Source organism: Macaca fascicularis, chromosome 12 (genome assembly GCF_037993035.2).
Source record: "Macaca fascicularis isolate 582-1 chromosome 12, T2T-MFA8v1.1".
Taxonomy (NCBI): Eukaryota; Metazoa; Chordata; class Mammalia; order Primates; family Cercopithecidae; genus Macaca; species Macaca fascicularis.
The window spans coordinates 136,281,699-136,529,058 of record NC_088386.1 but is presented as its reverse complement, the minus strand read 5'-3'; the positions used below and the strand labels follow the sequence as shown (position 1 = coordinate 136,529,058).

Below are 247,360 nucleotides of genomic sequence, written 5' to 3'. Positions count from 1 at the left end.
CCGGGGCTGAGCGTGGTGCTCGCAAGCCAGCACGAGTTCCAGGTGGGCACAGGCCCCCTGGGCTCGCACTTGTAGCTGGAGAGCTCTGCCGGTCCCAGGGAATTAAGGAGCTTAGCACCTGGGCCAGCAGTTGTGGAGTGTGTGCCAGGTCCCCCAACACTACCAGCCTGCCCGCACTGCACTCAAATTCTCCCCAGACCTCAGCCACCTTACTGCGGGGCAGGGCTCAGGACCTACAGCCCGCCATGCCCGAGTCCCACCCCCACATTGGGCTCCCATGCCACCCGAGCCTCCCCGACAGCCACTGCCCCCTGCTCTGTGGTGCCCAGTCCCATCAACTGCCCAAGGGCTAAGGGCTAAGGAGTACAGGTGTACGGCTCAGGACTGGCAGACAGCTCCACCAGTGGCCCCAGCTGAGCAACCACTGGGCAAAGGCAGCGGGGCTCCTGAGTTGGGTGGGAACTTGGTGAACTTTTATGTCTAGCTGGAGGATTATATATGCACCAATCAGCACTCTGTGTCTAGCTCAAGGTTTGGAAACACACCAATCAGCAGCACCCTGTCAAAACGGACCTATCAGCTCTCTGTAAAATGGACCAACCAGCTCTCTGCAAAACGGACCAATCAGGTCTCTGTAAAGTGGACCAATCAGCAGGATGTGGGTGGGGCCAGATAAGAGAATAAAAGCAGGCTGCCCGAACGGGTCGAGCCAGCTCTCTGGCGTCCTGTTCCGCAATGTGGGATGGTTTGTTTTTTTGCCCTTGTGCTGAATCTTGCTGCTGCTTGGTGTTTGGGTCTGTGGCGCCTTTAAGACTGTAACACTGACCTTTAAGATCTGATCTGCAGCTTCGCTCCAGAAATCAGCAAAACCACGAACCCACCAGAAGAAAGAAGCTGCGGACACATTTAACATCTGAAGGGACAAACCAGACACCATCTTTAAGAACTGTAACACTCACGACGAGAGTCCGTGGCTTTATTGAAGTCAGCAAGACCAAGGACCCATCAATTCTGGACACACTATCAAGTGTGTCCCACCCCCACTGTAAGTCATCCTGCTGGATTATCTGGCATTATCCAAGGTAAACAAAGATGTTCTTGTCAGTCATGACATTCCAAGGGTTAGACATGACCTTCCAGAAGCCGAGGGAAGGGCTAGACATCTTTTTGGATAAGGTTAAATTTTTTACCACACAAAGTGTGAGATAAAAATTACGGAAGGATTTTAGGAGTCTCAGAGCGTTCTCATGTCTTTGATGCTGCATGGTGTGCATCTGTCAGAGGTCCCTCACAGGGATGGGAACCTGAGAAACAGGAGCACCTGGCTGTGGCAGGTGAGGTCCAGGTTCCAGGGCACAGTGTGGACCACATATCCCAGGTCTAGGAGCCAGAGCCTCACATGAGCCCACCCCAGAGGCCGGGCACTGGAACTCAGGCTTTGAATCTTGTGGTCGTTTCACCACTTACTACTGCCCTGATCCAGCTCTCCCACAGGAAAGGATGTGGCTGACCCAGCTCCATCTTCTCTCCACATCTCCTTGACCCATACTAGAGGGTCCTGAGGGTTTTGGGGTGCAGCTCGTAGGAAGAGGACTCTGTCCTTTTCCAGATTCCAGAAAGGGAGAAGACACTGCAGGGAGTCTTCCCCACTGAGGTTGCCCTGGCCCAGAATCCCCTCCACTGAGGAGCAGAGACGGGCGTGTACACCAAGTGCTGGCCACTCAGTGTCTCGCCTCCGAGTGACCCCACTTGACAGTGAGCCCACTTACAAAGATCCAGAACCACAGCAAGACGCTTTGCTCTCTACTAAAGCAATGTTGATTTTTTTCTCTCTGAGTTTTGTGGCTATTGGTCATTCAGTGACTTCAGTGGGATCCCAACAGCTGATAATTCTTAGATAATGCCCTGCAGGTTCCTAAAACATGACTCCCAGTGAGTGATTAAGGGCTTTAATGGTCTTCCATTAGCAGGAAGTGTAATCACATTATTTTGTTGTTGCCAATTAGTGTAATAAAGTTATCCAGAAACACAGCAACAACTTTGTCTTCTAAAATCATTTCCATGTTTTTCTCTCTTTTTTTTTTTTGTTATTAAGTGGTTACACAATATCTCAAATGGAGACCTAATGTAATTTTTAGGGTAGTGTTTTATAAATGTACATTATGTAAATGTGAATCTTAGTAAACCATTTCCACATTATTTGATTTCTGAATACTGCAAGAAGAATATTTGTGTCATTGTTATTTAATAAATTTCTTCATCCAGGAACCGGAGGTCTTTCATCCCCTGCCCTCTCATTGATCTTTTTCCCAAATCACAAGTTTCAGTGAGTCCGAAACCCATTTTCCCTCTTTTGTGAGCTAATATTGGACCTCCTATTGGAGCTAATATGTATCCGCCTTATATGGAGGAGAAGCAGCTGGGGGCCTCGTTCTCCTCCAGTTAATCTTCCTGGGGCGTTCTGCTGGGAGGCCATCTTAACCTTAATACAACAGGGGCCCGGGGGCCCTGAGCAGAGTTCAGGGGTCAAACTCGCCCCTCTTCAGCCCGTCCTGCCCTCGCCTTTGGTTCCACTGTGGTGGTGAGGTGATGACACTATTGGTCCTATTGAAGCTGGAGGGAATTCTAGTTCTTGGGGTAGTGATTTCTACATGAAGCTCATTTGGAAGTGAATTCCCAGGGGGCACAGTTTCCTTTCCTTCTGTTCTGACAAGGGAAGGACATTACTTAGGTGTGGCCACCTATTAAAACCTTGCACCGAGGAAGTTCAGTGAGGGTTTTATAGGGGCTGACTCACGTCGGACATGCAGAAGCACTGTTTTCTTCTATGGACCCAGAGATGGATATACAGTAGTTACAAGGCCAATTATGTTCAACTCATTAAAACTTGATTTTTAGGAAAGTTTGGTTAATATTCTTCTCCACAAAACACTTCCCTTGTCCATCCATCGCGGGTGCTGGGGGTTGCCTGTGGGAGACCTGGCCTCGGTGCTGCCTGCCTCCCTCCTTCAGTCCCGAATCTAGCTCTGGAGGAGAAGCGGGCGGGGAGGGGAGGTGATGCCGTGCCCGGAAGGGTTAAAGAGAGCGGTGATTGACAGCAGGGACTCCTGAGTTCACAGGATGGCAGGTAAGAACAGCAGCGGTGTGCTGGAACTCCCTCCTTGTGAGAATAAAACTGCCTGAGATCCTGGGGACCCAAAGGGAAGGCTGGAGTGGGCAGCAGCTTGCTGACATCATGGCCCGAATTTCCACCTCATGTTCATACTCACTGCCCCTGAATCAGCACATGGGACCCATGCAGAGGCATGAAGACACAGCTGCACATGCCCAGGGGACATTCCAGACCTCCCCTTTCCCTCTGGCAATCACCTGCTAATCCCAGAACCCACCCCAGACCTTTCCTAATGACAGCTCTGCCTTATGACCAGGATGGGGAGATGGATGTGAGCTGCATCCTGTCTGCTTGTTGCTGACCCACAGCAAAACTTGTCTTTTCTTAAACCTGGTGCCACAGTAGCAGCTTCTGAGCGCATCCGGAAGTCAGTCCCATTCACTGTCTTCCCCAGGCAAACCAGCTGCCCAAACTTGTTTCCCCAAAGCACCTCTCCTCTCTCAGGCCACTCACCCTATCATCTCTCAGGACCAGGGTGTCCCAGAGCATGCTTTAGGGGGTGACTGGAGACGGGACAGGGCCACTAGACATCCAGCAGGGACCCTGAACTCAGATGTGACCCCAAGGGCATGAGAGCCCGTTCTCCAGTTAGTCTCCCTGGTTCATGCTGCTGGGAGGCCACCCTAACCTTAACACAACAGTGCCTGGGGTCTTGAGCAGAATTCACAGGTCAAATCCACCCCTCTTCAGCCTGTCCTGCTCCAGGCAAAACAACAGTAACAAAGACTTTTCAGGACCCCTGACAACCCTCCCTGTTATGTGGCCTTCACCTCCCACTTCCTGTGTCTGGTCTGTGTCTCGTCTTGGGTGTAGAAAGAACCTCAGAGGTTAAACTGTCACCCTCACCCCCTCTCTGGCCCACCTCTGCCCCCAGCCACTGCCTGGTCACAACCGTGACAGCTGGAGCTGACAGTTCTGCTTCCTTCAGGGCAGAGTGGGCACTGGCCTGGAGACTCCAGTGTGTGCTGGGGCGCAGGCAGCCACCGCTCTCAAAGCTGCGTCAGTGAGGCTACTGTGTGACTTGGACTCAGTCGCCAATGTCCACTTCCCTCCAGCCCTCAAGTGCTGTCAGAGCTTGTCACTAGCAGGGACAAAAGACACACACCTGTGGGGTCACAGGCCTCCTTAGCAAGGACGCCAGATGATCCTACAGGGATGCTTGCCTCTGAGTGGGGCAGACACGGTGCTCTCACCACCTGTAATTCGGAGCCCCTCTCTGCCTTTCAGTTCATCCCAACCCCCCTATTGCTCCATTCCAGGCCCACTTCTCCCCAAAATGCCAGAGCACGTGTCCTGTTTGTTCCCAGCCCAGAGCTTCCTGCCCCTGCTGCATCGCTGGCCTTGCCCAGGACTGTACCCGGAGCCTGCTGTCTGACGCTTAGCAGCTGTTCCTTTCAACACCTCAAATGGTAGATTCCGTTCACAGGTCACTCTTGGCACTTAAATTGCCCTCATATTTTCACCCCAACCCTTAGAAAAGCTGGACTTGGTCCCATAAGAACAAATTCTGCTACTGCGAAGCTTCCATCTCCATCAACAAAACCAAGCTCATGGAGAGGGTGTGACAGGAGGCCCTGCACCACCACGGGGAGCTGCTCTGCTCAGGATAGGAGTGGGCGGGACGTCACGTGCACCCACAGCAGGAGCCAGAGCCTCTGCTCAGAGGACACTTGAGCTCGGGACCAGGGGCCGCTAGCTCCAAGAGGAACGACGCACCCCAAAGGCCCCTGTGCTCCTCATGGGCCACCTCTTCAGGGGGTGCTGCTTCTGCCCTGGAAGCCCAGCCATTCTCCCTCCTCCACTCCCGGGCCCGAGCTGTCAGGGACACGCACAGGACTCCAGCTGCCTCTTCCTCTAGCCAAGGGGGAGCCCGGGCTTTGGCCAGAGATTTTTGCCGCGCTTCCATAAACACTACAGCCCACGCAGGGCAGCCGGGAAGAGTGTCCAAGGCAGCCCTTCCTGGGTTGGGACGCACAGAGCTGGGGTCTCAAACCACGGCCAGATGGGTCACTGCCTATTTCTGTAAATGGGGTCATGGGCGCTCAGCCTGGTCTTTGTCTACGTCATCCTCCACTGTCTGCGGCCGCCTCCACCCTCTGCTGACAGTGTGGGCATCTCACCAAGGAGGCTGAGGACGTTCATCGACCGGCACTTTACGGAAGAGGCTGCTGGCCGCCGACGTAGGCCCCTGGCCTCGTGGCCCGGCAGGCATGAGCAGCAGTTTTGTTTCTGGTGAGCACCCGCCCCACGGGTGTCTGGTGAAGATTCCACGGTGCGTCCTGCAGCAATGGAGCCAGGTGCGAGACTCCAGTCCAGCTCTGGACAACCTTCTGCAGGCGACCTTGGAAAAAAGCAGAATTTCGACAAACGGCAGCTCTGACATCACTGATGGGTGTTCTCTGTCTACTTGTCACTGTCCTGGCAGAACACCCAGGACACCCAGCCCGCAGCCTGGCACACCACCGTGCTATTGTGTCTCTCTCTAGCTACAGACGTCACAGGATGACGGCGTCGGGAGCCTGTGTCTGTGAGGACATAAAACGAAAGACACCATCAGGTACCTGCAAAAACAACCCTGGCCCAGGTGAGGGACCGTTTTTTGTTGTCCAGAGACAGCTCCAGCCTGGCTTTGTGCTGCCTGCCCAGCAAAGATGATGCATACCTGGCACCACTGCCTATCCCTGACACACCCAATCCAGAGCCAACGTCTGCTGCTTCGGACCCTGCCCTGTGACCCAACACAAGCCCACTCCTGTAACAAGTCCTCCTGCCCTTCTCTACCTAGAGGCCTCATTGCGCAGCGTTTTCCCAAGATGTGCAGGCAACCTTTTGCTCCAGCAGGTAATAAAGCCGACACGGGCTGTTGGCAGGTGCTTCCTGGCAGGCTTTGGCAGGTGGGCATCCATACAGGTGACAGTTCTGTCGAAGGCATCGCTGTCACATGGCATGCTGGCCATGCGTCCTGTCCCCTCACATCCAGATCCCAAAGACAGTGCAGTGTCATTCCGACGTCCTTGTGGGCAGCAGGCTATTACTGGGACCCTCCGGGCCCTTGGACTACTGATTTGAAGTCTTAAGAGCTGCCGCAACATTTTGACTGTGAATTAGTGACCATTTGGGGCAATATTAGTCTAACGTTTGGACAGACAGTGACAAAGACAGGGACCAAGGCTTACAGCCCCAGCAGTTCCCACAGGGCTGAGACTGGAGCAGCATTGGAAGCTGACTCACAGGTCACCTGAAGGGAGGGTCCAGGCAAGCAGTCATTTCCCACCTGGGAGCCACCCCAGGAGGCCGGACGCCCCTTCAGAGCTGGGAGGTGGGAGTCACCTGCCCGCTCTGCGACCTGGGCTGTGCTCCCAGCAGGGAAGCTGTGCCCAGCTGTGATACCAGGTGACTGAGCCCCATCTCCAGGCCTGAGTCTGGCCTAGAAGCCCCAGTTCTAGGGCCTGGTGCTAGGGCCCCAACTCTGAGGTGGGCCCCTGTGGCGAGTCCAGGCTATGGCTCCTTCCTAAGTCAGACCCTGTGATCATCCTGGCCACCACCCCAGAGGAGCAGAGCCAGGGGCTGAGAGACACCTCCCCAGCATGGCTGAGAGTGTAGGGCGGGAGGCTTCTTCCCTCCCTCCAGGTGAGCAGCAGGCAAGAGGGTTGGGGCAGAGGGGTCAGGGGCTCAGGCCCAGGGGAGTGTCCCAAAGGCTTGGGGACCACAAGCCAGGCTGACCTCCAGGCCCAAATAGGACATGGAAGCAGAAGGCAAGGATGGCTGGGGCTGACCCAGGCTGACCACTGTGCCCACCCCCACCCACATCACTGCTGAAACCCGGACAGGGGCTGGCTCTCCCCATCCCGTGCGGCTCTGGGGTGACCCCTGCTGTCTGGGGCAAGTGGAGGCTCCCGTGGCCACAAAACCACAGAGATAACCGGCTGTCCGTGGGAGACAGCCTTGTCCAGGCTGATTCAGACAGGCAATGTGGGCTCCCATGTCCTCAGGGCCACGGCTGGGATGAGGGTTGCAGAGGACAGAAGGCCCCGACCTCCAAAATCTTCCCGTGTAGTTAGGGAGCCTGAAAGGGGCTCATAGCTGTGCCCTGCAGGGCAAGGTGCTCCGCTGATGCTCTGGGCAGGATTGTGGGTGCCCTGCAGGGAGGGGTGCTCCACTGATGATCTGGGCAGGATTGTGGGTGCCCTGCAGAGCAGGGTGCTCTGCTGATGCTCTGGGCAGGATTGTGGGTGCCTTGCGGGGCGGGGTGCTCTGCTGATGCTCTGGGCAGGATTGTGGGTGCCTTGCGGGGGGGCGGTGCTCCACTGATGATTTGGGCAGAATTGTGGGGGGTGGGACAATGGGAAGGAAAAGGAAGGGGAGAGGAGAGAAGAGGGGAGGTGAGGGAAAGAGAGAGGAGGGGGGAAGAGAGGGAGGAGATCTGCAAACAGGGCAAGGGCTGGTGTGCCTGGGGGAAAAGTGGGGCAGGGCAATGAGTCTGGGCCTCCTTCAACTCCTTACTCCCTTCACCCAGGCTCACCAGAGACTTGCTAGATCACCCACCCTGCTCCCTCACTCCAGGCATCCCCAGCACATTTCAAATCTCCGCCATGAGCAAGAGCCCCTTGGGACTGCCTCCTGCCTGGGCTTCTCTCCGGAACCCACTGCCAGTTGTTAGGGAAGCATCTGTGCTAATCCCACAACTCAGCCATGCCAGAGTCTCAGAGCAGGAGTAAATGGATCCTGAAACCCATATCCACTGTAGGGGGAGGCAGGGGACCCTGGGGTTGGCTCCGAGCCCCTCTCTAGCGCTTCCTCTGAGGAACCAAGACACGGGGGACAGGGACAGGAGATTGGGCCACTCAGCTCAGCCAGCTGTGAGTGGGAGGATCGTGGGAGGCACCAGACCTGTCTGAGCCTGGAGAGGGCTTCCTGGAGGAGGAGGTGCCGGGCTGAGCCTTGCGGGTCGAGTTGGTCCGATAAGTGGGCAGCCCGATAGATGTAGGGATGGCGGATGGCGTCGTCTGCCCAGCACCTAGAGATCGAAGGCCAGAAGTGGTACGTGGTGGGAGTGACTTGAAAGCAGCTCCACTTTCACCAGTGAGGACAGCGGTGTTCAGACCTTTCACTGTGGGAATCTTCGTTAAACTAAAGCTGACCTGGAGTTCCTGTCCATGAAAGAATGGAACAGTCGATCACCGCCACCCAGTGTGTGCAGCTCTGTGCCAGGCTGTGCTGAGCCCTGAAAATGCTCGCCATGACCCATTGCACCGACCACGCACTCTTCTGCAGATGAAGAAGGTGAGGCACACACAGGGAGCTTCCCCAGAGTAAGCAGGGCGGGGTGCATGGCCTCTCTGCTGCGCCGCCCCTCCCCGGAACATGGTCTCTGCTGCGCCGCCCCTCCTGGAACAGCTCCTAAGTGGAGTGGGAATTCTGCAGAATCCCCAGGATCTGGCCAGCAACAAAGGAGTGAGTGGTCAGACGGGAGACAGAGAGGGCTGAGGGTGCTGGGGCCCTCGGGGCACAGCCTGGCCAAGGAGGAGTCAGGCTCCCCTGCCACCTGGCTTAATGAGATGGAGGGCTGTTTGCTTGTTGGGCCGGTTTCAGGTTTTCATTTCTTAAGGAGAATACAGGTAATGGGCAATGCGTGGAGCAAAAGGAAGGTAGAAAGACAGGTGGGTGCAGTGGGGAGACTCGGGTGTGCGTGCTGCAGGGCCGCCCTCCCCGGCCTGAGTGCATCTGGGCTGGCTGGGGAGTTCCAGGGACAGCAAGCCGGTTGCCCTTCAGGAGAACCTGTAGACCCTCAGCCAGCAGCCCCCACTGTCCCTCCCCGCTGGTCACTGGAGTCTGAGCCAATAAGCCAGACCTGCCCTGGGCCTCAGGATTCAAAGAGGGCCTTTGGGGAGGGCTGACCGCGTGTGGCCTGAACGCACAGTCCAGGCAGCTGCAGCTGGTCGGGGGGCAGGCACCTGGGCCTGGCAGGGTTGGGGGAGGGTGTGGCGGCCTCTGTGATGTGCGGCACAGAGGCCCCTCAGAACTGAGGCACGCGTGGCTCGCCGGCCTGCTCACGACCGAAGACCCCTCCGCACATCACCTTTGGCAGTGTGGCTCAGCGGAGGCAACTGTGTCCAGAGACTATTCCAGGGTGGTCAGCTCCGAGGGGTCATCTCAGCTTCAGAGCATCCCGGGTCACAGTGAAGCCGCTGCCTGGTCTGCCTTTTTTCGGGTGGTGTTCCCAAGAACACTTGGGGAAACCCCTGCATGCAAACTCTGGTGCTGGAGGCGGCAGCCTCCTGGGGAATGGCAGGTGGGAGGGTGGCTCAGTGCTGGGCTGAGAGAGCCTGAGGGTTTGCTCACCTGGACAGCAGCCACAGTGCAGCAGCAGGACTAGCCCTGAGACCCCAGCCAGGCCGGCCTCCAGGAGACAGGAGGTGAGGAGAGCGGCGCCCCCTCCCCTCTGCTGGTGGAAACCTCGGGAGGTCCAGGGATGTCAGAAAGATGCATGCCCTCCTGTGAGCCGTGGGGGGTGGAGGGGCGCGAGTGATGCCACAGCCTGGCACCGGTGGACCCGGTCAGGAACAAGCCCATCTGACAGCCAGAGGGTGTGGGAGGGGCTCTGAGAGTAGGGCTGTGGTGCCTCCACCCCTGAGAGGGTCTCCTGACCACCGGCGCCCATCTCTGCCCTCTCCTGTGCTTTCCGGGTGGCAAGGTTAGGAAGCCTGACCTTCCCCAGACCCCCTTGCTGCTGGGGCCAGGACGTGGGTGGGGAGGCGGGGGCTGACCTTCTCCAGGGCTGGGTGAGGGCCCCATTCATGGCTTCTCTGTGCGGGCTCCAGCGGGGTCAGGCCTTGCATGCCATCATCTAGACGGCTGCTCTGGAGAGGCAGCCTGGAGTTGCACTGGTGTCCTGGGTGCTAGACACTGCACTCTGCCGCCCTCCCTCAGAACAGGGCCCGCTGGGGCCAGGCAAGGCACTGCCGCTGCTTTGGGCTGACCTGGAGGCCACAGCGCCCCTCAGAGCCCCCATATTCCTTTCCCTGGTCTCCCAAGCATCTCAGGTCTTACTCCCATTCTGCTTCAGGAAGTTTCTTTTCCCTGCACGGACCCCTGATGATACACTCTCCCACACAGAAGACTGGAGATGATTCTTAGGAAAAATTCCACAGGGCCTGCAGACGGTGGGGACACCGGGGACACCAGACACAAAAGCAGGTGCCATTGGATCCCAACTGAGTATAGGAGCTTCAGTGAAACGCCTGCCCAGTCAGTACCAAGACTACTTCTACCCAGACCTGCTTCTCCCTCAGACTCCCTGCAGCCCCAGACCTGCTTCTCCCTCAGACTCCCTGCAGCCCCAGACCTGCTTCTCCCTCAGACTCCCTGCAGCCAGACTCCACCCCTAGCAGGAACAAGAAGAACCTTTGTGAAGAAGCTAAACTGTTCCACAGAAAAGGCGGAGAGACGCTGGAAGCCCGGCCAGCTGTCCCCTCGCCCCATGATCGATGCTACCTCCTGGGTGCGCAGGCTGACCGCAGCTCTCTCCTGGACCATTGGAGCCTGGGTGGCTGGGGGTGGAAGAAGCTGCCTGAGCATCTTCAGCAAGGAAGGAAGGAAGGAAGGAAGGAAGGAGGGAAGGAAGGAAGGAAGGAAGGAAGGAAGGAAGGAAGGAGGGAGGGAGGGAGGGAGGGAAGAAGGGAAGGGAAGGGAAGGGAGTCAGAACAAAGGAAAATGAGGAAATCAGAGGAGATAGAGATCACAGGAAGCAGAGGGACTTGAAAACACGTGTCAGCAGAACCCAGCCAGCAACAAAACGAAGCAGAGAGCAGCTGTTTGGATGGGCTCCGAAGTCACCCGGCAGGGGAGGACACTGCAGGGTGTGCACACATCGCAGGCCCCATCTGTGTGGAGTCCCAGAAAATGCAAAGTGGGGGATGCGGCCAACCAGCGGAGGGGCCACAGGGCAGGGGGAGCTCTGGGGATGACCGCGCGGTGACAGGCGATGGGCGGAGGCATTGGTCAAACGTATCACACTGCACACCTTAAGTGCAGCTTACTGTGCAGCAGTTATACCCCAATACAGTTGTTTAAAAATGAAATAAAAAGCCAACCATATGTGATGTCCCTGGAGAGGCCTGAGAAGATGGGGCATCACAGAGTGAGAACGGGGTGGTATTTTTCAAAAAGGAATGACCAGGCCGGGCACGGTGGCTCGTGCCTGTAATCCCAGCACTTTGGGAGGCCGAGGCAGGAGGATCACCTGAGGTCAAGAGTTCAAGACCAGCTTGGACAACATGGGGAAACACTGTCCCTACTAAAAATGCAGAAAATAGCCAGGCGTGGTGACGGGCGCCTGAAATCTGAGCTACTTGGGAGGCTGAGGTGGGAGAATTGCATGAACCCGGGAAGCAGAGGCTGCAGTGAGCTGAGATCGTGCCATGGCACTCTAGTGTGGGTGACATGAGTGAGACCTCATCTCAAAAAATAATTAATAAATAAGGAATGACCAAAAACCAAGAAAGGACTCTTGAATAATCACTGGAATAAACATTTAGTAAAACACTTGGAAAATAAAGATGAGAAGATATCCCCAGAGGAAAGAACAAAAGCTCAAAGAGATGGACAAAAGGAAACAAAAAATGAATCAACAAGGAACAGAATGTGGGTCTAAGAACTCCAAACTCCGGCTCACGGAGGGGAGGAAATTATCCAAGAAGGGAATCAAGCCTGGACGGCTGGGGTCCCCCGACTGGAAGAGCACGCTGTGTTCCCAGCACAGTGACCGAATGAAAACCCAACCTGGTGCATGTCGTGGTGAAATCCTCATTCCCTCAGTGTAAATACGTATTTACCCTAAAAGCTTCCAGATTGGGAGAAGCGAACAGACAGCACGGAGCACTAAGAATCCGATGATGAGAACCTAAGTAGACACCCGTGTCCCTGACCAGAAGCAGCTCGGTTCTGGGCAGTTTGCTGGATCCCCTGCCAGTCCTGGGTCCGTCCTCAGCGGTCATCTGGACCTTCTGCTCCTCAGTGGCTCCAGAGGGCTGTCACTTTCTGGGAAGCACCTCGCCCTCTAACGGCCACAGTTCCCCTGGTGTTCCCAAGTGGTCTGAATTGCCAAGCCCCTGCTAGCCTGCGCCCGACTCCAGAATCTCCCCAGGATGACTGTGGGCCCCACACAGAATGTGTCCCTCACCAGATACAATTCCCCAGGTGTTCAGTAGCAGAGCGAGGATGTGTGTCTGTGTTCCCACGTTCCAGACCCTATACTCCTGTTGATGCAGCCTCAACTGGAATCGACTTCTGATGCCTGTTCTTTGCTAATTAATGGTGACTCTGTGGTGATGAGTGTGTGGGCTGCTCCCAAGCCCTCGGGTCTGTGCCTGGTCTCATCTGAGGAAGAGGATTTCTGCTTGGCCTGGCCCAGCCCAAAGGCCAGACTCGGATGTGGTGCTCAGAGTGTGTGAGTCGTGACTGGGGCTCTGAAGTCAGTTCTTGGGCACCTAACCGGTGGTGCTTTTGCTTCTGTTTCCTCTCGACATCCTTGGGTTTTTGTGAAAGTCCAGCCACCTCCACTGTGCTGGGAGCTGGGAGGAGAGTGGGTGTGTGCACTCCCTGTCCCAGCCGTCCACTCTGGAGGGGCCGTATCCAGAGACCCAGCATGGGGCAGCAGTGCCTCAAGGCTCTGTGCACCCCCCAGGGCTGTGGGGAGTCCTCCGCCCACCACCAAGCAGCCTCCACACCAGGACCTGCTGCAGAGGCTCTGGAAGAGTATTATCTGCCTCGCCTCCTGCTGTCCTCTACTCCACCCTGGCAAGGACTTCCTGGAGGGCACAGATGTGGGGAAAAGAAAGAGAGATCAGCCTGTTACTGTGTCTATATAGAAAGAAGTAGACATAAGAGACTCAATTTTGTTCTGTATTTGAGATGCTGTTAATCTGTGACCCTACCCCCAACCTTGTCCTGGCAAGAGACACGTGCTGTGGTGACTCAAGGCTTAATGGATTTTGGGCTGTGCAGGATGTGCTTTGTTAAACAAGTGCCTGAAGGCAGCTTGCTGGTTAGAAGTCATCACCATTCTCTTAATCTCAAGTACCCAGGGACACGTACACAGCCAAAGGTCACAGGGACCTCTGCCTAGGAAAGCTAGGTATTGTCCAAGGTTTCTCCCCATGTGATAGTCTGAAATATGGCCACCCGTGAAGGGTCTGTGCTGAGGAGGACTAGTACAAGAGGAAAGAAGGCCTTTTGGTGGATGTTGGCAGTTAAGATAAAGAAAAGCATCTGTTTCTTGCCCGTCCCTGGGCAATGGAACATCTCGATGTAAAACCCGATTGTATGCTCTGTTTACTGAGATAGGAGAAAACCACCTTAGGGCAAAAGGTGGGACTTGCTGGAACAATGCTGCTAAAAGGTTTATGGAGATGTTTGCATATGCATATCAAGGCACAGCATTTTCCTTTGAACTTATTCATGTCACAGAGATCTTTATCCATATGTCTTACTGCTAATTTTCTCCCTACAATGATCCTATTGTCCTGCCACTCCCTTATCTTTAAGATGGTAAAGATAATTTTCAATAAATACTAAGGGAACTCAGAGACCTGTGCTGGTGTGGGTCCTCTGTATGCTGAGTGCCGGTCCCCTGGGCCCACTTTTTCTTTCTCTATACTTTGTCTCTGTGTCTCATTTCTTTTCTCAAGTCTCTCGTTCCACCTAACGAGAAACGCCCACAGGTGTGGAGGGGCAGGCCACCCCTTCACACACACACGGGCAGGGTGGGGCTCTGCCAGACCAGGCACGGGGCCTCTGCAGACAGCACTCCTCTCTGTGCCTTGGAGCCCCGAGGGAGCCTCAGAATCCTTCTTGACACAGGGCTCTCGGAAGCTACCACCTGACCAGAGTTCGCCTTTCCATCTAAAGCTCTTTGCCACAGCTGGTCTACACTGGCCATGTGAGTGCCCCCTCAGATGGGCAAGGCTGGAGCAGAGTCCCAGGCCCAGTTCTTCCTGTCTCCCTGATCCCCAAACCTGGCCAGGGACAAGACTGGACATCTGCGCTCAGCCCGGGCTCAGCTGGTCAGCTTCAAAGGAATCCATCCTGAGGTGGGGATTGTTCCATAGACTCCTCCATCTCTTGGAAATGAAAATCCCAGAGGGCCAGGGTGGTAGAAGTCAGGGACATGGAAACTAACTGCTTGGCTGTGCCCTGGACAAAGTCACAGGGCGGGCCCCAGAAAAGCTGGGTTTTGGTGACAGCAGGAGGTGTTTGGGGGCCGTGGGGGCAGGTCTGGAGGAGCAGGGCAGATGCAAGAGACAAGAGGAAGCCCTGAATAGGAGATACGGGGCCAGTGGCAGGGCCGGGACCCATTCCAAGGGTTCCCATAACACAGGAGGGCACTGCACTGGGGCAGTGGGGGCAGGATGGAGAGAGGAGAGGGTGCAAGCCCAAGTGGGCTGCCCTTGTTCTCACACAGGTGCATCCCCCATCCCTGCTCCACTGGTAACTGTTGGTCACCTTCTTGGGCCTTTCCAGAATGGTGTGACCTGATCCCCCCCCCATGCAGGTCTGGGGTTTGGGGAGAGTCATGGGCAGGCTGGGCATGGCCTCTGCAGAGGGCAACTGAGGGCTGAGGCCCCTGAGGAGGGGGACATGAGCAGGGAACCCCGTAGGGAGGCCTTCCAAGCAGAGGGCAGCCTGAGAGGCTTCGTCGGGCTGAGGCGAGCTCCTTGTGGGTGGGGCGGCAGCAAGCCTGGTCCTGGCTAGGCAGTGTGCCCTGTGATGGTGAATGCAGGAACAGAAAGGGGAGGGCGGGGAGAGGCTGGTGCCATGACCACAGGCCATGCCGCAGGGCTGGACACAGCCAGGCCCGGGAGCCAGGTGTGTGGTTTTCAAGATCCCCTTATTACATGCGGATGGTTGTGGGGAGGTGGGGAGAGGGAGCCCCTGGAATGAGCCAGGACTCAATGCATGTGCAGTGGCACCTGTGTGAGAACAAGGACCAGGACCTGGGTACCAGGAAATGATGTGGGCTCTGATACGGTCGTGGTGTTTCCTGACTTTGGTCTTTGAGGATCACCAAAGCCCTGGAAAGATCTGGCTCAGCCAAGGGCCATGGGTGCTGTGGGAAGGGGAGAGAACAGAGAGGGAGGAGCCCAGGGCTGCTGGTCCCCCTTAGCCCCCCACCAAATGCACCCTGGCTCCCTGAGCTGGTTCTGGGTCCAACTTGTCCCTGAAGCCTCCAGTGGCCCCAGAGTTAGGGACAGGAGGGTTTCCAGCTGCAGACAGAAGCCTGGGGGCATGCCTGGGCCAGGGAGCTAGTCTACCTGAAGGCAGAGGGGGACAGAGGCCTCTAGAGCCTCTGGAATGGGGACCACACTGCCCAGTCCTGAGCTACCCCTGCAGGCCACAGGAAATGCAGGCTGCACAAAACAAGAACCCAGGGCCTCTGAAAAATCAGGAAGTTCAGGACAGTGTTGCATTAAAGTAGGTAGAGCCCAGCTGAGCACAGGGCCTCCTGGGCATGGGCCCTCCTGAGCACAGGGCCCTATAGAGTGCAAGCCCTCTTGGGCATAAACACTCCTGGATATGGGCTCTCCTGGGCATGGGCCCTCCTAGGAATGGGCCCTCCTGGGCATGGACCATCCTGGGCATGGACCCTACTAAATATGGGTCTTCCTGGACATAGGACCCTCCTGGGCCTGGGCCCTCCTGGACATGGACCCTACTGTGCATGGGTCCTCCTGGATATGGACAGTACTGGGCATGGGACCTCCTGGACATGGACCTTCCAGGGCATGGACCCTTCTGGGAATGGGTTCTCCTGGATATGGATGCTCCTGGATATGGACACTCCTGGGCATGGACCCTCCTGGGCATGGACTCTCCTTGGTTGGCATGGACCCTCTTTGGTTGGCATGTACCCTACTGGTCATAGACCCTCCTGGTCATGGATCCTCTTGGGCATAGGCCCTTCTGGGTACAGGGCTCTTTTGTGTGTGAACCCTCCTGTGAATAGGCCCTTGTGAACACTACTGGGCATGGGTCCTTGTGGGCATGAGCCCTCCTGGCCCCCAGACATGGACTTTCCTGGGTATGGACCCTCCTGGGCATGGAGTCTCCTGGGCATGGGGTCTCCTGGGTGTAGGCCCTCCTGGGTATGGCCCCTCCTGGGTATGGATCCTCCTGGACATAGACCCTACTGGGCATGGGTCATCCTGGGCATTGATCTTCCTTGGTTGGCATGGACCATCCTGGGCACAGACCCCTCCTGGACATGGATGCTCCAGGGCATGAACTCTCCTGTGAATAGATCCTCCTGAACATGACTTTGCTGGGCATGGGTCCTCCTGGGCATGAACCTTCCTGGGCAGGGACCCCTGGACATGGACCCTCCTGGGAGGGACCCCCAGGCATGCACCCTCCTGGGCATGGACCCTCCTGGGCATGGGCCCCTGTATTATTCTGTTTTCATACTGCTATAGAGAACTGCCCGAGACTGGGTAGTTTATAAATGAAAGAGTTAACTAACTCACAGTTCAGCATGGCTGGGGAGGTCTCAGGAAACTTATAATCGTGGTGGAAGGCGAAGGGGAAGCAAGGCACCTTCTTCACAAGGCAGCAAGAAGACGTGCCAAGCCAATGGGAAAGAGTCCCTTATAAAACTGTCAGATTTCATGAGAACTCTATCATGAGAATAGCATGGGGGAGACTGCCCCCATGATTCAGTTACCTGCACCTGGTCTCTCCCTTGACATGTGGGGACTGTAATTCAAGATGAGATTTGGGTGGGGACACAAAGCCTAATTACACCATTCTACCCCTAGCCCCTTCCAAATCTCATGTCTCTTTTACATTTCAAAACCAGTCATGCCTTCCCAAGAGTCCCCCAAAGTCTTAATTCATTCCAGTATTAACCCAAAAGTCCAAGACCAAAGTGTCATCTGAGACAAGGTAAGTCCCTTCTGCCTACAAATCTGTAAAATCAAAAGCAAGTTAGTTACATCCTAGATACAGTGGAGGTACAGGCAATTAGGTAAATATACCCATTCCAAATGGGATAAATTGGCCAAAATCAAGGGGCCACAGGCCCCATGCAAGTCTGAAATCCAGGTAGGCAGTCAAAACTTAAAGCTCCAAAATGATCTCTTTTGACTCCACGTCTCACATCCAAGTCAGGCTCACGCAAGAGGTGGGCTCCCATGACCTTGGGCAGCTCCACCTTTGTTGTTTCACAGGGTACAGCATCCCTTCCAACTGCCTTCACAGGCTGGTGTTGTGTGTCTGTGGCTTTTCCAGGTGCATGGTTCAAGTCATCAGTGGATCTACCATTCTGGGGTCTGGAGGATAGTGGCCTTCTTCTCACAGTTCCACAAGCAGTAGGCAGTGCCCCAGTGGGGACTGTGTGTGGGGGCTCCAACCCCATGTATCACTTCTACACTGCCCTAGCAGAGGTTCTACATGAGGGTTCCACCAGTGCAGCAAACTTCTCTGCAGGTCCAATACCACATGTAAGCCACCAAGGCTTGGGGCTTGCACCTTCTGAAGCAAAGGTCTAAGCTGTACATTGGTCCCTTTTAACCACTGCTGGGATGTGGGGCACCAAGTCCTGAGACTGCACAAAGCAGCAAGGCCCTGGGCCCCATCCACAAAACCATTTTTTCCTCCTAAGCCTCCAGGCCTGTGATGGGTGGGGTTGCTGTGAAGACCTCTGACATTCTGTGGAGACATTTCCCTCATTGTCTATGCTATTAACATGTGACTCCTAGTTACTTATGCAAATTTCTGCAGCTGGCTTGAATTTCTCCTCAGAAAATGGGTTTTTCTTTTCTATCCCATAGTCAGGATGTGCATTTTCTAAACTTTTATGCTCTGCTTCCCTTTTAAATGTGAGTTCCAATTCCAAATCATCTCTTTGTGAATGCATAAAATTGAATGCTTTTAAGAGCACTCTCGAATGCTTTGATGCTTAGAAATTTCTTCTGCCAGATACCCTAAATCATCTCTCTCACATTCAAAGTTCCACAGATGTCTAAGGCAGGGGCAAAATGCTGCCAATCTCTTTGCTAAAGCACAGCAAGAATCACCTTTATTCCAGTTTCCAGCAAATTCCTCATCTCCATCTGAGACCACCTCAGCCTGGAATTCATTGTCCATATCACTATCAGCATTTTGATCAAAGCCATCCAACAAGTCTCTAGGAAGTTCCATACTTTCCCACATCTTTCTGTCTTCTGAGCCCTCCAAACTGTTCCAACCTCTGACTATTACCCAGTTCCAAATTTGCTTCCACATTTTTGGGTATGTTTACAGCAGCACCCCACTCTCTGTGGTACCAATTTGCTGCATTTGTCTGTTTTCATTGTTTTCATACTGATATAAAGAACTGCCTAAGACTGGGTAATTTTAAAGGAAAAAGGTTTAATTGACTCACAGTTCAGCATGGCTAGGGATGCCTCTGAAAACTTACAATCAGCAGAAGTTGAAGGGGAAGCAAGGAACTTTCTTCACAAGACAGCAGGAAGGAGAAGTGCCAAGTGAAGGGGGAAGAGCCCCTTATAAAATCATCAGATCTCATGAGAACTCACTCATTATTTTCTGCATGTATTTCCCACATTCCCACAGCATGTGGGAAACAGCTCCCATGATCCAATTGCCTCCACGTGGTCTCTCCCTTGATACAGGGGCACTATGGTTATTATAGGGATTACAATTCAAGATGAGATTTGGGTGGGGACACAAATCTAACATATCAGCCCTCCTGAGTATGGACTCTTCTGGATATGGACCTTTCTGGGCATGGACACTTTTAGGCATGGAACCCTCCTGGGCATAAACCTTCCCGGGCATTAACTGGCCTGGGCATGGACCCTCCTGGGCATGGGCCTTCCTAGGCATGAGGCATGAGGCTCTCATGGGCATGGCCCTTACTGGACATGGACCTTCCCGGGCATGGGGTTCTCCTGGACATGGTCCTTACTGGGCACAGGGCTCTGTTGTGTATGGACCCTCCTAGGCATGGACCTTTCTGGACATGAACCCTCCTGGGCATAGAGCCGCCTCAGCATGGACCCCTCCTGGACATGGGCCCTCCTGGGCTGGACCTTCCTGGGCATGAACCCTCTTTGACATGGGCCCTTCTGGTCATGGACCTTCCTAGGCAGGGACACTCCTGGACATGAATGCTCCTAGGCATGAATCTTTCTTGACATGGAGCCTCCTGGGCATGGAACCTCCTGGACATGTATCCTCCTGGGCACAGGGCCCTCTGTGCACATGATCCTCCTGGGCATGGGGCCCTACTGGGCATAAACTCTCCTGGGCATAAACCCTCCTGAGCATGGACCCTCCCGGGCATGGGACCCTCCTGGACATAGACCCCCCACTAGGTATGGACACCCTTGGATATGAACCCTCCTGGACATGGGACCCTTTTGAGCATAGAACCCTCCTGGGCACAGGACCCTCCTGACAGTGGGGCCCTCCTGCTCACGGACCCTCCTGGGCATGGACCTTCCTGGGCACAGAAGCCTCCTAGACATGGACCCTCCTGAGCATGGGCCCACCTGAGATGCACCCTTTTAGGCACGGGGCCCTTATGGGGCTCTCCTGGGTATGGGCTCTCCAGAGCCTGGGGTCCTGTGAGATGCCATCAGCTGCATGTTTGTGCCATGTCCCTGCCACAACATGACTGCCATCTCTCTTCAGTCCTGTGGAACGTGGAACAGGGTGGAGCGGTGCCTGTGGACATGCAATATGGGATGACAGGATGGGGTTTGAGCCCAGGCCGTGCTGGCCCACACTCGCAGGAGGTCTCTGGAGTGCCCCGTCCTTCCAGCTTGGGGTTCGAGATGCCCTCCACGCAGAAGTACAGGAAAGTCAGAAACCAGCAGGACATCCCGCCTTTACCTGGGTGGGCACCCAAGCCCTACCCCTGCCAGACATGGTTTCCAGCCTTTCCCTGAAGGAAGGAGAAGAGGGCTGGGTCCCCTGGCAGATCCTGGCCACCTCTTCACTGCCACCCACCCCAACCCAGTCTCACCTGCTTGACCTTGGTCCCCCGCTCCTTGTACCACTGTGCAGCTCCTACATGGAGATAAGCCACTACATGGAGATAAGTCCTGCCTTGAGCAAGGAAACCTGGGCTAGGGGCCTCTAGTGCGGTCCTGCCAGGAGCTTCCAACAGCCCCTGCTCACGCTTCAGATGGTGGGGGTGGGAAAGTGTCAAAGGGTCCAAGGGGGCCTCAGAGTGAAGAGCCCCAAAGGGTCCCTGGAAGATGTCCGCTGGCCCTCTGAGCCACGCACTCCCTCCCCGCCTCCCATCACATGAGTGGGCAACACAGAGGGCCCCACCAGGACTGACTCTGGGTGGGGAGTTTTATTCCAGCCCCGAGGGGTGGCAGCAGGTGTCCTCAAGGCTGCACCCTAGCCAGCAGGAACTCACTTTGGCCTGGTGAGCTGGCTCTGGGGGTGGCAAGTGTGAGGCCCCATCCTGGGGGTCTCTGACATTGGCCTTGCTCTGGTCTCAGTCCTCTTGCCCTTGTCTCTGTCCCTCTCTCTTCCCAAGAGAGCAGGTACCTGGGCCATGCCTGCCCACCCAAGGCTCCAAGAGAGCCCACAGTGAGTTCAGGGCTGATCCCAGGCTCCTTGCTGCTGGTCCCACCTTCCCCCGACAGGCAGCACCTCCCGGAGCCCCCAGGACCTGGCCCACAGCGCCCTCCACACGCCTCCTAGGCCAGGGTCACACACAGAGAGGCCTGGCTTTTATGGGCCTTGGCACTGGGAACCACGGCCAATGCAGACGCCTCCTGGAACTCCTTGGCCATGTAGTAGTAGCAGATGGCGTCCAGGCAGCAGTTGGCATCTGACAGCTTGCTGGTTATGAAGAGGGTACGACGGAGCGTCTCTAGGAAGGCACAGGCGTTCCAGCCCACAGCGAGGCGCACCGTCAGCCCCAAGTGCAGGGGCAGGAAGCAGACCACAAACACCACGAGGTTGGCCCAGACCATACGGGCAGCCTTGTGGCTGGCCTCTGCCTGCCCCACATCAATGGGTGGCCGCTGGGCCAGAGCAGTCACCACCTTCAGGGAGCAGAAGACCACCACGGCCAGTGGCAGGTAGAATCCCAGCAGCGGGAAGGCCATGGAGCTGAAATTGTGCCGGGTACTCCTGAAGCAGAAACCGCCCTCCTGCATGCCCAGGAACCAGCGAGCCACCAGGGAGCCGATGACCAGCATCCAGAGGACCGCGCACACGGCCGCAGCCTGCCTGGGGGACCGCAGCCCACGGGCGCGCAGGGGGTGCCGCACGGCCACGTAGCGGTCCACGGCAATGGCCGTGACCAGGCTGATGCTCATGTACCTGTTGGTCAGGTAGATGCCCTGGGAGAGCTGGCACAGTGGCGTGTCCGAGGTGTCCTGCAGGGAGTGCAGCACGAAGGGCAAGGCACACAGCAGGCAGAGGTCGGCCACCGCCAGGTTGGTCATGTAGATGCGGGTCTCCGTCCACCGCTGCATGCGGCAGCAGAACACCCAGAGCGCCAGGCTGTTGAGCAGCAGGCCCAGCACCAGCAGGATGCCCAAGTAGGCGTAGAAGCCCAGCTTGATCGTCGGGGGCCAGGTGAGGTCGCTGGAGCCACAGGTGTTGTAGGTGCCGTTCATGGTCCTGGGGTTGCAGAGGGAGCTGGAGGTGAGCAGAGGGCGAGCGGGAGGAACGAGGCACTGCCCCCACTCCGCCCACCTCGGCCTCACATCCACAAACACAAAACTCCTCAAAGAAAGCATGGATGCCGTAAAGAATTCCAAGTCACCCTCGAGGTCTAACCCCTGGACGGATCCTCTTCCTCTCTCCTGAGCCCTTCTGTCCTGGGACCTGCCTGCTGTCATGGGGCAGGAAGGGAGGCAGAAGGAGCTCCACGTCCCCCTCCAGTCCCCAACCCAGCAAGCCCTACCCTCCAGAACGCAAATCCTGGACAGGGAACAAAGGGCCGCCAGCCTCACCCAGCACAGCTCTCAGCAGGGAGGGTTCAGAGGCAGCAGCACCTGTCAGTCTAAGGATGGGAAGACCAGGCTCCCAGACAAAGCCCAGGGTGGCCCCTCCACCCCTCCCGGGACCTGGCTGCAAGAGGTGCCCACATTTGACTCCACACCTGCATCGGCCCTTTCCCACAGCAGAGTCCAGGACAGCTGGGACTCTGGCCTGCCCCTCCCTCCCTGTGAGCTCACCACCCAGTCCTGAACTCTGGAGGTCCTGCCTGGATCAGCCGGAGTCCCCATTCCAGTCCCACATTTGGGATATGGGGTCCACCCCTTGAGCTCCCAGGGGTCAGAGCACATGAGGGCAGCCCTGCCCCTCCAGGCCCTGGCTGTGCTGCTCAGGAGCCGCCCAGGGGTGGAACTGAGTATCCTCCTCTCAATCACTATCAGGGCCACTCACAAAGCCACCCCTCCGCTGTCCATGCCAGCCTCTCACTGTCCCCAACACCCTCCACAACATAGCCCAGGAAGGCTGAGATCAGCCCCGGATGGACTTGGGCAGAGTCTGGTGTCCCGGACATGGGCTGGAGTCATCCTGACTCGGCCACCCCTGCAGCTGGGCAAACTCAGTTCCCTCATCATAAGGGGTGCTGGTGTTGCACACAGGCAGGTGTGAGACGGAGCTGCTGGCGAGCGCCCAGAGTCCGGGACTCACAGCCACACGTCCCACTGCCCGGGCTCCTCAGTGGGTCCAGGAAGAGCCTGGAGGGGTGGGGGTGGGAGAAGACTCTCCCCCTACCACCAGGCTGTCCTGCGGGGCATCCCTCAGTGGCTTCCTGCTGGGCTGCTATGGAAGGTGGGAAGGACTCAGTCCACAGCCAACAGCCTTGCTCCTCCCTCTGCCTAGTCCACACAAGTTCCCCCAAATCAGGAGAGGGGAGAGCGCCCAAACCCCGTGACTGCAGCTGCTGGGGATGCCTTTCCCCCACGGTGGCCCCCGGGGAACTCCAGGTCCCCAGTCCATGAGGGACACAGGGCACAGGTTTCAGCCAAAAACAGAAACATCCTGCCCTCTGACTTCATTCCGTCTCCTTAGTTCCCACCTCCAGTGAAGTACGGCGGGCATTTGCTGACTTCCAAGTTTCAGGAGCCCTTCCCCCGAGTGCGAAGCGCTGCGCGCCCGCCCGAGGGTCTCTCCTCCCTTCTTGAGGGTCCTGCTTGCCCTTCCCCCGAGTGCAAAGCGCTGCGCGCCCGCCCGAGGGTCTCTCCTCCCTTCTTGAGGGTCCTGCTTGCCCTTCCCCCCGATTGCGAATCGCTGCGTGCCTGAGGGTCTCTCCTCCCTTCTTGAGGGTCCTGCTTGCTTTCTCTCTGATTCATGAGCAACACCTTGCCCCGCTTCCAGGGATCTTTGTAGGGACCCTGAGCAAGGCCAGGCTCCGAGGACATCCCCAGAACCCACTGGAACCAACCGCTGGGATCTTCCCTTCCTGTTGGTCCTGTGCCCCTGCGGCAGCCCCCGCTGGGGACCAGGAGATCCCAGAACCTGCTCAGAATCTACACCTCAGAGGTACCTGAGCAGGGCAGGAGCTGTGCGTTGGGGAGGGCTCCGTGCGACTGACCTCCTACTCTCCCCACCTGAGCTCTCAAATCCACCAAAAGTCCAGGGCCAGCCTTGGGCGGGGTGCAGACCTGGCGAGGGGAGGGGCCTGCATGGCTAGAGGGCGATTCCTTCGCTGCCTCATCTTGAGTAGCCTGGAACCCTGCCTGGTGGGAGGTGAGGACACGAGAGCTCGTGGGCCTGGGCCCCTTCCCGTTGCCCCAGCTTCCCAGATCTCTCCCCATGGCTGCCAAGGGGCTGTCAGGTCACACATACCCAGGGCTGTAACTTGCCTACTAGCCTCAGTGTGGCTGTGGGGGAATGTTTAACTGCAGACCAGGCACAGTGGCTCACGCCTGTAATCCTAACACTTTGGGAGACTGAGACAGGAGGATCACTTGAGGCCAGAAGTTTAAGAACAACCTGAGTATCATAGGGACACCCCGTCTCTACCAAAAAAAAAAAAATAATAATAATAATAATTAGCTGGACTGGTGACGGGTGCCTGTAGTTCCAGCTACTCAGGAGGCTGAGGCAGGAAGATCGCTTGAGCCCAGGAGGTCGAGGCTGCAGTGAGCTATGCTGGCACCACTGCGCACCAGCCTTAGGAGACAGAGTGAAACCTTGTCTGTAAGAAGAAGAAAAAAAGTCTAACTACAATATTTAAATTTTCCCTTTTATAATAAAACAAACACTGGACTATTAGGGAGAAAAATGCAAATGTTGCAAGAGTTTCAAGGTGTACGTAGGCTTTGAAGAAGTGCCCTGTTCATGGGTCCTTGTCTTGCCCCTGGGGTGCCTCCCAAAAAAGTTCAGGAAATCAAGGCCCAGGTTTTAGCCCCGACGGCATGGGGCCCTGGGAGCTAACATGGCCAGCACAGATGCCTACCTACTGCCCCAGCCCCGCGCAGGAATCCATCCAGGCTGCGGACCGTAGCTGGCCTCCTGCCTCAGATCCTCAGGCCTGGTCTTCCTCAACAGACACCAACACCATCAGCCTCAGGGAGCTCCCGCTGCCGGGGACCATGGGGATAGGGCCTTTCTACTTCCTGCCCAGGAGGCTGTGGGGATAGGAGCCAGCAGTACACGTAGGAGGCCCCGCTTCCCCTTCTGATGGCAAGGTCAGCCTCGGCTTCTGCACACAAAAGCAGAAAAGTGCCCTTTGATTCTGCACTGAGCAATCCAGGAGAGAAACCTGGCCGTAGACGGGCAGCCCAGCCACACTGGAGCCCCTCGCCAGCCCTTCCCACTGTCTGGACCAGGGACCCACCCAGACCTCCGAGTACCTGGCTGGCCTGGGATTGGGAGCACAGGCCCCAACCACTGCTGAAGATGTGGGGGCATGGAGTGGGGGTGCAGATCCCTGTGGCCCAGGCACCAAAGAGTGCCCCGTACCTGTGACCCTCTGGGCCTGGGCCCCACACAGCACACCCCACTGGGCCTGGGCCCCACACAGCACACCCCACTGGGCCTGGACCCCACACAGCACACCCCACTGGGCCTGGGCCCCACACAGCACACCCCACTGGGCCTGGGTCCCACACAGCACACCCCACTGGGCCTGGACCCCACACAGCACACCCCACTGGGCCTGGACCCCACACAGCACACCCCACTGGGCCTGGGCCCCACACAGCACACCCCACTGGGCCTGGGCCCCACACAGCACACCCCACTGGGCCTGGGTCCCACACAGCACACCCCACTGGGCCTGGACCCCACACAGCACACCCCACTGGGCCTGGGCCCCACACAGCACACCCCACTGGGCCTGGGCCCCACACAGCACACCCCACTGGGCCTGGGCCCCACACAGCACACCCCACTGGGCCTGGACCCCACACAGCACACCCCAGACCCAGGATGGGGCTGTGAGTGACACAAGTTCACCAAAGCAGCCGCTCACCTGAGGGCCACAGCGCAGGGGTATTTATTCTTGTTTTTAGATGTCACATCCCACACTCCAGCAAGCTGCTACCCACACACAGGCTCCGAGCCTTCATCAGCCTCAGCCACACCTGAGACCCCCAACAGCCCGAGCCCACCTGAGACCACAACACAGCCTCACCCCGCTGAGACTCCCCATCACAGCCTCAACCCACCTGAGACCCCATCACATCCTCACCCCGCCCTGAGACCCCGTCACATCCTCACCCCGCCCTGAGACCCCATCACAGCCTCACCCCGCCCTGAGACCCCGTCACAGCCTCACCCCGCTCTGAGACCCCGTCACATCCTCACCCTGCTCTGAGACCCCGTCACAGCCTCACCCCGCCCTGAGACCCCATCACGGCCTCACCCCGCCCTGAGACCCCATCACATCCTCACCCCGCCCTGAGACCCCATCACATCCTCACCCTGCTGAGACTCCCCATCACGGCCTCACCCCGCCCGAGACCCCGTCACGGCCTCACCCCGCCCGAGACCCCATCACACCCTCACCCAGCCCTGAGACCGCATCACATCCTCACTCTGCTCTGAGACCCCATCACGCCCCTGCCCCACTGGGAGGCCCCTAGGGCAGTGGGCGGCACTGACCTGCAGGCAGCTTTGGCCTCCCGGGTGGAGTGTGTGACCCCCGCTGCCAAAGCCTGCACAGTGGCTGCCTGAGGAGGGCTGGGGGAAGTGAAGCTGGGGTGAGCCACCCCCTCGGGGCTGGTCCCTGACTCTGCCCCTCCTTAAGGTGGCGGGGCGGGTGGCCAACTGACGGCAGCAGGGCAGGGGTAACAGGAGATCCCCCTGCTCCCGCACCAGCTAGAAGGCATGGGGGTTTCTGGGAGGGAAGTGGGGTGCCGGCTGCCTGTGCTGACGCCTCTGAAGAACCAGCATCCTTGCTGAGGGCACACATTTGTTCTGGAAACAGCGTGAGAGACAGCAAAACCAGAGGCACTCCAGTCCCGCCCACGGATCCTTCCTCCTCCCCAGCCCACTTCTGCCCTGTCATCTCGGAAAGCTTGTCAGGGCCCGGCCCTCCCAGGGTGTGCGGTCAGCCCGCCCTCCCCAGCGCCTCATGCCCAGTCCCCTGACAGGGTGCAGCATGCACGCTCATCCTAGTTCATGCAGACACGCTCCGTGAGCATCTTCCAATACACACACACAAACGCACACACACATGCACACGCCAATGCACGCGGCTGAGAGGCACACACTCTGGCACACACAGGCAGGCTGGCTCCTCCCCTGCTTCCCCCCTACTCGGCCACCTGCCCCTCCTCCAAACCCACCCCCTCAGAAGCCTATCCAGACCACCCCTGTCTGGTCTAGAATATTCTCTCTGGCCCCCACCTCCTCGGCACACATCTTCCTTCTGAGGTCATGGTTGGGGAGCCCATAGGCCCAGGCTGCTCCCCCATGGTGCACATCACCCCCTTCCTGGGCCCCATGCACTCTGAGAGGAGGGGCCTTGTCTCCTCAGCGTGGGCCCCACAGCCCCTGACCACAGCTTCTCTCTCCTCAACAACTGCGATAGGCTGGGTACAGCTTCAGTTTCACCCCTCCCCACTTTACAGCGGTGGAAACTGAGGCCCAAGGAAGGGGAACGCTTGGCCCAGCATCACACAGGTGGTGGCAGGTCTGAGACCAGTGCCTGGGCCTCCTGAGCCAGACCAGGGCTCTCTACCCAGAGGCACCTGAGGAAGCCCTGCCTGGGCCTCGGTCCTTCTCTGCTGTCATCCCAGGCCCGGCTCCTTTCCCTTCCTTCCTGCTTCCTCCTACTGTCCTTCCTGCCCTTCCTCCTGCTTCCCCAGCTGTCCCTCCAGACCCAGTCCCCAGTGTGGGCCCTCGGGTTCCCTGCCCAGTCCCCGTGGGCCATGATGTTCAGTGGAGAGGGGCCTCCTCCCCCTGCAGGAGGCTCAGATTTGGGTTTTCATCTGCCTGATCTCAACTCCCATGCCTCACTCTGGCCGCAGGATCTGGCCTCTGGGGTCAGCAGAAGGCGCGGCACCTGCTCAGTCCAAGCCCGACCACCGTCAAGCAGGAACTGGAGGTGCAGGGCGGGGCATCTCCCAGGGGTGCTCCTTCCACCTCTGGCAGATCAGAGGCTAAACGGCTGGATGGTGCCCCAAGCAGGCCTGCCCAGCCCACCAGGGCCAGGACCCTGCAGAGCCCCCCCACCCTCCCACCACTGGGCCAGCCACGAACTCTATGTCCCTCCCCAGCAGTGGCCTGGGGCACCCTGATCCCACCAGGCCTGGCCTCCCTGACGTGGCCTGGCATCTGTGCTCCTCACACACTGGAAGGGAAGCCCCTCTGGGCAGGGCCACGTGGACCCAGCGGATTCTTGTGGGCTGTGTGGACTTGGGGAAGAAACTGGATATTTAGAGACTCCAGCTGTCTCTGGGAAGGGCCCCTCACTGCCAGGTTCCACCTGTGTACAGGAAATGCTATCCCTAGCCCACCCCCCACCTCTCTCCATCTGCCCCTTGGCTATCTCCGCAGGGCATGGGGGCACTTCAGGGCAGTCCCCCCCAGCCTGGAGCCTGGGCCCTCGTGCTCTGCTCCCTCCCACTCAGGCAGGCTTTGCCTAGGGCCCCTCCAGTGTGCTGTTTCTCTCTTGGCTTCCCGTTCACCCCCAGGGCCCCTCTCTCCCCAAAGCTGCACCCTCACGACCTGTTTGCACCCTCATGACCTGTTTCTAGCACTTCACCCTGTTTGATTTTATCACAGAACTTATTTTTTAAGTAACCCTTTCTGCGCACTGGGTTCATGCTTGTGGGACTCCATCTGCTTCCTGCCCTGTCAGGGCCCCGGCACAGAGCCCGACCTCTGTGAAGCTCAACAACCCCTCGCCCACAGCGACTCCTGCCGTGGGGCCGGCGAGTGCCTGGGACACAGCAGGTGATCAGTCATCGTCAGTGCCCGGCTCAGGCACAGTTGCCTGGGGTCCTCTGCTGCCGCCCAGGCCCTTCTTCAAGGCCCCCTGGAGTCCCCAGGTTCGACAGGCCAGAAGGCAGGTTTCCATTCCAGACCAGGCCTGTTCTCTCCCGGCTGGGCAACCTCAGACCACCCAGGCCTCTGTGGAGGCGAACTGGCAGCCAGGGTCCTGCTGTGGGCACAGGGGCACCGCCCAGGGTCCTCCATCCCCCGCCTCTGCTTCTGGGCAGCTCCCTCACCCCCAAGGTTAGCCCCCTGCAGCAGCACCAGCCCCTCCCACTTCACCCTGCTGGGCTGTATGTGTGACAGGAGGAGCTCTGAACAGGACTCCTTCCTGCCCTTCCTTCTCCTTCCCCAGCTGCAGCTGCCGGATGCCACCCCTGCAGCCCTATCTAAAGGAGCCTCTGCAGCAAGCTGGTGCAGCCCTCAGGCTGCGGGCTTTGAATGTGGCCCAACACAAATTTGTAAACTGTCTTAAAACATTATGAGATTTACGCACGGACCTTTTTTTGCTCATCGGCTACCGTGAGTGTTAGTGTATTTTACGTTTGGCCCAAGGCAATTCTTCTTCTTCCAACGTGGCCCAGGGAAGCCAAAAGATTGGACAGCCCTGCTTTGAAGGGAAGTGTGTGAAGGGATGTCAAGGAAGCAGGAGCCTGGGAGAGCCAGAGAAAAGCTGTTTACGTTCAGCTCCACCTTGAGACCAACGAGGCACATACCTGCCAGCCACAGCCCACGGTCATATGCTGTTTACAGCTAAAGCAGCAGCCAGTGACGCCTGCGCGGACACACTTCTATGACAGCAAAGTGTCCAAGTGCCCTGGTATACAGAACAACACATGCTTTCCAGATAACTATCCTTGGCCGGACACGGTGGCTCAGGCCTGTAATCCCAGCACTTTGGGAGGCCAAGGTAGGAGGATGGCTTAAGCCCAGAAGTTTGAGACCAGCCTGGGCAACATAGCAAGATCCCGTCTCTAAAAAAGTGAAAAATATTAACCAGGCATGGGGGTGCATGCCTGTATTCCCAGCTGCTCGGGAGGCTAAGGCGGGAGGAGCACCTGAGCCTGGGTGGCAGAGGTTGCAATGAACTGAGATTGTGGTACTGCACTCCAGCCTGGGCAACGGAAGAAGACCCCGTGATGGACGGTTTTCTTTAAATCAATAGAATAATACATGTTAGGCACAGTTTAGCTTAGTCTTTACATAGACGAGACCCCTGTATGAGAAAAACTTAAAGCTGGGTTGTTCCCCCTCTTGCTTTCTGAGGACGCCCTGCTCTGTAATGGAGCAACCTTCAATAAACCTTCTCTTCTCACCAGATTCTGACTCACCTTGACTTCCTTCCTTCCTGAGACCCAAGAACCCTGCCTTGAGGTCTGAATCGAGACCCTTTTCCCGTGAAGCTGTCTCCTAAATGCGTCGCTTGGATCCTCATGGGTCCTTTGCATAGTTTTTGTTTATTAAAACAACACTTTGGGCCGGGCACCGTGGCTCATGCCTGTATTCCTGTATTCCCAGCACTTTGGGATGCCAAGGCAGGCGGATCACGAGGTCAGGAGTTCAAGACCAGCCTGGCCAACATGGTGAAACCTCGTCTCTACTAAAAATACAAAAATCAGCTGGGCGTGCTGGCGCGTGCCTATAGTCCCAGCTACTCAGGAAGCTGAGAAAAGAGAATCGCTTGAACCTGGGAGGCGGAGGTTGTGGTGAGCCGAGATCACGCCACTGCACTTCAGTCTGGGCGACAGAGGGAGACTCCATCTCAAAAATAAATAAATAAATAAGAAATAAAACAACACATTACTGTTTTATCTTTATGACCGTTTTTCTGGTGTCCCTTCCAGCACTGTGCCCCCGAGGCCAGTGCCTCACTTATCCATCTGGCAGCTGAGGCAGACCAGCGGGGTCTTCTGTGTGGGGGCTCAGCTGTGGACCCCGAGACAGGATGTGAGTCCACCTCCCGCTTCTCAAGGTTTCTCTGTCACCCTCAGCACTTTCTGTTCCCCTCTTCACAGAACCAGGTCTGGAAGTGGATGTCCTGCTGGGAAACTCCCCTCCCCCACTGATCTTGCCTGAAGCCTGGGGGTGTCACCGTGAGGGGCTGGGGACCAGAACACAGGGTCTCTGTCCTAGATGTCCTGCTTTTGTGTGTATTTGATGTTTTCCATAATAAAAGTGTATAGAGAACTGAGTGTGTGGCCATGGAAGGGCAGGGAGGGCAAAGCCCGTCAGCTGCAGGGCAGAGGAGGTGGCCTGCAGGGGTCCTGGGGGTGGCTGCACAAGACCGGCACCTGTGGCCTGAGGTCCCCTCCACCCAAGATCTGCCCTGTGCCCAGCCTCCTGTGATGGCCCCATCCCAGCCTGCCCTGCCCACCCCCAGCGGGTGTGTCCTACGTGACCCCAGACTCATCTTCCCACAAGAATTAGCCCCCGGCACCACTTGCCCCAAAGCCAGGGCAGCCAGTGGGGACTGGGCCACAGGGAATGGTTTGGGTTCGGGTGGCAGGGAAAGCCGAGGCCTCCTCCCTATGCTGACTGGGTGGGCAGCAGCCAGCATTTGCTGGCTGGAGCCGCCACCTGGAAGGAGCCCCAGGGCACCGAGAGGAAGGGTGCAAACCAGGCCAGCAGGAGACCCCTTCTGCCCCACAGCTCTTTGGCCCCCACCTCCCTCCACTCTTCGGAGAGAGACAGAGTCTCGCTCAGTCTCAAAAAAAGACAGAGCGAGTAGCTGGGATTACAGGCATGTGCCACCAAGCCCAGTTAATTTGTATTTTTAGTAGAGACAGGGTTTCACCATGTTGGCCAGAATGGTCTCGATCTCCTCTTCTCGTGATCTGCCCACCTTGGCCTCCCAAAGTGGCGGGATTACAGGCATGAGCCACCGCGCCTGGCCGGGGCCACCTCTCTTACTTGAAGGCCTCCTACCCCATGTCGGGCACTTTCCAGCGGCCCCTACACAAAAGTCGCTTTGACGTCCCTGAGACCCGCGCTGCTTTCCCAGGCGCTCAGGCTGCATTCGGCGGCTGAGGAGCAGCAGGGATGCTGGCCAGGGAGGAGTGGGGTGGGCAGGGGGCTTCCGACACCTTAAGGGGCTTCCCATGCCAGGCTCGTGCTCCCTTCAGAGGGACTGAGAAGGATGCGTCCCCCAGTGCAGCCACCAGAGGAAGGTGCCGCCCTGGCCTGCTCCCTGCCCTGGGGGCCCTGTGGCTGCTGAAGGCCCTCTGGGACCCGCCCAAGCATGGCTCCCCCTCCAGAAGTGCCTCTGCTGGGCCTCTCTGGACCCCACACAGGCTCCAGCCAAGCTGGGTGCTCAGGGGGTCCCCACAGCCCAAGCACGGGGCCCTTGGCAGGAGCTGGGCACCACCACAGGATGGGCAGGGGACATGGCACTCCAGTGGTCTGGAAGGGATCCTGAGGGGTCCTGAGGGGACCACGATGGGGGTGTGAGGGGTCCTGAGAGGGTCTGAGGGGCTGCAAATTGCACCCAGGGCCCTTCCCTGCCTCCCCTGTGCCCACTCCTCCCTTCACCAGGCACCTTCACAGTGGAGCCTCCAGCTCTGCCCACCTGCAGCAGGAGGCCTGGCTCTGCCCTGGGCACTCAGGGCCACCTCCCCGCCTTGGAACTCCTGCCCCACCTTCACCCAGCCTGGAGGGCATCAAGGCATCTGGCCACCAGCAGGGGGGCACTGCCCAGGGAGATCCCAGCCCTGGCCACCAAAGGCCAGAAGAGGCTCCTCAGGCTGAGGGCAGGTGACCACAGCCCCTGGGCCACCCCGCCAGCTCACTCACCCTGATGGCTTCCACTGCCTGCTCCTGGGGACCCACTGCTGCCAGATGCCCTGCTGGGGTCCCCACTTGGCCAAGGGATGGGCCTTGGGTGCTGCCCCAGCCAGGTTTCTGCTATTTCCAACAGCATCCCCCTTTCTTGGCTCTGGACAGTAGGGCCACCCTCCCAGACTCCTTCCCCTTCCTCTGCACAAGGCTCTGTGACTGGGAGGCCGCCTGCTCCTTGGCCCTTCAACTGCCAGCTGCCTGTCTCCATCCCTAGGGCCCTCCCTTCTCAGCAGAGAGAGCCATCTGGCCCCTGCTTGGGGCCCTCCCAACTCACTCACCCTCCTGTCCAAGAGCCCCCCTCCTAAGAGCCCCGCTCCTAAGTGCCACTTCCTGACAGAGGCTCCCCGCTGCTTGCCGGAGGCTGCCTGCCAGCCGCTGGAAGGTCCTCCACTCTGGGGAGACCTCCGGTCGGGGAGTCGGGCGGGGAGGGAGTAGTAACTCTTGAGAGTGGAGTGTGTGTCGTGTGCTGTCATCCCTGCCCTACAATGAACCATAAACACCCAGTAGCTGGACAGGGAAGGGACAGTCCCTCCAGGAGGGATTTTCCCCACGTCCTCCCCGGGGCGGCAGGATCCCGGCCTGGCTGACTTGCAGCAGCCTGTCTAGGACGGGCCCAGGAAATGGCAAGTTTAATCACGCCCAGGAGCCACTGAGGCAGAGGGTCCTTAACCCCCCAAGAAGCACTGTGTGGAGAGTTCTCACGCCCGTCCCTTGGCCCTGTCCTGGGACCACCAGCCTTCAGAGACACTTCCTCCAGGGCCGGGCAAGACACCTGCCAATAGAGATGGGAGTAGACGTTCACAGAGATGTAAACAGCTCCTTAAAGATACGAAAAGATGCTCAAAATGATCACAAAAAGAGAAACATAAATTAAGCTCAAAACTATCATAAAAAGAGAAACACAAATTAAAAGTTCACTGCAACACCATTTCTCCTCCATTAGACAGGTCAAAATACAAGAGTCTGACCACAACAGAAAGACATCCTCGGATATCACCCATTGATCACTGATCTCTAAGGTAATACAAACCCCCATGCAGGTGGATTTGGCAACACCCTTAGCCAAACTAGAGATGCATTTGCCCTTTGACCCAATAATCCCACTTCTGGGAATGTATTCACAAGAGAGATGCAAGGACGATGAAGCATGTACTTCGGCAGCTATTCACTGTCGCAGTGTGGAGTGGGGACAGCCCGGGAACCACTCAGCCTCTCTCCAGAGGGCCCGGGTTGAATGAAGCATGTTCACATCACAGAACATTGGGCAGTTGTAAAGAGGAGGGAGAAATATTTCTACACACTATCATATGGTCATCTCCAGGATATATTTGTAAATGAAAAAAAGCATGCTTATGTACATATAGACAATTTATGTGTTTTTAGATACAGCCATCAGCTTGTATGTTTTACAAATGGAAATATAAGCCACAAAATTCGCTTTAAATTAAACTGTTACCTGTAGGAAACAGGTGGAAATGGGGTGATGGGATAGGGGTGGACTTTCATGACCATATCTTGGTTTCTAGATTTGGATTTAGAATCATGTCAAATGTTTGTGTAATTACTTAATTAAATTAATTTGTAAAAGGAATTCTGAAAATTGAAAGCAAAATGAAACTGACTGACTTGCATTATGGGTTGACAATATGACCCTACCAAACTCTTCCAAGCGACTTTAAAATCCAGCCATTTGGATGTATATCCATATAGCCTGACAACAAAAAAGAATGGCAAAAGAAGTTTTCATTATTTTAAATAATCATTTTCCAAATAATTTGAAAACACTGTTTTGTCTGTACATTGACATAACCCAAGGACTTTAAAAGTATCTAAAAAGAATTTTAAACTATTTTCAGTGGTTATACTGTTGATGGTAGTGTTGGTAAAGTAATCTTGAGAATATTGTGTTACAGGATAAAACAAATGAATAACTAGGTTGGGTATTGTTTGAGATTTTTGGCGTGGGAGAAAGGAGATGCACATGTATTATCAATAAGATTAAGTAAAAACTATGTAAATCTTAATTTAAATAGAAAGTGTCAGTTTGTACTCATAATGTCTCTTTCAAAAAAAAAAAGAAAAAAAAAAGCCTTAGTTCTGTCCACTGACAAGGCCTAAAAATAAGGACAAATCCAGGAACCACAAGCACACCTAACACCCAGATTGCAGTCTCTAAGTACCATTTTTCTTGAAGGGGAAGAGGGGCTCTTGGAGAGAAGTGTGTGCTGTCGAATCTGGGTTAGGAAATGTCTAAGATAATCCTGGATATGCCAGAGAACAAAGTAGCTGTCAAAGGTTATTAGGGCAGTGCCAAAGGGGCTCAAGAGTTAAATGAAATAGGCTAGCACTGGACAAAGACAGGAAGATCTGAATATCAATAAGGATAAAAATTTTAACAAAAGGGAACATCAAAAAATGTTAAACTCATGAATTCATAATTATACTTTAAAAACTCATTAGTCATTCTTGAAAGATGCCAGGAAAACAGTTCATTATTTTCTAAACGAGGAAAGAAGGGAAAGAATCAAGCATTTACCCTGCCTTTCCTATGCAAACTGTACCTCAACATGACCAAAGAGTTAATGAAGGAACACTTCTTTTTACAGATACATTTCTGCTAATAAATAATGAAGGAAGACAGAAGTAGAATATCACCACTTTGCAAACCCTGATGGATGAATGAAACTAGCATTAGGGCTAATTATCTATTATTTTAGTTGTGCATTGTCAGTTACCTATTGCTACACAAAAAATTACCTCTAAAATGAGAAGATTAAAACCACAGAGTTTTATCTCCCAGTTCCCGTAGGTCAGGAATTCGGGCTCTGCCAAATTGGGTCCTCTACTCAGGGTCTTTCATGAGTCTGCAATCCAGGTGTCAGCTGGGGCTGCAGTCTCATCAGAAGGCTCAGTGAAGAGGAGATTCACTTCCAGCTTCCCCAGGTGGCTGCTGGTGGAGTTTCATTCCCAGTGGGCAGCTGGCCTGGGGACCCCAAGTCTCCCCTGGTTCCTGCCCTCAGTTCCTTACTGGCCATGCCACTTCACAGGGCAGCACACAGCATGGCATCTGGCTTCCCCCAGAGCCAGCGAGAGACAGTATGCATCCAAGACAGATGCCATGGTCTATTTCAACCTAATCACGGAAAAGACATTGCATCACTTTTTTTTTTTTTTTTTTTTTTTTTTTTTTTTTTACTGTATTGTTTGTTATAAGTGAGTAAGTCCAACCACCCTTACAGGAGGGAATTGCATGACATCGGGAGGCAGGAATCACCCACTGGGGGTCTCTTGGCAGCTTCCTGCCACATTCATGATCATCAGTGGCTGTCAGCCTCACAAAAAGAGACCACCAGACATCATGAGCCCCCTGGTAGAAATGCATGCCCCGCTGATGAAGTGGGCTTGCCAAAAAACCAAAACTCTCACCTGAATCTGGTGAAGTATCTGGAGCTGACTAGCAGCCGACAGGAGATTGGCAGGCATGTGAACTCCAGCCATGCAGGCTGCAAAGTCCAGTCTGCAGGAAGCTGCACAAGGCAAGAGACCCAGGAGGGGAATGGAGAGATGGAGGAGGAAGCTGCCAACTAAGAGTCCAACAGGTATGTCGGCCAGGCGACTACGTGGACCTCGTGTGCATCCTGTGGAGCCACTGCTGTCGAGATTGGGACTACGAGCCCAACAGAAGGTCACCCTCAGGCCTGTATTCACGATTGCAATAATGCAGGCAAGAGGCAAACAGAAGGAAAATGGTGCCAGCCCCTCCGTTTTTTGCCCCCTGGATGACATCAGGCAGATGGGGAGATGATCTCACTGCCAAGGAGGCGAAACAGAAGCTCAAACCAAAGGATCTGGCCTGGGGAACCATGGAGGAGGCTGAGAGCGGAAAGTGCTGTCTGCAGCAGGAGGGCTGCTTCTCCTGTGGGGCCGGCTGGCAACGTCTGCGGTTGGGCCTGAATGATCACACGGGGGATTCTGGCCTGGAGCCAGACTCCTCAGATCTAATTCAACCAAATAAGCTATTTTTAAAAATGTATAAGGTGGGAATTGAGCCTCATCTCCCTTCCCTGCTGCAAACCTCCACTGTGGTAGCCTCCGTCGAATGGAGTCTACCTTACTGTTCTCTAAAAATCTGTAGAAGAAGTAGGGAAAATGTAAAAGTTAACTCCTGTTTGTTGCAATTAAGGAAGCGTTCATTTTTTGGCTAGATGTGATAATGGTTATTGTGGTCATGTGTTTTTAAAAAGTCCTTATCTTTTATTCACGTGACATTTTTTGTAGACAGAAGGATATGATGTCAGGCACTTATCTGAAACCATTTTGAGCCCATAGATGGAGTGTGGTGAAGCAACATCAGTTGTGACTTGGCTCTTGCCACAGGTGGGATGATGGGCACAAGGGGTTATTATACTTCTGCTTACTTCAGTCTGTTTGAACATTTCCTAAATAAAAGGTCAAAACCAAAGATGACCAAACACCCCGCTGCTAGTCCGTAGAAAGTGTGGGAATGTGCTGTGGCCTCCTCTCCTTTAACTCCACGGCAGCGAGGTGAAGACCGGGCTTCCTCACTGGCCCTGACATGAATGATCCCTAAGCACCACGGGCAGAGGAAACAGACAGAGAAGGGACTCATGGGCCCACGTGAGCCTTAGAGAGGACTCGGCAAGGGGCTCTTGGGCACCATCTGAGCAGGAAGGCAGTGTGCTGGGGCCTCGTGAGCCCTGGGGAGGCTGCACTTGGGCTCGCAGGGCCTGATGTGGTGCTGCAACACAGCTTCTCCTTTGCCTGTCCACGTGTATGTACACACACACACCAGCACATGCATATACATACACACACACATGTAAACATACACACATGCACATATACAATACACATGCACACACACAGAAACAGGCACATCACACAAGCACTGCATACACACATGCACACATGCATATAAACACACATGGATACACATACAAATACACACATAAACATACACACAAGCACACATACATATATGCACACATGTATACATATATACATAGACATCTATACACATACACATATACAGATACTACATACACATACATACACACACACATGCATATATATGCACACACATATATATACACATACATATACGTCTATACACATACACATAGAGATACTACATACACATACATACATAGACACACACATACACACATATGCATATATATGCACACATATATACACATACAACATACACACATGCACATGTGCACATACACACACACATACACACATTCTGATAAGCTACATCGCTGGAGGGGCCTCTGAATGGAGGGATAGGACTGTCAGCCCACATAAGCCCAAGCCAGGGGCATGGTGGTGCCATGTCAACCACGCCTACCTGGTTCCTCCCTACAGGAACTCACACAGAGATGGACACTGGCCAGGAAGTGCCCACACTGGGTTATGAGCCCCCTTCCACATGGGCAAGGGGAGAACTGGGAGAGCAGAGGCCTCCTCAGGACCAGGGGCAGGCTTGTTCCATCGGCTCATGTGCACGCCAGTCTTTGTACCCTCAGCCCCAAACCCATGCTGCACAGGCGGGGAAACCAAGGCCTGGGGGCCAGGGGTTGGCTCAAGTCCCTGGGAAGTCTGAAGGGAGGAGAACTGGAATGGTGATGGTGAGGGTGAGAGTTAAGGTGAGATCTGGCATTGGCTGAAGAATTGTTTGGATCAGAGGGTGCATTTGGATTAGGGTTAGGATTTGAGTTAGGGTTAGGATTAGGGCTAGAGGTAGAATTAGGGTGAGGACTAGAGTCAGGGTTAGGGTTAGAGCCAGGCTGTGGTCAACACAAGGCTTAGGGTTAGGCTTAGAGTTCAGGTTAGGGTTTGAGACAGGTGATGGTCAACATGAGGCTTACAGTTAGGGTTAGGGTTGGAGTTGGAGTTAGGGTTAGTGTTAGGGTTTTGGTTAGGGTTAGAGTTACGGTTAGGCTTAGGGTTAGGGTTGGAGTTAGGTTTAGGGTTTGGGTCCATAAATTCATGGTTAGGATTAGGGTTAGGGCCCACATGAGGCATTGTTAATTAGGTTTAGGGTTCGGGATAGTGTTAGGGTTGGAGTTGGAGTTAGTGTTACGGTTAGGGTTAGGGTTTGGGTTAGGGTTAAGGTTGGTTTGAGTCAGGGTTAGGGTTTTGGTTAGGGTTTGTATTCGGGTTCAGGTTAGAGTTGGGTTGAGTTAGGGTTAGGGTTAGAGTTTCGGTTAGGTTTGGGTTTGTGTTAAGGTTCGGGTCCACATGAGGTTTAGGTTATGGTTAGCATTAGGGTTGGGGTCCACATTATTTACAGATTATTATGGCTCGTTATGGTTTACTTGGTGGTCCGTCCTTTAACCACCTCATGAGATTCTTCACTCCTTGTCCAGGGCCTCTTTTACACACCTGCACTCAAATGCACACCCTCCGACACTCCCCTCTTCACCCTCACAGTGCCAGGTAGGTGTTCCCATGTCCTGATGTCCTCTCCGCTCATCCCCCATCTTGAAGGCCTGGTCAGTGTCTCTTGTCCCCACTCCTCCTCCTTCTGGGTGGCCTGCTGTGCCTTCTGTCCCCGCACTTCACCTTCTCCTGTTCGGCGTATCCTCTAGAGTTCTTGTTTACTGAGCATCCCAGCTGGACCCTGAGCTATCAGGCTCTGCCCCATCCTCATCTGGGGTTACTGAAGGTCTGCACAGCTCATGTTACAGTTGAGGTTGGAGTTCCAGGAATTGCCACGGATGAGGCTGATTGCTCAGCTTCTGTGGTTGTGCAGAGCCTCTGCTGTCTGCAGCTGAGGCTGGGTTATGTCCGTGCCCCTGGGAGGTTGGGGATAGTGTCTCTGTGAGCGCAGCTCCCACAGCAGGACTCTGGAGAACCATCACCAGGAGGCCTTGCACGCTGGGATGTAGAGCCCACCCATGGCCATGGGTCTCACCCACACTCTGACCTCCCCAGATCCGCCCTTCCCCTTCTTCCTCTGGAGAAGGCTGGATTTGATCAGCTGCTTGCCTCCTCCTGAGGCCCCGCTGGCTGCCAAGCCCTGTTGAAGAACCGTGTGCTGGCTCAGACCAGTCTTGCAAATTCCTCTGAAAGAGAAGTTTCCACTCACAGAGTCCATTTTCTCACAACCCCTCAAGGTCCACCTGCTAAAATTTGGATCCCACCATGGTCAGCCCACCAGAACCTCTCACTGAGGAGGTGAGAGCCCTTTGGACTCCCATGTCCCTAGAGCCCAGAGTACAGCTGACAGGCAGCACCTCCATGCATCCACCAGCAGCTTTTGGCCAAGTCAATGAGTCCCTAGTCTTTTTTTCTTCTTTTTTTGAGACGAGTTTCACTCTGTCACCCAGGCTGCAGTGCAGTGGCGCAATCTCCGCTCACTTCAAGCTCCACCTTCCGGGTTCACACCAGTCTCCTGCCTCGGCCTCCCGAGTAGCTGGGACTACAGGTGCCTGCCACCAAACCCGGCTAATTTTTTGTACTTTTAATAGAGACAGGGTTTCACAGTGTTATCCAGGATGGTCTTGATCTCCTGACCTCAAGATCCGCCCACCTCGGCCTCCCAGTCCCTAGTCCTTTTTAAAAATTGTTTTAATAAGATGTTGAGTAGATCTAAAAGAACACTAATTCACCCACCATGAAGGTGAAGGAACAGAACTTAAGATGATCTTTGAGGCCCCCTTGCACCCTGCCCTGAATCATCCTTATGTCAATGCCCCAGAAGTAACCACAAAGCCACTTCCTCGTGTGGCCTCCATGACACACACTTCCTTGTTTTATTCCTTCTCTGGCCTCTCCTTTCATCTCTACTGTCCTGCATTTGGGTCCTTAAAATGTTGGGGCTCCTCAGGGTTTGGTCCTGGACTCTTCTTGTCCCATCACACATTCTGCAACCACAGACTACTGTGTTCCCATTCATTCAATAATCACCCTTCTGCCCTTTATCCCTAGAGCCAGCTCTAGCCCTGGCCACTGCCCTGAGCTCAGGACCTTGTAAGGCAATGCCTACCAGGTATCTCCTCTTGGATGCCTCAGAAGCACTTTAAACGCAACTAGTCCAAAACTGACCACATCATCCAGCCCTTTCATCACTCCCCAAACTAATCTTCCTTCAAAGTTCTCCATCTCAGAGAGCGGTTCCTCTTGTTACCCAGGCCAGATATGTCAGTGTCATTTTGGAATCTTTCTCCCCCTCATCCCTCCTACATCCAATCAATCATGAATAAGTTAAATATGCATATCATAAACCCTATTGCAACTAACGAAATGATAAAACAAGGAAGTATAATAGTCAATAGAAGAGAGAAGTGAAATACAAAATAGTTAACTAATCTAAAAGAAGGCAGAAAAAGAGGAGGGAAAATGGGTACAAAGAACAGAGGAGATGAATAGGAAACAAATAGCAGATGGTAGGTTCAAACCCAACCATATCAACCATTACATTAAATGTGACTGAGATAAACAATCCAGTTAAAAGACAAAGATTATTGGCCAGGCACGGTGTCTCATGACTGTAATCCCAGAACTTTGTGAGGCTGAGGTTGGTGGATCATTTGAGGTCAGGAGTTAGAGACCAGCCTAACCAACACACGGAAATCCTCGTCTCTACTGAAAATACAAAAACAAACAAACAAACAAAAAAACAGCTGGGCGTGGTGGCACACACCTGTAATCCCAGCTACTCAGGAGGCTGAGGCATGAGAATCACTTGAACCTGGGAAGTGGAGGTTGCAGTGAGCAGAGATCATGCCACTGCACACTAGCCTGGGTGACACAGTGAGACTCCATCTCAAAAAAAAAAAAAAAAAAAAAGACCGAGCACGGTGGCTCATGCCTGTAACCCCAGCACTTTGGGTGGCCAAGATGGGTAGATCATGAGGTCAGGAGATCGAGACCATCCTGGCTAATACAGTGAAACCCTGTCTCTACTAAAAATAAAAAATAAAAATAAAAAAATTAGCCAGGCATGGCGGCGGGCGCCTGTAGTCTCAGCTCCTCAGAAGGCTGAGGCAGGAGAATGGTTTGAGTCCGGGAGGCGGAGGCTGCAGTGAGCCAAGATCATGCCACTGCACTCCAGCCTGGGCAACAGAGCAAGACTCCATCTCATAAAGATAAAAAAAAAAAAAAAAAAAAAGACCAAGTTTATCAAACTGGATTTTAAAAAGCAAGAAGTGGCTGGGCATGGTAACTCACACCTGTAATCCTGGTGCTTTGGGAGGATAAGGCAGGAGGATTGCTTGAGGCCAGGAGTATGAAACCAGCCTGGGCAACATAGTGAGACTTCATCTCTACAAAAAGTTAAAAACGGCCGGGCGGGGTGGCTCACGCCTGTAATCCCAGCACTTTGGGAGGCCGAGGCAGGCGGATCACGAGGTGAGGAGATCAAGACTATCCTGGCTAACACAGCGAAACTCCGTCTCTACTAAAAACACAAAAAATTAAATTAGCCGAGTGTGGTGGCAGGTGCCTGCAGTCCCAGCTACTCGGGAGGCTGAGGCAGGAGAATGGCGTGAACCCAGGAGGCAGAGCTTGCAGTGAGCCGAGATCGCGCCACTGCACTCCAGCCTGGGTGACAGAGCAAGACTCCGTCTCAAAGAAAAAAAGTTAAAAACTAGGCTGGGTGCAATGGCTCAGCCTGTAATCTCAGCGCTTTGGGAGGCTGAGGTGTGTGGATCACTTGAGGTCAGGAGTTTGAGACCAGCCTGGCCAACATGGTGAAACCCTGCCTCTACTAAAAATACAAAAATTAACCAGTTGTTGTGGCACACGCCTATAATCCCAGCTACTGCCTGTAGTCCCAGCTACTTGGGAGGCTGAGGCAGGAGAATCACTTGAACCAGGGAGGCAGAGGTTGCAGTGAGCCGAGATCATGCCACTGCACTCCAGCCTGGGTGACAGAGCAAGACTCTGTCTCAAAAACAGAAAAAAAAAATGTTAAAAACTTAGCCACGTGTGCTGCCACATGCCTGTAGTCCTAGCTACTTGGGAGGCTGAGATAGGAGGATCGCTTGAATCCAGGAGTTTGAGGCTGCAGTGAGCCCTGATGGTACCACTGTATTCCAGGCTGAGCGACAGAAGACTCTGCGTCTTAGGGGGGGGAAAAAAAAGCAAGAAGTGACAATACGCTGTCTGCCTGATATAATATATACTTTAAATATAAAGAAAAGTTAAAAGTAAAAGAATGAAAACAATGTAAAAGAATGGAAAAATTTATAAAACGCAAGCATTAATTATAAGAAAGCAGGAATAGAAATATTAACATCAAAGTAGACTTTAGTACAGGCAATATTCCAAAATACAAAAAGGGACATTTCATGGCTGGGCGCGGTGGCTCATGCCTGTAATTCCAGCACTTTGGGAGGGTGAGGTGGGCAGATCATGAGGTCAGGAGCTTGAGACCAGCCTGGCCAAGATGATGAAACCCTGTCTCTACTAAAAATACAAAAATTAGCCGGGCGCAGTGGTGGGCACCTGTAATCCCAGCTACTCAGGAGGCTGAGGCAGGAGAATCACTTGAACCCAAGAGGCGGAGGTTGCAGTGAGCCGAGACTGTGCCACTGCACTCTAGCCTGGGTGACAGAGCAAGACTCCACTTCAAAAAAAAAAAAAAAAGGATATTTCATATGAAAAAAGGGTCAATTCATCAAAAATATCTAACAATTCTAAATGTATATATACTTAATTACAAAGAATCCAAAAAATGAAGTAAACTAAGAGAACTGAAAGGATAAATAGACAAATTCATGATTGTGATCGGTTATTATGACACCCTCATCTCAGTAACTCACAGAACAAGTAAACTAACAATTAGTAAGAATATGACAGCCTTGAGCAACACCAATCATCTTATCCAAACTGATGTTTATAGAACACTATGCCCAACGACAGCAGAATATATATTCTTTTCAAGTGCACATTGAACATTTTCCAAAATAGGCCATACGCTAGGCCATAAATTAAGCCTCCATAAAATTAAAAAGATTTAAGTTACACAGAATACGTTCTCTAACAACAACAGAGCTTAATTAGAAATCAATAGCAACAAGGTGTAAGACACCTAAAGAATGCTCAAATATTTGAAAATTAAACAACACATTGATAAATAACTCAGGGATCAAATAAGTAATCAAGGAGACGTAAGAAAATATTTTGAACTAAATGATTATAAAAATGTAACTTACCAATATTTGTGAGATACAGTTAATGTCATGCTTAGAGGAAAATCTGTAGCTCTAAGTGCTCATGTTAGGAAAGAAGAGAGGTCTAAAATCATTGATCTAAGATTCCACTTTGAGAATCTAGAAAACACCACCACCAACAACAAATGAAACCCAAGTAAGTAGAAGAAATAAGAAAGAGTGAAAATTTCATGTGCTAGGGGAAAAGAAAACAAAGAAAATCAATAAAATGGAGATTGGTTACTTGAAAAGATAAAAAAAACTGATAAAGTTCTGGCTAGATTGATCAAAGAAAAAAATATCCACAAATTACTAATATCAGGAATAAAAGACGAGACATCCCTTCATATCCTACAGACATCAGAATAATAATACAAGAATATTATTAAGAACTTGATGAAATTAGATTTGACCATTTCGATGAAATGGAAACATTTACTGAAAGTTACAACTTGCCAAAATTTACACAAGAAAAGTAAAATTTAACTAGCTTATGTCTATTAAAGTTGTTGAATGCATAATTTGAAGCCTTTCTACAAAGAAAATAACTCCCCCAGATGGTGTTACTGATGAATTCCATCAAACACTTAAGAATAAAATAATACCAATCTTAACCACATCAGAAAAAAGGAGAAGCACTTGACAGCTCATTTACTAAGTCAAGTTTTACCCCTGTACCAAAACTGGACAAAGATATTACAGGAAAAGAAAACTACAGGCCGACATCATGCAAAAATATAGACATAAAATCTCTAATAAAATATTAGCAAATCAAATCCAGCAATATATAAAACAAATAATACATCATGAAAAAAGCATGCAAGAAATGAAAGGTTTATATTAGCATTAGAACATCAATTAATAGAATAAATGATAAAATGTATATAGTTATCTCAATAGATGCAGAAAATATTTGACAAAATGCAACATCCATGAATGATAGAAACTCTCGGCAAACTAGAACTAGAAGGAAACTTCCTCAACGTGATAAAGATCACCTACAGATAAACTACAGGAACTTCAAGCTGGGAAATGGTAAAAGACCAAACTTTCTCACCATACTCAGAAACAAAGGAAGTGACTGTCACGCTTCTATTAAAAACGGTATTGGAGGTCCTAGCCAGTGAAAACAAGGCAAGGGAAAAAATGCAGATAGAAAACGAAGAAGTAAAACTACCTATTGTCACATGTGACATAATCATGCATGTAGAACATTCAGCTTGGCACAGTGGCTTAGGCCTATAATCCCAACATTTGGGGAGGCTGAAGTGAGAAGATCACTTGAAGATAGGAGATCAAGACCAGCCTGAGCAACATAGCAAGACCCAATCTCAACAAAACACATAAAAATGAGCCGGGCATGATGGTGCACACCTGTAGTCCTAGCTATTTGGGAAGCTGAGGTGGGAAGATCACTTGAGACCAGGAGTTTGAGGCTACAGTAGGCTAAGATTGCATCACTGTACTCCAGCCTGGGCAACAGAGTGAGCCCCTGTCTCAATTAAAAAAAAAAAAAAAGAAGAAGAAAGAAGAAAGAAGAGGAGGAGGAGGAGGAGGAGGATAAAGAAGAAAAAGAAAATCCTAAGGCAGAAGAAAAAGAAGAGGGGGAAGGCAGAGGATTGGGAGAAAAAGAAACTCCTAAGGCATTTACCAGAAAAGAACAAAAGAAGGAAAAACACTATGAATAAATGCATTATCAAGGTTACAGGATACAAGATTAATATACCAAAAAAATGCATTTCTGTATACTAGCAAAAAACAATTGGAAAATAAAACTAAAAATACAATACCATTTACAAGCATTGGAAAACAAAGTACCTAGGCACAAGTGGAAAACGTGTATGCTTAAAGTTACAAAATATTGCTGGGAGAAATTAAAGAAGATCTAAATAAATGGAGAGGGTTCAGCATAGTGGCTGAAGCCTATAATCCCAGCACTCTGGGAGGCCAAGGTGGGTGAATTGTTGGAGTCCAGGAGTTCGAGACTAGCCCGGGCAACATAGCGAAACCATGTTTCTACTAAAAAACAAAAATGCAAAAAATTAGCCAGGTGTGGTGATGTGTGCTTGTAGTCGCAGCTACTCAGGAGGCTAAGGTGGGAGAATCACCTGAGCCCAGGAGGTTGAGGCTGCAGTGAGCTGAAATCCTGCCATTGGACTCCAGCCTGGACAAACAGAGTGAGATCCTGTCTCAAAAAAATATATAAATTAAAAATAAATAAAAATAAATAAATGGATGGGTATACTATGTTCATGGATTGAAATATGTCAGTTCTCCTAATATTGATCTATGTGATCAATCCAATCAAGCATCAAGCATCATGCCCTATTGGTTTTGCTTCCTGGGTATTCTCTTGGTGTCCATCACCTCCCACCTAACCCAGGACACCACCTTAATGTCTGCAACAACCTTTTAGTTGGTCCTCTACTTCCAATTCATCCTCAAGACCAGCCAGAGAAAGATTTCAAATGTATGTATGTCAGGTCCTGCTTGAAACTGCGTAGTGGCTCCCCATTGCCCATGAGATAAGACTCAGGCTCCTTAAACAACACTCAAGGCCCCTGCTTACATCTCCAGCCTCAGCTATTGCCATATTCTCCAAGCCCACTCCCCACACTGCAGGCACAGAGAGCTTCTTTCCATTCCCTGAGGGTGCCCAGCCCCTTTCCTGCCCTTGGCTGACCCTCAGCTGGTCAAGGAATACCCCCCTGCCATTCTCACCTGTTTTTCTATGAACCCCCTGTCTGAGTCAATGGATTACCTTTGTGCAGACGGTCCTCCCTAATGGATCATGAATGCCATGGGAGCAGGGGTGAAGGACGTCACGGCCACATCCACAGCTATCAGCAGTGTGCCTGCCACTCCACACATGTGCTTAGGAGGCATCAGGATGGAGGGACAGTGGGCAGAAAGATGGTGGAAAGTGATGTGTCCACGCTTTTGATGTCCTCATAGGGCGTGGAGGAGAAGTGATGAGCCCATGTCAGCTGCAACACACAGACAGGCACGCAATGCCACAGTGCCCAATGTCACACCCATCCAGCCCCCAGCCCAAGCCTGGCTGCTCCTCCCCTGGCAGATTCATAAAGGGACTGGGTGTCCCAGGCAGCTAAGGTGGGCCAGCCTGAGCCTTGACCTGGGTGAGGGACACTGCATATGCTCCTGACGAAACCTACTAAACTTGGTGCATGTTCCCTGGGACCCCTGAGTGAGTGTTGTGGTCCCAGCACAGACCTGAGGCAGTGCTGTCTATGTGGACACTGCATGTTCCCTGGGAGCCCTAAGTGAGTCTTGTGGTCCCAGCCCAGAGCTGAGGCAGTGCTGTCTGTGTGGACACTGGCTCTGCCTGCTGGGGATTAGGGAGGAATGGCCAGGGTTTGGAGGTAGCACTAATCAGACGGCCTACAGGCTATGGTCAGAGCCCTGCAGCCATGGTCTGAGCTCCCCAGGATGCTACGGAGAGCCGAGAGCTGCTGAGAGTCCCAGGCCAGCCTGTCCTCCAAAGCCCTTGCTCCAAAGCCGAAAAGACCCTTCCCCGGGTGAAGCAGCACGTCCAGGGCTTCATGTTGGGATCCAAAGGCCCCAAATCATCCCCAGGAATAAAATGATTCTTCCATTCGTTTCAAAAGGCAGCAAAACTAGCTTAAGTATGGCAAAAATTAGGTGAAAACAAACAAAAAACAGCAAAACCAAATGAGGCCTCCCAAGGGACAGCGAGCAAGGCACGACCATGAAGAAAGCATAAGACCAGAGTTCAGGTCTGAACACCTTGGCCCCAGCCTGGCCGGCCGCATCCTGCATCCTGCCCAGCCAGCCCTGTCCCAGCCAGCCCTCTCCCCGAGTACTGCTCTCAGGGCACAGGATCTCGACACTCACCCCAGAAGCTCTGCTGCCCCCCAGGCTGGTCCAAGCCTGGAGGACTGTGAGAGAGATGGCGGAATCAGGACTGGGTAGGACACAGCTCCCGCCAACGAGTCACCAACTGCTGTGCCGGGAGCTGGAAGTGACGACAGCAAGGAACCCAGGCAGGTGGTGTGGGGCAAAGTCCACGGGAAAGGCCAGGAAGGAGGTGCTCTCACAGGACACACCCAGTCCTGCCCATCCGGATCTGCCAGGGCCACCCTTTGTCCCTTCCCGCCATGGTGGGGAGACGGTCTTCAGCCCACATGCCCCGCTCTGCAGGTCCACAGTACAGCCAGGGACCCCACAGCCCCGGACCCCATAGAAAGGCCAGGTCCTGCCTTCGAGCATTCCTGAGAGTTCTGGGTGCCCTGCCAGGGCTGGCACTGGGGAGACAGGTTGCTTTTCAGGGCAGTTCTTGTTTGCTGGGACGCAGGCCACTGGGAACTCAGCATCTGTGTAAGAGACGGGCCCTTCTGTGGATGACCCGTTTGTGTTCCCGAAATTCACATACTGAAGTCCTCATCCCCAAAGTGAGGAATGAGAAGGTGGGGACCTCTGGTAGGTGATGAGGTCATGAAGGCAGAGGTGTCACGAACGGGATGAGGGCCCATATAAAATGGGCCCCAGGGAGTTCCCTTGACCTTCCACCACGTCAGGACACAGGCAGAAGGCGCTGTCTCTGGACCAGGAAGCAGGCCCTCACCAGGGACCAGGTCTGCCAGTGCCTCGATCTTGGACGTGCAGTCTCTAGAATGGAGAGCAATGCATTACCATTGTTTATGAGCTGCCCAGGCTATGATGCTTTGTTACAGGAGCCCAAAGGAACTCAAAGATGGGCCCCGCCAAGGAACTCAGGCAGGTGCAACGCCAGAAGAGCCAGGAAAACTTAACGGGCTGAGGAAACTCTTCAGCTTTCTCTATTTTTATGTAAACCAACAGCCTTGCAGCAAAACAAGTGGTCAATAGGAGACCCAGTAAGTGCTTGGCAGACAGCCAAGAGAGGCCGGAGAGGGCAGGAGTGCTGGGCAGCGGCTCCCAGCTCCAGAGCACCCCTAGAGGCCCCTAGGTGAAACAGGCAGGGGAGCCTCACCGGGATCCAGGAGCAGGCATGCTGGTGCCGATGACAAGCCTGCTGATGGTCCAGGCAGAGCTATCGGCTCTGAGGCTGACAGGGGACTGAGAGTTTCTAGGTGGCCTCCACCCCATAAGCAGAGCTGTGCAAGGAGCCCATCCAGGCTGGCAGCAGCCACTGCAGAGTCCACCCCAGCAGATGCTGAGAGAGAAATGTCACTGGGTGGCCTGTGGCCCCTGGCCCAGAAAGCAGGAAAAGCCCCACAGCGCCCCACCCCTGCTTGCCTCCCTTCCCTCCTGACACCCCAGGAGTCTCCCCCAAGCTGCCAGGCCAAGGGTGTGTCTCCCTGCAGGTGTTCCCAGGGTTATGGTGCACACGGCCACTGCTGAGAGGGTGCAGCCAGCAATGAGTAAATCCGCTGGCTGGCAGGTGTGAGCCGGGGCGGGAGCCCCAAGGGAAGGCCCATGGCTGGGCTGTGGGCAGCGTTCTTGGGGACGGCCTTGTCCAGGGATGCCATGGGGTAGCCTGCCTGGGGAGGCCAAGCCAGGCAGGGCACAAAGGCCAGGCGTTTCAGCCAGGTGGGGGCACCCTGGCTACCGACACTCCAGGCTTCTCCCTCACCAACCTCACCTCCTCCACCTTCCCTCCGAAATACCTTGCACCCAAATTCTATGTCTGTCTCTGCTTCTGGAGAATCCAACCCCCACTGGAGAAGAGAGTCACTAATTTGGGATTTGGAACTGGGTCACTCACAGCCCATGGGAAATGAAGACCCATCACTGGTCAGGGGAGATAGCTGGCACCTGGCACAAAGTGGTCATCCTGTCCAGTCCAGTTGTGACTCTGGTTCCAGTGTCCAGTGGGAAAGTTGAGGAAGGGGGTGTGCTGGGGGGCCCAGCTGCTGTTTGATGAATGCACAGACACGAGGGGGCTCCAAGGAGGAAGCAAATAAGGCACAGGTGGCTGAAGCCTCACTGAGGTGCCCGGCTGGAGTTCAGAGAAGCTGGGTGGGGGCGCAGCACCCCAGCTCCTGACCAACACCTAGCCAAGGCCAAGGCCCCATCTGGAGAACCCAGGACCCCGGACAGGGAGGAGGCCGTGCGTGGCGCCGGAAGGTTTCACTCTCTAGCCTCTCAGGAAGCTTCTGAGCCTGCAGAGAGACGTGGCCCACCCCTCGCTCCTCCCCCGTCAGGCCCTGGCCCCCTTGGGTGCTAGGGCTCCGATCGAGTGACATGTCAGCAACATCCAGTGACCAGGGAGTGGGCTGCAGGCCCAGCCAGCTTGGGGCACGGGAGGGGGCTGCAGGCCCGGCCAGTTCGGGGCACGGAAGGGGGCTGCAGGCCCGGCCAGCTGGGGACAGGAGGCAGGAGCACTGGCAGGACTGGGTGCTGAGGTGCCTGATGGGGAAGCTGAGACCTAATGACAGTGTCCAGAGACACAGGGTTTGACACCCCGGCAAGGCCCCTGGAGGCAAACCCGGAGATTCCCAGCAGCACAGGCCACACTTCCACTTTTGCTGGGCAGGGTGGAGACGTCACAACCGCTGTGGCTGGCGGAGGGTGGGCGTAGACGTGTGTGTGGTGGGAGCTGCCAAGCACTGGTTCCCTGGGAAAACCAAGGTCACGCCGCTCACTTGTGCCATGCTTCTTAACGGGGAGTGGCAGCTGTGCCGCAGGAGGCTGGCGGGAGTGGTAGTGGTGCCACAGGAAGCTGGTGGCAGGAACCACCATCACAGGGTTTGGCTCGCCAGGGGCGGAGGGCATCAGACCTCTACACAGCAGAGGCCAGGAGACAATATGAACACAGTGGAAGGGCGCCAAGGGGCCTGACTGCAGGGCTTATAGGATGGCAACAGAGCAAGGCAAGGGCCACCAGCGAGGGCAGCGCTCAGGTGGAGCCAGCAGAGGGATCCAGGAGGACCGAGGGTGGTCACTCCACTGAAGAGCCCCAGTTGGGCCCACACTGCCCGAGTTGGTTTTCGGCCCAAGTATCTGTTGACTGAAGAGGTGGCCAGGCCTGCAAGATGAAGGACACTCCCCCATCGGCAAGTATGCATGACAAGGACTTCCCCAGGGACTATGTGCACCGGGGAGAGAATGTCCAGACATCTGGGAGCCACTGAGCACACAGGCCAAGCTGACACTGGTCCCCAAGAGTCACCAGGGCTCCATCACAGTGGGACACATGACAGGCAGTTAATAATGGAGTCCTGCCCTGGACCAGCTCACATGAGCCCACAGGGCCTACAGACCCACCCGGGGCCACGTCCTGGTCTCTGAGCCTGTGACAGATTGACACCTGGGGAGTGACCGACATCTTTGTTGCATCTTTGGGGTAGAGATGGCCGTGGGAAGGCCAAGAGGGACACTAGAAGGCCAAGACTGTCCCCTCCTGCCCGGGTCCCAGAGCAGCCATGGCATGTGGAGAGAGGGTGGTGGCCCTGCTGTCTCTCCATTTGGTTCAGTGTGGCCCTGTGGGGTGGGATTCCTGGAGGGCCACGTGGCAAGTGCACACACGGCTGAGGGGCGGCCCAGTTCAACAGGCCCTGGAGGCCCAAGTACCCAGGGTTGGCCATCAACTGGACAAATATGCCATGGAAGATCAGAAACTGCTCACATTCCTATGGAATTTGTATGGAATGGACAAAGGCATTTGCCATTTTTCCTGGGGCCTCTGCCATAATATACGACAGACAGACCAGCTGGCCGGACGCCCTGAAAGCACCGCACTGATCCACGACCTTGACGACAGGATGCTGATGGAGTCGGAGCAGGAGGCAACCAGGGACGAACAACGCCAGGCCGGGGCCTCCTGCACCGGAAATGTTCAGGCTGGCTGGGGGTTAGAGGCCTGCCAGGCATTCCCTCCAATTGCATCTGGCACCTCCCATCGGAAGGATGCACAGGGCCTCGGGGTCTCTGCAGGCTCCAGAGGGAGCCTTTTCCACACCCAGGAACATGGTTCCAGCTGGTAGACCAGACGGCCAAGGCAGGCAGGTCGAGTGGAGCCAGCCCGCAGCGGAGAGATGACGGGCACCAACCACGGCCCCAGAGACACGGAACGCTGCGCTTTCCAGGCCTCCTCTCAGGCGACGGCCCGGATGGGGGAGCAGGTCCTGGCTGAGGACTTTGGGAAGAGCTGCTCAGCTGGAGGGTGTGGCCGCCACCGTCAGGGCCTGTCTCAGGGACAGTGGCTCCAGAGGGCCTGGGGGGCAGGGATGCTCACCATAAGGGCCTGGCCGGCCCAGGTGGGGTTTGCTCCAGCACTCTTCCCGGGGTCCCTACCACAGTCTATCCTGACATGGACACAACCCCTGCAACTGTCTTCCCTTCATAGGCACTGTCCCTGAGAAATACCTCGACCCCACCTGTCCCACCTCAACCTGCACCCTCAGGCACCCTGCACAGGACCTGCCTGCCCACAAACCCAGGGATCTAGGGCAGCTCTGACCCAGCTCGAGCCTCTGGCTTGCACACTGTCCTGCAGGGTATTTCTTTGGTGACTAGCCCCTCACTGTTTGCCCCAAGTTCCTGCACCCTAATAGGCAGCACCACTGGCTTCACCCGAAGTCAGCACATAAGCCAGTGGATAAGGGAGATCTGTGGCAGGCTCTGCACACAGGGAGACAGAGCCCAATCCTGCTGCTCAGGAATCCATGTCTGAAGATGCTGAGAACCCAGCTGCCACAGCCACTGCTGCTGTGGGCCACTGAACCAGCAAGCAGAGGGGCTAAGGGGCCAGGGCCAGGGCAGCTTCCTGTGGGTGAGTGGGGAGGGTGACTTGGCATGGCTAGGGTATGGAGAGGGGAACAGCGGCACAGGTCCCAGTGGGAACACAGACACCAGGACTCCAGAGATGGTCGTGATCGGGCAGCAAGGCCCAAATCAGGCTCACTGGGTGCTATGGTTTGGAGTTGTGTCCCTGCCCAAATGTCATGTCGAATTATATATAATCCCCAGTGTTGGAGGGACCTGGTGGGAGATGACTGGATCATGGCGGCAAACATCCCCCTTGCTGTTTCCGTCACAGTGAGTTCTCCTGAGATCTGGTTGTTTAAAAGTGCACAGCATCTCCCCTTCGCTCTCTTCCTCCTCCTGCAGACTGCCTGCTTCCCCTTCGCCATGATTCTAAGTTTCCTAAGGCCTCCCCAGCCATGCTTCCTGTACAGTCTTTGGAACTGAGGCAATTAAACCTCTTTTCTTTATAAATTACCAGTCTCAGAGAGTTGTTTATAGCAATGTGAAAAAGGACCAATACACAGGGTCTCCCCAGGCACGAAGGGACTCAGGAAGCGAATGGAATTTAAAAGGGATTAGTGGTGGGGCTGGTGGCTCATTGCTGCAATCTTAGTGCTTTGGGAGGCCAAGGCAGGAGGATCGCTGAGGCCAGCCTAGGCAGCCATATATCAAGACCCCTAAGTATTCAATAATTCAAAAGCTAACCAGGCTTGGCACCGCTTCCCTAGCCACCTGGGAGGCTGAAGGAGGATTTAAGAATTCAAAAGCTAACCAGGCTTAGCAGCGCACCTGCTTTCCTAGCCACCTGGGAGGCTGAAGGAGGATTTAAGAATTCAAAAGCTAACCAGGCTTAGCAGCGCACCTGCTTTCCTAGCCAGCTGGGAGGCTGAAGAGGGAGGATCGCTGAGCCCAGGAGGTTGAGGCTGCAGTGAGCTATGATCACACCACTGCACTCCAGCCTGAGCTGGAGTTTTGTCTCTAAAACAAAAGGGCTTAGTGACAGCCCTCCCCAGCCATGTCTGGAACTGACCTCTGCACCGTTCAGTGACACTATAGCTCTCATTGCAGCATTTGGTGTGAGGGATGAAGGAGAGAGGCCTGGAGAAATAAGTAATCCTAGGACACTGCGCAGGTGAACTCCAGCTGAAGGCAGAGGAGCCGTCCAGATCCAAGGCTCTCTGTCCACACGAACCTAGGGTGCCTCCCTCTGCAGCAGCTCCCATTCTAACACCCATTTCCGAGACGTCCTTCTTCACCACAGCCTTAGCAGTGCCTTCGCTGGCCCTCCCCACCCCTCACTCCCCAGTCTATCAGTCCCCCAAGGCCAAGTCTTGACCTGCCCCAGCCAGCCTCAACCTCAGCCCTCAGCCCCCTGGCCTGGGGCATGCCCTGTGCCCGCCCCTCCAAACTTCTCCCCTCCTCCCCACTTACCATCTCATCCTGCCCACCTCGCCAGGCCCCCAGCCCCTCCAAAGGCCATCTTCATCCTCACCACCTCGGCAGGCCCCCAGCCCTCCCCACAGCCTGCTCAGCAAGAGCGGGCACAGCCTGGAGCTCCTTGGAGGAAGACGGATCTGCGAATCCTCAGCGTTCATGTTTATTTATAAAGTTACATCCTAAAAGTGATGCAAACAATACATAGGTATAAAGAAGATCTGCTGCCCTACCCTGTGGGTGTGAGGCTTCCGTGTGGAGTCAGCAGAGGAGGATCTGGGAGGGATCCTGGGAAGCTCTGGGATCCTGGGGTCTCTGCCGTCTCAGAGGCGCGACAGAAGCCGCCAAGCTTCCCGCCCTTCCTCTGCAGCACCTGCTTGCCCCCAGGGCTGAGTCTCTCATGATGGAGGCTTCCCGTGGACTCTTAGGCAGCAGCCCCCTGGCAGGGCTGGGAGGCAGGCCAAGACTCAGGACCAGCCCTCACAGTGCAAGGCTGGCCGGCCCAGTTGCTGGGAACCTGTCAGGCCCTTGAGTTCCAGTCACCTGAGCTGGCATAGGGAGCCACCCTGTTAGGTTTTCATCACTGCCATGACGGAGACCTGCAAGGACAGACGGGGGCCCAGGTAGTGGTGGCACTCGCCCCTTCTCACATCCCACCCCGAGTGCAGCCAGGGAATGGGACGCAGCCTCAGCTCCCCCTTTCCTTCAAAGCACCGCCCGGGGCTCTCACAGGAAGAGTCAAGGGCACCTCACGTCCCAGAGAGAAGCCACCTGCCTGAGGCTGCAGGTAGACCCTAGGCCACCAGGCAGCCCCAGGCAGGTGAGCCGAGCTGGCGGGGCTGCATACACACCTCCTGGAGGAACTGGCCCAGCATCTCCTGGCTGTGAATGGATGGCCTGTGGAGAGACACCAGGTCACCGCTCCCAGACCTTGTCACACGAGGAGCTGCGTGCTCCTGGCCCACCTTCCACCAGACTCTCCTCCCAGGCTCAGACCAGCAAGGAAGGGTCCCCAGGCAGGCAGGACAGCCCTGGTCCGCCAGGATAGGTAGAAGCTTGAGGGTGAGGGGTGGGCAGGAAAGACGTGGGGGGACGGGCATGCACTAAGACTCCAGGACCTCAGCCTCCAGCTGGCCACCCCCAAGTCCCAGAGCCCCACCTGTCAATCCTGGTTGCGATGGTCACAGTGAAGGCCCCCTCTGTGTCTGGCAGGTAGGTGGAGGGCACGACCCTGTAGGTGCCTGGAGGCAGGAGGCAGAGCTGGCTCACCTCCTGGGCATAGCGATGCGGCACGCAGCTCAGCAGCGGCTCCTGCAGCAGCAGTGGGGGCGCGTCCTGGCTCCTGCCACCCTCTGGGACCTGGGGGAAGCATGGGCTCAGACTGAGGGAGCCAGCCTTGGGGTAGGGGATGCAGCCCAGGGCCATCTGCTTGGATGCCCTCTTGAGTTACACACAGCCCCTTCTCCAAGGAGGGGCGGCCAGGCCTGGACACTGGACTCACCTCCTTACCAAGGCCTGGCCGCCCTTGCCGGAAGGTGCCGGCAGTGGGGCCCCGGCCTGGAGGCCCATCGCACCATCAGGGGCTTTAACACCTGTGACTGCCCAGCCCGCCCCAAGGGCTCCCACTGGCCCTGGCATGTGTTTTCCTCAGAGCTCTAGGGGACCTGAGCCGGCAGCCCAGGGCAAACAGCGAGGCTCCGACGGTCCCCAGGCAGCACACTGTGAACCAAGGGTCGCAGTGCCTTCCTCATCAGGGCCCCTGCATTCCAGGGGACACATGTCTGCAGAGAATGAACCTTGGGACACAGTTGTTCTGAGTCAGGGTAAGTAGACAAGGGGCCACAGGCTGAGCCCAGTGACTGTGGACTTCCTCACACCCGAGACGCTGCTGTGGCCAGCCAGCCTGGGCCTCCCCTCCTCTCACTCCTGAGTCCATCGGCCTCCTGTGTCCCTAAGCCAGGGCTCGACCCACCTCCGCCAGTCTCAACCTCGGCCTCCTGTCCCCTCCAAACTTCTCCCCTCCTCCCCACTCACCACCCCCTCCAGAAACCTGCCCTGCCTGGGTCAGCCCTGCCCACCTCCCAGGCCCCCGGCCCTTCCAGACGCCATCTTCAGCCTCGCCTCTGTGAGGATGGAGACGGGAGAGGGCCCGTGCGGGTTCCAGGCAGCGCCTCGAAGAGCAGGGGGAGCCGGGCCTGCGTGCCCAAGTGACTGAGCCCAGAGCCCTCTGTTGAGACAGTGGAGGCCAAGATGCAAATTCTCTGAAGGCCCCTTCTACTCTCCCTCCCTCCCTGGGGCAAGGAGCTTGCCTGGAAGATATGGAAACCGATGGGGTGGAACTCGGTGTCCCTGGACTGGCAGTGCTGATGCAGAGTGATGCGGACGCAGCGGGGGCCAGGGCCCTCGGGGACCGAGAAGGGGAAGCAGGGGTTGGTGGGGTACGAGGCAAAGTTCCTGCTGCCCCCCGCCGTCTGGCCGGCTCTCCAGGAGCCCCGCAGCTGCACGGTCCCCCACTCCCCCGCAGGCAGGGCTGCTCCGGGGCTGGCGTTCTTGGCCACTGCCCTGATGGCGCTGCCAAGAAGACAAACATGGGAGGGCGCTGGCAGCAGGTTCCCGGCGGCCTCAGTCCCCACATGGATACCTGCCAACCACAGAGGGGAAGTGCCCAAATCCTGCCTCGGAAAGGCCTGTGGTCCTCCAGAGGCTGTGGCTCGGAGAGCCAGCAGCACTGCACGGTTCCTCTCACCTAAGGGAGACTCGCCCGGTAGAGAAGACTCGGAGCAGGAACTCCCCTGGCGCGTCCTTCAGGAAGGTGCTGGGGACAGCCAGGTAGTAGCCCGGTGAGAGCTCGCAACGCAGGTGGACCTCCCGGTCGTATGCATGGCACGCAGTGCCAGCCACGGGGGGCGTGGAAAGGACCCTGGGCAGATTGACCCGCCGCTTCTCCACCTGTGAGCACAGGCAGGAGGCTCAGTGCAGAGGAGAGGCCGGCGTCAGGTGCCCTGGCCTTGGCCTCCCTGCTCCAAGCACAACGGCCTCTGGAGTTAACAGACGAAAGCGCAAGGCCTGTCAGCACCCTCCACCCTCTCTCAGGGGCCAGCTAGAGATGCCCACCAATCCCGGGCTTCACTTGGCCCTGGGGCCAGTATCTGTCCCAGACACAAGCCTGCAAGTCCTCCCTTGTAGCTGGGCCCACAGAGGCACCGTGGCCCAGGCAACCTGGGGCTGCTGGACAGTGGGCCTTCCAGCAACTTCTTTTGCAAGAGGAAAGGAACATCATGTGGGCCACATCCATGAAGGAACAGGGAACAGTGTAGTGCCAAGTGTCACACCCTGTCAAGACGCACAAGATGACAATCCAGCCCCTAAGCAAGCAGCTGGCATATTCTCGACCCACACTCAGGCCCTTTGCTTCCAGGCGCCCCCATCTGTTCTTCCAGGAAACAGCATATTTTGTGAACCAGTGGTTGGGCCTGGGACTGCCTGGGCCTCAGAGCAATCCCATGAGATCCATGTCAGGACCCTGTCTTGCAGGGGGAGAGACAGGGAGGCAGGGAGAGGATGTGTGCCAGGTCACACAGCAAGCTGCAGAGCTGAGACTGGCCCTGACAGGTCCTCAGCCGTTGGCTCTACCTCCTTGCCTCAGGAAGGCACAGCGCTGCCAGGAGTCCCCAGGCCCAAGCCCCTCCTGCGGGTCCTGCCCTGGCTGCAGACTCTGTTGCTTTCCTTTGGCCAATGAGGCACACGGCAAGGCAGAAAGACGCCCAGACCTGCAGTCTCAGGTCAGAGCCAGGTCTGGGAGCACCAGCAGATGTCAACCCCGTGCGACAATACAAGGATAGGGGAGACTGTTGGGGCCGGTGGCAGAGTTACACGTGTCCCGGCAGAGCCAGTCCTAGGACTAAGACCTCCATTGGCCTCCACACCACCTGCCCAACCGAGCGTGAGCCAGGCGGGGCTGAGTTACCTTCCAGAGGTGCAGGCCCACAGCCTGGTAGTGCTTGCCTGGGATGCTCGCTGGGCTCCACGAAGTATGACTGTCACCCACCAGTGCCCGGGCCCGGCCTGCCCAGTCCACTGCACGCAGCCTTGATCTCTGCAGGACGGCAATGTACACCTCACTCGGTTCTGAGACCCGCAGCCAGAATTTGGGGTTGCTGGGAAAGCCGCTGTTGTTCCGGCAGCCTCCTGCTGACTGCCCCTTGACCCAGGCCCCAGGCAGCGCCCGAGTGTGGCAGAGCAGCTTCTCTAGTGAGAAAACACCAGGCATCAGCTGTGGGACATGGCTCCTCACTGGCCTCCCGCCGCGGTGGCCTCATGAACCCTGGCAGCGTCTAAGCAGCAGCTACGGCCACAGACAGAGCCAGCCCCTCCCACGAGCCCACTCTCCTCCCGGCTCCTGGGACAGAATCATCTCTCCACACTTGAAAGCAGCAAACCAGGAATGGGCAGGGGGAACCCGGGCACCTGCCCAGCCTCCTCACTTGGGCAGGCAGAGAACATGCCCAGCACAGCCCCTCGGGGCACTACCTGTGTAGAGGCTCTGCAGGTGGCCAGCCTCCGTGATTGGGTAGCCAATGGTGATCTCGTCAAACTCCCTGAGGAACTCTTCCTCCTCCACCCAGAACTCCCCTTCCTGGAGCTGGGACAGGAGCTCAGACGTTACCGCTGCATCTACCTGGCTCCACCCTTCACCCCTGGAAGAAACCTCATCTCAGCAGAAGCCCCTCCCGAGAACTGGTGGCGTCAGCTGGCCAGCAGGCTGGGGGGAAACCTGGAGGGGACCCAGAGAGCCCTGAGTTCCTGCCAGCGCCCCCGCGCCCCAGCTCTGCGGCCCCTCCCACACCTGAAGCAGCTCTGCAGCACAGGGCCTTCCGGGCAGCGGCCACCCACGGGAGCCTCTTTTCCCAGAGGAGCTTCACGTCTCTGGACGTGTCTTCCCAGGACTGCTGCCTGAGCCCGTGATGATGTCTGCCCTATTGAAACCCCAGGTCCAAGGGCCACCTTGGTCCCAGGCCTCAAAAGGATTGTCTGGAGCCAAGACAAGCATGGTGTCACAAGAGCAGGGGCTCAGGGGCCTTGGTGGAGATAGCCAAGTACGGTCCTGACAGCTGAAGGTGACCAGGACACAGGCCAGATTGGTACTGGGCCCCCCTCCCGACAGCAGCATGGTCCAGGCCCCAGCACTCACCCCTCTCTCCAGAGCCCCTGCCAGCACCGCCGGCCCCAGGGGTTCTGGATCCGCAGCAGCAGGATGCTCTGGCCCGCCTGATCCTGCAGCTCCCGCAGGTCCGAGACAATGAAGGCATGGAACTCCCCCAGCTCCCGAGCACCTGCGTGAGGAATGGCTCGGGCACGGGCACGAAGGGCACCATGGAGTCCCAAACTGACAAGGACACACGGGCCTCTGTCTCCTCTGGAGATGCTCCAGCCCACCCGACTACGGCTACATGGGAGACCCCAGATCCCCATGGACCACGGGAGCTCCTTTCTTAGCAGCTGTGGCCCGTCAGCTCAGGAGCATCTCCAGGAGCAAGCACACGGGACCTGACTTGGCTGCCATTCCGGTCCGGTGCTGGGTAAGTCATCCCCTTCTCTAGGCCTCAGTCATCGCCCGTACCCATCAGTGCACGACGCCTGGCACAGCACCAGTTCTCAAACATAACGCACAGATGCATCTGCAACTGCCAAGAACCTAGAGTGTTTCTTTTGGCAAAGCCTGCCGGAGGTGGGACATTCACATAGTGCCTTGGCTAGAAGCCCACTGGAGGCAGGGAGGCCCAGGGGGGCAACAGCTCCACCTGGCCAGAGACCTTGAGACAGACGGGCATAGAAAAGAAAGAGCCAAACAGAGAGAGGCACCACATCTGTGGCGGGGCAATGGTCTAGAGAGGAGGGTCTCCTGGAAGGACTTCAGTCTCACCCATGCTGCAGCCCTTTGCCACCTCAGCAGGCTCCAATGCACCTCCAGTCAGTGCCAGCTGCCATCTCTCTCTGCCTGGGGGCTTTCTCTAAAGTCTGAAGTGCTAGGACTTAGCCCTATCCCACCCTAGAGCAGCCCAAAACCAACAGTTCCCTGAGCTGATGCCCACAAGACCAGGGCCCTCGCTCCCAGTTGGGAGGCTCTGAGGCCAGCGTCCTTCCTGGCACCCCTGTGGGGCTAGTGGGGAGTACACGCCCTCCAGGTTCTCTGAACCTCTCAACGTGCTCCTGAACCCCATCTCAGGGTCTGCTTATAGGGGACCAGACCAAGGCCTACGACAATCTGTTTCAGTTTATTGTGATATTCATATTATTTAACCAATATTTTAAAAATAATCCTAAGTATGAAAAAAGTTATAAAAATGTTCATTGATGCTATTTAGAATTATATAAAACCAGAAAGAGCTTTTTTTTTTTTTTTTTTTGAGACGGAGTCTCGCTCTGTCACCCAGACTGGAGTGCAGTGGCTGGATCTCAGCTCACTGCAAGCTCCGCCTCCTGGGTTTAAGCCATTCTCCTGCCTCAGCCTCCCGAGTAGCTGGGACTACAGGCGCCCACCACCTCGCCCGGCTAGTTTTTTGTATTTTTCAGTAGAGACGGGGTTTCACCATGTTAGCCGGGACGGTCTCAATCTCCTGACCTCGTGATCCGCCCGTCTTGGCCTCCCAAAGTGCTGGGATTACAGGCTTGAGCCACCGCGCCCGGCCCAGAAAGATCTTAATATCCAACATCAGGGGAATGATTAAGAGACTATGGCAAACCCGCTCATGAGGCAAACATTTGACAGCGTGTGTGGCAGTATGAGAAGTGGTGTGGAATGGAACATGTAAACCACATGTGCTCATGGAAAACTGAGAGTGCACTCAAAAGTCACAAGAGGTTCTATCTGAGTGATTTTTTTCTTCATTTTTTGTAGAGATGAGATCTTGCTATGCTGCCCAGGCGGGTCTCGAACTCCTGGGTTCCAGCGATACTCCCACCTCAGCCTCCCAAAGTTTTGAGATTACAGATGTGAGCAACCACACGTGGCCCCCTTCTTTTTTTGGAAACAAATTGTTTTTAATGAACATATCTATCACTAAAATAAAAAACAGCTTTTGATTTTGCCAGGTTGCCAGCTGGGCCAAGGATGGCACAGACTGTGGGCTTTGACTCGGTGCCACTTCTTCCTGCCTTGCACTAGCGGAAAGTACTGGTCAGGGGAGAGAAGGGCCACGTCCCTCTGGAAGAGGACAGTAGGAGAAGGTCACAAAGCGAGGACACCACCCTTCTGAACAAGCTTTCTTCCCACTTAGTCCTGAAAGGGCTGTGTAGCCAGTCACATAAAAAGCTACAGCGTGCCTGAGGCCTGGCAATGAGGAGCACGCCGGCTGCAGCCCTCCTGTGCCGGCCACGTGCCTCACCTGCTCTGGGGCTGAGCACGGAGCAGCTGATGAGACTCTGGTCCTTCAAGCGGAGCAGATGCCGACAAGTCCTGTGCTCCCAGCGGCCCAGCCTGTCCTGCTGGCCTCCGCTTCCTGCTACGCCCTTCAGGCTCCATCTTTCTGCCAGGCCACCAGTCAGGTCCACCAGAGCATCCGCCACCTGCCCTGCCCACAGGTGCTCGTAGGACCCATGGACCCTAAGGGACACAATCACCACGGGAGTGAGCCCCCGGCATTGAGCGTGCCCTCCTTTCCGATTCCCACGGTCTGTAGCACCCCAAGTCGTCCAACCACTGCCTCAATCCCACCTCTTTACGCCCCTCTGCCTTCGTCCTCATCCTTATCAAGTCAAGGCTTAGCCTCACCTTCAAACGTCTTACTTTGCAGCAAGCGTGAGCGCCCTGCAGTCCTCTGCCCACATATAGAAACTCTCTAGCCTCCGGTGTGGGCACAGGGGCAGGGCAGGAGGGGTGGAAGCTATGGATGCCCACATCCCTCGGCTCTCAAGCTCCAACCCTGCTTTTCCTAAACCAGCCCTTGGGATGGAAGGGCTCACTGGGCACTGATGTCACCGGCCAGCCTTCCCATGTTCGCCAGCTTCCCTGCCTGCCTGTTGGTCCAGTTGCCTTTGGCAAGATGATAAATGCATTCTAAGAGGGAAGGCTATTCAATTACGACTCATGGTGAGGGTCCTGGTCCCCTGAGCCAGCACCATGATACACAAGTGTTGGTATGCCGGGGTAGCCTCATTCCTTCCCAATGACTACACAGTGAGGCTGCCTGTCCCAACCATTCCACAACAAATATAAAGAAGCATCTTTCTTGCTGGGGCCGAGAAACCAAGGAGGGCGGTGCACATGCTCTCTGTGGAGGACGACTCCACGCTGGGCTTTGGAACAAGGGAAGGGAAAGATGGGAGTGGGCAAACCACAGGCCCAAAAGAAGAATCTCTGCACCTGGCCAGTCAGCCTGACCCACAGAACGAGCTGCCAGACCCTCAGAACAGAAGGGGGCTCTGCAGCCCAGAGTGAGCAGAGACACTCCCAGGGCAGCCCATGGTAGTGGCAGCTCCCCGACTTGCCCCAGGCCAGGCCCTCAGCCCCCAGCACACGCACTTGGCGTAGACCTTTTCCAGTAAGGGGAGCCAGAACACATCCTCCCTCTGGCAGCGGGAGAAACAGAGTCTCCCTGCGAGGCATGGCAGGCGGTCATCTGTGGTCACCTCCACCCAGCGTCCAAACTGCCAAATGCGACAGGTGAAGGAGCCCTGGTACTCCTGGTCGGCCCAGCTTGGCTGTCCTGGAGGAATGACCTGCCATGCACAGGGAGAAGCAAAAGACGAGCGTAACATAAGCACCACCCGGCGCTGCTCCAGTGTCCTGGCTGCGGTGTGGCCACAGCTGAGTGCTCCACAGGCACCACGGTCTGCAGAGAACTCTACGCACACCTGGATGTCGGCGCTTTCACAGGGCTCGGTCACCACACACGAAATTAACACACCTCTCATTGCAAAACTTGAGGACTACAACAAGGGACGCACATATCCCAGGCCATGCTCTGCTGCCCACACTAAAAGCATCTGACCTGAAGCCAAAACAAATATGACTTTCAAGGGTATGAGTGACCCAGTTCTTGACTGAGCTGACTGCAAGCAACATATCACCACAGGAACGGCAGCCCCCGCTGCTGCTGGGAGCCTGGCGCCCCAACACTGGGCCAGCTGGATGCACCCACTGTGTCCACCGCAGGGCTCCTTCAGGAGTAAGCACTCTGACCCCCTGCATTAGGGGAGTGCAGGCTGGGCACTAGGCGCCTGGTGCGGTCCTGGCTCTGCCACTTAATGGCCAGAAACACAATGGCAGTGGTTTTAGCACTCTCATTTAAAAACAAAAAAGGCCAAAGCTGGCAAGGCTGTGAGACTGAAAGCCAGTGACTGTGACATGCTTACCATGGGGCTTGGGACATGAGGGAAACTCTGAATGAGGTCACACTGTCAATGCCGCTGCATTAATCGGCAACGCTTAGCAACAAGCCAAGCATAAAACTATGAACACTTCCAGGGACGGAAAACCTGAGAAGGCCTTCTCTGCCCAGAGTATCTGTCTACCCACAGAAACAGGTTTAATAACCTTTTGCAAACTTATATTCAAAACCTGTACGAAAACCAGTCAGTTAGCTGAGGAGAGATCTGGGGCAGAGTCCCCCAACCAGCCCCGTCCTCCTGTGAGCTGGCACATTTGTCTCTTTATTCTAAATGTGGTGATCTGACTCCATGGAGAGCCCAAGGCTCACGAGAGCACACAGCAGGGTGAACCTCCCTAACGGAGCCCTCTGGCAAGGCCAAGGCACCCCCTCCTGCAGCAGAGGGACAGAGTGCAGTCCTCAGTCTCTGCCTTGGAATGTTCCTGCTTTCCCCCAACACAGCGAGAGATCCGCCTGCGGCACGGTTCAGCTTTCGCAAGGGCTCCTGGTACTCAGCAGGCAGGAGAAACACAAAGAGAAACCGGCTCCAGGACAAACACAAGGAAGAAGGGGCCCCACACCTGTTCCAGGAGGTGCCTGCTCTTCTGCAGGGCGGCACAGGCACACAGGAACCAGCAATCCCCCAGCAGCCCCTGCTTCACCTGCCCTTCCTGCGGGTCATCTGGAAACAACCGGGGCATGGCACAAATCTCCTGAAATACAGAAAGTTGTCCAGAGTTAGATCATGCTTGCTGGGGAGTCCTTCAAACTAAGAACCCAAGGCTCTAGATGACAGGGGTTGGGGTGGAGCTTTTCCGATCAGCAGTGTTACCCAAAAGCGGACAGGAAGGTGGTTTCCTGCAGTGGGTGTCCTTCAGCTCCTGGCTTCAAATCCCCCTGTCCAGCTTAATTCTGGGGTGCCTGTCTGTCTTCCTTCCTTATTGGAAAAATCCCAAACTCTACCAAGCTCCTTCTCAAAACAGCTAAATGTTGGTTCAGAAAAGTTTCACTTTTCACTCATGCTGGTAAATCTCAAATGCATCCTCCATCCTGCTGGAAATCTTACTGTTTCTCTAGCAGGCTCCATTTACCATATCTCCTAACTATCATATACCTTCCCCTTTCTCCTCATCTACTCAAAACATCCACACTGCCCTTGCCCACCACTCTGAGCTTCGACCTTGCCTCCTGCTTCTGAACCTGACCCTCTCTCCTGCCCTCAGAGCCTGGGCTCCTCTCACAACTCCTTCCCTTCCAGCTCCCCAGGCAGAATCCCACCCCCATGTTGTTTAAGACATTATCCCTCCTTCATATTCTCTTTCAGGCTTCTCTTCATTACAACCTTCTTGAAAGAGTTGCCATGCCCACTGCCCGCTTCCCATTCACTCTCCACGCAGGCTCCTCTAGCTTCTGAGACAATCATGGTCCCTAAACTGCCTCGATCAATGTCGCTGTCACCTCTATGTTATCAAACCCATTGGGCTTCTCTTGGTCCCAACTCTCTTTCCCAACTACTCAGCAGTATTCAGAACAGCAGAACGCCATCTGCTACCCCTGAGGCAGTCCCCACTCAGCTTCCGTGAGGCCGCATGCCCCCGGGTACCCTCTACCTCACTGCCTGCTGCTTCTCAAGTCTGTTTGTCAGGGCACCTGCCTGACCCCAAGAAATGTTAGGGTTCCTCAAGGCTCAGTCCCAAGGTCTCCTTCTTCTTTACTGATACTCCCCCGAGACACTCTCCCAGGCTATGGACCGTAAACCATCTAATATGGTCCGCCTCCCAGATGAATATCTCTAGCGCAGATCTCCCTGCTCTGTATCCACCTGCCTCCAGGCCAGCTCCACCTGAACACGTGAGAGCAAAGTCCGACTCTAGGTTCCCCCCAGGCTCTGTCCCAGGACCACCATCCACCCACTGGTTCAGGCCAGAAACCTAGAAGACACGCCGATTCCTCCACTATCCTCACCCTCTATTTCAATCAGTCACTGAGGCCTTTCAATTCCCACTGCAAAGTACGTCTCAAACCAATCTACTCCAAATCCACAACCTAACGGTCGTCAGGCTAATCTGAGCCCCTTCATCTTTCTCCAGGACCACTGCAATGGTCCCTTGCATTCTTGCCCCTACAATCCACTTCCCACCCAGCAGCAAGAGTGAGTTCGTAAAAACACACATCCAAAAGAATCGCTCCTCTACTAAAACCCTCTAGTGGCCTCCAGCTGCACCTAAAATCAATCTTTTAACAAAATAAAACCCAAATTACAACGACAAGGCTCTACATGCTCTGACCCTTGCCTCCTCTCAGGCCCTTCAGTGTTGTCCAAGGAAACCAGGGGGCCTGTCAAAACCATCTCAGTCACCAGATCTCAGAAGTTCCAGTTCTGTTCGAAGACTGGTGGCCATTAGTTGTCTCCGCTAAGACTGTATCCTCTTAGGGCAAGGTTGCTCGCTGGGCAGTCTTATTCAGCAGATAAACCACTTCTAAAAATATGAACACGGCACTCGGCCAGGACATCCCTTGCAGCTGCCATTTTTAAGTGTTTACAACTGGAAAGGCAGGTGCACAAAATCCAAAACTGAAATTCTATCACGCTTTGCTTTGTGGGCTCGACCCAGCCGCTTCAGAGGGGCATGAGCGGCCCTCTCTGCCGGGAGGAGCAGACACAAACGCTCTTCAAGGCGGAAGCAAACAGGTGGGCTGGGTTTGGGACTCTGTTAAAACGCCTCTCGCTGAGCTCCGAGCCTCCTTCTGGATTGGAGCTCTCGCAGGTGGTGGCCACGACCTAGTCTCGTGTCCCTGCGGTAGCGCGGCGTCCTGCTCGTTCTGGGCGGGGGTAGGAAGGAGGTAAGAAAGAGGGGGCCGGGCGGCCACTTCTGAGGAGAACAACAGCGGATCCTGCGTTCGGAGCTACCCTGGCCGCCCGCCCCGCCCCGCCCCGCTCCCTGAGAGGAGCGGAGTTCTCGGAAACCAGAAACGGCGCCCACCGCACCCCGCAAGGTCCCACCTGGGGCCGCCTCCACGTGATGTCCTCGCGAAACTGGGCCAGCGGCGTGGACAAGTCGCAGAAGAGCGAGGAGTCCGCGGCGGGGAAGGCGGCGTCCCGGAACAGCTCCCTCGCCGGCGTCGCGCCCCGGCCCGCCCGCATCCTCGGCTCCGCGGGCTCCCATCTGCAGCCGGTAGCCTCGGGGTCCCAGCCCCAGAGAGAAGGCGAGTCCGCCGCCGCCGCCTCCGGCCCGTCCCGCCCGTTCCCAGCTCAGCCCAGCCCTCCAAACACGAGGGCGGCGCAGGTGCTGGACCAGGCCAGGACGCCGGCCCGCTAGTCTCCCATTGGTAACCAGGCGGCAGCCAACCGGGCGCGGGGCCTCGGGTCACGTGACAGGCCGGCCCAATGGCACTCGGGCGACGGAAAGCGCCACGGACATCGGAGGCCCAGGGGGCGGGGTTCCCGAGCTCTGCTCTTACGAGGCTGGGCAGCTGCCCTCGCTGTAGTTTTTCCTTCCGGGGGCGGCGGAGCCCAGGGCTGTCCCGGCCTCCGCTCATACCCGGAGGGCCGGCAGGCGTTTAGCCCTCCAGCAGGTGTGGCTCGGGCCGGGGTGTCAGGACCGCCTGAACACGCGGGCTCTGGGAGCTTCAGGGACCAGGGAGGCACTTCGGCCGAGTTGCGTCGCACACTACAGCTCCCAGCATGCAGCGCCGTTCCCAGCATGCACCTCCCTTCCGAAACGCGTCTCTGTTTCCGGCGCTCTGCTGCGGAGGCGGTGGCCGCGGGTAGTTGGGCGGAACCGCGGTTTGCGCAAGGGAAGGCGAGTAGCGAGCTGTCCAACGCCGGTCGAGTGCCTGCCGCCGTTGTCGTCAGGCAGGGGAGAAGGGGGCCTCAACCCCACTAGTGACAGCTGTTTGCTACCTAATAGGGCTTTTCGTCCCACCAGGCCCCAGGGCTCTGGTTAGGGGCCCAGCAGGCTCAACTTCTTGCTGTGGTTCTGGAAAAGGGAGTGACCACCTAGGCCAACACCTCTCTCTGTGATGTGTTTGGGAGTTTTGGGAAATGAGACGGCTCCGAGGGAAGAGCTTGAGGGAGCGGCGTCGCAATGGTTGGACCTTCCCGGGCCTGAGCTTTGTTTCTAGGCATTTTAGTTCGAACGCTCTACATCTTAACTGGGGTCAGGGGAGGCGGCCAGAGCATCCCGCTGAGCTTTTTCCAATCCCCAGATGGCCAGGCACCTGGTCCTGGTTGCTGGACAGTGACCCTGTGGACGCACATTTACAACTATAGCCACTCAGTGCCGCGGGGAGGTGAGGATAGTGATCCTGGGACCTGCTCGAGGATTCACCCTTGCCGCAAGAACCTGTTCCATTCCCAGGAATGAAGGCGGCCAGGCAGGGGAGGAGAAGGGGGCCTCAACTCTTCTAGTGACGGCAGTTTGCCACCCAATAGAGCTTTTCGGATTTTGCCGCCTCAGGCCGTTTTACCCAGCCTCGGGCTACGAAGGATGGTCACATTGAAGCTGTTTTTCTGCAGTCAGGAGTGAAAAGTCCCTGCTGTTGAAGGAGAAACTGAATCGGGTTCAGGAGTCCCAGGTTCCTCCCTCTGAGAGGCCAGGTGGGGCCTGCGTGAGTAGCAGTTAAGGTTGTAGGACACTGCTGTTTTCATCCCACCAGGCCCCGGGCACCTGATTAGGGGCCCAGAGTGCTTATCTCCTTGCCTTGGTCTGGAAAAGGGAGTGACCACATAGCCCAGCACCTATGGGATGCTTCATTGCCTATTCAGCACCCGCTATGGTGCTGACTCTTGCAGAAGATGTTTCTGATTCCTTGCTAGGCTGGTGGTTGCACCACAGCTGAGAGGACTCAAGAAGAGCCTGGTCTCTGCTTCACCAGTGGTCCTGGAGGAGTAAGAAACATATCTTCCCTGTCCTGGGCACGTGGGTGGGTAGCAGAGCTGAGGCTGGCCGAGCATCTTGACTTTCCTTTGGGAGCCTTTTGTTGTGCCACTCTCCCAGGCCGATCAGATCTGGAGAGCTAACAGCTTTCTGTGGCCACATCTGTGTCCAAGGCTGGGCCCATGCCGGTAGCCAGATTCCCAGGATCTGGAAGGGGCCAAGAGACAGCTGGTGCTGGGTAGGCAGCAGCCCTGTGTCAACCTGCCCCCACCATTACCCTATGCTGTGATTTGCATATGGTCTGCCCCTGCCCAAACTGGTATTGAAATTTGGTCCCCAATGTGGCAGTGTTGGGAGGTGGTGCCTAGTAGGAGGAGTTTGGGTAATAGGGGTGGATCCCTCATGGATAGGTTAGTACCCTGTGTGGAGGGGTGAGTTCCCATGAGAGCTGGTTAGAGAGTCAGGCTTCCTGGACTTGTCTCTTGCTTCCTGTCTCGCCATATTGCCACATAATCTCTGTGTGTGCCCCCGCCCCCTTCCACTTGGTGCCAGGAGTTGAAGGAGCGTGAGGCCCTCACCAGGTGCAGCGGCCCAATCTTGAAATTTCCACCAGAATTTTGAGCCAATTAAACCTGTTTTGCTTTTTTTAAAAAATAAATTACCCAACCTCAGGTATAACAGCGTGAAACAGACTAAGACACTGCATATGCTCTGTGGTCCCATCCACTACCCCTGGGTGCAGAGATGTTCCATCAGCTGTGAAGAACGACATTCCCCCCCGGGATATCTGGAGGGGCTGTAAGCAGCTTGGGTTGGTGAGATAAGAAGGGGTTTGGGGGGCAGCTGGTTTGTGATCCTGGCAGCCTCAACTGCAGGCTCTTGGTCTGAAGTATTGTAAAGTACGAGAGCCTCGGGGCCCTCACTTCAAGGAGGGAACAGCATCCCCATGCCTCAGTATTTGAGGATTGTAGGAAGATGAGAGTCCTTCAGGTGGGACTGGTTCCCACCATGACCCCACGGCTGGCCAGTGGACTGAAATACATCTGACCACTTATTTCTCAGGTTCATGGGTGTTGAGGAGGAGCCCTATAGAATCAACCCTGTCTGCCTCCTCTCATCCTGCCACTCCTCTTGTTCTGTCTGGATGACTGCCCTTGTTTTTCAAGGGAATGTTCCCTGTCTTCCTCAGCCAGGATCTTTTCTGAACTTGACATCTCCATTTGTTCAGGGGGCAGTAATTGGGCACTTCACTGTGCTGGTCATTGCGTTCTCATGGAGATGCAGAGATTAAAAATTAGTATCTTGTCCATATACTGCCCAGAGTTAGAAAGGATTGCTCTTCTGTGGATTTGTCTCAGGTCCGGTACAGTGGGGGTAGGGTCCTACTCCCTTTTCCTAGCCTAAAGGTTCCAGCTGAATCTTCCCAGGCAGGGCTGAAACAGGAACCATTTTAGTCTTTGCTGCAACCCATGGTCGGTTCTCCAAGAAAAGTGAAGAAGGTTCCACCTTGGACAGTCCTCAAGGACTCAAAGGGCCAAAACACATGTACAACATGTTGAGACACTGCGTTTGTGTGATCACACATTTCAGCAGTAGGTATTCCTGCCTTATTTTACTGGTGAGGAACCTGAGCTTCAAAGGGAAGAGGTGACAGCTCAGGACCACACAGCTGTAGGTAGGAGGCAGAAAAATAGGGTCTGGGTGCAGGGAACATAGGCCGATTCACACTTCAGTTATGACAGGAAATATCTTCTCCATAGGGCGTAGGCCAATGACTTTGTAACTTCATCATGTCCATCTACATAGTGCGTACCCCAAGTAACCAATGGAATCATCTAGAGCGTATTTAAACTCCCAAAAATTCTATAACAGGGCTTTTGTGTGCCTATGCTCAGGCCCACTCCCACACTGTGGAGTGTACTTTCATTTTCAATAAATCCCTTCATTCCTTCTTTGCTCTCTTTGTGTGTTTTGTCCAATTCTTTATTCAAAACGCCAAGAACCTGGACATCCTCCACTGTTAACAGTAAGACACATCAACTCCTTAGAGTTGGGGCAGCCAGCATAAAACCAGGCTGACCTCAGCCCGCTTCATTCACTGCAACATGAGGAATGGATTCTTTGTTGGCAATATTTTAGATTGAGCTTTTTTTCTCATAAGTATAATACATGCTTAGTAAACAAAACAGAGTGGGAATAAATAAATAGGGTACATGCTCCTTATAGGAATTTTTTCCCGAACTATTGGTATGAAGTGGTTTTGTGTTCTTCAATTTTATTACGAGGATTATGCAGATAATTTCCACAGTTGACTGGTTATCTGAGGTGAGCATATTTCAGATGTGGGCTATTTTCTGCATTGTGGGTGTTGTGTTCCCTCCACACTGGAATTTTTCTGTTTGCTCATTCATTTGGAACAAGGAGAGGTTTATTTGGGCCTGGCTGGATGGGTGGGTAGGTGGGAGTGATCTCCTTAACACTCTGCCTGTGCCTGTTAAAAGCCCCTTAGATCTATGCTGGGCCTGGCAACTCCGTGGACACCCTTGCCAAGCTCTGCCTTTAACTGGCATGTCCCTGCTCTTGGGCTTCTGTCTGACCAGGTGATTTTTCGGAGAGATGGGGGAGGGGGGAGACTAACAGCTGACATCAGATTCCTTTTAGTAAAAGGACAGTCTTTGTTGGGGAAAACACCGTGGTGGGTGCTTGGGTTAGAGCCCTGAGGGCATGGCTACCTGAGGTGGCTTAGCTTGCAGGGTGCAAAGGTCTGATGGGAAGGGAAGAGAGATGTGGGGGAGAAAATGGCTAAAGAAATGAGGCTGAGTTGCGGGGTTGGGGGAGATGAAGGGCCATGGAGGGGACCCCTGGAGGGTAGAATGCAGGCCATGTTGAGAATGAGGATGCCTTGATTGATTGGAATTTTTTTTTTTTTTTTTTTTTTTTTACTCTCCACGACCTAATATCCCCAAGTTCATTTTCTGTTGCTATAACAATACCACAGACTGGGTAATTTATAATGAAAATAAATTTATTTCTTATAGTTCTGGAGGCTGGGAAGTCCAAGGTCGAGGGGCTGGCATCTGGTAAAGGCCTTCTTGCCACACCATTCCATGGGGGAAGATGAAAGAGCAAGAGGACACATAAGCAAGAGACAGCTAAACTCATTTTTACAACATGCTCATGATAATGAACCCACTCTGATAATGACATTAATCCATTCATGAAGGCAGAGACCTCATGGCCTAATCACTTAATGGTTCCACCTCTTAATACCATCACAATGGCAATTAAATTTCAACATGAATTTTGGAGGGAACATTCAAACCACAGCACTGTTCCACTGAGTTTTCATTTTTTAATAATTGCTTTTAAAAAAATTTCCAGGGTCTCTGGCTGGTTCTTTTTTATAAACTACCTGTTCTTGTTTCACAAGTGCCTCTTCCTATGTTATAGTTTATTTCAAAAGTCCCCTTTAGGTCTGAGATTTTGATTATATGTGTTCTAAAGTCCTTTTCTGATTTTTCTGTTGCCTCTGTCTCCTCAGGTTTGGGTTGAGTGGCCTGTTTTCCTTCACACTGTGTTGCTGTCCTGGGCAGGTGATTCTCAATTGTGCCTTACCTTTATACCTGAAGTTCCCTAGTGTTCTATGCAAAGCATCTGGCCTCAGGAGAGAAGCACCACCAATAAGTCCTAGTTAGAGTAGGGATGGCAGAGAAACACTCTGGGAGACAAGTCTGGACTGAATAGGTCATGGCCTGAGGGACTTAGAAAACCGTATTTGGACCTCCAGGGCCTAGGAATTTGCATTGGTCTCCCTCACTGCAGCCTCAGGCTTCAGTTCTCTAATCTGTCTCTATAGAAACCAATCTTTCATCAAGCTTCTTTTCCCTTTTTGAACATCATCTCCTCCTACCTGCCTGACTAGGCCCTAATCCCCAAAATGCAGATCTCTTTCACATTCTGGCCTCAGCTCTGTCATTGTCATTAGTGCTGTTTGCCATCTATCCCCACTTTTGTGCATGTGGTGGGGTTGCAGCCCCTGTGGTTGTAGGCCCTTCAGAACTTCCACTGCCAAGTGTGAGCCCCTCAACAGCTCTCTTATCCCTGGCAAGGTGCCTGGAAACATTTGCGATCTCTATCCCATCAGTATAGGTCCCAGAGTGGTCACATTGAAGAGAATCCACCCTTCCCCTGCCAGCCTGAGGTGGGCCTGCAGCATGAGAAAGCTTTGTTGGGTGAGACGTCTGTGCCTCATAGTTGTCTAGCTGGAACATAACTTGGCCTAATAGAGAAGCTGGCTGCTAGAAGAGGGATGCTGTGCTAACAAAACATGTGACCTGCCAGGATTTGGAATGTTGGCAAGCTGTTAGGTGGGGCAAAACATTTGGTAAAGCTCAACGGTGATGACTCATAAGGCAGATCGTGAGCTAAGTGTGCATGTCTAGTGGAAAGGCTGGGAAACAACCCTGGCCTGAATATTGGCCAGAGGCTGCATTTGACAAGGGACTACAAGGAAGCGATGAGCTAAAAAAAAAAAAAATCTGCACCTGCAAGCTGGGAGGAAAAGGAACGAAGGCCAGGAACGCAAGGACTTGAGGCTGAAAGAGCCCTCCTGTGCACCCCACGGGCAGGTACAGAGCCAGGACAGATTGTGGCGAGGGTGCCATCCTGGATCCAGATGCCCTCCTACGCCCCAGGTTATGATGCTGGGCACTGCTGCTGAGTTTCCCAAAGGCAGGTGTCAGGCAGAGGTGCGCAGCTCAGCAGTGTCCGGAGGTGGCGCTGTGGGCGTGGCTGTAGGCACCTGGAATGGAGTCACCTGCAGACCACAGAGTCATTTCGAGTTGAATTGCAAAAGAAAGGAGCCCCGGATGAAAGTTTGTGACTACTGGAACTTGAAAAGAACCTTGGCGGGGAAGAGGCTGAGAAAGCAGTTCTGCCACTGAGGAGGGCTCCTTTGAGGACACCATCAAGCGTGGCCAAGGAAACAGGAAAGGGGTCCTCACGAGGCTGGAACCCCAGGCCACAGAGAGCACGACTTGGGGGAGTGGGGTGTCCACTCCCAGACAGGGGCCCTGGCTGTGCCTGCCTGGCAAGACTTCAGATGGCCATGGAGCAGGGACTGCCAGGTGCCCTCCACACCCACTTTCACAGGGGTTACTGCAGTCGTCCTATCCCTGGGTGTGAGGGGCAGTGACAGTCTTCTAGCTCTTAGGTCTTTGGATGGGGTGGCGCCTCCCCCAGCCCTGATGTGAAGAAGGTACGTGAAGCAACCCATGCAGAGACGGCCCCAGACCCTAGACTGGAGTTGCTACCGCCACTGGAGGGGGATTCATCTGCCCTGGGGAGGGGCGGGGCATCCAGAACAGGGAAGAGGGTGAGTGGGACATTTGGTGGCTGGGGACTGGATGGTGATAGTGTCAGGGTTATTTGCCCAACACCTCCTGCCCTCCCCACTTCCTGGCTGCCACGTGTGGAGTGGAGCTGTGACTGGGCCTGGCCAGTGGGTTGAGAGAAGAGGCGTGCTGCTTCTGGGCCACAGCATGTTGGCCAGGTGTGTGTGGCACTGAGATGGTGGCACCACATCCTTGGGGACTCTGAAAAGCAGCAACACCTATCGCCTGGGAAAATGGAAATCTCAATTCTCCAAAACCAAACATGCCTGTCACCTGGTACCCATCTTGGGACAGGATCACCACTTGAGGCTGGGATTTGGCTTAAGCCACAAAGGTGAAGGCCCAGAGTGAAGGTGACACATGGCCTCCCTGTGACATCCAGAGGCCACTCAGGCCCAGGAGGTCCGGCCAAGGGGCTGGGCAGGACTCGGGGAGCCTGCTCTCAGGCTTGTGTATCAGAGGAGGGGGCCACGCCCAGCTCCTGACCAGCTGCAGGTTCCAAGTCCTGGCAGGCCAGCCCACCCTACACAGCCGGGAAGATGCAGAGGACAGAAGTCGAGAGAAAGAGGGAGGGAGATCAGGTTTGCAGAGTGGAAGTTTTAATGGGACCATCACCGTGATACCCCATCGCAGCAGTCCCAGGCTGGAGCCCCAGGCCCCGTCCGCCTCTCCCAGCATGGTGGGCCTAGAGAGAGCACCAGCACCACCTCCCACTTTCCCTAGGGTATTGCTGTGCCCATGTGCCTCCCACCCCAGGAAGCCACAAGAGACAGGCTCCCCAGACTCCCCCTGGGTCCTGGGACTCCCTGTTCTGAGGGGCTAAGGTTGCCTGGGGCCAGGGGGCCCTCCCCAGGGACAACTGTCCTCTCCCTGTGTCCCCTGCTCCCACACTGAGGGAATGTCTGTGTCCTTGTTCCTCTGCCAGGGGCCAACTGAGGCTGCCAACCCCAGGGGCGGGGTGCAGGGCTGTGCGGGGAGGGTGGCTCAGATCCCTGCAAGGAGGCGTGCTGCAGGGACAGCACGGCCCGGGCCCCTGGCAGATGTAAGGCACAGTGTGGCGGTCACCGTAGGGCTGCTGGGGCCCTTGCCCCAGGGGCAGCACCTGGCAGGTGCTGGCATCCGGGGCTAGGCACAGCTGTCAGTGTTGAGACAGGAGGCATGGCGTGTGCGGGCTGGCCCCAGGGCCTGCAGTGCAAGAGAGCTGGGAGTGGGGAGGCCAGGTCCACAGGTCTCTGCCGGACACAAGGAGGTCCCTCTCCCCATTCTCCCTGCCTGGGAGAGCCCAGGGGAAGGGCTTGTGGGCCTGGGCAGAGCTCATGGCCAGAGCCATAGGCGCAGTCATGGCAGGCCTGGCCCACAGAAGGCACAATTGTGGTGTCTGGGAGGTCGAGGGTCAGCCCGCCAACAGGGCTAGGCAGACACATTGACGTCCCTGAGAGAGATGGCACTGCTGGGGGCCTCATCCCCAAGCAGCAGGGCCTGTGCGTCTGAGTCTGTGTCTGCTTCAGCCCTGCCCAGCTCCGTGCTGGGCTCTGGGGCAGGCTCTGTGCTAGAGCCCAGGCCCTGGGACAGGATCTGCTGGATGGCTCTGCGCAGGTTGGGGTGCAGCCGGCCCTGCGTCTGGTAGAAGACCTCCAGCGCGAAGGACTTGAGGGCACCGGTGCAGAGGTCCTCGTACAGCGGGATGGTGTACATGCGTGACATCTGCAGGAGGGTTACTCGGTCACACTGGTGGGCTCCCCAGGCCCCTCGAGCCAGCCCACCCTGCCAAACCGGCCAGGCGGCTCTCCTACCCCTGGCTCCCCAGTTTCATCATCAGGGCTATGGCCTGGAATCTGGTGTCCAGGAGGCCTGCCATTAGCCTCTAACCTCCACCCCACCCTTCCAGGCCGACCATGGAGTCCCCATCTCCAGGGAGCCTGGGCTGGAGGGAGCACATACAGGGAACAGGGCAGCCAGGGCCCACGGGCCTGAGGGCTCTGGGTTCTCTCTGAGGAGGTTGGACATCCCCTCTGCCCAGACCTGGATGCTGAAGGCCCAGGGCCCAGCAGGCTGAGGTGGCCTGGACCCCAGACTCCTGCTCCCAGCTGGTCCCTTCCACAGCTTCTCCAAGAACTGGTGGACTGCCGGGCGCGGTGGCTCAAGCCTGTAATCCCAGCACTTTGGGAGGCCGAGGCGGGCGGATCACGAGGTCAGGAGATCGAGACCATCCTGGCTGACACGGTGAAACCCCGTCTCTACTAAGAAATACAAAAAACTAGCCGGGCGAGGTGGCGGGCGCCTGTAGTCCCAGCTACTGGGGAGGCTGAGGCAGGAGAATGGCGTGAACCCGGGAGGCGGAGCTTGCAGTGAGCTGAGATCCGGCCACTGCACTCCAGCCTGGGCGGCAGAGCGAGACTCCGTCTCAAAAAAAAAAAAAAAAAAAAAAAAAAAAAAAAAAAAGAACTGGTGGAGTCCAGGCTGCCCTCTGGCACCTGCACCCGGTGCATGCCCCCACTCCCAACAGACCCCTACGTCTTCCCCGCCCCATTCTCCAGAATGTGCCTGGCCTGCCCCAACAGCTCAGACTAGGGAGTCGGGTGGGACTCCCACTCCGCATGGCTAGGCCGTTCCAGGCTGCTCCCCTGGGCAGGTGACTGCACCTGGCTCTCCAGGAAGCGCCGCACCCTGTGGAGGTCAGGATAGTAGTCGTTGCGGACCACGATCTGTAGCCAGCGGATGCGGATCTCAGCGTTCATCGAGTCCAGCAGGGAGGAGTAGCACTTGGACAGGCTCATCACCACCTCTGCAGGGCAGGGGGCAGGGGGCAGGTCAGGGCTGAGCTGCTGTTGCACCCCAGCCCCTGGGCCACCCCCATCAGCTGCAAGGACCCACCCTGTGGCAGCGGGGACCCATCCAGGAGCCGGTCCAGGAAGAGTGCTGTCTGGAAGGTCCTCCACTTGGAGATGTCAATGGCACTGGCTGAGGCAGCTGCCTGGTCCAGGGGTTCTGCGGTCCACAGCTGGAAAAGGGCCTCCACGGGGCGGGTCAGGCTGGATCCCTGAGACAGGTCTGGCTCAGCCAGCGGCGGGCCTGTGGCATTGAGCCAGCGCTCGAATTCCAGCCCTGGAGGGGAGAAGTGACCCTGGGGTCCCTGCCTGGGCTGGGGAGGGGCTGCCTGAGCAATCTGCCCAGGAGACCCCAGACCCTGAGTGTGTCCCAGGCAGGTGGCCTGTTCCAGGGACATGGGCCGTTCAGGAAGGCGGGGTCAGCTCCAGCCAGCACTGCCACTTGAAGCCACTGAAGGGGCTTCTGTGAAGGGGTACAGGGAGGCAGAGGCTTGGGTTGGTGACCCAACCATGCCTCTCCTGGGTGGAAGACAATGAAGTAGTCTAAACCCAACCTCAGTGCTGGCAGAGGCCACCTGCGCCATGAGCCAGCAGGGGCGGGATGGGGGCAACAGGCTCTTAAGATGATGTTCCTGCTCTAAAAGGGCAGTGCCCATCCCCTACCCACAAAAAGCTCTTGGTGTACTTGCTGTACCTTCCAAAACTTGGTGTCACCATGCACAGCCCTCCCAGTGGCACCTCACCACCCTCTAGCAATTCTGGCCTCTCCCTCAATGTCTGAACCCTGCAGTGCCTTCCTGGGCCCCAAAGCCCTCAGACCCTCAGGGACACCCTTAGAAGTGATGCATAAGCAGGGCTGGCTGCTGTTTTCCAGCTCCAGGACACCCCCATCACCCGTCCTTCCTGCACCAGGCCCTTTGCACACCTGGTTTCCATGGCCCACTTCCTGGGAGTGCCTAACTCGGCCCACTTAGCCTTGTGCCACCGCCCCCAGGCAGGTCCCCAACCCCAGCCCTGTTCTCATAGCATACCGGCCTGGGGCCCATACGGTCCAGCAAGGGTCGGCTGAAGGACAGACAGTGAACTGACTGGCCTTTCCTCCAGGCGGAGCGGCCTCTCAGGCAGCAGAGGCCCCGCCTGTCATCACACCCACAGCTCCCTGACTGCAGCAGTGGGGTCAGCCTCACCTGCCCGGCAGTCCACGCTCTGCTCCTTCAGCTCCGGGAAGAAGCTCAGGAAGGAGTCCAGCAGGTCCTGGGCCACCACACTGGTGAACTTGTACTTCTCCACGTAGGCCTGTGTGGCAGAGGTGGGGCCTCAGCAGGCCTGGAAGGGCGGGGCACAGGCAGCCCCACGAGAGGCCTGCAGGGCACTGCAGGGCATGCGCCGAGGTACGTGCTGGACACAGGGCAGGCGCAGAGGCAGCTAGTAGGCATTGCGGAGCCAGCATTTGGCACACAGGCCCTGCCAAGTGACCAAACGGAGGGTGGGAGAAGGGAAGGTGGCAACCCAGGCACTCCCCACAAAGAAAGGCAGACTAGGTCACAGCCAGGCTCACAGGCCCCTGCCAATTCCACCCCAACTGCCAGAAGAGCAGGCAGCCCTGTGAGCTGGGGAGGGGCTGGGGGCAGGTGGCAGCAGGGCCGTCCTGGGCACGGGGCTGCTCACTCGGAGAAAGTCATCAAAGCGCTGTGGGTCTCCGCAGAGCTGGGACAGGTAGTACACGAAGCAGTAGCCCTTCTCGTAGGTGAACAGGTTCATCAGGTGGCTGGGATTCACTCCTGCAAGGTGAACACCCACCTGGGCTGGCGTCCGAGACCACCAGTGTCCCATGGGACAGGGAGGGGCGGTGGTCAGGCTCTGAGGAGCAGGAAGGGCCGAGGGCCACAGTCCCTCACATGTCCAGATGTGTACTGACGCCCTGGGCACCCCTTGGGGAAGACTGAGGACTCACACGCCACTGTGACCGGTGCTCAGAGCCAGGGAGGTGGCGGTGGCTGTGGGAGCCTGGGGAGGCCTTGCCCAGACGAGGGGCTCTCAGCTTGGCCTTGGCAGGGGTCCAGGCACAGTAGGGGACAGAGAAGCCACAGCCAGCACACACGAAGGACAGGCAAGGAGGCCTTGAGGGGTGACATCCCCGGTTCCAGGAGCGGGTCCTGAGGAGCAGGTACCTGGCTCCAGCTTGACCTGCAGTTTGCTGACCGGGCTGTCCTCTCCCAGAAGCTTCATCTGCCGGTGCAGGGCATCCAGGCGGAAGGCAGTCTCCAGGCAGGTGAAGGCAGCACCTGGATGGGGTCCGGAGACAGGGGAGAGGTGAGGGGGTGTAGGGGGAGTCGGGGGAAGCAGGGGGTGTGGGCACCTGCAGCATGGCAGGGGAGCCAGGCTGGGCTTTCTGCCCCTGGCTCAGTGCCCAGGGCCCCCAGTGGCTGCCCTCCCTGGCCCCGGCCGCACCGTAGGTCTCGGTGGTGATGCGGCGCTGGGCATAGGTGGCCAGGCCCTCGCTCAGCCACATCTCTTCCCACGTGGCGTTGGTGACAGCATTGCCGAACCAGCTGTGGGCCACCTCATGGATGACATCGATGACCAGGAACTCATCGCTCTCCAGGATGGAGGAGATGATGAAGGTGAGGCAGGGGTTCTCCATGGCCACGATGGGGAAGGAGGGGGGCAGGAAGACAATGTCATACCTGCACCGGGAGGGCAGTGAGGGTGGCAGACCTCAGGGCTCAGACTCCCACCCCGCACACCCACACCCCACCTTCCACCCAGCGGGGATCAGCCCTGCCCCTGCAGTGAGCTCCGCTTCCTCCCCAGGAGATGGGGACAGGACACCCCAGGGGTCAGACGAGGGGCTCCCCCTCTGACTCCTCCTTCCAGTCAGCCAGGTCTACAGGTTCCCAGGGCCTACCTGCCCCACATGTACGGCCCATACAGCCGCTCAGCTGCACTCAGCCACTGCTCCACTGCGCCCGACAACTTGCTGGTGGCCGTGGGTAGGAGGCACGGCTCGGCCCACACGCGGCTTCTGTTGCATGCAGAGAGGGTCAGCTGAGGCTGAGCAGCCCCAGCCCGGCTCACCCCAAAAGGCTCTCCCACTGCCCTGGGGCTCCAGTAACACCCACACCTCATCCAGCCTGGCTGACCATCCTAGCCCGCAGCCTGCCCTGCCTCACTGGGTGGGCAGCTACCCTGGCCCTTCCCACAGCAGGGGCAGAGCTGCATTCTAGGGGCCAGTTAGCTCATTTTATCTCTGGGTTGAAGGCACCAACGAAGGTGTGAGGGTGCTAGGCTGTGCGGGGGCCTTGGCAGGAAGGACCAGTTTGCAGGGCAGGCACTGGGTGGGCCAGGCTGCTGGGTCTGAGGGCACATGGGTGGGAGGGCCTGGCAGACAGGGCCCTGGCAGTGGCACCAAGGCAGGGGCAGGGCTGGCCCAGAGTACCCAGAGGTCAGTGGGGGTCCTCAGCAGGGCAGCTGTGGATACAGGTCACAGATCCCCGGTGGGGCTCTCCCTGAGGCCTGGGCAGCCCAGAAGGCCCTCCCTACCTGGGCCCGATGTCTGCTGGCTTGAGGTCTCCGGCCACCAGGGCCACGAGGTAGGCAGGCACGGGATGTTCCATGTGGAAGTGGAAGACGCCTTCTTCCTCCATGTACGCGCTCTGGGTGGCACTCATCAGCACCTGCACCCCCGATGGCGCCTGTAAGGAGGCCAGACTGAGACCAGGAGGCCCCACCATCAACACACCCACAGCCCAGGCCAGGGAGCCTGTCAGGTTGCCCCACATTTGTAGCAGGAAACCCTACCTCCCCATCAGGGAACGTTTCTGTCAGAGAACTTTTCTCCAGAGACCTGCCACCCTCCACTCAGAACCCCGAGGTCCCAGCCTGCAAACCTCATCCCAGTGCAGGTGCTGCCAAGCTCAGGCCCGGTGACCTACAGACCCCACCAGAGATCAGCAGCTCTGTCTGGAGACCCCTTGTCTGGGGCCCCTACAATCCCTCACCCTGGGTCCAGGACCCTGAACCCCTCAGGCCCGTTGGAGGCAGCCCAGCTTCCCCTGTTCCCTGCAAAGCAGCTCCTCCCATAGAGTAGGGAAGGTGGGCTCCTGCTAGCACTGTGGCGTGCTGGCAGCTGGGGCCACAGTCCAGGCAGGTAGGAGCAAGGGGGAGGCGGTGTGGCCAGGCTGCTGGGCTGTCCTGGGAGCAAGGTGATGGCAGCTGGCGGCCCCTGACCTTGACGACGGCAGAGTAGGTGCACTTCACGGCAGGCGTGTCAAAGCACGGGAAGAAGGAGCGGTTGCACACGGAGTGGCCCTGGGTGAAGACGAAGGGCTTGGCGCAGCCATAGGTCAGCTCTGGGTCCAGCCACCAGATCTGCGGGCAGGATGGCACATCAGCAAAGGGCCACCCAGCTGGGGTGCTGGGCCCTAGCCACTGGGCAGCAGCCTGAGAGAAGGCAGGAGGCTCTGGGAGGTGACGATGGCTGGATTATCTTGCTGAGTTCATCGAGCGCCAATAGCCACCCCCTAGCTTTCACTTGCCTGCCGGGGCAGGGGGGACATCGCGGGCAGGTGACCCAGGGTGTGGCCTGCACTGTGTCATCAGGGCCAGACCCCAACCCAGGCAGGAGGCCCTGTGTCAGGGAGCCGACAGGGGAATCTCCCAGCTAACACCAGGGCGAAGAAAGGGAATAGCCCATCATTGCATTATCTTAGCTTCCTTAGGGAAACTAAGGCAAAGTCAGAACACACTCAGTCCAAATTCCCAGCAGCTCATCTGGTCATGGCAGGAAAGGGAGCCTGGGATGTGGAAGCTGGGAAGCCAGAGCCTCCTGATGGCTACACACTGGCAGGCAGCACACCTGAGCCCAGAGCCGCCCTGAGCCCAGGCAGCCTCGCCTGGAGGGACCCCGCAGGAGACAGGCTCCAGGCCAGGGAATGGCAAGCAGGGAGTGGAGGCCAGGCCAGAGGCCCCTGCTGGCAGGGGACAGGAGTGGCTAAGGGAAGGATGGCCGGGGCCACTGCCTGGAGGCTGGGGGCTGCGGTGAGTGCTGTGGAATGGGTGTGCTCACAGCAGCTGCTGCCCACCTAAGGTCATGCCCTGGCAAACCTCTCATCTGCGCCATAGCTGTTGAAGCTTTCCTCACCCCGAGATGCTGAGGCCAGGCCCCAGCCCCACTGAGAAGCCCGCACCCCTGGGCCCTCCTGCCACTATCCTGCCGCACCCATCTCATCTTCCTTCCAAGAATTCTGACCTCTCCAATGAGGGCAGCTCAGAGTCTGGGAGGGGGACCCTCTCCCAACCACAGCCACATTACCTTCGTCTCGAGTCAGCCCTGCACGCCGTCCCCACCCTCCCCTCTGCCTGAATGAGATTGTCAAGGCAAACTGAAATGCTCCTCATACATGGGCCCTCCCAAGACCATGAGTGGGAGACGCCCCCAACACCTTCTGAGAGTGGACGAGTGGAATCCACAGCTGATGGCCACTGACGGCCCGGAGGATCCCAGACCAGGAGGGCTGCCTCCCCTGCAGACCCAGCCAGACCCCTGCCAGCACTCTCAGATCTCTTCCAAACTTCCTGTTGGTGTCCTGGCCCTGCCCCAGCCGGGCACAGGCGTCTTTTCGTTCCTGCTAAGCCCTGGGCTGCCAGGGTGTTCAGGACCCACCTGGGGAGCCATTCACAAATGCAGCCTCTCCCTTGGGGGTGCTGGGACCTGGGAATTGGTATGAAGGAACCTCACTGCAGGAGTCTCCTCAAGGCCAGGGAGAAGCCCATCCCTCAGTTCTCACCTGTCATACTGAGAGGCATACTTGCCACCTGTCAGAGCCCTGGAATACCACAGCAGGGGTGGGCCTGGCTGGCCAGCGGCCTGCACACCCACAGGGGTTCTGGGAGGAAGGTGAGGTGGCAGGTCCTGCTTAGGGCTCCTGGGAAATGTACAGGAAGCCCACAGGGGTGCACTGGTCTGGGTTCTTCCTGCCCAGATGTCACCTTGGCTCTTTGTGGCTTGACGCCTCTCCACCACCCTGTCTATTTATGTGCCGTGATCAGTGACAGCTGGACTTCCCAGCACCTCCACAGCTGTGTGTGTGCTGCATATGTTGGGTGTCACATGTGTGCCATCCATACCACCTGGGGATGCAGTATGAACCCCCATGCTGTAGGCAGGAAAGGCCCTGCTCCATCCTGTACACACCCCCACTGGTGGAGGTGGAGGGGGTGCTGCAGCCACAGCGCCAGCCTGAGCCACCTGGCCTTTCTTGCAGAGCCTCTAGAGTGGTGGGTACCCAGTGTGCAAGCCCTGCAGAGCCTATGTGTGTCTATGTTGGGGTCGCGGGGCCCACTGGTCTCAACACTCCACCAGTGCTGGCCAAGGGAGCCCCAAACCGAGCATCACAACCACCCCCCTCCCATGGCCCTTTCCTCTGCCTCTGGCTTGGACACATCTGCAGGCCCTGGTCACATGGAGGCCCTTCCGCAGCTGACACTCCAGCCCTACCCTCGGTGCCAGGATCCTGCAGATGTACACCTTGGTGGGTGACAGAAGCTGCATGTACCCAGGCAGGGACCGAACACTTGAACGGGAGGCTTCCCTGAGTGACATGCTGTCCGGTGTCCCCGAAGGACTCTGGCCTCTATGCAAAGGTCCTAAGGGCTCACAGGCAACAGCTGGGAATCACCGGGGTGAGGGGAGGGGGGCACCTGTAGGGCACAGATTCGCGTCTCTCAGCCTGGCCGTGCGGCGAGAGGCCGCTAGCAGCGCCCTGCGGACCGGCCCGCAGCCCCGGCGCCCGCCCCGGACTCACGGCGGGGGCGTCGGTCGAGGTGTAGCGCAGGATAACCTGGAAGGGCTGGTGCGCCTGCAGCTCGGGCGGCAGCGTGACGGTGAGCGAGGAGCCGTAGTCGGTGAACGGGTCCACCCTGAAGGCCAGCGGGCAGCAGGCGGGCTCGGCGCCGGGCGCCTCGGGGAAGGCGGGCAGCGGGGGCGGCGGCGCGGGACCCGGCCCGGGGGCGGAGAAGGCGAAGGCGCAGGGCGTCTCAGCGGCGGCGGGGGCGCGACGGAAGGCGGCCGAATGCAGGCGCAGGGCCGGGTGCGCGTCGAGCACGAGCGCGCGGGGCGCGGGCCGCAGCGCGCACAGCTCGAGCACCAGGCAGCCGGCCAGCTCGCGCGCTTCGGGCCGCAGCTCCAGGCCCAGCTGCAGGTGGCGGAGGCGGAAGAGCTGCGCGCTGGAGGCCGAGGCCACGTCCAGGGCGGGCGGAGGCTCGGGCGGCGGGCGGACGGGCGCGGTCTCGGCGCCGGGCGCCTGGCGGCAGCAGCACTGCGCGGCCATGGCCGCCGGCACTAGGTGAAATCCATGGGCGGCGGCCGCGCCGGGCCGCGGGCAGCGGGCTAGGGGCGCCGGGCGACGGCGGCGGGGCGCGGGCACAACAGGAAGTCGCGCCGGGAGCCGCCCGGCCCGGCCCCGCGCCGTGCGCCGCCCCGCTCGGGCTCCGCTCGGCCGCCGCCGGGGGCGCTGTGCGCGGGGCCGGGGCGCGGGACTGGGGCGCCGGGCGGGGAGGGCCGGGAGCCAGGGGCGCGGGGAGCCGGGGAATCGAGCGCGGCCCGGGGCCGGGGCGCTGTGTTGGGAACCGAGGCGCGCGGAGCGGCTGAGCAGCACCCCCAGCCCCTCGCTCCCTCCCCAGGCGGCGCCCGGGAGATCCCTGGAGGCGGGATCGCTGCTCCCTCCCGGACACTGCCGGCCAGGCCCCGGGGGCAGCCGCTGAAGGGACCTGGCAACCTTGGGGCCACCGGGGCAGGCTGCTTCCAGGTGTGGTTCGTGCTCCCGAGGAGCGCAGCGTCGCGAACTCAGTGTCATCCTTCCATCCGGGGCTACGGGCAAGGCAGGATTCTCCTGGCGCCCCTGCCACTCCCCCAAGTCTACTGGTGTGGTCTGTGCTGTGGGTCCTGCGGTGCGAGGAGCTCCGGAGCCTTCACGCCGCGCTGTCAACTACAGCACCCACCAACCACGTGTGGCCATTTAGATGCGAATTAAATACAGTTAGAAGTTCAGTTCCTTGGTGGCAGGTGGAGTGAGTGAGTGTGTGTGTCTTGCTGGGAGGAGTGGCTAATGGACAAAGCAGGCAGGAATCATTTCCACAATCGCGGAAGTTCCTCTGGGCAGCGCTGGGGACCTCTCATTAGAAGCCCTGTGCTGGGGTACGAACGAGGGCTTGGCCTGCCTGTCCCCACCCCATCCGCCAGGTCCACCCTTCCCAACGCTATTCTCTGCGGACCTGGCGAAGGCTGCCCAAGGCTGAGCCTGTCCAGGAGCCTGAGCCCCGAGGGAAGGGCTACTTGCCTGGCAGAAGCTGCTAGTGAGCTCCCAGCGGGTGAACTTTGAGGCTGTGGAATAACAGGAGCCACCATGATGTCGCTGTTGTCATCAAGGAAGAATTCAAATTCCTACGGACAAGGGGCTTCTGGGGCTGGGGAACTATGCAGGAACCCAGGACACCGCTCTCCTCTGCTGCACTGAAGTGTGGCAGTGCAGGGCTGGACTCGGGTACCGCACTTGACTCAGCCTCAGCCCTGAGTAGCGTTTCCTGTGTCTGGACTCAGCCTCCCCGATGTGTAACCCTCCGTGTCTACCCTCCTTCCATGGGGCGGGAAGGAAGGCTGAGAGGGAGAGTGTGTGTTCACGTTTGCGGGACAGAGCACTGAGGCATCATTTCACTTTTCCCATAGGACCTCAGGTGCCCACGTGCCCTTTTCAGGGACACGGTCACGATCTTGGGGCACCCATCCCAAACTCACCAGGAGCCCCTAGGCTTACACGGTCACTCAGAGGTGTGGATCAGCCTTGCATCCAAGGCTGACAGGGAAGACAACTGGGATGGGACCCTCCTCACTGCCCCCAGCGCCCTGCCCGGTGGGGCCCTGCAGTGCCAAGGGCATACTGTTTTCGAGGGCACCCCCAGTTCTATAGGCTCTCCAGAGCCCACCGGGCCATGTACCTGGCTGGAAGAACCTCAGTTCTGCACACGCGGTGCCACACTAGCTGGGCCTGGCCGGCCGGGGGGCAAGTCACCACAGGGAGATTGGGGGCTTGCCACCCTAAGCCCCGCACTGGACTCAGGGAGCAGAGGTTGGGGTCTTGCCCTGGGCACCTCTCCGCGGCCAGTTCTGCACACAGGAGTCTAGAGTTGCTGTGGCACCTCCTCCCCGGGGGTCCGCAAGTGTGCTCCGCACACTTATGCCAGGAGCTGCCCTTTTGCACCCCACGGTGCAGGAGGCGCGGGTGGGCCGAGAGGGCGGGGTCTGCAATTGCGCTGCGGGCGCCTCTCGCGCCGGCCCCGCCCCGCCCGAGGAGGCCCCGCCCCCGCCTGCCTGGCATCCCCTGGCGGCGGGAGGCTGAGCCGCAGCCAGGCCGGGGCAGGCACCTCTGATTTCTCTAACCCAGGAAGAGGAGCTTGGACGTCGGGACTGTCAGCCCTGGGTTTCTCCCACAGGAATTTTCATATTCCAGCTTTTTGGTGATCAGCGCAATGAAGTGGCTGCGTGGCATCAGTACCCCAGTCTTCCCCTGATGCGCCTGAGGGAGGGCTCCCTGGCTTCACCCACTAGGAGGTGGGTGTGGGCATGGAGGGTTCCAGCGGGCTAGGGAGGGCAGCAAAGCTTCCAGGAAAAAGCAGTGTTCAGACCGGGCCGCGTCCTCCCCAGACAGAGGACCAGGGAGCTACCAGTTCTCAGACGGAGCTGGTGGGCTAAAAAGGTCTGATGTGTCCCACAGATGTCCTTCAACCTGGCCAGGGCCCTGCTGCCCTTGTCCTCTTGTCACCAGGGCCAGGTCAGCAGGTAAAGGGTGTGCCCTGCCCTGAGGCAAGGGTAGCGAGGTTTTCATTAGGGTGCTGTGAGCAGGGCTGAGCCGCAGGGGAAACCGCAGGCCCAGGTCCTCCCTCCTCTCCAAGCCAGGGTTCCTCACCTGCTAGTGGAAACTGGCGACTGCTTCCTTCCGGGCTGTTGAAAAGGTTGCATGAGTCATGAGGAGCTTATCTAGAGAGGCCAGCGGCAGGCAAGCCCTCCACAGAGATGGCGGCTGCCCCGGGCACCAGCTTATGATGGGGGCCGCGGTACACAGCGATGGGTGGTGCTGACTGGTGACACTGGGCATAGAGGGGCAGCGACCGACAAGGTGTGGCCTATGCTTGAGGCCCAGGTGCACAAGGGGTGGGGAGAAGGCCCTTCTCACTACCACCCCCACGCCTGGCTCACAAAATCGTGCTTCCCATCCCCCCAGCTTTGGGCTCTGCTGCATCAGAGCTGGTCGGTCCTCAGGTGGGATGCTTTTGCTTAGGAACACAACCGGCTCTCACTGGGAGGGTGGCTCAGACACGGCCCAGCCACGGAAGCATGAGACAACACAGGACTGGCTCTGGCAGGTGGGCATGGGGCTTCGTGAGGCTTGGGGGCCAGGGAGAGTGGTGCCTCCTACTTCCCTCTGGTGGTGCAGTACAGGTAACAGAGGCCACAGCACCTGTGTGGGCAGCCACGCAGGGCCTGGGGCCTTAAAAATTAAGGATCAAGTCACGCCACCAGGTGAAGGCCACAAGCAGCTTAGGCACTGGCTGAGGGTAGAACATGGAACGAGTATTGGAAAAGGCAGATAAGCACCAACCACAGTATTTTACTCATTGCCACATACAGAATACATACATGTATGTGCATATATTAACCAATGACTACATTATCTGTGATTCACATGTATTACACACATTTTCCTTTTCTTTCCCCACTCTTATTTAAGGAGTGTTGATTCTAGGATAGTCTTTAGGCCACAGGATGTCCAGGAGAGGTTGTGTCTGAACTAGAGAAGGAATCAACATGCTCGGATGCCTCCAGTGGTGGCTTATGGGGCTCCACCCTCCCAAGGCGGGAGAGGCAGCCTTTGCGGGCTTGACAGTAGCTATGTGACTTTAGGTTGGGGTGCAATGTTGGTGAAACAGGTCAAAGTAGGAGAGGGGTGCAGATGCTGAAAGCCCCCCAGGTTCCCTCACCGGGCCGTCCGTCAGCACAGCCTCCTTCTCCCCTGCCTGTCACAGTAGGGGCTTCCCATGTGTGGTGCCAAGATGTGACCAGCGAGCGGTCCGGGAGGTGGGAGGAAGGAGATGCCCTGTGGCTTCAGCAGCTGGTGGGCAGGAGGCTCTGCTGGCACCTCCAGGCATCCTCCAGAGCCAGGACATCAGGCAGTGAGGATCTGGGTGGCAGGTCCCTGTGACTCCCCTATGTCCCATCTCCTGTCCTTGGCTCCCCAGCCTTCTCCCTGCATTCAGTTTCTTTCCGCCCACAGTTCCATAAGTGGTTTAGATTTTCCTTACCAAGGCTTGTTTAATAAGCTGAGCTGACCACAGGGAGAGGACGGAGCACGTGGTGGTAGAGGGGTCTGTGCAGTCTGACGCACAGACCCCTGCCCCACCATCAAGAGGGGACAGAGACCCTCTTGAGCTGCATTTCAGGAAGATAGAGCTTAACTGGGGAAAATGAAAACTCAGTGTGGAGGCAGGTGCACTGGGCGGCCATGGTGCAGAGGGACCATGGAGCTCGGAGGTCACTGGCAGCAAGACCGCGGACCGGGCCCTTCAGCCTGCCACTGAGGTGGAGGATTCTCTTGTGAAGAAAGCAGTAGGAAGGATGGAAAACCATACTTCCTAGAGAGGCATCTGGAGCAGTTTTAGTTTTGATTGCTGTTATTACTACTGATAACTGAGCAAAAGTGGTGATGATGCTCGAGAGAAATTTCTGCAACCCATAGTCAACAATTATATGTACAGTCAAGTACAGTGTGTGGTCATTTCTCCCTCAATTTTTGAATCTGCAGTTTACCAAAGCTGCCAATGCTTTCTTATTACTTTATTGCAGCAAATTCCAGATGTGTCTCCAACGGGAAATATACAACCCTCTTACCTGTGACGATTATTCTTATGATTTCAGACATTAAAGAGGTTATACATTATAAATGACATGCAGACAAAATAGTTAAGGAACACAAGACTGTTATGACAGGATTCACGGCACATGATTAAGTGGAAAGAGGTGAATGTGGTGACACTGTGAAGGCCTCGAACGGGGAGCTCCTTCCTGCAGACACAGTCTTGATGTGTTCCAGTGAGCCTCAGTCGATGTGTTTATATAGCAACATCTAATCTGGAAAGAGACAAATGTAAGACATGGCAGGCTTTGCCAGAAACAGCTGAAATGCAAACAGAAAACCAGCTGTTAGACCTATCTGGAAAAACAGACTGTGAAGCACCTGATCATCATTTCAATAGCTGAGCTGCGGCCTAAGTGGTAAAAGCCCTGTTCCAGTTGGGCCTGACCAGGTCTTGTTAAGAGGTAAACAGCTTAGAAATGCTCAGTAGACTGACCGGGCGCGGTGGCTCACGCCTGTAATCCCAGCACTTTAGGAGGCTGAGGCGGGCAGATCACGAGGTCAGGAGATCATAGACCATCCTGGCTAACACAGTGAAACTCCGTCTCTACTAAAAATACAAAAAAATTAGCCGTGCGTAGTGGCGGGTGCCTGTAGTCCCAGCTACTCAGGAGGTTGAGGCAGAAGAATGGCATGAAGCCAGGAGGCGGAGCTTGCAGTGAGCCAAGATGGCGCTACTGCACTCCAGCCTGGTTGACAGAGTGAGACTGTCTCAAGAAAAAAAAAAAAGAAATGCTCAGTGGATCACTGGCATAGCTGTTTACACTGCATTTGAAACCAAATTCCTGCAGAATTCTGTCAAATCACCTCGAGATCAGAAAGTGACAATGTGTGGGTCTCCCTTTGGTTCCTGCTGCTCTGGTCATGTCCATGGTGAGCTGTGTGGGAGCCGTGCTATGGAATAAAGTATGGTGACATTTGGTACCTGAAAGAAGATTCCAGCTCACGGCATTGTATTTGACATACTGGTGTTCATCATTGTATAACAGAACCTTATCCCCATTAGTTTGCTGGTCACTATGGAAATTGTGAAATATATTCAGGCCCAGTTTATCAACTAGGATCAAGATGTGCATTATAAACTAAATAGTGTCCACACTATGGTCAGCACATTCAATCTCAGTGAAGAACTTGAGCAGGTAAAATATCTATTTTCTGATAAAATGGGAACACTCACTTGCAATATTAAGAGATTTAAGAAGTGTACCACTGCAGGTGTAATTTATGGTGCAACACCTTCTTCCATCCAAGCCCTGACATTTTAATGACCACAATTTATTTGAGAACATTGAGAATGGCCATCCCACAGAAAACTATATAGAACAATTTCTTACCCTGTTATCTGCATGCCACACTGTTATCCCTGAGAGAGATGGAAATATGTAATCTACCAGGCTTCCTCCCCAGATGAAGCAGCTTTAGTGAAAGGAGCAAAAAAACTTGGCTTTGTTTTCACTACAGGAACACCATACTCTGTCACCATAGAAGCTATGGGAGAAAAATTCGCTTTTGAAATTCTTAATGTCCTGGAGTTCTCTAGTAATAGAAAAAGGAGGCCAGGCACGGTGGCTCACGCCTGTAATCCCAGCACTCTGGGAGGCCGAGGTGGATGGATCACGAGGTCAGGAGATTGAGACCATCCAGGCTAACATGGTGAAACCCCGTCTCTACTAAAAATACAAAAAACTAGCCGGGTGTGGTGGCACATGCCTGTAGTCCTAGCTACTCGGGAGGCTGAGGTAGGAGAATGGCGTGAACCCGGGAGGCGGAGGTTGCAGTGAGCCGGGATTGCGCCACTGCACTGCAGCCTGGGCAACGGAGACTCCGTCTCAAACAAAAAAAAAAAAAAAGAAAAGAAAGAAAGAAAAGGGATGTCCGTAATTGTCCGAACTCCTATAGGACGGCTCCAGCTCTATTGCAGAGGGGCTGGTGAAGAGAGTATTTCCCCAATCCCCCAAGTTGCCCTTCAACAATGTCTTCATCAACAGCGCTGTAGCTCTAAATGTCTCACGTGGGTATGCATTTTCTCAAACAGAAGCATCTGTGGTCAGGCAGGAAGAACCAGTCCATTCTTATGACACTACTAAAAATAAACGCAAGAAGAGTTGCTTTTCCTGATTTCACCTATGACTCAGATTCTGATGACTGTAGTCTGTACTCATGTCCTTCACTGAGACTGGTAGAATGCGCTGGCACTCCCAAACACTCAAGATTCTGGGGTATAAATAATGGAGGACCCCTATTTCCTTTTTCTTAATTTGTCTTCAGTGTTTCACCAAATGTATTTCTTTTTGTGTAAGATAATTTGTTCATCAGCTCAGCCAGAGACATAAAATTAAAATTTCACACCCACACAAAAAGGAAAACTCGATGTGACAGTGAGGAAGGAGGGTAAAGACCAGCCTCCAGTATCAGTGCAGGAACATCCTTCCTCCAGGCAGTAAGCCTTCAAGCGTCAAGCTTCAAGCCTCCGGGCCCAACCCTAAGGCTGGGGGCTCTCCCTGCAGGCAGGACTGTGCCTGGAGGGCCTCCTCATACTTCTGGAGCTGAGACCAGAAGCCCAGGTTGGGTTCCGCTACCGGGCGAGCGCTCTTCACCATCTGCAAACAAGAAGTGCATTGAATAACCCCAAGTCGCCCTAATGGCCAGAAAGTGCCAAAGCGGGCCCTGTTCTAAGAGTGGGCCCCGCCCAACCCGGAAGTGCCTCTCCGCTTCCCTAAGCCCGCCCTTACGAGAGAGACCCGCCCCTCCCGGAAGTACCTCTCCCAATCCCGAAGCCCGCCACGCCCAGAAAACCCGTCCCCGGAAGACACGCCCCTCTCGAAGCACCGGTCCCCTAAAGGCCCGCCCACCTGGAAAGCCTGCGCCAGGCTGAGGCCTCGATGCCTCATAAGGTAGGCGGTGCAGACGGCAGCCGAGCGGCTGCGGCCGTTTTTGCAGTACACTAGGCAGGCGCCGCCGCCGCGCACCGCGGCCTCCATGGCGGCGCACGTGGGCTCTAGGTGCACCAGCAGGTCCTCTGCCGGGTCGTCGAACACGGGCACGCGCAGCTCTGCCACGCCGGGCGCGCGCGGGCCGGGCTGCTGGCGGGAGACGTTGACGCACAGCGTGACTCCCGCGCGCGCCAGCTGCTCCTCCGCGCCCGCGGCGCGCGCGCTCCCGAGGAAGAGCGAGGGTGCCACGCGCACGAACGGCGGCGGCACTGGCAAGGCGGTCACGCGGCGCCCCGCGTCTCCCGGCTCCATGGCGCCCGCCGAAGAGTCTGCTTGGGGCTCGGGCGCCCGCCCTGAGGCTCTATTTTTGGGGCTCAGGCACCCACCCAGCAGTCTATTTGTGGGAGCCGGGCGGGCCGCCGGGCGCCCCCGGGTGCTAGAGGCCTCCGAGGTGGACCAGGCCGGGACTTGGGCCTCCCGTGGGCGCCTGGCCGGGGCAGGGGGCTTGGGCCTCGTGGGGGCCGGGGCATGGCAGAAGGCTTGGGCCTCGCCAGGGCTCCGGCGCCTTGGACCGCTCTGCGTCCCCTGCTCGCTGTCCTCAGGCTCCGTCCTCCCTGCCCCGGCGGCCTGCAGTACTGGGCTCGCGCCTGCGCCGTGCGGCGTCCCTGTCCGCTCTACTGCGGTGCCTGGCGCGGAGGCGTGGCTCGCCGGGGCCTGCCCACTGCGTGCCCCCGTCGTTCGGCTAGGGCCCCGTGGTTGCCCCGTGCCTGTGGACGGCGAGCTGCGTGGTTCCCGTGTGTTTCCCCTTTCTCTAGTGACTGCGTTGTCGGCTTTACGTTTATTCCTTTTTGTGACTCGCTTTGTAACTGATGCATTTTTTTCTGTGTATTGTAACACATGGCTCATAAAACTAATTTCTATTTTCATGACTTCTTCGTAGACCACACTATTCCTTTTTCTCTATCTCAGTAATTTATTGGGGTCAGCATTGTAACTTTAAACAATTTAATATCACTTAATGACCATTAAGTTGCCATTTAAGATCCCTTCAATTTTTCTGACGTCTGGTAATTTTCAGGGAATGGATACAGTGAAAAGCAACTGTCTCACAGCCCTGCAGACATTTAGCGATTGAAGTTTCAGTTTTAGAAGTCTCTCTCGGGGTTATCTTCATTGCTTTGTTCCATCAGCCATCTAGCATTGGTAACTGTCAGATCTTTATTGCAGCCTGGGGTTCACTCTTGAGCTAAAGACTCAAATATGTCTACAGCCAGGTCTTCACTGGTTGCAGCTGCAGACATCACCTCCGTGCAGGTCTTAACAGCATCTATTTCCCACTTCCTCCACCCTAAGGAAGGACTCCAGCTTTCCTGGGATGGAGAAGGAGTGGAATTCCCTTTTTTTCCCCATAGTTCATGGGAGCCATTGATTAGGTTGGGACACTGTTTCCCTCCGCCTTCTAGGAGTTGGCCCTATCTCTGGCCAAAAGTAAATGCCACACTCCTGTGACTGCTCTGGAAATGGGCTTGGTGTCTAATAACCCATGGAGGAGAGAGCACTTTGGTAGGCTCCTCTGTTCTCTCATGACCATAAGGGGAAGCCAGCCTTGGGTGAAAGCAGAGGAGATGGGAGAGCCAAGGTCCTTGATGCCTTGGACCTTGGACTGTTGGGCCACTTAAATGAATCAAACAAAACCTGAAGTCCCTCCTTGTGGACTGATTCATGAATCATCACCCTTTATGGTTGGAGGATGGTTGAGGTGGGTTTTCTGCTCCAAAGCCTGCTACTTGAACCATCATGCTCCCACACCATTGAGCTAATGGATTGGGAACCAATTCATCCTAAATGTCTCTGCACCTCATTGCCACACACAGTCTGGGCCAGCCTCTGTCTCCTGAACTTGGTGCTAGTCCCCAACAGTGTAACCAGAATGTACTTGCTAAGAACAGAGCGTTTCTACATGTTGGTTCTGACTCCTTAGCAAGTTGTAATTCACAACTAATGTGGGTTGTGAAATCAATTCTGTGGGTCATGATAAGCATTTTAGTTTTTAGAGAAATAGTAGACTACATGAAAATATTGGATTGCATGCATGTAGTATGGTGAACTTTTAATGAAACATTTTTCTGAGTTGTTTGTACTGGGTCGTGGTATGAGATTTTACTGTAGAGAGAAGTGAACTCAGAGACAGGAACTGGCATGTGGAGGCAGTGCCCCTAGAACCACAGAATCCTGGCCCAGCCTTAGTCCCTGGAAAGTTAGTGGGGAGGGCCAGGGCATCGGCTCTTCACACACCCTCCCCTGTTCTCAGAGGCAGTCTGTGTTGAGAAACGCAAGCCCTGCCCCTCCAAGAGCCTCTCTCTTTCCAGGAAGGCCTAGCTGTTTCCCACCGTGGTGCCTGTGTACATTCCAGTCCAGTTCCTGAAATGCGCTCTGTAGCCTGGAGAGCTCCTGTGCATCCTGTGAAGCCCCATCAGGAATCCTCTCTCCCGCAGGCCTTCCCTAAGACCCTTGGTCCAAGACAGCCAATCCCTTTTCTCTGCGGTGACTCCTGCGGCCTCCCTCATCTCGTTCCCTCCGCAGGCCTCCAGCTCCCCTTGCGGCCTCCACATTTACCGAATGGACAAAGGCTGGGGCTGGAATCAGGCAGGGCTTGATCAAGCTGTGGCTCCACGTGCCAGGTGATCAGGGCAAGTTAACACTTGGGCCTTAGTTTCCTCAGGTGTCCCACCGCGCTCCCCGTGCCGCCTTCACGGGAGTGTTGGGGGAATTTAGCGCTTTCTCTACCAGGGGCACTCAGCCCAGGGGCTGACTGGGTCAGCGGGAGGCTGGGACCCAGGCCGGGCTGGCGGCCGGGACCTGAGCCGCTGAAGTCACAGAGGGCGGGCACGCCCGTGGGCGGGGCCGGGTGCGTCCTGGCGCGGGGATTGGTGGAGCCGGAGAGTGGCCGCGGGCACGGGGCGGGGCTGTCTCCAGGGAAACGCGACGCTTTCCGGAGGCGCAGGGCTGGCGAGTAGTCGGGGCCGGAGCGCCGGCGTCCGCTGCGGCTGCGGTCTCGTCGGTCTCCGTGCTGTCCGACGCGAGCTCTCCGAGCCTTGCTTGGTGCGGTCCCGCGGCAGGGGCGCTGGGAGCCGGGGCTAGGGGGATCCCGGAGCTCGGTGAGGCGGCGGGTGGGGGCCAGGCTCGCCGTCCCCACCCCGGGGAGGGGCCGAAGGGCTGGGGGTGTGGGGTTAGGTGGGCGCGGCGTCTCCCGAGCCCACCCTCGAGCGCTGGCTTCCGAGGCCCGTGGCTGAGACCCGCTGTAAGCGGCGCTCCTTGGACGATAGTGGGCGCGGGCCACGTGACGGCGACCGCCCTTGCTGTGATTCCCGCCCACGAAGGGACAGGGACACCTGGGGACGCGGGCGAAGTTTGCCCATGGTTCCGACTGGCCTCCCTGAGGACTCCCAGGGATGGTGGCCCGGGGCCGGTGGGTGGCGGCCCAGGCTTCGGCGCGGTTCAGGGAGGGTCTGGGGTTCTCTGAGGCTCAGGGGCTGCGGGCGGGGCCTCGGGCGCTCTCCGAGTTCCCGGCGGGAGCCCTGGGGGCAAATGTGCGGTCCTGACGTTGCTTCCAGGTTGGAAGACCACAGACATGGAAGGGGGCCGTGCCTCCTTTAGCTTAGACCACGAAGTCTCCGGGGCTGCCAGCCCCCGACGCCCGCTGGAGGGGAAGGGCGGCGAGACCTCTGCTGCCGAGGAGCTGGGGCCGCTGGAGAATTACGCTGTCTTCGCCACAAGGTGCGGGGGACCCTCTGGCAGGGAGGTCCGACCCTGACCTGGGGCCTGGGCTTAGCCGGGATTCTCCTTAAGGCAAGCAGTAAAAATCGCTGAACTGTGTTACTCCCTGAGAAACTAGTTTCTGGAGAAATCCGAAAGCCCCAACGCTGTATCAGCAGCCACTGAGGAAAACGACAGTAGATGGTAATGGGAACCTTCTCCTGTCCCTGCCTGAACACTCTGCCACCCGTGTCGCCGCCTAGTGGACGGAGGGAACGTTTCCCTCCCGAGATGGGGCTCCCGAGTTACCCCCATCTTCACAGCTCTGTCGTTCGCAGCAAGGGCTGCTTTGAGCCAGGGGCTGCCCCGGAGCCTCACTGCAGCATCCCACGAGGTCCCTGTCACCCCATCGTGCTTGTCCCTGTTTGTGGGTCTCCAAAACTCAGTCCCAGCCCTGGCCCAGTGTGATGGGTATTGAGGACCAGCCTCAACACCACCCGTAGGGTACCCAAAGTCTGGTGGGGACAAAGGATTGAAAAGAGACAGGTTAAGAGTTGAAAGGTGGGGAGCCAGGGGGCCAGTTGCAAAATGGAGGCCGCAAAAGGCTCAGAGCTCTGGTCTCCACCCTATTTATTGAGTATAGTCACTTAGATCTGAGAAGCAGATGTTCAGGGCAAAACAGTAAAAGGGTGGCAGTGCATCATACGCATAATCTATAGCAGTAGTGGTTTAAATGAATCTCCTTTGTGCCCAAACAACGTATCTTTAACTTACTGGAGAGTAGCTAGTGGGAGCGGGCTTAACTAGGAGCCTGCACGACTGTCCACATTCCAGTGCTTCAAAGGAGTGTCTTTCTCCTTGAACACCATGTTTACAGATAAAAGACCGGATCTTGCTCTGAGCATGGGAACATGATGGCAATTAGGAGGCTTTCCTCCTCAGAGGCCTCTTGTGGCTTTCCACAACTTATTGTCCCATATTTTCATGGCCAGTTTATACAGGCACCCCACAAGCCCTTTTCCCACAAGCCCTTTTCCCAACAACGGACTTTGGGAGGTGGCTGGGTTTAGATGGAGTGGTGAGGATGGAGCCCATGATGGGATGATGGGATGAGTGTACCTACGAGAAGCGGAAGAGCCCACAGTTCCCCCATCCTCTCTCACTACCATATGGGGAGACAATGAGAAGGCAGCTCCACAGACCAGGAAGAGGACCCTCCCTAGGCAGGGACACTGCCGGCACCTTGGCCAGGGACTTTGGCCCTGCACAGCTGAGAACGGAAGGCCCTTTGAGATGCCCCGTCCATCTGCGGGGGTCTCAGATGCTCCATCCATCTTTCATGGTCTGAGGCACCCCGTCCACCTGTGCTGGTCTGGGACGCCCTGTCCTTCTGTAGGGGTCTGAGACACCCCATCCATCTGTGGTGGTCTCAGGCGCTGTCCGTCTGGTGGTCTGAGGCACCACGTCTTTGGTGGTCTGAGATGCCCCGTCTGTCTGTGGTGGTCTGAGACACCTTGTCCATTTGTGGGGGATCTGACATGCCCCATCCATCTGTGGACGCCTTGTGAGTTACGGCAAATCCACCCTGGTTTGTGCTTCCCTGTGTTGCAGCATACTTCCCAGCCCTGCATCCATCCATCTGTCCACCCATCCACCCTAGTATGAGCTGGCTGCCTCTCAAGATGCCGTCCGACCTTCCATGGGTCCACATGTATGGGCAGTCTGCTTTCTGTCCAGCTTGGGGCTGGCACTGCTGGCCCTTGAATGAGGACCCTGCTGTGGGCACTCATGTCCTGCAGGCAGCTGGAGTGGGACAGAGGGCCGTCGATCTCAGGAGATGCTGCCAGCAGGCCTGGGCTGGACAGGCCAACGGGCCTGGCAGCATCTCCCCTAACCATTGGCAGCCTTAGTATGCATTCCACTTCCTTTGTGACCTTGGGCCATCGCTGTACCCTCTGTGCCTTGGTTTTCTCTCCTATGGAATGGGGATGCAGCAACACCTGTCCCGGGGCTGTAGGATGAAATGAGATGCTGAGTTGTGCTCAGGGGTTGTGCTCAGCACTCACTGAAGGCACTGCAGCCATCTTGCTTTTCCCTCCCTCTGCTCTTGTCCTTTCAGGGATGTTTCAGCATCCTCTGAGAAGGAAGAGGAGGAATCTGAGGGCCCGCTGAGGGCGCAGGACCTGAAGGAGGCCTACATCCAGCTCGTCCAGGGTGTGCAGGAGTGGCAGGATGGCTGCATGTACCGAGGGGAGTTTGGGCTGAACATGAAGCTTGGATATGGCGAATTCTCCTGGCCCACAGGCGAGGTAACTGCTTCCACACTTTCTCCGACTCCCCGCCCAGAGCCTCTGGTGGCTGGCCTTTCTCCTTCCAGGAGTGATGGGACAGGAACTTTTAGGCCCATCAGTAGGAAGGATGCTAGGCTAAAGTCTTTCCTCCTTGAGAAATGTCCAGAGAAAAGCATCTTTCCTAGCTTCCAGAATCACACCCATGGTTTGCTAGGGTCCGCAGGATGAGGTTTGGGAAGCTGTGACGTAAGAAGGTAAGTTGTTATTCTGGGCAAACGTTTTAAAATTATGAATTACCATAGCAACTCGTATGTTTACCTTGGTGAAACTGCCTGTGTCTAGGCTTAAGCAGAAGGCAGCGAATGTTCTAAAAGACAAAATGAGAACAAGTTTTGCACCCCCAGGCTAGGTCCTGAGCCCACATTCAATGCAGCTGAAACTGAAAAGGCCTCTGTTGGCACTTGTAATGGAAAGTGCAGGGGTGAGGTAGCCTCAGGCCTGCCTGGATCCAGGGTTCTAATGATCTAACTAGGCCCTCTCTCTTTCCATTTCCACGAGGGGGTTCTAAGACTGACCTTGTTCCATCTGCCCAGCTCCTGGGCGTGGCATCAAACACCCCTGGGAAAGAGAAAGGCCCCAGCAGGATGCTGGTCTAGCTTGGGGATGCATGAACTGGTCAAATCCATCAAGGGTGGGGCAAGGGTAAGGCATCCTCTGGATGGCCAGGCCTGGCCCAGGCTCTGGGGCTGGGTCCCTTGGGGAATCCTCTCTGTAGGGAGAGGGTATCTGTTGTCAGAAGAAAGGGAAGGGACACTAACTAAGCTGTGAAAACTGCCATGCCCTACACGTTGGGATCAGATCTGGGTGGACTGTGAGCATGATGGCTGTGTGTGCACTCCAGGCCCATCCTGTTTCTGAGAAAAAGGTGGTGCCTGGCATTCAGCATGAGGGTCTCCTGGCTGGAAGCCCTTGTCATGAATGTCACATTCTGTTTCCCTCCGGGGGCCTTGGTAGAGGGGTAGTCTCTGACACACTCACCCCTGTTGTTTGTGGAGCTCACGTGTCCAACCATTGATGAAGAGGTATAAATCAGGGTCCTGCCCTGTGCCCACCGGGGCCCAAAGCCGACCTCCAGGGCCAGCCTGTCACCTGTGAACCCAGCAGGGAGCTCAGCAGCTTGGGGGTCCTGAGTGGGGACAGGACCCCCCAAACCTAAGGTCAAGGTCACCAGGAGAAGACAGGTCTGTGCTCTCAGACTCAGGACGTCTAGGCAGTTTTAAGCCTCCCCACAGTCCCCCACTTGAGGAGAAGACAGAGAGGGAGCCTGGCTGTCGGGCTGACTGCCTGGTAATCCCTCTAGGTGCTTCAGGTGCCAACTCTAATAGTTGCATGCCAGGCACCCCTGAGTTCTGCCACAGCCCCGGGTGGTCCCCATTCATTGCCAACCAGGCATGGTGGCTTGGCCTCCAGGGCATCCCGTCAGGTTCTGGAAGAGCAGCAATTTCTCACCAACTTCTCCATCTCACAGTCATACCATGGGCAGTTTTACCGGGACCACTGCCATGGCCTGGGTACCTACATGTGGCCAGATGGCTCCAGATTCACGGGCACATTTTACCTCAGCCACCGGGAAGGCTACGGCACCATGTACATGAAGACACGGCTCTTCCAGGTGAGGGGGCTGCCATGTGCTTGGTTGGGGGCAGAGCGGCTGTGTGTGTCTAGGCCACTGGACAAAAAGATATTTAGGTCCTGGGGAAGTTTATTTAACTACAAGCAGCTTTTTTACTTTTAATGATTAAAATGGTACCAATAATAAGGGTATAGATAGAAAATAAAAGCCTCCTCGTATTTTACTCCCCAGAGGGATACTAGCAAATCATTATATATTCTTTAAAGAAATGCACGTGTTTGTTTTTAAATATGTAAACTGGATCACTGTACACATAATGTTTGAAATGTGCCTTTTTAAATGGATAACACGCCTAGTCTTTCAAATACAGATGTGTTTTCCCCCTTTTATTACAGTATAATTTATAGTAAAATTCACCCGTTTAAATATATAGTTCTGAAAGTTTTGACAATTATGGGGTTGTGAAACTACTACTGCAGTCAGGATATAAAAAGTTCCATCACCCCCAAAATATTGCCATGGCCTTTGTAATAAATGTCTCCTCCCAACAAACTGTGGCTGATCTTATTTTGGCCTAGAATTTTGCCCTTGAGAGAATGCCATATTAATGGTGTCAACAGAAAAAAACAAACTCTGCAAAATATTTTAGAGAGGTTTATTCTGAGCCAATATGAGTGGCTGTTACTGAAACACCAGGGGTTCGCTCTAGGTCTTTCTGCTTCCTGCACAGAAAGCCAATCACTGAGACAATGAGTATTGCCAAGGAAGAAGGCTGTAATTGGCAGGTGCAGCTGAAGAGATGGGAGCTCAATCTCAAATCCATCTCCCTGACTAAAAGTAGGGGTTTATATAGCAAGGAAAAAATGTAATAATGTGTGAGAAAGCAGGAACTTGGGACAGGCAAGGAAGCAATCATGGTGAACAAAGGGCCTGGAATCACATTGAATGCCATGGTCTGGTGAGTTTTAGTTCATTGATACTTTTTGAGACTGCGTTTCAGCTCTTTGATACTTTTTGAGAGTCCTGAAGGTCTTCCTGAGGAAGGAACTCAGATAAAACAAATTTAAGTTTCAAGCTTTAAGACCAGAAGGATCAATTTTTATGTTTATCTGGAAACAACTCTCTGTAGGATTACTGGGCTATTGTTTCAGTGCCCCCTTTTTATTTATCAGTTCCTCAAATGGGGAATCAGGTCGTGGATCTTTCTGGCTGCTCCATGCTGAGGAGAGGCATTGTGGGCAGCTCCATACCATGGGTGACCATGTGGTCACTTAGGAATCAAAGGTTAATATAGAGTTTTACTTCTAAAAGACCATCTTTCTCTTTCCATTCCCCGACTTGCATCAAAGACAAATCACAGTAGGACAACCTACTTGCAAAATAAGCATCAGTTTTCTAGTGCCCTGATTACCCACACAAAGTGCAGCAAGAACCATGGTTCACATAGGCTGTCCTGAACTGGCTTCACTGGAACCTCTTACAAGGCCATTTCAGTCAAAGCCTTGGGAAAATAACCTCCACCTGTGTCCCATTATAAAATAAAACAGATTCTTATTAAACATACGCAAACTAACACATTGCCATGAATTAAGAATATTCACAAATAGTTTAAAAATTCTGGAAAAATTAGGCAGAGAAATATGACTCAAATTTTGTTTACAAATGTATACTCCGTACACTTAAAGTATATTTCAAGGTTATAAATAGCTCAAAAGAAAAAATTATCCTGACTCTGAAAGACAAAAGAAGAATCAGCAATATTTCAAAAAAAAACAAAAACAAAAACAAAAACATAAAAAGTATTACAGTCCTCCATTAGCTCACTCCATGCAATCAACTCCTGCTCTCCATCATATTGGATTAGCAAAGTGTATGAACACATCAGCCTTCCAATTAGTGCAGTGGAAGTTTTCTCTGCCATCCAATGGCACAATCTCCAAAGTTAGTAGAAACCTGAATTCAATAGTCCTTTTCATGAACTCTCCCAAAGAAGCAAGCCCTGGATGGTAGCTGATTATAAGTCACTTTTTTGAGAAAGATCAAAGCAAAACAACAATTGTGGATGACAGAAGTCTTAAGGCAGCCATAGTCAAAGACACAGATGACAAGGAAATTGTTCATTTCTGTGTCATATAACAATTTAACATAATAATAACATAATAATCATTGTTACTGACAACATATATTTAGACATATTAGAATTTCAAGAATGTCATAAATCCTGGAACATGTATTAATAACATATATATATAAATATAACCCAAAGAAAGTTAAATACTACCTCACAATTTACAATGCTTCCTGTGTAATTCTAATATAACAAATAAGCCTAATATGTCTCTCTTGGACTTCAGGAAGCCTAATATCCAAAAAAAGTTAATTTAAGAACAAAATTACTGAATTTAGAACTTGAAAATTTGCTGCTGAAAAGCCTGTTTAAGGTTTAAGACACTTGATGTCACAAAATAGGATCACAAGTTACTATAAAACAGGTATTTAGCCACAATTATAATACAAAAACATTTTCTCTTTGATAGCATACTCAGTTTCCTGAACAATAAGACCTAAACAAAAGACAGTATGACCTATAATGTCAGCATTTTGGGATGCCAAGGCGGGTGGATCACTTGAGGTTAGGAGTTTGAGACCAGCCTGGCCAACCTGGAGAAACCCTGTCTTTACTAAAAATACAAAAATTCGCTAGGCGTAGGCGCATGCCTGTAATCCCAGCTAGTCAGAAGGCTGAGGCACGGGAATCACTTGAACCCGGGAGACAGAGGTTGCAGTGAGCCGAGACTGTGTCACTGCACACCATTCTGAGTGACAGAGTGAGACTCTGTCTCAAAAAAAAACAAAAACAAAAACAAAAAACCACAGCATGAGACCAACTAAATCTGTCTCCCTCTCTCCCTCTATTTTTTATTCTGTAGTTTTACTCAAAAGGTAAACAAAAATCTCATCTCTTACATGAAAAAATTTTCAAAAGAGAAAACCATATTTTACCTTTGTATGGTATATTATTAATGTTAAAGTTGATTTTAATAAAGCCTTATAAACAAATCTATGTAATTTTAATCAGTTTAACCATAAGGTAAGATTTCTATATACTTTTTATAATCTTTTACAATTTTCTATGAAAGACCAGATCAGTGCTCCAAGGAAACCATGTTATTCTGACACATGGGCCCAGACACTGGTCTTGCATTAGTGCACTTTTGATACTAATGTTTAATTTATAGAAAAACTCTGAACTAATACTATTTCTCAAAATCAGTCCTTAAAATCTCATGCACCCACTGCTTCTGCAATAGTCCCTGGGCCTAGAGGGATTGAACAGTTTTGATTTCTGGCCCTGTGTCTCATGAAAGCAGTTCATTTTGATTGTCTCCTCCTGGGTCTAAAGATGAGGCTTCAAATGGTGTCAATACTAAAGATGTAGCAGGGGTTGGTGCCTTCTTCAGACCCAGGATTCAAAGCCCTGTAACTTAATAGCATAAGGATTACTCAATAGGATATTTATACTGCAGAAAGTCCTATCATTCCCTCTAATATATTACAAATTAAAACACTGTGATTTGGTGTCTGAGTTACTGCCTGCAGTACTTTAAACCATTGTATTAAAGAGTTAGGTTGCTCACTGCATATGTCTAGTTGCTAGCGTTCTAGGGACAGAACTGTGACCGAAAACATCAAAGTGTGGTAAGTCCTATGCTAAACTTACCAAAGTAAGACAACTAACTTTTCTTTCCATTATTTAACCTATTTACTGTTTGCCCCAAGAATACTCATCTCTAATCCTAATGTAACATCATATACATTAGGATTAGAGACAAGTTCTGTTTAGAAATAACCCCAAGAAGAGTTTTTTAATTTTATTTTTACATTGAAAATCAGATTTGCTTCACCCTCAAAGAGCATGTTTATGTAAAATTAAATGAGTGTTGGCAGCGAGCTGCACTTTTTTTTTCCTAAATGGGAAATGGGTTAAAATGATGGTAAACACAAACATCAATTTTGTAAATTCAATATTAATTTCCTTTTCTTTAATCTCCTTTCACTTAAATATTATATAACAAAACAGTGACAAAGAACAAGCACACCCATCTTAATATATGGTTCTGAAAGTTTTGTATAACTTATTTTCAGCTATTTTAAAAGGATATCATCACATATTTACAAGATTGGTTTCTAGATACAGTACTGACAACTGATTAGGTAACTTGCACCACTAAAATCTTCAAACCAGTGCAACACTTGTGCATACTTTGTGAGTACACAAATGAAGGCCCATCAGTGATAAATGGCTTAGGATCAAAAATCACTAGAAACTCTCACTTTTTAATTATCATTACTTAATTCAAGTGAATGTCACTTAGTTTTAATAATGGTAAACACAACTAAATTAGTTTGAGAAAAATCCCAATTAATATAATTTCTCTAAGGACAAGGCCAATCTTTCCTAAACATTAAAACTTTGTACCCACATCACAGTTTTTTTTTCTCATTACTTAAAGGAAAGATTGGAAACCACCTCAAATGGATTGAATTTAATGACCTTGGAAATAAATAACATTTAAACATTTTTATTCTCACCTACTTTTTCAAGTAACAAAAATAGTGTATGTACTATTTCTGCTCAGAACTTGTAAAACAAAGTCTTCTCCAGATCATTCAAGGTAAACAAAATCACATTTTAATTGGCTGGTGTGCTCTATCAATATTTGCAGGCTTGACAAAGGTAGCTTAGGAATTCTAAATAAATAGAACAAATGATGACTTGTTAGAAATACATAGAAATAAAGTGACTATTCACAGAACAAAATAAAAGCCTTCCATTACTTATATATATATATATATAAGTAAAACCCAAAGGTGAACAAAGAGCAGATAATTGAAAATCAAAAGCAAAAACAAGTAAACAGGAAACCAATCCCAGATCTTTCTCCTACTCAGTTATCAGTTGACCTTGGATGCTATAGTATTACCCAGAGCCTAAAAGAACACATAATATTTTGTTCCTTGCACACAAATTAATGTCTTTAAGGCCGCCAACACCACTATACGTTTTGTGCTATTAAGAAATTCACTTCAGGCACATGACCAGTAAGTACCTATCTATGCAGAAAAGCAAATACAGTGTGAAACAAAGCAATGTAGGTATTTACATGATATTTGGCTCCATGTTAAATCTGGCTTCATGCTTAACTCTTATTAAAAAAAAAAAATTGCTGGCCGGGTGCAGTGGCTCATGCCTGTAATCCCAGCATGTTGGGAGGCCAAGATGGGCAGTTCACAAGGTCAGGAGATTGAGAGCATCCTGGCTAACACAGTGAAACCCCGTCTCTACTAAAAAAAAATACAAAAAATTAGCCGTGCGTGGTGGCAGGCACCTGTAGTCCCAGCTACCCGGGAGGTTGAGGCAGGAGAATGGCATTAACCCGGGAGGCGGAGCTTGCAGAGAGCTGAGATTGCGCCACTGCACTCCAGCCTGGGCAACAGAGTGAGACTCTGTCTCAAAAAAAAAAAATTACTAAACCGCTAATGTATTTAATGACAATATTTCTTAATTTACTTCATCAAGAGTAAGACCTTTAACTTTGAGCGATGTTAGCCAAACTTCTCCAATGTTCTATCAGGTTTTAAAGAATATTTTACTATCTAAACTTTTTCAACTTTCTATTTTCTCTGCATATTCATGAAAATAGACACACAGAGAAACAGGAAAAAACTACATATGCTTTACACAGACCATCTGTGACATGCTTGGACTTTGTTTTTCCTAAATTTTCTTTTCTTTTTTAAGTAACCAATCATTTTAGGACAAAAATTTACCGTACAAGATTTCTTTCTTGTGAAAAATTATTTTTTCTTTATAACCTTCCTTAAAAAAAAAATACATCTTCATATCCGTAACTTTCTTCACATCTCTCTTCCCTACTTACTGGTTCCTTTCTACTTTGTTTCATAAATAACCTTTTAAGTCTATAATTTGAATTAACCTTTAGATAACTTTTGAGTTGGACAAAATTCTTCTTTTTCTCACTAAGAGTACATCTTCTTTGGTATATTTTATATACAGAATTATAATTAACTATAATTTTTATTCTTAGTAACCTTACATTTTAGTGAAACCCTAGGAAGCAAGAAATCCTAAACTATCAGATATTAGCATTTTATAGATAACAGTTCCACAATTTTTAGAAACATATTTCCCCATACCATAACCTCTTCTTAATTGGAAATGACTTGGGTATCTAATGAACATGAAAAATAATTACAAGGTTTTAAATTACACAAAAAGTTCACCTATAGCACTTACATAATGTATATAAATACATTTTATTTTTAGCAGTTTATCTAGATTTTTATGTATCATTTATTTCCTTGTTAACCATTTTATAACCTGTGAATATTAGGTATTCATCTAAATAAGAACCTTAAAGTTAACTACATGGGTATTTTCACCAATAACTCAGAAGACTCAGCTGCTTTCATTAAAGCAACAACATTAAATTAGTCATACTTATCAAAAAATTCACAGAAAGATAATTTTGTTTTGGCTGGGTTTATAGTTTTATAACCTCTGTGCCAAACCCTGATATCTCAAAATATCTAGCAAAGACAAATATAAAACCCAGATAAAAATATATGCTGACAATTCTGAAGATACTTCTATTTTTATTTTATCTGTAATTTCTTTTCTTTTCTTTTCTTTTTTTTTTTTTTGAGACAGAGTCTCGGTCTGTTGCCCAGGCTGGAGTGCAGTGGCATGATCTCGGCTCACTGCAAACTCCGCCTCCTGGGTTCACACCATTCTCCTGCCTCAGCCTCCTGAGTAGCTGGGACTACAGGCACTCACCACCACACCCGGCTAATTTTTTTTTTTTTTTTTTTTTGTATTTTTAGTAGAGACAGGGTTTCACTGTGTTAGCTGGGATGGTCTCAATCTCCTGACCTTGTGATCCGCCCATCTCGGCCTCCTAAAGTGCTGGGATTACAGGTGTGAGCCACTGCACCCAGCCTATTTTACCTATAATTTCAAAGCCAGTTTGTTTAGTGAAGATTTACTTAAGTCTCGTGAAAACTGCTTGGACTTATTTACTTAATTAATGAAATTGAAAACCAAGTAAATAATTTACCTAATTAAATAATTTACTTAATTTATGAGTTGAAAATTGCTTGGACTTACTTAATTTATGAGTGCTCTTTTTTTTTTTTATAAACCAACTTGGTAGACTCAACATATAAGAAGTGTATATATATATAAACACATCTAGACATGTACACACACACACACACACACACACACAGAGAGACACAGATTCAATAGTTTTTACCTTTGTACACACACACACAGACACACACACACAGACACAGATTCAATAGTTTTTACCTTTGAACTCTTGCCATGAGATAGCAATACAAACTCACCGGTCTACAAATTTGTTTACATGGCTGAACTTTGTTAGCCTCAATAGGTAATCCAATGAAGGCTGTGGACCAAACTTTTGGGTAAAGCAGTTTCCATGGCAGTTTGATTGTTTTTTTTTTTAAGACGGAGTCTCGCTCTGTTGCCCAGGCTGGAGTGCAGTGGCATGATATCAGCTCACTGCAACCTCCACCTCCCAGGTTCAAACAATTCTCTGCCTCGGCCTCCAGAGTTGCTGAGATTACAAGGTGCCTGCCACCACGCCCAGCTAATTTTTGTATTTTTAGTAGAGATGGGGTTTTGCCATCTTGGCCAGGCTAGTCTTGAACTCCTGATCTTGTAATCCACCTGCCTTGACTTCACAAAGTGCTGGGATTACAGGCATAAGCCACTGTGCCTGGCCCCCTTTTTTTTTTCTTCTGAGGTGGAGTCTTGCTGTCACCAAGGCTGGAGTGCAGTGGCACAGTTTTGGCTCACTGCAGCCTCTGCCCCTGGGTTCCAGCAATTCTCCTGCCTCAGCCTCCTGAGTAGCTGGGATTACAGGTGAATGCCACTATGCCCACCTAATTTTTGTATTTTTAGTAGGTGGGGTTTCGCCATGTTGGCCAGGCTGGTCTCGAACTCCTGACCTCAGGTGATCCACCCACCTTGGCCTCCCAAAGTGCTGGGATTACAGGCGTGAGCCACTGTGCCTGGTCAGCAGTTTGATTTTTAAAGGCCATACCTCCCCAGACTCCAAAGAGCACTTGGGCCAAACAGCAACCCAGAAGAACATCACCTGAAACAGACTAATCCGGCCCAGTCCTGCTTAGGTCCAGTGTGGTGGCTCATGCCTGTAATCCCAGCACGTTGGGAGGCCGAGGTGGGCGGATCACAAGGACAGGAGATTGAGATAATCCTGGCTAACATGGTGAAACCCCATCTCTACTAAAAATACAAAAAATTGCTGGGTGTGGTGGCGGGCACCTGTAGTCCCAGCTACTCGAGAGGCTGAGGCAGGAGAATGGCGTGAACCCTGGGGGGCAGAGCTTGTGGTGAGCTGAGATGGCACCACTGCACTCCAGTCTGGGTGACAGAGCAAGACTCCGTCTCAAAACAAAACAAAACAACATAAAAGCCACACGGAACTCCATCTTGCTTTCCCATTGAACAGTAAACTGAATTCCAAAGAATATTGGGGCCAAACAGTATTACAAAAGATTATCAGTTTTCTGAATTTTAATTTCCTGTGGCACACATACAAACAATCACCAAAAGACAATCCAACTGCTGCAGCAAGAAAGCAGCCCCAAGAGTGTCCCAACTGAAACAGTCGGGGTGCTTCCTCTCTTCATCGATTGGGCTTGGTCACTCTGCAAACAAAAATTCCTTTGGAATTTCCCAAATTAAGAAGAGCTGATCCTGCTGTCTGGCACTCACAAAGGATACTCACTTTCCCAGACACACACACAACACACAGTTACAAACAAGCTCCCAGGAGTATCCATACTGAAACAGTTGTGGTGCTTTCCTCTCTTGGTCAGTTGGGCTTGTTGAACCACAAATGGAATTTCCTTTAAAAATGTCCCAAATTGAGAGGGGCAGATCCTGCTGTTTGGGCCCACAAAGGACACTCACCTATCTTGATGCAGATGTCAGATTTCAAAGACAGTGCTTCTGAGGCAATCAGGAATGCTTCTGGAGCTGGTAGCAGAGGGTCCAGAAAGAGACGGATACTCACCTCCAGCCAAAATTGGGCTGGCGTCTGTTTAGGAGGGTTTCTAAGACTTCAGGCCTTCAGCAGCTGATCCACGAGCAATGCATTCCCTGTCAGGGAACCAAAATCTGTTACCAAAATGCCACAGGTTCAGTCTAGGTCCTGCTGCTCACCCCACAGAAAGCCAGTCACTGAGACCAGGAGTATTGCAAAAGAAGAAGGCTTTAATCGGGTGCTGCAGCCGAGGAGACTGGGGCTCAGTCTCAAATCCATCTCCATGACTGACTAGAACTAGGGGTTTAGATAGCAGGGAAGAAATGTAACAATGGATAAGAAAACAGGAACTCTGGAGGGGTAAGGAAGCAATTGTGGTGAATGAATGAGGGCCTGGAGTCTCATTGGATGCAGTGATTTGGTGAGTTTCAGTTCTTTGATACTTTTTGAGAGGTCTGGGGTTCCTTTCCTGAGGAAAGAAGCATATAAAGTTTCAAGCTTTAAGACCAGAAGGGTCAATTTCTGTGTTTATCCTAAAAACTGCCTATGGGACTGTTGGGTCAGTTTCATGACCCTGGCTGGTGGAAACAGGATCTCAAGGAGTCCTGACAGTGTACCTGAGGCATCAGATTAGTCTTATATGTTTAAGGGAGACAAGAACTACAGCAAATACCTAAATCAATACGTGGAAAACACACATGGGTTAGGTCCAAAAAGGTGGCATGTCTGGAAGAGGAGGCTTACAGGTTATAGGTGGATTCAGGGACTCTGTAATTTGCAGTTGGTTAAAGGCTCTTTCTAAAACTAGGAGTCAGCACAACGTTTTAAGTTAAGGATGCTACGTAGCGAGATTGATGGTCTGCAGGTGTGGCCTATTGGGGAAAACCCCACCCCCGATATTTATCATGGGTTCTTTTCTATTCCCTAAGCATCTCGGCTGGTTTGAGAAATAAAGGGGAAGAGTACAAGAGATAGAAATTTTAAAGCTGAGTGTCTGGGGGAGACATCACATGTAAAAACCAGCAAGTTTTTATCAGCGATTTTCAAAAGGGGAGGGAGTGCATGAATAGGGTGTGGGTCACAGAGAGCACATACTTCACAAGGTTATAAAATATCACGAAGCAAGTGAAGGCAGGGCAAGATCACAGGACCACAGGATGGGGCGAAATTAAAATTGCTAATGAAGTTTCGGACACTCATTGTTATTGATAACATCTTATCAGGGTTTGAGAGCAGGCAGGGTTTGAGAGCAGACAACCTGTCCGACCAGAATTTATTAGGTAGGAATTTCCTCGTCCTAATAAGCCTGGGAGCACTACAGGAGACCGGGGCTTATTTCATCCCTTCAGCTTGAACCGTAAAAGGCGGTCACCTTAAGGGGGCCGTCTATAGACCTACTCTCAGGGTGCATTCTCTTTCTCAGGGATGTTCCTTGCTGAGGAAAAGAATTCAGGGATATTTCTCCTATTTGCATTTGAAAGACGAGAAATATGACTCTGTTCCATCCGGCTCACCGGCAGTCAGTTCAAGGTTAACTCCCTTGTTCCCTGAACATCGCTGTTATCCTGTTCTTTTTTCAAGATGCCCAGATTTCATATTGTTCAAACACACATACCCTACAAACAATTTGTGCAGTTAATGCAATCATCACAGGGTCCTGAGGTGACATTCATCCTCCTCAGTTTACGAAGATGATGGGATTAAGAGATTAAAGTAAAGACAGGCATAGGAAATCACAAAGGTATTGATTGGGGAAGTGGTAAGTGTCCATGAAATCTTCACTTTATGTTCAGAGATTGCAGTAAAGACAGGTGTAAGAAATTATAAAAGTATTAATTTGAGGAACTAATAAATGTCCATGAAATCCTCACAATTTATGTTCTGCTGTGGCTTCAGCTGGTCTCTCTGTTCAGGGTCCCTGACTTCCCGCAGCAGTGGCCTTGCCATGCTTAGCCTTAGGTTCTGTTTATAATTGAGTATCTTATTGCCATAAAGCGTCTGTTTTGTCAGCCTTCTTGTCTCTATTTTATCATTAGTGCTGGTCAATTGTGTCTAAACTCCAAAAGGGAGGGGTTATAGCAAGGTATGTGTGACTTTCCTTCCTGCTATGGCCAAGCATGCAGTTTTTCAGGTTTTTCTGGGGTCCCCTTGGCCAAGAGGGGGTCCATTCAGTCTGTTCAGGGGGTTTGGGATCTTATTTTTTGTCTGCAGTGAAATCACACAATGTGCAGCCTTTTGAGTCTGGCGTCTGACATTTAGCATCGTGCATTTGAGATTCATCTCTTTGTTCCGGGAATTTGTTCCTTTTTATTGCTTAACACATTTTCATTGTGTGGAGCTACCATAGTTTATTCTCCTGATGAAGGACGTTTGAGTTGTTTCCAGCGTTTGGCAATTATGAATAATCGCATTGTTAAAAACTTAAGCCAAATTAAATTTAAAGGAGTTTAATTGAGCAATGAATGATTCATGAATCGGGCAGCCCCCAGAATGACAGCAGATTCAGAGAGACTCCAGCACAGCCACGTGGTGGAGGAAAATGTATAGACAGCAAAAGGAAGGTGGAATACAGAAAACAAAAGTGAGGTACAGAAACAGCTGCATTGGTTGCAGCTCAGTGTTTGCCTTATTTGAACGTGGTTTGAACAGTGGCTACATTTGATTGGCCAAAACTCAGTGATTGGTGCAGGTGTGGGCTATGATCAGTTTACACCTCCTCTTGTTATAGTTCATGATGTGCAGAAAAACCTTTCCGCCAAACTGAAATATGTAAGGAGGCAACTTTAGGCTGAACTTGGTTTAACACCATTATAGACATATACATTTAGTCATTTTTGTACATGTCAGCATGAAGCATAGGTCTCCGTGTCACTTGGGTAGATACTTGGGAGTGGGACTGTGGGGTCATGTGGTGACTGCTTAACCAAGTGGCTGTTGTCAACCTAAAAGAAGAGACTGAGGCAAGATTTAATGTAAGTAGAGTTTCGAGGACTGCAAGGTTTGAGGACTGCAGCCAGAGAGAAATAAATTAAAGTTGCCCTGAATACATGCTCCAATTAGCAGCCGTTACAAGTGAAGTTTTAAAGGAAAAAAGAAGGGGAAGTTCTTAAGTTATCTACCAAGAATTTACATTGGTTCATTAAAATCACAGGAGCTATTGACTGGATGTTGTTTTTTGTATCAGAAATCCTACATACGTGAAGACAATAGGTGAGGGTCACATTGTGGAACTTGTGATAACATTTTGGGTAACTTATCAGCAAATCTGGAAACTATAGGTAAAGAAAGGAAAAACAAAATGCCTTGAAACGGTTACCCTGGGCTTGGCTGCAGGGTCAGGGTGGGGGCCTGACTGAGGCCTCTTGCTGGTCTCTCTGGGCCTCATCACTTTAGCCAACCTCACATTCCTCAGGCTGCCATGAGATATCGGGAGAACCCGCTCCCGATGTTTAACGTGGGTTCTTTTCTATTTCCTGAGTGTCTCGGCTGGGTTGAGAAATAAAGGGAAAGAGCACAAGAGAGAGAAATTAAAGCTGGGTGTCCGGGGGAGACATCACATGTCGGCAGGATCCGTGATGCTCCCCGAGCCGTAAAACCAGCAAGTTTTTATTACTGATTTTCAAAAGGGGAGGGAGTGCACGAATAGGGTGTGGTCACAGAGATCACATACTTCACAAGGTAATACAATGTCACAAAGCAAATGGCGACAGGGCAAGATCACAGGACAACGAGGGGTCCCAGAAGCAGAACCACGGGGTCCAGGTTGTAGCCCCCTTGACCTCAACACTAATCATGGGGACTCTTTTCTTGCTGCTGCCTCCTTGCCCGTGGCCCCCTTTTCTTGCTCTACCCCCAAGTTTTTCCTGGCCCACCTGATCCAGTGACTTACGCCTCCTCAGGGGCTCTCTGAAGCTCCTGGGATGAATGTGCAGCCCCCTTGCTATGCCCACCAGGCCCTCCAGACCTGCCAGGTACCCGCCCATGGCCCAACCTCACCTATCACTTCTCTCCACCTCCACCCCACTGAGCCACCCCAAAGGCTCTTCTGGAAACAGTCCCACTGCCCAGCTCCCTTGCAGAGCAAAACCAGCCTGAGCACGCTTTCCTTCATTTCATTTTCTACCCCTTCTTCCAGGCTGCAAGCTGCCGGTGGGCAGGGGCCTCATGAAGCCGCACATCCCCAAGCGCCCAGCCTGGGGTTGCAGCTGGAGATGCTCAGGCGGGTGTGTTGTATGGGTGGTGTATTAGGCCGTTCTCACGTTGCTGCAAAGAAATACCTGAGGCTGGGTAATTTATAAAGAAAAGAGGTGTAATTGGCTCATGGTTCTGCAGGCTGTACAGGAAGCATGGCTGGGATGGCCGCAGGAAGCTTCCAGTCATGGTGGAAGGTGAACGGGGAGCAGGCACATCATGTGGTGGGAGCAGGAGCAAGTGGGGATGGAGATGCCTCATGTTTTTAAACAAGCGGATCTCGCGAGAATGCCCTATCATGAGGGCAGCACCAAGGGGATGGGGCTAAACCATTCATGAAGGAGCCACCCCTGTGATACAGTCACCTCCCACCAGGCCCCACCTGCAACACTGGGGATTACAATTTGACATGAGATTTGGGTGGGGACACAGATCCCAACTACATCAGGTGGAGACGAGATGGGAGTTTCATAGATGAAAATGCGGGCCCCAGGGGGGGAAGCATCCCTGCCACCCACTGTTGCAGGCCTCAGTGCCTTTTCCTGTGCTGTCTCCTCTGCCCACTGTGCCCTCCAGGCATCCTTCAATGCCATCTCAGGAAGACACGCCTCCCCTGGGCAGCAGGCCCCTGACTGTGCTCCCTGCCCTGGGCTCCTGGCAGTGGCCCCTCACTGGTTGTTTTGTGAGGCCCTCCTGGATGCCTTCTTCCTCTCCTGCACTGTGGTCTCCACTGCCCACATGCAAAGGCCTGGGAGATGCTGGGTTCCCGGAAGCGAGGATTGGCTCCCTTTCTTCCTCTGTCCCCCTCTTTCTCCTTCCCTTTCCTCCTCCCCTCCTCCCCTCTTCCCTTTGGCCTCCTCTCCTGCTCTTGCCTCCTTCCTCCTCTTCCTTTGCTCTGTCTCCTCCTCCTCCTCCTGCTGCTTCTTGGATCATACCTGACCTGCTGCCTGCACACTTCGTCCCCACCCACTGCTGCCCCAGCGTGTCAGGGTGTTTGGGCTGGGTTCCCTGAATTGAACCCACACCTGGCGTCTCTGACATGCTTTCACCATGAGACCTCCATCATGTCCTCACCTCAGAGGCCACCGAGACCTCCCTGGCCGCCCCCTTGCCCCTCCATGTGCTCTCTGGAGTGCCCTCCTTCCTGTCCCTCGGGAGAGCTGGTCCGCCTCAGCCCCTGGGCAGCACAGCCTAAGCCTCCAGAGATGTTGACTGGGTGAATGCATGCATTTCTTGGGAAAGTTTTCTTTTTTGGGATTTCTTTTGATGTTACAAGCCTGATCACAGCATGCAGCTGGGTCGTGCCATCTCTCCTCGGCCTATTGCACTTCCTTGGCAGGGGCTGTACAAAGCGGACCAGCGGTTTGGGCCAGGCGTTGAGACCTACCCTGACGGCAGCCAGGACGTGGGGCTGTGGTTCCGGGAGCAACTCATCAAGCTGTGCACCCAGATCCCCAGTGGCTTCTCCCTCCTCAGCTACCCTGAGTTCTCTGGCTTCCTCACCTACAGCCCTGCCAGGATCAGCCTCTCAGAAGAGGAGCAAACAGAGTGGGGACTGCAGGAGGAACAGGACCCCTTTTTCTATGAGTATAAGCGGTTTCTTCTGAATGACAACCTAATGCTGCCTCCAGAAACGTATGTCTACTCGACTGACTGTGACCACCTGCCCATGACAAGCTCTTTCCGCAAAGAGCTGGACACCTGCATCTTCCTCAATGAAATTCCTCCGTTCGTTGACGATGGAGAACCCTGGTTCATAATCAATGAGACCCCTTTGTTGATCAAAATCCAGAAGCAAACTTACAAGTTCAGGTGACCAGTCTGCTACTGCTCCTCCCCCAGGGCCCTGCACTGTGCAGGCTGCCCCGAGGCAGGTTCCTGAGGCCCCCAGCCAGCTGCCACTGAGGGTGCTCCCTCAGGGTAACCTAAACACGCTCCTCCCATTAAGTGACTGATGTGGGCCATAATGAAGGGAGGGAAAGCCCCTGCTGGCTCGAGCTGGGAGACAGGCTGGGCCCTGGGGCCCTGGACGTCTGTGCAGGGGAATGAGGGTCTCAGGATCCCACCTGCCCACTCTTGGGGACAGGAGTGATCAGGAGGTGGATTAGTGAGCATGCAGCCAGGGGAGTCCCAAGGCTGGTGTGGAACCTGGGGCAGATGTGGCTGGGGAGAAGCTTCTGAGTCCATGGAGCTGCAGGTGAGTCCTGGCCCTGGGCCCTGTGCATTTCCCCTTGTGCAGGCCGTAGCTAGTGCCCTGCCCCGATGATTGCGTCAGCGCCTAGGTGTTCCATGGGCCAAGTCTCCTCTCAGGGTTGGCATGGAGAGCAGGGTTTGTTGTTACTGTTATGTGGTGGTAAGGGATCTGCCTGAGAGCCAAGGGTGGGCGCACAGGGCAGTAGTGGTGTTGGGGCCCAGCCAGGCCTTCGACTTGTCCAAGGATGGCATGAAAAGATGCTCTGCTCTGTTGGTCTTCCAAAAACCCTCCTACCCTACCCAGCGCCCCAGGAAAGTCAGCCACCACCTAAGGAAAAGTGTTTAATTTTTTTGGTGGGGGGGCACAGAGTCTCACTCTGTCACCCAGGCTGGAGTGCAGTGGTGCAATCTTGGTTCACTGCAACCTCCGGCTACTGGGTTCAAGCAGTTCTTTGCCTCAGCCTCCGGAGTAGCTGGGATTACAGGCGCCCACCGCCACATCCAGGTAATTTTTGTATTTTTAGTAGAGATGGACTTTCACCATATTGGCCAGGCTGGTCTTGAACTCCTAACCTCATGGTCCACCCTCCTTGGCCTCCCAAAGTGTTGGGATTATAGGTGTGAGCCACTGTGCCCGGCCGAAGTGTTTAATTTTTAGAAGTTAAAATGTTCAAGAACACTTTAATTCCTTTCCTAAATATTGACCTCAGATGTCACTAAACTTTCAGAATGCATATTTTCTGAGAATAAGTGGCTGCTTTTTCATTTATCAATCCATCCACCCACCCAATCACCCACCCACCTACCATCCAATCCACCCATGCAACATCCATTCATTCAAGCATCTGTTCATCTACCCACACACCCATCCATTCATCCGTCAGTTCATGCATGCAATATCCATTCATCCAGCCATCCATTCATCTACCCACCCACCTGCCCATTCATCCACCCACCCACCCATTCAGTCATCCATCAATACACCCATGCAGCATCCATTCATCCAGCCATCCATTCATCTATCCACCCACCTACCCATTCACCCACCCACCCATCCATTCATCTATCAGTCCACCCACACACCTACTCATTCATCCACCCACTTACCTATCCATTCATCCATCAATTCATGCATGCAATATCCATTCATACAGCCATCCATTCATCTACCCACCCACCTACCCATTTGTCCACCCACCTACCAGTCCAGTCATCCATCAGTTCACCCTTGCAACATCCATTCATCCAGCCATCCATTTGTCTATCCACCCACCTACCCATTAATTCACCCACTCACCCACCTTTCCATCCATTCATCCATCAGTATACTCATGCAACATTCATCCACCCACCCACCCCTTCATCCATCAATCCACCCATGGAACATCCATTCATCTAGCCATCCTTTCATCTACCCATCTACCTACCCATTCATCCACCCACCCACCCATGCAACATCCATTCATCCAACCATCCATTCATCTACCCACCTACCTACCCATTCATTCACTCACCTACCCATCTATCCATCCATAAATCTATTCATGCATCCACCTACCCACCCATCCATTCATCTTTATCAATCCACCAATGCAGCACCCATTCATCCACCCACCCACTCATCCATCTATTCATCCACCCGCCCATCCATCCACCCTCCCACCTACCCATTCATCCATCTTCCCACCCACCCGTCCATTCATCCACTCACCCACCCATTCATCCATCAATTCACTCATGCAGCATACATCAACCTACCCAACCATCCATCCATCCATCATGCAAACATCAACTGGGCTTGTAATTGTTGACAGTTACAACTGGTCTTCCTGTGTGGACCAGGCTTGTACAGGGTGAGTTACAAGATAAGGCAGGGAGTGGGCAAGAGAGATAGAGCCTGGGCATCCCCCAAGAGACCCTGAGCTCCACCACAGATGCCAAGTGATATGTGTTCTTTACTCGTCACTTGCATAGCAGCCTGGGGCCCCGAGACCTGCCCTGCCAGCACTGTGTAGGCAGAAGACTGTTAGGTACAGAAGCAACTGTAATGCACAGGTTCTCTATTGTGAAAAGAGGTTGTGTACACACCAGGAGGCATCAGTGTTGTGTGGTAAGCCATGAGATATGCGTGTTGTCTACTCAGACAAAAGTGTACGAGCAGAGGGTGGAATGTGGGTGTTGGTACTGAGACTGGACCCACATGTATGTTGGCCTCCTTCCTACCCAGCACCTTTGCTGTTACAGCCCATTTCTTAGCAAACACCCAGTGACCCAGATGAATGAGAGATGCATGGGTGTACTCGCAGCCAGCACATTCCTGCTGGGACAGACATGTAGCCCAAGCATCTTGACGTCCAGGTGGCATGTCCACACCGCCATGTGCAACCTAGTGGATCATGAGCAGCTGGGGGTGCAGCTGCCAGCACTCAGGATGCCTGAGGAGTGAACAGTGGGGGGCTGAGCCACAAGAAGGGGAGGCATTGGAGGGAGGTGGCCCAGCTGGACCCTTTCTCGTGGGAGGTGCAGAACCTGGTCTAGGACCACTGAAAGTTGTTGTGTTGCCAGGAACAAGCCGGCTCACACCAGCTGGAACATGGGCGCCATCCTGGAGGGGAAGCGCAGTGGCTTTGCACTCTGCGGGCCCAAAGAGCGGCTTTCCACGGAGATGATCCTAAAGGCTGAGGAAGGGAACCACGACTGGATTTGTGGGATCCTGAAGGACAACTTTGCTAGTGCCGACGTGGCGGACGCAAAAGGCTACACTGTGCTCGCTGCGGCTGCTGTAAGTCCCCAACTCTCCTGGCTGGTGCCCGCAGGAGCTTAGCTGTAAGGGTCACACATGTGGGTGGCCCTCTGTGGCCCCCTCTGCAGGAGCAGAGCTGAGGTACATGGGGATACTGATGTGTCCATACCTCTGCCTCACCGTTCAGCAGAAACCCCCTCAGCTGAGTGTGACACTTATGGTCTTGTGGAGAAGGGTTTGGGGCAGAGTGCCCATTCCATTCCTCTGTCCCACACTTGTCCCTTTGCTAAGCTCCTGAATGAGCACCGGTTCCTGCCCTGCCATGGGGTGGCCTCATGAGGGCATCAGGACGTCCAGTGACCCTTCCCAGGCGCATCCTCCTGAGTCCCGCCTCATCTCCCTCCAGACTCACTGCCACAACGACATTGTCAACCTTCTCCTGGACTGTGGGGCCGACGTGAACAAGTGCTCAGATGAGGGTCTCACGGCGCTCAGCATGTGTTTCCTCGTCTACTACCCTGCCCAGTCCTTCAAGCCCAATGTTGCTGAACGGACCATGCCCGAGCCCCAGGTCAGCCCCCGGTGGTCACCGCACCACCAACTGTCCCCTGTTGTCTTCTCTGTCTCTCTAAGTGTCCACCGAGCCTCCTCCGTCCTCCTGTGTGCACCAGGCTTGTACAGGGTGAGTTATAAGATAAGGCAGGGAGTGGGCAAGAGAGATAGAGCCTGGGTATCCCTTAACGGAGCCTGAGCTCCACCACAGTTGCCAAGTGATTATGTGTTCTTTACGCGTCACTTGCATAGCAGCCTGGGGCCCCGAGACCTGCCCTGCCAGCACTGTGCAGGAAAGGGTGCTGTGGAGGGAGAGTGGGCATCCATGACAACACCCCCAAGATGGGGCTGAGAATCTGCATGCCTAACAGTTTCCTGGCACTACCGATGTTACTGAAACACCAGGGGTTCAGTCTCAGTCCTGCTGCTCGCTGCACAGAAAGCCAATCACTGAGACGCCAAGTATTGCCAAGGAAGAAGGCTTTAATCGGGTGCTGCAGCCAGGGAGATGGGAACTCAGTCTCAAGTCCATCTCCCTGACTGACTAACACCGGGAGTTTAGGTAGCAGGAGAGAAATGTAACAATGTGTAAGAAAACAGGAACTAGGACAAGGCAAGGAGACATCTGGTGTGGTGATCTGGTGGGTTTCAGCTCTCTGATGCTTCCTGAAGGTCCTTTCCTGAGGAAGGAACTCAGATAAAACAAATACGAGTTTCAAGCTTTAACAGAAGAGTCGATTTCTATGTTTATCCAAAAACAACTATCTGTGGGACTCTTGGGCTGGTTTCAACGATGCCTCTGGTCCAGGGGCCACACTTTGGGAACCGTGGCTCAAAACACAAGCAGATCAAGGGCAGTGCCATGTGACAGAAATAAAACGTGTAATTGAAATTTGGGAGGTAGCCACGTGAAAAAGTAAAACAGGTGAAATTAATTTTAATATATTTAATTTAGCCTAATATATTCAAAATCCAATCATGTTGGTGTATGATCAATAAGCAGCATCATTAAGGTATTTGCCTTCGTTTTCCAACCTCTCCTTCACTCCTAAGCACCTGGATGTGGACGGGCCACATTTTGTGAGCTCAGCAGCCATGTATAGGGCCATGCAGCCTGGGGTGTGGCCTGGTCAGGTGCAGGCTTCTGTGCGATACCTTCACAGGGTTTTTTTCCCCTCTTTGAGGGTTTGGGGAAAGCTGCCCTGGTCTTTTCAGCCTAGGTGCTTTGAAGACAGCTCTAGGCCATGGGCATTGGTCCTTGCTGAAGAAGGTCCTAGAATGAGGTTGTCACTCCAATTTCTTCTAATGACACTTTTTTGGTTCTTTCCAAAGGAACCTCCAAAATTCCCAGTTGTTCCAATCCTTTCATCATCATTCATGGACACAAACCTGGAGTCTCTGTACAGTGAGGTGAACGTGCCTTTCCAGGGTAGCTGTGAGCTGAGGCCACCGCCAACACCACCGCCACTGCCACACATCTTGGGCAGCCAGGAGGGCGGCCACTCTCAGGACATTGGGCAGCCTGGGGAGTCCGTGGAACACAGGAGCAGCTCTCTGAAGGGGGACTCCCCGTTGGTGAAGGGCAGCCTTGGCCATGTGGAAAGTGGGCTCGAGGACATACTGGGAAACACAGACCGGGGCACTCTGTGCAGCACTGAGACGAACTTTGAGTCCAACATGTGTGTGTGCAACTTCTCCATCGAGCTCTCACAGGCCATGCTGGAGAGGAGCGCCCAGTCCCACAGCTTGCTGAAGATGGCCTCGCCCTCACTCTGCACCAGCAGCTTCGACAAAGGGACCATGCGGAGGATGGCGCTGTCCATGATCGAGTAGGTCCTGGTGCCAGGGGGCAGGGGTGGAGGGCCACCATCAGGGCTGAATCCTATGCACAGCAGACCCATGTCTCTTCCGTGTGCCAGCGGGAGACGTTGTGTCTGGAGATATGTGTCTGAATGTGTGAGCATCCCTGTGTTGGTGCCTCCACACCATGGCCGAGCCTGTGGGGGTACTACAGTGACGGGCTGTTTTCAGTGCCACCCCAGCCCTGCTTTGGCCTTTGGCACTGGCCTGAAGTGTCTCTGTGGGAGCCTCAGCAGGGGCCACAGTCCAGGGGTCCTATCCTAGCCATGGTGCATGTGAGTGACACCTGCCTGGGCAGCCCACACATTCCTACTGCCCACCCTGTCTATACCAGTGTGTCTCAAAATGTGGTCCATGCACCCCTGGGGGGTCCAAGACCCTTTCAGGGAGTCTGTGGGGTCAAAACGATTCTCTTGATAACCCTGAGACTCTGTTAGCCTTCTCCTTGTGTTGACATTGGTGAATGGTATGAAGACAGGGAAATGCAGACCACCAACCCCCAGCCTGCAAGGCAGCAGTGCCCAGCCTGCATGGGGGCATGGTATTCCTTCACCGCGATGTGCACTTGGGGGGATGCCTGTCTCACTGAAGAATGCCTTTGACAAAGCAGAAAAGCAATGACGAATTGCATTAAATCTTGCTCCTTGAGTATACACCCCTCGAATATTCTGGATCAGAAAACACGGGAAGGACACTGATGTGCATCTGCCATAGACCAAGGCACACCGCTTCTGTGCAAGAAGCGCTTCCCCCAGGGCCAGAGTAGCAAATAGAATGTGGTGTCTTCCTTAACCTCCTGCCCCATTTTTGATCAGAAGAATGACCACTGGTATGTGGCTGTTCATTCTCCTGAACACAGCCTGCCGCTTTAAGGAAAACATATGACACTATTTGTTGCTGGTGAAATTTACATTTTCAAGTGAAAAGCAGAATTTTGGACACTTGTATCCACCACCAAGACCTTCATAGCTTCCTTTGAGACGTGGGTATTCAGAGGTTTTTCGGGTGAGATGGCATAGCAGAACTTGGCCACACAGCCAAGTTCTGATGTCGAACCATCGCCAGGTGGATGAAGATCCATTGACAGTGAGAGATGGGCCCGTGGGCTTCAGTGCAACCAGGTGTGGAAGGCTGGTTGATGAGTGTCCAGCTCCACCGGGTAGCTAGCTCACCGCCCCCAGCCTGGGTAGTTCAAACAGGAAGACCATGATGATCAGAAAGGCTGCTCAAATACTCCTTCATCCAGCCGCATACCTGGGGGAAGCTGGGTCTCCACTCACTTCCACCAAGGCTGCAGCAGAGCAGATAGGGGAATCCAGCAAAGGTGGAAAACAGTGCCACCCTTCTCCCTAACTGGTTTTGCTTTGTAAAATAACTTTTTGTGACACTATTACTTATTGGTAGCATGCAGTGGGTTTGTTATGGTTAACAAGTTGGTGAGCGGTTATTGAGAGGTGAAGCCAGCCGAGCTTCTGGGTTGGGCGGGGCCTTGGAGAGCTTTTATGTCTAGCTAAAGGATTGTAAATGCACCAATCAGCGCTCTGTGTCTAGCTAAAGGATTCTAACGTGCCAATCGGCACTCTGTAAAATTGCACCAATCAGCACTGTGTCTAGCTAAAGAAATGTAAATGCACCAATCAGCACTCTGTGAAATGGACCAATCAGTGCTCTGTAAAATGGACCAATCAGCAGGATGTGGCCAGGGCCAAATAAGCAAATAAAAGCTGGCCGCTGTCCACCCCCCTCGCCGCCCTCTTTTCCCCAGCCAGTAGCGGCAACCTCCTTAGGTCACGTTGCACGCTGTGGAAGCTTTTTTCTTTGAACAATAAATTTTGCTGTTTGGGTCTGCACCACCTTGAAGAGCTGTAACACTCGCTGTGAAGGTCTAGGCTTTATTGTTGAAGTTAGTGAGACCATGAACTCACGGAAAGGAAGAAACTGGACACATCTGAAGGAACAAACTCCAGACCCACCATCTTTAAGAGCTGTAACACTCACGGCAGGTCTGTGGCTCCATTCTTGAAGTCAGCAGGACCAAGTACCCAGCAGAAGGAATGCATTCTGGACACATTTTGACAGTTTTTGAGCTTTACCTAGTAGTGACAGCCTAGGAGAGCCAGCACCCACATGAACACAGTTCTGCGGGCTTCAGAGTGGTAAGGGTCTGGATAGGGGTGTGGACACTGGGGGCTGCTGCTCAAGGCCAATCTAGTTCCCGCAGCTATGATTCTGTGCCTGCTGCAGGGTCAGCGAGCTTGGCTGGGTCCTACACCTGCCCTGCACGCACGGTCATTCCCGCTGCCACCTGGGCCCCCTACCCCCAGCCCCTTCCTCCTCCCTTGAGCTTCTCCCTCAGCCCTGCATGGCTACACAATCCCCACCCACCTGGCCCCAGCCTCTCCTGAGGCGCAAGTACCCTCCGGAGGCACAGCTTCCCCCTGAGCTGGCCAGCCTTTTGCTCAGTGACCCCTCAGAGGTGTGTGTGCCTGTGTGTTTGTGTCTTTGTGGCGTGAGTGGTGTGTGTGGGTTGAGTGTGTGGTGTACTGTGTGTGTACTGTGGTGTGTGTGCTCTGTGTGGCTTGTGTGTGTGTGGTGTGTATACTGTGGTGTGTGCTCTGTGTGGCTTGTGTGTGGTGTGCTGTGTGGTTGGTGTATGTGTGCTGTGTATACTGTGGTGTGTGTGCTCTGGTGTGGCTTGTGTGTGGTGTGCTGTGTGTGGTTGTGTGGTGTGTGTGTGCTCTGGCGTGGCTTGTGTGTGGGGTTGTGTGCTGTGTGGTTGTGTGCTGTGAATGTGCTGTGTGGTGTGCTGTGTGTGCCGTGTGTGTGTGTGTGGTGTGCGCTCTGGTGTGGCTTGTGTAGTTGTGTGGTGTGTCTCCGTGTATGTGTGTGTTGTAGGTGTGCGCTGTGTGGTGTGGTGGGTGTGTGTGTGGTTGTGGCACACACATACTCCCTACAAGCCCCTGCGCAGTCTCGTTGCTGGCATAGCCCCGTCCTGGGCGCAGTGCAGGTGCCTGCCCTCCAGGGGCCCACAAGTGTGCCCTCTTTTTCAGGCGGAGGAAGCGCTGGCAGACCATTAAGCTGCTGCTGCGCCGAGGCGCGGATCCCAACTTGTGCCGCGTGCCCATGCAGGTCCTGTTCCTCGCGGTGAAGGCCGGGGACGTGGATGGGGTGAGGCTGCTGCTGGAGCACGGGGCGAGGACCGACATCTGCTTTCCCCCGCAGGTAGGAGCCTCTGCGGGCGGGCGCCGGGATGAGCTCAGACTCTTGGGCACGGGCCGGGCAGCTCCTCGCTCCACCTCGGCGCGGAAGAGCGGGGTGGGCTCTTGCAGGCGACCACTGGGCTGTGTTGGTGATGGGGCGCCGGAGTGGGGGATCCCACAGCCCGCTGTTCCTCCCGTGTCCCCAGACAGGATTTGGACGCTGTGCTAGTTTCTAGAGTATTTCGCGATCTGTATAATGTTTTCCCAGTGTTGAAGCAAACTCAGGGGAAGCGCGTCCTGAAGTCCCCTTGGAAAGGGGAGACTTGTGTTCAGGAGGAGGCGGGCCCCCTTTCACCCCAGGCTCAGCATCACAAGGACACCAGCAGCGGAGGCAAAGGGTTTTGGTGCTGAGATTTTATCTTTACCACAACAGATCCAGCCGGCAAAATATTTAGCTGAGAAAAAAATCTTTGAAGGGGAATCTGATTTTATATTTTCTTTCTTAAGAAGTGTGAGTCCTGTGCCTGCTAAGAGACGCAGCCTGTGCCTTTCCCAGAGGATGGCGTCCCCCTCTGAGGCCACGCCCACCCGTGAGCAAGCAGCTTCACAGGGCATTTTGCTCTGGAATAAATTAGCCTGCTAGTTCTTCGAAGAAAGTTTAGTGTTTCTGCTGAGTTTCACTGGGGACTCAGGGCTTTATGGGCTTTGCTCGTTCAAACGACTCTCCTTTTCCCACCTGTCCCCCTGGGCAGTGGGCATCCCCGTGCCTGGCCCCAGATTCCTGCAGCCTTCCCCACAGCACAGCTACTGGAAGGGCTTCCTTCCTGGATTTCCACTGCTCTGGAATGGAATCAGTCACTGCCCACGACTGCGTCTCCTCTCAGAGGCATCTGGAGTGAGGCCAGGCTTCCCTTGCAGCTCTGTCAGTCCATGAGGGCCTCCTTAGGCTGCACAGGGGACAGGGCAAGATGGAGGTATGGCGGCAAGCGTGGGCTCACTGTGGTGTTTCCTGTTCACTTTAACATGAACATTGTCTGTTGTGTTTCATCCGTTTGCCTGAACCCTTGTTGTTGTTCTTTCTCTTTGTGTTTTGAAGGGCCCTACAGTCATTTCTCTAATTTAAAATCTAGACTAACTCTATCACAATTTTCCATTCAGTGCATCCACCCATCCACACTCAAGAAATGACTGCTGTCCACAGTGGCTGTGGAGATTCCAGATGGATCACGAACTGGCACCAGGGCCACCTTTGGGTGCCCCCAGAATAGGGGGCCCATTATGCAGACACATGATGGGAGTCTGTCCACTTGGCTGTGAAATTTGCTTGTAGATTTTTTCTTCTTCAGTTGTGTAAACACTCGTCCATCGTCCATCGTTTCAGCACTTTACCATATTCACAGGGTGTTGATGGGGTGAGAGCTGACGGCTCTCTCTGGCCACCAGCCTTGCCAGTTGTCACTCAGGCGGCATCGAGTGTTTGAGGGCAGGTGGGTCTCACTGTCCAGGACTCTTAGTGCCCAGCCTTGAAAGAAATTAAACTTTTCTTCCAAGTGTAAGGTTACACAGAAAATAGAATTTTTGGTTTAAGACTCAGGATAATTTCATAACTTTTTAGGTTTACTGATCGGACTCCATTTTTGAAACTGATTAAGGTCACAACCTTTAAACTGGGCACAGACATCCTTCACTGACTCACTTGTTTATTCATCTGTTCATAGCTGATCAGGAATGTATTATTTACACATTTATCTTTCAAATAGAAAGTTTTTTAGCAATTAAAATATTTGAGTGGGTTTGGAAATGAACATGTCACCAAAACGCCAGAGGTTCGGTCTAGATCCTGCTGCTTACCGCACAGAAAGCCAATCAGTGAGATGATGGGCACTGCCGGGGAAGAAGGCTTTAATCGGGTGCTGCACTAGGGAGAACAGATCATTCTCAAATCCGTGTCCTCAACAGACTAAAATTGGGGGTTTACATAGCAGGGAAGAAATGTAACCATGTGTGGAAAAGCAGGAATTAGGAGGGCTAAGGAAAAAGAATTGGTCAACAGGAAGCTGGTGCTCCCAGAGGCAGTCATGATGGATGAGGGGTCTCGGGTCTCACTGTCCAGATGCCATGATCTAGTGAGTCTCTGTTCCTTGATACTATTTAGAAGGCCTGCTGGTTGGTTTCCTGAGGAAGGATCTCAGATAAGACAAATGTAACTTTCTCAAGTTTTAAAGAATGGAAGGATCAATTTCTATGTTTATTTAAAAGAAACCATAGACATCCATTCTAAGGGACTACTAGGCCAGTTGCAACACCCTTCCCCCATTTGTCAATTCCTCAGTCACGAGGAATCAGGCCATGGATCCGTCTGGCTGCTTCATGCTGAGGAGGGGCATTGTGGGCAGCTCCACACCATGGGTAACCCTGCGGCCACCCAAGAATCAAAGGTTAATCTGATACTAGAGTTTTTTGTAAAACACAATCTTTCTCTTTCCAGTTCCCCACTTCCACCAAAGGCAAATCACAGCAAGACCAACCTACCTGCAAAATAAGCTTCAGTGGCCTGATTACTCACACAAAGTGCAGGAAGAATTATTGTCTTTTTTTTCTTTTGAGACAGGGTCCCACTCTGTCACGTAGGCTGCAGTGCAGTGACATAATCATGGCTCACCGCAGCCTCAACCTTCCAGGCACAAGTGATCCTCCTACTTCAGCCTCCAGAGTAGGTGGACTACAGGCATGTATCACCAGGCCTGGCTAATTTTTAAAATTTTTTGTAAAGACAGAGTCTCACTATGTTGCCCAGGCTGGTCTCAAACTCCTGGACTCAAGCAGTCCTCCCACCTTGGCCTCCCAAAGTGCTAGAGTTACAGGTATGAGCCACTGTGCCTGGCCAAGAATCATTGTCCATCCAGGCTCTCCTAAGTTGGCTTTGCTAGAACCTTTCACAAGGAATCTCAGACTCCACCTCAAAGGCCTCTCAAGCCAAGCCAAGGATCCATCTGTGCCTTCATATCCCTGTGTGAATTGGGAGAACCACTCTTCTCAAGGTCCCAAACAACTTGAGGCTCCTAGGCCTGACAGAAAGTGACACAGTCCACTTAACTGCAGGCCAGGAAGCATGCAAAGGAACTGCATAGACAAGGTATGAGGCCAGTTATTCTAAGAGGTTCTCATTGGCTCTATAAAGTCAGTCTCAATTTCTCAAAGCAATCTGCTTATTCTGAAAATGTGCCATTCCAGTCAAAGCCCTGGGAGAATAACCAGTTCCTCCAACTGTGTCCCGTTATAAAAGAAAACAGATTCCTAATAAATGCATGCAAACAAATACATTGCCATGAATTAAAAATATTTGCAGTCTCCAAATTCTGGAGAAGTCAGGCAGACACAGAAAAAAGCTTCAAATTCTGTTTGCAAGAGTATACTCTATTGTTAATGGATATAAACAGCTCAGAAGAAAAAAGCTTTCCAGACTCCGAAAAATGAAACAAAAAGAACCAGCAGTGTTTCAAAAAACCATAAAAAAGGTTTCAGTCCTCCACTGCTTCGGTTCATGCAGTCACCTTTGCTATGCTTCATGCTGGGTTAGCCGTCATAACGGGTTAACACCAGCTTTTTAGAGCCCTGGAAGTTTCTTCCTGATCCAATGGCACAATCTCCAAAGTTAACAGAAATGTGCATTCAATAGTCCTTTCCATGAACTCCACCCAAAGAAGCAAGCCCTGGATGGTAGCTGATTATAAGTCACTTTGTGAAAAGAATCAAAGCAAAACAATAATTGTAGATGACGAAAGTCTTAGGACAGCTGTAAAGACACAGCTGACAAGGAAATTTTGTTATTTCTGTATCAGACAATTTAACAATAATTATAACCACTGGCAACATATATTAAGACAGATCAGAATTTCAGGAATGTCATGCAATTCTGGAACACATAATGAACAACGTACCTATATACATGTAACCTAGAGAAAGTTAAATACTACTTTGCATTTGACAATGCTTTCTGTAAAATTCTAACATACCAAATAAGCCTACTATGTCTCTCTTGGACTTTGGGGACCCAATGGCCCCCAAAAAGGTAGTTTGACGTAAAGAAGACTGAATTTAAAACTTGAAATTTTGATTTTGGAGTTTGTCATATATCAAAGGTTAAAGACACTTGATATTATAAAACAGGATCACAGGTCACTATACAAGTGCCAATCCTTTAGCCAAAATAATTCAAATATTTCAAAAAAAAAAAAAAAAAACCACAAAAACCTTTACTCTTTGATAGGAGAATCAGTTTCCCAAACAATAAGACCTAATAAAGACAACATGAGGCCAACTGAACCTCTCTTTTTTTTCCCTGCAGTTTACTCAAAAGAGAAAAATATTTTATTATTGCCTGTAATCCCAGCACTTTGGGAGGCCGAGGTGGGTGGATCACGAGGTCAGGAGATAGAGACCATCCTGGCTAACACAGTGAAACCCCATCTCGGCCGGGCGCGGTGGCTCAAGCCTGTAATCCCAGCACTTTGGGAGGCTGAGACAGGCAGATCACGAGGTCAGGAGATCGAGACCATCCTGGCTAACACGGTGAAACCCCGTCTCTACTAAAAAAGATACAAAAAAAAAAAAAATAGCCAGGCATGGTGGTGGGTGCCTGTAGTCCCAGCTACTTGGGAGGCTGAGGCAGGAGAATGGTGTGAACCCAGGAGGTGGAGCTTGCAGTGAGCCAAGACCGTGCCACTGCACTCCAGCATGGGCGAAAAAGCGAGACTCCATCTCAAAAAAAGAGAAAAAACTACTTAATCCAAGTGAATGTCACTTAATTTTAGTAACTGTAAAGACAACTAAGTAATTTGAGAGAAATCCCAGTCAATACAGTTTTAAGGACAAGGCCAATCTTTCCTGAACACTAAAACTTTGTCCCCATATCACAGTTTATCCTTATTACCTAAAGGAAAGGCTGTGAAACCAACTCAGATTATTGATTGAATAGAATTACCTTGGAAATAAACATCATGTGAACATTGCTACTCTCACCTACTTTTCCAAGTAAGAAAATAAGTAACATACTATTTCTTTTCAGAACTTGTAAAAATGCATCTTTTATTTATTGTCAGGAACCTTAACACTTTTACAGCACTCTAGATCGTCAGAGGTAAGAAAAACCAATCCAGTTTTAAATGGCTGGTGTGCTCTATCATTCTTGGAGGCTTGATAAATAAAGGTAGCTTAGGAACTTTGGATAAACAGAGCAAATGATGAACTGTTGGAAATGCATAGGAAACAAAGTGACTATAGAACCAAATACAGGCCTTCCATTGGAAGCTAGAAAATATCAGTGGTTATATATATATGGATATGTAAGTAAAACCCAAAGGAGAACAAACAACAAATCGGTGAAATATAAAAGCAAAAACAAACGGGAAACCAACACCCAACTTTTCTCCTACTGAGTTTACCTTAGAGACTTCAATGTTCCTGAGAGCCTAAAAAAGTGTGATGAATATCTCATACCTGGTATACAAATTACTATCTTTAAGGCCACCAACACCACTATACATTTTGTGTACTTAAGAAATTTGCTTGAGTCATGTGGCCAGTAACTCTTTCAGTGCTAATACTACCTATGCAGAAAAGCAGATACAGTGTGAGCCAAAGCAATGCAAGCATGGATGTGAAATTTGGCTCTATGCTAAATCTGGCTTCATCCTTAACTATATTAAAAAAGAATTGCCAAACTGCGAATGCATTTTTTTACAGTATTTTTAAATTTACCTTCATTAAGACTAGAAGCTTTAACTGTGACCAATGCTAATTAGCCAGATTTATCTAGTTTTCTATCAAGTTTTAAAGAATATTATCTAAACTTTTTCAACTTTCTATTTTGTCTGTATATACATGAAGGTAGACACACAGAGAAAAATAGAAAAAAAACTACATATGCCTTACACAGACTATATTTGACATACTTGGACTTTCTGTTTTGTCTTAGATTTTTTTTTTTCTTTTTTAAATAACAATTTTTAAAATATTCATTTTATCTTAGGACAAAAATTTACTGTATGAGATTGTTTCTCAAAATTATTCCCTTTATAACCTTCCTTAATGAAAATACATCTTAATATCCATAATTTTCTTCACATCTCTTTGCCTTCCTTACTGGTTCCTTTATATTAATACCTTGTTTCATAAATAATCTTTTCAAATCCATAATTTGAATCAACCTTTAGGTAACTTACTTTCTTTCTTTCTTTCTTTCTTTCTTTCTTTCTTTCTTTCTTTCTTTTTTTCTTTCTTTCCTTTTCCTTTTCCTTTTCCTTTTCCTTTTCTTTTTGAGGCAGGATCTCACTCTGTCACCCAGGCTGGAGTGCAGGGGCACGATCATAGCTCACTGTAATTTCAACCTCTTGGGCTCAAGTGATCCTCCCATCTCAGCCTCCTGAGTAGCTGGAACTACAGGTGCATGCCACCACACCTGGATAATTTTTTTAATTTTAATTTTTAGTAGTGACAAAGTCTCGCTGTGTTACCCAGGCTGGTTTCAAACTCCTGAGCTCAAGCAATCATCCTGCCTTGGCTTCCCAAAGTGCTGGGATTACAGGCATGAGCTACCATGCCTGGCCTAGGTAACTTTTGAATTAGATGAAAGTGTTGTTTTTTTCAATAAGGACACATCTTCTTTGGCACATCATATATACAAAACTGTACTTTAACTACAATTTTTATTTTTAGTAATCTTAAATTTTAGTGAAAAACTAGGAAGCAAGAAATACTGAGAATTCTAAGGATGCTAATTTCCCAGAGATAGTAAGATTTTATAGATGAGTACATTCCACAATTTAAAAAAAATGTTTCCCCATATCATAACTCTTAACTGGAAATGACCCAGACATCCAACAAGCATTAAAAATGACTAAGATGGGGCCGGGTGAGGTGGCTCACGCCTGTAATCCCAGCACTTTAGGAGGCCGAGGCGGGCATATCATGAGGTCAGGCGATCAAGACCATCCTGGCTAACACAGTGAAACCCCATCTCTACTAAAACTACAAAAAATTTAGGTGGGCGTGGTGGCGGGTGCCTGTACTCCCAGCTACTCGGGAGGCTGAGGCAGGAGAATAACTTGAACCTGGGAGGCAGAGCTTGCAGTGAGTGGTGATTGCGCCTTTGCACTCCAGCCTGGGCAACAGTGTGAGACTCTGTCTCAAAAAAAAAAAGAAAAAGAAGAAAGAAAAATGACTTAAGATTTTAAATTACAAAAAGGATTCACTACAACCATTTATCTCATTTACATGTACTAAATTCTTGTTTGTCAAAAAAGTTACACAAGGATCATTTTGTTTTGGCTGGATTTATAGTTTTATAACCTTCTCTGCCAAACCCTAGAACCTCAAAATATGTAGCAGAGAGAAATATAAAACCCGAATAAAAGGCCAGGCACAGTGGCTCACGCCTGTAATCCAAACACTTTGGGAGGAGGCCGAGGCAGGCAGATCACCTGAGGTCAGGAGTTTAAGACCAGACTGACCAACATGGAGAAACTCTGTCTCTACTAAAAATACAAAATTAGCCAGGTGTGGTGGTGTATTCCTGTAATCCCAGCTACTCAGGTGGCTGAGGCAGGAGAACTGCTTGAACCCAGGAGGCGGAGGTTGCGGTGAACTGAGATCACGCCATTGCACTCCAGCGTGGGCAACAAGTGCAAATCTCTGTCGCAAATAAAAAAAAAAACCCCGGATAAAAATAGATGCTGACAATTTCAAAGACACTCGTATTTTTTTTTTTTTTTTTTGAGATGGAGTCTTGCTCTGTCGCCCAGGCTGGGGTGCAGTGGCCGGATCTCAGCTCACTGCAAGCTCCACCTCCCGGGTTTACGCCATTCTCCTGCCTCAGCCTCCTGAGTAGCTGGGACTACAGGCGCCCGCCACCTCGCCCGGCTAGTTTTTTGTATTTTTTAGTAGAGATGGGGTTTCACCGTGTTAGCCAGGATGGTCTCGATCTCCTGACCTCGTGATCCGCCCGTCTCGGCCTCCCAAAGTGCTGGGATTACAGGCTTGAGCCACCGCGCCCGGCCTACACTTGTATTTTTATCTTAACATAATGTTAAAGCCAGTTTGTTTATTAAAGATTTACTTAAGTCGTCTGAACTTGAAAATTGCTTAGACTCCTGTACTTAATTTATGAGCACAGTTATTTATAAGCCAATTTTGTAGGCACAACATACAACATAACGAATGTACAACATAAACACATCTAAACATATATATATATATGCATACATACAAAGATCCAATAGCTTTTACCTTTAACTCTAGCCACGAGGTAGCAATACAAACTCATCAGTTAACAAACATGTTCACATGGCTGAACTTTGTTTGCCCTAATAGGTAATCCAGTGAAGGCTGTGAACCAAATTTTGGGGTAAAGCAGTTTCCATATGGGTTTGAGTTTTAAAGGCCAAACCTCCCCAGATGTCAAAGAACACTGGGGCCAAATGGCACCACACAACAACATCATCTGTTAACCAGGCTTAACCCTGCTTAGAACAGCAACATAAACTCCTGGATACAGGGAACTCCATCCCACTTTCCCATTCACATGTCAAATGAGGCCCATGGAGAAGTCAAACTTCTCTAGATTCCAAAGAATATCAGGGCCAAGAAGATGATCAGTGTATTCCGATTTCCCATGACTATATTGATACAAACAATTACCAAAACACAATCCAACTGCTGCAGCAACAAACAAGCCCCAACTGTGTCCCAACTGGAACAGCCGGGGTGCTTACTTTCTGTCAGGCCTGTTCAACCTGAAAATGGAATTCTTTTGGAATATCCCCAAATTGAGGGGAGCACATCCTGCTGTCTGGTGCCCACAAAAGATAGTCATCCACTCAGACACAAATGTCACATTTCAAAGTCTGTTCTTGGCAATCAGGAACACTGTTGGAGCTGGCAGTGGTGTGACCAAAGAGAGACACCAAAATCTATCTCCAGCAAAAAAGGGTCAGGCAGCTGCTTGAGGGGGTGGGTGGTGCTTCTGAAATTCTTGGCCCATAGCAGCTGAGCCATGAGCAATGCATTCCCGGTCAGGGAACCAAAATCTGTTACTGAAACAGCAGGAGTTTGGTTGAGGTCCTGCTGCTTGCCACGCAGAAAGCCAATCACTGAGACGAGTATTGCCAGGGAAGAAGGCTTTAATAGGGTGCTGCAACCAAGGAGATGGGAGATCAGTCTCAAATCCATCTACATACACAACCCACTAAAATTACGGGTTTATATTGCTAGGAGGAAATGTAACCATGTGTGGGAAAACATGAATTAGGAAGAGTGAGGAAGAGGAGTTGGCCAGCAAGAAGCAGCTGGCAGATCAGGCAGTCATGAAGGGTGAGGCATTTGCAATCTCACTCTCCAGATGCTGTGATCTGGTGGGTCTCAGCTCCTTGATACTATCTGGGAGGTCTGAGGGTCAATTTCCTGAGAAAGGAGCTCAGATAAAACAAATCTAACTTTCCCAAGTTTTCCGATTGGGAGGGTCAATTTCACTGTTTATTCAAAGGAACCAAAAACATCAGTTATATGGGACAATCGAGCCAGCTTCAAGCACCTGTTAGAAATAGGTGTAAAACAACTGTTCCATCCACAAGGACCAGATTTCCCTTAGACCTTTGAAGGTCCTGCCTCACTGTCTTCTGCCCTTCCGGAACTCGTGGGACTTAATGAGAAGTGGGATCCCCCCGACTCCTGTGTCTTTGTAAGGGTTAATTCTCTTCCTCCTCAAGTCACCTTAGCACTGGGTCAGAGCTGTGGGTCTCTGAAGTTTTCTCGCATTATTTGTCTAGTATTTCTCTCCATTGTGCCCTCCCTACTGTCCTGGAGCTCCTACCTGCGAGATGTTAGAACTCCAGCTCTCTCTCACGTCCCCTGATGTTGTTTTGGAGTGTTTTCTATGTCTTTGTGCTTCTGCTGTTTTGGGGAATTTCCTCAGCTTAATCATTTCCCGATTCACCCCTCAGCTGGGTTGGTTCTGTTACTAGCTCAGTTGTTGCTGTTGCTGCTGCTGTTTTAGGGGTGACATGACATGTAAGGAGGGTGTGGCCTCCGGCTGACTGTCGTGGGTGCACGGCCCCATGCGCCTCCTGGTGGCCTGGGCTGCAGTTACAATGGAGCAGTGGGCTGCCCATTCTCCCCTTGCCTGCTTAGGTCTGCGTCCCTCTGGGGTCAGTAGATTGTCGACTGCAGCACCCGCCTCCCCAGCGTCAGGCGATGCCTGCATTGTATTCCCGTTTCTCTTCTCTCGCCACATACCTCTGCTGGGTGTGGATGCTGCTGGCCCTGGTCATGCTTGAGGCTGTGGGTGTGGGGCTGTGTGGGGGTCCCAGGGGCTGCTGTCAAGCTGGGAGAGTCCTGTTGTTCCTGGGAGTCGGCAGCTGCCTGGAACCTACCCTGCCCTCTGCCTCAGATGTGCCGGCCATCTCCCTGGGCCACTGGTGGATGGGCATGCATGGGCACACCCAGCTGCTCTCCCCAAGTTCCTCTGGCAGGTCCTCATGCTGGTGACTCTTCCCACCATCCAGGCTCACCTGTCTCCCCATCAGGGGTCTCTCCTGGGTTCTTTTCTCTTTCCTGTTTGAGCGAGGCTGGTCTTCAAGGGACTGGGGAGCATCCCTTGACCCAAAGCCCACTGTCCGTTCCCAGCCACGCTCTCCCTTAGGACGGCAGAGCTGCCTCTAGAGGCCAGGGCCCCTACGAACGCCTCGGTCGCTGCTGCACAGCAGTGGCCTCTATGGATGCTGTCAGCTGATGGCTGGGGACACTGTGCGTGGAGAATGGACAGGTCAGGGGCTGGAGTCGGGAGGTCACTCAGGAGCTGCATGGCCGTTAATGTGGTGGGCCTGGCAGGGCAGGGAGGGGCTTAAAATCACACGGGTTCAGGGTGGGCCTTCCTGCCTGCGGCCCTGGAAGACATTAGGCGTTGGAAGCAACACACGTGGCTCGCTTAGCGTGTTGGGAGCTTTTCCCTGCTGCCTTCAGGGACCAGTGTCCTGCACGTTGTGGGGCAGGTGAGGCTGAGAATGGTGCCCTCGGAGTCTCAGCCATGTCCCTGGCATTTGGGCCCCCCAGGTACCTCACCTGTCTCTCCCCACGAGTACGTGCCTTGCCGCCCATCCCGGTGTTTCCTCTGCAGCTGGGCACCCTGACACCACTCCACATCGCTGCCGCCCTTCCTGGGGAGGAGGGGGTACAGATCGTGGAGCTGCTGCTGCATGCCATCACCGACGTGGACGCCGAGGCATCTGACAAGGACAGCACTTACAAGTCCGGCAAGGTGTGTGCCTCGCGACCTGCGGTAGGGGTATGGGGCCTTGGCCAGGTGTGCCTGGATGGATTCACACACTATGCCTAGCCTGTGCTTGCCGAGCATGATGGGCCTCCTGGCTTGGGGCCCAGGCGGTGGAGATCCTGCATAGAAACACATAGAAACAACCCGTCCAGATGAGAGCCTTAGTCAGTGAGCTTGTTCTAGTATCAAGAGGCAAAAATGGTTGGTTGGAATGAGTTAAGAACTTGATTCTTCAGGCAGTCCACAGAGCATGGGGGTCCCCATGAGGACCTTTTGCATGTAACTCCATCTCATGCCTTTCGGAAGGTTCATAATTGCAGACAGAGGCCAGTTCCATGTCCTCAGGGCCTCCTCCAAAGGCAGGCCAAAGCCAGCTTGTCCCACCAGGCCCTACCAAGCTGCAAAAGACCACCAGTCATGGGCCATGAGGCCATGTTTTCCTGTACAAGGAGTTGAGCCCCTTGAGATTAGGAGCTGTGAGGCTTTCCTTTTTGTGCTCCAGAGCCTTGTCCAGTTGCCGGCACACAGCAGAAGCTATTGAGCACACATACATGCTAGATGTGGGTGTGCGCAGCTCACCGCGTGGGGGACCCGGGAGGGGAGGGCACAGAATGGCTCTGACCCCTGTGGATATTGGGGTATCTCAGGGACAGGCATGCAGGGGACAGGCTCGAAGAAAGTCAGGCATCTGCCTTCAAGAGGGTTTCGCAGGGTGAGACTCCAGACCCGCAGTCTGAGGAGGAAGCTCCCTTGCTCCGTTTGCCTTCCTGTGGGCACACGGCAGGTTCGTGGGCGCTGGTGGAGCCCTCCGTTTTACACAGCTGGATCTGCTGCCCTCAAGTCTGAAGCTCAGCAACGAGCCAGGCCCTCCCCAAGCCTACTACAGCATGGACACGCCCCTCCCCGAGGAGGGGGGCAGGACGGCTCTGCACATGGCCTGCGAGCGGGAGGACGACAACAAGGTGAGGGCAGCCAGGGCCTGGCGGGGACACAGGGCTGCCCAGCAGTGGGGCCACCTTCCAGGGCCTTGTGCCCCCCGGAAGCACGTGTTCTCATGCTGAGTCTTAGGCAGAAGCCAGGGAGCATGGAAGGATGGGGAGGGAAGCAAGGCAAGGCGGGAGGACGGGATTTCACACTCACATGCACACATGCACGCATGTGCACAGGGTCTGAGTGGCGGCATTAAGTCTACTTCTTACCACAGGTCCTGGTCAGACATGTTTGGGAGCCTCTGGCCTGGGCTATGACCATCTGGTGCTGCCAACCCTCCTCTGTCACCCTCCTGTGTCTCTGACTCAGGACCCCACGGGTGGTCTCATCTTCCAGAGCCCTGGGTGGTGCCCTGCTGGCCCTGTGGCCGCTGCCTCCTGCCTTCCTTAGGGGTTAATTCCTACCAAGTTGGGTGTGGGAACCACTCCGAGGATGCCCAGCGGCTGGGGTGGATGCGGGGAAACTGGGGCCAAGTCTGAGCTTTGCCGTGTGGCAGCAGGTGCAGCCCAAGCCAGTTGGCCATGGAGCACATGGCACACCGTGTCTCAGTTTACCCACTTACAAATGAATGATCCTGGGCCTTCGGCAAGGTGGTAACTTGTGAGGTCCTGACATGAGCATGAGGATGAGTGTGCAGGAGTGCCGTGTGTGCGAGTGGGCATGTGGGTGACACTGGGAAGGGGATGGGCAGACAGGGAGGTGGGGGCACTGACAGGCCTGCCTGCTTCAGAACATCCCTGTCTGGTCAGAGCCTCCTTGGAGGGTGGGGAGAAGGAGCAGGTCTATTTGGGGTCTTCTTGGGGCCAGGCGCTCTGCCCTGACTGGCCCGCCTGAGGGGTTGGCAGGAACCCACGTTAGGAATGAACAGTGAGGCTTCGAGAAGGCAGCTGGTCAAGACCCCCGCCGTGAAGGACAAGGCCTGGGCAGTGAACACAGGGCCTTCTGCTCGCACACTTGTGTCCTGATGACAGTTTGGGAAAGTTTGGGGGAAATAAAAGGAGACACTGAATGTGGCACTGTCGTTGTGACAGACCAGCAGGTGGAACTTCAGTGCTGTGGGCATGACGGCTGCAGCAGTCCAGCCATCACATCTGTATCCCAGAAGGGAGGGGAAAGGGGGTCACTTTCCCAGGAGCCCCTCAGCAGACTTCTGCGGGTACCTCCTTGGCCTGGCCAGCAAGGCTGCGGGAAAGGGGAGTGTGCGTGGTGGTTGGGCCAGCCAGACGTGGGGTCTGCCACATCTGAGGGCCACAGTCCCAGCAGAGCACTGGGAGAGGGAGCTGGGCCAGAGAAGAGTCCTTGCAGTGGGGGAGGAGAAGTCGCAGAGGTCAGGTCCTAGTGAACACTTCTGGGAGAAGACGAGGAAGAGAAGGGAGCAGCTGAGGGTTGCACAATGGGACATTCTGACGGGAGCAAGGATGGGAGAATGGAAAGGAAAGCAGAGGGGTTCCCGGGGAGGAGTCAGGGAGGTGGGAGGGCAGGGATGGGGGAGGAGGGCAGGAGGCAGGGAGGGAAAGGCTGGGGGAGGAAGGCAGAAGGTAGGGAGGCAGGGAGGGCAAGGATGGGGGGAGGAGGGCAGGGAGGCAGGGAGGGCAAGACCAGTGGGGAGAGCAGGGAGGCAGGGAGGGCATGGGTTGGGGAGGAGGGCAGGGAGGGAAAGGATGGGGGGAGGCGGGCAGGGAAGCAGGGGGGCAGGGAGGGCAAGAATGGGGAAGGAGAGCAGGGAGACAGGGGAAGGGAGGACAGGGACGGGAGAGGAGGGCAGGGAGGCAGAGAGGGCAGGGATAGGGGAAGAGTCAGGGAGGCGGGGAGGGCATGGATCGGGGAGGAGGGCAGGAGGCAGGGAGGGCATGGATGGGGCTGCCCTCCTGGTGCAGAGAGTGCTCCACCAGCCGAGGGTGGGGCTCTTTACACTCAGGCCATCCTCTATGGTCACTGAGCCCTGGAGGAGGAGGTGCTTCTCCAGTCACACCTGCTGTATGCCAGGACCTGCCACATGGTCATGTGGTCCAGACTGTCCCTTGTCCTTTCAAACAAACTTTAAATCAACTTATGCATCAATATCCTCCTAGTTTTCTTTTGGAAATGATGAATGCTTAGAAAATATCTTCTCCATTTGAAGCTCCATCCACCTCCCCATCCATTCACCTATCCATCCATCCTTCCATCCACAGTTTTGAACACCTTGTGCCAGGCAAGGTAATGGTTGGGAGGAAGTGCCGTTGAGTGACTACATTGATTTCATGGCATTTAAATTAATAACTACTGTTAGGTGCTCCTTAGGGGTGGGGGTGCCTCTCTAACCTGTCATGCTTCTGCCTTTCTCCCCAACCAGTGTGCCAGGGACGTAGTCCAGCTCCTTCTATCCCACAGAGCAAATCCTAACCTGCTATGGAGTGGCCACTCCCCGCTCTCCCTGTCCATTGCCAGTGGGAATGACCTGGTGAGCATGTTCTGCACCCACAGACCTGAGCACCTATGTGTTTCCATCTCTAACGCCCACCCCATCAGTCATCGGGATTTGAAGTTGTTGGCCATTTGTCCATCCATCCATCCATCCATCCATCCATCCATCCATCCATCTATCCGCCCATCTGTCCATCCAACTACCCATCCACTCACTCTTCCACTCACCTGTCTACCCATCCACCCATTCTTCCATTCATCCATCCATCTATCCACCCAACTTCTCATCCACTTATCCATCTACTCACCTGTCCATCTATCCTCCACTCATCCATTCATCCATTATTCAACTTATTCATCGTCTCATCCATCCATCTATACATCCGTCCTTTTAACCAATCACTCATGTATCAACCCAACTACCTATCCACTCATCCATCCACTCAACCGTTCACCTATCCATTCATTCATCTATTTATTCATCCATCCATCCACCCACCCACCTACCTAGACATCATCATCCTTCATTCACCCAGATGGAAGGATCTACCATCCACCCATTCATCCATTCATCCATCTATCATGTAACTGTTATTTACTGAGCATCTGCTTTGTACCTGACAGGCACCATTCTAAGCACTAGGTGTTGAATTAAAGTCTCTGCTCTCAAGGATTCTATATTATAGTTGGAGGAGCCAGACCATAAACTAGTATGTAACACAATTTCAGGAAATGACGAGTATTATGAAGAAAATAAAGCTTAGTGAGGGGATGGAGAATGATGGGAAGATAGGCTACATTAGCAGAGTGGCATGAAGTGCTACTCAGATGAGGTGACATTTCAGCAGAGGTCTGCAAAAGCTGAAGGCATTCATAGACTTTGTAAAAGCTGATGGAGAATGGGGCTTCCAGGTGCTTCTGCAGAGGCCAGCATCTCTGCTCCCTGCTTCCTTCTGTCCTGCACAGAGACGTCCATTCAATAAGTCTTGTGGGGTCCTAGCTCAGGGCTAGGTCCTGTTAGAGGCAAGGGTATGGAGGGAAGAGAGCTTTGTTCTGAGGGGCAGAAGCTTGTGGGAGCCAAACACTTAAGGCCCTGTGTCTGGCCACGGCTGTCCTTCCTCGGTGGAATCTGAGCTGGTGGCTGGGCACAGTAGGGAGAAGGGAGGTGTGCCTCATTCTGCATCTGGCCGAGTGGTCACAGTGACACTGGTGTTCCGGGGCAGAGGCAGACAGCTTGGGCACCAGGCAGATGTGCCCCTAACCCTGTGCTGGGGGCACTGGCCCCTGGGCTTGGCTCTCTCCAGGGCTGGAGAGCAAGGTGGGAGCTGGGACCACCCTGGAGAGTCCCCATTATGTCAGGGGACAGAGAAGGTGCTGGAACCGGCCCACCTGGGTGGAGTTCCAGCTCCTCCCTAACAGACCAGACATGGGACCCCTCCCCGCCCAGCGTCATCCTCTGTGGGACAGGCCAACAGCGGGACCCACCGTGGGAAGGATCTATGGGAAGGGCCAGCAGTGGCCTCCGTGAAGCTCCTGCTTTCAGGGGTTAGTTCTGGAGTGGCCCAGCTCTGGGGACTTCCCCACTGTCAGGGGAGGTGACATGGTGGCCACTGATGAGCCTGTCTTGTGTATGTCCAGGTTGTGAAGGAGCTCCTGACCCACGGAGCAGACCCCAACCTGCCCCTAACCAAAGGCTTGGGCAGCGCCCTGTGTATCGCCTGTGACCTGACCTATGAGCACCAGAGGAGCGTGGACGAAAGGCTGGCCCTGGTGAGGGTGGGGGGTGGCCCTGGTGAGGGGGGCGGGAGGTTGGGATGGCCCTGGGTGGTAGGGGTGTGAGGGTGGGTGACCTTGGTGAGGGGTGTGAGGGCTGGGTGGCCCTGGTGAGGGGGACGGGAGGGTGGGTGGTCCTGGGTGGGGGGAGGGAGGAGTATGAGGTGGGCTGGCCCTGAGCATGGGGAATGGGTGCTCTGGGAGTGGGGCCCTCATGGACTTCTCTGCCTGACTCTCATTCCTGATCGGCAGTGGATCATTTGTTCTGTGTTCTCCAAGCCTTGGTGGTCTAAATAGTGGAGAAAAGACAAAATGTTGTCTGCTTTTAATATTTTACAGGCCTTAAAAATTATGAAGTGGCAGATCCACTCAACAGACCAGACAGAAAGGTTCCCTGAACTTTATCTCAGTGAAAACAGGATTCAGGATACACATAGGCCTCACCGTGGTCCAGCTGCACAATCCTGGCTTTCTCAATGGTCCACACAGCTGCTGGGCGGGGGTGTGCAGCATTGTCCCTGGCCACAGGGAGCGGCTTTCTTGGGTGGAAGCTCACACTTGGGAAGTCCTGCCCGCGCTGGAGGCACTTTCTGTCCTGAGCCCTAGGCACGTCCCTCGAGTGTCCCTCCCACATGGCTCTGGGAACTCTCGGCGGCTTCGGCTCAGGCAGGGCCTCCCTTTGTGGCCTGCTGCCTGCTGCTCTCTGCCTGTGCCAGCCCGTCCTGCGCCTGGTGTGGGCACCACCCAGGAGCTTGCTTTCCTCAGTCCATCTTGATACGCACTTTGGTTCTTACCTGTCTGAGGGAGAAAGGGGGAAGCAGGAGGGGGGCGAGACTCAGGCGTCTGGAAGAGGGGGCATCTGGAAGGTTGTTTGATGCCACAAAAGGGTAGCTTTACTTTAAAGAACTGAGATTCTTATCTTGAGATGCTGTTTCCAGATCTGATTTTAAGGCTCCTATCCTTCTTCCTAAGACCCTGTTCCGTCTGGGATAGACTATGCAGGGACGCCGTGGTCAGCTTTCCGTAGGTGGCAGAGGATGGAATGAAACAGTGTGTGTGGATAGTCGGCACCATTTCTGGACCTGGGGGCTGGGAGGGGCCCCGATGTGCTTTCTGAGCTTCATGGGGCCCAGGATTGATGACCAGTCTCTTGTTCATCTAAGTCTGAGTGAACAGGAAAAGGACACAAGACGGGAGAGGCAGCTCAGGGGGCAGCGTTGTTGTGTGTGGACGCTGATTGGAAGATGTGTCTTGAACATACGGAATAGCACTTTGTCCGGGGTTGGGGGCTCCCAGTGCCTCGTCCAGGATTAGGGGGCTCCCCAGCGCCTCGTCCGAGGTCAGGGGGCTCCGCAGCACCTCGTCTGGGGTTAGGGGGCTCCCAGCACTTTGTCAGGGGTTAGGGGGTTCCCAGTGCCCCCTGTTTTTTATTTATAAAATATAAAAACATTTTTTATCATCTGTATGCCATCAGCCAGTTGTAAAAACACTAATATGGCAGAATTCGATTCGCTTTTGTTATCTCTATGTGGATTCTCTTACCTCTTCCTAGAGTGACTTCTATCAGGGTCCTGTAGTCTGTTTAACGGACTGAATTTCTGTTAGTTTAAGAGTTCTCCAACTGATCCCTTTGGATTTATCTCTTCCTTTCCAATTTTTTTTTTTTTTTTTTAGACGGAGTTTCGCTCTTGTCGCCCAGGCTGGAGTGCAGAGGTGCGATCTTGGCTCACTGCAACCTCTGCCTCTCAGGTTCAAGCAATTCCCCTGCCTCAGCCTCCCAAGTAGCTGGGATTACAGGCGCCCGCCACCACGTCCAGCTAATTTTTGTATTTTTAGTAGAGATGGGGTTTCACCATGTTGGCCAGGCTGGTCTCTAACTCCTGACCTCAGGTAATCCGCCCGCTTTGGCCTCCCAAAGTGCTGGGATTACAGGTGTGAGCCACCGCGCCTGGCCCCTTTCCAGTATTTTAAATCTGTTTCCCGTTTCCTCATTGCCTGAGCCGGGTTCCACCTGAGTGACAGCAGCCCAGCGTGTCCCTGGCCACGGACCATTTCTGCGGCGCCTTCTGTACATTTCTGGTAGCTGTCCTTCACCAAAGTAGGGAACACCCCTTCATTTGCAGCTTGCCATGAGGATTTATCAGGTTGGTTATGGAAAAAATCTTTTTTCATTTTTATTTTTTGTTTGCCAAAAAACATTACAGTAACATACCTATAATGTTTTGCCTTTCAAAAACATTACGGTAACATACCTATAACATGAAGTTTACCATCTTAACCACTGCAGGTGTGCGTGTCGTGGTAAGTCTGTTCTCATTGCTGTGCAGCTGTCATCACCCTCCCTTTCCAGAGCTGCTGCTTCTTGCGAAATGAAGCCTCTGTCTCCATTCCACACTCGCTCCCATTCCCCACCCCCGGCCTCTGGCCATTCTACTTTCTGTCTGTGAATGTGAAACGCCCCACATACATGGAAGCACACAGTACTTGTTCTTTTTGTGACTGGCTTTCACTCAGCACCCTGTCCTGAAGGTTCATCTATGGGGTAGCTGGTGTCAGGATTTCCTTTCTTTTCAAGGCTGAGTGATACCCCCCAGGATGCAGGGACGACATCTGGCTTCTCCGTTTCTCTGTTGATGGACATTTGGGCTGCTTCCACGTTTGAGCTGTTGTGAGGAATGCCGCTAGTGGCACAAATGGACACGTTTCTCTTCAAGAGCCCATTTTTAGTTCTTCTGGGAACTTGCCTGGAAGTGGGATGGCTCGGTCCTATGGTATAATCATTCTATGTTTAATTTTTTTTTTTTTTTTTTTTTGAGTCCATGTCTCACTCTGTCGCCCAGGCTGGAGTGCAGAGGCATGATCTCAGGTCACTGCGAACTCCGCCTCTCAGGTCCAAGCAGTCCTCCTGCCTCATCCTCTTGAGTAGCTAGGATTACAGGCGTGTGCCACCACACCCAGCTAATTTTTATATTTTTAGTAGAGACGGGATTTCACCATGTTGGTCAGGCTGATCTTTGAACTCCTGACCTGAAGTGATCCGCCCACCTCAGCCTCCCAAAGTGCTGGGATTACAGGCCTGAGCCACCGCACCCAGCCATATGTTCAATGTTTTGAAGAACCTCCGTACTGTTTCCACGACAGCTGCACTGTTTCATGTTCTCACCAACAGTGGACAGGGTTCCAGTCACTCCAGACTATCACCAATACTTGCTATTTTCTGTTTTTTTGATAGTTGCCATCCTAATGGATGCGAGGTGGTATTTTGTTTGTTTTTTAAACAGAGTCTCACTCTGTCGCCCAGGCAGGAGTGCAGTGATGTGATCTCGGCTCACTGCAGCCTCCACCTCCTGGGTTCAAGATTCTTGCTGGAATTACAGGCGCCCACCACCACACCCAGCCAATTTTTGTATTTTTAGTAGAGATAGGGTTTTGCCATGTTGGCCAGACTGGTCTCAAACTCCTGGCCTTAAGCGATCCGTCTGTCTTGGCCTCCCAAAGTGCTGGGATTACAGGCGGAAGTCACCCCCGCCAGCCTTCTCATTGTGGTTTTGATATGTATTTCCCTAATGATGAGTGATGTTGAACGTCTTTCATGTGCTTATTGGCCATTTATGTATCTTATTTGGAGAAATGTCTATTCAACTTCTTCGGCAATTTTTGAATCTTTATTATTATTGTTGAGTTTTAGGACATTTCTATATATTCTAGATGTTAATCCCTTATCGAGTATGTAATTTACAAATATTTTGATATACAAAAGTTTTTAATTTTCATGAAGTCCAGCTTGTCTATTTTTTCTTTTGCTGCCTTTACCTTTGGTGTCATAGCCAAGAAATCATTGCCAAATTCAATGTCATGAAGATTCTTCCTATGTTTTCTTCTAAGAGTTTTATAGTTTCAGCTAGGAACTTTCAGAAATACTTTTCCGTAGCCTCCTGGAAAATCTGGTGCTTTTCTCTTATTATGCTTTCGTGGGACCTGAGTCCATGGAGTCCCTGAAACCCTAGGGGTGCCCTGGCTTGGGGGGTGTACGTAAACTGGTGCTGCAGGACCCTTCTGCTAGAGGCCTGGGCTACCTAGGTCCTGGCGACGCCTCCATCTCCCACCACGTCTTGCTGGTCAGGCTGTGGCAGAACCTTGTTTCAGGGGCTCTTCCTCTGGCACTCCTGTGGCTGCTGCAGCAGACCACAGCTTGGGCGGCTTAAGCCACAGAAGTGAGCTGGCTCTGGTCCTGGAGGGTGGAGGCCACGGTCGCGGTGTTGCAGGGTTGTGACCCTGGTGTAGACCCTGGTGTAGACCTTGCTGTGGCTTCTGGGGGCTGGCTGGCCACCTCTGCCCTCCTCAGCTCATGGTGTTCTCCTGCATGCACGTCTGTCTCTGCAGCCAAACGTCCCTTCTCAAAAGACAATGGTCATATTGGACCACCTACGACGCTAAGGACCTCATGTTACTTTGATCATCTGCAACGACCCTATGTCCAAATAAAGTCATGTTCACAGATCCCGGGGGTTAGGACTTCAGCTTACCTTTTTAGGGGACCCAAGCGAACCCACCACACACGGCTTCGGCGTTTTCAGTCTTCTTCTCCTTTCTCCTTGGCTGCTGTTCTTGGCCTTGGCCCGTGGTGAGCACGTGGGACGCACAGGCCTGAGGTGGAGCTTGTTGAGGGTCTGGGGTCACCAGGCCTCCTGAATATTCTCATACTAAACTTTCTAAAGATTGTCCCATAAATGAACGTGTGAAGCTCGAGCTCCAGGCCCCCCTGACTCCCCAGGCCCCGGCACGTGGATGGCTGCAGCACCAGGCATGGGCTCCACATTTGTCTTTGAACGGCCAAGGAAGGGGCTGCCAGAACATAGGTTAGCAGTGTTCGGAGAAGAACCACTGCGGAAAGGAGCTTTCATCAGCCAGGGGACCTTTAGAAAGTCCCTCCCTCACTGTCTTTTCTCTGGCCTCCGGGGGACAAAATCCTGTTCTCACAAACATTTCTAGCTCCTCTCACTGGGCAGGCTCTGCTTAGATGTGGGGCCCCAAATTTCCTTAATTTGAGAGCAGAGCAAGTCCGACTGAAGGATCCGTGTTCAAGCCCACTGATCCTGACAGACTCCTCAGAGGCACACGCCGGGCCGGTCAGCTTCAGGCCGCCCCTTCCTCTTCCCGGGAAGGTCCCAGCCTTCCCTCCCGGTGCTGTTCAGCAGGGGCTGTGGTCTCAGAGGCGGAGCCCCCTGGGCAGGGCTGGTTCCTGCAGGGTGCTGATGCTGCTGGGGTCTGAAGAGGCATGGAGGACAGGGCCACTGGAGAGGCGGGCTCCGGGGATGGAGGGGCGAGGTTATCCAGCTGCAGCCGAGGGCATGCCTGGGGAGCCTCAGCAGGGGAACGGGGTCATTGTGCCATGGAGGTGGGGCAGAGTGCCTGGGGGGTGAGGTGGAGGCAATGATGTCAAAGTTCAGATGGGGGTGCTTGGGAGGTGAGGGTCTGGAGGGGAGCATTGGCGAGTAAATGGTTTGGCAGAGGGACAGCAAAGTGTATCTCAGTTCTCACCGTGGATGAGGCGGTCACCCCGGGCAGCCAGGGCCAGGGTTGGAAGATACTCCTGGTGAGAGACAGGCAGGTCAGCAAATGGGGAGGGGCTGTGGTGGGAGAAGAAGGGGTGAGGACATGGGACCTGAGTTGAGAAAGCCCCAGGCCAAAGCACACACTGCACACCCTGCTGGGGCTGGTTGTCCCCAGTGACTCCCAGGGGTTGGGGTCAGTGTGGAGGGGTCTATGGAGACATGGGAGCTGTGGGGATGCAGAAGTTCCCAGGAATGATGTTTGGCCAGAGGGGAGAAGGTGCCCAGCAGGGTGAGACGAAGGGGTGAATCCCAGCTGCTGCCGAGTGGCCAGTCCTGGGAGCCCAGGGGCGGGGTGGGGTAGGGTAGCTGCATCACTACGCAGGCAGAGCTGTCCAGAGAAGCTGTCCCAGTGGCAGGACTGAGTGAGGCCTGGGTGCCCTACAAAAACAACACTTGGGGGATGGGGATGGGCTGGCAAGTCCCCCAGCAACATTGGGCAGGGAAGGGTCAATCCATCATCCACCTACCTGTCCATCACCAAGCACCTGTGGCAGCCCTCACTCACCCACCGTCTGCCCACCTTTCCTGAAAAAGATTTGATGAGGTGGGGGGGCCTCGGAGGCATGTCCAGCAGGGAACCAACTCATGGGGTTTTTGGCATGTTATCATGGCTTCAGCAGGAAGAGTCAAGAAGACGGGGGTGTCATGGGTGGATCTGGGTGGCTCTATCCTCGGGAGCAGTGGAAAACAGCCGCCTCCTGTGCCTGGCGTATGCCTTGCCTGGCCTCACTTGGCCTTGAGGAATCTGTGTATAAACTCCACCCGTGCCCCCATGCGCCAGGGAGTCAGCCGTTCAGGCCAGGCTGGCCACTGGTGTTGGTGGCATTGGCTGCTCCGCCGTCCCGCACTGTGCCTGGTGCCATGCCCAGGGCATTGTTCTCGTGTGTTGCTGAGAAAGCAGGGTTGCTGTGTTTGTGTGGAATGTGTGTTATGCATGTCACAGAGAGTGGGGATCTCGCTGGGGGAGTTGTGTTTCACCAAATCATGGCCCTGCTTGCACTTGGCTAGCAAGGCCCCCATGCACACAGCAGTGAGCCTTCCACAGATGACGGCCTGGTTTTCATTCACTCACACGGGCTGCCCTGAGCCTGCCAGGCCCCCGATAGAACTTGCCTCCTCCCATGTCAGGAGGGGCAGCCTCTTTAGATGATCCTTGCTTTGGATGGGATTGTTGTACCTGTTGAGCCAGAGACCATTGCTGTCGTATGTTTGCCACGAGTCAGGCACACATGCACACAGGCTCATGCATTCACACATTTGTCAGGCATGCTTGGACTCAGACATACATGTGTGCCCTTACTCATGCATGCACACACACTAGCCCCCACTCATGCACAGACACTCACACATGCAGGTGCACACACCCACACTGCACACCTACATGCATGCAGGCACACTCACACCTACCCACCTATGAGCATGCATGCACATATCCACACACACCCACTAGCCCCACACATGCACACACACACATCCACACACATCCACACACCTACCTACATGCAGGCACACTCACACCCACCCAGCCATGAACACATACACATACCCATGCATGCCCACGCACTGGCCCCCCGCCCCGCACACACCAAATACAAGCATACACGTGCACTTGCTGTCTTGTTGAGCACCCCCATGGCGTGTTGGGATCTGATGAAGAACAAGAGCTGCCTGGTGTCTGCCCTCATGTCACTGACAGCCTGAGGGGAGCAGGACTGTAACGGACTTCACAGACTCCATTGATTCTATGGTGCTGCGAGTCGGGCACCAGGGAGGGCTCCCCGAGGCGTGGCCTAGCCTTGACTTCACTGTGATATCGTTAGGCCAGGCTCAGCCCCAACTCCTTGTCCATGAGGTCAGCCCCGTCTCCGTCTCCCTCTCCCCGTTTGTCTCCTGGGCACTGCTGCACACCTGCGAGGGTGGCCTTGGTGGGGACTGCAGGTGACCGTGGCCCTTCTCAGGCGGTCTTCACTGCTCCCAGTAGCCAGGGTGTCCTTGCGCGTCTGACCTGGTTCTGTTCTCCACAGATTGACCGACTCATCGATCACGGGGCTGACATCCTGAAGCCCGTGACGCTCAGACAGGGGGAAAAGGTGGCGGTGGGCACAGCTGTGGACTATGGCTATTTCAGATTCTTCCAGGTAGGTGGTGAGCCTCCTGTGAGGAAGGAGGGGGAGTGTGGGTCATGTGCAGGACCCCCGGCTGGGGCATTAGCTCCTCTGGGGCAAAGCTGGGCTCAAGGTTCCTAGTGCCTCCCCCAGAGCAGCCCCTTGGCTGCAGAGGCAACCCCCCCAAAGTGCCGAGCTCATGCCAGGTGCAGCTGTGTGTGCTCCCAGCTTTGTGTGTCTGTCAGGGTTCGTCCTCAGTTATACATCATAAGAGCCAAGAGGGGCCCTCGATCACCCAGAGTCACCCCCGCAGTGAGGGGCGAGCCCGGGACCCTGTGGTGACCCTGGCGCTGTGTGCAGGACCGGAAGATTGCCCACTGCCCCTTCCACACGCTGATGCCGGCGGAGCGCGAGACGTTCCTGGCACGGAAGCGGCTCCTGGAGTACATGGGCTCGCAGCTACGGCGAGCTGTCTTTGCCAAGGAGAGCCAGTGGGACCCCACGTGGCTGTACCTGTGCAAGAGAGGTGAGCAATGGGCCCTGTTCTGCTCTGCTCCACAGGGCAGGGTTCCGGCCTCATGCCTGGGGCTGTGATCCCTGGAGATCTGGACCCCCTGGGGCTCTGGAGGAGCTTTCCTGGGGCTGGCTCATCAGCTTGGCTTGGCCCAGCCCCTTTGTGTCCCGTCCTCCAAGGAGCTCGTGCAGGAGAGATTGAGAAGAGGGGTCTGGACTGGGGAGGTTCCCCTGGGAAGCGGAGTTGGTGGCCTAGGGCCAGGGCCCAGGTCAGAGGGGCCCCACGCCCAGGAGAGGACTAGGCACCGCTGCGGGAGCCCTGTAGGGAGTTCCAGTCCACCCAGCACAGGGCATGTGGGCCCGAGGCCTGGAGTGGTGCTCCCCTGCATGGTCACACCCCTACAGGGTGCGTCCTGCACACCCCCACACATCCCCAGCTCCCCACATGCACCCACCCCACAAACGTACCATCCATCTACTGATGTCTACTTCCCCATGTACCCACACCCACATACCCACCCTCCCCTACCTGGTCACCCCCACATACCCACCCCCACCCACCTGGTCACCCCCACATACCCACCCCCACCCACCTGGTCACCCCCACATACCCACCCCCACCCACCTGGTCACCCCCACATACCCACCCCCCACCCACCTGGTCACCCCCACATACCCACCCCCCACCCACCTGGTCACCCCCACATACCCACCCCCCACCCACCTGGTCACCCCCACATACCCACCCCCCACCCACCTGGTCACCCCCACTCCCAGATACTCACTCCCCACCCCCACATCCCCACCCACCTACTCACCCCCACCGCCACATACCCCCTCATGTTCCCACCCCCACGTTTACCTACTTATGTCTACCTCGTACACACAGACCCACTTACACATCCATGCACACTGACACCCACACCCATCCTCTCCTCACATAAAAACCTGTCACGTGTTAACGTGTGTGCACACACACACACACGAACCTGCTGATCCCACCCTCCACACTGAGTCCTCAGTCCCATACAGTCCCCCACTGAGCAACCCCCCAGATGCCTTCCCAGCACACAGTGCTCCGCCCCACACACTTCCACATGCTGTTAGTCCGTTTGCGTTGCTGTAAAGGAACGTCTGAGACCAGGTAATTAGAGAAGAGGTTTAATAGGCTTGTGGTTCTGCAGGCTGCACAGGAAGTATGGTACCAGCATCTGCTTCTAGGGAGATCTCAGGGAGTTTCTACTCCCGATGGAGGGCGAAGGGAAGCCTGTCCATCACATGGCAAGAGAGGGAGGGAGAGAGAAGGCAGGGGTGTCCCAGGCTCTTCTAAACTCCCAGCTCTCATGTGAACTAACTGAGAACTCACTCGTCCCCAAGGGGATGGCACTAAGCTACTCATGAGGGATCCATCCCCACGATCCGGTCACCTCTTACCAGACCCTACCTCCCACAGGGGGCCCGCAGTTCAACATGAGATTTGGAGGGGACACATCCAAACCACATCGCATGCTTATGTCCCCACAAATATTTACCAGCCACATGCCCACCCACACACTTGCACACTCCCCAGCATGTATGCCCTGAAATCCCTCAGCCCCACCCCCACAGCTATCTGCACACCTACCCACACACATGCCTGTCCCCACCCACACAGCACACTGCTTCCCCACATCCCACCCAACCACGGTCTGCATACATCTACACACACATATGGACACCCCCCACCCACCTCCCAAACTCACTTATGTACGGTCACACATGTGCCCACCCTCGCATAAACCCCCACCCCACCCCAACACCTGCCCCATCCAACCCCGGCCCTCACTTATATACCAGGTCATCCACTGCCACCCATGTCTCACACATGCACACAGCCACAAGCCACTCCCATAATATGTGCCCCCCACACACACATACTAACTTCCCCTTGACACAAGCGTAAACTTCCCCCCACCTGGCTCGCCCACCAGTGCACATGGATGCACCTTTGCTGAGGCTACTTCATGGCCAGGGTGCCTGCAAGGTGAGGCCTCCATTTGTGTAGAGCCCCACTTGGGGGATATAGGTTCTGCTTTGGGCATGACACCCCTGAGGATACTGGGGTTCTAATCAGGCTTGTACTGGCCCATGGATGGAGGACCAGGCAGGAAGAGGCAAGTTGAGAAGACCCACATCTACTGCCTCCTCCTGTCCATCAGAGATTAGGTCCTAAAATGGGGGTGTCACTTACGGAGAAGTATCCCATTGTCCCGACCCCCAGCTCCAGAGCCTTGGCTCAGCGATTCTGCCTGGGGAGAGACACACCATAAAACAGTGAGCTTCACACCTGGCATCACAAAGAAACCAACTTCATTTTTAACAGAGCAAAGACAACTTCAAGCCTAATGTTGAGAGGCAATTGGAAGGAGATTGGTAAATTCACTGGAGATAGACTAAAGTATAGAATGGCTAATTGCTAGAGAAAACTAAGAAAAGAGAGAGACAGGAGAAGCCTTCCTGTGATCGGAACAAGTCTCACACGCCACAAGGACTGATCTAAAGAGCACACAGCATATAAAGAAACATTTATTCAATAAAATCTTTTAAAACTCAGTAAGAACAGAGGATGTCTGTGATATTAAACCAAGATCTACCTTCCTTTTCACCCTCCCAGCTCACGGAGGCAGGAACTCTATTCCAGATGGGTACAGCCAAGAACACCAGTAGAAGGGGGCATGGATGTCAGTAATTCTCATCCTGCCCCCAGCTACCTGTTGCTGAGGCTAAGTTCCTATTGCTCCAGACTTAGTGTGTCTCCAACATGGCCAGGAGGTGGAGGCTCCATTCTTATCTGCAGCTTCCAAGATGGCCAGAAGGTGGTGCAGTAAGAATTACTGGAGGTGATGATGGGCAATATCAAGAAGATTGGTAAACTCACTGGAAATACAGGTGAAACTATCATCTGCCAGCAATTATATACTATAGTTTGTATTACCTATAAAGTATGCCAGAGAAAAATGAAGAAAGATAGCTGGGAAGAGCCCTCCTGTGGTCAGAACAAATCTTGAATACTGACCTTGGGAACTATCCCTTCAATGAGCTCTGATCTAATTGGATCAGCCTAGGAAGCCATTTATACCCAGGGCACTGTTGCAAATTATGAACAGTCAGCCAGCAATTATCAGAACTAAACAGGAGCGTATGGTCATGGAAGGAGAGAGTCAAAGAGATCTTTGTCCAAACCACTGTCACCTGAGGGTCACTGGACAAACCCAAGGCTGCCTTCCATGAGAAGGAACATCAGAAGCTTTATACTGCAGGAGAGAAATGTATTTCACACAATTAACCCAGCTGGTCATTAACCAAATAAACAAACAGATAGTAATATCCAGCCCCAAGGGAGAAGAATGAAGGAAAATGAACAGGTCCTCAGAGAAAAGTGGGAGACCAACAAGAGAGAAAAAAAGAATGATGAGAAATGAAGAGATCATCAGGGGAAAGTGGACACCATCAAGCACACCAATATGTATATAATTAGAGTACCGGAAGCGGAGGTGAGAGAGAAAGGAGCAGGACAAATGTTTGGAGAAATGATGGATAAAAACTTTCTAAATGTATTTAAAAATAATTTATGTATCTAGGAAGCTTAATGGAGTTTCAAGTAGGATAAAATGGAGATTCGTAAAACAGACATATCAGAGTTAAAATACTGAAAGCCAAAGACAAGGAGAAAACATTAAAAGCAGCAAGAGAAAAGTAACTCAAAACTTACAAGGAAATCCCAGTAAGATTAACAGCTAGCCGGCATCTCATCAGAAGAAATTGGTTGGGGGATGGTCAAGATGGCTAAGAAGAAGCATTTCATGCCCAGTTTCTCCACTTAGTAGAACCAGAGCAGTGTATAGACAGTCACACTCCAAGTACTTTATCCAAGAGAGAATGCTGGAACTCAACAGAGAAGTGACAGGGGACACAAAAAGTGGGGGAGAAGGAGGAGAGGCCGCCTCTCTGACTGGGTTCGGCTGGGCACCAGGAGTGAATTCCCAGTGTAGGGAAGAGGTGAGTAGTAGATTTCCACTGGCCCACTTCCTCACCATGGAATCATGCAATCCTGGCAGGACAATCCCTTGACCCTCCCAACCCTTGAAGCTAATATAGGAAACTTTCAGGAGACTGTGGGATGGAAGAGCTCCAGGAAGGAAGGTTGCACTGGGTTCCACACCCTTTCTGAGACCTAAGTGGCCTCAGCAAGTCACCATTTTCAAAACTAGCCTCTGGAAAACTACATTCTGTCCTGGGACCCACGGGCCCTGGGACTATGCAGTATTATGGAAACTCAAGTTGTCACTGCTGGGACGGGAGCAAGCCAGGTATGCTCCCACAGTAGGGGCTAGGAACTGAGCAAGGCCTGGGGTGGCAGTGTCTGGTGCTGGGAAGTGAGTACTTCTGTGATCTGAGACAGGGATGTTAGTGGTCTGGAGTTCAGTGGCATAATCTCGGCCCACTGTAACCTCTGCCACCTCTGTTCAAGTGTTTCTCTTGCCTCAGCCTCCTGACTAGCTGGGATTACAGGCGCGCAGCACCATGCCTGGCTATTTTTTTGTATTTTTAGTAGAGATGGGGTTTCACTATGTTGGTCAGGCTGGTCTTATATTCCTAACCTGATGATCTGCCTGCCTCGGCCTCCCAAAGTGTTGGGATTACAGGCGTGAGCCACCACACGTGGCCACCAAAAAGAAATTTTTGAGATCCCAGATAAAGAATTTGAAATACTGATTTTTAGGCCAGGTGCGGTGGCTCATGCCTGTAATTCCAACACTGGGAGGCCGAGGCAGGCAGATCATTTGAGGTCAGGAGTTCCAGACCAGCCTGGCCAACATGGTGAAACCTTGTCTCTACTAAAGTACAAAAATTAGCTGGGTGTGGTGGTACATGCCTGTAATCCCAGTCACTCGTGGGGCTGAGGCAGGAGAAATGATGAACCCAGGAGTCAGAGGCTGCAGTGAGCCGAGATTGTGCTACTGCACTCCAGTCTTGGCGGCAGAGTGAGACTCTGTCTCAAAACAAAACAAAACAAAACAAAACAAAAAAGAAATAATTGATTTTAAAGGATCTAAAATAGAAGAGAATACTGAACAAACAATACAAATAAATTAGAAAAACAAGGATATGAATGAGAAATTTATCAAAGAGACATTTTAAAAAAAAAAACCAAACAAAATTCTGGAACTGAAGAATTCATTGAAGGAAATACAAAATACATTTGAAAGCATCAGCAATAGACTAGATGAGACAGAGGAAATCTCAAAACTTGAAGACAGGTCTTTTGAAATAATCCAATCAAACAAAAGTAAAGATAAAAGAATAAAAACAAATAAAGGCTTCATGATATTTAGAACAACATAAAGCAACTAAATTTGCAAATTATTGGTATCCTTAAGGGCAAAGAAACAAAGGATTAGAAAATGTACTAATGAATTAGGGCCAGGTGTGGTGGCTTACACCTATATAATACCAGTGCTTTGGGAGGCCGAAAGGTGGGAAGATTGCTTGAGGCCAGGAATTTGAGACCACCCTGGGCAATATAGCAAGACCCTATCTCTACAAAAAAGAAAAAAAATAGCTGGGTATCATGGCATGCACCTATAGTCCTAGCTGTTTGGGAGGCTGGGCCCAGGAGTCTGAGGTTACTGTGGGCTAGGATTGTGCCACTGTACTCCAGCCTGGGTGACACAGCAAGACCCTATCTCTAAAAATAAATAGTTTTTTTTTTAAAAAAGAAAACTAATTTAATGAAATAATAGATGAAAACTTCTCAAGTCTAGCAAGAGATATAGACATTCAGATAAAGGAAGTTCAAATGAACCACAGGAAGATACAACAATAAAAGATCTTCTGCATGGCACATTATGGTCAGACCGTCTAAAGTCAAAGAAAATCTTAAAAGCAGCAAAAGAAAAGCGTCTAGTCATCCATAAAGGAAATTCCTTAAGACTAACAGATTTATCAGCAGAAACCTCACAGGCCATAAGAGAATGGGATGGTATATTCAACATGCTGAAAGAAAAAACGCTGTCACCCAAGAATACTATATCCAGCAAAATTATCTTTCGTAAATGAAGGACAAATAAAGTCACCCCTGGACAAACAAATGCTGAGGTAATTCGTTACTACTAGACCAATTCTACAAATGCTCAAGGGAGTCCTAAACGTAGAAGTTAAAGGACAACATTTACCATTATGAAAACACACCAAAGTATAAAAGTCACTGGCAAAGTAGTTATACAAAGGAGGAAGAGAAAGAACTCAAATGCTACCACTATAGAAATCCACCTAAGCACAATGCCAAACTATAAGAAAGGAACAAGAAGTATATGAAACAACCAGAAAACAACATGGTGGGAACAAAGCCTTAGGTATCAAGAATAACCTTGAACATGAACAAATTAAAGTACCCTCTTAAAAGATAGAATAGCTAAGCGGATTAAAAATGATCCATGATCCAAAAATGATTCTGCTTACTAGAAACTCACCTTATCATTAAAGACACATATAGACTGAAATAAAGGGATGAAAAAAGATATTCCAAGCAAACATAAACCAGTAGTGAGCAGGAGTAACTAGGTATACTTATATCAGAAAAAATGGACTTTTAGTCAGGAAGAGTAAAAAAAAAAAAAAAAAAAGTCATTATATAATGATAAAGAGATCAATCTAGCAAGAGGATATTACAACCCTAAATATATATGCACCCAACACTGGAGCACCCAGATTCATGAAGCAAATATTACTAATCTAAAGGCAGATATATACTGCAATACAGTAATAATGGGGGTCTTCAATACCACATTCCCAGCATTAGGCAGATTATCTAGACAGAAGATAAACAAAGAAACATTGGATTGCAACAGGATATCAGACCAAATGGGCCTCACAGACATTTACAGAACATTTTATCTAACAAATGCAGAATATACTTTTCATCAGCACATGGAACATCCTCCAGGATAGACCATATGTTAGAGAACAAAACAAATCTCTACAAATTAAAAAAATCAAAATCATATCAGGTGTCTTCTCAGACCACTATGGACTAAAATGAGAAGTCTGTGCCAAGAAAAACTCTGTAAACTATACAAATACATATACTATTCAAATATGTATACTATACACATATTTATATACAAATATATACAACTATGTGTATACAAATTTGCAAACATAGAAATTAAACATGTTTCTGAATGAATATTGAATCAATGAAGAAATTAAGATGGAAATAAAAAAATGTATTGAAACAAACGAAGATGGAAGCACAATATACCAAAACCTGTGGGATACAGCAAAAACAGGGCTAAGAGGGGAAGTTTATAGCAATAAATGCCTACAGCAAAAAATTAGAAAGATTACAAACTAACAATCTAACAGTGCACCTCAAAGAACTAGAAAAGCAAGAACAAATCAAATCCAAAATTAGAAGAAGAAAGTAAATAAAGATCAGAGTAGAACTAAATGAAACAGAGAAAAAATACAGAGAATCAGTCAAATAAAAAGTTGATTCTTTAAAAAGTTGGAAACAAGATTGGTAAACTGCTAGCTAGGCTAACCAAGAAGAGAAAATAAATTTCTCCTTTCATATCTTATTTGAAGAAATGAATCTCTGTAAATAAAATCAGAAATGAAAAAGGAGATATTACAACTGATACCACAGGAATACAAAAGATCATCAGAGACTATATGACAAACTGGAAAACCCAGAGGAAATGGATAAATTCCTGGAAACATACAGTCTACCAAGATGGAATGAGGAATAACTAGAAAACCTGAACAGACCAATAATGAGTAGCAAGGTTGAATCAGCAATAAAAAGTCTCTCAACAAGGAAAAGCCCAGGACCAGATAGATTCACAGCTGAATTCTACCAAATATATAAAGAAGAACTAATACCAATCCTCCTGAAACCATTCCAAAAAATTGAGGAGGGAATTCTCCCTAACTCATTCTATCAGGCCAGTGTCACCCTGATATCAAAAGCAGACAAGGACACAAGCAGAAAATCTACAGGTCAATATTCCTGATTAATCTAGATGCAGAAATTCTCCATACAGTACTAGCAAGCCACATCCAACAGCACTTTCAGAAGATTAGGTGAGGCTTATACCTCACATGCAAGGATAGTTCAACATATGCAAATTAATAAATGTGATACATCACATCAACAGAATGAAGGACAAAAACCATACAACCATCTCAATAGATGCAGAAAAAACGCTAGATACAACTCAACAAGTCTTCATGATAAAAACTTTTTTTTTTGAGACAGAGTCTTGCTCTGTCACCCAGGCTGGAGTGCAGTGGCATGATCTCAGCTCACTGCAACCTCTGCCTCCCAGGTTCAAGCAGTTCTTCCTGCCTCAGCTTCCAGAGTAGCTGGGATTACAGGCACCTGCCACCAAGCCCAGCTATTTTTTTTTCTTTTGTATTTTTAGTAGAGACGGGGTTTTACCATGTTGGCCAGGCTGGTCTCGAACTCCTGACCTCAGGTGATCTGCCTGCCTCGGCCCCCCAAAGTGCTGGGATTGCAGGTGTGAGCCACCATGCCCAGCTGATAAAAACTCTTAAGAAACTAGGCACAGAAGGAACATACTTTAAAATAATAAAGGCCATATATGACAAGTCCACAGCTAACATCATCATGATAGGGAAAAATTAAAAGCCTTTCCTGTAAGAACTGTAATAAGACAAGGTTGCCCGCTTTCACCACTCCCATTCAACCCAGTACTGGAAGTCCTAGCCAGAGGAATCAGGCAAGGGAAAGAAAGAAAAGGCATCCCCATTAGAAAAGAGCAAGCAAAATTGTTCCTCTTTGCTAATGATATTATTCTATATCTAGAAAAACCTAAAGACTCCACCAAAACACTCTTAGGTTTCATAAATGAATTCAGTAAAATTGCAGGTTACAAAAGTAAAGGATAAAACAATCAGTAGCATTTATATACCCCAATAATGACGTAGCCAAGACCGAAATCAAGAAGGCAATCACATTTACAATAGCTACAAAAAATACTTAGGAATAAATTTAACCAAAGAGGTGAAGGATCTCCATAAGGAAAACTATAAAACACTGATGAAAGAAATTGAAGAGGACACACAAAAACATGGGAAGACATCCCTTGTTCATGGGTTGGAAGAATTAATATCGTGAAAATGACCATACCACCAAAAGCAATCTACAGAGTCAATACAATCCCTATCAAAATACCAGTGCCATTCTTCACAAAAACAGAAAAAACAATCCTAAAATTCATGTAGCACCAAAAAAGATCCCAAATAGCCAAAGCAGTCCAGAACAAAAAGAACAAAGCTGGAGACATCACATTACCTGGATTCAAAATATACTACAAAGCTATAGTAACCAAGACAGCATGTATTGATATACAAATAGACACACAGACCAATGGAACAGAATAAAGAACCCAGAAATAACGCCATATATTTACAGCCAACTGATCGTTGTCCAAGCCGATAAGAACATACATTGGGGAAAGGACACTTTCTTCTGTAAATGGTGCTGGGAAAATTGGATAGCCGCGTGCAGAAGAATGAAAGTGGACCCTCCTTATCTCTCACCATATATAAAAAAGACTCTACATGGACTAAAGACTTAAACACGAGACTTGAAACTATAAAAATACTCAAAATTTAGGGCAAATTCTCCTGGACATTGATCTAGGCAAAGAAAGTATGACTAAGACTTCAAAAACACAGGCAACAAAACCAAAAATAGACAAACGGGATTTAATAAAACTAAGGAGCTTCTGCACAATGAAAGAAATAATCAACATAGCGAAGAGAGAACCTGGTGAATGGAGAAAACATTTGCAAACTATTTACCTGAGAGGAGACTAATATTCAGAATATACAGGGAACTCATACAATTCAACAGGAAAAAATAATCCTATTAAACTTGAGTAAGGGACATGAATTGATGTTTCTCAAAAGAAGACATACAAACAGCCAGTGGTCGTATGAAAAAAATGCTCATCTGTTCATCTTATGCCTAAAAAACAAAAAAAGAATAGCTTAACATCACTAATCAGAGAAATGCAAATCAGTCAGAATGGCTATTATAAAAAGACAAAAAAATAACAGATGGTGGAAAGGATGCCAAGGAAAGGGAACTGTTATATGCTGCTGGTGGAATGTAAACTAGTACAGGCACTATGGAACACAGTATGAAGATTTCTACAAAAAAAAAATAGTATTATCATTTGATCCAGCAATCACACTACTATCTACCCAAAGGGGAAAAAATTAGTATATCAAAGGAGCATCTACACTCGCCTATTTATTGCAGCACAATGCACAATTGCTATGATACGGAATTGACCTAAATGTTCATCAGCAAATAAATAGATAAAGAAAATGTGGTGGCCGGGCACGGTGGCTCACGCCTGTAATCCCAGCACTTTAGGAGACCGAGGCGGGTGGATCACGAGGTCGGGAGATCGAGACCATCTGGCTAACACGGTGAAACCCCGTCTCTACTAAAAATACAAAAAAATTAGCTGGGCGTGGTGGCGGGCGCCTGTAGTCCCAGCTACTCGGGAGGCTGAGGCAGGAGAATGACATGAACCCAGGAGGTGGAAATTGCAGTGAGCCGAGATTGCGCCACTGCACTCCAGCCTGGGTGACAGAGCGAGACTCCATCTCAAAAACAAACAAAACAACAACAACAAAAAGAAAATGTGGTATACATACACAATGGAATATTGTTCAGACATAGGCAAGAATTAAATCATGTCATTTGTAGCAACACAAGTGGAACTGGAGGTTAGTATCTTAAGTGAAATAAGCCTGGCACAAAAAGACGTCGTATGTTCTCACTTTTATGTGGGAGCTAAAAATTTTGAACACATGGAGGTAGAGAGTAGAAAAATAGATAACAGAGACTGGGAAGGGTGGGTAGAGAGATGAAGAGAAGAGGTTTAAAGGGTACAAAGATGCAGTAAGATAGAAGAAATAAAGTCAATGTTTTAGAGCAGAGTAGAATTACTATACTTAACAAAAATGTATTTTATTCAGGTGATGGGCATCCGAATACCCTAACTTGATCACTAGACAGTATATACATGTCACAAAACTTTTGATGTGCTCCACAAATTTGTGTAAATAATAATAAAAGGATGCAATGAAAGGTTGTTGTCTTGAGAGGAGACTCAAGACAGTGGGATGTCATATTCAAAATGCTCAAAGATGGCTGGACATGGTGGCTCTCATGCCTGTAATACCAGCATTTTGGGAGACTGAGGCAGAAGGACTGTTTGAGCCCAGGAGATTGAGACTAGCCTGGGCAACATGGTGAGACCCAGTCTCTATTTAAAGAAAATTGAAAGTAACCAAACAAAAAACAAAGTGCTCAGAGTTAGATAAACTGTTAACTGAGAATCTTATGTCCAGCAAGTTAACTTGCAAGCATGAAAGTGAAATCGACATATTCCCAGATAAAACCTGTGAGAATTGGTTGTTACAGCCTTCCCTTAAAATAAATACTAAAAGTATTTTGAAAGCAAGTGACTTAAGGTGGGAATTAAATACACATGAACAAAGAGCATTGGCAAAGTTAATTGTAAAGAAGAATATAAATGCATATTTCTTCTTTGTTAGTTGACTTTAAAAGCAATTTAAAAATAATTTATATGTAAGCAATTTGTATATATATATGTATGCATTGAATTTATATATTATGTGTGTGTGCATGCGTGTGTGGTTGCATATGTGTATATGCCCATAACATATAGAAATGTATTATCTTTGGCAATAACAGTACAAAGGAAGTGGGCAGGGGGAAAGTTCTGTTGTGGTAAGAAATGACTTTAAATGATAACTCAAATTGAGAAGATGAAATGGAGATCCAGAAATGGTAAATAATTTTAATATAACTAAAGCTATAAATATGTATGTTTTCTCCTTTCTTCTCTCAGCTTCTTTAGAATACATAAAATTATATAAAGTAATAATCTTATAATGTTGGATTTATAACCTTTATAGATGTAATGTGTAATAATATCACAAAAAGGCAGAAAAGGAAATAGAGCTATATAGGAATAACTTTTTAATATCTCACTGCTGTTAGTATAGGTCTGAAGCTGATTATGACCAGTCAAGATTCATATGGTAGGCCAGGCATGGTGATTCATGTCTATAATCCCAGCACTTTGGGAGGCTGAGGCAGAAGGATCATTTGAGTCCAAGAATTTAAGACCAACCTGGGCAACATGGCAAGACCCTGTCTCTACAAAAAATTTTTTAAAAACGAGCTTGACATGTGCCATGTGCCTGTAGTCACAGCTACTCAGGTGGCTGAGGTGGAAGGATCACTGGAGCCTGGGAGGTTGAGGCTGCAGTGAGGCATGGTCATGCCACTGTACTTTAGCCTGGGTGACAAGGTGAGAACCTGTCTCAAAAAGAAAAGAAAAGAAAAGAAGATTCATATGGTAAAGGCTGATGTGACCACTAAGGAAAGAACTCAAAAATACAGTTCAAAATTATTAGATAAATTAAGACATTACATTAAAAAGAATCTGCTTGTTTTAGATCTTTGAGGAATCACCACACTGTCTTCCACAATGGTTGAACTAATTTACATTCCCACCAACAGTGTAAAAGCGTTCCTATTTCTCCACATCCTTTCCAGCATCTGTTGTTTCCTGGCTTTTTTTGTTTGTTTGTTTCTTTTTTTTTGTTTGTTTTTTGAGATGGAGTCTCGCTCTGTTGCCCAGGCTGGAGTGCAGTGGCACAATCTTGGCTTACAGCAAGCTCCACCTCCCGGGTTCAAGCCATCCTCCCATCTCAGCCTCCTGAGTAGCTGGGACTACAGGCATGCACCACCATGCCCAGCTAATTTTTGTTGTTTTTAGTAGAGACAGGGTTTCACTGTGTTAACCAGGATGGTCTCGATCTCCTGACCTTGTGATCCATCCGCCTTGGCCTCCCAAAGTGCTGATTACAGGCGTAAGCCACCATGACTGGCCATTTCCTGACTTCTAATGATTGCTATTCTAACTGGCGTGAGATGGTATCTCATTGTGGTTTTGATTTGCATTTCTCTAATGACCAGTGATGATGAGCTTTTTTTCATGTTTGTTGGCTGCATAAATGTCTTCTTTTGAGAAGTGTCTGTTCATATCCTTTGCCCACTTTTTGAGGGGGTTACTTTTTTCTTATAAATTTGTTTACGTTCTTTGTAGATTCTGGATATTAGCCCTTTGTCAGATGGATAGATTGCAAAAATTTTTTCCCATTCTGTAGGTTGACTGTTCATTCTGATGATAGTTTCTTTTGCTGTGCAGAAGCTCTTTATTTTAATTAGATCTCATTGGTCAATTTTGGCTTTTGTTGCCATTGCTTTTGGTGTTTTAGTCATGAAGTCTTTGCCTATGCCTATGTCCTGAATGGTATTGCCTAGGTTTTCTTCTGGGGTTTTTATGGTTTTATTTCTTACATTTAAGTCTTTAATCCATCTTGAGTGAATTTTTGTATAAAGTGTAAGGAAGGGGTCCTGACTGTTTTCTGCATATGGCTAGCCAGTTTTCCCAACACCATTTATTAAATAGGGAACCCTTCCCTCCCATTGCTTATTTTTGTCAGGTTTGTCAAAGATCAGATGGTTGTAGATGTGTGGCATTATTTCTGAGGCCTCTGTTCTGTTCCATTGGTCTATATATCTGTTTTGGTACCAGTACCATGCTGTTTTGGTTACTGTAGCCTTGTAGTATAGTTTGAAGTCAGGTAGCATGATGCCTCCAGCTTTGTTCTTTTTGCGTAGGATTGTCTTGGCTGTACAAGCTCTACCATTTGACCCAGCAATCCCATTACTGGGTATCTACTCAAAGGATTATAAATCATTCTACTATAAAGACACATGTACACATATGTTTATTGCAGCACTATTCACCATAGCAAAGACTTGGAACCAGTCCAAATGCCCATCAATGATAGACTGGATAAAGAAAATGTGGCACATATACCATGGAATACTATGCAGCCATAAATAGGCTGAGTTCATGTCCTTTGCAGAGATATGGATGAAGCTGGAAACCATCATTCTCAGCAAACTAACACAGGAACAGAAAACCAAACACCATATGTTTTCACTCTTAAGTGGGAGTTGAACAATGAGGACACATGGACACAGGGAGGGGACAATCACACACTGGGACCTGTTGGTGGGTAGGGGGCTAGGGGAGGAACAGCATTAGGAGAAATACCTAATGTAAATGACGGGTTGATGGGTGCAGCAAACCACCATGGCATGTGTATACCTTGGTAACAAACCTGCACGTTCTGCACATGTATCCCAGAACTTAAAGTATAATATAACAAAAAGAATCCACTTGATGCAGAAGAGTAAAGAAAGAATAAAGGAACAGAAAAATTCGAAGACATAAGGAAACAAAATGCAAAATATCAAATGTAAATCCAACTACAGTATATCATTAATAACATTAAATGTGAATATATTAAACAAGAGGCAGAGATCGTCACATTAGATAAAAGCAGAAGATCCATCTATGTGCTATTTACAGGACACACATGTTAAATTCAATAATACAGGCCAGGTGTGGTGGCTCATGCCTGTAATCCCAGAACTTTGGGAGGCCGAGGAGGATGGATCACCTGAGGTCAGGTGTTTGAGACCAGACTGGCCAACATGGTGAAACCCTGTCTCTACTAAAAGTACAAAAAGTAGCCGTGTATGGTGGTGCAAACCTGTAATCCCAGCTACTGAGGAGGCTGAGGCAGGAGAATCATTTGAACCTGGGAAGCAGAGGTTGCAGTGAGCCAAGATCACGCCACTGCACTCTAGCCTGGGTGACAGAGCAAGACTTTGTCTCAAAAAGAAAAAAAAATTCAATGATACAAACAGACTAAGTTAAAGGATGAAAAACTACCATGGGAACAGCAATCACAAGAAGGCTGGAAGTGCTAATATCAGAAAAAAAATAGACTTACAAATGCTACTGGTGATAAAGAGGGACATTTTATGATAAAAGGGTCATCAATTAGGAAGCTATAACAATTATAAACCCATATGCACCGAATCACAGACACGCAAATACATGAAGCAAAAAGTCACAGAAATGGAGAAACAGATAACTCAACAATAATAGTCGGAAATGTCAGTTCCTCACTTTCAACAATTGATCAAAAAACTAGGCCCAAGGTCATCAAGGAAACAGGAAGTTGAACCATACAAGCCTATCAGACTTATCAGATCTCTAGAACACTCTACCCAACAGCAACAGAATCTGTATTCTTCTCAAGTGTCCTGGAGACATTCTCCAGGATAGACCATACATAGATCACAAACCATTTAAATAAAGAGAATAGAAATAATACATTTCATATACTCTGCCCACAATAGAATTTAATTAGAAATGACTAACAGAAGGACATTTGGGAAACTCACATAAAATAACACATGTCTAAATAGCAAGTTTAAGAAGAACCCAAAAGGGAAATTTGAAGCACCTTGAAATGAATTAAGACACAACACAGGTGGAGCAGCAGACTGAAGAGTGAAGCCCCTCCCTGCAGCCTGTGGACTGCCCCGCGCCTCCAGGTCCACGCCCCGCTCTGCGTCCTCGCACTCTCTATGGAGCCATGGAAGGCTTGGTTCCCCCATCTGCCTCCCCGGTAGTGCAGGCGGGCACCACAGGGAGGGCCCAAGGAGGTGGCATCTGTAGTGGCGGCCCCCACCCTGCTATGTGGGTACTAATGCGGGACCCTCTTTCGTACAGTGGAGCTGATCCCCAGCCACAGGATGAAGAAGAAGGGCCCCAGCCTGCCCAAGGGCCTGGATGTGAAGGAGCAGGGGCAGTAAGTGTGTCTGCGGGCTGGGTTCTTTCCAGGATGGCAGTCTGTGTTTGGACAGTGCTGCTGTGCCGGGCCTGACCACCTCATCCCGGGACAGCCTCTGCCATCTGATACCCAAGTGGCATGGCCTCCTCCAGGAAGTCCTGCTGGCAGGCTCTGGGCTTCAGCCAAGATGAGGTGCAGATGATGCACCCTGCAGATGAGGGTGCAGAGTCACAGGGCACACTCATGGAGCTGCCCTGGGCTGCTCCCAGTGGGTCAGAGAGGGGTTCTATGTCCTGCAGGAGGGTGGCCACCTCCCGTCCCAGAGACAGCTGCTGAGTGGGGTTTGAGCCCAGGCTCTGCTTTTGCAAGATGTCCTGTGGAGGCTTGCCTGGCCTGCTGGCTGTGTGGCAGAGCCTGCATACCTGCACCCTCCTTGCCCCTCCCTCCACCACTGGCCTCTCCTTGGAGTCTCAACACTACTCACTCTGCTGTTCCAGAACAGTCTCTTTACATGCCTGTTTCTCCTCTGGGATGAGAGGGCAGGAACCAGGCCCTGTTCTTATGGGCGTCCCCACCTCATAAACCCTGAGCCACCCAGCGAGGTGATGGAGAGGGGACTGGTGCAGGACAGGGAGGGGTTTCTCCTCCTAAAGCAGAGGAGACTGGTGCTTTGAGGCTCACCCCAAAGGCAGGCTCCATGCCCTGTCCTCGAGTCACTTCTCCCACGCCACAGTGCACCAGAGACATTTCCCTATGTGCCTAGGAGTTCCCCACCATCGTCGTGTTTGTGGCACCATGGCGGTCTCCTGAATGGATGTGCATTCACTTAACCAGCCCTTACTGGTGGGCAGAGGTGGTTCCCAGAGCTCGGCATGTGTTGGTTTACTATTCTAAATGTTGCTGTGCTGAACATCCACAGGACGGGGACTTGGGGGCTTTTGTCTGTGTGTGAAGGCTGCCCAACACGGGACAGTGCGGGACGGTGGGGACTAGCCCAGGAGCTCAGGGCCGGGCACAGCTCCCAGGCAGCGGCTGTTTGTGGGGAAGCGGGTTCCGGAGTGGCCACCTGCTGACTGTGAGGCTCTGTTGCAGAATTCCCTTCTTCAAGTTCTGCTACCAGTGTGGCCGCTCCATCGGGGTCCGCCTCTTGCCCTGCCCTCGCTGCTACGGGATTCTGACCTGCAGCAAGTACTGCAAGACCAAGGCCTGGAACGAGTTCCACAAGAAGGACTGCGGAGACCTGGTGGCCATCGGTAGGTCGGCCCTCAGGTTGGGAGGCAAGGGGTCCGCTGCTGCTGAGGGCGAAGGCGCAGACCTGGGGTGCTGGTGAGGGGCACCTTCATTTCCCGAAATCTCTCCAGATTCAGGCCACTTTTCCAACATTTCCAGATGGGCCTGTTGGGCATCAGGAGGCCACTGAGGCAGCCTGGCTCTTCCTCACCTACTGTGGCAGCATGATGCTTGTCCTCGCCCTGGAAGGGGATACACCCCATCCCCGCAGAGCTGGAACATGGACCCCTGGGGGCTCTGTGGACCCGTGGGAGCTTCACTGAACTCCTGGGGCCTCTGCTGACACGTGGGAGCTTCACTGAACTCCTGGGGGCTCTGTGGACCCGTGGGAGCTTCACTGAACTCCTGGGGGCTCTGCTGACATCTGGGGGCTTTACTGACACCTGGGGGCTCTGCTGGACACCAGTGCCTCTGGACCACAGGGCAGTTGGCCTTGGGGCTCCTTCAGGAAATTTCCTCCCAGCCTGCCGTTTCAGATGTCTGTCGTAGTGTGGACATCAACAGGTGTCTGCTTCTAGAAACACCGGCTCTCCTGCGCTCCCCTCCTCCCCTCCTTGGTGTGACCAGGGCCTGGAGCCTCGAGGGCGGCGGGCATTGCTGAGGCTGGTGTGTGAGGCTGTGCAGTGGTGACCGCTCTACTGGGACCTGGCTGGGTTCCCAGCCTGGTGGGGATGGGAGTGGGTCTGGGAAAGCCCCTGTCCTTGGGCCTGTGCCCTGAAGCAAATGGCTGCTGACCTCCTTCCCCACTCTATAAAATGGGGCTTTATTTTTTTTTTTTCTTTTGAGGTGGAGTCTTACTGTGTCACCAAGTCTGGAGTGCAGTGGCGCGATCTCCGCTTACTGCAACCTCTGCCTCCCAGGTTCCAGTGATTCTCCTGCCTCAGCCTCCCCAGTAGCTGGGACTATAGGCGCGTGCCACCACGTCTGGCTAATTTTTTGTATTTTTAGTACAGACGGGGTCTCACCATGTTTGCCAGGATGGTCTCAATCTCCTGACCTTGTGATCCACCCACCTCGGCCTCCCAAAGTGCTGGGATTACAGTTGTGAGCCCCCGCGCCCGGCCAATGGGGCTTTTAATAACAGGCACCCTCGGTGGGGTCGCAGCTCCTTGACTTGTAGACTCCAGGATGGGACTTGGTGGGTCTGGCAGGCCCCTCTTTGAAGAGTTACCGCAGATAGCCCTCAGGCTTTGCTGCGTCCGGTCTCCTTGCCTGCAAAAGCGCTAGACAGAGCACAGTCCTCAGCCGCCCCACATAGCCTGACTTCTGGAGCCAGGCCTGGGGGGAGGCCAGCTCCAGCCCCCTCTTCCGCCTCCCCCATACCTTTTCCTCCTCCAGTGACACAACTGGAGGAAGTTTCCAGAAGGAGAGAAGAATCTCAGTGAAGCAGCAGCTGCACGTCCGAGGCTTGGGGAGGACCCAGGACTGTGTGGGTTTCTTACCTGCCCGAGCCACCTCGGGGAATCTTCCAGCCTACTGCGCGCGTTTCTGCAGTTTTGGGGCCATGCTTTGCAGCCGTGTCTCCCTTGCGACCTCACAATAAATTGGCTCCGCAGGGTGTTTTTGACAGTCTGTGCTGTGCTCCGCCCCTCGCGGGGCAGTCCCAGAGCTTTTGTGGAGCCTGTGCCTGCCTCTGCCCTTGGCTTTGATCTTGCCTGGCCTGCCATGGGGCCTGGCCTGGGCCGTCCTGATGGACCAGGCAGGCGAGGGTCAGGACTCGGAGCCTGCTGCAGAGATGGCATGGGGGTAACTCCTGGGTCTCTGGGGCTTGTTCTGCGACCTTGCTAGGAGCCCGTGGCAGCAGGCTCCACTCCCTGCTCAGGTGCCCATGGGTGCAAGGCTCCTACTGGGTTCTGCGGTACTCATTTGTTCCCTGTGCACTTACGGAGTGTCTGCTGTGTGCTGAGTGTTCTGAAGATGACGGTGTTTGTGGAAATCACTGGGACTGAGAGGAAGGAGGGCCTGGAGCAAATGACAGGGAGCAGTGCTGCCTTCGAGGGTCACCCACGTGGAAATTCATGGAGAGGGCAGGGGAGGGTGCACCGCATGGGGCGGACCTGGAAAAGGACAACAGCATCCCCGGGGACAAGGGGACAGTGTCCAGGGACGAGGACGATGGGGGTTTGCTGCTGAGGGCAGAAGAGCTGGGAGTGTGGGGGGTGGGAGCCTGTGCTGGGGCTGGAGCCAAGCAGGTGAGGCCCCACTCCAGGCTGGCTTGTGACTGTCAAAGCAGCTGCACCCGCAGTGACTTGTTGTTGCTGGCTTCCTTGGTCTCATCAAAGATGGGCTGCGTGCTGGGGGTTTGTTGGGGTGCCCTGGGAAATGCTGCTATAAGGGGTCAGCAACGAGCCTGGGCAGAGGGACAAGCTGACTGATGGGTGGCTTTTCATAGGGGCTCCAACGGACGCAGGGGCCAGGCCTTTGTACCCCTGCATCGGCTGGTCGCGGGTCACAGGCTGCCCCTGGGAGAGTCGTAACCGTGTGAGCTGGCTCACTGCCGCCAAGAGCTGTTCCTGGTTGGGGGCTCCGGGATGCTGGGTGGGTGTAGGCACCCCCAGCTTCCACTACCTCTGCTAGAAAGGAAAAAGCTGCTAATGGGTACTTATTTGATGGTACACTTAATTCTGTAGAAGTTAGAGAATATCTGTAAAGCAAAAGAAAGAACCTGTAAGTGACAATTATCCACACTGTATTAGCCATTCTCGCACTGCTACAAATACATATCAGAGACCGGAAAATGTATAGAGAAAGGAGGTTTAACTGGCTCGGGGTTCTGCAGGCTGCACAGGAAGCATGGCGGCATGTGGCAGCTTCAATCATGGCAGGAGGAGAAGGGGAAGCCGGCACTTCACATGGCCGGAGTGGGAGGAAGGTGAGGGGCTGCCACACACTTTTAAACAGCCAGATCTCGTGAGAATTCTGTGACCACGAGAACTGCACCAGAGGGGGACGTCTGCCCACGGGATCCAATCACCTTCCACCAGGCCCCACCTCCAGCATAGGGGATTACAATTTCACATGAGATTTGGGCAGAGACACAGATCCAAACCGTATCACAGGCACCCGGAAACTACCACGGCCAACACTGTGTGTGTCCCTTCGATCTCTACAGGCATAAGTGCGCACAGACACGTGTGTCTAGAAGTGGGAGCATCCTCTCTGTTCTGAACTAGGCCATGAACATCTCTGTTATTAAATACTTTTCTGCAACATAATTTCCCCAAATAGCTTTATTTTGTATTATGTATGCAACATATGCTTTTTTAAGAGAGAAGACAGCAAAGACGAGTGATAAAAATAACTGGGGGAGGTGGCATATGCCTGTGATCCCAGTGACTTGGGAGGCCGAGGTAGGAGGATTGCTTGAGCCCAGGAGTTCCAGACCAGCCTGGGCAACATAGTGAGACCCTGTCTCTAAAAAAAAGATCTTAGCTGGGTGTGGTCGCACACACCCGTAGTCCCAGCTAGCTACTCAGGAGGCTGTGGTGGGAGGACTGCTTGAACTAGGAGTTTGAGGCTACAGTGAGCTGTGATGGCATCACTGTGCTCTGGCCTGGGTGAGAGTGAGATGCTGAAAAATAATTTTTAAGAATGAGAAAATCATCTTAATCTTACAATTCAAGGATAAGCATTCTCAGCATTTTGGGGAACATACTCTTTATTTTTTTTGAGACAGAATTTCTCTCTTGTTGCCCAGGCTGGAGTGCAATGGCGGCATCTCAATTCGCTGCAACCTCTGCCTCCTGGGTTCAAGCAGTTCTCCTGCCTCAGCCCCTGAGTAGCTGGGATCACAGGCGTGTGCCAACACACCCAGCTACTTTTGTACTTTTAGTAGAGACAGGGTTTCACCATGTTGGGCAGGCTGATCTCGAACTCCTGACCTCAAGTGATCCACCCACCTCGGCCTCCCAAAGCGCTGGGATTACAGGCATGAGTCACCGCACCCGGCCCTTGGGGAACATATTCTTTGACTGTAACCCGTGCATGCAGGCATCCACACTGAGCCACACTGTGTACACGCAGGCACTGTCTCGTGTCCCCGCTGCTTATTAAAATCGCACGGTTAGTTCTTCAAGCCCAGCCTACCACACATGGTGTTGGTCCTGCCATCTTCGGTGGCCGACGGCACTGCACTCCCTGGGCTAGGCGGAGTTTACCCACGTGATGCCTGTTACAGGCATGCGGGTGGTTTCATGGTCCACGTTAAAGGGTGAACGGTTCTAAACAATGCTGTACACACACGGCCTAGTTTTCCCTCCAGTTAAATTCCAGGAAGTTATGTTTTCAGGTTCTAAGAGTTTTTGTTCTCAGTTGTGTATTCTTGGCGCACTCTTGGGGAAGGTTCTATCAGTCTGAAGCGTGGTCAAAAGACTGTGAGCGTGACTTCACCCTGCACCCGCGGCCATGAGCGCTGCAGGAGGTTTAGCCTTACCCAGGCTCCTAAGGATTTATGCGCGAGTCTGAGCATCTGTGCATGTTGGCGTGACATTGATGTTTTCTACTGGTCCCTTTTTTTTCTTTTTTTTGAGATGGAGTCTCGCTCTGTCGCCCAGGCTGGAGTGCAGTGGTGCCATCTCTGCTCACTGCAAGCTCCGCCTCTTGGGTTCAAACCATTCTCCTGCCTCAGCCTCCTGAGTAGCTGGGACTACAGGCACCCACCACCTCGCCTGGCTAATTTTTTGTATTTTTAGTAGAGACAGGGTTTCACCGTGTTAGCCTGGATGGTCTCGATCTCCCAACCTCGTGATCTGCCTGCCTCAGCCTCCCATAGTGCTGAGATTACAGGCAGGAGTCACCATGCCCGGCCTCCACGGGTCCCTTTTTATTGGAGATGTTTGCTCTTCCTGATGGATAGGAACTCTCTAAAGCACAGCAACTTCTCCTATGCCTTGTGTGCAGATAACTGTCTTGCAGTTTGCAGTGTGCACGTGGAAGTTTTTCTCGTGCTGTGAAATCCACCTGTCCTTTCCTCAGGGCCTGGCTTGCTGGAGTGCATAGAGAGCAGTCCCTCGCTGGGCTGATGTATGCAAGGGTAGCCTTTGCCCAGATTCTCACCACCGTTTTAATGCATTATTGTTTCACCTGTAATTGTATAACCAATCTAGCATTAATTTTTGTGTGAGGTTTGAGAGCCAGCTATCTAGATCTATCCCCAAATGGTCAGTGGGATCGAGTAATCCATTTCTCTTCCCTGGTGGGCATATGCCTGCCTCTTAGTTGCCATAGGGGCCCCTCCTGTGCTCTGCTGTCTCCACCTGCAGCTCTGGGCCCTTTTCACATCTGCCAGGACGGGCCCACCCTCCTCCTCACCGGCCCTGTGAAAGGGCCCTGCTGTGGCCATGTGCTTTTTCTTCCAGATGAATTGTGCAGGGTGTGTCAAGTTCCCAAATGTCTCACTGGGACTTAGCAATTATCTTGTTTCACTTGATTGGCAGACAGTTGGCATCTTCTGAGCAGAGTTGGTGAGATGGTGGTCACTTACTGGCACTGGATAATTTCCTCTCTATAGGAACCATCCCGTGCTCCTCTCTGATTTCACACCTCACACCCGGTCCTTCCTGAGGTCTGCTCAGCTCTGCCTTCAAAGTACAGCTCAGCCAAGCTGCTTCCAGAATCCCCTCCTGCCACCGTCCCTGTCCTCCTCATCATCCATGCAGCCAGAGCCCAGACCACCTGTCCCTCGGCTTTTCCCCACCCACTTCCGGGGTGGCCCATTAAATCCTTGCTGCTTGGGCCCTGAGGCCTCCCCACCCCACCACTGCCCACCACCGTGGAGAAACCCCGCCCAGCCTCCTCCTTTGGAGCTGGCCAGGCTGGTTCTCGCCCAGCCCTGCCAGTGCCCCGCCCTCTGTAGGGAACGCCCTCCCCAAAATGTCATCCGTGCCCGTCTCTCCTCTATGGGGTCAACACCTGCAGTGAGCCCTTGCCCTCTGACCCACAGGAGAGGTGAGGTGAGAATCTGGCAGAAGAGAACCGAGTCCCTGCGCAGGAGCCGAGTCATAGTACAGGGAGCTGGGATGCCAGATGACAGGCGTCCCATGGAGAGAGAGGGACTGACGCTGCAGGGCCAGGCCGGTGGCGTGAGCAGGGTGGGCTTGTTTGTTACAGCAAGGAGGGGCCCTGTAGCCTGTGTGTGACGGCTCTGTCCTGGGAAGGCAGGAGGGGCTGGGGGCTTCAGAAGGGAGTGGACCACCCCCTCTTGGAGCAGCTCCTCTCTCCATCCCCTCCCCAGATGTTGACATTTGACATTTCACCTGCCAGCGGTGGTCCCCACCAAGCAGGGATTCTGCTGTTTCAGGCAGAGCCTCCAGCTGCTGTGACCGTGCTGGTACAAGGCGGTGCTCTGGGCCCTTAGTGGAGACTCAGCTGATAGGTCCTGCCTTGTACACACCCCAGCAGGAATCTCCTATTTCGCACCCATTGGTGAAGGGGGCCACATGCATGGTTGCCGGTAGGGCAGCCGAGTTCCCTGAGTAGTTGCCGTGGTCCCTGTGGACGCCGTACCTGCTGAGCTTCTTCTTTTCAGTCTTTCTGGCTCTTGGTTCCCTGCCGGGCGTCACGCAGCACCCTGGGATGACAGCATGGCAGTGCCTGGTGGTTTGTGGGAATGCCTTCAGCAGCCCTTTTCTTGGGTGGAGGCCAGCATGCCTTCCCATGGCGTGTCACACTTGAACTCATTCTGTTGATTAATTTCTCGCCCTTCAATCTTTAACTCTTTCTCAGACTTCATTTTGCACAGCTGCCCTGCCTGTCCCATCTATGCTCACCTCTGTGTGTTCTATATGTGGTGAAGCCCCCCGTGGTTCAGGGCATATCCTGGTCCTGCCCTGCCTGTGGTGGTCACCAGCATGTCAGGGAGGAACGTGGAGGACCCATGCCTCATGGAGCCCCTTCTTTGCTTCAAGTCGGGTACCTCACCTGGTTTGTGGACAGGCCTCGACACTGGGGGTCCTCCAGGCTGTCCTTCCTCTCCCTCGAGGCCCCTCTTCCCACGGAGACTCCGTCTAGAGCAGAGATGCTGCCGAACCTCCCGCTGCTGCCTCAGGGTCTCGAGGGGCTCCAGCAGCTGGGTCTCGTCCTCAGAGACCCTCAGAAACAACTCAGGGCCCTTCGCTGTCACCGTGGTCAGCTTTGCCCTTTATGGACCCAGCTGTCTGCACTTCAGCAGCTTGGAGTCCGGCACCACCAGAGCGTTCGCAGTGGAAGGGAGGCTTGCCGGGGCCTCCCTGAGCTCCTGCAGAGGTCACTCTGCTCTGCAAGGTGGAAAGTGGCTGTGGCCTGGGAGGGTGCGGGGCCCTGTCTGCTTCCGGGCCCTGTCTGTTTCCGGGCCCTGTCTGCTTCCGGGCCCTGTTTCTGGGCCCTGTCTGCTTCCGGGCCCTGTCTGCTTCCAGGCCCTGTCTGCTTCTGGACCCTGTTTCTGGGCCCTGTTTCCGGGCCCTGTCTATTTCTGGGCCCTGTTTCTGGGCCCTGTCTGCTTCCGGGTCCTGTCTGCTTCCGGGTCCTGTCTGCTTCCGGGCCCTGTCTGCTTCTGGGCCCTGTCTGCTTCTGGGCCCTGTTTCTGGGCCCTGTCTATTTCTGGGCCCTGTTTCTGGGCCCTGTCTGCTTCCGGGCCCTGTCTGCTTCTGGGCCCTGTCTGTTTCTGCTCTCGAGCCCTAGAGGAGGTCCCCCGAGAGCCAGGCTGCTCCGCGCAGCCCTCCATCCTCCCCTTGGGGGCCACAGTATGGTCCAGCCCCTTAGCTATCTGTGAACGTGGAGTTCTGGGATGAGGGCCACATGTGAGAGCTGCAGTGTTCACCTAGGAGAATGTGGGGCCGGGCTGGGGCAGAGGGAGGGGAGAGAATCCCTGGGATCCAGACCCCCTGCTGCTTCTCAGGGCCCTCAGCTCTTTTCTCCCCTGAGCAGCTTCTCTGAGACTTGTCCCAGGCTTCTGACTGTAAGTGGAGGTCTCTGGCTGGAGCCTTCTCTTGTCCCCACGGGGAGGCAGGACAGCAGGCACAGGGAGCCGCCTGTGTCCCCAGGGCCCCTCCAGGCTCTCCTGGGCAGTCTCCAGGTCAGGGAGGGATATAGGGGTGCTTGTCCTTGCCCACCCTGCCCCATCCCCACAGCCATCTTCAGTCCTATCCTGGCTGTGAGATGGTCTCCTGCCCTTTGGTTGCAGGGCCAGTGCCTCCCCCACTGTCCCTCCCCAGGAGGGCAGCCTTGGTGCCCCACAGTCACCCTGGGCACAGGATGGTGCATGGGGATCCTGGGCAGAGGGTCTGGGAGAAGCAGCTCACGGTCCATCTGGAAGGTGGATGCACACTCACCTGTCCCCTCGAAGGCTGAGGACCAGGCACCGTGGGTGGGTGGCATGGTGTACCTGCTGGGCGCAAGATGACTAGGCCAAGCCACAGCCACGGTGTCTAAGAAGCCTGAGGCCTGGAGCCCATCTCAGGTGCTCCACAAGTCACCGTTTCTAAGAACTTCCAGCCAACTTCCTTGGAAGCAGGGACAGGGAGGGACATGGGAGCGTCCCGTGGTTCTCCAGGGTGTCCAGGGCATCACCTGCTCTGCCTGGGCCTAGGCCATTCCCCTTGCTGACGTGCACGCCACTGCTGCCTCCTGAGCCGGTGACAGTGAGCCGGGGCAGGCCGGCACCGTGGAACCCTGGCAGCTATGAAGGAGCCTCAGCAGCGGGGAAGTCAGGTGGTCTGGGGTGGGAGGAGGGGGTCACCCATGGGATGGAGATGAGGAGCAGGGGGATCTGGGGAGGGAAGGCAGGGAGACACAGAGGCTGGGACATGTGTTGAGTCTGAAGCCCCCTGGGACCCTCTACAGTGGGACTGGGAGCAAAGGAGAGGACTCCTACCCTGGGGTTCACCCCCAACTCTCTGGGGCAGCAGGGGAACATGGCTTCAGGTGCATTGGCCTGAAGGCCCAGGAAGGGTGTCCCTGAGTCTGCTGTCATCTGCTGAGCACCAGCCCCCAGCCCAGCTGTGCTGCTATTGAAGGCGCTACAGAAGGGGGTCCCAGCAGGTCCAGGGTGCTCTGTGCCGCAGCCAACAGTCCTCCCTCTCCTGCTTCCCCTGTGTCCCCCCACTGGCCTGAACCCTGGGCAGCCTCCAGGCCCTGCGGCCTCATTGCAGGGCGGAGGGTTGGGCTTGCCCAGGTGGCTGTTGAAGGGTCAGTGTGCTGAGGGTGGGTCCGGGGCCAGCCCCTCCCCTGGCTCAGCCTATACCACCCGCCGCCCCCAGACCCCACTATACCTTGCCTCTCAGAAGAGTGGGCAGCCACCTAGGGGATGCCAGGTGGCGGCCAGAGGAGCCTTGGGCGGAGAGGGCAAGGAAACTAGGAACGGAAAGCAGTGCTGGGGTCTGAGAGGGACACAAACGTTGGGGAGGAGAGCACAGGAGGCAGAGGGGACGGCTCTGGTTCTGACCTGGAAGGCTGTGCTGGAGATAAAGGGCCTGGAGTTTTCGGGTGTCAGGGTTCTGCCCAGAAGCCAGGGAGCTCCTGTGTTCTCTGGAAAGTTGGGGCAGCGGGCAGGAGGGGGTAGCCAAGGTATGTCCTGTGGTCCCAGGAAGGAGGCAGACAACATAGCTGTTGGCCAGGGTTTTCTTCCTTGGACATCATAGGGACAGAGCCTGGCCCTGCCTGCTCTTCTTGGAGCCTGGAGTGCCGGCACCTGCCTCCCTCCCTCCTTCCCACCAGCCCCCATCTGCCTCAGCCCATGTCTTCCTTTGATTAACTGGAAAACAGAAACTTCCCGCACAGGCTGTGCCTCCATGCTGAATTGTTTGTGATTTTTCTTTAAGTAACTGCCTGCCACCTTGTAAGCTTCAAGGCCGTTCAAAACCTGGCTCTGACCTGATACACTATTTCAACTTAAAAACAAAAACAAAAAATGGTAGAACAATCGAAGGAGGCCCTGAGCCACCAGCATGCGGTGGGACATGTACACACGTGTTGTCCTGCTCCAATGCCTGGACTTTATGGAAACAGAATGAGATGCAGCTAAACCTGCCCCTTTCTCCTGTTTTGTGATTCTGCTTTTCATTTGTACCTCCTTGCGTGGGATGTGGACTTGCTCTCTGCGTGAAGATTTTACACTGCACCATCTGTTGGAAAGCATCGGTTTGCATTTCCTTGATGATGGATGAAGTTCAGGGCTTTTTCATACATTAATTTATTGGCCACTTAGAGTTCCATGTCGGTGAATTACGTGTGAGCGTGATCTTTGCCCCCTTTTCCTATTAAACTGTCTTTTTTTATTGCTTATGGGAGCATCTTGCATGCTCTATGGCCTCGTCTCACGGTGCCGTGCCTGTGCACGCAGTTTGGAGCACGCATGCCTCGCCGTCGTCCCCTTTGCCTCTGCAGCATAGGGTTTTGTCTCTGGGAAGGCTTGTTCCAGCCCATGGCCATGCGTCTTCTCCTCTGCTGTCATCTCCATGTGGTGAGGCGTCGCTTTTCACATTTCGGTCCCTATTCCATAGGAGAGTGATGAAGATATGTTTTGTGTTGACACCATGACGTAGGGACCCTGTTTATCTTTCCCACGTGAACAGCCACAGCCCTGCACTGTATAGTTAAGGCTTCCTTGCCTACTCTTCTTGTCTCTAGAGGTTCAATGTCATCCAGATGGAAGCAGACAGTGGGTGGTCTTTTGTTGCCTTGAGGCTGTGAACCTGTAGAGGAGGGGCCTGTGGGCTTATGTCATCTCCACGGGGAGGTCTTTGTTCCAACTCCCACCTCAGCGGGTCCAAGAGCTGAGCTCCCTCTTGGTCCTTACATCCCAGCCCCTGCCTGCTGCAGCAGTCCCCACTGACCCTCCCCATGTCGGGGGTCTGGCCTTCTGATGGGGACTGTTACCACTTCAGCTCCACTTGGTGCTTTTTTCCCCTAACTTTATTGAGGTATCATTGACAAATAAAAATTGTATATATTCACGGTGTACACATAATGATTTGATATCCATACACATCATGAAATGATGACCATGATCAAATTAATGAACACATCCATCACCTCATACTTCCCATTTGTGGGTGTGTGCGCATGTGTGTGTGACGAGGTGGGTGTGTGCACGTGTGTGTGATATGAGGTGGGTATGTGTGCGTGTGTGTGTGACATGAGGTGGGTGTGTGCGTGTGTGTGTGAGATGAGGTGGGTGTGTGCACATGTGTGTGTGAGATGAGGTGGGTGTATGTGCATGTGTGTGACATGAGGTGGGTATGTGTGCGTGTGTGTGAGATGAGGTGGGTATGTGCACATGCGTGAGATGAGGTGGGTGTATGTACATGTGTGTGTGACATGAGGTGGATGTGTGTGCATGTGTGAGATGAGGTGGGGTGTGTGTGCATGTGTGTGTGACATGAGGTGGGTGTGTGCGCGTGTGTGACATGAGGTGGATGTGTGTGCATGTGTGTGTGACAGGTGGATGTGTGCGCATGTGTGTGAGATAAGGTGGGTGTGAGTGTATGTGCATGTGACAGGTGGATGTGTGCACGTGTGTGAGAGGTGGGTGTGTGCATGTGTGACATGGGTGTGTGCACATGTGTGAGATGAGGTGACTCTGTGTGTGTGTGACAGGTGGATGTGTGCACGTGTGTGAGATGAGGTGGGTGTGGGTGTGTGTGCATGTGACATGAGGTGGATGTGTGCATATGTGTGTGTGAGATGAGGTGGGTGTGTGTGCATGTGTGTGTGACATGAGGGGGGTGTGTGCACATGTGTGTGTGAGATGAGGGTGTGTGCGCATGTGTGTGTGAGATGAGGACACTTACAATCTACTCTTAGCAAATTTCAAGTAAACAACACAGTACTATTAACTACAGTCACCATGCTGTACACAAGACCCCAGAATTTACTCATCCTGTCTAACTGAAAGTTTGCGCCCTTTGACTAACTCCAAGCCCCACGCCACCCCCAGCTATTGACAACCAGCTTTCTACTCTCTGCTTTTATGAATTTGAGTTTTCAAGATTCCACATACAAGTGAGATCATACAGTGTTTGTCCTTCTGTGTCTGGCTCATTTCACTGAGCGTAATGTCCTCCAGGTTCATCCATGTTGTTGCAAAAGGCAGGGTTTCCTTCCTTTGTATAGCTGAATAGTATTACATTGCATATATGCATCAATTTTCTCCATCCATCCATCCATCCATCCATCCATCCATCCATCCATCCTTCCATCCACTGACACTTAAGTTGTTTCCATTTCTTGGCTATTAGGAATGATGCTGCAATGAAGATGGGAGTGCAGGTATCTCTTTGACATAGCGATTTCATTTCCTTTGGATATACACCCACTAGTGGGATTGCTGGTTCATGTGGTAACTCTATTTTTAATTTTTGAGAAACCTCCATACTGTTTTCTATAATGGCTGTACCGATCATTCTCATCAGTTGTGCACAAGGGTTCCCTTTTCTCCACATTCTTGTCAACACTTGTTATCTCTTGCCTTTTTGATAATGGCCATCCTAACAGGTGCGAGGCGATGTCTCATTGTGGTTTTTCATTTCCCTGATGATTAGATGAGCACCTTTTCATATACCTGTTGGCCATTTTCTTTGAAAAAATTTCTATTCAGATCTTTTACCCATTTAAAAAATCAGGCTATTTGTTTTTTTGCTGTTAAGTTGTATGAATTTCTTAAGTATTTTGGACATAAATCTAATTCAGATATGTGGTTTACAAAGATTTTCACCAGTTCTGTAGATTGACTTTCATTTTATTGATTGTTTCCTTTGCTGTACAGAGCTTTTTAGTTTGGTGTAGACTCACTTTTTATTTTTGCTTTTGTTGCCTGTGCTTTTGGTGTCATATCCAAAAAGTCATTGTCAAGACCAATGTCAAGGGGGCATTTTCCTTATGTCTTCTTCTAGAAATTTTATGGTTTCAGGTCTTAAATTTACACTTTTAATCCATTTATTTTTTGTATATGGTGTAAGATAAGGGTCTGATTTCACTCTTCTGCTTGTAGATATCCAACTTTCCAGGCGCCATTTGTCAAAGGGGCTCCTTTTGCTATTGTATATTCCTGGTCCCTTTGTCAAAGATTAGTTGGCTGCATATGTGTGAGTTTATTTCTGGACTCTTATCTGTTTTTATGACTGTATCATACTGTTTTGATTACTACAGCTTTGTAATATACTTGAAAACAGGATGTGTGATATATCCAGATTTGTTCTTCTTTTGCAAGTTTGCTTTGGCTGATTATTTTGTGATTCCATACAAATTTTAAGATTGTTTTTGCTATTTCTGTAAAAAAGATGCCATTGGAATTTTGATAGACATTGCATTGAGTTTATAGACTGCTTTGGGTAGTATGGACATTTTAACAGTATTCTTCCAATCCATGAACATAAAATATCTTCCATTTGTTTGTACCTTAATTTATCTCATCAAGATTTTATAGTTTGCAGTATATGTTCTATATTTTATAGTATTTATAATATTTATTTATAGTATTCAGTATATATTCTAAAAGTTTCACCAAAAAACCTGTTAGAAGTAATAATGAATTCATTAAAGTTGCAAGATACAATATCAGCATACAAAAATCAGTTGTTTTTATGCACTAACAATGAACTATCTGAAAAAGAAATTAAGAAAACAATGCCATTTACAATAGCATAAAAATAATAAAATACTTAGCAATAAATTTAAGCAAGGATCCTTTACCTCCCTTAAATTTATTGCTAAGTATTTTATTTAAGTATTTAAGCAAGGTTCTTTTACCTCACTTAAATTTATTGCTAAGTATTTTATTTAAGCATTTAAGCAAGGATCTTTTACCTCACTTAAATTTATTGCTAAGTATTTTGTTCGATTTATGCTATTGTAAATGGGGTAATTTTCTTAATTTCCTTTTCAGATAGTTAATTGTTAGTGCATAAAAACACAACTAACTTTTGTGTGTCGATATTGTATCTTGCAACTTTAATGAATTCATTTATTACTTCTAACAGGTTTTTTGGTGGAACTTTTAGAATTTTGTATATATAAGAGATCATGTCCGCTCTTCAAAAGAAGACATACGTATCCAGCCAACAAGCATATGAAAAAAGCTTAATATCACCGATCATTAGAGAAATGCAAACCAAAACTACAATATGATACCATCTCACACTAGTCAGAATGGCTATGATTAAAAGTAAAACAATAATAGATGCAGGTGAAATTGCAGAGAAAAGGGAATGCATATGCACTGTTGGTGTGAATGTAAATTAGTTCAACCTTGTGGAAAGCAGTGTGGTGATTCCTCAAAGAGCTAAAAACAGAGCTGCCCCTTGACCCAGCAATCTCATCACTGTGTATGTACCCAAAGGAATATAAATTGTTCTACCATAAAGACATATATGCACACATATGTTCACTGTAGTTGTATTCACAATAGCAAGGACATGGAATCAACATAAATGCCCATCAGTGGTAGACTGGATCAAGAAAATATGGTACATATACACCATGAAGTACTAAGCAGCTATAAAAAAGAACTAGATCATGTCCTTTGCAGGAATGTGGATGGAGCTAGAGGCTATTATTCTTAGCAAACTAACACAGGAACAGAAAACTAAATACCACATGTTCTCACTTATATTAAGTGGGAGATAAATGATTAAAACATTTGGATACAAAAACGGGGAAACAACAGACACTGAGTCCTACTTGAGGGTAGAGGGTAAGAGGTTGGAGAGATTAGAAAAAATAACTATTAGGTACTAGGTTTAGTATTTGGGTGATGGAACAATCCATACAACAAACCCCTGTGACACGAGTTTATCTATATAGGAAACCTGCACATGTAACCCTAAACCTAAAATAAAAGATTTTTAAAAAGAGATCATGTTGTCTGGGCGTGCTGGCTCATGCCTGTAGTTCCAGCGCTTTGTTAGGCCAAGGTAGGTGGATCACAAGGTCAGGAGATCTAGACCACCCTGGCTAACACAGTGAAACCCCGTCTCTACTGAAAAAAAAAAAAAAAATTAGCCGGGCATGGTGGTGGGTGCCTGTAGTCTCAGCCAGCTACTCGGGAGGCTGAGGCAGGAGAATGGTGTGAACCTGGGAAGCACAGGTTGCAGTGAGCCGAGATCACGCCACTGCACTCCAGCCTGGGCAACAGAGCGAGACTCTGTCTCAAAAAAGGAAAAAAAAAAAAATAAGTGGTGAGAGTGGGCACCTTTGTCTTGTTCATGATCTTAGAGGAAATGCTTTCAGCTTTTCACTATTGAGTATAATGTTAACTGTAGGCTTGTTATATATGTCCTCTATTACATTGAGGTATATTCCTTCTGTATCTAATTTGTTGAGAGTTTACCAAAGCAGGATGTTGAATTTTATCAAATACTTTTTCTGTATCTATTGAGATGACCATATGATTGTTATCCTTTATTCTGTTAACATGGTGTGTCACATTTATAGGTGTTCATATGTTGAACCTTGCATCAACATATATCCACATCCATATGGAATCTGTCCGTGTCTACCCCAACTTAGAAAAGTTTTCTGCCTTTGTTTCTTAAAATAAACTTTCTGCTCTTTGTTTCTGTCCTCTTTTGAGACTTCTATAATTCACGTATTTATTTTCTTGTTTGCCTCCATATGTCCCTTATGCATTTTTCACTCTTTATTCTTTACTCCTTTTTTATTCTTTTTTTTTCTTGGTTAATTGTTGAGTTTTAAATAATTTGTCTTCAAGTTTACCGATTCTTTCTTCTGTATGATTGAGTCTGTTGAAGCTCTTTATTGAATTTTTCAATTTTGTCATTGTGTTTTTCAGCTCTAGGACTTCTATTTGGTTTTTTATGGTTTAAACTTTACATTTTATGCATTTGTTTTTCTTATTTTTTTGGTTGTCTGAGTTATCTCACATGTTATCGAGTTTCTTTAAGAAGATGGTTTTGAATTGTCAGGCAATGTATAGATCTTCATTTCCTTGGGATCACTTACTGGAGCTGTACTAGTTTCTTTTGATGGTATCTTTTTTTTTTTTTTTTTTTTTTTTTTTTTTTTTGAGACAGAGTTTTGCTCTTGTTGCCCAGGCTGGAGTACAGTGGCAGAATCTCAGCTCACTGCAACCTCCATCTCCCGGGTTCAAGCGATTCTCCCACCTCAGCCTCCCGAGTAGCTGGGATTACAAGCATGCACCACCATGCTCAGTTAATTTTTGTATTTTTAGTAGAGACAAGGTTTCACCATGTTGGCCAGGCTGGTCTCGAACTCCTGACCTCAAGTAACCTACCTGCCTCAGCCTCACAAAGTGCTGAGATGACAGGTGTGAGCCACCATGCCCAGCTGTGGCATCATGTTGGCCTGATTATTATTCATAGAGCCTTGCATTGGTGTCTCAATTTGAAGGAGCAAACACCTCTTTCAGCCTTTACAGACTGATTTTGACAGATAAAGATCTGTTGGGTCTCTGAAGGGATTGCCTCCAGGATTAGTTTAGTCACATGGCTGCTGCTGAGTATACAGTGGGGTTTGTGGTTGGTGGGCCTATTCAGGATTGGAGCAGGCATTGATCATGTCTGGTCCCTGGGCAGACTGGACTGCCTTTAAGACCTTGAGGAATAGGGCAAGCTCTGGGACAAGGGTGCACTCAGTCACTGGGTGAGTTCCTGACAGGCAGGGCTGACCCCAGACCATGGTTAAAAGGGGATGAAACCAAGTCACAAGGCTGCTTTAAGGTTCACAGCTGAGACTGAGGTCTGTAGGCCTGCCTCTGGGGGCACAGACGGGCATGCCTCCTGTCAGGTTCTTGGGATGGGCAGGACTGCCTTCAGACCATGGCCGAGTGGGGCTGGAGCTGGGTCACAGGTCAACCTGTGTAGTTGTAGATTGGTAGGCCTGCCTCGCGGCGTGCGGTTGGAGATTGGTAGGCCTGCCTCCCTGCGTGCAGATGGGCTTGTCTCTCGGTGGTCCTTGTGTGGGCAGGACTCTTCCAGGACTGTGACTGGGGAAGGATGGAGTAAACTCAGAACCATTTCAACAACTTTTGTGGGATTTTGTGGCCTAACTCAGACAAGTGTCTCCCAGCAAGTCCTTGGGAAGGCAGGACTGCTTTCAGACTCCGCTAAGGGGTTGGAGCTGACTTACAGGGCTATTTCAGAATCTGCGGTGGAACCAAGGTTGCTGGGCCTGCCTTCAGGGGGGTGCGGCCATTTCTGGATATGCAAAGGACCCCATTTGGTGAGCCTGCCGCCTGGGTGCAAACCTGCACTCTTAGAACAGCCCTTCTCAGTTGGGCTCCATCAGGGTTTCACAGCCTCCTACCAGAGTCCTGAGGTTCCCACGAAGGCACTTTGTGTGGACGGCTGCCAAATTCTTGTTGCAATAGGTGGTTAAAAGCAGGGGGTCCCCTATGCTGCCAGCTTGCTGACGTTACTTCCACTTGGTACTTTTTCCAATCTCCTTATTTTTTCTTTTTAAAAATGGAATTGTTCTATCCTTGTGGTTTCTATTTCTCCCCCTTTTCTCTTTGGTAACACAAAACACTTACTTTATAGACCATTTCAGTCTTCTCTATCTAAAGTTCGCAGGGTGCTGGCTCTGGTGCCGGGTTTTTTTTTGTTTTTTGTTTTTTTTGCATTTTGAAATTTTAAAGAATCTGGTAATCCCAGCTGCACTCGGGAGGCTGAGGCAGGAGAATGGCGTGAACCCGGGAGGCGGAACTTGCAGTGAGCCGAGATCACGCCACTGCACTCCAGCCTGGGCGACAGAGTGAGACTCCGTCTCAAAGAAAAAAAGAAGAAGAAAAGAATTTGAGCTCATGTCACTGAGGCCTTGTGATTTCTCTGAGGGAATCTCACTTCCTCACTGTGGACAAACCCTCCAGGTACTTTTGTATTTACTCATTATCTTTTGTCACCAGCCACTGGTTCTTCAAGAAGGAGGATTTTTTTTTTTTTTTTTTTTTTTTTCTGCCCAGATCCCTAGGTGGCAAAAGCTTTCCTGGCCCATCTCTGGCAATAGGGAGAACTTTGTCGTTTCTTTGAGGTTTGCAGGTCACCTGGGGTTCCAGTTCCAGCTCCCGGCCCTCATCCAGGTCTCTGGACACCCATCACTCCCAAGCCTCAATCCTGAGAGGGTATTTCGGTGCCTGATACACCACTCTCCCTGCTTCCCATTCATTGAAGCCTCTCACTTTCTTTTTCTTTTCAGCACATGAGGTTTTTAGCTCTTCTGTGACCTCAGATAGGTATTAACTTTGCGAAACTGACTTTTTTCCAGAATTTCGACATGTCTCTGAGGAAAGAGGGTTATTTTAGCTGAGTCTACTATGTTACTGTCATCTTTTCAAAGTCAACATTTCCCAGTGTTTGCTCCTGTTTCTTGTAATTCCCACATCAGGACAGTTGGTCTGATTTCCCAGGCCGATGCTGCATATTTTGACGTTTCCTATAAGTTTTTTACTGGCTCTTTTTTTGTGCTTTCTCAGATTGAGTATAAACATGGATTTGTGCTAGAAACCATGAAGGTTCCTGTTCATATTTCCAGGCCATATGAAAGAAGGAGGGAAATGTTTAGACTCACTGGTTTCGCTTTATGGGGTGGCCTCATCGGGGAGGGGCTCCTGTGCACACGAGGACAGCTTGCTGGGCAGTGACGGCCTCCAGCTCATCCTCAGCCGTGGCATCTGTGAAGCCTGTAAGGTTTACTGCCCCTCACCCACTCTCAGGAAAACTGTGGTGGCCTTATTGTTGGGGTCTCTCAGCCCCACCTTCCCTAGACTCTACCCCCTTCTTTGATGGCTGTGACACATGCTGTGCCACCAGCCTTCAGTGTCCATTGGAGAGATGGATGCCCAGTTATGGTCCTTCAGTGATTTCAGTAGTGCGTAGGGCAGGAGGAAGGTGGACTGAGACGTGGGAGTTAGTTTTCTGTCCCAAACTCAAGGGAGCACTGCGATTATAAATGGTGTTTCTCGATGGAGGGCCTTGTCCCCAGATAAAGAATACCTAGGGTCACCTGGACAGCAGTGTGTGCACCCACGGGTGTGTCTGTCTCTGTGTGCGTGCATGTGTGTGTACTGTGGATGTATGTAATGTGTGCATGTGTGTATGGACACGTGTGCATGTCTACATGTGTGCACGTGCACAGAAGTGTGCACATGTGCATGTGTGTGTATGGGCATGTGTGCGTGAGTGCAGGTGTGTGTGCATGTGTATGGATGTGTGCTTGTGTGTGCATGCACAGGGCATTGTATGTGTCCATACCTATGTGTGCGTACATGTGTAAGAGTGTGCACATGTGCATGTGTGTCTGCACGTGTGATGGGTGTATGTGTAGAGCAGACACCCGTGCTGGCCTGCCGGGGTGCCTGCAGATGGTGTGGGATGCTGAGGCCACCCACCGCAGCTGGGCTGGGCTGCTCAAGGGAGGCTGCCTGAGGGGCTGCTCTCTGCTCATCAGTGTGGGTGGGTCAGCTTCTGGAATTTCTGTGAGGAACGGAGAGGGACTGAAAGCCAGTCCTGGCTGGAAGGGGTCTCTCCCTGAGCAACCTCTTGGGGTAGCACTGGGGTGGGCAGAACTTAGGAGCTCCCTGGTGGTCCGAGGTGTGCCTGGGCAAGCAGGGCTGAGACTGGCCAGGTGCCCCTTCCCACCCACTCCTGGCCTGGTGTCGGTTCTGCATAGAGTGCACATCGCACCTGTGTCCTCCTTTCCCTGACAGGAAAGATGTATTTGCCTCGGTTCAAAAAGGGCTTGTGGAAGTTTTGAAGCAGCTGGGCAAAGTGGTGCCTGGAAGCCTGAGATCCTGCCGGCCGGACCAAACACGTCATCACAACTACAGCCACTGATGAGCGTCTGGCTGCTCACCTGTCCCCTAGGGGTCCCACTGAGCCCCTAGGCTGCATCCCCTGGCCCACCAGGGAGAGGACTCCACCCCACCCTGATTTCCTGGAGGAGGAACTGGGCCTCTGGGCCTTGTGAAGGGGCAAGTGAGGATCGTGGCTACCAGGGACCTGGCAGCTGCAGATGCTTTGGGGGAAGTGCGTGTGCAGCCCTTGGTCCTGCCTGGAGCTGTGACCTGCTGAGCAGTGGACTTCAGCAGGGCTGGGTGAAGCTGTGTCTCCCTCCTGGGGTGCCCACCCACCCCTCTGTGCTCTCCCGCTCACAAGGGGCCTGGAGGTCCCAGTTGCCAGGGGGCCTGCAGTATTCCTGGGTCCCAGATGATGGAAGCGCAATGTTAAAAATGTTCACCAGACCAACCTGTGCTGGCTGCAATTCTCAATAAAGCAGCTGAGGGACATACCCAGGAGTGGACGCTTCTGCCAGTGCCGCCGTGCCACTTCCCAGCCTCTGGCCATGACCCCACAGGAACAGGAGCGGGGCTACAGGGAGCCCCTAGGGTTACACAGGACCCTCCACCTCGGGAGAAAGGTGGCTGGGGACAAACTGGACCACAAGGGCATCCTTGGTTCCTTCTCTCTGGCCCCTTGGGCATCTCTGAGGCCACCTGGCAGGAACCAGAACCTTCCGGGGTAGAGGATCTCTGTGCTGTGTGTGCCCAGAGCGGGGCCAAGAGGCAGGAAGAGGTAGATAGAAGGTGGGGCCTGCTGGAGGCCATCTGGGTCTCCGTGCCCTGGCCTCTTCCTTCTCCCCTGCACCAAGGAGAGGGGCAGACAGACCTGTCTGCCCAGGGCGAGGTGCAGTGCAGCTGGCAGGGGCTGCACGCTCACCCTGAACACGGAAGTGTGGCCCATGCCCAAGCCCCAGACGGACACACGCACACACACCCTCTCTCTCTTCCCCCACCCCGCCATGAGGCCTCACCCTGCCGTAGGTCTCCAGCCTTTTATTCATACAAGGACTCAAAAGAACGCGTCACCCGCTGACACTGAGTGGTGGGGGGACGTTGTGGAGGAAGGACACAGCAGGCTTGGCCACTGCCCTGACCAGTGACCACTCAGGGCTGCCCCTTCCAGAGATGAGCATAGGGTGGGGTCTGAGCGCCACCCCCGGGCCATCCGTGTGCAGCAGGAGTGCTGCTGTCCTGGCACCTCGCATCACTGTGCCAGAGTCCCCAGCCCACCCTGGTAATGGCAGGGTTATTATGGGGTGGACATGCCTGTGTTGGGGTGCTCCTGAACCCCAAACGTCTAAAGTCAGGTTCCAGAGAACAGAAGCCATGGGGACCTGACCAGCAACCAGGGCGCTCTGTCCACTGTGCGGAACGGCGATGAAAAGCAAAGCAGCACTAAGCAGCCTCCTCAGGGTCAGTTGGTTCAGGACAGCTGCCCCCAGACCCTCCAAGTCCTCCCCTTGCAGGACCCCTTCCCAACATGATACCACCCCTCCCCAGGGCCGCCTGGCAGCTGGGGTACAGGGGGAAAGGAGGGCCCGTCCAGGACTGGGGCAGGGTCCTGATGGCCTCAGTGAGTGACAGGAGGTCGCCAGGGTCCAAGGTGGGCCCTGCGTCTCTCCAAAGCTATCTGGAAGGAGCAAACAGCTCTCCGTGAACAAGGACAGTGTCAGTAAATGGATGCACGTTTGGAAAAGCCCTTAACTACCCAGGTCCCCATCCCCTGCAGCTGGCTGGGTCGGGAAGGGACCTAGGCGTTCCAGTCTGCGGTGCTGGGTCTTACCAGCCACCAGCACCCCCGTGTGACAGCCAAGGGTCACTCTGAGCCCTGGCCTGTGTCACCCTGAACAGGGAAGCCCTGGTTCCTGATCTGGGTGAGGATGGGAGCAAGCAGGTCCCGGCTGCTCCTCAGCCTTCACGGTCTTCACGTAGCCCTGGACCCCAGCAAGGCCTGCCCTGTGAGCCCCGTGTGCGAGGGGGCAGCCCACATCAGCAGAGCCCACGCTGCCTCCCTGGGCCTCGGGCCCAGCTCCACCTCCTCCAGCAGAAGCGCAGGTGGGTCAGTGGCCCGTCATCCGCGCATGGAGGCTCCGCACCGCAGGTGTGTGGGAGGACAGAGTCCTCAGACTCCTCAGCACTGGTGCTTTCTCAGGCCCCACCCTGCAGATGCTGGGGCCCCTCAACGGCGCAGGGAGGTGGGGCCGGGCTCTGCAGCCTGCGCTGAGGGGAGGGTATCATGCATCATCTCAGAGGCTCCGCTAGACCCTGGAGGGTGGGCACCCAGAAAGCCCTTGTGGGGCTTCTCTGGGGGCTGAGGAGTGGGCCAGGGCTGGCTGGTGGGCTCTGCTGGGAGTCCCAGCGGAAGGAGGCGGGGAGGAAGGCACAGGCTCGCTGCGGGCTCCAGCGGGTTGCTTTGAGGCCTCCTCTGCAGGCCTCAAGGGGCTGCTTCTGCAGCGGTGCAGGGAGCTGGGGGAGGGCTGGGCAGCCGGAGGTGCCCCTGAGGTCCCTGAAATACATGGCTTGTGGGGACACTGGCTCCCAGCTGACCTGAGGACCTCATACAAAATTAAAAGGCAGAGAGGCAGGCAAGGCCAGGCCTGGGGCCAGGGCCTCTGCACCTGCCCCTGCTCAGAGCTGCTGGCCCTCCCTGTCCCACCCCAGGCCTCTCCAGGCTGAGGTGAATTAAATATCGTCTGTTTTGTATTTTTGGCAAAGTCAGTCCTTGGCCTCTGTCCCTGGGGCCTTGGGGCAGTTACCGCCACCGGGGCCCGGCTACTGTAAGGGCCAGGGAGAGGAGGAAGGGCAGGAGGAAGGTGGGCGGCTGGGGGCAGCTGGCAGCCGAGGTCTTCTGCCCTTCCTGCTCCGACAGGCCTGGGAGGGCATGGGTCAAGGGCGTCCGGGAGCCGGAGCTCTTCCTGCTGGCCCCCCGGCCACAGCGATCATCTGGACAGCCATCACCGCTGCCCGAGCCACTGCCGTCGTCACCTGGGAAGGAGAGAAGGCTCCGGCAGGCTGGTCCCCACAGGAGACCCCAGGGCAGCATCACCCTGTGAGGACCCCACATGCCAGGTGACCCCGACATCCTTTCGGTGTGGAATCCCAGGACCAGCAGCACCCGATCCCCGCTGACCCTGAAGCTGGGAGACTCTCACTCCCTGGGGCTGCCTCCCTTGGTCCCTGGAGCCAAAGCTGATAGACATCCTGGCCAGGCCTCCAGGGGCCGCAGAGGTGCAGGGCTCGGTAACCGTGCCTGGGCAGCACAGTGTCCTGAGTCACTGTGGTGATGCTAGAGCAGAGGGCCCCTCGGGTGGGGGAACCTGGAGGGCAGTCACAGCCCTGCGGCACCCCCGCCATCCCTGGCCCCTTGCCCGCCCGGTCAGGCCCTGCTCTCACTGGCGTCCTGGAAGTCCACGTCATTGCCGTTGTAGGCGCTGCGCAGCCGGTTGGTCATGATCTTCAACTGCATGATCTGCTGCCGGATGGTCATGTCCGGCTTGGTGATGTCCACCTCCACCTCGGGGTTGTTGATCTGGTTGGCCAAGCCGTCACCCATGACCTCAGGGAGGTACCTGGAGGAAAGGCAGGCAGAGCCCAGGTCACTGCTCCAGCCCCTGCAAAGGGCCATCACCTGAGCAGGACACCCTCTCGCCCTCCAAGCCTGAGACCCTGGGCCTGAGATGCCCAGCAGGCCTCCAGGGACCGAGCAGAGCCCATGCAGGCCACAGAGAAGTGGGGCTCGAGCCCTCCAGCCAGGGACGTGGCCCTGTGCATACAGCACCCGGCCCAGGCACAGCCCAATGGAGACGGCATGGGAGGGAGGGCTGTGCCAGCCAGGCAGGCACCTACCGGCCTCTGGCCATCCCGTTCCAGCAGCGGTCATCACTGGCAGTGCTCAGGGCCATCTTCTCGCTGCACAGTGTCCCTGGGAGGCTGATCCAGAAGTCCTGGACGTCACGGAGCTGGGCCTTGGCTTCGGAGACCTGCCGGGCAGCAGTCAGGCCACTGGGTTGCCAGAGCCCGCCCGCCCCCACCTGTCTGCCTCCCTCATGCCTGGTCCGGTGGACCGGAGAGGGGCCACTCACCAGCTTCTCCAGGGTGCCTGAGGGTGGCCTCTCCCGTGGGGCCAGCTTGCCCCGGCGCCGCTTCTCCTCAGGCCCAGAACCCTGGGGGTTGACCTTGGGGTTCCCGCAGCCCTGGATGACCTGGGGAGACACCACAGGGTCCTTGGGGGGCAGCGGGGTCCCTCAAGCCCAATGGAGCCACATCCAGGACCCCCACCCCACTGTGCTCGTCATGTCCTCCCGCCCGCACCTTGGCCGTGAGCGTGTCCCTGTTGTCCTGGAGGGCGTTGATGGCCTCCGCCAGCCACGTGTGCACGCTGCCGATGACGCTCTCCACACCCGACGTGCCCCAGAACTTGTCGGTGATGAGCACCATGGAGTCTAGCACAGGCGTTAACACACGCGCACACAGGCGTCACCACGTGTGCATGTTAATGCAGTCTTAACAGCACAGGTCGGCATGGGAGATCCCGCGCACGCACTCGGGTTGGCCCATGTGATGTGTGCAGGCCACGTGCACTCAGCTGCACTCAGCCTGGCCCACGCCCACATGTGCACATGCGCCACGGGCACAGGTGGACACGCACACACGGAGGCCATTCTGCATGCTCGCTGGCCTGCCGTGTCTCATGTATGTCCACGCTGGCTCATGCAGGTGTTGACATGTACATATGCTGACTCACCTCGGTCCAGCTTGTGTGCACATGAGCCCATGTGAGCTGGTGTGTATGCATGCTGGCTCACCTCATGCCCCCCCACGTACACCTTAGTTCATGTGTGTGTTGCATGCATGGTGAGCACATGTACAAGTAAAGCTTATGCATTTTGTCAGCTCCCATCACATTAGCACACACGTGTTGGCTCCATGTCAGCACATGGTAGCACGTGTGTTGGCACAGATGCATGCTGTCCCACCTCATGTAAGCATGTGTACACGTTAGTGGATCTAGATAAGCATGTACATATTAGCACACACGTGTTGGCATGGATGCGGGTCAGCCCAGCTCATGTCATCACATGCACACAGGAGCACACACCATACTGGTGGGCACCGGCCCGCTGTGTGTCAGCAAGTGTGCACGCCAGCTTGCATGTGTTAGCCTGTCATGTGACAGTGCATATATGTGTTAGCTTAAGCAAGTGCTGGCCCTCCATGAGTCACATGTGTTGGCATGTATGCACAGTGAGTCACATGTGTTGGCATGTATGCACACTGAGGTGCTCACTGGGGAAGCACAAGAAACTACGACCTCACAGGGCTCCCTCCCTGGCAAGCTGCCCCAAGTCACACACCCTGGTCAGGGCATTCCTGATCAGGTCCCTGGGTCCAAGCCCTGAGCTAGGGACCACCCGCCCCCCCCAGGACCCCCGCCACACACTCCCCAAGACAGTTCCAGGCCGCTCTGGCAGGTGGGGGCTCACCCAGGAGGTTCCTCCACTCGGCATCCAGGTCGGCCTGGTTGGCGAGGCAGCCCTTGAGCACATTTCGGCAATAGTCAGGGCAGGGCCTGGCGCCAGGGACTCCCAGACAGTGAGCACAGTAGACCAGCTTCATGACAGCCCTCGAGCACTCTGGGCCCAGGGGGACCTGGGGAGCAAGGCAGCCTGAGCCAGATCCCAAGGCCCTGGGTGTGCCCAGTCCCAGCCAGCCTTTAATGGAGCCCCAGGGTGGGGGGCTCTGGAGGGAAGTCAGGGGAGGCCTGTGCTCTGCCCCAACTTGCAATGGCCCTTGCCTGACTCGCGGGCCTGCCAGCCCTGACGGCCCTCATTCTAATGATCTCAAGGGTCATGGGGAGGCACGAATATCCTCACCCACATGCTGCTGAGGATACCAAGGCGCCCCAGCCTACCTGGGTCTGACACGTGTCCCCCAATGGACCAAGGCATCCCCCTGGCCTGCGAGGCTCCGGAGCCCCACCCTGCCCGGCCCCCACGCATGTTGTTCTCTTCTGTCTCCTGTGCATCTTCACTCCACAGCCTGGCTCAGCATCCAGCCCAGCCCCTGGCCCTTCCCATGCTGGCCCATGATGGGTCTGGGAGGGGTGGGCCAGCCCAGAGCCACCTGCCCAGAGCAGGGCTCACATCTGTGGGTGCACCGTTAGCAGGCCGTGGGTAGCAGCCAATGCAGGAAGGACTGAGGCTGCGGGGCAGAGGTCAGAGGCTGGCCAGGAGGTTCAGGGACATAGGGTTAAGTAGAGGGAAGAGAAAGTCCCTTGGGCAGAGCGTGGGGGTCTGGAGGGCCTTCTGAGAGCCCTGGGTGGCTGTGCGCACCTGAGCCACCTTCCGGACCACGTCACTGGCCACGCCCAGGCCTTGTACGAAGGAGCGAGCAGCCACGAAGGCACGGGTGGCCCGCAGGCGCAGCTCTCTTGGGGCCTCCCCGAAGGGCCGCAGTGCCTCAGCCTGCTTGCCCAGGCAGTCCAGGTAGTCATCAGGCAGCAGTAGCTGGGGGTGCAGCTGCTTGAAGAGGCGCTCGAGCAGGCGGGCCCAGAACTCGGCCAGTGTCTCCTCCAGGTGCAGGTTGGCACCGCGGTAGTACAGGCGCAGCTCTGCGTACAGGTCCCGGAAGGCCTTGGTGTTCTGCGTGTACAGCTCTCCGAAGGCGCCCGGAAAGGTGCCCTGCAGCGTCCGCTCTGAGTCGTTCAACAGGTGCTGGAAGTGGTCTGCGCACAGGGAGGGGGCGTGATCGGGACAATGTTTCCCCCGTGACAGCTGGACTAGAGCAGGAGACTCAGCTCGGGAGACCCACGGCTCTGAGGATACACTCTGAGGTCCTCGGAGTCGGACGCCACACTGCAGCGGCTGTGGGCCCTGTGAGCATCCACGGGGCTCCCCGAGACCTCACCCCCTGGCCTGGGGAGCAGAGACCCAAGTGGCAGGGGTCCTCTCTTGGATCTCAGGACCTCTGACTGGGGCTCCAGTGGCTGTTTCTGAGCTGAGCCCAGGGCAGGAACAGATACTCTGTGACTGAGAACACCCAGGGAGGGGCTGCTGGTGGAGATGGGGCCTCACTGGGGTAAGAGGGGCCGGACCGGTCTGTGCTCCCTTGCCAGCCGCTTCTTCTCTCCACCGGTCCCCATTTGTGCTCCCTGTGGCCCCAGCCGCCTGCCCTGTGAATCTCCAGGGCCTCTGCCCTTCCTGCCACCCTGTCTCTGCTGCTCTCCTGGGCGTCCCGTCTTTTCTCGGCTTCCAGAAGCCTCAGCTGTGAGCACCCCAGGCCTGAGGGCTCTGGGGAGCCTCCCACAGCCCAGAACCCCAGATGTTTTCCCCGCTGGGTGGGGGACGGGGAGGCACAGGCTCACCCTCAGACCTCCCCATGTGCTGCAGGAGCTTTGGGGAAAAGCCCCGTACCCCGTGCCTAGATGGGACCCTGGACTTCCCCATCCCCTTTGGAAGTGAGACTTCCGGGTCTGTAACTGCTCAGAGCATCCCTAGGGCCGTGGCCGGTCTTGCCCACAGGTACCAGGGGCTCGATGGCCCACCACGGGGTGCTCCAGGGACGCAGGGCAGAGGCTCTCCTCTGAAGCAGGGTGGCTGTCAGGCCTAGAGATCTCTGGACCAGCCCCCACGCTGACCCCTGGCAAGGCCTGGGACTACAAGGCTGGCATGGCTACAGAGAGCTCCCAGGCTGCTGTGGGGAGGGTAGACGGGCCACGCAGCTGTCCAGTGTCCACCTCAGGTCCTGGCACCTGGAACGCCCTGGCCTCTCCCAGAAGGGGGCAGCTTGCAGTTCATGCATTAGCCCAGACACACCTAGAGGGCCATGGGCCCTACCTCCTGCCAGGCCTTCAGTTGCCCTTGAAGGCTGGTGAGGGGGCGGGCATGGGGCTCCCAATCCCTGAACACAGCAACCAGAGGCCCAGTCAGGCTCCTCTCCTACCGCCTCCCACTGGCTCCCACCAGCACTGCAGGCAAAGACGGAGGGGCCCTTGGCTGCCCTGGAGGCTGGGAAGGGCCAGCAGCTGCTGTGGGCAGGGGTGGGAGGGGAGGACATGGAAGGTGGGGGTTGGACAAGACTCCCTGGGGTACGGGCACAGGTGGGCCTTGGTCACACAGGGGGTCATTTTCAACACAAATGTCCCCAAAGGGTGTCTGTGTTTTCATGTCAAAGATAGGAGAGTCGAACAGGAAGGCTGGAGGCTTCCAGAGGGCAGCAGATGGAGGGCGGCGGCAGGGCGCTGACACGGGACGGGCCCCCGAGCAGGGCAGCGACACCGACCCCCTTAGAGCCAGGAGGAGGCAGGTGGGCAGGACGTCCCCAGGCCAGGAAAATGGTGTGATGGGCAACGGTCTTAGCAGGAGAGAGGAAGGGGCAGGGCTGGGTGGCACGCTGGGGTGGGAGCCAGGGCTCAGCGACACTGGGGAGAAACTGAGGCCCAGGACAGAGTGGAGGAGGTGAGCAGGGTCCCTACACAAGGGACAGACCCAAGCAGCTCAGGAAGGCTCCTGACTCGGGGTGCAGGGGTGCGTTCCCTAGGGCCAGCTGGGCAGGAGGAAGGAGAATCCCAGAGGGGCCAGGAGCGTCCCACTGCCCCACACCAGGGGAGGGCTGAGCTCTGAGCGTCGATGTCCAAGTCACAGAGAAGGAGCTTCTGACCCACCGTGACCCAGGTATACGCCAATAGCTGAGGTCCCGCAGCCCTGTGGAAATGGCCTTGGGGGCTCCTGGGGACAGACAGACTCTCCCGGGAGCCTGGGAGGCCACAAGCAGGTGTCCAGGAGCCGGAGAAACAGGAATGCTGAGACAAACCCCAGGGCCCCAGCAGCAGCTGCTGTCCCTCACGGCGACATGGAGCTGCGCGGCCTCAGCGCTCCCTCCCTCTCGTTTGCTCAGGCTCACTGTCCTGGCGCCCCAGCTCCGCTGGGACACAGGGGCAGTACCTCAGCCCAGGCCGCCTCCCTCCACCAAGTCCTCATGTTTCTGATCAGAGGTCACTTTATGGGGGTCCTCCTGACCCCACACTGTCCCCCTGGAGGTGCCTGCTGCTCTCCGCCTAGACACAAGGTGAGGCTCAGACTGGGCTGAGGAGTATGTGGCTCTGACACAGTAGCTGGCAAGGCCTCAAGGCCTGCAGGGGTCACTCCCCAGGGCCCCAAACTCCTGCCCCGATACAAAGGGCTGAGTGGCGGCCACCGCTGGGCAGGCCCTGCACTCTGCAGCCCTGTCCCCAGCCCCAGTCTCAGCCCTTGCACTGAGCTCCCTGGCTCCAGGCCACCGGGTCCCCAGGGGTGGCGGCCTGGGGCACGTGCGGAGTTGCAGGGAGGATCTAGCCGAGGCCCGTCTCTCTGCAGGTGCTCGGGAGAATGTGCTGGTGACAGGAGCCTCTGCGGGGCTGATGGGACAGGCCCTCTGTCCCCAAACGTGCACTGGGAATGGGCTGTGCACACCCCCAGGTGGGTTTCAAACCCTGCAGATCCCTGCCTGAGGGTAGTCGCCAAATCCCAGCTGGGGCTTCAACCCAGCACCCTAGCCCCAAAGCACTAACTCCCCCACCTCCTCCTGCCAATGCCCCACCCTCTGCATTGACACACCAGGCAAGGCCCAGTGTGCCACCCCCCTCGCCCCGATGCACCAGCACCCTGCGGCCCCCGAGCACCCTGGGAGGCACTCACCATCGAAGCTGCGCAGCTGGGTGGCGAGCATGGCCTGCAGGACGCGGCTGCTGTCCCGGAGCGCGGTCTCCAGCTCAGCACGGCTGCGGTTGGCCAGGTTCTCCTCCATCTCACTGGTGCAGCAGGTGTAGCCTTGGGGGCAGATCCGCAGATGCTCACCTGTGGGGAAAGGCCAGTATGAGGGAGAGGGGCTGGGACAGCACTGGCAGCCAAGAGGGCACCCTCAGGCTCTCCTGGGCAGAAGGATTGCAGACCCAGGGTGGAACACAGCTCAGAGGTGGGCCAGCCTGGGGGGTGCCCTGGGTGAAGGCAGAAATGGTGGGGGCGTGGAGGGAGGAAAAGGCCTGGCTCGAGTCCTATAGCTTCCCACACAGGACACAAGAGCAGGGCTTCCTCAACAAGGGAGGGGGCCCCTTGGGCAAGTCCTGCCCCCCAGCCTGCTGTCCCAGCAGCCACAAGCAAAGAACTGGCCCCAGGTTCCCGTGTGCAAGTCGGGAGGAGGCTACCAGGCCCGACAGTCACCCCTTACCTGGGCCCATGGCTGAGGATGGGGAGGGAGGAAGGAATCCAATTCCCCTCTCTTCCCACACCAGCCCTGGGAGGCACCAAACTCCCACTGCAAGGACAGCAGATCCCACCAACAGTGGGCTGGCCAGAGGCAGTGGCCCTGCAGGACCCCATACACAAGTCTGGTGTGGGGACAGGTATGCCCTGGTGCAGGTGGCAGATCCCATGAAGGGGTCATCGGACCATGCCCCAAGCCCTGCAGGGCACACCCTGTGCCTCCTGGTGTCCTTGTGGAGTCCTCTCCTCTGCAGCCTGCCCTGAGCCGCTCTGCTCCAGTGTCCTGGGCAGTGACCGTGGCAGTGCCATCAGAGACAGCCTCACCTCCTTGTGGGGAGTGAGGACAGGCTGTGAGTCAGCCCTCAGCCCTGCTGCGCACACCTCGGTGCCCACCTGGAATATGTGTGTGGCATCAGGAAAAACTGCATATTTAAAAGGGTGTGCATCGCACTGTGATGAAGGCTGCCGAAATGCCCATTTTATTAACCAGGAAACCGGGGCTTACAGAGATGAAGTCTTGTCCCAGCTATACAGTGAGGGAGCAAGTGGCTCTGGCTGCCTGAGCTCAGGACTCCACTGTTCCTTCTGGGCCTCGTACCCTGCCTCTAAGGCCCTTCTGCTGCTGGCCTATGTCAGGCACAGTGGAGAGGTGGAGGCAGGAGCCTGGCTTGGTCAGAGGGGAGGGGTCAAGGGGGGGTTGTCAGCAGGAATGCCAGAAACTTTCCTCAGGTCTGCCCCTCAGGGGTCAGGGCTGAGGCCTTAGAGCCTGTCTCATCTCATCCTGGGACCCTGGACCAGGGTGGCTGGAATGTGGCAGGTCCCGCATTCTTTTACCTCCCGCCTGGGGGTCAGCGGGAAGTGAAGGCCAGGCCAGGGAGGAGACGCAGGAGAGGGAGCTGGGACCGAGGGCAGGGTCAGCCTGGGCAGAGGCACCTGGCCCAAGGCTGTCCTGGGGGAGGTGGCAGCACAGCGGGAAGGGGTGCACCCCTGCCTGGAGGTGGGAGCAGGGACCTACAGCCCCAGTGCAGGCAGGGCCTGGAGCAGCCCAGGCAGTGCCCTACCCACTTACTACAAGAGGAGTCACCCCTCAGGCCTGGGGTCCAGGGAACCCTTCCCCACTAGAGGCCATCTGGGTTGAGGACCCAGGGTTAAGTAACTACCCGGAGGTCAAATGCCTGGGTCAGATTGAGTCTGCCAATCTTCCGCACCCTCTAAGCACACACACCCAGGGAGGAGGCTGAGACAAGAGGAGGGAACAGAGAACCCGAACCTGGGCTTGGGTGGCTGCCGCTTGGCCCCTGTAGCCTCTGTGCCTGCTGATGTGACAGCAAGGAGACGGGCTGTCAGAGGGGCCTGGGAGAGCCAGAGAGGGCCGAGGCACAAGGATGGGCCCTCCCCAAACACAGCCCCAGCTTTCTGAGGTCGGGTTCTTGTCCTGGAGCGCTCCCTCCTGGCCCTCGTTTCGTGCCTGAGTTCTGGAATGTACTGACGAAGGGGGCTCTGGCTTGAGCTGGGGCTGGAGGGGGAGGGAGCCCTCAGCAGGGGCTGCAGGTCCAGGGAGCCCCCAGAGCCTGGACTTACGTTCCTATGAGGCAGGCAGAGCGGGAATGGCAAGTGCCCCTGTGCCCCCCGCCCCTCCTTACCCCCAGATGTCTGCTGGAGGGGGAGGTGGGGGTCTAAGAGAGTCTTGGGTCAGGAGGGCTTTGTGGGAGCCAGCTGGGGTGAGGGCAGAGCCTGGCTCTGAGAGTCCTGGGGCCTAGTAGAGAACGGGTACCCTTCCCCACTGTCAGGCAGGAAGACTGGGACACAGGTACACTCGCCAGGGACCATCCTTCACTCTGTAGCCTTTATTCACTGATGGGATTCCGCCCCAGTCCCGCCCCAGTGGGGACAGGATTTAGAGCAGGAACTGCCCCTCTGGGTCCTTTCCTGGGGCCTGCGCCAGGCTGAGCAGACTCAGGAGGCATCTCTCTGAGGGTGTGGGCTGTGATGGGGGCCTGTGCACCCTTCCAGGCTGCCCGGACCAGGAGAGCACAGGTCAGCCGGACACATGATGGTGCTGGGCTGGGCAGTGGGAGGGAAACGTGCCTGGGGGAGGGGGTGGCAGGTGCCAGCATAGCTTCCCGGTGACACCCTGGGCTCAGCTGTGACGGGGCACCCAGGCCAGGCTGGCTGGGCCACAGGCAACGAGTGGGCTGGTCCAAGACTGGGGACTAGGGCTCAAGCACTCCTAGGGAGTAGGGGTGGGTGACATCCCTCGCTGGCTCCTGTGCCCCTCCCTCGCGAGGTCCCTGGTAGACCCACTCTCCAGCCCCCACCACACAGATGGGAGAGGCTGATGAGACATGGAGAGGTGAGGCCCAAAACATCCATAAGACATGGCAGGCTCCTCCTACCTGCAGGTTCTGAGGGGTTCCTTGGCACTGCCAGCCACCCCCTACACCCCCCTCACAGCTGTGCACCAGCCCCCCGCCTCAGCCTCCCCTGTTGCCCCCCTAGCCCTGCCCGGCCACCTCGCCCAGCCAGCCCGGTGACCTGCGCTGTTCCGGCTGCCCCAGCACAGCCCCCGTCCCTCCCTCCCTCCTCGGACAAACACGGGAGTGAAGACACGGAGCCAGAGCTTGGGCGCCGGCCTGGGAGCCCCGGGCAGGCTGGACCGAGGCGGCCCCCTGAGGCCCGCTGCAGGCTGGACGCACGGCAGTCAAAGGCAGGAGGCCTCCCGCTGGCTTCCTTCTGCTGAGCTCCAGCCCAGTGCAGGCCGGGGCCCGCAGGTCTCGGTCCTAGACATGAGATGGCAGAGGCGGGCTCTGCAAAGTCCCCCTGCAGGCCAGCAAAGCAAGCCCCCTCCTGGAAGAATGCCAGGGGCTGGGGTCTTTCTGGATGGCGAGCGATGTGCCCAAGTCCAGTTGTCATCTTAAATCTCCCCACCCCCAGGTGCCTCCCCACCACTTCTCTCAGCTCAACACCTGGGGGATGCAGAGGCCTCAGGCCAGGAGGGAACCCTCCCCATGTCCCTCTCCCTCTCCTTCCTGGACCTTCCTTCTGATACCTCCTTCTTGGCCTTTCCCCCTCCAACTCAGGGAGGCATTTTCCAACCTAGGGGGTGAGTTCCGGCAGCCCCTCCTCTTCCCCCCCCACGCAGAAAGGTATCTGGGCCCTTCCAGCCCAGCCCTCCCTCCGGCCCTGGGGCTGCTCGGGTCAAGGTCGCCAGGCCTGCTCCCCGCTGGGCCAGGGACTGGGCCCTCTCTTCCCTGATCCCTGGGCTGAAGTTGCTGTAGCTGACCCATCCTTACACAGCACTCCCCTCCCTCAGTCACTGGGACACTTCCCTCCCCAAGTGCTCTGAGGATTTTTTATTGGGAGGAAGGGGATTATTTGTTTCATGGCAGATTCATCCCCCACCTCAAACCCAAAGCCTCCAATTCCCACACTCCTGCTCCTCAGGTTAAAGCACAGAGATCTTGCTCCCTGGTCCTTAGGCAGCTGCTGTCTGGTTCCATCTTCCCCCTCCAGACCCTGACGGCTCTGGACCACCCCACTCTCTGCTGCTCCTCGCTAAGCCCCCACCAGCCTTGGCTTTAGACACGTTTTAGGTCACGCATTCCTGTCCCCTGCTGACATGTCCCCACCTAGCAGTCTCTCCTTGGTCATCAGCACCATCACCCCAAAGCTTTAGGCGAGACTCCCATCTGGACAGTGGCCACCAACCCCGATGATGAACCCAGACCTCATTTGTCCAGACCCAGCCCGGCAGCTGCCCGCGACCAGTGGCTCTGGAGCCCTCCCAAGAAGAACGCAGAGAGATGATGGCGCCACGCCACGCCCATCCCTCCAGAAGCTTCCACGACACACACAGGAGGTGCAGGCTGTAAAGCCGGCTTTATCCGCCTTTACAGCCTTGTCCTAGACACTCAGTGTCAACAGAATCGAATGCCTACCGTACTGGAATTTAGTGTGGATAGTCAGCCTGCATTGCCTGCCATGGTGCTGGAGCAGGGCTGTGTGCAGAGCTCCAGGCACCGCAGCCTCCCAACACACCAGGGAAGAGCCTAGGCCTCCTGGCTCCTGACCTCTACTCAGCTCTGCACCCTGCAAGGTGGCCATCCTGGCTGGCCGATCGCTGGGAAGGCTTTCCCCAAGCCCAAACCCTCTTCTCGAAGCCTGTCCCAGCTCCTGCCCCATCTGCTCTAGGACCCCATCCAGCTCCGGTGGCTGTGGCATCCTCCTGGTATGTCCAGCAACCTCCTGTGGTGAGGGTGCACTGGGCAAATGTCCCAGGAGGTTTCCTGGGGACCACCCACCACCCAGGCTGCAGGGGATCTTTTCCTCACTTTTGCCCCATCCCCTAGGAAGCCTGCGCCCCTGGCCAGTCCCTGTTCACCTGGGCTCCTGACATCTGAGCCGGAGGCAGCCTTGGCCCCACCTGCGAGGTGGACCAGCCACGGCATCTCAGCTCCCTGTCAACAGCATCGACGGCCCCCAGCCTCACCCCATCGTGCTTCCCACCCCTCCCCACACCCCTGCCGCCTGCCCGAAGCCCCTGCCACCATTTCACCCAAATGACAGCGTCGCCAAGGAGCCCCTCCGCAGCCGCAGAACCTCCGCCACGCACTGCAACCCGAAACCCAGGGGCGTCGCAGGGACACCTCTGCCCCGGGTGGGAGGGTCCGCGCCCCAGGCCGGCTAAGGCTTCTGCCACCCGCGGCTGCTTGCGAGGGCGACAGGCGAGAGACCGGCCCCGGCGGCGGAACAAAGGCTCGGCGGCACCGGCGGCCGGGTCGCCGTCCTGGGGGTCCCGGGCGCCCCGATGCCAGTCGCCAGTCGCCGCGGCCAGGGACGAGGACGGCAAACCGCGGAGCCGGAGCGGGCGGCAGGGGTCTGGACACGCGGCAGCGGCGCGGCGCGGCGAGGAGGGGGCGCTGGTGCAGTGGGCGCGGCGGGGAGGGGAGGGGAGGGGCGGGCGGGGAGCTGGGGGCTGCGGCAGGAGGGCGAGGGGAGGAGGGCGCCGCGATTGGCGGGGAAGGGGCTTGTCGCAGTGGCTGCGGCAGGCACGGGGGCGGGGTGGCGGGGGAGGGGGCTCGAAGGGCTGCGACAGCCCGGGGGAGGGGGATGGGCCTGGCGGAAGAGAAAGGGGGGCCCCGGGGCTGCGGCAGGCGATGCGGAGCGGGGCAGAGGGTGGGGGCGGGGACGCCGGGATGCGGCCCGGGAAGGGTAGGGGTGGGTGAAGCTGGGGCGATGGGCGGGGTGGGATCGGGGACGGGCCACAGACTCCCGACGGGAGGGGCGGAAAGGGGATGGGGCTGCGGCGGCCAAGCGGGGCAGGACGGAGGCGATGGGGACGAGGAGCAGGTGGAGATGGGGGTGGCGCGGCCGGGGATGTGGGTGCGGTGGCGCCACGGGAGAGGGGGCGCGGCGGGCGGAGTCCTCGGGCCTGGCTTCGCGGCGGACGCGGGACCCCCTTCGCGGCGGCGGCGGCGGCGGCGGCTCCAGCGGCTCCGGCGGCTCCGGGCGGCGCGCGCGGCTCTGGGTGCAGGTGCTCCGGCCGGGGAAGGGCGGCGGAGCGGGGCCGGGCGGAAGGGCTCGCAGGAGGCGAAGAGCCAGCGGGGGACACGGGCGGGCTGCCGTCCGCCAGGCGCGGGGGAGACTCCGGCCGCAGCCGCCCCGGGCAGCGCCGCAGCCGCACTGGCGCGCACGGGCGAGGGCGGCGGCTCCCGGCGCGGGGACGAGCGTCCTCCCGCAGCCCCCGCCCCGCCGCGCACAGCGCCGCCCCCGTCTCCCTGGAAACCGCAGGCGGCCGCCCCGGCCCCTCCGGCCAGGTCCCCGCCGCCGCAGCCGCCTCCTGCCCGCCGCCCCGCGCCCGCCTCCCTGGCCGCCGCCGAGGCCGGGCCCCTCCCTCCGGCCTGCGGGGGCTGCTCCTCTTCTTCGCGGGCAGCCGGGGCCTCCTGGTTTCCCCACCGCAGCTAAGCGGGCCAAGGCCTTGGTGCAGGGGCGCCTGGGTCTCAGCAGGTCTGGTGCTCGGGGGTGCCAGCGCCCCTCCCCGCACGGTAATGGGGGCGGGGTGTCGGGTTTCTCTCTGTGATGAAGGTGGCAGCTGACCACTGCTGTCCTCACACAAAGCCTCCATGGTCATTCCACATCCTCTACCTGCCCCCTCCAGCCCCCAGTCCAAAGGCACCCGGGCCTTGACTCCAGACCCCCCTGCCCCTACATCCTGACCTCCTTTCCTTCTGACATACCAAACCCAACAGGCCACATCCTTCTACCAAGTCCCCCATCCAGGTGCCCGCAGCCTGGGAGGTCTATGCTGTGCGCTCTCGCCCTTCCTTGGACACCAAAGGGACAGCTCTTCCACCAACACTCTCCCCTCCCTGCAGCCCAGGTCCTGCGTGGCTCCCACTGGCCCGGCCCAGCTCCCCACCCACTCACACCAGTTCCCCTCGGGCAGCACTCGGACCTCTCGGCCAGTCTGCAGTGGGCACACTGAGAGTTGCTGGGCAAACCACCAAGGCAGGCCACAACACTGGAGACCCCCAAAGATGGGGGTTTCACCAGGCAACTCCCAAAACTGCTCTCTAAGCTGCCCAGATCCTGCTTGGGGAACCCCTGGGCAGGCCACCCTGCCGGCAGACACCAGGTCTGGGCAGTGCCTGCCCTGGCATGGCAGAGGCCCCTCAGATGGGGGCCTAGTCATAGCTCTGGCCAAGAAGTCACGGGCCCTCTGCAGACCTCCCCCCATGCCAGCCTGCTCCGCTGTCTGAGGCTCATGCTGTGGCCTCAGACACTGGAGATGAAAGGGGATTCAGAGCTTGTGTCACAAACCTCCTGCCACACCCAGGACCCGGTGTCTTGGCTGTAAGGCAGAAAGCCCTCTCTTGGAACCCAGGGCTAGGTGCTCCCCAGAGGCTGTACCCCACGCCTGGCTCAGCCTTTCTCCTCCTTGGCTTGGTGGAGCTGAAGAGGGCACCCACATCTCTATGCCCACCCCTGCCAACAGGGCTGAGATTCAGGCGGGGGCCGGGTTGTCCTCCTGGGGCTCTGCCCAGCTCTCCTATCTAGTTTCCCATATACCCACTGCAGGGGCCACAGGCACCCAAGGAAGCCTCGAAGATGGACTGGCCCTCCCTGTCTGCTGCATCCACATTCCAATCCACAAACATGCCACGCAGGCCCGTCCATCTGCATCGTGAATGCCAACCAGGCAGACACACACATAGCTGAGGCTGGGCTGGATCCCAGAGCAAACCCTTGGGTGCCTCCGGAGGGAGCCCACCACGAGGGATGGCTCGTAAACACTGGGGAAGGAACAGAAGAAGGGGAGAGCAAAGGAGCTCGGCCACTCACCCTGACCCAACCACTTCCCGGGAAGCCATCTCGGTGGGTCATGGTGGCCCCAGGCACGGCTCTCCCTTCGCCCACCCCCACCACCCAGTCACTCCACCCAGCTGTGACCTGCCGCTTTCCTCCCTCTCACATGCCCCCAGGAAGCCTCCTGTCCCAACAAGCCACGCTCCTTCCAGAGGGAACCTCTGCTAGGGGAGCCTCCATTTCCTTGCTCCTGCCTCCCTACCTGGCACCCAGGCTGGTCCTGGTACCCTGGTACTGAATAAAGGCGGACGTCTAAATGATTTGTCTGGGAGAATCTGCCCAGTGTTGGCATTGGAGGGAACAAGACCCACAGCCAGCATGGCCCATAAGCCACGCCCCCCAAGCCAGCACCTCCTCCCCAGAGGAAGCACAGGGCTGGAGGGGATGTGCCCCTGAGTGGAAGGTCAAACCCAGGGAGGGCTCCCTTGTTCCCAGAGGCCTTGCTGTCTCCCTGCTGAGACGCAGAGCTCACTATGGGCCTCGCAAGGGTTTAAGCCGCATCATTTCATCTTCACAGCAGCTGTAGGTCCCGCTGACAGAGCCGACACATAGGGAGCTAAAGTGACCTGCGCAAGGTCACAGGCTAGGAGTAGCAGCACGGGGCCCAGCACGGGGAACAGCCCTGGCCTCTCCCGCCTCCCCAACCCTACAGTCTGCCCTGATTCCGATCCCAGGGGAATTCCTGCGCTGCAGGCAAAGCTGAAGCAGGAGCTGACAAGCCCTGCTGAGCCCGGAGAGGTCTGGGCGGTCCCAGGAGGGCGTCTTCCTAGGGCTTTGATGAGTTGGCGGCCGCCCAGGCACCTCTGCCTGCCTGCCCGGCATGGCAGGTGTGTGGGCTGGAGCTTCTGCCCGGCCCTGCCCTACAGCCACGATTAGGGGGACGAGTGCAGATAAGGCACAGAGGCCAGTTACATCTGAATTGCAAATCAACAATGAATTGTTATTTTAGTACATTATAAAAGTATTTGGTCCCAAAGAACTGGAAGCAGGAAACGGAACGGGTCCCCATACACCCATGCTCACAGCATTATTCACCAGAGCCAGAAGGTAGAAACGACGTCTCTCCACAGTTGAATAGATTGTTTCCACAAACTGTCTGTAGGCGCATACAATGGAATAGGATTAATCCCTGAAAAGGAAGAAATTCTGACACATGCTCTGGTGTGGAGGAGCCTTGATGACGGCGCTGAGTGAAAGAAGCGACACAAAAGGACAGATCCGGTGATTCCACGTATGTGAGGTCCCTAGAGGAGTCAATTCATAGAGGCAGAAAGGATGGCAGGCACCAGGGGTGGTGGAGAGGGGAAATGGGGAGTTGCTGTTTAATGGGGACAGAGTTTCAGTTTTACAAGATGAAAAGTGTCCTGGAGCTGGATGGGGGTGACGGCTGCACAACAGCGTGAACAGACTGAATGCCACTGAACTGAACTCTTAAAAATTGTTAAATTGGCAAATTTTGTCATGCATATTTTGCCACAAAAAGCAAACAACTCTTCCCCCCCCCCAAATATCTGGGGCGTACTTACAATAAATACATAGGGCATATTTACTCTAAACATTTATTTCCTTATTTGAAATTAAAATATTTGTGACACACTGCGCTACAAAACGATTTAGGGTCTGCCTGAAACTCCCATGTACTGGGGTCCTGTCTTTGCATCTGCTAAATCCGGCAGCCCTTTGCAGCGTCGCGGGTGCGGGGTGGCAGGCGCCTGCCTGAATCACACAGGTCTCCCTACCCGCAGCAGCCCACATCACCTTTGGGCATCCATGGCTGCGCACCCACGTATCCCTGGCTCCCCCACTCAGGTCTCAGACCCTGTCCAGGCTGGCAGCAGGAGATTTAAGGCCGTTTTCAACTCTGAACTGCCCCCAGCCTCCTTGGAGAGCAATGGGTCTCTCCCGAAATCAGCACTATCTCAATTAACAGGCAGGCAGGACCACCCCCAGCTTACAAATGGGAAGACTGAGGCCCACAGAGGTTAGGTGGCTGCCCCCCAGGTCTAGACCTCTGCCTAAGGCGATCTGATTCCACTGGCCTGAGCGCCCCCCTGTCCTCACTGAAGGGGAGCAAATGAGAAGCCCAGGCTCAGCACCGGGGCAACCCGAGCCCAGGCGTGGAGATTAGGCCACTCTTGCAAAACTAGGATCAGGCCTGGCCACCCTCGCTGGCCTGACTGTCCCGTCGCTGGCCACGCGCTGCCGAAACCTAGCTGGGCCTCAGGCAGCTGGGCCAGCGTCTGCAAGGCCATGTCTGGGGAGGGATACCTGCTGGCCATGCTGCTGGTCAACGGCCCACCACCAAGAATGCGCAGGGCTCCCAGACCAGGGAGACTCTGAGCAGGTGGCCGTGTCATGTGCCTGCCTGCCTGCCTCCCTAAAGGCGAGCCCTGACCTCCTGTGGGCCCTGCGGGTCCTGCAGCAGGTGGGAATGTGGGCCCTCCGCCTCCATGACTCCCACCTATTTCCCGGAGCCACCTGCTGGAGGAGAGCCGGAGGCTCAGAGTTCCACCCCCAGGCACCGCCCTGTCTTGACTCCGCCCTGTCTATACCCAGACTGCCTGGCAGGGACTGTCTACACCTAGACTGCCTGGCAGGAGGAGGGGTGCCGGGATCCCATGAGATGGTTCTGGGCAGAGGTTGGGGACGCTGCCTGGGGCGGGCACATGAGATCCAGGAGGCAGACAGCCTGGGGGAAGGAACCAGCCCCATCTTGTAGGGGAAGGGAGAGGTCCCTATGAAGGCAGCTGTCCAGACCCAGGGTCAGCATCTCCTGCCCTTCCTGCCTCTCCACAGGGCCTGCGGTGCCTCCTGGAGTCTCCACCCTCGACTCTCTTCCTGAAAACCAGCTGCCACCCTCAAGGCAGGCCTGAGAGCGCCTCCGGCCGTCCCACTGTCACTGCGCCCTGGGGACACTGTGCATTCCACCCAGAATGGCCTGGCAGCAACTCTTCTTGCCATTTCCAACTTCTCATATCCAGCACCAGCGAATGGGAGTGCTGACACGGCGTGCTGTGAGTGCCCAGGGCAACACCCAGGAAGCACCTGCGCCAGTGACGAGGATGGGGTCTCCTGTCCAGGCGGATCTGGCCCTGGCTCCCCAGCCTGGCCTTCCTCCCTCCCCACGGAGTGCCCTCATCCACAGCCCGCCTTCTGGAAGATGGCACTTAGAGAAAAAGCAGGCCTCCCTGACATGACATACGCTGGACAGAAGGCGGGCCAGCCTTCTGCCGGGCACACGGCGACTGTGGGGCAGGGGCAGGGCCAGCCTTCTGCCGGGCACACGGCGACTGTGGGGCAGGGGCAGGGCCAGGGGCACGGGCAGTGTGGAGCCGGCCCTTAGCCCCCCGTGACCCCCCAGCAGGTTGGTTTTGGCTTTCCCTCAGGACCCGCCCCTTTGCCAAGACGACGGCCACCGGGAACGGCCACGATCTTCAAGAGAAGCAGCCCTCGGCCAAGGGTGTGACCTTCCCCAGAGGCCCGGCAGGCCGCCTCCCTGGGAACCCCGAGGTCCATGTGGACAGGGGAGCAGGCAGTGTGTGCACACCCACGCGCCCTCCCCCTCCACCTGCCGGCTCTGCACCGGCCTCAGAGTGGCCCTCACACACCCTCCTCACGGCGTTGAGCCTTCCTGACCTGAAATGACAGCCGATGTCGCCCCAGCCACACAGGGGTCCCAGAGAGAGTACAGGGGACTTTGCTGTGTCCCAGTGCCCAGAACAACCTCTGTGTCGGGGCATAGCTCAAGAGATCTCTGCTTGAGGGAGGAATGAACATGGGGGTCATCTACGACACCTCACTTTCGACTCAGACCTATGGTCATGCCCCTCCTGGCTCTGGGGTCCAGCCTTAATGCCCTCAGACCCTGCCCACCCAGCCCCCAGCCCCATCTCCGCCTGGCCCACTCACTGCCTCTGCTACTCAGAAACGGGGTGAAGCCTACCCCTTCTGGGCATCCCTGGGTGCCAGATGGCAGGGGTTCAGCCATGCCAGGCTGGGCTCCCAACATGGCTGTGGGTGGACACCCCTGCTTGGGCTTGGGGCACCAGTCCACCCCGGATTCTGAGCCCATCTGTGCGGCTCCACTGCTCCCCTCAGGCAGGTCTCTCCACACTGCCTGGGGCTGCTCACCCTGGCCCTCTCTCCCTCCTCTGCGGGCCAAATGACGTGGGCCAGGAGAACCCAGTCCTTCCGGTCTGTTCCCCAAGTCTCCTCTCTGGTCCTCTCAATGAGCAGTGCTCCAGGCCCCAGATGCTCCAGGCTCCTTGGGTTGGGGAGGAGCCCCGGGTGCCTAGCCCCAGTTGAGGGTCCTATGAGGCAGCATGGGAGGCCGAGGACAGGGCAAGAGATGGCCATGGCAAGAGAGGGCAAGAGATGGCCATGGTAGGAGAGGGCCAAACTGCACTGGGGAGCCCTGGGCCAGTCCCCAGCCAGGGAGGGGTCTTCAGGGTTCGGCCCTCGGGGTTCACATGACTCAAATGGGTGAGTGGTTGCAAACCTCACGTGCAGACGTCTAGACTCCTGCATGTCACACCCCTTTACTTGTAACTCACACAAGCTACACACTCATGGTGGCCGAGCACAGGCACAGCTTGTGTGGACCCTCTCACATACGCCCTGTCTCTGCGTTGACCGCGTCCAGAGAGCAAGTGCTCTGTCTGCGGCTGCGTTTCAGCACCAAGAACAGCACCCAGCACCCAGTAGGAGCTCAAGGAGCCTCCACCAATGATGCAGAAGACCTGGGATGCGTCTCCCTCACTCACACGGCAGGCAAAGGGCCCTGCTCCTTACTCCGCCCAAGGTGCCTGGGGACCCCTCACCACATCCCCCCGTTCCAGACCCTTGGCCACGGCAGGCCCTCCTGGGTACAGACATACTGGGCCCCAAGCCTTTCCTTCTCTGCTACGGGGGCAACTCGCTGCTCAGGTCAGCCTGACTTTCCCTGTGCCGTGGGCCCCCTCGCCCACTGGTGAAGCCTGCAGACGCTTTCTCAGGATGAGGCTTGTTTCTGAAGCGTACAACTACACAGAGAACTATGGAAGAAGAGTTCACCACACACAGTTACCAGAATATGATACGACGAATTGTGAGGTGGCCACGCACGTGCTTCTCCAGGAGGTGGTTTTAAAGGAGCCATGACGGGTCTAATACTAACTAGGATTCAAAGTCAGGCGAGGGGACGCAGTTTCCAAGCTGCCTGCTACGGATGTGAAGGGGCATGAACAGTGGTGATGTCTACTGTGACAAAGCCCCAGGTCTTGGAACACCATCATTCCGAGTAAGGAGAAATGCTAAATTCTGGTTAGAGCTTAGCAATGATGGAGATGTAATCTCTTTCTCAGCCAAGTTCATGAACCCCCTGAATTACATCCCAGAACCTCATCCGTGCAGCCACAGGAGGGCAGGTGCATCTAGAACCACCCTCCTGCATGCTGCCACCACAGTCTGCCCATCCTCCCATCCTAGCACCTGGCGCTGAGTGGTGCCGCCGCCTCTGAGCTCCCTCTTCCCCTGGCGTGGTCCCGCCTACAGCTTCGGTTCAAGTATTTCTCTTGGGGGTGCTACTGGCATTTGTGGAAAGGCACCTCCATCTCACAGGATTACTGGGCTCCCTGGCCCCACCCACTGAAGACCAGAGCACCCCCACTCCTAAATCACTGGGATGTCACAAGTGCCCAGGGCAACTGCTCCTGGTTGGAAGCCACCATATCCCAGGGGACCTTCCCAGGTATGTGTCTGACCTGCAGCCACCCTTCACCCCAAATTGCCCGCAGGCTGAGGCTATGCACACAGAACAGGGAGGCACCTGTTCTAATACCTAACATCCCGGGTGTGAGGCCACAGAAGGGAGACTGAAGATGCCAAGGAGTGTCCCGTGTGCAGCTCCCCCAGGCTCGGGGAGGGGCATTGTGCTCAGGGACAGTGGGGCTGGATTACACAAAGCCTTGTTCTTTTAAAATACCTCCTTGGGTCCAGCGTGTCCCAAGCTCCATGACAACTGGAGATGCATGGAAACGCCTGAGTCAACTCTGGTGGCAGGTGGCATCAGCTTTGTCCCCAGGGCCTGGCAGATGGTCACAGGTGGGTGGGATGTGCTCCCTGCAATCTCCAGAGCCAAGGATGGGTCTCCTGGCCCCGGTTCTTAAGGAGACACTTGGATGTCACAAATGGGTTACCACAAGGACAGGATCAGAACAGCCACAGAGAGCCCCAGTCACCAAGGATGCGCCAGACACAGGGGTGACCTGCAGGGTCCACAGGGGGCCCTGGCACTTAGGCTGCACCAGATGCAGGGACAGGCTGAGACCATCACCCATGGGCCACAGCTCTGTGACGCACTGGACAGCTGTCCTCGGTGTTTGGGGAAATCGTCTGAAGGTGTGCACAGGCCACAGACTTCCCTACAGGTCCCACTGCTGATGGTGCACCCAGGAAACACCCCTGCCAGGGAGGCTCAGGGTCCTGTCGCTGCTGTGTGGGCCTGTCCAAGGCTTGGCTGTTCCCAGGAGGGAGACGCACTGTTCTGGGCCTCAGAGCATTGGGGTCACTGCAGCCAGATCCATCACCCCAGGATGGACCAGCGGGCAAGGACAGGGCTCAGGACCAGCGGGCGAGGACAGGGCTCCGGACCAGCGGGCGAGGACAGGGCTCAGGACCAGCGGGCGAGGACAGGGCTCCGGACCAGCGGGCGAGGACAGGGCTCAGGACCAGCGGGCGAGGACAGGGCTCCGGACCAGCGGGCGAGGACAGGGCTCAGGATGGACAGTGCCGCAGGGTCCTGGGCAGCTGGATTTAGGAGTCCCCAGAAGCCCCAGCCAAGTTTCTCAGTAGAACCCGAACTTCTGTGGGGCAGGAAGAGAAGCCTAGCAACGTTGTGCTTCCTGGCCCGCCCAGCTCACCCTTGTCCCTCAGGAGCCAGGACAGCAGGCGGGCATGTGGTGCCCACTGCGGGGCCGGCTCTGACCTCAGGAGACCTGCCGGGCGTGGTGACTGGGCTGGGCTGAGGCTAGCCGGGCCCTCCTGCGGCGTGTGTCCTCACACGGCCCCAACACGGGGCTGCAAAGAAGCCAAGCCGTGTTCACAGTCTCCCCTCCCATGTGCTCCCAGTGCCCCTCAGGCCTCTGGGTGCCTGCACCTGTGGGGTGGTCTGTGGCCTTGGCCCAGCTCCCCATCCTCTGACCCAGCCTCACCCCTGCTAGCCAGGCCCAGAGCAGGAGTGAGTCACTCGGCAAGCAAGTGTGGGGCCTGGCCCGGGGCAGCGAGGCCTCTCAGCTCTGAGCCCTGGGGACCCTTCTCTGGGACTCAGCTTTCCAAACTGCAAACGAAGTGGTGCTCAGCCCACCCAGTAGACAGCCCCTGGTGCTGCCAACTCTGGGAACTCCTGGGGCCCCTCAAAGATGGGAGCGGACCAGGGGAGGGAGGGCCTGGGGAAGGAGGGACCCCAGGGTCCTCCTCACTGCCCTGCTCCAGCCCCAGTCCCCTCCTCTCACTGTCCACCAGCTGCGTCCCATCAAAGACCCCTGAGAGCCCACCGGCCGGCCTCGTTCACAGCTGCCGCTGGGCCTCACCTCCCACTGCCCCATGCTGGGCTCAGGGTTTGTGCTGCCGAGTCCCCTGGCCTCAGGGATGATCTACAGTGGCTCTGTGGCTGGCCCTCCTCCCCACCAGAGCCCTGGGAGGTCTCCTCCTCCTGAAGGAGCAGGTTGGGGGGAGCCCCTGGGGGCTGCCCTGTCACCCTGCCAAGCCTCCAGGACCCAAGGGGCACTTAGCACAAGAGAACAGTGGGCCTCGTCGGCCAGCCACCACCTCAGGAGTCAGCAGCGGTGCAGCCTCCTGGTACCCGGGCCTCCCTCACCTCTGCATCTCCAAACCCTCGCTGGCGCCCTCACCCTGCAGTCCCACTGCCTCCCCGTCCAAAGTCCACCTGAAGGGCTCTGCCCCTGACAAGTGGGACCCTGGGGCCTGTCCAAGGCACACTCACACCACTGAGCCACGACTCCCCAACCCAACCTGGAGAAGGTTTTCAGGCCAGCCTGGCCACTGCCCCCCACCCAGGTCCTGTGACAGCACAGGTGGCGGCATCCTCAGCCACTGCCGTGCCACTAGACCTGGAACATCACCTGAGTGGCCTGGCCCTGCCACCCGGACCTGAGGGAGAAGCGGAGGCCCAGGGCAGGAGGGGCTGGCCAAGGAGCCAGGAGCCTCGCAGGGTCTGAAGCTGAGGCCTCCCGGGCTTGTGGGGACCAGGCTGTGCCCTGAGAGCACCTCGGGTGGGCGGGGGTGAGCGGCAGGCGGGGGCGTGGCGACTCCATCACACTGTCACCAGGGTCTCAGGCACATCTGTGCTGAGCTCTAAGCCCATTACAGAGACACAGCCCCGTGCTCAGGAGGCCACAATCATGAAACACCCAGAGCCTCGGGGTCTTTGCTGCCTGACGGGAAGACGTAGGTGTGCTGGGCTGGGCTAGCTCCCCACTACAGGCTAAACTGTGCCACCAAAAACCCACACAGCCCAGGTCTAACCCCGATTCCTCAGGATGTGACTTTGGGTGTGGAGTCTGGTTAAGAAGAGATGGTACTGGTGGGCCCTGACCCAATTAGAGCCGTGTTCTTGTGAAGAGGGGGAATTCGGAGACAGAAGCGCACACGAGGAGAGTGGCCTGTGAAGAACAAGGTGGGATTTACCAGCCAAGGAACACCCGGAAGCTGGCAGCGGCCGAACAGACTCTTCCTCAGCCTCAGAAGGGGCCAGCTTGGTGGACGGACACCTTGATCTCAGGCTTCCAGCCTCTAGAACCACAGATGACACACGTCTGCAGCTACAGCTGCTCAGCCCGTGGCACTGTTCTGGCGTGTTCTGGAAACACCTGTGCTCCTAACCCCAGCACCCATCCCTGCCTGGCACCGGGAGGGACTTGGGGCCTTCGCCACCCTGTGTGAGCTCAGGCCTGCCCAGACGGTGGCCCCAGCAACAGGCAGTGTACATGTTGGGGGATGCCCAGGAAGTCAAGCTGTGGCGAAAGGCCGGAGGAGGAGCTGTGGGTGGGCACGGGGAGGATGCCGTGGAGGGAGGGGATAGGTGTGCCAGGAAGGTGGGTCAGCAGGAGCTGGCGGGAGATGGAGCTGAGGCCACAGGCAGAGGAGGGGATGGTGTGAGGCTGGCCTGGCCCTCTCAGGGGCTCCTAAACCCACCCCGGATTCCAGACTGCTACTGAGCCTGGGGCAGTGGGGTGTGCCCCTCACACCTGCACTTCCCTGCCACCCACAGAGGGCCAAGAGCAGCCAAGGAGGCTGCAGCTCTGGGCCCTGCTCCCCAGCATTGCCCTCACCTGACTGCTGCGTGCTCCCGCCTGGGTGTGGGGCCTGGAAGTGGAGGGAGAACCACCCGTTTCCCTGGCCCACGCCTCAACACCCTGCACTGCACCCCCCACCCCATCAGGAGACTTCAAGCGGCTCAGGGCACCTGCCCAGGCCTGTTCCCAGACAAAGAAAAGCCGCCACAGGCACGGCAGCGAGGAGCCCAGGCTCCAGGTAGGCGGCTCTTGTCTGGAGCCCCCATGTAAGGTGGGCAAGATCCCGGGCCCCACAGGGCTGTGCTGGCGACTGGCAAGATCCAGGTTGGCTCAGGGCTCTGGGCACGTCGACACTGGACAGGGCCAGGGTTGGACAGAGGCCCCGCATATAGCAGTGCCCACACCCAGCCTCCACCAGGGATCCAGTCTTGATCTGAAATAACCGAGTCAGGCCCTGGGAGAACAGTCTGGCTTAAGAAAAGGCATCCAGCCTCTCACCAGCCCAGACATGGCACATGTGGGGCCCCAGGCCAGACCTGACCCATGTGGCTTCGAGTGAGCCCCTCCTGTGGCTCATCTCCCGTCTAGTGCCAGCCCACGGCTGACACCTGGGCCACGCACGTGGATGCCGTAGAACAGACATGGGCATGTTCAGATACCCACTAAGCTCTCCTCTGGGATCGGATGCCCAGTCCTGCGGTTCGGCCACCAGGTAGGTATGCCCCCAGTCCTGCGGCTCGGCCACCAGGTAGGTATGCCCCCAGTCCTGCGGCTCGGCCACCAGGTAGGTATGCCCCCAGTCCTGTGGCTCGGCCACCAGGTAGGTATGCCCCCAGTCCTGCGGCTCGGCCACCAGGTAGGTATGCCCCCAGTCCTGCGGCTCGGCCACCAGGTAGGTATGCCCCCAGTCCTGCTGCAGGGAGGCGTCCTCAGCACCTGGGAAGATGTGTCAGCCATGGGCTCGCACTGTCCCTAGTGATCGCTGGTGTGAAGGTACAAGCCCCAACAGACCAGCCTGCCTCGTCTCCCTGGCTTGGCACCTGTGGGCACCTGAATAGGATGCCTGCCCACTAATCCTGGGGCACTTGGCCCAGTGTGGGTGGCTGGTCTGCCCTGTTGGGGACATGCAGGGCTTTGCAGCACCCGCCAGGAACAGCCCTCCTAGCAGGCTGGAGCGGCAGCTCTCCCCTGACAGGCAGTGGAGCCAGGCCGGAGGGCGAGGCCCAGCTGTGTGGAAGGCCGACTCTCCGGGCAGCAAGGCCAGGAGGAGCTGGGCAAGACTGCAGGCAGGGAGGCCTGGAGGAGTCCCGGTTAAACGTTCCAAATGTGCCTAAGAGATGGAGCCCAGGCCCAGGAGACCTGGCTGGGGAATGCACGAGCCTTCCAGAAAGTGCAGAGCCTGGGACAGGCAGCCTGGCCTGGCCTTACTGGACAGTGGTCAATGCTGCAGCCAGATCCGGCCCTAAGAGGAAGGCTTCGCCAGGCCTCGGTTTACTCATTTGCAAAACGGGTCTACAAAGACCCCTTCCGTCTGATGTGTTAACCAGACAAGCCGGGTTCACGAGTGCTCTTGGGGTACTGGATGCCATTAACTGAGATGGTTGTGTGGGCCTTTGCAGAAGGTGTCCGGGGAGAGGGGAGGACACGGCCCGAGGCTGCCCACGAGGCGCACAGCATCCCGGCACCTTCTCCCTCCTGGCCACCTTCGTGGGAGGTCATGATTATTCCCTTTCTCTCCTGTGAAGAGGCCCAGGGAGGCTGTGGATGGGATGGGGGTGGGGGCATCTGTGCCTGAGGACTGCGGTGGCCTGCCTGGCCTGGGAGGCTTGGCGGTCCAGCAGGGACCCAGGTCACTGCATCACACAGGTGGCCCTGTCGGATCAGGGCTCCACTGAGATCAGCTCAGTCCTCATGCTGGGGATGATGAAATCCCAGCTCCTCTCATGGAAGGAAGAGCGGTGGCACAGCAAAGGCTGAGGACCACCTGGGAACCACACGGAGCCACCTGTACAGGACAGGGCACAGGGAACCATCTGGTCTGGTGAGGGGCTGTACGCCAGGCAGCCTCCGAGAGGCCCGCTGAGCAGGACTGAGAGGCAGATGCTGGTGGGCTCTCCTGGGCCCAGCCAGGAGCACCCTTTCAGGCATGTGGGAAGGAGAGGTCCAGACCCTCTGAGGATGGTCCCCCAGAGTCTGTGTGCCAACCACCCAGGCGGTCAAAAGTGGCACAGAGAAGATTCCTTCACAGGGGCCCAACGAGTGGGTGCTTGGTACAGGCTCCAGGGCACGCTGGTACCCACTCCAGCTGGTAGGCAGGTTGCCACCCCAGGGCACAGGGGCGGCCAGGCAGTTCCTGTGATACAGACAGTCCCATACCCCGCTCTGACTTCTGCCCCCAAAACTGGACCTTAGGGCCCTCCTCCTCTGCCTCAGGCTGGGAGACCCTGAGAACAGGGGTGTCTGCTCTGAGGAGACCCTCCTCTACCCTCCACGTGTCGCTCCCCACCCAGCACAGCCAGATGTAAAGCCAGGAAGGCCTGGGGGTGTCCTATGAGAAGCGACCCTGGGCCGGGAGTCAGGCTACAACAGGGAAACAGACAGAGGTGGTCCCAGCAACCAGTGCCAAGGTGGGGCACTGGGACCCCAGCAAAGGAGCAAACAGACACACAACACATCACATCAGACGTCAGGGGACCAGGAAGGTGCTCCGGGAACACCTATGCTCCGATACAACCTTGCAGGGAAAAGCAGGAGGCCTGCTGGCACGTGGGCAGTGATTCAGCATGAGGACTCCTGGCAGTGCAGGGGTGCCCAGGGTGCCACTCGGCTCCGCCCTTGCCTTCTGTGCCGTGCCCTGGCACAAAGGGAGGGTGGCTGGGTGCCCCGCCACAGTGCCATGGTCCAGCTGGTGGCACCCAGGCCTGCTTCCTTGCCCATAAGATGGGACACTACTCCTGTCACTGCAGCCTGGCCCGGCTGTCCAGAAGACAAAAGGCGGCTCAAAAGGGAGCCCGACATGTCCTGACGCTGCCCTCTTTCATAAGTCTCCTGTCGCCCACTGCCATTTCTGGTCCCTGGGGCAGAGGCCGGGAAGGCCAGCCACACACCCAGGGCCACCTGCTCTCCTTCCCACGAGGAAGTATCAGATCTCTACCCCACCTGCTCTGGGCCAGCGAGGTGTCCAACCCCAGGGGGCTCCCATCCCCTCTGCGGAGGTCCCCCTGGAGAAGTCTGGATGCAGGACAGACGGGACTGAGGATGGTGCCCACTAGGCCACACAGGGTCCTGGGCTCCTGGGAGGATATGCCGCCCAGGGGCCACCAGAGGGCGCCCGTCCCGCGGAGCCCAGGCCCAGCCAACAAAGCAGGAGGGGACACTGGATTTGGCTACCCCAGGGCTGCTGCGGCCCGAGGGGGTCACCCTGTTCCCATCAGCCCACGTGCCTCCCACATTGTCTTCTGTACCCTGGGCCCCGAAGTTTACTCCCCACTTCTGCAGCCATAGGGGGTCCAGGGAGAGAGGCTCCCGTCGGAGGAGCACCGGCTAGAGAAGCAGTAACCCTGCCCAGTTGCAGTCCCGGCCTTGCAGGCCTGGAGGAGGGTGGCACCCCGAGCCCTGGCGGCAGGCACCGGCCCATGGCTGGCATCGTGGTTAGACAGCTGGAGGGCGTTCATACTCCCCACGTGGGGTGGACAGCATCCCCTGCCCCATCAGACACAGAGAAACCAACACAATCTGCCTGTCCTGGGTCTCTAACCCACTGCATTCCCCAACCCAAGGGCAGCAAGACCCACGCTCTCTGGCCCAGCCCCACGTAAACTTCTCCATCTTGTCCTGCCCTCTCTTCTCACCCTTGGGAGATGGCCAAACTCTGCCACTCTGTCTCTCTAACTGGGAACAGTGACCTGTGAATGCCAACAGGGTTAGGTTGGCTCCTAAGGGTGCAAATGCCCAGAGAACATGAAGGTACTAAAAAGGGCTGGGGGCTAATGGCTTCCAACGGAGCAGCATTCAAGACTCTGGGCTGGGTAGGGGCAGCCATTCAGCCACTCTGCTACCCTGGTGCCTGGGGAGGGATTCACCAGGAAGGTCAGGGATGCCTCTCTGGGTGTGGGTAGAGGGGCAGAGAACGAACCCAACCGTGCCCAGGGCCTTGTGCTGCCTGGCATCCAGGTGTGCCCCTACCTGGGATAGACAGAGCCCAGTGGGGTGCGGGAGGCAGCCTGGAAATGACAGGGCTGACTCTGCAGAGGCACAGGAAGGTCTGTACCGGGGACTTTGGACGGGTCCTTGCAAGACCCTCAGGCTGGTGGGGAGGGCATCGGGAGATCCGCCAAGAGACTGTGGGTTCTGTTCCTCCTGGGGGGAGCGGTCAGGGGGTCCTTAAAGAACCTCAGGCTGGGGGCACTGGGAGATCCACCAAGGGCAAGGGGCTGTCTGTGGGTTCTGTTCCTCCTGGAGGGGCAGGGATCCAGAGCCCGGCTGCCTCCTCCCACCGCTTCCCACCCCGCCCCCCGCAGCGAGGCATGGTCACAGACCCCCCCTCACCCAGACGCACGGATCCTCCTTGCTCAGAATCCCCAGGACCGTGGGCATTCCTGCGCTGAGTCCCCATCTGAGTGGCCCTCCACCCGCACTCCTACTCCCCTGGTTTCAGAGGAGCCCCCCAGAGCAGGAACCTGGTCTGCTCTATTCTTGCCCACTGAGTCCCTGGCACGGGGTACAGACCGAGGGTGGTCCCCACACGTGGGAAGGTGAAGCTTGGGTTCCAAAAGGTCTTTAGAATACGGAGCCCACCGCTCCACCCATCCGTACACTTCTGTCCCCAAAGCTCCTTCGGGACCACAGGGAGGGAAGAAGCAGAGCCGAAGGCGGCTGCAGGGCTTAGGGGGCGCCAAGAGGGCCGCTGTTCTTACAAAGAAATGACACGGCCCCTGGGCGGGATCCAACGCGCCGACCACCTGCAGCTGGACTCACGGCGCGAGGCCGCCCAAGTGCCAGGCGGGGGCCGGCGCGCACAAGTTCTCCGACAGGAATCTCTGCGAGGCGGCGGCGTTCCACCCGCGGAGAAGCGCCCAGCTCCCTCCCCGCCCCTCCGCACTATCCCCCGAGGGGTCCGCTTATAAAATCCACCTAGGCTGCCTTTGCCGGAGACCCTACGAGAACCCCCGGGCAGGACCCAAGACGCCTCCCAGAGAGGTCTGTACAGAGATGAGGGGGTCTGCGGCCACCGTCAGCGGCGCCCCGACAGCCCGGCCACGCCGAGCCCCGCAGCGCCCCGACAGCCAGCCCCGGGACTGGGACTCCCGGCCTGCAGGCGCGCTGGGCCGAGCGGCGGGCAGAAGACGCCCAGCTCCAGCCGTGGCCCGGGAGGAGCGCCCCGAGCCCGCAGCCCAGCCAGATCAGCTCCGGCGTGCAGCGGGGTCGGGGAGGGGTGGAGGATGACCGAGCGGACCGGAGGAGACCCTGGCGAGGGAGTACGGCGCGGGGCTTGGAGGCGAGGGTTGCAGAGGAGCCGCAGCGCAGGGGGCCACTCGGGGCCCGGGCGGCTGGGCGCACGCGGCAGGATCCCACGCCGGGGACGAGTAGCCGCGTTGGGAAGACCAGGGTCTGGAGCCCAAAGCCCGGCCAGGCCGGGGTCTCCGGCGCCGCGCCCTCACTCACCCGAGATCTCCGCCTGGGGCACGTCGCTCAGGCTGAAGCCCTTGGCTCCGTAGATCTGGCGGACCTCGCTGCAGCTCCGGCTCTTACTGGCCGGGTCCCCGCGGGCGCAGGCGACCAGCGCTGCGGCCGCGCACAGCAGCCACCAGCCTCGGGCCCGGAGCTCCATGGCGGGGCTGGCGGCGCCCCCGGCCACCCGCCCGCGCCTCTCTCGGATCCTGGCCGGGTCCTGCGCAGCTCCCGCCCGCGAAGGGCAGAGCCAAGGTCCCAGCGCGCGCGGCTCGCGGTCCAGAGGCGGCGGCGGCCGAGGAGGCGGAGACAACAAAAGCCGGCGGCGGCGGCGGCGGCGGCGCGGGGCGCGCGGGGTGCGAGGTCCGAACGCTCGCTCGGGCAGCCCAGAGCGCAGCGGGCGAGCGCAGTCCCGGCTCGGCGCCTCCCCCGCCGCCGGCCCGGCCCCTCGGCGGCCACGGGAGAGGAGAGGGGCGGGGCAGGGCGGGAGCGCAGGGGTGGGGGAGGGACTGGGAGCACCGGTCGGGGCGGGGCGCGGCGCGGGGGCGCCGGCCGGGGCGCACTGGGCGCTCCTCTGGCTTTCAGGGACCCAGAGGGCCCGCCCGGCCGCGCGACTCTGTCGATCCCCGGCGGGAGGCGGCGGAGCCGGGGAGCGCGGGGCCGCGGCCGGGGTCCCTGAGGGCGGCCCCCCACGCCCAGCGCCCAGGGCGGTGGCACCACCTGTGGGGGCGGGGACGGGGGCGGAGGGTGCGCGAGGCAGGGCTTCCCCCGCCGGACGTGACATCACGCCTCCCGCGCCCCAATCAGGGGCTTCCCCGCCCCCAGCCGAAATCGGCATCCCGCTCCCCGCTCCCTCCCGCGCGCTCCGGCTTCCTGCACTCTGGCAGCGCGCCCCGCAAACGCTCTCCGGCGCCTCCGTCCCCTCCGCCCGCCGGCCGCGCCTCGGGCCGCCGCCCCTCACCCCGCCTGCACCCCGCAGCGGCCCCCTCCCCGCCCGCTTCCAGCCATCTCGCGCTGGGCTCCGGCTCACACCTGGGGCTTTTCTGGTGTGGGTGCTGCACGCAGGAAATTGGCCAAGAAACTCGACCTCACCTCTCCCAGTCCCAGGGAGCGGCAACAGATGGCTTAATTGTTGGACCTTGGAGGGTGACCCTCCACGTTCTTTGGATGCTGGAGAAACCAAAGTGATGGGGCAGGGCCGGTCTACTGGTTTTGGGCTGCTGGGTGGGGCCCGGTGACCTCTGGAGAAGGGATAGGGTCGGAACCCGGCGACAAGTTAGGTCACTGAGGGAGGAGAGTGGAGTGACCCAGAGCAGCTGCCTCTTTGAAGAAGGCGGGAGGGCTGCCTGCACCTTGTATGGTAGGAGGGCGCGTGGCTTTAGCTGCACATGGGGAACTGGCCTAGATGGGGTCTGTGGAGAGGGGGCGAGGACTGCGGTGTTGGTGTCTGGAGAACTTTGCTCCTTCCTTGGCTCCCAGGTCCCCCACCCCGGCCCCCTGTTCTCCCCATGGTAAGGCCTGGCAGTGAAGCCAGATGCCTGACCCGCAGAATCGGGGGCAGATTTAGAGGTCGGCAGCCTTGGCAGAGTACCTCAAGATGACCGTCATGTACAGCAAGGGTGTCCTGATTTCAGGGCCTGTGGCATCACCTGGAAGCTGCAGCAGGGCCCATGGTGGGGGTGGTGCCAACACCCCCGTGCCGGGGGCTCTCAGCCACTGTGTAGGGCTGGAGCAGGACGGTGGCTCCCCTCCCCCTGGGTGCTTGGGGTTTCCTGCCCTGCCCCCCAGAGAAGGTTGCTCCTTCACCCAGAGACACTGAGTCATTGCTGGAGAGGGAGGCTTTGGGGACCCAATCCAAGTGTACATTTCCCTGCCTTCCCCCACATACCCTCTGCTACGTCACATTTTGTGACTCACAGACCCCTGTGCAGTGCATGCTCCGGGCTTGCTCCTTCTTGTCGGCCTGGAGTGGCTGCCTGCACACCTTATCCAGTACGGTCAGGAGCCCGGGCCCATGATCCCGCTCTCTCTGTGTGGTCTCACACACTGCCGGATCGGGCAGGGCTGCCTGAGCCTGGGAACCTGGACTTGGGGTAACCCGGCCTGAGGCTCGATAGTTACCCCATCACTGTTTATGCCTCCTCAATCCCACCAGACTGGGTTATTCCTCCAGGCAGGTCCTTCCTCCAGCCCAGTTCTGGGCCTCTGGAGAGCAGTGTGGACAGCAGGGCTCAGAAAGTGATGCTCGAAGCCCTGGCCTGGCCCTGGTGACCCCTGGGTGGCTTCATCTCCTAAGGAAGTCCCTGCCACCATCGCAGGTCCTGGAATCATTCCCATTCCACAGACCAGGAGACCTGTAGCCAGGACCTTCCCTGTAGGAGGCACATGCCACCGGGGGGATTGGAAGCAAAGGGCGGGGTTGCACCTGGGAGGAGCCACAGGATCCTGAGCAGCTGCAGCTGCCCCTGGTTCCCTCCTGGCAATGCTGCACACGCCTGCCGTCGCCAGGGCAGCAGCCGCCAGGCTGCCCGTGCTGGTCGGGTGCAGGGTCCAGACTGGGACTCTGGGAGGGTGGGCAAGAGTGATCAGTCCCCGCTTCCACCCCGTCCCTGGGGCCGCTCCACACAGGACACATGGGTGGGTTTGAGGACGTAGTTGATGCCTCGAATCCCAGCCACCACAGTAGCCCATGTGGCTCTGACCAAGACCACCCCCTCCTGCTTTGGTGTCTTTGCCTGTCTGGACAGTGGGGGCACACGTGTGCAACACAAAGAAGGAAGGAATGAGCAAGTGAGGAAACAACCAAGAGGAAAAGTTTGTTCCTGAGAGCGGGCGTGTGGCGCAGCCTGGACCTCCTCTTCCGCCGATGCAGAGTTAGGGCAGAGGAGGGACACTTAGCATTGTCTGACGGGCTGAGGCGGGCAGTGCCTGTCGGGCCACAGCGTGGGGGCCTCCCTTCCATGCCCCCATCTTCCGTGGAGGACCCCAGGTCCTGGAGGATGTGTACTGCTCTCTTAGGACCCACTCCTGCCTCTGCCTAGGGAGGGTGGGGGTCTGCGGGATGCTGAGCCTGGTCTCTGCTCAGAAGACACAGGGAGCGCCGGGGGGTCTGCAGCTCCCAGCCGTTCGGATGGCGGGTCTGCTCAGAAATTATTCTACTTTTGCTCTATGGAACCTCTGTGAGTGTGTGCGCCCTTGCCCGCTGCCACGGATGGACTGCTTTCCTTTTCTGTTTGGTTTCAGAGATTGTTTTTTGGAGACTCCAAAAGTAAGTTTCCAAACAGACTGAGCGATTGTCCTCGCTGCCATCCACGGGTGCCTTCTTGTGAATGTCATTGTCCGTAGCGTCCTTACCGACGAGGACCCTGTCCTGCTGGCTGTGGGAGGTGGGAGTGCGAGCGTGTGCTTGCAGACAGCAGGGGTTCAAGGGCATGGACTAGGGCTGGCTAGGCTGTGGCATCTGATGTGTTAGAGAACCCAGGAGGTGTTTTGGTGCCCTGGGGCGTAGTGGAGGACGTAGGGTCCCCACACCTCTGTGGGGGTCTGGGGACCCCTTGGGCAGCAGCCTGAAGAAGGAAGTGGATACCCCAGTGTGTGACTGATGGAGAGAACATGATCCCCAGGAGTGGCTGTCAGCCCTGGGCAGACCAGGGTGGGCAGGACATACTGCCTGCAGAGCTGGAGATGCTTCTGCAAATGGTAATCAGGGTGCCTGCTGGAAAGAAGCGGGGCTCTGGGCAGCTCTGCAGTGGTTAGCAATGGGGAGGGGATCTGCCTCAGGGCCTGCTCTGGCCCATGAACTCCACCTCCAGCTCACCCTGTGCTTCCTGCCCCGCCTTTTGGTGGTGACACTTGGGGAACATTCATCTGGTCTCTCATTCTGGTGCTGGCTCAGGGAGCCACTGTCATCTTACGAAGGAGCTTGGCCCCAGACGACCCTGTGGGACTGTACTCGTGTGGGGTCTGTGAGGTGGGGTGCTCATCCCTGCTCTGCCTGGACACTCCGTGGGACCCTGGAAGGTCCTTCCAGCCCTGAGCCAGGACGCCAGTCTAGAGGAGTTCGGCTTTGAGTCTGAACCCTAGGGCTGCCTTGGCTCCCCCAACTTGGGGGCTGCCACTTGGCAGTGAGGGTGGGTGGACAAGGCCCCCAGCTGAGCAGAGTTTGCGGGACTGAGAAAACCTGGCACCATTATTCTCAGAGGAGGTTGCACCTGCACCTCCTTCCACCTCTCCCCAAGCCCCTGCCGTGGGGTAGTCAACTTCAAAGCAAAGCTCTTCGGAGCCTGCTCTGCTCTGCTGGGTGCCTTTGGTCAGCAGAAGTCTGGGCTCGTCTCCTTATCCAGGTCAGAGGAGGGCAAGCCTTTCCAGTGAGGCCAGGTCACCCGTGTGGTAGTTTGGGTCAGAGGAGTGCACCTGTGGCCCCTCCAAGAGCTGACACCTGTCTCTCTGGTCAGAGGACCTGGGCGGCAGGAGATGACCCCGAACACTCCACTCTGGGCTGAGCTGGGCTTGGCCTTCCCTGTGGTGGTTTTCCTGCCCGTTCCCACCCTGACTCTTGGCCTGGTCTCCCTGAGGAGAGAGGGAACAGATGGGGGCACCCCGGCACTGTCTGCTATGTTAGGACGAAGCACCCCACACAACTGGAGCTCAGAGACCCATGTGGACGCCTCGGTGTCCCCAGCACCAGCAGCTCATGGCTTTCCTGCCAGGTCCTGTCTGCTTCATGTGTGGCTCCTGCCCTTCCCTCCGCCTCTCCCCTGCTGGACCATTGCTGGCTTTTGACCTATTCCTCCTGCGGTCCATACTACCTGGCTGATCATTCGAAAACCAGCATCAATCCAAAGCCTGCAAGGACTCTGAGGATCAGAGTGCGGCTGCCGTCAGCCACAGTGCAGGAGCCCCTGAGCCTCCCCCTCCTCTCAAGGGGTCCAGGAAGCTGAACTCTCTTCCCCTCCCCATTCAGATTTCAGGTTCACCTCAAACCTTCCTCTACGCTTAGGGAAGGCCTAAAGTTGCCTCCAGCTCCAGAAGTCTGGAGTCAAAGGGTTTCGTGTCCCTGTAGATGAGGCTCCTAAGGCCTGAGGGGGTCAGACTGTGGCCCTGCCCCGCCTCCCGCTGCCCTTCTGCAGGCCTGTCTGAAGAGCTTGCGTGGTCCCCAAAGCATAGAGCCGTTTCCAGGGTGAGACCAATTGGACACGTCCCCTGAGCTGCTCTGCAGGTAAGGATTTGCCTCTGGACCATGCTGGCCTGAAAGGGTGGCACTGTCCACGCCATGCTCCCAACTTTCCCTGCTCCTGGTGAGGGTGTCCTGAGATGCTCAAGGCCCCTCGAGGGGAGTTGTCCAGTTGGTGGCAGGAACATGGCCGGGGCACCCTCTTCAGCCAACCTTCTCTCTGGAAGACCAGAGAACAAGACAGCAGGCATCTGTTCTCCTGGGCAGGAGCCCCCAGCCTGCATGTGGGGAGGTGGCTGTGGCCTCTATGGCCCTGGCTGGCAGGCCATGGCTAGGGGGATGGGGGCCTGCACACCTGGCTGGGGAGGACCCAGGCCTGTACTGTGTCAGGGCCCAGAGCAGCCAGAGTGTTCACAGTGGCCTGCCCTGTGTGCCACTGGCCTGCGCTGGGTGGGAGGGAATGCAGGGGCTCAGTGGAAGAGCCTTCCAAGGGGGAGGCCTTGCCAGGGCCCACCGAGCAGGGTCTTGCAACCTTGGCAGGCGAGGCTGAGTCAGGTGAGAGAGGCACCTGCATGGTGGAGCTGAGGGAGGACTACAGCCTCCCTGGCCTGCTGGTCTTCTGTGGGAATCCTGTTTTCCTGAGGAGGCCAAACTGCAGCATCTGAGTTTCTGTTTCTCTGTGCAGTAGTAATGCCCCGCTTGGTGGCAGGGGACAGGTGCCCTGAGCGTTGGACGGCTGAAGGGCGATGGAGCCCCTGATGCCTGTGGGAGGGAAGGGGTGGTGCAAGGCCTCTTCTCGGGACAGGGACAGGCTGCCTGGTCCCTGGGGAGGGGGATGGGTGAAGGGTTGGTTTTATTTGCCCTGCAGCCACAGGCACAACCAGAGGTGAAGGCAGCTGCAGGGTCCTCTTGGACACAGTGGGAGTGTCCGGGGAGGGAAGGAGGAGCAAGCAGGGCTGGAACAAAACACAGCCAAGGACTTGGGAGGAGGAGAGGCTGGAGCCATAGACATGGCTGAGGACCGGGGAGGAGGAGAGGCCGTGACCACAGCCCACAGCCATGGCCTGGCCTGTGGACCACACCTACAGCCAAGCTCACCCACATCGGGTCAGCTCTGGGTGGCCCACCCCTGCTGGGGAGTGGGCAGGCACTAGTGGTGGTGTAGCCCCTCCCAAAGGTGGTGTTTACTAGCCCACCTGGCCTTGGGTCCCCACCTTCGACAGAAGTCTGGCAAAGGCATCCTGAGAAGGTGACACAGGGAAGCCCTGCCCTTCCAGAGGGCCTCAGGCCAAAGTGCTCCCCAGACCTGGGGCTGCAGCCCAGGGAGGGTGGCCAAGGGAGGCTTAGACACCTGGCCTCTGGGCCTCATTTTAGGGAGGTGAGGTGACTCTTGGGCAGGTGCAGGGCTTCCTGAGTGTCACATGAGCAGAGTGATTGCAGCCTGCAAGGGCAGGGCTGTCAGCCAGGTGAGGACAGCAGATTTGGGTCAGGGCCAGGCACAGCCACAGGGCCTCTGCCCCATGGACATCCTGGTCCTTTCCTGGCCTCTGAGTCCCTTCACTCCATCTGTCATCGCTGGCGCTGACCAGCTGAGCCACCCCCTTAGGTCACTCAGTCTTCTTCTGCCTTCATTTTCTCGGTGGAAAAATGGGCATGAAACAAGGATATTCCCTCAATAGCCACATAGTCTTAAAAAAAAAAAAAACAGAGTTGGAGGACTCAATTTCCCAGTTTCAAAACTTACTACAGTACAAAGCTACAGTAATCAAAACAGTTTGATATTGGCATGAAGCCAGACGTGGACAAATGGAATATAAGAGTTCAGACACAAACCCACACACCTGCCATCAATTTTTTGGAACAAGGATGCCAAGATTATTCAATGAGACAAAGAGTAGTCTCTTCAACAAGTGGTACAGGGAAAACTGAAGCTAGACCCTACCTCACACCATACACAACAGTGAACCCAAAAGGGACCAAAACCCCCAGTGAGCAAAAACTCTTAGAAGAAAATACTGGGGAAATCTCATGACATTGGATTTGGCAAAAGATTCTTGGATATGAAACAAAAAACACAAGCAATAAAAGAAAAAATAGGAGAATTGGACTTTATGAAAATTTGATAATACTCTTTGTGTTTCAAAGGGTGCTATCAAAACGGTGAAAAGACAAACCACAGAATGGGAGGATTTTTTGCAAATCATGTATCTCATGAATGTCTAGTTTCCAGAAGATATAAAAAACTCTTCAACACAGCAAAAAGTCAGTTTTAAAAATAGCAAATAATTTGAATAGACACCTTTCCAAAGATGATATGCAAATAGCTAATAATCTCATGAAAAGATGCTGAATATCATTAGTCATCAGGGACATGTAAATCAGAGTAACAAGACATCACACCACACTCAAGAGATAACTAGCATCAAAAAAGTCGGAAAATAAGTGTTGGCGAGGATGTGGGAAAATGACAAATCTTGTATATTGCTGGTGGAAACGTGAAATGGCTTAGCCACTGTAAAAACAGTTTGGTGGTTCCTCAAAAAGTAAAACAGAATTAACATACAGCTCAGCAAGCCTACACCTAGGTGTATGGTCAAAAGAATTGAAAACAAGTATTCAAACAAAAATTTTTGCATGGATGTTCACAGCAGCACCATTCACAGCAGTCAAAATATGGAAACGTCCCAAATATCTGTCCAATGAGCAGACAAAACTGACCTATCCATGCAAGGGAATGTTCTCCAGCCATAAAAAGGAATGAGGCACCAATTCCTGCTGAAGTGTGCAGGAGCCTTGGAAAGATCACGGTAAGTGAAAAAAGCCAGACACCAAAGATCACAGGCTGTGTGACTCCATTTCTGTGAAATAACCAGCATTTCACATTCCCCTGAACCCACAGCAAAAGACAGTAGGTGCGTGGTTGTGGGGGCCGGAGGCACAGAGGGATGGGGAGAGCCTGTTTAGTGGTTTCCCCTAAGCAGTTGGGCGATGAGATGTTTTGGAACTAGACAGAGGTGAGGCTGCACAGCCCTGTGAGCAGACGACGTGCCACAGAATTGGACGCTTTACAGTGGTTAATTTTATGTTATGTGAATTTTACCTCAGTAGAAACCAAAGCCAAGCAGAGTTGCCGTGAGAGGTGAGGTGTGGAGCTGGTTATCCATGTGGAGCCCAAAAGCAGGCCCGACACGAAGGGAGCCTCTCCCAGCGTCTGACATCCTCGTCCTTCCCAAGTGGGCCCAGTTCAGGCTGCCGGAGGTGCAGAGAAAGAGGTGAGACACCATCTCCCAGCAAGCGGCCCTGTCTTAACCTTAGCATCATGAGGCTGGGGTGACCAGGTAACTGGGAGCTGCATTTCTCAATCCAGCCACCTGGCCACCTCCCACTGCCACCACACATCACACGTGCCTGAAACAGAACCATGGCAGCCCACTCATGAGGACCCACCCACTGTAGGGAGGGAGAGTGCAGTGTGTGCCTGTGCCCACTGTGCCTCTGAAGCAGGTGCCGCGGGTGTCCCCCCAGGCCCCTCCTTCCTCCCTTCTACACACTCAAGGTCGCCAGTGACCGCTGCCTGCTGGGTTTCCCTGGGTCCGCCGGCAGGGCAACCTGGAAGTGGCAGAAAGCAAATGACTTAGACGTATCCCTTAGCTGGTGGATAGGCACCAGCTCCTGCTGCACAGCTGGAAACCCCAGGTATGTGTGTGCTGTTACAAAACAAACTTTCCACACATTTGGTTAAGACCCAATATGGTTTGAATGTTTCTTCTCTTCAAGTCTCGTGTCGAAATGTGATCCCCAGTGGTGGAGGTGGGGCCTGCTGGGAGGTGTTGGGTTACAGGGGTGGGACCCTAATGAATGGCTTAACACCATCCCTTTGGTGATGAGTGAACTGTCGCTCAGTGAGTTCACAGGAGAACTGGTTGTTTAAGAGAGCCTGGGGCCTCTGCCTTCTCTCTCTTGCTCCTAGTCTTACCATGTGATGCACCTGCTCCCCCTTTGCATTCCTGAGCCCTCACCAGAAGCAGACGATGGGTGTTGTGCTTCCTGTACAGCCTGAGCTGATTAAACCTCTTTTCTTTATAAATGACCCAGCCTCAGGTGTTTCTTCATAGCAATGGAAGAACCGACTCACACAAGATCTAATTGGCTATCCCTGGTGACTCATGAATTGGGCAGCATCGTGTCTGGAGAGTTAGGAAGGGTGTTCCCATGGGCTGAGTGGAGGAGGTGGGCTTTACAGGCAGAAAAGGCTGAAGAAACAGAGATGGGGGACAGCAAGTGATTGGGCATTGTGGGGTCACTTTCCTTGTCAGACTAATACGGAGGGGTTTCCTGAGTCTGCTGACTCAGGTAGACTGATTGGCTGCTGTGAATCTCTTCATTTTGGGAAAAGGGTCCCCCTTTTTTTTTTTTTTGAGACGGAATCTTGCTCTGTAGCCCAGGCTGGAGTGCAGTGGCGTGATCTTGGCTCACCGCAAGCTCCACCTCCCAGATTCACACCATTCTCCCAACTCAGCTTCCCGAGTAGCTGGGACTACAGGCGCCCGCCACCACGCCCGGCTAATTTTTTATGTATTTTTAGTAGAGACAGGGTTTCACCATGTTAGCCAGGATGGTCTTGATCTCCTGACCTCATGATCCGCCTGCCTCGGCCTCCCAAAGTGCTGGGATTACAGGCATGAGCCACCGCGCCCGGCCAAGGGGCCCTTTTTAAGTTCAGTTTGATGATATGACATTCAGCATGAGTGACTCCATTCTGGTTTGGTCTGGGTGTTGGGTTTGGAGCAGGAGCTTCTCTGAACCAACAGCCACGGTCATTTTTATTTGACCGTTGCTCTACGATGTCTCCTGAGGTTTCTTGTAGCCGAGCCAGGTCACAGGGAGCTGCACCCGTCACCCATCCTGCTACTTCCCTCCTCATCTCTTCCTCACGCCCCTGTTGCTGTTTCCTGGGACCATCCAGTAAACGAACCTTGTCTCAGCATCTGCTTCTTGGGGGAACACAGATGAAGACTGTCTCAGATGTGCACAGTCTCCCTGAGAGGCGGGTCTGTTTGCATCCAGCTTATAGAAAAGCATCTGGCTCAGGAGGTTAAGTATTAATAATTCACACAAGTTCACAACAGCTGTGATCGTCCCTGCCCTGCCACCTCCCTGTTTATCATTATGTTCTCCAGTGACATCCTCCCCTCCCATCATCTCATGCCTTGGGAAAGGTGGGCGAACCCTGAAGACAAAGCCCTTACCTGGAAGGGGAGGCTCCAGGTCTCCAGCAGGCAACCCGTGGCTCCCTTCCACCCAGCAGGAACACTGGGCTGACTCTGGATGGATGGAACTGCTACAGTTTGCAGAGGTCTGAGTGAACTGGAGGCATCTTCAATCCTGGTGCATGAATTGGTTTCCAAGATGTTGCCCATGATATTTCAACTATTTTCTTTTTTTTTTTTAGAGACAAGGTCTTGCTCTGTTGCCCAGGCTGGAGTGCAGTGGCATGATCATAGCTCACTGCATCCTTGAACTCCAGTGCTCAAGCAATCCTCCTGCCTCAGCCTGCAGAATAGCTGGAATTACAGGTGCACACCACCACATCTGGCTAATTTTTATTTTATTTTTTTGTAGAGACAAGGTCTTGCTATTTGCCCAGGCTGGTCTTGAACTCCTGGCCTCCAGTAATCTTCCTGCCTTGGCCTCTCAAAGTGCTAGGATCACAGGTGTGAGCCACCAGGCAGTGTGGTATACCGCAGATCAGCATGCAAGCCTGAGGGTAGGGCTTGATGAATTTGCATCTCATAAACTGCACCCAGATTGAGAAACAGAGCCTGCCCTGCCCCAGGGACTCCTCACATCCTCTCCACATTGTCCTCCACCCTGAAGTCCCCCTGCCTGAAGCTCCCCTGCCACAGGACAGCTGCCCTGCCTTCGACCCTGACCCACCGACCAGGCTGTGGGGCCTGGTACTCTCCCCAGCGCTGACCTTGGTCTCTTGGCACTGAGCACCGCCTGCACTGCTGCCCACTCCTAGTTCTCAGGTGGCCCTCCGTTGTGAGCACTTGTGGTCTCCATGCCCAGGCCACCATGGGTGGACAATCGTGTGTTTTCAAGAGTGCTGCTGTAGCTGTGCTTGTCTCTGCCACCAGGGGCACATGGGTGCGTGTTTTTGCGGGGTCAGGGGTGCTGGGCACCAGGCTAGGCAGAGTCCGCCAAGCCACGTCACAGAGTGACTGCTGGCTGGGCTTCCTGCCTCGTGTCCTCACCAGTGCCAGCTGCCCTGAGAAATCATCTCTTCCTGGATGAGCTGGCTTCCTCTCCCTGGGAGGTAACTGCACCACCAGGGCGAGGGTGGCCGTCGGTTCTGCTGTCTCTGAAGCACCAGAATGTGCCTGGTGGGGCAGTGCCAGCTGAGACTTGGGTCTTCACGGCTGGGTGGTGAGTGGTCACTGTAGGAATGAGCAGTGCTTGTTGAATGAATGAATGACCAGGTGAGGTGGCATCGCCATTAACCCTCACGCTAAGAAGGAGCAGGGGCGTTTGGAAAAGTGTGAACCTGGCGGAGCTGGGCACTGCACCTGTGTGGACCCAAGGGCCTGGACATGTCCCCCATGCCCCTGGTCCGGACCAACAGGCCTGCCCTCCAAGATTTTGTCCCCAACATGAAGACTTCTGTATTCACTGAGAGCCTCAGGACTGTGTTTAGAATGTTGCACAACACAATCGTGGAGAAAGTGCAAACTTTCCGTCTTCCTCTACAGCGTCTGTCACCAGCCCGTCTCCTGCTTTCTGCCCCCGCAGGGTGTCAGGAAGACCCAACCCCCAGCCCCAGCCCCGCCTCCTCATAGCCTCAGTCTCCCTCCATGCCTGCCGGTTTTCTGGAAGGAGCTTTTCTTGCTACGTGACCGTTTCTAAATCTAATTTTGAAGCTGTCCAGAATTAGGCGTTGCACTTTAATTGCCATTGTGGGAAAAGGCATTTCAAAATCACACACAAGAGACCTCACCTGCTGGCCAGCCCTCCCGCCCTCCCAGTGATTGGAAATGCCAGAGCCACACACAGTCTCGGCGTTGGGCGGAAATCGACTCTGGAGCGTGGCACCTGGAGTGGCGTTAGGTACAGGGTAGCGGGAGGTTGGTAACCCGGGTATTTCCATTCAACGAACTTGGGCTGAATGTGAGAGGCCCGAGGGCCGTACGCCTGGTGCACCCATCAGGAGGGTTAGCGGCAGAGATGCCGGCACCAGGGACTGTCGCTGGTCAGAGTACGCCTGGCGCACTCAGGAGGGTTAGCGGCATCAGGAGGGTTAGTGGCAGAGATGCAGGTGCCAGGAACTGTCGCTGGTCGGGGGCAGGGCTAGGTCGGCTGAAGACCGTGTTGTCCCGCAGGATCCAGTTTGTGGGACCAACAACCAGAATTGGAAGCTTTTGGAAAGCTTGAAAAAACTCTAGTAGTGATTAAAATAGAACACATCACGTTCTGAAATATATGAAAAAGAAAAAAGAGGGTTCCAGTTCACACCCCCAAATCATACCCTCACCCAGAGTGACCAGGGTGAGTCACTGTGGGTGCATCTTTGTAGAACTTTCTCCGGTTCCTAAATGGCCCTGTTCAAGCGTCTGATGCCCATTGGTGTGCAGCATTGTTTTTCTAACTGAACCCTGAGTGAGCCTTGGTGGCCTCTCCACATCAGGGCCTAAAGCTCCGCCCACACCTCTGTTCCAACCCATTGTCAATATTCCAGAAAAGGGCTGCAGCCTCTATTTTACTATGCCTCGGCTCAAGAGTGTTTTTAGTTCAAACAAAGTGACATTAAAATGGCACCAGTGGCTCCTATAGAACAGATGATGAGAAACACATCTGCTGAGTTACAGGGTGCACATTTCAATATTTTAAAGAGCTTTGGCCCAACTGTCCTTCAAAAAGACAAAGTCAGGCACAGTTCCTGGTGGCTCATACCCTTGTCAAAGCAGAGGTCATCACACCTCTCGATGTTGCCAACCAGAGGCGCAAGGGGTGAGATCCGAGAATGTTTCCATTTGTATTCCTTGCTCCCTGGGAAACTGAACATCTTTTCATGCATTTACCAGCCACTGTCAGATTTTCTCATGGCCTGTCTATTCAAGTCCATTGCCATTTTTCACCTTCTTTGGTTTTTTTTTTTTGGTATTGATTTTTGAGGCGCTCTTTATGGATTAAAGATTATGCTCTTTGTCTGGAATCTATGTTGCAAATATTTCCTCCTTCCTCTGTTCATTTATGTGAAATGCCAGTAAATACTCATTCCAGCACACACTGACCTGTTTCTAGACTCACCCTGGATCTTTTTTGCATATTACTGGGGTAGGGCCACACTGTTTTGAATAACATAGTTTTGTAAGATATACATTTCTTCTTATTCAAAATTTCTTGTTATTCTTTCCTGTGTCTCCCCCAAGTGAACATTGGATTCATCTGTCAAGTCCTGTAAATAATGGATGAGAATTGTCTTGAGCTCATAGATTAGTTCTGGGAGAATTGATATTTTTTCAGACATCCAGGAATTGTACATATTTCAAATTCTCCCTTTACTCAATTTAAAAAATTGCTTTGCAGTAAAGTTTCACATTTTTCATCATCTAGCCCTTTTTATATTTTGGGGTTTATTCTTAGATGTTTTAAGGTTTTGGCTATTGTGAGCAGTATTTTTGGCCATACATTTTCATTGGTAATTGCTGTGTTTAGGGAAGTCATTGGCTCCATTGGTTTTTCAAGTCACAGCTTTGCTAAATTGTCTCCTTACTTCTAATAGATTTTCAATTGGCCGCCTTCTGATTTCTAGGTAGACGATCATAGCATCTGCAATTAGTGATGACTTAATCTTTTTATTTCCAAATATTTATGCCTTTCATTTCTTTTTTTAATAAATACATTATTATCCTCATTAGGATCTCTAGTATAATAGTAAAGACAAAATTGGTAATGTTGAAAACACTCACGTTTTCTCCTGACCTTAAGACTAAGACTAATGCTTTTAAAGTTTTATCATTAATTACAATGTTGACTAAAGGCTTCTAGAACAAACTTTTATCAAGTTGGGGAAGTTTTTTCCTACTCTTTCCTTGCTACAAGATTTCTTTTTAAAGTCCTAATAGGGAAGGATATGGTATTTTTTCAACATCTGTTTCCATGATCATATCATTTTCCTCAACTCAGTTCTTGGCATATTGAGTTATGCGTCTAGAGTTACTGCTATTAACCCATCCTTGCATTCCAGGATTAAACCCTACTTGCAATGGAAGCATTTTCAATGCCATCCTGGATGTGATTTGTTAAGGCTGGCTCCTAAGCCCTGTCTGTTTCCATGGTCTTGCAGGCCTCTCCTGCTGTGGTGGTCTCCTTGGGCTCAGAGCATTCCAGTGGCAGCAGGGCCAGAGCACAGGTGATGCTGTCCCTGCCTTGCATTGGCTGCTGTTCTGATGAGACGTGAGCAGTGGCTTTCCTAGCCTGTATGGCATGAGGACACTTGTCAAGCCTGGGTTGCCCTGGCCAGATTCTCCTGGGGCTGCATGTCCTACAGCCTGGCATGGGCCCTGGGGAGCCAGGGCCTGCTCCATCCCCCTCTGGGATCCTTGTAGCCTGCTCAGTGTCCCTGTATCAGTGTTGCCTGTGCTTGCTGACAGTGCCTTCCTGCCTGCTGGCCACACCTGTCCAGGGGGTCCTGAAAATGGACAGGGGTGCTTCTGATGGGATTCCACACCCTCTATCTGCTTGGGGAGAAGGTGCCCACACCTGTGAGTCATGTCATGAAAAGCATACTTGTGAATCTGGCTTCCTCCCTGACCCTGGGGCATCCTGGTCTTGTGCTTCCCAGTTGGGAGGAGTCACCATTCTCTGCATCCAGGCCCAGCAGCTGCCTTCCAGGGGACTGGGTGTTCCTCCTGCAGTATCTCTTTAAAGTTGGCAATTTGGAAGATTGAGCTGGAAATGCACAAGTGAGTGCTGCCTGAGGGCTGGGGGTTTGGGGGCAGAGGCTGCCACCTCACATGAGGTCTGGATGCTAGTTTGGGCCTTTCATGGGTCTGGTGTGCCTGGCAGGCCTCTGACACCACTGCTGTGCTCCTGGGCAGATCCGCAGAATGGGACACTCTTGGAAGCAAAGACATCCATCCTCTAATTTTCTCATCCTTTCCAAAACCGAGCTAAACCCGCTGCTCAAAATTGTCAACACGTGGCTTCCAGCCCTGCCTGGGGAACAGGATTGACGGCCTTGTCATTCCACATGAGCATGAGGCTGAGTGGCTACTGTGGGGGTGGTGCCCATCTGCAGAGGGCATAGGACACTGTGAGGACCTGACTGTCCTTCCCTGTGGGCTGAGGAAGCCCCTAATGCTGGGGCACACACACCGGAGGAACCGGACGACCCAGGCCATTTGTGCTGAGGGGATTGGATAGTGGGCAGCAGCCCCAGGACGCTGCCTGCCTATCCTGAGGGCCCAGACCAGGGTCTTGGTCCCTCCGGAGTCCCACAGCCCAGGGCTTGCCCACAACTCTGGTTTTGGGGTCATCTGCCTGCCCAGGAGTCCGTCCTTCCATTCTTCATCCCTCAGCCCTCCCATTCTCCCGGGTACTCCCATAAGGCAAGCCTCAGGCTAAAGTATCAGCCGTGCCTTTCAAGGTCTTCTCCATGTCCCCAGCCCCCCACTCTGAAGTGGACCAGACCCTCCCAATATGTGCCAAAGGTGCTGAGCCTTTGGGCACTGTGGGTGGTGTCTGCTTGCCTCTGTCTGCCCCTGGCTCACTGAGGGGCTCAGGAAAGGGTCTTCTGTGTGCCTGAGCAGCCTGCAATCTCTGAAATGGACTGGTGGGGTGGGGGCAAGGTTCAGTCCATGGCCCCTCCCATCAAGCTTCCTTGGGACCAGGAGCCCCTTACAGGCTGCCTGGCCCCTCTGCCAACAGCTGGGGCTTGGCCTGGCTATGGCTCCCAGATACTGGCCTTAATGGCCTGGGAGTTGGGGGTCTCCACAGGCCTCACTTGGCCATCTGTGGCCTGGGCCAGGCTGGCTCTAACTCCCTGCAGAGATGCTGCCTCATTGTCAGATTGTACAATGAAATAAAATGTAAAATGAAAATTTGCAGAACTCAGGAGGAGGCTGGGTGAGGCTGTGTGGACACGGTGCAGACGCTCTGATGCGTGTGGCAGAGTCAGCAGCCTGCAGACCACGTCTCCCCCGGAATGCACAGTGGTTTTGAATTTGTGCTTTTTTCTTTTTTAAATTATAGGAGGGAGGAGAGCTTGGCAAAGTGCAACATGGGACCTGCCAAGCCCAAACTATTTGGAAAAAAAAAATAAATCACAAGATTTTTGCCTAAACTCTGAAAAGGCTTTGATTCTGCTTGAAATTTGAGGTCTGTACAGGCGGCCCTGAAGACAAGCTTGGCCACTGGCTTTGGGGTGCTTGGGCTGGGCCCCCCAGTGTGACCACAGTGTGGCCCTAGGAGGTAAGCCAGGCAGGACCCAGCTTCCTGGGTCCTGAGGGCCGATGGCTGAGGCTCACTTAGACGTGTGCAGACCCCACTCCCCACCTGGGAGTGCACTTGTGGGTGTGGAGAGGAGCTGGGGTGGGTCTCCAGCTGCCCCAGTGCCTGCAGTTCCCTGAGTGCCAAGAGGACCAGCCTCCTTGTGGGGCTCAGGTGCTCTGGAATGTGGGGCTCAGGTGCTCTGGAATGTGGGGGTCAGGGCCAGGCTTGCCTAGAGTTTTCTGAGCACAAGTGGGAAGGTGCAGTCCACACTAGACTGCCCTTGCTTCTGACTGCAGTGGCATGTTCAGGGACCTCAAGACCCCACTTTCAAGGCTCAGCAGCTTGCCAGAAAACCCACAGGACTCACAGAAGCTGTTTTACACAAGGCTATGGTTTTTCACAGGGAAAGGATCAGGGATCCTTGGAGAACCACAGAGGATCCAAGGAAGAACCACAGAGGTGGGATCTGGGGATGCACCAAACTCAAGACTTCTGTGTCCTCTCCCTGTGGCATCAGGACAATGTCACTCTCCCAGCATCTCGATGGGGCAGCACCCCTGGAATGTTGCCAACTGGGATGCTTGCCTGAGCCTCTGTGGTCAGAGTTTTTATTGGGGCTCCAATTCACAGGCACCACTGATTGATTGCCTGTGTGGTTATCTCAGTCTCTGTCCCCTCCCAAGGCCAACCGGTACCACCTGACCCAGAGACTACCCTCCCACCCCATGCAAAACACATTGATACCATGTGGGATGACCTCAGGTCCCCAGGTCAACAAAGACAGTCCTATCAGGCACAACATTCCAGGGTGAGAGTCACCTCCTAGGAATCAGGGGCCAATGCCACACTGATTTCTGGACAGAGTTAAATTCTTTCGTGCACAGGTATGCTCTAGGGGTGCGCAGGGGCAGAGAACCCTGTTGGAGATGAGCGTGTTTTTCCTGCGGCCCCCAGACAGCATGGTTTTGCACTCCACCTGGCGTTTATCTCCCAGTTGTCATTCCAAGCTTTTTCTGAAGCTTCACCTCCACTGGATTCCATGGAGGATGGAGCAGGGAAACTGCATGAATGGGAGGCATGGGGTTGGCCTTCCTTCCAGGGCTGGCCATGGAGGGCCCAGTGCCATGTCACCTAGGAGGCAGGCAGCATCCCTTACATCCTGTAGGGGCACCAGCCAACCCTCCGCCTGAGGGTCCTAGATGGATGGCTAGGGATGTCAGTGAGGTCCCAGCTTGAGGGAGATGGTATAGAGCCATCAAAAGGTAAACTGAGGAAACATACAATTTTTAAAAGTTTATTTGAGGAAATAACTCATGACTCAGGCAGCTTAAAACCAGAAATGATTTAGGAGCTCCATCAAGAGAAAACAAGAGGGAGGCTTTTATAGAACGAATACAGAGGTAATGCAAACAAAATATCTGATTGGTCACAGTTGTGCAGTTGCCTTATTGGGTCCATCCTGTTGGAAAGTCCCTAGTTACAGAATTATAAGTTTGCTGACGACTTCTGATTGGCTGAGCTTAAGTTTTGTTTTACTCTAATATAGGTATTTACAAGAAATAGTTCACAGTAAGTTTCATGTATGTTTGCAAATGAAGTGGTTTGCACTTACGAGGCCTCACTGGCTTTGTCCACTCAGGCGCTCTTCAGGCCTAGCCCCTGTAACAGTTACTTCAACAATTCCCGCCCACCTTTTGGGTGCCCTGTCAGCAAGTTGAGACTGGGACCAAACAGCATGGCATTGCTCTAGGTTACCACTATGGGTGTAGTCCCTGTATCTTCTCAATACTTGCATTGAGATATAAGGTCTTACAGTCATTGCTATACAAAATTACACAGTCATTGTGGCTTTGAGTGGTTGAGTTGTTGAACTCTCTTGAGTTGTCTAATTCTGATGGCAATCTTTCCATGCATGAGTGGCTACTGGAAAGCATTTAAAACACTTGAGAGGATACCACGCACTTGGGAGGTGAATACAATGACTGTAAGGAGAGCCACAGCCAGGAATGAACATTTTCCTGGGGCAGAGATCCCCAGGAGCCAGATTTAACCAATGAAATCAATCACTGGAGGAGGCAGCACCCGTCTGGTGAGACTAGTATTTGTCTCTCAAAAGTCTTTAATTTTTGGCAACAATTTCTAATTTATTAAGGTAGAAGAAACATTTTTTAAATCTATAAGAGCACAAGCTCATTCTTGTTCAGCTGTTAAGGTATCAATAACTTTTATTTTTGTGGTATGATTGAGGCTTAATTGTTCATTTAGCTGTCCTATGAAAACAAAAGAAAATCAATGGTTAATATTTGAAGTGAAATGTGATTGCAGTTTTTGAGTGCAGAGGACAGCTAGTTGAGAAGATTTCTATGTTTCTACAGCTGAAAACATGTCTAGATGGTGGAATGAAGGACGGTAGTTGCAGTCCTGATGGATTTTCCTGGTTTGCGGTGTGACTGTCTCTGACGATGCCATGGGGTATTTGGATGAACTCTCTAAGTGACCTGTGGAGCAGCAGGCCTAAAGGTCATCCATACGTGGTCTCTTGTAGTGATTTTTCTGAAGTTTGAAGTCATCCAGTTTCAGCCTTCGGGGCATGGGAAAAGGGAAGTTCTATTTTCTTGTGTAAGTAGAAGAATTCAGGATTCAATCCAGTTTATAGATGGATAACAAAATCTCAACGAAAATAAACAGGACTAGAATTTGATAATGGGTGCACTACAGTTTTCTATTGAAATACAATATTTTATAGTCATTCCCATTTTTACCAAAAATAATATATATATATTTTAAAACACAAGGTCTTTCTGTGTCACCCAGGCTATAGTGCAGTGGAGCAAACATAGTTCACTGCAGCCTCCAACACTTCAGCTCAAGCAGTCCTCCTGCCTCAGCTTCCCAAGTAGCTGGGACCACAGGTGCATACCACCATGTCCAGCTAATTTTTTTATTTCCTGTTGAGATGGGGCCTGCCTAGGCTGTTTCAAACTCCTGAACTCAAGAAAGCAATCCTCCCACCTTGGCTTCCCAAAGTGCTGGGATTACAGGCATGAGGCACCAAGGCTGGCCAATTTTTAAAAATAAGTCATTTCATTAAGCTTGACTTGACTGTTTATATAAGTACAACAAGAATAGTAATTCTATGTATATTCAAAAATTTGATATTTTAGTCAGAGCTTTGGTAATATCTAAGGGGTTTTACTGATTTTGTATCACTCAACCTTCATTTTAAGGAATTATTTAGTGACGAGAAATCTTAGATTAGACCTTTAAAAGCCTCTCTAGGCTAAGAAACCAAGCCAAGGACTTGTCCAGTTGTGTCCTGTTACAAGGAGAACAGATTCCTATTGAATTTATGCAAATACTCGTATTGCTATGAAAATAAGAATATTTAATAAGAGTTCCCAAATTCTGGAGTGATCAGATAGGGAGAAAAACATAAATGTTCCATTTTTTTGTTTACAAAGTATAGTTTATTAAATTTCTACAAGTTATACCTGGCTTGAGAGAAAAAGGATTCCTCAAATCTGAAAAGTAAGACATTAGAGAACCAACAACGTTTCTAACAAAAGGTGATACAAATTATAATTATTTTCATCAATTAATTTAGTTCCATGTAATTAATTTGTTTTGTTGGATATTGGGTTAGTCCTTTTGTGAATCTATCAATTTTTCATGACTGTTCTGGAAAATCTTATCCTGCTATGAGAGTGTGATCTTAAGGTTACCAGAAACCTGTACTTGTCAGTCTTTCTCATGAAACTCTTGCAATTTTGTATCATGCAACTGACAAGAAATTTGGTTGGTTTGGTGATATATAACATTTTAACATAATTAGAGTTATGAATGATAACATATTAGGATATCTCATATTTCTAGGAATTTCAAATAATTTCTGGAATACTCAGATCAATAACAAATATAACTTTAAAAAGGTGTAGTAGCTATCACTCATCCTTTGGCAATGCCTCCCATGAAATTTAATGTATTAGATAAGCCTAGTTAGTTTAACATCTCTCTTTTTATTAAGAGAGAAAATAAATGCTTTTGACATAGTCCAGACATCCTTTACAAAGAAGAAGCCCAGAGAAACTCGCAAAGTTAATTTGAGGTAAAAAAGACTTAATTTAAAATTTGAATTTGGGAAGTTGTCAAAAATGTCCACAGGGTTAAAACACTTGATAAAATAAGATTACAGGTCACTGCCGGGCGCGGTGGCTCAAGCCTGTAATCCCAGCACTTTGGGAGGCCGAGACGGGCGGATCATGAGGTCAGGAGATCGAGACCATCCTGGCTAACATGGTGAAACCCCATCTCTACTAAAAATACAAAAAAAACTAGCCGGGCAAGGTGGCGGGCACCTGTAGTCCCAGCTACTCGGGAGGCTGAGGCAGGAGAATGGCATAAACCTGGGAGGCGGAGCTTGCAGTGACCTGAGATCCGGCCACTGCACTCCAGCCTGGGCGACAGAGAGAGATACCGTTTCAAAAAAAAAAAAAAAAAAAAGTAAAGAAAAAAATATCTTCATAATCAAGAGCAGACCAATAGTCCAAGAAAGCTTTGTCCTTCTAGCAGAGAGGAAACCTAATTATTGCTTTGCACTGTACATTACTGAGCTTATTTTTAAAAACAGACCTTATGAATAACGAGTTAATGGGTGCAGCACACCAACATGGCACAGGCATACATGTGTAACGAAACTGCACGTTGTGAACATGTCTCCTAGAACATAAAGTATAATAATAAAAAAAGAAAATTAAAAAAAAAATCTAATATTAGTAGTTTGACCACACCTAACATTCCTCTTTTGCCGGCCTTCTACAGCTTTCTGTATCAGTTCAGTTTTTGCTCACTCTTTTTCTTCTTTTTTATTCTGAAACGATCTATCTTGCTTTAAGACAAAATTACTCTTTTTTCCTTAATGAAAACACATACCTTGTATACCTTTCCTTACTGAAGCCACCTTGTACTTTCTTTGTACATTTTTCACACACAGTTTTCTTTTAGCCCTATTATTTCTAGTAGTTTCAATTACATATATTATTTAAAATTATTAATCCTCAGTATCCTTCATATCTAGTGAAAATTAGGAAGTACATGATTTCATAATTTTTAAATAGCCTATGCATCCTCATAGCACAGGACATGCTTATCCACGGACCCGAATATCTCTGACTCCTCTTTAATAAGAAACCAAAAATATGTAAGCCTGGGCTTCCCTAAGCCTTCATCTTGGCCAGCTCAGCTCCTTTTGGACACTGATGAGGTTTGGACTTGTGAGTACTTTGTGCACTTTATTTTTAGTAGCACGTGCTTAGCTAAACAAACAGCTTACGCAGACCTGTCACCCATGGTGTATTCAGTGGACAAAGCTGAAGCTGTTTGGGCTACAGCATGGAGGGGACCCCACATTCCACCCTATGAGTCCCACTGCCCTTGTGGTGGCCCCTCCTAGGGACCTCCAGGCTCCAGAGCACCCAGCATCCATCTGCAGGGGCCTCTGCTCCCAGCACCCTGAGGGTGTCTGGTTACCTGCTTCTCTAAGAATGGGCAGAGGTCTTGGGAGCTGCTGGCCCCTCCCTGTGTAGCACTCTTCTTAAGAGTGAGATGGAATCCTTGTCCCACTCTGCTCTTGGTGGAGGCTGACCTGAGCTCCCACCCACCAAGTGGTCTCATCTAGGGGTGGAGAGGAGCGGCCCCCCAACACTGACACCTCGCACCCCTCCTGCCTGTCCCCCTGGAGAGTAATTCAGGTCTCACACGGGATTGTGGGGAATGCAGCCATCCCATGACAACACAGCCACGGAATGAGAGAGAGAGGGAGGGCGGGGGAGTCACGAGGCCTGCTGTCTCAGGATGCATCTGAGAACCCCTCCGTGGGGTTCACCATCCCTGGATCCCACAGCCCCTGGCAGACATCACAGCAGCGTGGGGCCGGCTGTCATGTGAGGACACAGAGGACCCCACGGCTGGTCAGGGAGGGCAAGGCCAGAGCCAGGTGTCCTGACTAGACCCAAGTCCTTTCAGCTCCACCCACCCTGTGTGAGGGAGCTGAGTGCGACGCAACACAGACCATCTGGCTCTGCGTGGTGCCCCTGCGCGTCCGTCCACTACCCTGTGCCACTTCGGGGCAGTGTGTCAGGCTCCCGCCCCAACTCAGCCTCCTCCGGACTTGGGGAGCACTGCAGGCCCCTGCCAGAGTGGTCTGGCTCTTCTCGGCCCTCCCATTTCCACCGGGCAGCCTTAGGCATCCCCCAATCCCCACTGGTGTCCATTCAGGGTGACCCCTGGCCTCTGGATCCTCCCTGGATGCTCCAGCCTCAGCACAAGCCAGGTGAGGCTTGGCCTCACCCCTTCTCTGGCCGGTGTGGTGGGCCTGCAGGGACGACGGTGCCTGTCCCCAGGTGGACTGCATGTCTGTGACACTCTGGACAGGTGGCCCTTGGGAACTGGGTGGCAGAGATGTGAGGCAGTAGGCTCCATCTTCAGAGAGCTCAAGAGATAGGATGGGACGTGGAGAGACACCTTCCATCCCGGGACGGATTCGGGCAGTGGTGACCCTACCCAGGGGCAGGCAGAGCGCGGGAGAGGGACTGGGCTGGTGCATGGTCTGAGCTGGACACAGCCCGGAGACGGGACCTGAATCTCCAACCCTGGGCCCTGGACTGGCCACAGCAGACAACAGGGCCTAGAGTGCCACGGCCCAGAGCTGGACCAGCCCCACAGGGATGCTCCATTGGCCAGCCGAGGTGCCCAGCCCACCAGGGTGGACAGCCACTGGTCCAGCTGCTTGAGGTCTGTGGGGCCTGTCTGGCCTGGCTTTCCTTTCCACGCAGGCAGCAGCTGCAGGAAGCCTTCGGAAGGAGGAAAACTGGGCCTGTCTTGGCCCTGCCTTATCCTGATGCCTGTCAATCACACCCAAAGCCTGGGGGAGGAGGAGCCAGAGTCCCCCATTGGGGCCTCCAGGGCTTGGGGACAAGTTCCTCTGAAGCAGCTTGGAAAACCTCCCAGCCGCTGCCCTGGGCCTGGATTCCTGAGCTCAGTCAGAGCTGGCGGCTCTGTCCAGGGGTGACAGCCACTCTTACAGACGCCTACCTCGTCCCAAGGCCTGGCCTTGTCCCTTCGTCCAGACCCCTTCTCCCCAGTGTCTGACCGTCAGGCTCAGCCTGAGGCCCGGAGGGAAGGAACAGCTGTGGGGCTGATGAGGGAAGTCTCTGGGGCCATCCCTGGAGGATCCGGGAGAAGGTGCCTGGCTCCTGACCTTTGACGTTTCAAAGAACTGTGTCCTACATGGGGGAAGAGGAGAACAGGGGGAGCTAGGGGTGTGTCCTTGGGGTGCAGATGGATGGGGCAGGGACAGGGGCCTTGGAATGTCATGGTGTGCCAGGTCCCTGGTGGCTCTGGGAGATGTCTCGGCCCCCAGCTCCCCTATTCCCTCCTGGCAAACTGGGACCTGGGCAGGATCAACCTGCTCCAAGGCAGGCGCTTTGCCCTGGAAGGGATGAGGGGCCAATGAGGGCTGGATGGGGCTGGATGGGGGCTGGATGGGGCCTGGGGGCAGGCCCGCCATACCTTGCAGAGCTGCCTCCAGTGATCTGTCATGGAGGTTGCTGCATAGACCCTAGAAAGGCACAGATCAGGGAGCAGGGACTGGCCCTGGGCCCCAAAATGCAGCTACAAGCCTGGCAGTGGGGAAGGCAGTGACAAGGGTGAATGGCATGGAGGGCGAGGGCCTCTCGGGCCACAGGGTGGCAGAGTGAATGCTGATGTTTGCACACCAACTTCTCTGGTTGGTGGTCAGCGCCGTCTTGGGGCGGGGTTCCCACAGTGCAGGCCCAGGGTAGGCAGCGAGGGCCCATAACTGACCGTGGGCGAGAACGCGCAGCCCTGCAGCTCTCTGGCCCCCAGACCCCCCTCGGGGGAGCAGCTGCTCTCGTTTTCCGTGTCCTCCCCAGGTGGGGGCATCCTTGGGCCTGCGATGGTGGGGGCCCGCCTCCCTCGCTTGCATGCTCTTCCTTCTACACTGGCCCTTACGAATGTTTGATTGCCTGCAGTCTTCCACTTACCTGCTTTGCCGCTCGCCCAAGGGGACAGTGTCTCCTCTTTCCTGGGGGCTGTTGTCTTTGGGCTTCAGTTCACCAGGCTGTCTTGCCCCCCTCAGCTCCCCAGTAGGCTCCAAAATATAGGACTTTGAAGGCTTGTTCTTGTTAGTGAAGGAGGGATGGTCTCTTGTGACTTCTTCCATCCTCACAGAAGCAAAAGTCCCAATCAGCTGTCAATTTGCAACACATTTTTAATGACTTATTGGTTTTGTCCTGTGCAGAAAGGTATCCTTGTAAGATAGAGACACACAGCAGCCCCCCGTGGCTTCTCTGAATCCCCACGTGATTGCGTTATCACTCTGATGTTTAGGTGTTGAACGTGAGATACGCGTCTGACCCTTTTCCTCAGATAGCTCTTGCTGTCCCTACAGCACTTACATTGAATGACCCAGGTTTCCCGGCACCTACTTGAGACATTTCCTTCTTCACAATATGAAAATGTCATATTTTCAAACACGTTGAAAACGCGTGTGTGTTGACATCTGGACATCCGAGTCGAGCCATTTATCTGTTTACTCATGTGACACCACCTCATGGGTTTAATCATAGTGATGTTGTTTCATGATATGTTTTCACGTAAACTTTTGCTTTTTTGTCCTAAATGTTTTGTTGGTGTTTTATGGGAATCGCAGCGTTTTAGATGAAGCTGTGGAGGGTTGCCATACTCATGATGTTAAATATGTCTCCTCACAGGCATAATCTGGTCTTTCATTTGTTTAAAATATATCTGTGTCTCACAGAGCATTTACAGTTTTTCTTCATGTAGAATTTTTACATTTCTTTTAAATTTTATTTCTTGGGATTTTATTGATTTTATTGCAATTTTAAATGGGATTTTCTCTCCCATTTTATCTTCTGAATTTGTTGTTACTTAGGTGTATTTATTTTGTACTCAGCTGTCGGGCAAAACTCTCCTCTGGTTTACAACAAGGTTTAGTTGATTTTCTTGTTGGTTTTTCCAGGTACACAATTATATAATCTGAAAACAGGACTAATTTTATCTCTTTCTTTGCAATTTTGAAAGCTCTAGTTCTTTCTTTTTCTCATGGCCTTGGCCAGCACCTCTGTAGCAAGGCTGAATAATAGTGCTGATGGCTGCCTTCTTATTTTACTCCAGTCTTAATGTGACTTGGGGATGGGTTTCCCATTAAGCAAGACGTGGTTTGGGGCAATGTTGGCCGCTCCATCTCATGCGGGAAGCTTCCATCTGTTTCTATCTTATTGCCGTTTTTAACTTTAAGTGAGAATGAATGTTGAATTTAATCTAATGCCTTCTTCAACACGGACGAACCATGCCAGCAACGTCCCCCTGAGATCAGCCCACTTCTCTTGGAGGTCGATATTCTAAATGTGTGCTGGACTCCATCTGCCAGTATTTTATTTAGGATTTTTGCATGGATACTCATAGAAGACCTTGATCTTTGTGCATAATATTTGTTAGGTTTTCATATCCGTCTCATGATTGACTTATATAAGAATTCAGGAACTTTTCCTCTTCATCTATGCTCTAGAATGGTTGAGTGGCATTAGAATGCCGTGTTCTTTGAGGCTTTAATAGAATTCCTTTGTTATATTACCTGGGCCTGGTTCTTTTGAAAAACTAGCTACTTGACAACTTCTTTCTTTTTCTTACAGTGTTCTATTCAGATTTCTATCTCCCTTTAGTTACTAAAGTTTTGGTAAACTATGTTGCCTAGGAGAGTATCTGTTTTATCTCTTTTTTACATTTATTTGCATAGAGTTGAACAAGATAGTTGCTCATTTATGTTTCTTTTAAGTTACTCTGTTATTTTCACCATATCTTTTCTTATTTTTGTCTATTTCCATATTTCTTTCTTTTGAGTTTCTAACATTTTATCTATTTTACGATTTCTTGTTAATTTTACCAATTCTTTAACCCATTAATTCTACTTAGGGTGCTAAGAATTTTATTTCCTTTTTTATCCTGTAGCATATTTTTTGTTCTTTTAAAAATTGAGGTGAATGCATATAGCTTTTATTTTCATTTATTCTTCCTAATTAATGTTAGCATTTATTTGTGAGAACAGTTTTAGATGTATCCTATAGGTGCGAATAGCTTGTGATCCTATTATTTTTTATTATTCTATATATAATATACTTTATTCTTTTTGCTGTTTTCTAGATATTCTGAAATTTCAGTTTGGGTTTTTTCATTGTCCCAGGGATTTATGAAAAGTACATTATTTTTTTCCCTACGGGTGGTAGAGGCAGGGACTGTTAGCTTTCTGATTTTATTAGTAAATTCTAGTTTTATACCTTGTGTACATAAAGTTGACTGTATAATTTCGAATTTTCAGAATTTGTTTCCTAAGTGGTACAACTTGTTGTTAATTTTTATGACTGTTCCAGAAGGACTTTAAAAGAAGGTGAAGTTTTAGTTTTCAGAACATAACATCGAAGAGGTATCAGTCAGACCTTTCTTATGATCTTACTTCTGTCTTTTATAGTCTTGCTGATTTTTAGGCCATTCGATCTGTGATTGGCCCAGAGAGGTGAGAAAAGGCTCCCGGGCCCTGGGCTGCCTTTCCTCTCAGGTGACATTGCCTCATTAACACTGATGCCGTGTCACCGTGGGACATAGACCTTCCCAACTCTCGTAGCTTCACTGCGAGCTGCACCCCTCACCGTCCTTCACCTCTCTTTGTCTTGTTTAGAGATTTGGCTGGACTTCAGCCTTTCCTGGTATTAAGACTGTAACCTCTGCTTGCTTTGTTTCTGTTTGGATTTGCTGACATGGTCAATCCTTTTATTTATTTTATTTTCAGCCTGCCTGAATCTGAATATTCAGCTGACAGTTAGGTATTGTTTTATGATTAATCCTTATAGTCTCGTTTTCCTAATAGACACGTTTAGCTCATCTTTGTCCATTGGTATGATGACACATTTGCTCTTAGTTTTGCCGTGATGTTTTCCGTCATGCGTGTTTCTTGACTTTCCAAAACCTTTCATTATGTGGCTTGTTTTCTTTGTGTGAGTACAGTGTGTGCAAGTATTATCAACAACTCTATAGAATATTTGAACCCCTAATTTCTTCCAATAGTGTTTATTACTTCATTACTAGTAGCAATAATGAAATTAGAATATTTACTTTTTTCCTATTCCCTTTTTTCTCTACTATGTAGTCATAATTGATCTTACAATTCTTAATATTTACTTTTGTACTATTGCATATTCCTATTCTGTTTTACTTAATTTAGGAATTGTATTAGTCTGTTCTCACATTGCTATGAAGAACTACCTGAGACTGGGTAGTTTATAAAGAAAAGAGGTTTAATTGGCTCACAGTCCCACAGGTTGTACAGGAAGCATGGCTGAGAGGCCTCAGGAAACTTAAAATCATGTGGAAGGCAAAGGGGAAGCAGGCCCATCTTACACAGCCAGAGCAGGAACAAGAGAGTGAAGCGGGAGGTGCCACACACTTTTAAACAATCAGGTTTCGTGAGAACTCATCACTATCATGAGAAGGGCAAGAGGGAGACTGTCCTGTGATCCAGCCATCTACCACCAGGCCCTCCTCCAATACTGGGGATTACAATTCGACGAGATTTGGGTGGAGACAGAAATCCAAACCATATCACAAACGTCAAACAGTATCCTCAGCTATTAAAGATGAGGAAATCAGTGTCCCTACCTATCCTTCCATCACTGCTCACTGCAGCCTCTACCTCCCAGGCTCAAGCAGTCCTCCTGCCTCAGTCCCTCCAGCAGCTGGAACTACAAGCGCATGCCACCATGCTCAGCTGGTTTTTTGTGTATTTTTTGTAGAGGCAGGGTTTTGCCATATTTCTCAGACTGGTTTCGAATTCCTGGGCCCAAATGATCCACCCTCTTTGGTCTCCCAAAGTGCTGCGATTACAGGTTCGAGCCACCTCGCCCAGCCAACATCATTTCTAAATTCTGAGAACATTTCACGTTTGATATCCTTATCTGCCGTAATAAACTCTACGTTTGTTTTAATTTTACTCCTGTGATTAAGTAGATTCGATGCTCATTTTCATTCTTTTTGCGATGGTCTTTCTACTTACATCTGGCTTTGCCTGAAATTTATAGTAGTACTTGTCAATAGTAAATTCTCAATAAGAATGTATGGAAACCGTGTTTCTTAAGTTGTTGAATGATTAAAACGTCTTTTTCACCTTTATACTTAAATTTCAACTGTCTTCTAACAGCATGTTGCCATCGGAGGCTGGTCAGACTTTTCCCTTCATTAGTGACTTGATTTTGGAGGAAGCAGGAGGAAGGAGAGAGGCTGGCTTTCTTTAGGATTCTGTCTGTATTTGAGAAGTCTGGTAAGTATGTTGGAGGATACATGTTGATGCTGACTGTACTGTGTTCTCTGGGACCCACTGTGCCGTTTCAATCATTCAAGGCCCCTTTTACTTTGGTAAAGTTTCCTTCCTCCTGCCGTGCTTGGGCCTGGGGCCACCGTGGTCCCAGAGCCCCAGGTTGGCATGTCTCTGCTCGACTGTCCTCCTGGGACCTGTGCGCAGCATCTGCCCAGCCGGGACCAGCAGTGCCCTCCAGCCCCTTGGCCCGAAAGTCCAATGGCTGATCAGCCTGTCTTGCAGTGTGGCCTCCAGCAAGTCCCTTGCCTGCCTGGTGTGGGGTGGGGGCTGTGCAGAGGCTGTGGGGGTCTGCAGCCTTGGCTCATGCAGGGTACTGCACTAACTGCGTATGTGCTGCCGTCTAGTTATTGCTCTTGTTATTGATGATTATATTTCTGTGACTGTTGGTGACTGTCCCCCAATTTCTGTGACTGTTGGTGACTGTCCCCCAGTGCTTGTTGGGCATGTTCTCCTGGCCTGGCCTGCTGTGGCCACTGAGCTAACACCACAGCCCTTGATCCCAAGAGCATTGCTATCCTATAAGGCTGGAGCATTACTCTCCTGTAAGGCTCTGACGTGGAGGGACAGGAAGCCTCATGCGTGCTGGGGGGTGTGGGGTGGTGCAGCGGTGGTGGAAAGCGGTCTGGCAGTTCCTCTAAAGCCTAAACCAAGTGCCCACGCCACCCAGCAACTCCATCCGAGGTGCATGCTGAGCATCCCAAATCCCAAACTTGAAAATTCAAAGCTTGTTGCATGCTGACGTGACACAAGGCTTAAAGGAACTGCTCATTGGAACAATTATAATTTCTGATTTTCAAACGTGGGATGCTCAGCCTACCAGAATAGTGCAAGGACTCCAAAACTTACAAACATGTGAGAGCCCAAACACTTCTGGTCTCAGGTATCTCAGATAAGGGACACTCAACTTGTACGGGCCCAAGAGAAATGAAAACATATGTCCACAAATGTCTTTGGCAGCATTATCTATAAAAGCCAAAAAGGAGAAACAACTCAAATGTCCATAAATGGGTACATTATTAAGTACAACGTGGCCTCTCCACACACTGGAATATGACTCAGCAATAAAAAGGAGTGAAGTGCTGACGTCGCCACGTGGACAGACCTTGAGAGCGAGGCGCTAAGCGAGGGTGCCCAGTCACAGAGCCCGTGAATGCTCTGGCTCCGTTTCTATGAACTGTCCCTAGAAGACAAACCTGAGGAGACAGACAGGAGCGTTGCCCTTGCCTGGGGCTGGGGGTCAGGGGTACGGGGTGCCGCCAGTGGGCACAAGGTTTCTTTTGGGGGATGATGAAAATGTTCTCAAGTCAGATTATGGTGATGGTTGTGCAATTCTGTAAATATGT

At 53.7% G+C, this 247,360-nt stretch overlaps 6 protein-coding genes, 1 long non-coding RNA gene and 1 other non-coding gene across 74 annotated transcripts; 2 read left to right on the top strand and 6 right to left on the bottom strand.

Moving 5' to 3' along the window:
- Positions 1–18,557: 18,557 nt before the first annotated feature.
- Positions 18,558–47,607, bottom strand: GPR35 (G protein-coupled receptor 35). 3 transcript variants are annotated; one of them, XM_005574826.4, is made up of 3 exons: positions 47,500–47,607; positions 46,385–46,610; positions 18,558–21,820 (listed from the first exon to the last, which is right to left on the bottom strand). In XM_005574826.4, the coding sequence occupies exon 3, from the start codon at positions 21,814–21,816 to the stop codon at positions 20,887–20,889; it is 930 nt and encodes a 309-aa protein (XP_005574883.2). In that variant the 5' UTR covers positions 21,817–21,820; positions 46,385–46,610; positions 47,500–47,607; the 3' UTR covers positions 18,558–20,886. The 3 variants fall into 3 exon arrangements, with proteins under 3 accessions (XP_005574883.2, XP_045224027.2, XP_005574882.2); XM_045368092.2 differs by lacking the exons at positions 46,385–46,610; positions 47,500–47,607 and adding exons at positions 24,618–24,863; positions 26,267–26,583; XM_005574825.4 differs by lacking the exons at positions 46,385–46,610; positions 47,500–47,607 and adding an exon at positions 26,267–26,583.
- Positions 47,608–53,910: 6,303 nt separating this feature from the next.
- CAPN10 (calpain 10) lies at positions 53,911–66,461 on the bottom strand. 12 transcript variants are annotated; one of them, XR_012421652.1, is made up of 13 exons: positions 66,142–66,461; positions 63,719–63,850; positions 62,291–62,487; positions 61,155–61,372; positions 58,961–59,102; positions 58,616–58,800; positions 58,300–58,466; positions 57,737–58,017; positions 56,516–56,718; positions 55,848–56,340; positions 54,929–55,128; positions 54,621–54,666; positions 53,911–54,368 (listed from the first exon to the last, which is right to left on the bottom strand). XR_012421652.1 is itself a non-coding variant. In XM_074010694.1 (13 exons), the coding sequence occupies exons 3-13, from the start codon at positions 62,372–62,374 to the stop codon at positions 54,339–54,341; spliced, it is 1,818 nt and encodes a 605-aa protein (XP_073866795.1). In that variant the 5' UTR covers positions 62,375–62,487; positions 63,719–63,850; positions 66,142–66,461; the 3' UTR covers positions 53,911–54,338. The 12 variants fall into 12 exon arrangements, 9 of the variants coding, with proteins under 9 accessions (XP_073866795.1, XP_045224017.2, XP_073866797.1 ...); XR_012421650.1 differs by having other exon boundaries at positions 62,302–62,487; XM_074010694.1 differs by having other exon boundaries at positions 56,079–56,340.
- Positions 66,462–73,992: 7,531 nt separating this feature from the next.
- On the bottom strand, positions 73,993–83,668 carry RNPEPL1 (arginyl aminopeptidase like 1). Of its 4 annotated transcripts, none has more exons than XM_045368080.3 (11): positions 83,045–83,668; positions 80,469–80,609; positions 79,782–79,933; positions 79,147–79,263; positions 78,690–78,925; positions 78,410–78,523; positions 77,907–78,019; positions 77,426–77,534; positions 76,285–76,515; positions 76,053–76,195; positions 73,993–75,114 (listed from the first exon to the last, which is right to left on the bottom strand). In XM_045368080.3, exons 1-11 carry the CDS (start codon positions 83,567–83,569, stop codon positions 74,821–74,823), a joined length of 2,175 nt encoding a protein of 724 aa, XP_045224015.2. In that variant the 5' UTR covers positions 83,570–83,668; the 3' UTR covers positions 73,993–74,820. The 4 variants fall into 4 exon arrangements, with proteins under 4 accessions (XP_045224015.2, XP_045224016.2, XP_005574877.3 ...); XM_045368081.3 differs by having other exon boundaries at positions 76,285–76,482; XM_005574820.5 differs by having other exon boundaries at positions 83,081–83,668.
- Positions 83,669–86,882: 3,214 nt separating this feature from the next.
- On the bottom strand, positions 86,883–91,786 carry DUSP28 (dual specificity phosphatase 28). 2 transcript variants are annotated; one of them, XM_065526382.2, is made up of 3 exons: positions 91,057–91,786; positions 89,539–90,804; positions 86,883–88,419 (listed from the first exon to the last, which is right to left on the bottom strand). In XM_065526382.2, the coding sequence occupies exons 1-2, from the start codon at positions 91,447–91,449 to the stop codon at positions 90,667–90,669; spliced, it is 531 nt and encodes a 176-aa protein (XP_065382454.1). In that variant the 5' UTR covers positions 91,450–91,786; the 3' UTR covers positions 86,883–88,419; positions 89,539–90,666. The 2 variants fall into 2 exon arrangements, with proteins under 2 accessions (XP_065382454.1, XP_065382456.1); XM_065526384.2 differs by having other exon boundaries at positions 86,883–88,414.
- On the top strand, positions 91,022–184,771 carry ANKMY1 (ankyrin repeat and MYND domain containing 1). Of its 48 annotated transcripts, none has more exons than XM_074010670.1 (18): positions 91,022–91,098; positions 94,752–94,914; positions 97,013–97,202; positions 98,713–98,856; positions 113,467–113,939; positions 116,886–117,102; positions 117,470–117,634; positions 118,948–119,444; positions 122,526–122,697; positions 133,846–133,986; positions 134,823–134,963; positions 137,327–137,434; positions 139,036–139,167; positions 146,810–146,923; positions 147,251–147,416; positions 163,186–163,264; positions 164,339–164,499; positions 165,323–166,094. In XM_074010670.1, the coding sequence occupies exons 2-18, from the start codon at positions 94,769–94,771 to the stop codon at positions 165,430–165,432; spliced, it is 3,156 nt and encodes a 1,051-aa protein (XP_073866771.1). In that variant the 5' UTR covers positions 91,022–91,098; positions 94,752–94,768; the 3' UTR covers positions 165,433–166,094. The 48 variants fall into 48 exon arrangements, 37 of the variants coding, with proteins under 37 accessions (XP_073866771.1, XP_065382448.1, XP_073866782.1 ...); XM_065526376.2 differs by having other exon boundaries at positions 164,636–166,094; XR_012421643.1 differs by lacking the exons at positions 91,022–91,098; positions 165,323–166,094 and adding exons at positions 94,153–94,239; positions 184,191–184,771 and having other exon boundaries at positions 134,786–134,963.
- LOC101925261 (uncharacterized) lies at positions 172,415–172,888 on the bottom strand. Its single transcript, XR_006691220.3, has one exon. It is a non-coding gene; the product is annotated as an uncharacterized protein (transcript).
- Positions 184,772–185,300: 529 nt separating the features above from the next.
- Positions 185,301–217,612, bottom strand: GPC1 (glypican 1). Of its 3 annotated transcripts, none has more exons than XM_005574819.5 (9): positions 216,883–217,612; positions 193,997–194,155; positions 190,655–191,046; positions 189,806–189,971; positions 188,634–188,764; positions 188,405–188,524; positions 188,169–188,302; positions 187,716–187,891; positions 185,301–187,307 (listed from the first exon to the last, which is right to left on the bottom strand). In XM_005574819.5, the coding sequence occupies exons 1-9, from the start codon at positions 217,046–217,048 to the stop codon at positions 187,075–187,077; spliced, it is 1,677 nt and encodes a 558-aa protein (XP_005574876.1). In that variant the 5' UTR covers positions 217,049–217,612; the 3' UTR covers positions 185,301–187,074. The 3 variants fall into 3 exon arrangements, 2 of the variants coding, with proteins under 2 accessions (XP_005574876.1, XP_045224026.1); XM_045368091.3 differs by lacking the exon at positions 216,883–217,612 and adding an exon at positions 198,942–200,244; XR_012421649.1 differs by lacking the exons at positions 185,301–187,307; positions 187,716–187,891; positions 188,169–188,302; ... (1 more) ...; positions 188,634–188,764; positions 216,883–217,612 and adding an exon at positions 198,942–200,901 and having other exon boundaries at positions 189,868–189,971.
- A 3,957-nt stretch (positions 217,613–221,569) lies between these two features.
- LOC141408249 (uncharacterized) lies at positions 221,570–226,148 on the top strand. The gene is made up of 3 exons (XR_012421653.1): positions 221,570–222,106; positions 225,167–225,757; positions 226,032–226,148. It is a non-coding gene; the product is annotated as an uncharacterized lncRNA (long non-coding RNA).
- The last annotated feature ends 21,212 nt before the right edge of the window (positions 226,149–247,360 follow it).

Bases quoted from the DNA above. Each gene is read 5' to 3' on its own strand.
- GPR35 (XM_005574826.4), bottom strand. From the start codon at position 21,816: ATGAACGGCACCTACAACACCTGTGGCTCCAGCGACCTCACCTGGCCC.
- CAPN10 (XM_045368082.2), bottom strand. From the start codon at position 66,282: ATGCGGGCGGGCCGGGGCGCGACGCCGGCGAGGGAGCTGTTCCGGGAC. The intron at 56,719-57,736 runs GTAACTCAGCCC...CTGTGCTCACAG, and splicing joins TGGGCCTGCACCTCTGGAAG to GTGGAGAAGCGGCGGGTCAA. The intron at 54,369-54,620 runs GTGTGTATGCAG...CTGTCCTTGCAG, and splicing joins TGGGCCAGTTCCTCCAGGAG to GTCTCCGTCATGGCAGTGAT.
- RNPEPL1 (XM_045368080.3), bottom strand. From the start codon at position 83,569: ATGGCCGCGCAGTGCTGCTGCCGCCAGGCGCCCGGCGCCGAGACCGCG. The intron at 80,610-83,044 runs GTGAGTCCGGGG...TCCTGCCCGCAG, and splicing joins CCTCGACCGACGCCCCCGCC to ATCTGGTGGCTGGACCCAGA. The intron at 79,934-80,468 runs GTCAGGGGCCGC...GCCTCCTTACAG, and splicing joins CCTACTCTGCCGTCGTCAAG to GCGCCATCGGGGGTGCAGGT.
- DUSP28 (XM_065526382.2), bottom strand. From the start codon at position 91,449: ATGGAGCCGGGAGACGCGGGGCGCCGCGTGACCGCCTTGCCAGTGCCG. The intron at 90,805-91,056 runs GTGGGCGGGCCT...TCTTGTTTGCAG, and splicing joins GCCTGGCGCAGGCTTTCCAG to ATGGTGAAGAGCGCTCGCCC.
- ANKMY1 (XM_065526376.2), top strand. From the start codon at position 94,769: ATGGAAGGGGGCCGTGCCTCCTTTAGCTTAGACCACGAAGTCTCCGGG. The intron at 94,915-97,012 runs GTGCGGGGGACC...TTGTCCTTTCAG, and splicing joins TACGCTGTCTTCGCCACAAG to GGATGTTTCAGCATCCTCTG. The intron at 134,964-137,326 runs GTGAGGGCAGCC...CTCCCCAACCAG, and splicing joins AGCGGGAGGACGACAACAAG to TGTGCCAGGGACGTAGTCCA.
- GPC1 (XM_005574819.5), bottom strand. From the start codon at position 217,048: ATGGAGCTCCGGGCCCGAGGCTGGTGGCTGCTGTGCGCGGCCGCAGCG. The intron at 187,892-188,168 runs GTAGGTGCCTGC...CCTTTCCTCCAG, and splicing joins AACGGGATGGCCAGAGGCCG to GTACCTCCCTGAGGTCATGG. The intron at 187,308-187,715 runs GTGAGAGCAGGG...TCTCCTTCCCAG, and splicing joins CGTGGACTTCCAGGACGCCA to GTGACGACGGCAGTGGCTCG.